At 44.1% G+C, this 288,358-nt stretch overlaps 2 protein-coding genes and 2 pseudogenes across 5 annotated transcripts; 2 read left to right on the top strand and 2 right to left on the bottom strand.

The window, feature by feature from the left end:
- Window positions 1–9,042: 9,042 nt before the first annotated feature.
- On the bottom strand, window positions 9,043–9,163 carry LOC136656501 (5S ribosomal RNA; annotated as a pseudogene).
- A 22,693-nt stretch (window positions 9,164–31,856) lies between these two features.
- On the top strand, window positions 31,857–38,401 carry TRMT9B (tRNA methyltransferase 9B (putative)). Its single transcript, XM_066632908.1, has 3 exons — window positions 31,857–32,010; window positions 35,860–36,033; window positions 37,380–38,401. The coding sequence occupies exons 1-3, from the start codon at window positions 31,857–31,859 to the stop codon at window positions 38,399–38,401; spliced, it is 1,350 nt and encodes a 449-aa protein (XP_066489005.1).
- Window positions 38,402–54,569: 16,168 nt separating this feature from the next.
- On the bottom strand, window positions 54,570–282,640 carry DLC1 (DLC1 Rho GTPase activating protein). 4 transcript variants are annotated; one of them, XM_066632836.1, is made up of 17 exons: window positions 281,615–282,640; window positions 244,577–244,726; window positions 241,483–241,662; window positions 208,762–208,795; window positions 85,394–85,465; window positions 80,288–80,369; window positions 76,755–76,818; window positions 70,947–72,373; window positions 68,297–68,473; window positions 65,778–65,937; window positions 63,776–63,974; window positions 61,548–61,773; window positions 60,224–60,338; window positions 59,556–59,774; window positions 57,927–58,144; window positions 57,538–57,711; window positions 54,570–55,555 (listed from the first exon to the last, which is right to left on the bottom strand). In XM_066632836.1, the coding sequence occupies exons 1-17, from the start codon at window positions 282,638–282,640 to the stop codon at window positions 55,435–55,437; spliced, it is 4,644 nt and encodes a 1,547-aa protein (XP_066488933.1). In that variant the 3' UTR covers window positions 54,570–55,434. The 4 variants fall into 4 exon arrangements, with proteins under 4 accessions (XP_066488933.1, XP_066488934.1, XP_066488936.1 ...); XM_066632837.1 differs by lacking the exons at window positions 208,762–208,795; window positions 241,483–241,662; window positions 244,577–244,726; window positions 281,615–282,640 and adding exons at window positions 161,704–161,769; window positions 183,677–183,986 and having other exon boundaries at window positions 54,572–55,555; XM_066632839.1 differs by lacking the exons at window positions 208,762–208,795; window positions 241,483–241,662; window positions 244,577–244,726; window positions 281,615–282,640 and adding exons at window positions 161,704–161,769; window positions 168,696–168,795 and having other exon boundaries at window positions 54,572–55,555.
- On the top strand, window positions 245,253–245,369 carry LOC136656198 (5S ribosomal RNA; annotated as a pseudogene).
- Window positions 282,641–288,358: the final 5,718 nt, after the last annotated feature.

Here is a 288,358-nt window from a genome sequence, read left to right as displayed (position 1 = left end):
TCTCCTGATCTGTATGAAACAGCAAGGAGAGGTTGGGATAAAGTGACATCACCATGTCATTGCAGAATTCCTGATAGCTTAGTGAGGTCTATGTATTGGCAACCTTCAGTCTCGAAAGACTATGGTATCGCGCTCTGAAAGGTGGTTCTGGCACAGCATCTAGTGTGGCTGAAAAGGCCAATCCGGGAGTGACAATCCCTTCCACACCGGGAGCAAGTGCAGTCTGTCCCTGGTCTGTCTCGCTGGCTAGGGGCCTTCCTTCTTTGCCTCTTTGCCTCAGACTGTTGGCAAAGTGTCTCTTCAAACTGGGAAAGGCCATGCTGCACAGCCTGCCTCCAAGCGGGCCGCTCAGAGGCCAGGGTTTCCCACTTGTTGAGGTCCATCCCTAAGGCCTTCAGATCCCTCTTGCAGATGTCCTTGTATCACAGCTGTGGTCTACCTGTAGGGCGCTTTCCTTGCACGAGTTCTCCATAGAGGAGATCCTTTGGGATCCGGCCATCATCCATTCTCACGACATGACCAAGCCAACGCAGGCGTCTCTGTTTCAGCAGTGAATACATGCTAGGGATTCCAGCACATTCCAGGACTGTGTTGTTTGGAACTTTGTCCTGCCAGGTGATGCCGAGGATGCGTCGGAAGCAGCGCATGTGGAAAGCGCTCAGTTTCCTCTCCTGTTGTGAGCGAAGAGTCCATGACTCGCTGCAGTACAGAAGTGTACTCAGGACGCAAGCTCTGTAGACCTGGATCTTGGTATGTTCCGTCAGCTTCTTGTTGGACCAGACTCTCGTTGTGAGTCTGGAAAACATGGTAGCTGCTTTACCAATGCGCTTGTTTAGCTCGGTATCGAGAGAAAGAGTGTCGGAGATCGTTGAGCGAGTGAGGATCGTTGAGCGTTGATCGTTGAGTGAGGTCTATATATATGTATAATTGGAGTGTCAAGTCAAATATTGAAACAAATGCATGTAGGTCAGACTGGAACCTTCTGCTAGAATGCACCCCTCCTGTCTACATGTGTTTGACATACAGTATGTTTAATTTCTGAAAAGGCCTGGTGATATTAATGCTGTGAGGCCAAACCGATTTGACAGTTGGTAGTTTTCCTGTTCTAAATGGGACCACAATCTGCCTAAAAGATAAAAGGCGCAATCCTAACCCCTTATGTCAGTGCTTTCCAGCACTGGCATAGCAGTGCCAATGGGACAAGTGCTGCATCCTGCAGTTGGGTGTCACTTACGGAGACCTCCTCAAACTAAGGGAATGTTTGTTCTCTCACCTCAGAGCTGCATTGCCCTTATGTCAGTGCTGGAAAGCACTGATTTAAGGGGTTAGGATTGCGCCCAAAGATTAATAATTTGAAAGTGATGCTGAACCTGGCTTTGCTCCTTCATTCACATCACTGTCAGAAGTTTTTTTCCACCTTAAGCTTGGTTTCCAAGCTAAGGCTGGTCTTGGAGAACGGTGCCCTCCCTGCATGGGTTCCAGTCAGGTGAGAAGTGTCCGCACAGTTAGCCCTTCTGACATAGTTGCTTGTTTGTACCAAGGGGAAATGTTCTGTATGCATGTGTGAAAGCAACACTGTGATTCCAAAGCAGAGTTGGTAAGTTTCAGGTGAGTCCTGAACAGAGCCAATTCCATTGGCTAGCCTGCTCAGGGAAGGCATCAGAGGTCAGCCAGGTCAGGCCTTGTTGGGGCACCATACCTATCAGAGGGCCTACCTGGCCAGGATACCTCCTTAGGAGAGTATTCAGCTCCATAGGGGCCTCACTGCAACACTATCTTCCAAGCTGTAGCAACTTGGTGCTGGCACTGGGTCTGCTTAATAGAAGTTTTACAAACTACAGGTTGAGACTAATTATTCACAATGGGTTCCTTTCCAAGCACTCACATGGATTAAAAAAAAAAAAACTATAGCAAATCAATTTGAAAAACAAAGTTTCTTTGCTCCACTGATTGAAAAACAGCCTTGCTGACCTTTTGACTCTAAGATAAAAGTCATTAAGAAGACAATCCATCAGCACTTCACTCAGCCCCTCCCTTCACCAATGCAAAGTATCTTTCTTTCACTTGCTCAGGGGGAAGGGAGGGATTGCCTAGAGAGAGAAGGATTGATGGATTGTTAGCCTATTGCCCCCCCCCCCCATTAAGGAGGCTATTTTTAAAGGACTGTTCAGTTTTTAAAACTGATTTTAAAGGGATGCATTTTTCCCCTTCTCCAGGGATCAGCACATTCTTTCTCATTTGCAGGGGCCATTCAACCCTCAACTCGTTTGTTGAGTCAAATCCGTGTATAAAAAATCCGTGTATAAATAGGCTGGACTTGTACTGTAGGGGTTGTCAAATTACTTATCTTGGTGACCCACTGCATTGTAGGCGATAGATCTGGGGCCTGCAACCAAAAATGGAGTGTGACCCACTTCAGTAGCTGGGGCATGCTGCAGTTCTGAAACTGTGTGTCACAACTCACCGGTGTATTGTGACCCAATTTTTTGTGACCAGGAAGCAGTGTGCTGCGGTGACTTCTGAGTTGTGTGCCATTTTTAAGTTGCAGTTTCTTGGTTGCGGGATCCAGGACCCACCCAAAATTGAGTCGTAACCCACAGTGAGAAATGCAGTGGAACTACTTCTTAAATTAGGTGATATATGTTTATATGGGGCTGCTTTGAATACTTTATTGCCCACACTGGTTCCATGCGTTAAATGACATGCATGCTTACAGAACACACATTATCCTGAGTCCTGACCCCTTTCCTCACACATAGAGGAATTTGAGGCTTTTCTTGTTGAATTATTTGAACCCTCACTGGGCAATTAATGAAAAAAAATAAATCTGAAAAATACAGATAAAATATTGCCCAAACTGCCCCATGATGTTTTCCTTCTAAATATTATGGGAATTGTGAAAGCTGAAAAGGTTATGTCTTTCTGAAAAGCTCTTAAGTGCTGTGATCTAACATTTGATGCAAAAAAGGCTTTTGACTTGCTCCCTCTTCAGAAATTTCATTCAAGCTATGAGGGTTCTTATTCAAGAGTTCTTGCATAATTCCCTCCTGGGAATCAAAGCACTCTAGCAAATCAAAACTATAAACTAAGGCATTTTGTAACTACAGTTTTTCTTGTGTCTCACCGAGAATGTCTTTCTAACATTTGCAGCAAAGTGAATTTTGAAAGGGGCAAAGCCATCCAGACCTGCGGGGTATCACACCATTTGCTATGGATAACTGCATGAAAGGTACAGTCCTATGGTTTATCCTGGGATTTCACATCCATTACTCCTTTTTGGCACTCCATTGCTGGCCTTTGTTTGCAACAGATTGTGCTTCGTGACAGAGTTACATACTGTAGCCTCCCACAATTGTTCTGATCTCATGCTATCTCTCTTCTCAGCCAATGTCCCATTCTGTATATATTATGAAGTTATTTTATTCTATTTATGTTTTGATTCTGTGTTTTCATAGTTGCCTTGATTCACTATAGGCTTAACTATAGGATATGTTCCATTTGTGGCTGCCACTGAAAAAAACAGCTGTGTGTGTAGTTCATTCCCTCTGTATTCCCTCTAGTACAGGGGTGCTCACACTTTTTTGGCTCGAGAGCTACTTTGAAACCCAGCAAGGCCCGGAGATCTACCAGTTTTTTTTTTTTACAATGTTTGCGCCATCATAACATATAACATTTATGTGTACAATGTATGTTGGTGTACTTTGAGCCCCACTGAGTATAACAGGACTTACTCCTGAGTAGACATGCCTAGGATTAGGCTGTGAGGCTGCAATCCTAGCCACACTTACCTGGGAGTAAGCCCCATTGAGTACAATGGGCCTTACTCCCGGCGTTTCCTCCCAGAGACAACTGAAGGGGGGGGTCAGCACTCCGCGATCTACTCATTTTGCCTCGCGATCTACCGGTAGATCGCGATCCACCTATTGAGCACCCCTGGTCTAGTATAATTCACCCGACTGATGAAATCATGATGCTCCTTATTTTTTTACTCTTCCAACACCTAACTGGCCACCACTGGTGGGGGTATGTGGACTATTGTGATAGTCACACATGAGTAACAGCCCAATCTTATGGACTTCAGCAGCCAGCAAAACACACATTCCACTGTTGGGGCTGCTGGAAAGCAACCATAAACTGCTTTCTGGCAGCATGCTGAGGAGGGGGGGGAGGCTATTAGGATTGGGCTGCTGCCTAAGACTTCTAGGAGTCAGCTACTTCATGATCCATTTCAAGTCCTCCCCATTTTTGGTTCATGGAATAAGATTTACTGGGAGTGTGTGTGGTTGGTTGGGTATGTAAGTGCTATTGGGAAAATTCAGTTTTCTGGGGGAAACACTCAGGCTACAATTGGGGTGGGCGGTATGAATTTTTGAGAAATGCTATAAAGATTAGTACTGAGTCAGCTAGATGCAATTTTATGAACATCTAAGGTTGTGTATCAGTGTATTAGAGTGTACAAGAATACATGAGAAAATAGACTCTTTCCTGCCAGCAACAATTACAGGGAAAGAAGGACAGAGAGGCTCTTGGGTCTGTTCTCCTCCCCCCCCCCCCCCAATTGCTGGAGAGAAGAAAGTTGCTACATACCAGCCAACCACATTCAATGTGTGTCTTTCATCATTAGGAGGGCAATACATGAATCAGCCCAATGACCTTTGAAAGTTTTTGAAATGCTGCTTTTTCATGACCGTTCTTCTAATGCATGGTATTTCTTTCTTTTTCTTTAATGCCACTGGGTCCTATAAAAGTATTAGGAGCAAATATAGATGGCGTCTAATGCATTTAAAAAGTGATGCATTGTGTAACATTAAAAATATTCTTATTCTAAAACTTAATTAGAACAGCTATTCTAGTTCTCGGAATCCAATTTAGACATAAATGTGCACAGCAACTCAGCTGTGACTAATGAGCCTGGTCAGTTTCAGAAGATTTAATTAGCATTTCCATATTCCTTTGCAACTAAGGGACCCACTACTAAGCTTCTATAAGGTCAGAGAGCATAAGTCAAGCATTTTCAAACATTTCCCCTTTATAATTAGATGCATAATCTCTTGCTGAAGTATAAATGGTATAATTAAAAGCACACATTTTATTAAGAGCAGTTGAACTTTATTAAGTTTCTTACGCATTCAAAATAATTCTGCAATGACTGGAAAACCAAGAAGAAAGAGGGAAACTATTTATTGCAAAACATAAGAAGCTACATTCATAGCTACAGCAGTAAGCTCGTGATATGAACTGATGGGAGCCAGGAAATTAAAATGCAGGACTAACGTTTATTAATGCCTATGAAGGTGGAAGGGGTGGCGACACGAAACAGCCTTTTCATTTGAGACACCAACTTTATGGAATTACATTTCAGTTTACGAACCACTCCCTTCTTAGAGCCTTTCTGGTGGTGCTTAAAGATATTTTCTTTCAGATTAGCCTTCTGAGGTCATGCTTTTATTACTGGACATCTGTTGGCTTTATGCAAATATTTCCATGCTGATTAGATTTTTATAGGCCTTGCCCGTTCTTTTTAAGAGTGACTGCTGCTGGCAATTGCAATCCTGGCCCGTATGCCATCTGGGGCCAGGACTGCAGAATGTTGCCCACTCTGGAGACTACCGTTTCTCACTTGCCAGTTGCGTGTGGAACCTCACGTGGTGTCTTCTAGCCCTCCGAGAGCCTTCAGGCAGAGGGCCCAGGATCACCAGTGCTCCATAGTTGGATAGGAAGAGAAAGTCTACATGCTTACTATCTAGCTGTGAAGAGGAATCTCTTCACTGTCCTGCAACTGCCACCATCCTTCTCCATTTCCTGGCAGCCACTGGAATGAGGAGACACAGAGAGGGCCACCTTTCTGCCCTGCCAAAACCTCTTGAGATATGGGCAGTTCTCTTTTTCCTAGTGGTTGGTGGACTTTTTTTTTTTTTTTGCTACTGACCTGTGCTACCAGTGTCACCACCACTCATTGTGTGCCTTGTGCCATTCTGTAGTCCACACTGACCCTTGTTTCATTCCTGCACTTAGTTGTCTGGTCACAGGCTGTAAAACAGTTCCCTACCTCTAGCCCACCAAAACAAAGCTACTCATTGAGCATCCGCTCAGCCTGAACAACTGGGTCAGGTAACGGTTTGCTCAATCCCAGAGACATTGGGGACCAAATCCTATCCAACCTTCCAGTCCTGGTGTAGCCATGCCAATGGGGCATGCACTGCGTAGTTCTGGACGCCTCCACAATGTAAGGGAACTTTTGTTCCCTTGCCAAGGGGCTGCATTGCAGCTGCACTGGGGCTGGAAAGATGGATAGGATTGGGCCCTGGATTGGGAATAGGCCTTGGCCACTTAAAACAAAACCTAAAGACTTATCCTGGAATTTTTTTCATTGAATGCCAGTTGTGTGTGTGGGGGAGGGGTTGGCATAATGCCCCTCTTCCTTTTTTAATCCAGGAAGTGGGACGATCAGGGGCTGGCACATCACCATATAAAGGGAAGCAGCATTTGGCATTTCGCCTTTGGCACCAGGAGGTCTTGGGCCAAGTCCTGTCTCTTGTCTGTTGCTTCTGCTGAATCCTATTGTTTCTGTTCTGTTTGAGACATAAACAGAATGTGGTTTGAGAACAGTGACCCATGATATTGTAGCTTTCAGGATGTTGCTATAAGCATGGCAATATGATAGTTACAATCACACCATGTTTTCATACAGCTAACTTATTTATTTTTGAAATTAAAATATTTATATCCAATCCTTTCTTCCCTGTTCAACCCTCAGGGGGTTTATAACATTTATAACATTACTACGCTTGATCTTAGCCGAAAGGCCGAGAAAACCCAAAAAAATCAAAGAGTTCTAAACATCAGCTTCAAAACAACAACATTAAAATCAAATGCAGTCAGGCCCAGAATAGTTTCAGATGATTCTGATTAAAAGATGTGTCTAAACTTATTACATGCCACCCGATCATGTCGTCATACCCTGGACCACTGAAGAGATGATGAGCTCAGACCATGGCTTCCTCATGAGGAAGCTGCTTGAACCATTCACTAAAGAGGCTATGCTGTGTCTCCAAAACTAGACGTGATAGGGCAAAACGGATGCCATTTTTGGAATCAGCACCCCAAATATACCCAGGAATTGGTGTAACGTTTAAGGAAGCAAAATGTGTGTTGGCCTGTGTTATTTGCCTTCTTCTTGTCAGGGGCCTTGTAATACTATCCAAGTCTCAGTGATTATCCTTGAGCCTGATTTTCCTCTTACATTTCCATTAAATCCCTCTACCAATCCCTTAGGAATAGATCTTCCAAATTGTACATGCTTTGATTCTCTTATTTCCAGCATGATTCCTCTTGCTATAACCACTTGTCATCATAAGTCTCACTTTCCTTTTTTAATTTCTTCTCCTAGTCCTGTCTCCTCATCACAGAGACTTTCTCGTTAAGAAGGCCCTTTTCTCTAGAGGGCTTTCATGATGAATGCTGCCTTTTATGGTTAGTTCTTTGCAATATTCAGCTCAGCCAGATAACTTATCTGTTTCAAAATAGGCGACATTTCAAGCAAATTGGACAAATGTGAAGGAATACAACTGGGTTTGATAAGAGTATCAAGGATGGGAAGTAAGAGAAGGTTAATGGCCAAGTAGAATCTTATAGACATTATAAGAATGAATTTTGATCCTTTGTTGTACCTACTTGTAGTACTTTGATACCAACATAAGCTTAGGAAAGGCTCAGTGGTAGAATGCATATTTTGCATGCAGAAGTCTCAGGTTCAATTCCTGACATCTCCAGGTACCTTTAGTACTTCTTGGTTTTTTCCCAACAATATTTGTTATTTTTCTTGGATAGCGTTATGGGGGTACATTTTCTTATGTAGAGGAATACTGGAGACATATGCTGTCTTACGATTTTTATTTACAGTCATACCGATTATTATAAGTTTTAGCAGGTGGGAAATAACTGGCAGTCAGTGCTAGCCCTAAAGCAGCATCAGCCCCACAGCCCAATATCATAAAAAGCTAGCCAGAAGCCTTTCCCAGACAGCTCCCAAGCTCAAGCCATTTCTCTTTGTTCACTATAGGTTTTTAAAGGAAGACCATTTTCATTGGCTCTTAAGGAACCACCTAATTCTAATCATCATGACCTAGCTGGCTATACAGGAACCTAGAAAATGTGGCTTATCACTGGTCATGGGCAGGTGGGGCTCAAGCCCATGCTGGGACAACCTGCCCACTATGAAGCTGCTGTATGAGTCACAGCAATTTGGAGTCTCATTAGAAAATCTAGAGCTCTGCAGTGACTCTGCATTTTCTTATATGCAGTTCTCATACAGAGTTAAGAAAATCTAGAGTTACCATGTTAAAATGATGTTTTCTAACTAGACTTATAGAGTTGCAACTTGCAAGGTAGCCAAAAGCTTTGCTCTTGAGAGCCCTTTGCTATTGCAAATGCTATCAATAATGCAGAGGGCCCCAGGGCTCAAGCAAACATGCTTGGCTACTGAGAAAAGAAAGAAGTATTCACTTGACTCTAGAAGTGCAAGCATTTTTCTCTTCCATTCCCTTCCCCCAGGGATCTGTTCAACATGTTTCCAATCAGAATGCCTTTGTGTTATTGCAGTGATGGCAACTTTGGAGCAAGCAAAGTGGGGATGGGCAGGAACTGCCTCCACCCACCCACTGCCAAGTTCACCTAGAAGGAATGAAATGGGAAAAGCCAGTGGGGAACAGGGACATGTGGGGAAGAGTATCATATGAACAGAGTCCAGAACCAGGTCCTATCCCTAGGCTAAGCACACCCTAGCACTGGCCTACTCATTTGGCTCAACAGAATAGTATGGCCCCATAATGCTAATTTTGTTGTTTTGGGAATTTCCACACTGTGGGTCACACTTCCAAAATAGTGAACGAACAATAAAAGTTCCTTGAGTCAAAAGACTGAATTCAAAATCTTTGAATTCTGCTTAACGTCATCCAAGACATACTATTGATATGTAGCTGTGATGGAGTGAGATTGATTTGACATGGTTGGCAACCTTCAGTCTCGAAAGACTATGGTATAAGCCTACAGCACCCGGTATTCCCAGGCGGTCTCCCATCCAAGTACTAACCAGGCCTGACCCTGCTTAGTTTCCAAGACCAGACAAGATTGGGCATGTGCAGGGTAACAGTTTGACATAGACTTGCACTTCAAGGAGAGTACTTGGGAAGAAAAGCAACCTGTGTCAAAGAAGAATGTAACTAAAGCACATCACACAAGAGTACACCTCCCCCCCATATCTTGGGAGTGTAGTTTACCAAGTACCACTCATGTATTCATCTTACTATGTGTAAGTTGGTGAATTTTTCAAACTCTTGTACCTGCTCTTTTGTTAAAGCCAGATTTACATCTTCAAGCAAACTGGAACTATGGAGAGTTTTCACACTGTGGCCTTCATCTTTTATCCCCCAGGCTTGCTGTGAGGATTAGCAAGATTTGTAAAGCTCTTTGATGATTATAAAGCATTATGTTGCAGGTGTATTAAGTATTAGTATGAAATACTTAATCAGTAATAGCTGATGGTCGTATCTTTTATTACAGTTCTCTCACCAATACTCATTGATTTCAGCAAATTGCTTCTTCCTGTGGCAAGTGGATGGGTTGTTTCTCTATGCAGTAACTATTTGTTTTAAAGCTAAATAGCATGCATACCTCTTAGATTTGCAGAAATGTTTGACAGAGCACAGTCATTTCTTAAAAAACAGTAGAGGCCTGTAGTCAACATTTTGGTTGGTAAATTCTGGGGCAGACAATGAACTGTAAAGAAATCTCTTTCTTCACTTAAAAATATTGTAAAGTCATTGCTGCTCCTGCTGCTATCTCTTTGCCGGGACCCTTCTGTTCCGCCCATTTCAAGGCCTCAGAGCCATGGTGGGGAGGGGGTTATTGTCACTCAGGTCCTTCTCCACACGCTGGCAGGGCAAGCTGCTTCTTGGGAGAAGGCCTCTCCTCCCTTGAAGAGATTCTGCTCCCCAGCCTCATAACTGGTCTCCTCTTTATACCTTTCCCATAGCCACATTAGGCCTCAGAGCTTGCCCTAATCTATGCCCAGCCTCCTATATAGGGATGTGCAGTGGGTGGGGAGGCAGAGCAAGCATGCACTTTTGCACATGGGTTGTGAATGCTTGTGCACCTCACGTGGCAGTGGTGCTTTTTGAAGGACTCCAGTGGACTTTGCCTGCCGGCCCACCCACCACTGCACGTCCCTGCTCCTATACCATCCCCTGGGGCTGCCCCAGAGTGCTGGCTGAGGTTTGCTGCCTTGAGCGGCCCTCTCGGTGACTCCAGTTGCCATGGCTGGGCTTGTGCCAGCCATTCCCCCACCACCTGGAAGTCGTGCAGGTGCTCTGACACCGCCTTGCTGTGCAGAGCTTGTCAGCCGGGCTGCTTCACCTGTGACCACTGGCAGATGGCTCCCATGAGGCCAGCACAAGGGATGCTGGGGCACACCTGTGGCCCCCTCGGAAGGCTTGGTGTGTGCCAGCATGTCCGAGAGGGGTGGCCAGGTCTGTTCAGGCCCATGCAGAAGAGAGGACCACCTTCTGTGCTGCACCCAGATGTCAGTCCCCCCCCCTTGTAAGCAGATTGTGTGGGGGCCAGGCTTGATCCCCCTCCCCATCTGAAGCCCCCAGTGCCTTCCACCCCTTCTTGCCCAGTCCCAGGTGTCCTGGGCTGCCGTCCTAGGCACGCTTACGGGAGAGTACGCCGCACTGACTATAGTGGGGCTTACTTCTGAGTAGACACGCCTAGGCTGGGGCTCTGAGGTGCCCCCTCCCCGCCCTCCCGCCTCAGCCGCGCTCTGCACCTTCGCCTCGGGGGCTGGCAGGCGCCTCCCTTGCATTTCTCCGGTGGCCTCTCCAGCCCGCCCCGCTCCCAGCCTGCTCGCAGCAGGAGGCGACCTCGGAGGGAGACGGAGTGAGGCTGGAGCGGGGGGAGCCCTCCGCCCCCGGGCAGCCCCTCCTTCCCCCAGGGCAGGATGCTGCTGCCTGCCGCCGGCAGCCTGTGGCGTGCGGGGGCCCGAGGCGGCGGATGAGGCGGGTCCCTCCCTGCCTCCCACCGGCGGGTGCAGGTAAGGGGGCGAGTGGGTGGGTCGGGGAAACGGGACCGCAGCGGCTCAGCCCTGGAGCTGGGGGGCTGCGATCGCGCCGGCGGGTCTTTCCCACGGTGCCTCCGGTTCATCTCCAGGGGGCCCTCGCCCCTTTGCCATGGGGCCGCGAGCCCATGCCTCCTCAGAAGTAAGCCCCCTTATAGTCAGTGGGGCTTACTCCCAGGAAAGTGTGGGTAGGGCTGCAGCTCTCTGCGATGGTGAAGGCGACCGCAGTTCTGAGCCTGCTCACTGGGAAGGAAATCTCCATCAGACTTACTGAGGCTGCAATCCTGCCCACACTCTCCTGGGAGGAAGCCCCGTTGACTATAATGGGACTTACCTCTGAGTAGGCACGCCTAGGTCTGGGCTCTTAGGCTGCAGTCCTAGCCCCACTTACCACACTTTCCCATTGACTACAATTGGATTTACTTCTGAGTAGACAGGGCTAGGATTGGGCTCTCGGTCCCCAGGCAAGATGTTTAGGCTCGGGTAGTGAAGAGCCCCGATCAAGATGCTTCTTAATAGCGCTTAAAGGCATTGCAGCCCCTGTTTGTTATGGATGTGCCACGAACGCCCCTAGGCTGATTTTGCAGGGGAGGTCAGGAGAAGTGGCAGGTCCCATCGCCTCTTGTTTCCTCCTCATCCCACCGCCTGCTCCAGCCTCGCTCTTTTATTTTGGGATCGCACTTTCTCCGTGCTGGCAACAGCAGCCCTGCCTCCCTTCCTCCCTTTGCATAACTGCTTTGCACCGTGCAAGAAAATCTTAAAATAGCTCCGATCTTGGAAGAGAAGTGGGTGGGACTCATCACTGGTTTGTTTGCTCTCTAGCATCCTCAGCAGTGGACAGCTGGAACTCGGCTGGATACTGCCTGGGTGGTCTGTTGGGCTGCCTTTAGGTTGCAGTCCTATACACGCTTTCCTGGGAGTAAGCCCCAGGCAACGCCGTGGGTCTTACCTCTGACATGCCTAGGCACTGATTGCACTGTTAGAGCCCAGTCCTGTGCACGTCTGCTCAGAAGTAAATTCCATTATAGTCAATGGGGCTTACTCCTGGGTAAGTGTGGATAGGATTGCAGCCTAAATGTTGTCACCCTACACCGCTTGGGTTTATTCTTCCCCCTCTTTCCTGCTCCTTAGGTTTCATTTCCTATTCTGTAAGGGTTGTTTCATAGATGTCAAGTTCCCTACATGGATATTGCTTTGAAATGGACAAGGTGTGCACATCAGCATGATTGACAAGTATATGTTGTCTACACAGGAGTATCATATGTTGTCTATATATGAGTAGACAAGCATATGTTGTGTTGACATGTAAACATGCATCAGAAGTGATGGGGTTTGGACATGCTTTTTTCCCTGAACGTATAGGGAGATCATGTGCTGAGGAAATGTAAATGTAGTACAGCTGGAAAATAATTTTTCCATCAGTATTCCCCCAGCCTAGTCACTCTGTGGTGGGTTCTCACCTCCAGACAGACAGAAACTTGATACAGTATTAATCTCCTGTGGTTGTGAATGTGCTGGCTGCTCTGCCGGGTGGCCAGGTGCTTCCTTGCTAATCTCCACCTTGTGTTTGCATATCTGTGCACTAAATACATTTTCTTTCCATAAAACATGGTAGCCATATGCTGTATCTTAAAATGTGCCTTGTTTATCCAATGCCTGCATTTCATGTGATTTCTTTTAAAAAAAATCTCTGGTTTATAGTACTTTTGTTTAAACTATCTTCTTTGGGAGAAAACATTTTAAAACCTTATTGGATGTGGCAGAGAATTATCAGGGGAGGTAAAGGAAATGTGTTCAACGCAGAACAATAAACCTATGACTGTAGAAACTTGAAACCATGCATAGTTTTATAATAACAATGCATAGTTATAATAAACTGTGTGAAACTGGATGGCACTGCCACCATGGCAGTGTTCAGTTCATGTTCCTCTTAATGCTAGAATTCAGAATTTAGATCACTTTTAATACCCAAGGAAAACTTGGTATTAAACCTTAGTGGACTTGCAGCTTGAAGTTGTTTAGAAATATTCATTAGTAGTTCTTTAACTCAGATTAGTGGGTTTTTTACACATTATTTTTGTAAAATGTTATGAGAGTTCCAGCTAATAAATAATTATGTATAATCTTGGGTTCAGTACATTTGTTATATCTTAGTATATTGTTAAAACGCTCTGCACAAAGCACTTGCTTTAATTTGCAAGTGCATGGAATTATCTGACACAGATCTCCTTGCCTCTCTCCTTTAAACTCCATTTTTTAAAAATGACCTTTCTTACAAACAAGATACATACAGGGTTATGTTAGTAATTATACTTCACATGTGCTTTTTGAGTGTGCAAAGTACTCCACTGTTATTATCTTTACATAGTCTTAATAACAAACAAAAGTCTTAAGTATGGTATTATTATACCCATGTTGGATTTGGGCAATTGAGGCTGAGTAGCTTGTCTAGGTCTGCAATTCTATGCACACTTTTCTGGGAGTAAGCTCTACTGAACTCAGTGGGACTTACTTCTGAGTAGACAAGCATAGGATTAGACTGTTGGTCACCTAAAGAATTTGTGGCAAAGCAGATGCAAAATTCAAACTAGTGTTGTCCTGATTCATAGGTCTGTCTGTTTGCCACCAGCTCTTGCATGGTTCTGCTATAGAGTTATTTAGCATTGTTCCTACTAATGTAAACCAAAAAAGTCTGACAACAAGGAGCAAGGCCTTATCAGCCATGACACTTCTGTTGTGGAATTCCATAATGAAGCTTGCAAGGCAGAGGATTTGGCAACTTTCACAAGACTAGCAGAGGCCTTCCTGTCTGAGAGGGTCTTTGGGGAATGATTCTGGCTCTCTGATTAGACTGATTTTTAGTTTTGTGATTTGTTTTTAACATTGATTTTAACAGTAATTTCCTAATAAACAGGTAATTTTGGCTAAGATCAAGTGAGTTAGAGCCCAATCCTGGTGCTCTAACTCTAAGTGAGTTAGAGCCCAATACCGGTGGTGCTCTTCAGCATTATGGTGGTGCTCTACAGCATTCAGCAGTATGAGCGTACCGCTGGCGCTGGGTGTTATAAATGTGCCGTAAAGCACATTTAAAGCACTGAGCCCAGCACCAGACAGATGCCACTTGTAGCAAGGGAAGAGCTCCAGGAAGTGGTAAGTTTTATCAGGGCGAGGGGGAGCGTTCCTGGGTGAGGCAGGAGGGCGTGGAAGCAGTGGAGCTCTCACCCACCGTATTCTATGCTTCATGTCAGGCTGAAAAGCCAAACATGGAGCTCCTCTAGTCTGCCCCAGCAATATAGCCATTGGCCTGCGCAATGCCTGCGCCCTTACCCAGGGTAAAAGGACTTTTGTCTCCTTCCCCCAAGAAGACTCCGGTGGCTGCTGTGCCACCCATTGGATGCAGCAGTAGGCATTTTGGTGCAGCTGCTCCTCTGGGTGCCAGGCAGCTTAGGTTTGGGCTGTTAGTCTATTTGTCCTGAAAGTCTATTTGCCATAAGGAAGGTAATATAGTCTAATAAAAATGTGTCAATCTGAAGACTCAGTTGCATGTGTGTAATGGGAAGTATGTAGCTGTGAAGTTGAATACATGGGTGTCAGTGATTTGTGTTCAGATTTAATTCAAAACAGGATGCATGAAGCTCTGTAGCTACAGAAGGTGAGCAGGGCCTTCTCAGGAATATTATACACCCCTTTCTAATCATCTCTGATCCTTTCATTTTTGGAGATATAAGGAAAACTGTAAAGGTCAGATATATGCAGAGTACAAAATCTTCTCCTACCTTTCATTGTTGTGGCCAGTGAATACAGAGGCACTGGGATAATTGCCAAGCTCTTTGGGTACTTGGCACTTACTATTATATTCTGTATTGCTCTTTTAACATTAATGAGAGCACCCCCCCCAAGGTGTATGCCATCACAAAATGCCTGGCTATAAGATACATGTGCTCTTCCTTTTCTATCCAATTATCTTCTCTTTGTGCCTGCTCTTAAGGTTATGTGTTAGAAAAGCTTGAGCCAGCTGAAAGCTAAAGGATCCTTCTGTTCTGATTTCAGCAGATAAGCCTTTAAATGTCTCACCAAATTTAGGTCATGCACTCTTTTTCAAGAGTACATTATAAGAAACATGCATTTTTGCCAGTTCCCTTTTTAAAAGTTATATTTAAAATAACAGGTGGAATGCAGAAGAATGGTAGTGTGGTGGTTTAATTCATTCCCCCCTGCTGTGGTTTCCTTTGGGATTGCACCCCTCCCCGCATGCTCTTTCTGAATGGAGAAAATCTTCCCTTAAGTGCAGTGGAAGCTTTTTTTCTTCTGGAAATAGTACACAAGGGAAGGGTGCAATCCTTCCCTTCCCAATGATTGAAATAGGGTTGCCAACTCTGTTTGAAGCCACTTCTGGAGATATTTTCCCCCAGCATGATGTAACATTGGAAATCCTTGGAAGCCCTGTGAAAATCTTGCTTTTATTAGTCACCTGGAGATTGCTGCCGATTCCTGAAGTCCCAAGACCAATCCTGGAGGGTTAACAATTCTCAAACTAAGCCATGGGGGGGGGGGGAGAATTTGGATGCAATACTGCCTGCAGGACTCTGGATGGAAGTGTAATGTCCAGTCACCTGAGACCTCTTTACTTCCCCCTCTATGGTTCTTGTACAAGGTGTGGTCTAACACTATTTCCGTCCTGCCATTTCTCCACGCAATTTCTCTTGCTTCCACACTATTGGAGAAGGATATGCTCTGGCGGAGCTCCCTGCCTGCCAGGGTGTCTTCACCAGACTTTCATATGAAGGGAACAGCTCTAAGGTTCTCTGTTCCAAAGTACAAGTAGGCAGGAGGTCTGGTCTAGAGGGTAGAGCCTCCCTTAGCCTGAAGATAACATCAGAAGGTCACCAGTTCGAGGACACCGACAGCTCCTTGAATGGCTGAGAATGGTGAGACCTTGAAGCGGCTGACAAGCCCAGCTGAGTGATTCCACCTGCTCTTGGTGTGAGCAAGAAGCATCTTTGCTGCCCTCCATGTGAGAGATGGAACTGCTTGTCAGCTTTCGTGGGAGAAGTGGAGGCCAGAAGTGAGACGAAACCAGGAAGATCCATTCTAAAATGTTGTTGGTTATTGAAAGAGAGAACCTCTATGTTTGTAAAAATCCCCTTGAGGGATTTAGAAATGCCTGCCTATGTAAACTGCCTTGAATAAAGTCAGAGGAGTAATCTGATGACCAGAAAGATGGTATATAAATACCTAGTTATTATTATTATTATTATTAGTAGTAGTAGTAGTAGTAGTAGTAGAGCCTCTGATTCATTTCAGAAGATACATGTATATAACAATGAATTGTGAGTAAAATATTTCTTATGAAAATTAACTAAGCCTCTGTATGTTTTTTTGATTGCAGCTAGCCTGGGTGCTATATTTTCATCATAGAGATGATTTTGCTGATTATTCTGCTTTCTCCTCCTTCCTTCCAACAGAAAGTATTAAAGCCCCTAACCCACTGAAGTTTCCCTGCATCCCATGCAATATTTAAAATATAACTTTAAAAAAAAGAACTGACCAAAACATGTGTTTCTTGCAATATGTAGGTTGGCCTTCAGTGTTGCTGCTAGGGATGATAAGTTATAGATAATAAAATTCAATCCAAGCTGTCGTTCTCTTGACTTTGCCTTCTAGGGATACTAACCATCATTTGAAATTTTATGACTCTGAGGGCCCAGTCCTATTCAGATTTTCAGCACTGATGCAGCCACAGTGCAACCCTGAGGTAAGGGAACCTTACCCTGGGGAAGCCTCCATGACTGCCCCACCACCACAGGATGTAGTGCATGCCCCATTAGCATGGCTACATCAGTGCTGGAAAGTCAGATAGGATTGGGTCCTGAATGTGTGAAACCAGGGGTTGAGAGTTTTTGCAGGATCAAGCATGAAAATCCAACCTGGAATATTAGCAGTGATAGAAAAAAAATCCCAAAGGAGTCACTAAAAATTATAGGCTATTTTTTAAGTTCTGTAGCTATTGAGCTTTATGTTTCTGTGATAAATCTCTTGCAGGAAGAGATTTGAATTCTGTATCTGATCATTCTCTGTGGGTACTAGCGGCCTCACTGATGTGCACCCCATTGTGTGTTGCTCTGGATGCATGAGTTCTTCTCTGCCCTCACATTCAGGGTCTAAGTTCTTTGGGATGTCCACACATATGTTCTTGCTGAAACTCTGATCAATATATGTAAAAGAGAGTGGGTTCAGTAAGCATAATCCTAATCTTCCTAATCTGTATGTACTTTTAAATCCAGTTTGACCTGTTTGCTAGGGCTTTTGACTGTCTTCATTGGAACTATTTCCAAATTTTGTACCTTTTTCTTTTTTGTAATACAGGAGGACCCCCCCCCCCCGCCCCTGTATCCATGGATCCCATATCTGTGTATCCCTCGGTTGCTTCCTGGGGCCTCCTAATTCCTTATAAGGCATTAAAAATGTCACTTCGGGTTTTACAGAAAAACTGCAAATGTCATTTTTTTCCTTCTAAGGTAGATGGATATCCGTGGCCTCTGCTGGGCTCAGAGGACCCTCCAGAGGTGAGCAGAACTCCTCTTGCCTCCAGAGGGTGGGGGGCATTTGTTGGTATCTGCAATTTCAGTCAACTGCGGGGGGTTCTGGAATGGAACCTCTGCAGATACTGGGGCATGCCTGTACTGTAAAATATATCTTCCACTGGTTCCCTATAACCTAATTACAGCCAGTGTTATATAGAATTAATATTGGTTGTCATTGCATTTTAGGGACCTGGTAACGACTGGAAAAAATGAACTGTCAGTTAAATGTAACTTAGTTGCTAATATCCCCTGCTAATTTTTTTTTTGTGTGTTTTGGGGCCCATTATGTAAATAGAGAGAGCAACCAACTAGTATATACGAGTATATTAACAAGATGGAAGGATTATTTGAGGAGAAAATCTGTAGTTACCTATAAAATTATCATAAGTTTAGGGCTACGTGAGTCAAAATCAATCCAAAGCACTGGTGTGTTTTACTCAGTGACCTCTCCTGCTGGGAAGTTGGCTACCATGAATTCTACTAGCTAAAGTTGGGGTGTCAAATTAGGAGGGGATGAAGGGCCAAACTTCCTTCTCAGCTGATGGCAGGGGCCACACCCAAATTTTTACACCAGAGTCTGGACTAGTTTTGATGGAGGACAAGCCCCAACACCATGACCAGTGGTTAATTTCTAAAATATTCCTTATTGACCATGCCTAATGCCCCACCTGTCTGTTCTTGCCAGCCAAAGTTCCTTCATTGGTACAGTTCCAGTCACTAGCCACCTACCTTGATCCAGGCCTGGAGACCAATCTGTCATTACTCTCAGACACGTAAACCCAAGTTCCATTGCTTGACCTGTAAAATCATGGCATGTGCGCAAACAGCTCACCCCTAATCTGCATCCTGCTAGTTTGAACATTCTTCTCCTTTGATTTTCCCTTTTCACTGACCAGAAGCCACCATCAGAAAGATTCCAGTCCTTTGTGGAACAAGGTTAATATTGTACATTGACAAAATTTCTCTAGATGGCAACTTTCACTTCAGTAGGTGAAGTGTCACATGGTGTGTGGGGTAGGACATTTGTTTTTCCTGGCAGAGCTCATAATATGCCTTTAAAAGCTGAATGACTTTTGTATTCAGCTACAAATGCTGTTGAACTACAGGGTTCAACTACAGTCCCCCTTAGTGACACAATCCTAGGGATTGCCTTGCTGCCTTCCCCTTGCCCCCACTGCCTCCCTTCCCTCTCCTCCCCTCCCTTCCCTCCCCTGCAAGGACTTACTGTAGTCCTCAAACTTCCTGAGAATTTGAAAACCCCAGCTGTTAAGGGCATTATTTCCTAGCCCTAAAGGTGGTTTAATAATTTGGCTTGAAATACTTTCTGGGGTTTGGGATCCCCAAAAGAATTAATAAGACCACAGCTTATTTGACAGCCCCTTACCAAAGCTTCCAAATGGGCATAAGAAGCAGTCTTGCATCTGGCATTTCTTGTCAAGAGTGCCTATCTTACCTGCCCTCCCCACACAGTTCATAAGACCTGCTAGGTGTCAGGGCTTGCCTAGATTCGGCTTCAGTGTGGTTTTCAGCACCCCTCACATCCAGACCTTGTAGGCATAATCATTTATATACAATGGTAGAAGAAAATGTTGCATAATTGATGCAGAACCAGGTTCAATGCTTTGTAGTTAATATTTAATACTACTTCAGTGGATTGGAAAATGCAGTCTAATCCAGAACAACAAAATGGCTTGGAAGTTGGGGTGGATACTTCAGTACATGAATCATCTACAAGAGATAATATATTCATTACATTAAAACAAGTCAGTGGCAGTGAATACACTTTTAATTAGCCTGGCAACATCAAGGTATAATCACACTGCTTTTAATCTTGCCATGAACAGGATGAGTTTTTTTTTTTTTTAATGACAAACACAGATTGTAATTGCTAGGTACAAATTGTACCAAAGGCTGGTACAGATTGTAATTGCTATAAAATCTATCAATAATGCAATTCATCCATAAAAAAAAAAAAGCCAGCATAACTCATGCCATAGTTTTAAAAGTCTTAGCATAGATTGATTCCAGGCCTTTGTGGAATGACATTGCATGTCATTCCACATGTCCACAAAATTTCTCTTGAAGGCAATGCAAATTTCATTTCAGTAAAAAGGCCTTGGCACGTGGTATGTGGGGTAGGGTTACAACCTTCTGTATTTGTTTTTCCTGGCAGAGCTCAAAACATGCCCGTAAAAACTGAATGACTGGCAGGAATGAAACTGTTGAAGGCTTTCCTGGAAGAGAGATGGAATAAGAGCAAAGTTGTATCTTTTATCTTTCCGCCATTCACTAAACTTTTAGGAGACTTGGCTGTTCTATCAGAAAAACCCTAGTGAGGGGCAAGGGTGGATAAAAACAGGGACCTTGAAGTCAAGTGTCTGAGTAGACCTATAATGCCATAGAATTTCTGGGAAAAAAAAAACATTTGAGGTTGACTACAAGTACATAGTTACATTACAGTACATAGTTAGGGAATCCTGCTTTTGAAAAAAACACCATTCAATTGAATGAGAGAGGAGAGATACAGCCCAGTCCTGAGCTGCCTGGTACGTGGAGCTGCAGCGGCACCGAAAATGGCTGCCGCTGCATCCAGCGCGCTCTAGGCAGCCACCGCCTCCTCCTTGGGAAAGGGGACTTTTGTCCCCTTTCCCCGGGTAAACTGAGTAGCCCTGCAATGGGGCTACTTGATTCTATGATAACCTGAAGGTTGGCGTAGAATGAAGAGCCTCTGTGTTGGGCGGCCAGCCTGACACGGAGGCTCTGGATCTGGTGGAGCAAAGCTCCACAAGTGCTGCCTCCCTTCCTCCCCACCTGCATCCCTCCACCCCAGAATGCCTCCTCCCCGCCTTCCCCCACGCCCCCACGTACCTCTCCATTGCCTGGTAATCTGTGCGACTGCCAAGCGGTGGAGCTCCGGTGCTTCACCGGTGCTAACCCAGCACGAGGCTAGCACTGGCAGAGAACTGGTGCTAGGGCCCGGAAACGTGCCTTATGGCACATTTGTGACAGTGCATGCCGGTGGTGAGCCAGCGCGCACTACCTAGGATTGGACCCTGAGTGAGTGCGAGCATCCCACACTTCCTGTAAGCATCTGGTACTGGCTGCTGTCAGTCAACTAAACCATGCACCTGTCTTGGAATCACAGTAATTTTTTTCCTTCAATTCTCTGGAAAGTGGTATACTAATGGATACTGATTAGACTCTGTAATTTGTTACATAATGTAAAATCAAAGTGCTGTGATCTGGGACTTGAGCAGAAAAATACATTGACTTTGGATATCTAAGGGCGCAATCCTAACGCACTTTCCAGCACTGACATAAGGATAATGCAGCTTCGAGGTTATGGGACAAACATTGACATACCTTGAGAAGGCCTCCGTGACTGCCCCCCAACTGCAGGATGCAGTGCATGCCCCACTGGCACAGCTATGCCAGTATTGTAAAGTTGGTTAGGATTGTTCCCTATGTCATTTCTAAATGAGATAGAAGTGCAGATCAAGCAGCACTTGAGTACTGTTGATACATAGTTTTATGATGGATACAAGCTACTCTTCTAGCAATAAAAAGAGAGATGGTGAGGAAAGCAGAAAGAGGAGTACATCAAGGAGTAGGAGAAGGAAATCATGCCCCTTCTTCATTTGGGATTGGCTTTTTCAAATTGATCATAGTGAGCAGGTTTCTGCTACGGTGTGCTGAACCCTGGGACTTACCCATGTTTGGGACCCTCGTGTGGACATGCATCTACTACTATACCCTGCTTGCTTACCCCCTAGTTTACCTGCTCCCACTTAGTAGGTACTGGCAGGCTTTGGCAGTTGTGCTGACTGGCTAGCTAGAAGGAGAGAAGGAGCAATCTTCCCCTCATCTTATCCTGCTTTCCTTTGGTTGTATTAGTCCTTTGGCAAGAGATAAGAAGAGTCTATGCAGGCCTTTCATCTTCCCTTCCTGGCACATAGATCAATAGATATGCTCCAGAGGGCTTAGGGAACAACCCCCTTTGGAAACTGTTGTGCGAATCATTGCAGCATCTCAAGTCTCCTTTGAAAATCTAGCATTTCATTGTGACACTAGATTTTTATAAGTCTATATGCAAGTTGCATATACATTTCTGAAAATCTAGTCAAAATGTGAGTTTAGATTTTTCAAGGGAGCCTCTAGGCACTTCCATGAATGGCACAGAAGTGTCCAAATGGAATGAATTCTCCCAGGTTTGCACCTATGGCACAATAGGTGTGATAATGAAGAACTTTGGTGCACATGCTTTCTTCTTCTGTTTTGTAGTAGCAGTGGAGAAAGAAGGAATGATTGTTCAGGATGTTATTGGGAGAAAAGGCGCTCATAACAGGAAAAGGGACAGGTTCATTTGAGGAGTCTGCAGTTTTGTGTGAGCATTAAGGGGAATAATAAAAGCTTCTTCAAATATGTTAGAAGCAGGAAACCTGCCAGAGAAGCGGTTGGCCCTCTGGATGGTGAGGGAGGGACAGGGGAGATAAAAGGAGACTTAGAGATGGCAGAGAAATTAAATGAGTCCTTTGCATCTGTCTTCACGGCAGAAGACCTCGGGCAGATACTGCTGCCCCTCCTGACCGAGGAGTTAAGTCAGATAGAGGTTAAAAGAGAAGATGTTTCAGACCTCATTGATAAATTAAAGATCAATAACATACATAAGACCTTTATTGGCATAGATAATGGAAATACGAAACAGCAACCAAACATTAAACATTCAGAACACACAAACAGTAAAATAAAGCACTCGTAATCATCCAATACCCCCTCCCCCCATTCACCATAATATAGTGGAAGACCCAGAATTCCATCCTGCCAGAATCCCAGAAACAAAGTTGGCAACCTTGTCAAGAGAGACAGTTTCCTCTATGGAAAGAAGAGTTTGTAATTTAAATGAATCCTCCCAGCCCTGCATTTAGTTCAGCAGTGGAGCCAGTTAGATCTTACGAAGGGTATCATGGAGTGGGCAGTAAAAAAATATATGATGTAATGTCTCCACACAATTCCTGTCACAGGTACATCTTCTTTCTGAGTAGGGAATGCCACTAAACCTGCCTGCTAGCAGAGCTGATGGAAAGGCCTCAGCTCTGCTAAAATTAATTTATTTTAATTGATAAATTAAAGATCAATAAGTCACCGGGCCTTGATGGCATCCACCCAAGAGTTATTAAGGGATTGAAGAATGAAGTTGCAGATCTCTTGACTAAGATATGCAACTTGTCCCACAGAACGGCCACGGTGCCAGAAGATTGGAGGATAGCAAATGTCATCTTTAAAAAGGGAAAGAGGGGGGACCCAGGAAACTATAGGCCAGTCAGCCTAACATCTATACCGGGTAAGATGGTGGAATGCCTCATCAAAGATAGGATCTCAAAACACATAGATGAACAGGCCTTGCTGAGGGAGAATCAGCATGGCTTCTGTAAGGGTAAGTCTTGCCTCACGAACCTTATAGAATTCTTTGAAAAGGTCAACAGGCATGTGAATGCGGGAGAACCCGTGGACATTATATATCTGGACTTTCAGAAGGCGTTCGACACGGTCCCTCACCAAAGACTACTGAAAAAACTCCACAGTCAGGGAATTAGAGGACAGGTCCTCTCATGGATTGAGAACTGGTTGGAGGCCAGGAAGCAGAGAGTGGGTGTCAATGGGCAATTTTCACAATGGAGAGAGGTGAAAAGCGGTGTGCCCCAAGGATCTGTCCTGGGACTGGTGCTTTTCAACCTCTTCATAAATGACCTGGAGACAGGGGTGAGCAGTGAGGTTGCAAAGTTTGCAGATGACACCAAACTTTTCCGAATGGTGAAGAACAGAAGTGATTGTGAGGAGCTCCAGAAGGATCTCTCCAGACTGGCAGAATGGGCAACAAAATGGCAGATGCGCTTCAATGTCAGTAAGTGTAAGGTCATGCACATTGGGGCAAAAAAATCAAAATTTTAGATATAGGCTGATGGGTTCTGAGCTGTCTGTGACAGATCAGTAGAGAGATCTTGGGGTGGCGGTGGACAGGTCGATGAAAGTGTCAACCCAATGTGCAGCATCAGTGAAGAAGGCCAATTCTATGCTTGGGATCATTAGGAAAGGTATTGAGAACAAAACAGCTAATATTATAATGCCGTTGTACAAATCTATGGTAAGGCTACACCTGGAGTATTGTGTCCAGTTCTGGTCGTTGCATCTCAAAAAAGACATAGTGGAAATGGAAAAGGTGCAAAAGAGAGTGAATAAGATGATTACGGGGCTGGGGCACCTTCCTTACGAGGAAAGGCTATGGCATTTGGGCCTCTTCAGCCTAGAAAAGAGACGCCTGCAGGGGGACATGACTGAGACATACAAAATTATGCAGGGGATGGACAGAGTGGATAGGGAGATGCTCTTTACACTCTCACATAACACCAGAACCAGGGGACATCCACTAAAATTGAGTGTTGGGAGAGTTAGAGCAGACAAGAGAAAATATTTCTTTACTCATCGTGTGGTTAGTCTGTGGAACTCCGTGCCACAGGATGTGGTGATGGCATCTGGCCTGGATGCCTTTAAAAGGGGATTGGACAAGTTTCTGGAGGAAAAATCCATTACGGGGTACAAGCCATGATGTGTATGCGCAACCTCCTGATTTTAGAAATGGGCTATGTCAGAATGCCAGATGCAAGGGAGGGCACCAAGATGAGATCTCTTGTTATCTGGTGTGCTCCCTGGGGCATTTGGTGGGCCACTGTAAGATACAGGAAGCTGGACTAGATGGGCCTATGGCTTGATCCAGTGGGGCTGTTCTTATGTTCTTATGAGGTGAGAAGCATCAGTCCTTCTAGACCTGACAAAGCAGGATTAACTGTGGATCACAGAGAAGAATGTGTGGGTCAGGAGATCTTTAGCATTGGCCTCCATCTAGGGACCTGCTAGTCTCTTGTTTACCAAACATATTGACCCAAAAAAGCTTGGGTTCCATTTTGACCCCAAACTCCATCTTGGGATATAAAAGCACTGAGCATCTGACTTCTAAAGGCCATTGCAATGCTGCATTCTCCTCAGTTAACCTTAATTACTCAAAGGTGTCCTGTGCTCTGAGCTTGATTCTTTCCTGGAGGAAACTCTTAAAGCCCTCTTACAGCATAATCATATGCCTGTATACTTAGAAGTAAGTTCCATTGGGCTCAATAGGAGTTACACCCAGGAATGTATGTAAAGGTTTGCAGCCCTAGGGCGCAATCCTAATCCCTTATGTCAGTGCTTTCCAGCACTGGCATAGCAGTGTCAATGGGAAAAGTGCTGCATCCTGCAGTTGGGTGTCACTCATGGAGACCTCCTCAAAGTAAGGAATGTTTGTTCCCTTACCTCAGAGCTGCATTGCCCTTATGTCAGTGCTGGAAAGCACTATCATAAGGGGTTAGAATTGCGCCCCTAGTTCCTCAAATACCTTCCAAATGGTATTCAAAACTGGAGATACCTGTTCGAAATCTGCTATCTAGTACAGGTAACTAAATCTATTTCCAACACTTCCCTAAAAATGATTTTCTATCATTTGGGCCAATTTGGATGACCCCCTTCATTGGCTGTTGTAATCCATGTGGGGGAGTAGCATGGGTGCACGCATATCTTCTTACGCCAACCTGGGATGCTGGTGCCTAATTGCACATGGGGATAGTTGGTCCCAACCTGCCCTTGATGTGTGATTTTAGTGCTTCTTTAAAGTGGCATTAAAGTAAAACTAACATGAAGATCTTTATAGATCTGCTGGCACAAGCTCACTTGTCTTGGGGTGTCATCTCCTTCTTTCCCCACAGGGCACACAGAATTGTGTGTGTGTGTGTGTGTGTGTGTGTGTGTGTGTCCCCTGGGCAGTTGGGGGTACAGGTTGCTGCAACAGAGTTTCTCTGGATATTAAAATGTGCCAAACAAAATCTACTCATGTGTCTAAAATGTTAGTGCCACTCCTTGTCTACACATTACTTTCTCTCATGAACAGGAATAAATATGTAATTGCACATTTTTTTTTTTAAAAGAAAAAAATTCTTTTTGAAGTCTTATCTTTTAAAACATAATTACCCAGGAAGTATTTAACAGTTAATGGGGCAGGGAGGAGGTTCACTGAGTTTTTTCCACAGAAACCCAGATTTTCATGAAGTTACACCTCTATTATATTTCAGTCTTTGAAATTAGGATTAAAAGAAATACCCAAAAGCTGTGCCAGAAGAGTTTAAACGTAATTAACTTTTGAACAAATGAACAAGAATATGTTTTTCGTTGTTGCTATAATTGCATCTTAAGGACGGATGATTCATTTCCTTGTAGAAAAGGCCTGTAAATATTTCAGTTTTCTTTCTACACAAAAGTGTTTCCATTGCACAGTGTGGCTGCAAATGCCCTTTTTGCTGATCAACAGAATGATTTTGAATAAACAAGGGAACACAAATGTTCTGTCGTAAGGTATTGCTGGGCATGAGTTTTCAGCTGAGAAATGTTTTAGGAATTTTCACTGCCTTCCAGTGCACTCAAGCAACATATTTTTGCCTGAAGGAAACAAACTGATTATTATTTTATTGTGCCTAACAGCACAATCCTATGCATGCTTGCTCAGAAGTGTCTCACTGTGTTCACTGAGGCTTACTCCCAGGTAAGTGTGCATGGGTCTGCATCAGAAACCTGCTAGATGCCTCATACGAATTGCAAAATAAGACCAGCCCTGCCCCACTTATCAGTTTACAATCTAATCAAAAACATAAAGAAGGCAGTTCAGTCAAGCCAGACAAGCCAGTCTGAAAAGATGTTTTAAAATGAGCCTGGGGAATGTGGTATTAGAGAAGAATTGGATGTTGGTTTGAAGGACAGTTGTGCGATAGAGAGCTGCAAGGGAAATGACATGCAGATAGGGAGAACAGAGGGCAATCTTTTTTTGGTCTAGGAGTTTGGTACTTGGGGTGTGAAAGTTTTGAGGGGGGATATAGGTGTTCTCTGCTTCTGCTTTAACATGGTGTTGCAGGCAGAAAGTTCCAGGGTCAGTCCCTGGCATTTCCAGATACAGGGATTAGGTAGTCGGATTGGAACACCCTCAGCCGGGCAGAATAGATAATGTTTACTTTTCTCTCCTTCATCACAATTCTGTCATAAAATTATGGGTTACTAAACGGACATCCAGTCCTACCTGACTTCTCTGGTGCTGATGCAGCAGCATCAACAGAGCATGCGTTGCATCCTACTGGGGAGTTTCGGGTCCCAAAATCTCCTCAAGATAAGGGAACATTTATTCCCTTGCTCTGGGGAAAGCCTCTGCTGCCCTGGTGGGTCTACTCGGATCTGCATCAGCTATTTTGCTAGTGCAAGTCCTAATGGATTCAGGTTGGGGGATCAAGGCTGGGAAGGGGGATAGGTTGTCGGTGGTGCTGTCATCGCCAATACTGTCCCCTCTTCTGCTACCGCCAATTACTGCTCCCCTCCCTGCTTCAGCACCCCCCCTCCCCACCCTGGTCTCTGCCCCGTTCCTCCACCTTCCCATTCTGAAGGAGTGAAATCTATAGCATTGGTCCAAGGAGATCAGTTGTGGAGCAGGAGGCTTACAGAGATGTAAGGGTATTTAAAACCTCCTGATCTACTCCTTCCACCAATGTGCCTGTTTTTTTTGTGTATGGCTGCACCAGCAGGGTGGGGGGAAGGATAAGACTGGGTCATAGTAACTTTCATAACTGAATGGGGACTTGAAAGCCAGTTCTTCCTGATCCAACTGTTATATCTCATAGCCTGGCTGGGGTTTCCAAATCATTTTGGATCATGTCCAAAATTGGAGCAAGCTTGTGTTGACTTTTTGCTCTGCTTGAAGCTTCCCTAATTTTCAGGCAAGGTACTGTAATGGATTGTTGGCAGAAGCTGGCAATTCTGTAAAGAGGTTTGTGCTTAGTATGAACATCCTCCATCTTTTCTTTTTTGTTTGAGAAATGCTGGGATGGAAGAAAAGGTTTCTGAAGGAGTGGAGAAGGCACTTTGGTTGTTATTTACAAACCACTTAAGAAGGCTTATTCTTATTGACTCCAAGAATTCCAAACTAGCTTAAACATAAGAAAGCTTAAGTGGTTTATGATTTGCAGACATAGAGGATGGGGGGGGGGTGTCTGTCTGTGAAATAAAACAAATGGAACTGACTGTTTTTTGAGTAGGATTCTGAGACAACCATAATACAAAAAGCCGTAAACAGCGAAGTAAAATAAAACATACATAAGTGGGAAACATAAGACCTGTGTTGAATTTAAGGTTGGAGACAAAAGGATTTTTTATGAGAGGGGAATGAAGGTGATGTGATAGAAGTCATTGATTGTGATCCTTGACTGATCTTTGTAGGCTTGGGAAAGTCTCTCTCTACCTGACAGAACTGTTGCAAAGATTAAATTAGATAAGAATCTATTGCAATGATTTTTAGCCTTTTTCATCTCATAGCACACTGACAAAGTGCTAATATTGTTAAGGCCATCTGTTTTTTGACAATTGACAAGGCACACTATGTTGCTGGTGTATATCCCCTAGTGACCGCACTAATAAACTCCTGTGGCACACCTATGGACTGTTTGCTGCACACCAGTGTGTTGCACACTTGTTGAAAATTGCTGATCTGTTGTAACTTGCCCTGATCTCTTTGGCTCAAGAGGGAAATACATTGTAAACAAATAAAATAGGATAGAAGCCTCTGCAAGCAAATTCCTTGGGTTCCATCACACTTTGCTGTTACATTCTCTTAACTTGACCTAAAAAATGGAAGCTGGGAGATCAGGCTTTGAGACAGGACTAGGTTCAGTTCTTTGTAACTTCAGTTTCTTTGTTGCACAGAACAACACTTTAGTGGTGAAGGCAAAACCTGTACTGTACCCTGAAGCTGGCTGGCAAGATTTCTGCAGGGCAGTGGTTCTCACACATTTAAGCACCGGGACCCATTTTTAGAATGAGAATCTGTTGGGACCCACCAGAAATGAAGTCATGACCAGAAGTGACATCATCAAGCAGGAAAATTTTTTAACAATTCTAGGCTGCAATCCTACCCACTCTTACCCAGGAATAAGCCATTGACTATCATTGTTCAAAGCATATGCATAGTAAGCTGTTAAAGTACAGATCTGTAACATTTCCCCAAATGCAGTCACATACCATGGTAGCATCAAATCTAATATATTAAAAATAAAATATTGAAATGAACGTGGACCCACCAGACATTGACTCACAACCTACCTAGTGGGTCCCAACCCACAGTTGGAGAAACATTGCTGCAGGGGGTTGCAGCATCTCTGTGTGTTGTTCAGAGCACACTGAATTCAGGAAGTGATCCTTGCAAGATACAGATCTTCCCTCCCCAACTTGCTCCCTGGGGTAATACCTAGCTGGTTACCAAATGATATTGAGGAGCTTTAAAGCAGGTGGTTCTGAACCTGCCTCCATGGATCCCTAGGGAGTTCATGGTTGGGCTTCAAGGGGGTCCATGGACCAGGTGCAAAAATGCTGTATGAATATGTTTATGTACATTTTTCTGGGGAGAAGGCTTTCGTCAGCTTCCCAAGAAAGGTCAAGAACCTCTGCTTTAAAGTGTTCTTAAGCCTCTATGAGCACAAGCCTAACTAGGTCTACTCAGAAGTAAGTCCTATTTTGTTCAATGGGACTTACTCTCAGGAAAGTGGTTGGGATTGCAGCCTGTGCCTGCTGGGTTATTTACACCATTAAAAGCTGTAATTCTATGCACTCTTACATGGCAATGAGAAAACTTGCATAGGATTGCATATCACAGTTACTGATGAGTTGAAAACATAAGTGTTCCTGACTCTTGAGAGTTCATATCAGTATTATTTGTGCAAGTTTAACCTGTACCACTGTTGAGCCATAAAAGCAGCGACAGGTTTCTCTTTTAAAATAGCTGCCAGGTATTCAGACCATGAAAGTCTTTGAAAATTAAGGAATGTGATTGCTGGGTCCAGCGTCAGTGCGCGTCAGTGCTTCTGTATAATTCCTAAATGCCTTCACTCTCTTCCCCATTCCTTTATGTGTTGTTTGCTTCCTGGGAGACGATCTGTAAACAAGCATTAGCTCTGGCTGACTGAATAAAGGTAGCAACTGCTTCCCCCTTGTTTCAGTTGTTCTGGTGTGGGGTAGAGATTTCAGTGGAGACTTTTAAGCTTATGCAGCCTTAGCACTGAGTTTGTTCAATGCAGTCTCTAAGAAAAAGTAAAAAAAGAAACTGAGGTAGCAGTGGGAAGCTGCAACCATATAGATTTCATTTCATTAACCTTTATGAGGCATAAGCATAAATATAAATAAACAAACAAATGGCCTGCCTTTAACAAGGGGGTTCCCACAAGCTCATATATTAGCAGCTCTGAGAAGAGCAGGAAATGTAACTTTGTGTCTCTGGATAATAGCATAGAGATAATCAGCAAATTCGGTAATAGCTAGTTTGTCAGAAGTAGAAAGAAGGGAACGCAAAATTACATAATTGCTGGTCCCCAAGTAGCAGGTCAGTAATGGATTCAGAAAAACAGTATGTAAATCATCATACCAAGGACAATAAAAAACACTGTATGCCAGAGTTTCAGTAGCCTCTAGGTTACAGTCTCAGCATCTATCAACCACCAAGCTCCAGTTAAATCTAGCATACAGCACTTTTGACGGAAATACATTGCATCGCACTGACGCATAAGCACCATAAGGAGCTGGGGGTCTTAAATCAGATATAGGTACCTAGGGGTATGTCCAGAAGTAATTGGTAACTACAGGTGAGAAGGAGAGCAAACCTTGGCTGCTGCTGTATAAATTTCTTGCCTTTTAGTGTCCTGTAATCTAAGCAAAAGACTCTTTAAAGAAGTATTCAGGGTTCCTGCTTCCAACTGGTCAGCAGAAAGCCCAATAGAGTGGATTTTGGAGATGGAAAGAGAGTAGCCCATAGGTTGTATGGAGCCCATAGGTTGCAAGAAGTGGAGCCTGCTCAGCTTTAAAACAAACACTGAGCCAGAATTTAAGAAATCTGGCCCATACTAGATACCAACCATGTAGATCACCCAGACCTTATGGGCGGCCAGTATCCCTAAATGGAGAAGTGGCATGGATAGGGTAACAAATTTCGCATTCTGTTGATATATATTGTGTGTGCTAATAATGTATGTTATAGCAGCAATATGAAGCCATAACTATACTGAAATGTGGGCTACCATATCACCGTAGTAAGATATTGTTCTGGAATTAGGAAATTGGTTTTAGGAGTAATAATTCAGTAATTACATCAGCTACCCTTACATGATAGAATACCAGCTGGTCAGTTCTGGTTTTATAACTCTGTGGGTCCAACTTTCCAGCTCTGATGCAGCTGTGCCAACAGGGCATGCACTGCAGCCTATGATGGGGGGGGGGGCAGTCATGGAGGCCTCACGTATCTCAGGGCTGCATTGCAGCTGCATTGCTACTGGAATGTGGATAGGATTGGGCTCTTTGTGGTGCTGGAACGTGGATAGGATTGGGCCCTAAGAATTCAGCAGGTCAATGGCTAGTTCTTAACTGTCCTTAAAGTATAACAGGGACCCAGGCTTTTGTTAAAAGGATGTTTCTCTGAACAAAAAGCCCCTAATGAATAGTCAATAAAGGCCAAGTCAACAGATGGGGGAGGGGCTGAGGCGTGTCAGGTGACTCTTGGCTCCCATTGGGGCAGAGAGTGAAGCAAAGGCAGCAAGTCTTGGCAGAGTCTGGCAGAGACAGAAAGGGGCAGAGGCTGTAGTGGAAGCTAAGGGTGAGAACCAGCCAACAGCCAAGGCACTCTTTGGGGTGCTGTCACCTGTTGCAGGTAGGACTTGCTCTCAGTAACATATTAACTCCATCTAAATGCTCAGACCCGTACATTTGTAAATAATGCAAGCCTTGTGAAGATACGATCCATTTCCTGTGAGCTCCAAAGAAGAGCAGAACCTGGATGGTGCTGCAGCCTGGGAATGTGTTCATTCATTTATTTAAAAATGGAAAGCTACGGGACTCTCCCTTTGTAGGTTTTTCAATAGAAGTGGATATAAAAATCTGCCCTCCTGCTTCCAGTGGGGCATTGGATTGCATGATCTTTGAGGCTCTCTACATTGTGTTTCTGGACTTTAACTCGGCACTGTGCTGCTCATGTTGCTTTATGTATTTTTGTGCCTTGCAGGATGGAACAGGAGGCTTCCCAGCTAGAAAAGCAGCACGTGCACAGCGTCTATAAAAGCACCGCCACCTATTTTAGTGAGCTTCAGAGCAAAGCATGGCCTCGTGTGCGACAGTTTCTACTGGATCAAAAGCCAGGCAGCCTCATTGCTGACATAGGTACCGTTCTCTGCGGAGTATGGTGAAAAAAATCGAGAAGACTTTCGCATCATCTTTAACCTGTGAGACCATCATAATATAGGGCAGTGGTTCCCAAACGTTTTAGCACCAGGACACATTTTTTTAAAAAAGATCTAGAAAGAGATAATATTTTATTTATTTATAAGTAATAATAACAACCAGAAAAATGACCCTCAAACTTTATCTCTCTGTATTTACACGCGCTTACAAACTGCAAGAGCTTGGCTCCTTTTGCCAGGCAATTAGCAGCTGTCTTGCAGACTACCCTGCAAAGAGCTGAACTCCTGCAATTTGCAGCTACAGTATCTGATTTTTCAACTGCGTCAGGACTTGAAGCAATTAGTTTTCTGATCACCCTTTACAATTTTGGCTATCCACCAAAAATTTGGTCACGGCCCACCAGTGGGTCCCAATCCATAGTTTGGGAACAACTAATGTGTATTATAAAATTCTTTTCTATGTACATATAAAAGCCAGATGATGTGTTGAGTCTTGTTTTATGCACAAGATACATTTATTCCATTGCAAGCCCTGCTGAAATGAAGGAAAGACGTGCTGTTATTTCTTTGTTCATGATATAAGCTCCAACCCAGAGCTCTGCATGTACTCTGAGGAGAACATAATACCAGAGTCCAGAATGTCTGACAGCTCAACCCTAACCAACTTTCAAGTGCCAATGCAGCTGCAATGCGACCCTGAAAAAACATTCCCTAATCTTGAGGAGTTCTCTGTGATTCCCTCCACCACCGCAGAATGTGGTGTGCATCCCTTTGGCATGACTGCACTGATACTGGAAAGTTGATCAGGATTGGGCTCTGCATTTCCTATTTCAGTGTTCTTCAATGTTGGGGTTGGGCTCCTAATGGGGTCGCTAAACCTTAGTTGTGGAATTGCAACAATTTACAGGAATGAAAAAGATTGAAGACCGCTGGACTAGAGAACCACCAGGTAAAAGGGGGAGGCATCTGGTATGGTTGGCAACCTTCAGTCTCAAAAGACTATGGTAAAAGCCTACAGCACCCAGTATTCCCAGGCGGTCTCCCATCCAAGTACTAACCAGGCCTGACCCTGCTTAGCTTCCGAGATCAGACAAGATCAGGCATGTGCAGGATTCATCTTGTATACCCCTTCAGGTATCAGGCGATTGTGTCCCAGTCCTGTTCAGGTTCTTAGCAATTGTGCTAAAATAGCTTTCACTAGTTCCAGGCTCCATGGCAACTTCTTGGTAACCAAATACCAAATGCTACCATGGTAACCAAGTATGTGGTTACAGTGAACAGCGCTGGGATGGTGTTGCGGAGGTGGGGACTAAGAGACGATAGGATGAGGGTGGGCGCATAGTGTCCTGGGAGGGAGACCGGGATTGATGGTGGGGTCCCAGTTTCATACTTCATTTATATATTTATATATTGGGATCATGGTATGATAAAAGGTTGAAGACCACTGGCCTATTTCATAGAAGGGACAGTCCCACATATAAATCCAGTGAACAAGCAGAGCTGTTCCCTGTCCATTGGCATTTAGTTGTGAAGCTTCTATGGGTAGTGGAGCTTGGCATGGTCGAGAGCTATGCCATGTGGACCAGATCAGTGACTGGGGAATTTCTTTTTCATATCTGCTCATTTTACTATTTCAGTGCACAGAGCCGTTTCTCTTACTTAACTTGGGAGAATATTGCTGGATCTTACCAAAGGTCTGTCTAGACCAGAACTCTGCTACCAGCTGTTTCTGGCCAGGAAATCTACAAACAGAGCCTGAAGGCAATGGCTGTCCTATGTGGTTTGTCCCCAGCATCTAGTGTTCAAAGCTCCTGAGCATAGAGGTTTATGCTACCATTACCATGACTAATAGACTGTGGTAGATTTATACTCCCATGGATTTGCTTAATTCTTCTTTAAAGCTCTTGAACTAGTTGATATTGCTACATCCTTGTGGTCATGAATTGCTTAACTTAAAGGTACCACAATAAGGTACTGAGTGGGGTGTGAGAGTTAGGCCCAAATCCTAACCAACTTTCCAACACTGACATAGCTGTGCCAAATGTGATATGTGCTGCATCTTGCAGTTGGGTGGTACTCATGGATGCCTCCTCAAAGTAAGGGAATGTTGTTCCCTTACCTCGGAACTGCATTGCCCTTTTGTCAGTGCTGAAAAGTGGATTAGGATTGCACCCTCAGTGTAGTGTACTGGTGAGAAGACTGAGCTCTGACTTCCTGGTTCAAATTTTACTTCTGCTGTAGACTTCCTAGGCCACACTTGCTCTGCCTCTGTCCTGTTTTCAATATGAGATAATAGTACTATATTATAGAGGTCCTGCAAAGGTCACTGAGATAATGTATTTTAAATACTTTGAATACAGAGAAAATGCTCAATGAATGCATTCTTAAAGATGTATGCATTAGACATTTTGCTCTTTTAGATTACCACTGTGGCTCTGGGACATGTGAATTAAGGCACACACATCATAATAAGTGTGTTAAGTGACCTTTGATCATTGGTTGTGGTGCGCCCACCTCCCAACCCAATGTAGAGGGAACACTGGCTGTTTGAAAACATTTATTTCTTAACCCATTTTTGCCCAGCTCACAAGTATACACATTTGGTCCCTGTTGCATATATGCAATGTTGGGCAGAAATGCCTTTACATGCTCCACTGTTCTGTCATAGTTACTGGAGATCACGTTCTCCTTTAGGAGGCTAGCAAGAAGAGTAAAATAGTTCTGTTCATCTAGCTGCTCACCTTCATCTTGCCAACTGTATGTTTTGCAAGGGATTATTTTCCCATCACTGTCTTACAATTATGTGGAGCATTTTTCAAAATGGTATTTGACAAAATACATCTGAAGGAGTTTGCTTTTAACTGGCACTTTTCTTGGCGTTGCTGTGGGTAGGTAGAAAGGAGATCCATTATGTAGTTCATTTTTCTTCACAGTTGTGCCATTGTAATTTATGTGAAAGAATGCGCCATTCTGCCAGGAGAAAAGGGTGGGCGAAAGGAGTCTTCCATGCATACCAAGTCACTGCAGATGAGAATGTACCTTTGGATTCAGATCTGTACTGCAATGCTTATTGAGGCCCCGTGAAACTGGCTGAGTGGAGATGGGGATGGAGGTGCACATCTTCATCTTTGACCACTTATTGTTACAAATTACTAAAGATGGATCAAATTCATTCTTATTTCGCCCAGTGCCTTTGACAGATGTCTAAAATGGTTGGTGTGCTAATATTGTAGAATGGCAGAATGAGGAAAACACACTGAGGCTGCAATCCTATCAACACTTATCTGAGAGTAAGCTCCATTGACTATAATGGAACTTACTTCTGAGTAGACATGAATAGGCTTGGGCCCTGAGCTGGTGTAGACAAGGAAACTGAGCCCAGCTCTTTGTGTAGACTGACACAGGATGTTCTTAAAAAATGCATGCAGAGTAGTTTGAAGAAGTCAGTTTTCACATTGACTTGATGTCCTCATTTTAAGGTGGGACTTTATTGATGTTTGATGTAAGGAACAGCAAGTTCCTTTTGTAATGGTTTGTGCCACTCTAAGGGCCAAATCTAAGGGCCCTCTAAGGGCTCACACACACACATCCCACCTGACTAGTTTTGAAAGGAAGAGGTGCTTCTGTTTGGAGAAGAATGCCTCTTGCTCATGCATTTGTGCTCATGTCTAGTCTGTCCCTAGGACTTTGGGCATTTGTAGTCTTACTGTCTTCAGTTACCAGCAGCCTCTCGACAATTGAGCAATATGGAGCTGTTTTCTATATTGGGAACCCACCCATGGGCTGCTGCCTGTTTAACAAAGATACTTGTTGTTTTTTTTTCCTTAAGGTTGTGGGACTGGCAAGTATCTCAGTGTCAACAGCCAGGTGTATAATCTTGGATGCGATTATTGCGACCCTTTGGTAGAGATTGCAAGAAGTAAAGGTTGTGAAGTGATGATCTGTGATAACCTTAATCTTCCTTTTCGGGGTCAGTGCTTCAATGCAATCATCTCTGTTGGAGGTAAGAATGTTTAATAGTCAGGGTGTCTGGAGAGAAAAAAAAGATGTCACTCTTTCATTGTATTCTCCGCACTCCAACAATTAGTGTTGCTCAGATTAGAAACAACAAGTGCTTTCACCGACATTTGTCCAAAGCAATTTTCTTTTCTCCTGCAGCTGTCTGTTGCACATTGTTCTAAATAATTGGCTTTCAGCTGGAAAGAAGTGAAGAGAGAGGCTCTTCCCCAGGCTTTTGAGGTGTGGATTAATGGTGAATTGCGAGAGAGTATTCTCTATGGAAGCCCCCACCATGGAATTCCCTGTGAGATGCAACAAGATCAATCTCTCTGGTGGTTGAAGAGCCATATTTTTCGGCAGGCCTTTACGTCTGACCAATATGTTTCTTTCTCTCTTTAGCTTCTTCCATTTTGTACATTTTCTGCTGACATTTAATGGTGACTTATGTTTTTGTTTTAATTGCATAGTGAGTGACTTGATGTACTCACAGGGATCAGCAGTTTGAGTAGATATTGCAGGCCCTCCCCTTGACAGAACAAACTGCCCACACCTTCTCTAGGTGGCAGTACTAGAGCCTGTCTTTCCATTCTTGCTTGAGCTCAGCTTTTGGCCACCATATCTCAAGATGTATCGTTGAACTGGAAACAGCAGCAAATGGCAACTGAAATGATCAAGGGACTGAAGCCCTTACTTGAAAGGCTATGGTGTTTGGGATTTCTTAGTTTTGGAGAAAAGATGACTAAAGGCCAACAAGACTAACAAAACCAGATTAACAGCCCAATCTTATTCCCCACCATTGTCTGCAATGCAGCCATGCTGACGGGGGGCAGCTACATACAATGTTGGGGGGGGGGAGACCAGAAGGCCAGCCACAAGTATTGACCTCTGGATAGGTCTTCTAGCAACCTATGGGTCTCCTCAGACCCATGTGAACTACGTAGCTGGCATAAGTCCTCAGAGAGAAAGGGGGAAGGCAGCTTGGGATAGGATCTTGGCATAAGTCGCTGCCATCAGGTTTCAGCCCTTCCCCCCAAACCACCTTCTACCTTGCCCCTCCCAAACCCAACCCCCCAGACTTCCCATAACACCTTCCTCACTGACTTACCAGGATTAGTGCAGCTCAGGCTCCACAGCGACAGGCGCCTGGACTTACTTTAGAGTAGATATACATAGGATTGCACTGTAAAGTATGCACATATTAAGAATTGCAAATTCTTAATTTATGCAAATCTGAACCTTTTATTGCAGAACTGAGATTTTCTAAATGAAGAACCTTAATTTTTTTGTGTATTTAAATGCAGAGCCTGCACATTCCCAAACATGAACATCTTTTTTTCTCTTCTTTCCCAGTGATTCACCATTTCTCCACGAAAGAAAGACGAATCAAAGCAATAAAAGAAATGGCCAGGGTGCTGGTACCTGGAGGCCGTATGATGATTTATGTCTGGGCAATGGAACAAAAGAATCGACGCTTTGCGAAACAAGATGTATTTGTTCCATGGAACAGAGCCCTGTGCTCCCGAATGCTTTCTGAGTCTAATAAGATTGGGCACAAGAACGACCTGGCACACACTGTAAGATCTGAGACTGTGGATCCACACCAACTCATGGGCTCTGTGTGCAGCTACCCTATTCCCCTTGATCAGAAGCCTAATGGCTGCTTGGCCGAAGCTTGCTGCATTAAAATTTCTGAAGATGAAGAAAACAGATTTTACAGAGCCTTGGGGAGATCTTTCCGCTCTTGGTTCTCCTCCAGATCTCTTGATGAGTCTGCCCTGAGAAAGCAAAGCGAGCAGATGGCACCTTTGAAGAACACAGTTGGATGGACAAACAGCCGTACTGTATCTGTTCAGCCTTTGAGGCACTGCAGTCTAGATCTAGGTTGCCAGGGACCATTGCTGAAAGAGCAGAGACTGGGTGACTATGACGACCTGTTTATGAAGCATGTGGATTATAAAAAAATGGAGTGGCTGACAGCTTCCAGTTCGCTGAGAGATTCTGATGGAGAGCCGCCTGTGTTGGTTCCTGACAGCAATGGAGAGACCTCATTTCTGAGTGGTCCTGTACAAAGCATAAACAATGGCTACATCCATCAAGATAGCGGCCATTCTCTTTCAGGCAAGCACTTCAAAAGAACTTTGTCTGCTGGCACCACAGATATTATGGTCAATACTGCTGTGGTGGTAAGAGACCAGGCAGCTCATGGACAGGATACAAAAGCCTTCATGCGCTACTACCATGTCTTTCGGGAAGGGGAGCTGGGCTCTTTGCTTGAAGAAAATGTGCCTGAGGTTCAGATACTAAGCTCAAGCTATGATCATGGAAATTGGTGCATTATTGCCAAGAAAACAGATGGACAGCCACAATCATGACCTTGACAAATGAGCTTTCCAGACACATTGCTTCCTATGGTATTTAGGTGCCCTTTCCTCATCTGTCATCCATTCTGTGTACATCAGTATAATTTGTGCATAAGGGTGTCATTGTGAAAAAGGGGTTAAGCCCATCATCATTTTGTATTGCTTTTAGAAAATCTGCGATTTTAAGATATTTTATAAATAAAACTTTTTGTAAGATAAGGAACTACACCTTTTTTTTTTTTTTTTAAACAAAGCAAAATATTCTGTTATCCGAATGAATATGAGCCTTGATTCTAGAGGTATCAATATATGTGCATGTCTTTTACTACTGTTTGGTTCAGGGGCACACTGATGCAGTGTAAAATGGTTTGTGTTTTAAAAAAATGCTTTGCTGTCTGAAAAGATGTGACTGCACTGTACTTGGGGTTCTTTTGCATAGTAGTGTTCTGGGAGGAAGTGGTGAGGAAAAGAACCTAATGATAAAATCAAGGCAACCAGAGCGATCAAGCACCTGGGAAAGGATCCAGGAAAAAAATAGCCAGCCAACAAAACTCTTTATAAGGAGACTGTGTGTTCACTGTGTTTCATTGTTGACTCCTTTTTTTTTTTTTTAATGATGCAAATTTAAACTAAGGCAATTGACTTTGCTCATTGTTAATACTCCATTGGTGGTGATGATCAAAATAGTTGAAGGCTGCAATTCTATAAACATCTACCTGGGACTAAGTCCCACTGAATTCAAAAGGACTTACTGTTGAGTAGGCATGTATAGGGTTGTGCTGTGTACAATCCTTGCTACACTTACCTGGGAGTAAGTCCCATTTACTATAATGCAACTTACCTCTGAGTAGACATAACTAAGATTTTATCATCAGACTACTGCCCTACACACACTTACTTAGGAGTAAACCTTATTTAATTTTGTGGGATTTACTTCTGATTAAACATGCATACAATAGTGTAGCTGGAGATGGGTACTTGGGGCTGGGTGATGCGATGATGCGGCCCATGCTTGTGCAGTCACCCCTTCCTTTGTGCATGTGCGGGCCTGGCCCTGGAAACAGCTATACTGAGACGTGGGTGGGAGGGACAATCTCACAGCTTTTGCCACGCAACGATAGTAAGCACTGTCATCCCCTTGCCCTCAGCAGAGATGATGGAAAACTGCCACTCTGCATGGGGGTGGCAGGGAACCCCTCCCCCAACCTCAGCTTCGTGATGCCACTGCATGCAAAGCTCAGGCTGCAACTCAAGAAACCAGCACACTTCCCTTTTAAAGGGTCAAGGCAGTTGAAATACCAAATATAGTAGTTTATCCTCATCTTGAAGTATTAAATTAGTGTTAGACCTGGTCAGTTGTAACCAGTGAGTGGGTTTTAGAGATAGGGTTGCCAGATTTTTAACACCCTCATGTAACAAAGGACCTGTCCAACAAGGTGTATGTATCACAACAACCTGATCTACAGAATGCATGGGTGAATCTGCTTTTGTCCATGCTGGGAAGAGCTTTACCTGTTGGTTTCTGCAGGCCAGGCTGCTCTTGAAAGAACAGGTGGTCCAGCCATTTTTTCCAGTTGGCAAACAGAATCAAAATGTGGCACTCCCCCTACCTTGGTTTAATTGTAAAGTTTCCATCCTTTCCAGAAGAGTACACCTGAAAATTCATCATATATCAAAGGATACCATCTTTTCAGTGGGAGTTTTGTTTTTCTTGAGCCTAGTGATGGAGCAGAGACACATAATTTCTCGAAAGAAAGGCCAGTAGCACTGCACAAAGGATCCTGGGATCCACGGTCACTTCAACGGCTCACACTCTTGTGCTGCAAACTACTTGTGGTACTCAAAGTGCTGGCTTTTCCCTATTGAAGAGCACTATGCAGATGTCGGAGATGATTAGTACTTTAGCATTCTGCAGTTACCAGGGTACTTAATTACTTTAACTATTCTTTCTGCAGCAGGTTCATCCATGTTGGTCTCTTAAGGAAAATGGGCATTGAGCTTTAGAGCTGCCACCCCAGTGGCATATATTAGCCCAAATAAATCTATTTGATTGTTATGCTAGAGTTTGTTGCCTCAACTCATTCCTGCTTTCTGCCACATTTCTCTTAATTGGCTCTGTCAGTGTTTATCTGGTGGGGCTCTTGTGCCTCTAACCATTGTGTAGCAAGCAGAAATTCAGCAGGTCACTTTATGTGGAAAATGGGAAAAGCTTTTCCTGTTGAAATTTTTTCTGCCAGTTACGTGTAAAAGGCACAGTATAGATGTGCATTCCTTAGCAACATTTTGACCTGCGACGGACCGCAGATACAATGGTCCATCAATGGTTTATTATATAACAGTTGGAAAGTAGTTGAAACTCCTGACCTTTGTGCTGGTTGTGTTGGTGTTTTTTTTAGGATGCTTTTCAGATCACGCTGGGCCTCTATGGGCCTCAGAATAGTCTGCAGAAGATACTTCCAGTTTTCAGAAATCTACTTTTGGTTTGCTTCTGAAAACTGGAAGATGCTTCTGCGGGCCATTGTGAGACCTATGGAGGTGTGGTGCGACCTGGAAGAGGCTTCTGGGGCTTGGTAATGACACCTCCACCAACACAAAGGTACGTTTTTCACATAATGATGAAATCATATCCCCGAAACAACAGGGATATATTCTCTGAACCCCATCGTTAAGCTATGCCTACCTATAGTCCTGTTGGTTGGGGGAAAGACTTTCTTTTAAGCCAAGAGCTTCCTTCAAATCCTTCCTCAGAATGAACTGTTCCTGTAAAGGTTTCCCTGGACAAGCCTCGCCTCACTGTCTCTTTTCTGCACTCTTTCCTCACTTAACTCTCTTGCATTGTCCGTCCATCCCCATGGCTCCTTTATCAAGATTTATCTCGTACCTTTACTTTCTTCCTGTTCACTAATTTAGGGATCATAGCACTCCACTGTTCTGTACAGAACCTTGCCCATAGTGTGCACTCAATAAGTGTTTGTTAGAAATGCTTATTAGCCATACCTAGTTTTATTTTTATGTAAATACATGTAGTGTGTGTGTGTGTGGGGGGGAGGGTAATGATCATATAGAATATGCTGTACAGTGTCTGTGTGTGTATGTGGAAGCCTGCTACAATTTTATGTAAGTGTTTTTACTGTATTATCGCACAGGTTTAACTAGAATTCTCAGATTAGGTGCACTGTAATGCTAGTGCCTGGGTTGTATACATCTCCCATACTTTAAACAGAGCTTTAAACATCTCCCATATTTTAAACAAACCTTTAAACAAATTTCTGCTTTGCCAGTGGAAAGGGATGAATCTACAAGCCTGAAAACTAGCCATCAACCTTTCTTTCTGTGTTCCAGCTCTCAGCAAAACCTTTTCCACTGTTGCTCAACTAGATTGAACTTAAAAAAAAAAAATGTAAACTCTTAAAATTTTTTAACTCTTTTAATTCACACGGGTTAATGTTTTATTGGCTGAGTTATTCTGCCCATGCCACTGACATTCCCTGTGCACTGAATACAAATGTGAAGAAATCCTAAATGTTTGTACTTTTATATCTAAGAATGGAGTCCTTTGGGGTACAAAATTCTCTAGAACCTCTATTGTTGTGCAAGTGCTCTGATCTTCTAATAACCAAGATGTCATTGCCTGGCTTGTCAATCAGAATAAGATTGCTTTCTGTGAATTGAATTGCACTTCCTGATTTGGTAGAAGATTGAATGATGAGAGTCCTCTGTCTTTTATCCAAGTGGATATTTACTACCACAAAATGCCCTCTAGTGGACATTTTGTGTCTCAGTCGAATCAACCCTCACTGTTCGGTTTAATGTTACAGTGCTTTTTAGTTTTCTGCAGGAAGAGATCCCCTATGACAGTGGTTCTAAAACTGATCCACCAGTTTGTGTAACGCTTCCCCCCTCCCTTGAATGGGTGGGGGAAAGCGAGGGAGGCAGCCAGGAGATCCCCAGGATCGTGTCGCTAAGGGGGGGCAAGGGGGTGCTTTGCACTTACTTTAAGAAGGCAGGGGTGCAGCAGGCTGCAGGAGGTGCGGGGAGCCCTGCGCAGTCCTGCACAGCACTCCCCTAGGCTTGGAAAGTTCACTAAAAGCGGGTGCAAAGCACTTCCGTTTTGCAGGAGGTGCTTTGTGCCCGCTTTTAGTGAACGTTCCAAGCCACGGGGAGAGCACTACAGGGCTGCGCAGGGCTCCCTTGCACCCCTTGCAGCCTGCTGCGGCCCCGCCTACATAACCTTGAGTGCAAAGCATGCCCCCTCGCCCTAGCCCCTTCCCCACAAGAACTTACTGAGGGAGTAAAGCTCCCCCAAAGTTTGAGAACCACTGCCCTATGTTATGGGAGGTATTATTGTACACCAGGGATGGCCACATGCCAATTTTAATATAACGAATGTTTGCATATGCCACTCTACCTGCCTCAGGCAGTGTCCCTGATGGGTGCAAAGCCCCATGCTGTTGAGAGGGACCTGGCACTGCTTGCCTTTGGTAGCATGCTTTGTCCCGCTCCGCCACATCCAACAACATGCCAAATGACCTATTCCTATCAATTTATTCCTATCAAACCTATTCCCATCAAACCCAGGTCAGCCTGATAAAGCCTGATAGTCAACCTGATAAAGCATCCCCAGAGCTATTGTAAGGCACTGGCTGGTGTCATCTAGAATTCAGAGAATAGAGCACAGTGGGCCCTTTGCATCTGAGGAGGCCGGGAGGCCATGCGTGACCTCTGGAGGGTTGAACATGGCCCCCAGGTAAGTAATTGCAATGCTGTGTGCCCCCCCACTTATTTCATTATCTGTGGAATTATTCGCAAAGGGGGGGTGTCCTGGAATGGATCCCCCATGGATACCAAGGTCCCAGTGTGCATTGATTTGAAGTGGGCAGATTTAGATGAGACGTTAATTAGCCCCCACAATTCTGGGTGTGCATGGTCATGGAGCAGGCACATGCTGGCCCTTATCCTGGTATCAGGGTAATTGGGGGGGAGATAGTTTGGACGAACCACCTTCCCCATGCAATTAATAAAACTCACTGGAAAGCAAGGTAGGCCAAGATGTGCACATGCTGTGAGTACACATGCACTTAATGGTGTGGGGCCAGTAAGACCATTAATGTATTTGTCCATACTGGCCCATTGCGCCTGTCTATATTTGACATAGCCTATCCATAGTGTATCCATAGCCTATCCATAGCCTATTCCAAGTGTTCCATTTGGGTAACCAGTATGTGAATTATTCTAACCTATTCTTCTTTTTCCTTGACATTAAGAGCCAGTTTAAATTTTAAAAAAAGAAAAAAGTCTTAGGCTTCTTTCCAAAGATGTTTGGACTTTGGTTGGTCTCCAGGAGAAAAACTGACCAAAGTTGAGGGGCAGCTACCAGAATGCCTCTTTGTGTGCTCTTGCAGACATTTGGTGCATTTTAAAGGTTGACGTTCAGGCCATTTCTGACTGACGTTACAGTGATAGTGGGGCTTAGGGATGGAGGTGGTGTCTTAGATGTGCTGGACCTAGGGATTTTTAGGTTTCATAGGTTATCACCAGCATCTTCAGTTGAGCTCAGAAGGCAATATTAACTCAAACCATCTTAAGCCTGGTTTGTCTTAACTGATCACGTGCATGTTGCTGAGCCTTGAAGTATTACTTGCAATAAAAACATCACTGGCAACAGTGAAACTACATTCACTTGTTTTTCAGAATTGCACATGTCACATCTTTCATACATGATATTGCTTTGCATGGACAAGTAGATACGACTATTTTTAATACATGGGGTGAAAGGGATTGGCTTTCTGCAACTTTCAATTAAATTGGTTTTCACTGGTCTGAAGAGTGTGAAAGCACTGAAAGCACAAATGGGTCATCAAACCTGCAACTATGCGTTCTTTGTGCTACATATTGACATTTGCTGTTTGTCATGTACCTGCCTGCCAAATCCTTTCGCTATGAGATGGACAATGCTAATGAACAAATTGATGTGGTTTTGTTTACAGGGTTAACAGGTGTTAACCTTTTTACAGGCTAGTAGTTTATTTGCATTATTTTGGCATGAAATTCAACGGGTGTTAGCCCAGACTCTGCACTGTTGTAGGGTAGTGCAGTGCATTAATGGGATCCAGGGGTTGTATTTATTAGCAAATAAGTTTGATAACATGTTTGCTTGCTTGTAGTGTAGCATAAGTATAAATTTTCATTGATAGCATAATACTTCAGTGGTGCATGTCTGTTCATTTTTTGTTTCCTGTGCCCTATCCAATTCTAGCAGCGATTCACTGTTACAGGTTCAACGTTTGTACCAAAAACACTATACTGTAACTACTGAATTTGTCCACATGGACATTAGAATGGTAATTGCATTTCAAATGTTCAGTGTTTGAAAGTATATTAATAAAGATTATTTCTGTTCTCCCTTGTATGAACCCACACCTGTGTATGTTCTCATGCTATTGTCTGATTGGTTAAAATGGGTAGAGCAGCATGTATGTTGGTTTTTTTATGCCCACACTTGTGTGATGAATGGGCACTCTCATAGGGCCATGTTTCCCATTTTTCCTGACTGTAATGGTTAGTTCCATTCTAGAAGATAGGAGACCTGATTTATGAATTGAATATCTCTCAGGTTCCACCAAGGGACTTAATGTACTGAAGACAGGGAAGAGTCTAACGATATAGGAGCTTCATATAATGAAATGAGAGTCCCAACAGGCCAAATATTCTTTATGCAGGAGCAATAGTGTGCACTGCTAAAACAGTAAAAGTACTTTGTTTTTCCACTTGAAAATCTGTTTCAGGGCAACCAATTTAGTTTTATTGTTTGTCTGGTGATTAGGGGAAAAAACATAGGGAAAGACAGGAGCATTTTTGCGGAACTGTAAATGCTTTTGACTCGAGGAAAAGTTTGCTGTTAGTTGGCCCTCTTCTGGAGTGAAAAGGTACATTTTGACCAATCTGTTTGGTGGCCAAACTTGCTTAACATAAGAGTCACATACAATAAACTTCAGGTGTCTGAGAGCCACAGTGTTTGAGAAGCATTTAAGTTCTCAAATATATCTATTTACCATGAACATTAAACATATTTTAATCAAGTGGATTCTCAGTTTATACCTGGTAAATAGTTATAAAACTTGAACATTTCTTGTTTACCTTGTATATTCATTGTGATGCAAAAAGGACCTCAGCCAACATATTTCCAAGACCAAGAGGCAGACATTATATGTCAAAGAGCCACATGTGGCTTTGGCCACCCCAGGGATATAACCCTTGTCACTGTAGTGCATATGATCAAGAGATCATGTGCACTATAAAGTGCAAATATAAGTGCAGAAAGGAAAGTATTGGCTATAGTCACCTCTTGATCATTTGCACTACGGTGATGCAAAGTGAAATTACAACCTAATAATAGCAAGGGGCTGAGTCACACCTGGAAGGAAAATAACTCAGTTTCTTCTGCTTTCATTACACCACACTTGCTGACTTGTGAGAGCAATCATGTTATGTGTGATTCACAAAATTTGACTGCTGTGTATCATTAGGGATGGCCTGCAAATGATCAGGTGACAGGGAAAGGAGAGTCAGCTGGTACTTTCCCTTCCCTGGCACCAACATTATGGAACTCCCTTCCCCTTGACTTGAGAATGGCTCCCTCTCTTGAGACTTTTCGGCGAGGCCTGAAGACATTTTTGTTTAAAGAAGCCTTCTGAGTGCATGGCCTTTTAAATCATCTTTTCTGTATCTTTTTAGTATTTTTACAGGCCTGATTCCTCTGATTTGCTACGTTTTGCTCTTTTTATCTGACTTTTTATCTGACTATGGTTTTTATGGGTATATGTTAATGTGTTTTTAATATGTTTTTATTTGTGGTTAAATTATGTTTTTAATCTGCTTTTAATATGTTGTGAGTTGCCCTGGGTCCCTTTGGGGAGAAGGGCGGCATATAAATAAACTTTATTATTATTATTATTATTATTATTATTATTATTATTATTATTATTCTGCACTTCTATTTTCAGCAGAGGTGCTTTTACAGAAAAGATTTGCAGTCATTAGACTGCTATATTAGTTATAGATAACCTGGTCTTTCTTAGCCTGAGTTGCACAGACAAAGATCTTTAAAATGACTATATAGTAGAAAGAGAAAAGCTACATGGGCCGCAATCTAACTAAATTCTCCCTGCCAAAGCACATGTACCAAGTATGTGTGTACTGCAACCTATGGTGGGAGGGGCAGTTGCAGAGATCTCCTGAGGGTAAGAGAACTTTTATTCCCTTATCCTGGGTAAAGACTCCACTTTCCCCAAGCGGTGTGTGTGTGTCTTCAGTTTTGCACCAGCTATTTTGCTGATGCAGAACCAAGGCGAGTAAGGGATTGGGAAGGGGAATAGAGTACGGCTGCATGTGAATACTGCTGATTCCACCCTTGGCCCTCCATGCCCCCTCTCCCCACCCAGAAGCACTCCTGTTCCTCCTCCTCCCATCCCATCTGGACCGCCTGCCCCCCCCCTGCCAACTCACAATACTGGCAGATGGTGGCCTCACTGCTTGCCCACGCACATCAGAAAGTGCATAAATAAGCATTGCACAATGCATGCTGGATCCAGCCACTTCTGACGATCCTTGCACTGCCACTGGCAGAACACACATTCTACTGGTGGACACTTTTAAGCTAGTGTTGGGCAGCGCAATCAATGTTACAGCGCAATCAATGGTATGTCTCCTGAGAACTAAGTTTCTTTGAATGCAATGGAACTTACTCCCAGGATAGTGTATTGCAGCCTCTTTGACCTCCTGATAGCCAAAGAAGAGTAACAGTTTTTAAAGGATCAACTATAATGTTGCAAAGTGGTGACCAAGCTTCTAAGTTCCAAACACCACTTTGTCAGACTGGATGTTCAGCAAAACAGGGTGTAGGCCTGGGAGGAGGTGACAGAGAGAAAACACCCTGGGTCTGCAGCCAGTGATATATATTGTGCAGGAGATTTTGTATAGACTTCATTTGATTAGACTCTGCTAGGCACTGACTTTGATTTGCACTGACAGCAGCAAGAAGAACTTAAAATGGCTATGCCCGCTTTTTTTTTTTTTAAATTAGGTTTTTTGGAGATGCAATGCACTCAGCTGCATCTGCCTTTGTTTGCCACTAGAGGGTGCTCAGGCAATTTAGGATATTACACTGCTGTACAACAGAACACATTTTCCCAGGCACAAAAGTATACAAGAAACGAGCCAGCCCAATTGTGAACAGAAAGTGAATTATGGACAGAAGTTTGATACTAAGCAGGCAACTTTATGTCATCTTTATGGGAGATGGTAAGATAGAGATTATCCCAAACAAAAATATGTACATTCCTGTAAGCTTTCTGCCTTGAACACATGATGCTCCCTTGCACTGAGTCAGAACACTGCCCCATCTAATCTTGTATAGGAGAGCCACTACTAGTTGATGTTGCCAAGGTGCCAGAAAGAGGTCTTGTCCATTCCTATCTGCAGGTGCCAGGGATTGAAATGTGATCTTTCTGCATGAAAAGCAGAGGGTCCACCAGTGGGCAATACTCCTTTCCCCAACCAATAAGCCCACCAAACTCTATTTTCCTTTCCTGCTTTGACTAAAATAACCCAGGCAACTAGTTGTCTCTGGCAGGGAACTGTCAAAGCTTGCAGCTATTGGTGACTGCAAGGCTAGAATATAACATTGCTCATCTGAAAGATTTTGTTAGCAACAACGAACTTAAGATAATGTTGATTGCTTAGTGCAATAATGTACAATATTGTAGCAGCAACTGTTACCCTGCACATGCCCGATCTCATCTGATTTCGGAAGCTAAGCAGGGTCAGGTCTGGTTAGTACTTGGATGGGAGACTGCTTGGGAATACCGGGTGCTGTAGGCTTATACCATAGTCTTTCGAGACTGAAGGTTGCCAACCATCTGCATGTGTGCACTATGGGCTTTTAGACAAAAATAGGATCTTATTTCACAACCCACTTCAGCTGGTGAATGGTATGGTGGATTTGCATTAGATGACCAAACATTATTACATTATTTGACAAATGCATCCACAAACCCTTTTCTTCAGAACCACTTTGTCCTGGGGTCAGACTCCCCCACTCCTAGATTAAATATCTTAAAGGATAAATGGTCTTTCCCATAGCACTTAAAATAAATTAATGCTGTATATGAAGGCATGGCGTGAATGTTTTCCTTCTCCCTAGGGAGGTTTTTTTCAGGCTCCACTGTGACTTAAAACAAAGGGCAAAGACAAGGAGGAGTTTGCTGGGGAAAAACAAACAGCTTCCCTATTCTTCTACCTTTCTCAAGCTGGTGGGACATCATTTCCTTATACCTCAAGTTATGTCTTTGCCCGGAGAGAATGAGTCTGCCACAAGTCTAAACAAAGGGTAGGACAACTGGACGGCAGCTGCCTTGTTAGAAAAGATGCAAAGGGCACAAATCATGATGTCGGCTGGTGGGGGCTCCTTTTCCCATTCATTTCATGCCCTTCTGGAGATAGTTCTGAAATAATGTTAAAATGTCATCAGAGCAGTAGCATAGCTGAGGGTGGAGCAGGTTCTGCAATGTGCCATGTGAGCAGCCCCGCCCACTCACCGTTGGAGCCATTCAGTTTTGCGATGTGGAAGGTGACTGAACCAGTGTCACCCAGTGGTCAGTGCTAATGGCATTCACTACCTTGATTGCAGTTCCGGCCACCATTACCACCATTTTGGAACTTCTATAGACTTACCAATTCCATCAAGCATTTTCCCCTTGTTTGAAACTGTATACGCCCATCTTTCCAACTGTGGACTACGTATCTGTTTAGACCGGATGGCCAGTTCCCATCTAATCAGCACACATTTGAAAGTATAAGTAAGTTATATATGTCAAAATGGTTATCATTCAGATAACTGCAGAAACCAGGACTAATCCCCTCTCCCCAAATATCAGTAAAAACACAAAATCAGTTAGAACTAATTTCGGCTCGAAAAGATGCGAAGCTCTGGGGCGTCTTTGGAGATTCTAGTTCTGACCTGTCAGTACTAGCATGTACTGTATCAAAATGTTCAGAGCTTCATGTTCTGACTCGTTGGAATGTGTCTCTCCCAAGCTGCTTGGGACTCCTGCATTTTTACTAGTCGGAATGCAATAGTGACAGATTTGGGGTTTTGACAGTAACATATACAGTGTTTGTGCATAGATAGACAGACAGACAGAATACAAATACAGGTGTGCGTCACTTAACAACGGGAATACATTCTCTGTTGTTATGTGATTACGCTGTTAAGCAAACATTCAGCCCAATCCAGTGCCTTTGTTATGTAAATAAACACTCCCTGCCAGAAACTAGCTGTCTGTACAGGCTACTGGAGATAAGATTGCCTGTTCCTTGCATTAAGGGTCTCTTTCTTGTGTAAACAGACACTCAGCTGCAGGTTATAGGAGACACGATTGCCTCATTAAGAGCATCTTTATTGTGCTTTGACCACCATCACATATGCGGTCCGTTGTTAAGCAAAAGGCTGTTAAGCAGTGGACGCCTGTATACTGGTCATACTCGTAACATAAGAGAAGCTTCAATAGTGCAACAGAACTTTCCTCTCCTTCCTTGCAAAGTTTGAAATTAGTTTTTTTAAAATAAGTTGCCTCTTTCAGACACCTGTGGCCACTGCCCTTTATCTTATTTCCCAGCCTCTCCGATGGATGGAGATGCCCCACTGAAATGCTGGGATGGCAGGGGAGCTTTGACATTTCTGTGCCGGCACAGCTGGAGCAGCTGCTGCCATGAGAGGCAGCTGCCTTGTGGCAGAGCATAATTAATTATTAAGCAGAAATAATTATTAATGTGGTGTTCTGAATGCTGCCAACGGACAAGAAAATGGACACTCTTTCTAAAGTGCAAGAAAGCCGACTTTCTTTCAGCCTTTTACAGTGGACTTTACTTGAGTGCCTGCCTGATTCAAAGTGACACATGATGCCCTGTGTTCTATTTTTGCCCTGCAGAAGGAAGGAAGTCAATCAGTCAACTTTCTCCAAGCTATTGGCAGTCTTCAGCTTGTGTCCTTTTGTCTTGAAGGAATGTGCACATTTCCTGGACAGGCAACAGTGTTTCCGTTTTTACACTAGAACCCTTTAAAAGAGCTCTAGCATTCAGAGGGTGGATTAATTTGGGATGCAGGACCCCACCCTGAGATCTGCTGAATCAGGAAGGCCTCACATGATGCTGTGTTGAACCCATCTGATAAGTTGAGCAGATCCACAAATCATCAGCAGCTTTCCTCCTAAGACAAATAGCAGCTGTGCCAGGGGATTTTATTTGATCAGGGCTGGGGGAAAGGGTTTAACAACTGCTACTCATACCCATCCTTACTCTCAAGACCGGCAGTGAATGAAAAACAAGTGAGCAATAAAGTAACAAGCAATAGCTGCAGCTCCTCAGACTGCATGGTCTCAGAACATTTGAGAAAAATGGCCAAAATAAGGTGAGCAAAACTCAGTTCTCTCACACACAAACATTTAATAGTGCATTTATTGATTATATTCTGTACAGACAAATAATAGCAAGTTATAAACTTTTCCTTCTTTTACTTAGACCTTAATTGTGTAGACCATATTTACATGGGGGAGGGGTGTAGACAACTTGAGGTACAAACACACTACCCCCCTCCCACAAGAGTATCTGAGGTATAAATACAAGTATATTTTAAATAATTATTTTCATGCTTAATCTATGCTGGACAATAAACTGTGAGCAAGTGTACATGTTTACAACAGAATGGTATGTACAACATACTTTTTTTTTTTACACATTTAAACATTTTAGAAGTATACAAAGAATACAGGAAGTTTCCCTATTTGCAAGAAACAGCAATGCTGTGATCCTAAGCACATTTAACCAGCAGTAAGTTTTGCAACAATAAAAAGGGATTGCTAGAACTGCATTTCTCCTCCCCAGCAAGACATCTCTGAAAGAGTTGGTTCCAGTCCACACTTGATTCTGGGTGGTGCCTGTTAGCTGTCTTCAGCATGCATTTAATACAGAGAAGTGAACACTTCATTCTAAGAGGTACAAACATCCCTGAAATGGTCTTTGCCATTGCTGAACAGACATTGTGGGGAACAAAGTTCTTGCAAACTTGCCACTAAAAACAGACCACCAATAGAAGCAGGTCAACATGCAAGGGAGCAACCCCAGTCTTGCCGTATGTCCCTCAGGGCATCTCACTCACTCTGTTCCTGTGTTAACCTGTACATATGTTGGTGAACCGAAAACATGCAGGGCCAACAGAAACCTGAATGCTGCCTGAGGTGACCCAATTCCATCACCCCTCCCATTTTCCAGCAGGTGCACTAATGTGCATGCACCCATCTTCACTATTCAGGCTACACCTCCTTCTTAATTTCTTTCCTATCAGTATATCTCCAAAATTGGTTGGGGGGGGCATATCATGGGAAAGATCTTCCCCAAGCTAGACTGTTTCAAACAAGTATTGAGGTGAAAGGAGATAAAGAGTGAGTGATCTTCCTGAAAGCACTAATTCTGGGAGACTCATCTGGAACAGGAGGGGACTGGAGTGGCTTCCTTCTCCTCTAGGTCTCCTCTAGTTTTCTGTGGCATTGCTTGAGAACAGAAGCTGCCCCTTCCATTTCTCACTTTCTTTTCAAGAAGAGCAAGGGAAAAGAGAATGGGGCAGCAGCTGGGTGGAGCAGCTGGACTGCGGTAAGTGGGCATGACAGTGCAGCAGCCCCTGCTGGTTTTGCAATGAGGGAAAGCCCAGCATGTGAAGAGGGACAAATGAGAGATGGGACAAATCTAAATAAAATAAGATGAAATTAAATGGGGCAATAGGCTATTCATAAAAACACTAGATGATCTTTGAGAGCACCACCACAAGACATCAGAAAAGCTTTTAAAATAGTAACACTGACAATGGTAACAATTGGCTTCTGTCCTGCGGGAAGCACACCAGATACAAAGCAACATCAATGGCACACAGGCTTCTCTTCAGTGTGAGAACAAGAGGGAGTGAATTGTCCAGCTTTTCACCCCATCTTGGTACATCACACACGCCAGCACTCATCCCCGGTTGCAGGGGATTTCAGGAAGGAAGTCCTGATGTAGGGCAATTCCAAGTATGGATAACTCTTTAGACTGTTTATAAACACACAACCTTCCATTTCACATTCACACCTCACTCATGCCGGTTCAGTGCATCTCTGTACTCAAACTGCATCTCCACATCAAAGCACTTTGCATATCTGAAACAGCTCAAAGGCTGGGGCATCACACTGGGGTTTCACTGGCTGGGAGGCAAGATTCAAAGGCCTGCTATTGACAGAGTCAAACTGTCACACACTTCAGGAGTGTATTTGCATATTTGACAGGTTAGGGACCAGAGCACTGACAAAAGCCGGAAATCCTTGAGAAGTGAAATCCGGTCTTTTTCTAAGCTTGCAAATGCAATTGCAAATGCAAAACCTGAGAGATGCAACCACTGGAGAAGACCCAACAGCTTTCCCTGCCACATCCATGCATGCACACACACGCTTTCTGTGTTGAGGGAAAAGGTCAAAAGAGTGGATCGAGAAAAATGGTCCATTGAAAAGCAGGAGGTACCTGTAATGCATTTTTAAGAGCATTTGTCATGGTTACTTTTTATACCTTGTAATAACCAGGTGTGCAGAAAGTCCTGAGGAATAATCTCATGTGGTCAGAAATATGGTGTATGTCAATGCCCTTCACCCTCTCTTGGCATCTCTGCTCCTGCAAGCAGTTTCTACCAACCAAACCATTTCCCCTGCAAAGGGTTACTCTTGCACACATGATCTTGCTTGGGAAATGTGAGTGTCTTTTCAAACTGGAATTTTGCTGAACATATCTGAAACAGCTCAGAGCCTTCAGAAGGACAAAAGCACAAGACCTTTCACACACACCTTCCTAGATCATTCTATCCATTTACTGTTTCTATCTTGTTTTATTCAAGAGGACCACAGAGTACACAGGTCTGCATTTCTCTTTAAAAGTCATTAAGCCACATAGTGGAGCTCCCCATCATCTGTACCTCCTGTTTATGCAGTCCTTCACATTGCCCTGCATAAACTGGATGACTCTTGTGCTTGTCCAAACTTCAGAATCTTTGAAGATTCAGGACACTTTCTCCAACCCATGTAGATAAATGAGGTTATATGGTTATGCTGGAGTGGAATATATGAATACTTTTGAACTCTTACAGTATCCACTACACAGAATCACTTTATAATGCTCCAGTTACAGTATTGTCCAGTGCTGCATTTTTAAGTGACGGAGAGGAGTATCTTCTCTACTTTCACATCACAAGCTTTATGTTTATTTCCTATGATGGCCCAATCCTATTCAAAGGAAGTGGTTTGAGGCTGGCTGCTGCAAAAGTACTGTAAAACGCTTTGCATGCTGGTATTAAGGTCAGAGCCTTCCAACATGCTGGCATTAAGGCCGGAGCCTTCCCAGGTGCCCTGGCAGATGTCAGAAGCCTGCTGGAACAGGTAAGTCTGTGAGAGGGCTGGAGAGAGGCAGGCAGGGGGTTGAATGGCGCAGGCTGGGCAGAATGGGGTGGTGAAGGGGTGTGGGAGAGGGAAAATTGGGCCCTGAAGGGGTGGGTTCAGTGGCACTTGTCAAATCCCAACCCCCTTCCCAGGTCTGACCTGCCTGCATGGATCAATGCCGACTTACCCCAGCAATATCACTGGTGCAGTTTTGAGTTGACCTATTGCAGCTGCTGCGGTTTACCCTGGGGCAAGGGAACAAATGTGCCAAGGAATTGTCTAAGGAGACCTCCAGCAGTAAAAAAAAAAATCCCCTGAGGGATGCAGCAGAAGCTGTACTAGTGCTGCTGCATTGCCACATGGGGATTTAGGTAGGATTTGGCTTCCCGATTCATTCACAAGGTAACAGATAAAAGAGTCCTGCCTGTCTCTCAACATGTGCTTATATAAAACTATAGCTTTACATGTGGGGCCAAAAACGTGGAAGGGCAAACTCAAGCTGAATAAAAATATCCCAGTTTTAATGACATGTACAGGAGCCCCCCGTATCCACAGTTATCCATGGATCAAGTCCTTAGGATCTCCTGCACACCCCTCCAGAGGCTGAGCCCAGCAGAGGCCATGGACATCTGTCCTTGGCCTCTGCTGGGCTCAAACTGAGCTCTAGAGCTCAAAGCACATGACTTCCAGTTTCTCCATGAAACTGGAAGTGACTTTTTAATACCTTGCAAAGCATTAGGAGGCCCAAGGAAGCCGTACTGAATTGTTCAAGAAACTGAATCTTTTCAATAAATTTCTCATCCAGCATTAACTTGAGGTTTGCCACTTCTAGCCTTGATTGCCACACCTGGCGCCATGCCATTTCCCACTGTGTGTGTTGTCATAGGCAGGTAATACAGGATATAAAAGATGAAAGATCAGCTAGGTAGACAAAAATTCCAAGCAAAACCGTCCTCCGCACATTAACAGTCCTTCCAATGGCCTCCTGAGTGTACCAGACACTGTGCTGCTTCTACTCTGCTCGACAATTTATTCACCCCTCTGACTCTATGCAAACCTTCCTTCACTTACTTTAGTGAGAACCCACCGAAGAGTCCTATTGAATCCAGTGGATGCAACAGTCCCTCAACAAACAGCACATGCATACATACATAAAGCTCTCGTTATACAGGAACGAATCATTTTTCACTATATTCCAGAACATATCTAAGTTTTGCTTCTCAGAAGCAATTCACACTGTCTAAACAACATCGTATATTATTACTTAAAAACAAAAAAAAATTAAATTTGCACCATCTAATATATTCCAGTCAAGGCCTACACTATAGGCCAAACACCGACATGAAGCAGCTTTAAAATGAATGATATTGCCACAGACATTTGAGCGAGAATCTCAGACCCATTGCAGATACTCCTTTCTTCATGAGAAGACTTTGCAGGCCACACTGTGGCCCATTCTGGATCAGAGAATCGCCAGTTCCTGGGAATGTCTATGTACATGAATGACAGGCTAAACGCAGAGGTGGTCCACTTTAGTAGTCACCTGGACTTGGCTTCTTTACTCTCAAGGTTCTGATCACTGAAAGAATCTCTGATCTTAACAACTTCAGCTGCACACAAATTTCCAAAAGCCTTTGTGTACCAGTCAGGCTTGTGTCCCCTGTTTTAAAGAAAAAGAAGAAGAAGAAAGAAAGCATGTTTGAAACTGGTAAGTGTTATCTTTCTTTGGAGAAAAAGAACACAAATGTAATCAAAATCCCTGAAACAAATATAGGTGTGCACTGCTTAATGACCTTCCACTTAACGACGGGCTGCATATAGGAGGATGGTCGAAGCATAACAAAGAGGATCTTAATGTAAAGAAGAGTCAATTTATCTCCAGTAGACTGTGCAGCCAACTAGTGTCTGGCAGGAAGTGTCTGTTTACACAACAAAGGCACTAGATTGGTCTGAATGTCCGCTTGACGATGTAATCACATAACAGGGATCAGAGAACATATCCCCATCATTAAATGGTGCACATTAAATGGTGTAGTTAGCTGGCACTCGGGAGGTAAGGCCCTTAATCAGTTTTGTTTTGTTCAAGATGCAAGTGACTTTAAGACTGCAAAAGCTATGCTTGAATACAACTATGAACCAGTGGTGTAGCTAATGCACCTGGCACCCAGGGTCAGAGAAGATTTTAGAGCCCCCGCACCACAAGCATCACCCCCCCCCCATAGGTGGAACCGTTCATCAGGGAGTTCTGGTTTTTGTGAAAACTAGAAACCCCTGTTCAAAGGCTCCAGGAGTGCTCCAAGGCAGCATGGAGACCAGGGCAATTGCCCCCCGGCCCTCCCTCAGCAACGCCACTTCTGTGAACAAAGTACGTATTGACAAAAGCATCCAGAGCATATATAAACACAGAAAGCACAGCAGTGCAAAAAAGAGCACCCAAAATTCAGTGAGCCAGAGGGATTTTGGTGGCAATCTTGTTGCTAGTCCAGGGAAAACTAGTCCTCAAGAGAAGATATTTTCTCAGGACTACAAGCCTCCATTCTCTGGTTCAGTGGTTCCTAAACTGTGTCCTGTGCCTCCTGAAGGTGTGGCAGAAAAACTCACATGGGTGCCACAGGAAGTCCTGGCAAGCTCTTCCACCAGCTCTCTTGGTCACTACCATCTTGGACTGTGTGAGAGCTCATGTGATCCTAGATGGCGGTACGTGGGAAAGCCAAAAAGTGGCTGCTATGAAAGAAAGGCACCATGACCATGGTAAGTTTGGGAACCGTTGTCTTATATGACCCATGACAGGCAAGATCTGTGAAGTCCTACACTAAAAAAATCAATCATTTTTCACTCTACAGTAGGGCCGCTTGAACCCTGGCCCGGGGGCTGGATCTGGAGTTCAGGCGGATCTGTCCACCCGGTGAGTGGACCTTTTGGTTTCGCCTGGGCAACGTGTGAAGTCCTCCTCGTTTGGAGGACAGAGATGTTCTGGGCAGTCATATTTGCTTGGACATCCTGTTGTGCGGCCTTCTGGAATGCCAGACAGCAGGCGTAACTGCCCAGAGGGTCCCTGTCCTTCGAATGAGGAGAGCTTCGCACAGCGCCCAGGTGGAATGCTTGGATGCAGTCCAGACAGGGACCTCATACCCAGTGCACAACAGTCACGAGTTTAAGCATCAGTGCTCTATAGCAGGGGTCTCCAAACTTTTTGGCCAGAGGACTGCATCAAATATCTGGCATGGTATTGAGGGTCAGAAAAAAAATTTAAATATAAAATTTAAATAAATTAGAGATGGAATTTGGATGAGTGAATAAATGAATGAATGGGCTCATTCATTCAACCTCTCTGGCCCTCAGAGCACCCTCCAGACGCAATCAGTTCTGGTCATGTTCAGTTGAGTGGGCCAGAGGCTTTCAGGGGACAATAGGTTGGCCACGGGCCGGAAAGAGGCTCGCTGCAGGCCACATCTGGCCCCCAGGCTGGCGTTTGGAGACCCCTGCTCTACAGTATCCAAGTGAAGAAAAGGAGACAGCAAAGCAGGTACTAGGCTACACTACCCTGCAACTCATTATTTCACAAGTGTGTGACTACCCAGGAGGTCAGAAAACACAACACAGAGGCAAAGGCAAAAGAAGAGGACAAAGTGAAAAGTTCACCTTAAATCAATTCTGCACATGTAGGTGAGTTTGGATTTCCCCGAGCTGCACGGCTCAATGAGATACCAGGACAGGAGCACATTCACCCTCACACCAAGGACTGGGGCACGCTCATGGTCCACTGAGGAGCTTAACAGTGCACAGGCTCCTTTAGATAAATTTGTCCTCCAAGTCCTGTTAAAAACAAAATATAAAAATTCAGCTTTATGACAGGAGTTTGTTTGGATGAAGAATGTCAAAACATTTTAGGGGGCCTAGTTAGAAAAAAGACAGAAGAAGATTAAATGCTGTGTCGATGTATATTTGCTTTCAGTTGCTAAATTAAAACAAAGGCATTTTATGGGGTCCCACCTTCACAAATCTAGTGCTGATGAAATATATAAGTTTACCTTAGGACCACATAGTCTCTGGCTGGATGTGGGGCCATGCTGTTTTGGACATACTGGTATACATCCGTCTGGCTGTCCAAAGTCTCAATCACTTTGGCATCCAAAAGATCCTCGTCCCAAAGATGTCGCTCTTTCAGTATACGGCTTAAGACCTCTTCAGGGGCTACAGGGATTTCAACCGTAGATTTCCACAGCCGGAGTGGTGGACCCTCGCATGCCTGCAAAATATCATTGCCATGGCAATCTGAGTGATGTGTTTACCTGTGTAACTCTCAACCTGCAACAACCCTGTAAACTAATTCAACTTTTTTCAATTCAACAATTCAAATGCAAATTCAAAGTTGACCTAAGATGAAACACAAAGCAATTGACTTGGCCCCTATTTCTGGTCATTTCAGTATCAAGGTGAAAATCTTAGATAGGCAAAACTGATTGGGATGGCTCCTTTTCCAGTGGCTGTTTCTGGGTCTCTTCTGCATCTCTTTTTAGACTGTGAGCCCTTTGGAGACAGAGAACTATTGAGTGATACATTTTCCTCTGTAAATGACTGTCAGCGCTATCCTATCTTGCTCTGGAACAGGCAGACCAGCAGGCCTGGGTTGTATCCAGTGCAAGATTGGGGTCTGAAGTGGCTCAGCCAGAGGCAAGGGGAAACACTTCCCCTTACCCCTGGGTAAGCCACCACAGCCCCAATGGGTCTCCTCGGACTTGCGCCATCTCCAGAGGTGGCATAAGTCCAAGGAGAGTGGAAAGGCTTGAAGCCGCTCCATGCTGCTCAGGAAATGAGGTTGGGATCCAGCATAGCAGCTGGGTCTAGCCCCGCCTCCCACTCCCCACCCGCCCCTGGGACTGCCTCTGCCCGCCCTCGCCCCGCCCCGGAACTCCTCCTTCCCGCCTCCTGTGGGAGACTCCTGCGTCGGCCAAGCTTGGCCGACACAACCTTCCCTTCCTAAGTTGGCGCAGAGGCTGGATGCAGCATCCGCGGACCAGCATGCATCCCTGCGTTGGCACAGCTGACTCTCAAGGAGGTGCAAACGTGCTTTAAGGCACGTTTGCAACCCTACTAGGCTTAGGGCGCAGTCAGGATTGCGCCCTGTGTGAACTACTTGAAAAGCAGTTTATAATATGATGATGAGGATGAAGAAGTGGAAGAACGAAAAGAAGAAAATAAGAAACTGAAAAGTTGTGGCAGAAGAAGATCAAAGTGATCCCAATAGTAATTGGTGCCCAAATTCCAAAAGACTTTGCAAAGCACCTGAACAGCATAGGAGCCACAGAAATTACCTTCAATCACCTGCAAAAAGCAGCGTTACTGGGAACAGCTTACATTTTGCAATGGTATTTATAATCTCAAAATAGGATCAAAGCCAGGCATCCCAGGCCCTTGGGAAGGACACAAACAAACCAGTTAATAACACCTACCTTACTATGCAAAAATAGAATAAGAAGAAGAGGGAATACTATCTATGCTTAGTTATTTTTCAACTTTTAATGGCCTCCCTTTTCAATATGTATTTCATGTGTGATTTTCATTCACTTTTCATATACCTATGTGTGAAAAATATACTTTTAAAAACATCTATGTGCCTATAACAGAAACGAACAGCTACCCTCGTGTTCTGCAAATACCTTCTTGTAAGCAAGCTCTGCTTGTTCAGAGGTTGAACAGCTGACCCAGCCTTTAAATTTGTCCTTAATCTCCTTGAGCAAGTCATCCATACAGTCCTGGATATAAGAACGATAGCCTGCAGGCTCGGAGCTGTTGGTGCGCCCCAGTTCCTCCAAACTTACAGGTCGAAGATCTTGTTCTGTATAAGAATTTCGACACCTGCTCATTTCTTCAGGGATCTGGGATCAAGAGGGGGAAAAAAACCGTGAGCTGCAGACCTGACCCCCAATAATGCAAAAAATTTATAGTTTCCTTCAACTCCAGTGAAATATCATCACCTTCTATGTTGGAGCTGATACAAATTTGGCACACTGAGCAGTGTCACCTAATTCCCCAGTTGCCAACTCAGAGGCACTTGACTTGTAGGGTGGTTTAAGGTGAAGGTGGTGTGGGTTTGGACCTCAGCCTTTCAACACCTTCCTTCCAGCAACATTAGTTGCCAACCAGGGCACTATGCTGCTAATAAGGAACCAATACTGTATGGACCTAGGCATGATATTAATAAAAGACCACAAAAATAATTGTATTGTAGAACATTCCTTTTTAGCTCCCACACCTTGGGCGTTTACAACTGGTCAAGGCAATGTTGCCTTAAGTTCATAGCCAGGAGAGGTCCATCATGTCTCACCTGGAACAGCTTTTTGCACTCCGCAATCATGTGGCCCAGGCCTTGGGTGGCAGCCAAATTCTCATTCAAATCTTTCTGATCAGGCTTTCCCAGACTTTGTTTCCTCTGCATCACCCTGATAACATACAAGATTAATTAAAGCAAAAAGAAAACTGGCAGTAATATGTAGTCACAGCACGGTGCTCAAATCCACAAAACACTTTGAACTATGACTATATTGAAAGTAAGTCTTGCTTTCTATGCCAGAATGTGACCTTTGCTTTCAGCCATTGTATTCATTCACAAATGGAACACGTGGATTAATTTAGAATTTGGTACAAATTATGCTTCACATAAGGATGTGCATCACTCATTGTCTGCAGCCAAGGGATGGTTAGCACTGGTGGTGAAGGAGGAGCAAGCCCGTGCAAACCTGTGCTAACTGGGTAAGAGGCACTTTTTCAAGTGGGTGCTCCTTTTTTTAGCAGGGGGAGAGTAACTGGCCCACCTCATCCCAGCAGTGTCTTTTCTCGTGGCTGTCTGCTGGTGGTCTTTTGCATCTTTTTAGATTGTGAGCCCTTTTGGGACAGGGAGCCATTAGTTATTTGATTTTTCTCTGTAAACCGCTTCATGAACTTTAGTTGAAAAGCGGTATATAAATACTGTTAAAAATAATAATAATCATTTTCTACTAGCACATTCATCTTTGAGTTGGCCTGCTGCTAATGAGACCCTGGAGAGGCAGAAAAGTCCCCAAAGAGGGCTGGGAAATCAGAAAGACCTCAGGAAAGAGCGGTACATAAAGTGGGAGACAGGGCATAGGCTAAAGGTAATGGGATGGCAAGAAAAGAGAATGACAGAGAAATTGAGCGAAAAATACAAAGTTGGAAGGAAGAGTCAGAGAAGAAAGGAAACTGCAAGAGACACTGCAAGGGTGTCAACAGCCAGGAGTTTCATGGGTGAGCACTTAAAATCAAACAACTTGTTGGCTGTAGGTGGAAGGAACATCCCTGGCTGACAATCTTCACTGATACACATTGGATTTGTGACTGACTCCACACTTGCGGTCACATTATCCTAATAGAAAGAGAAAGCTCAAAAGAGTTGTTGCTTTGGTCCTATGCTGCTCCCCTGGGCATAATTTTGGAGAAGAGGGTGGTTCAGAGATACCCTACTCTGTTCCTCTTCTAAAACCAGGATTACTACTCCAGCCTCCTGATAGTATCAGTCGGAACGCACAGGACTATGTGCAAACATGCGGACTTGTACATGGTTGGAGGGTCCCAGAAGGGGAGCAACTACCAGGAAGAAAAGACATCAGAAACTGAACACAAGGCTGAACTACCTGGAGACTTGACTTGGAGAAGAATTTTCCCTCTTGAGGGTGTTCAAGTGGAAAAGAGAAGGCGCTAAGCACACGGCCAGGTTTGTGGGCGTCATCTGATTTTCTTTCACAGCAGCCGTGACGTCACTCAAGAAATAAAGAAGAATCTGTAGGACTTCTCTGTTCTCATCTGGTAGAAGCATAATGGCCGCCTTGATTGCCTGGAGACGCTGGTCCTTTGGCACATCTGTACAAGATTAGCAATCCTCTCATCAACTCCTTGATTTTTCCACACATAGGCATCCCAAATGCAAACTGTATGAATTCATCCCAAAGCAAACTCTCACTTCAAATATTTTTGACTTGAATCTGAAGCGATTTCCTTCAGTGTGCACACCATTCATGGCAAACGAAGAGATTTTTTTTTGGTCAACAGTTTAACTGCCCTCAGGTATTTCCTGCCTAGCGAGAGACTCAACAGTAAAACAAAGCTGTGCATATTCCTGAGTTAAATATAGAATGGGGTTTGGAAAGCCACACACTTCTGCAAGACCTGCTAAAAGGACTCTTAAACTGAAGCTGAGCTTCCATCTGATTTATGAACATGGGTGGCGACTTGATGCGCAAACACAATGCTCAGCCAACCCGGACTCCCTACAAGAAGTCACACCCGTGCACCCGTGAAACACGTTCCTGAGCTGGTGAGGCCATTAAAATAAATAGCCCTTAAACTATTCACAACTTTGGCACCACAAAATACTGTGCGGAGAAGATTGCTTCAGCAGACAAGGATGCAGCGAAGGAGACAGGAAAAAGCAGGCCCTGATGTACAGCCTCATCCTATCACTCAGCTCCATGGTTACAGAACAAATTCTTTCACCGACTTGCTTCTTATAAGGCCTGGAAAGGTGAAATAGCAAAAAATCTGGATCCTTTTTTGCTGCATCAAAGAGCACTCAACAGACTCCCCAAGTAGTTCCCATACTATGCAATAGGACAGCATTTCGCAATCTTTGTTTCCTGCTGTACCACTCTGCATGGTCCGCCTATTGGAAGCACCACTAGAAGTAACTGCCAGTGACATCATCATCAGTTATTTCTGGATCAGGAGGCCAGATGTGACACAACAAACACTGGTAAGAGGCTCAGGGCAGATGGGCTTTTTCAAGTACACAAAAAGCACATGCTGGAGCTCTGCCTGCCGAGCCAAGTCTCCTGCTGCTTGCTGCGTTGCACTGCTAGTCTCACTTCCAGGCAATGGGGGTTTGGGAGTCCCGTGCATACAACCAGACACCACCTCAAGTACCATCAGTGGTATGAATATAACTGGTTGAGAAACATTGCAAGGGAGTGCACCAGGATACAGGTCTCTTGCTGTCTTGTGTGCTCCCTGGGGCATTTGGTGGGCCGCTGTGAGATACAGGAAGGCTGGACTAGATGGGCCTATGGCCTGATCCAAGGGGGCTGTCCTTATGTTCTTATTGTAATAGGACCCTCTTGGGGGCGTACCTGGCACAAAGGTCTAGGGCAGGGATGTGAAACATAAAGCCTGGAGGCCAGATGAGGCCTGAGGAAGCTTTTTATTCAACCCTTGGGCTCTCAGCTGCTAAGCTGTGCTGGGCAGTCACTGCTGAATGGGTGGTCCGCTTGATAATTGGACTCTCCCACATCTTGAAATATAATCAAGATTCGCATATTTTATCTTCTGTCATTTGCAGCTCATCAGTTCCTAAGTGAGAAAAAGTGCTTATTTCTAGTTATGACTTGTTTGATGACATCACTTTCTGCCTAATGACATCACTTCCAGCCCTCAGCAGGCATCCTGAATGCTATCTGGTCTGGTGTATGAAATTGGCTTGACACCTCTGATCTAGGAAGGAGAGGACCACGAGGCAGAAGCATTCCTCCCTTACCAACCAGGACACATGGTTGGGCTGAACATTACTTCTAACAAGGTATCCCTCATTGAATCACAATCAATTTGTGAGGATAGCTGCTTCTTTCATTATTCAAAACTGATTTGGGAAGACCTGCCGCTATGTTGCTCCCAGTGTACTGCTCTGGTGCAGACACAGAGGTCTTCTATTCCTCTTTCCAATGGCAGTGTTGGATTTGTTCCCCAACAACTAAGCACAACTTGCAACACACAATGGTTTCTCATCTCAACCATGACCAATTATACATTGTAATGAGAGGTCTGTATTTGGGACTAGATAAAAATGAAACTAAATGAGCAATTCAGGACTTACATTGGTAAATTTGTAAGAATGTTTCTGAAAGTTTGTTGGTTAAGAGTGGCTCTGGCAGATCGCGGAAATATTGCTTCAGCATGTCTGCCACATCATAGGCAGACTGCCCTTCATAGTTTACTTTCCCTATTGAGCACTCGTTCATCTGCCGTAATGCTTGGATCCTAGACTTGACTCCAGATTTTCTGAAAAGTCCAACCTAGAGGCAAAAGAGGGGTTTGCATATGAAACAGAAGCTGAGACGGCACAATGACAGCCACAGGGGGAAAGGGAGATTCTGAAACCCAAATTTGTAAATAGCCACATTCAAATTCAGTACAGGCATGTGCCACTTAAAAACCTTGAGCTTAATGATGGATCGCATATATGATGGTGGTCAAAGCACAACAAAGAGGCTCTTAATGAGGCAGTCAGGTCTCCCATAGCCTCCTACAGAGTGTCTGTTTACACAACAAAGAGGCTCTTAATACAAAGAAAAGGTAATCTATTTCCAGTAGCCTGTGCAGCCAGCTAGTGTCTGGCAGGGTGTGTCGGTCTACACAACAAATGCCGGATGCGGGCTTAATGTTCATTTAATGACCTAATTGCTTAACAATGGGATAGGAGAACATGTCCCCATTGTTAAGTGGCACACACCTGTACTTGGTTTTGTGAAGAAATTGCACATGGCACAGCTCTTTCCATCAGACTAAGCAGGGAGGGAGACCACGTGGTAAAATGTTTTTAAAAAAACCCTGTCGATGAACAGTGAGCATGCTAGAGAACAGGAATTTTACATATGTATATAAATCATATGCATCTCTTTGATACTGTCGTTTTCCATATACAGGTGGTCTATATTTACACACAGAGAAACATTCAAATGTGTGATCCCTCACCTGTGCTCTGGAATAGTACAGCCTAGGATGGGTTGAACCATACAGTTCTTTCTGTCTTTTTTCCACAAAGGCACAGATCTTTCTCTGCCTGTTCCAAGAGGTCCCAAGTTACATATATATTGTGGAGGGAAGGGGCAAATGGGGAACTGACTGATGCTGGAACTGCTGTAAGTTTTAGAACCAAAACTCTACTCCAAATATTTTCATTTGGCAATCCACAGTGCAGTAAGATGAAAAGACGGGCAGGCCAATCCAAACGAAATCCTGGTGCAGTGATGCAGCAGCACAGGCACAGCTTATGCTACATCCTGCAGGGGATTTTTGGCTGCTGGGGTTAAGGGGTCATTTGTCCCCTTGCCCAGGTTAAGCCCCAGCAGCCCCAATGGGTCAACTTGGACTTGTGCCAGTGATATGTAAGTGGATCAGGTCCATGAAAGCCCTCAGGATTCAGTGTGCACAAGTGTTGCTGATCCTGCCCCCTCCCGGGCCTGATCTGCCTACCCGTCCCATCTCCTCCCTGCTCTGGACTTCCCACTGGAGTGCCTGGGCCTTGCACTGCCACAAAGCACTTTAGGGCAGTGGTTCTCAAACAGTGGGCTGGGACCCACTGGTGGGTTGTGACTTGATTTTTGGTGGGATGCAGAAGGGTGATGGAAATATCAGATAACTAATTGCCTCAAGCTATTCAGAAACAGATAGCTGCTAATTATCCTGCAAATAGCTTGGCTCCTGCAGTTTGCAAGATAGCTGCTAACTACCTTGCAAGGAGCTGAGCAAGCACGTGTAAATATAGGGAGATAAATGTTTGGGGGTCTTTTTCAGGTTATTACTACCTGTAAATAAATAAATATTATTTCTTTCTAGATCTCCTTTTTTTAAAGAAGTCTGGTAAACCTAGGTAGGTCCTGACAGAATGCCATTAAAAAGTAGGTCCTGGTGCTAAAAATTTTGGGAGCACTGCTTTAGGGCACTTCTGTGGCAACCTGCATCAGCAGAACTGTGAGCTGTCAGCACAGGCCCTCAGTGGAATGGGGTCATAAGAGTGAGCTTCAGTGAACAAAGGCAAAAATACATTTTGGGGACTGTAGAAAGTTGTAAGGCCCATGGAGAGCAAGGAACCTAACCTGATCTAAACAGTGGTTCCGAAGGTATCGCATGGCTTGCTGAATGCTCTGTGGAAGAGCTTGCCCTGTACGTTGCACATTAACGGTCAAGGGAACTCCAAAAACATTTCGGTCCTTATAATCTGGAACCTTTATCCTTTTCATAAACTTTGGCACAGCCCTATGGAGGAGAAGAAAGAAGATGATAAAGATTAACAAGGGCTCACAAGCTGCTTCTCTCTCTGGTCTTTGTATTTTTCTGTCTCTCAAGCACCTCCTCTCCTCAGACATGTCTATTTCCAACTGCGGGCTGTGGAATAAGAGGCAAGCCAGAAAACATCTCACTGGACTGAGAATAGCAGTATGGAAAACCTGATTGTGGCACTGAAATCACAGCATTCCATTATGTTAACAAACATAGGAAAAATCTCTGAAAAGGAAGTGTAATATCAGGCACCAGAGCCATAAACGGCTTTACAAGGGTTTAACTATGGCTGTTACCCGATTAAAGAATTTGTTGTCAGTCATCTGCTTTTTAACTGATCAATCCAATTTAAATAGTACATGTGCATACTACTAAAACCTCAATTTAAGCATCTTACCCCCCAGAGACTGAAGGCAAGACAAAATGAAGCTATTGCTTGTGGTTAGAAGGAAATACTGGCCATGTTATCTCTTGTACAGAATCAAAATAGTCTCAAAAAACAAACAAATGCACCCTTAAGCTATAGCATACTTCGCTTGATTAATCCTCCACTTAAAAGTGGAGTCGCAACTTAAAAGTCACAACTATGTGTTTTTTTTTAGTTGACTGTCTCATAGGTTTAACTATGTAATCAAATTAGCAAATACAATCTTGTCAATACTCCAGATTTAATATATTTTGATGAGATGTGACTAATATAATCTTTCCCTTGACTAAACAAAAATGATTTTCCAAATGTTTGGAAAATGTACTTTTTAATGGATTGCCAGACAAAAAGAGAGAATGTTACAAAACACTCACAACAATGTATTAGCAACCAAACATGCTGATGGAGGCTCTCATCATTTCCCATCCTGTTTTCTTTGATTTACATCAACAAAGAGATGAATCTTTCGGGGTGGCTGCCATACCCAAATATGTAATGAAGATGGACCCATGAAAATTTTTAATCTGCATTGACAGATTGAATGCATGTACTGTATCAATTAATTGATGGATCTTTTTAGTTTATTAGTTAATCATTTAAAGTGCTTATTATACACACTTCTACAGTGGACCCCATACAACAGAATCTGTTAGGCCAAAAGGTAGAGGGCAAAGTGAGGGTGGTCATGTCAAAACTTGTAAGAGTCAAACACAAATCTGGCAATCAATGACCCTGTATAATCTGGTTTCTTTAGGACTCTGGGGAAAGATGGACATGTCAACAATGAGCTTTTTGTATGTTAACCACTGGCTTTAGAAAGCCCTCAAACCAGTCCCACCACCCACCGGCCTGTGTCACAGCAAGACACTGATGTAATACTTTGGAGCTTGCCAGCAACAAGTTGCAATTTGACAAATGACCTTTTTAAAGAATTCCTGCCACTCACACCTTCCTTCACTACCACTTCACCCACCCACTTTTGGCAAAAAGCCTTTCCATTTCATTTTGACCGGTAGGAAAAATCTACCTACAAACATTCCAGAGCGCTGCTTTTCCACTTAATAAAACTGCGCAGAATCTTGTGCTGAGATAAATTAAGACGTAAAGTTAATGTGGAATTGCAAGAGCCGAGAAAATTCAAAATTAACAGTATAGTTTTATAAACATTTTAGATTTATGACTAATCTACCCTACAAGAAGACACATACATATACCCTATTTGTATTTCCACGTAGTTTAACATAAGCATGCTTCTGATATAAGTACATGAATAATACTTGTTTTGTCAGAACACATAGCAGTGGAATGCAAAACGAAAACACACATATTACGATGTCCTCTGAGAATCTGAAGCATGCAAGAATAAACTGGTCAATACTTATTTCTGTCTTTCAGAACAAACAACTTCTGTATTTAGCCCAACTCTTGTAATGACAGCCTTTGAACAGGAGGAGTTTTGATGCTGGAGTTTAAATTCTCCGAGTCCCACGGAAAGGAAAGAGTAGGTTAGACCACATGATGAAGTAGTAGTAGAATGAAAAAAAAAAGTTACAAAATTTATACTGCATTTCTGGCTATCTTATGATTGTATACAGTAAGCAAGAAAAGGTTCTCGGCGGCATTTCTCTGACAGATGTATGGACATAAGTGCTCCTATGTTCCAACACAATCTATACTAAACTTAAGAGGATGATCTCAGTCTATTGTCAGAACTTGGCACACCAAGAGACATTCTCTAAGGCTGCCCTTCTGTTGTCAGTGCCAAACCCCTACAGTTAAGTCAAAGTTCAGATTGTCCAGAGGCAAACTAACTTCTTAACAGTTGGCTGGAGGAGATCAGCATCATGTTGTAAAATTTGCAGGTTTTGAGTAATCAAAGGTTTGTCATGGATAGTCACAGCTCCTTACCAGTTGAAGCCATGTTTATTGGAAGGGGTGTATTTCTCCAAAAGTGCAGTTAACTTCAAGAGGGAGTATTTCTGCAGCAAATTCATCTGTGCCACGGACTGACAATCAATCTGCAGTGATGCCGAACTTAAGCTGGGCCGATGAGAGCTCTGAAAACTGTGCCACCTCATTCGGTACCTTCAGGAGGGGGATGCAAGTAGAAGAAAATGTATGAAGTTCAAACAACGCCAATGGAAAGTTAAAGCAACTTACTGTTTTGGAAAAACACAGCACTGCAGGATTGCATGAAGGAATTATTAGCCATACTGTTTCAAGATACAAGATCTTGCTGGTGTCAGGAGTAAAGATTTCAAGAGCATCTATAAGAGGCAAACTCAACTGAATCATAGAATACCACACTTGCCCCAGTTCACTGCATTCTCACTGTATTTAAATGAGCCTCCAACACATGTGCACTGCCCTATTGGCATTATGAATGTAAGTAAGCCAAGAACCTGTCTGATCATCTTGCCTTGTACAAGGACGAGGAAAACAACCAAAGAGCCTGGATTCAAAGTTCCCAGATTCCACCAGCACACATCAGGAGGAAAAGGAAAGCTGTCTGGGTCATTCCAATTTGTCAGTGCACGTAGAAAAAGAAAGGGGCAGCATTATGAAGATCTGCAGTGCACGCGTTTCACAAGTTAAACATTTCATGAAGCAAAATGCCAACAGAAAATTGGAAATTGTCACTTCATCTTATGTCATCAGCCTAACTCATTCCAGCAACAGGGAGGGCTTGGGGCTGCATTTTGTTCTGCTGTAATGATGAACAGACATAAGAAACGAGGTGACTACTCATACCTTTCCTAGCAGCTGCCCATGTGTCCCATAACAACTTTGAGAACAATGGGCCTTAATTTCTTCTCCACCACTTGATCTCTAAGTAAGAATCTCTTTAGATCCAAAAACCTCATAGTTCACCCGCAGGTATAACAGGAAAATCAAGATGTGATCGCTGCAATTCAAGAGCACATTGAAGCATCCTCTGGCACCTAAGCCAGGACTGTAAAATCCAAACGAGCTGGAATGCCAGAATTCTCCACCTGACAGATTCCCAGATTCCCATCCATGACTTTTCACCAGTCGTGTCGGGCACAGTAAGTACTGTAGGCACTGCAATGCACTGTGTAAATAGCTCCTCCCACTTGCAGTTTGAGCCATTCTAGGCAGTGATAGCAACATGCAGAAGTGCCTTCATGTTGCCACTGCTGCCTGGAATGGTTCCCATGGCGAGTGGGAGGGGCCACTTTCATGGTGTATTGCAGCGCCTGCAGTACTTTCCGCACCGCCCCACAGTAGCGACACCACTGCTTTCCACCAGATCTATCAATCTCATTTCAGTACGAACACCCATTCTGTGAACTCCTCCTCTTAACGTCAACCACCAGCTGCATATTTTTGACTCCGTGGACTATGACCCAGACAGGGAAAGAAACACTGTAAACACAGGACAGGTGAAAAAGGAGGCTCTGAAATGCCAACCAAGTCCACTTCCTGATCTCTGTCTCATTTCCCCAGTAGGAGAAACAGTGACTTGCCCCAAGCGCCAGGCAATTTTACATGACAAGTTCATGTTCGGTAAACTACTATTTGTGCTTTGTTGGCCATAAAGCTGACTGAATTACATGGAATAGGATAGGGCTATTGAGGCCGTATTGGAAACTCCAAAGGGCATCAATTTTCACACTTCAGACATAAGCTAATGGATGTTCACCATACTGATAACATGCAAAAGGGCCACACACACACACACACACACAAAATTCACAGCTTGAACACACAATGCATTACAGGGATAAATTCAGCTAAGGAAGACTAAACTTTACCAGCTGCCTAGGCCAACTGAGAAACACAATGTTTCCACATACAACCAGCAGTGTAGCTAGACGGAGGGCTACAAATCAGTAAGTACAAACAGGTGCCACAATGCACCGTGTAAGCGGCCCCTCCCATTCACCATCAGAGTCATTCCAGGCAGCGACGGCAAGGCACAGAACATACTGCTTGGTTAGGCGAGTGCCTGGACATTGCTATCACTGCCCAGAATGGCTCTGATGGTGAGTGGGAGGGGCTGCTTACATGGCGTGTTACAGCACCTGCAGGACTTTTAGTTTTGCCCCCTCTAACTATGCTACAGCAAGCAATGGAACTCTCCTAGATTCCATCCAATCGTGTCTAACTATATTTAGTATTTATCCAACACTATCACAAGGTATTTTCAGTAGTAAAGCTGCATTTTGTGGCCCAAATAACAACTGTGAAGCAGTTTTTCCGAAAGCAATAAAAAGGTTTTCACTCTACCAGGTCTTTGAGATCTGTGCTGATCCTGATGATTTTACTGTTTGGCTGAGCCTTTTCTATAAAATTTTTATGCGTCAGTTTGACCTAGCTGATGTTTTCCTGTATACCATTTTATGGAAATTCTTGTTTGTGATTTTTAAACTGTAAACCGCCTTCAGAGATCTCAGTCAAATGGTGGGATAAAAATCTAAACACAAAAACTAGCAGCTCTTCACAAGCATTCTTGATTATACATTCAACACTGGTCAGTTTGTCTTAAAGCGCCAAGCTTTCCTCTGACACTACACTCAGGCCTGTGCTTACTGACCTGTTACAGCGCGTCAAAGATGCACCCACCCCAGAGTCCCTTCTTTCCTGGATTCCTGTGGGCTCCTCTGTATCATTCAGTGAGTTTCCAGTACTGTCAAGATCACTGGGTATTGTTCTATCATTGTCCACATCAAGGAGGATCTGCTTGGGGGAGGAAGGGCAGGGAGAAACTGAATCGAGAGCAGAGTCGGAGTCTCCTTCATCCGAAAACTTCTCTGACCACTGGTTCACAATCTTCTGCATGCCTTTGACATGGTACAGGATGTCATCCAGTTCAGGAAAGAGGTCTTCGTTCTCCAGGTCAGCCAGGTCACCTGTGCTGGAATACAGGATAGAACTTGGCACGTTGTCGTAAATGCTGAGCCGGCTGCACATTGAACTTGAGGAATTGCGCCTTTTCCCCATGCTCAGATCTTTGGAGCTGTCCGAACTGTTCTCCCTCCTGAGGGCAAGATGGCCATGGCCATGAAAGCTCCCTGTTCTCCAGTTTACGGAAGTGCTGTTTTTGGAGGGAGAGAAGTTGCCGTTGGAGAGGGCTTTAGGAAATGTTCCAGGTTTGTGGTCGTCTGGAATGAAAAAGACTGTGTCCTCTGAAAAGCTCTCTCTGTTTTTAAAGTTCTGCTCCATGACATCATTGAATGTTGATTGGTTGAAAGGGTCAAAACCCTCTAGGTACATGCCCACCCTTTTATTGTAAGCGCTAAGGCTGCGCGTCCTTGTGATAGGACTTGGGGTGCTGACGGCGCTGCTCGTTTCCGATTGGCTGCTGCTACTGCTGGTCTGGGTGGAATTGGAGACGCTTCTTTTGCGTACCATAGGAACGTTGATGTGATTGCCATTCAGAGTCGAGATCTCCACACAGTTCAGTTGTTTCAGCTTCTCTTCATCCACACCTTCTTGCAAGATAGGCCCGCTGATAATAAGCCCAAGTTTGGAAGGTGCTTTGCTTTTGCCATGATGGGAGCTTTTTATTTTGAGGCTCTCCATTCTCTTCAACAGGCTTCTTGTTTTGGACTTGGCATTCTTCTCGCTGGCTTTCACATTGAAATTGAAGTTTGACAGCTCTTTGGGGGAGGGCAAGCTGCTGAAGGAGTCCTCATTGGCTACAAGATTGCCTGATGAGCAAACACTAATGACAGAGTTGGTTCTGGTGGTGGTGACTTCGCTCTGGGAGGCAGCTGGGTGGCTGCCGTTGCTGCTGATGCTGTGAACAGACACCATCTCCTGGTGCTCACTGACGTCTGTAAGCACACTTTCATGGCTGGCTGCACTGCTAAGAAGTGCCACTTCTGCAGAGGTGGAATGAAAATCCTGCTTTGGAGAGAACACATTGAACTCCTCAAGCCTGGACCATCTCTTGCTGTCCCTCTGGAAAGTCCATTTGCCACTTATTGCACAAGGCTCATCTTCATCTGAGTCTTCACTCTGCAATGAAGGAGAACACCCATAATAAGTACAAAAACAGTGACAAGATAGCTCTCCAATAAATTTTAAAAAACGCATTACAGTGGGTCCTCAGAATCCAGGATCCTCTGAGGGTACCAAAATTCTGTGGATAATAAATCCGTGGCTTAATAAATCCGTGGTTATCCTGGATACAACCAGATGTGCCTTCTGGTCATGTCTGGGAGGTGCTCTGAGGTGCAATGAGGCTGTGCACAACCCTTCCTCCCCCGCACCTCAGAATGCCTCCAGACATGACCAGAAGTCATCAATGCAAGCCAGAAGCACACACAGCCTCCCTGCTTTCAAAACAGCTCCTGGACGCAACACGACCCACCAGTTCATGTAAAGCTTCCCGCATCCCTTTAAAGGAAGTAAGTTCCATTGTCTACAGTGGGGCTTACTCTCAGGAAAGGGGGCATAGGATTGCAGCCCCAGTTGCATATAGAAACCACAAGAGGTGGTTTGTGCACACAGTTTCTTAACATTCTAATAGGGAGCCCTGTGAGGGCTGCACAGGGCTCTCCGCACCTCCTGCTACTTTCAGAAGCCCATAGTAAGTAAAAGCACCCCCATTCGGCCCCCTTAGCGTTGCTGCCCTCGTCCCTCCCCCACAAAGACTTATTTAGGGAGTAATGCTCCCTAAAAGTTTGAGAACTACGGATTTAGACCAGTGAAAAACTGTGCTATGCATAAAATATTCAACTGGAATCCAAAAAACCAATATTGGCATTTATCTTCCTCTATGCAACCAGGGCTGCAATCCTATGTTCCCCTTCCTGAGAGTAAGTCCCACTGTAGACAATGGGACTTTCTTCTAAGTAGATAAGCATAGGATTGTGCTCTAAGAGGCACTGTGAATTGTGGCAACATAATACCTTAAAGGTCTTCCAAGTGTGACTAATGAGAGTGTGAGAGCGCCTATTAGACTGCTGCAGGTTGAAGGACTGACTCTTCTTGCCTTCTCTACCCCACTAGTTAGCAGCTGCCAGTATGAGAGTGTCTCAAGAACAGACTTTCTAAGGCTTTGCTGCTGGGCTTGCAATGTTTGGACAGCCCAGATTCTGAGAAACAGAAATCCACTGATGGTGCCTGCAGATGAACTGTCAACATTACACTTGCACATACCCTTTTGTTGCTTATTTATAGGCAGAGCTCAAAAGGGATATTCCCATAAAGATCTGGCAGAACCTCTTAAACTTGATGTTGGAAAGCTAAGGTTTCCAATGTGGCAGCGCTGCCATCTATTTATGTGGAAAGTGTCCTGTTGTGCTATTTATCGTATTTCTGGACTGATTGTCAGCATATATTTCCAAAGCTTTTTTATAAACTAGAAACCAAACCAAATTAGAGTCTGAGGCAGTGATTTTCAACCTTTTTCATCTCATGGCACACTGACAAGGCACTGAAATTGCCAAGGCACACCATCAGTTTTTTGACAATTGACAAGGCATTCCACACTGAAGGTGAGGGGCTCACATCCTCCAGTGGCCCTACTAATAAATTACCCTCCCGAAAACTCCCATGGCACACCTGTGGATCATTCGTGGCACAATGATTGAAAATTGCTGGTCTAAGGAAAGAGCAATCAGGGGCATAGCTAAATAGAGGAAAAACCCCTTGGCACCTTTAATTGCTTTGGAATCCTTTCACTCACTCAGTCTCTCCCCCCCCCATTAAGAGCCCAATCCTATCCAACACAGGAGCAGCAGCACTAAACGGCTACAGCTGCATCCTGTGCTGAATTTGAGCAGACTGTAGGTCTCCTCGGAGTAAGGACAGCGGAGGTTTGGGTTACCTGTTATATTAAATTGTCTTAAGTTTTAGACTGAATTTTTCTCATTTGAGTAAGGATTTCATACTTTCAAATCACTACAATTTGTGATGTCCAACATTTATTCCACTACACTACTGTTCAAAAGCTTCATATTAATTTGTTTAAAAACAAAAAAAAGTCTCTGTGCCTGGTTGAGATCCTGGAGGCAAGTAGATTGCCTATGTCATGCAATCGCCCCGTTTCCCCACCCCCCCAATTAGCAGCTACAAGTCTGGAACTGATGGACAGATTGTCTAAAACAGGCATAACTATCTGCTAAAGAAAAAAAAAACAAACTTGTGCAATGGAAAAAAACCAGCACAAAAATACGGTGAGGTGAAGCACTATCTTCAAAGCCTTTTATATGATATGACAGAATTCCCTTCTTTGTAAATTGGGACAGGTGGGATATTGGAAAATTAAAAGCAACACAAAATGTTTATCCTTAAATCAAAGAGACACAGAATGTGAGCTATGCCATACTGCCTCTTTTCACAACAGTTCTGATACGGTAACTGAAGGGTAGTTTCTAGTGTGTTCAGTAGCATAGCTAGAGGGGGTGCAAAGCACTACATTTTGCAGGTACCTGAATGTACCATGCAAGGGGCCCCTTCCCCATCCCTTTGGAGCCATTTCCCAGCAGTGAAAGCAAAAAGGAGGCAAATGTTTCTCTGGAAGGTCACTGATTGCTGAACACCCCCACAGAGAGAGGAACAAAAATGTGACCTTGCCCTCTAAGCAGCCTTGAAGCATTTAGAGCACCAACTTTCCAGCCACTGGCATAGCTGTGACAGTGGGGCATGCGCTACATCCTGCAGTTGAGAGGCAGTCACAGAGGCCTCCACAAGTAAGGCAATGTTTGTTTCCTTACCTCGGGGCTGCATCGTCCTTTCCTTGGTGCTGGAAAGTTGGTTAGGATTGTGCCCTTAGTTTGATACAGATGGGGCAAGGCTGAAGGCAATTTCATGCAGATCTTGGAAGTGAGCTCCACTTTGATCAAGGGAACTTACTTCCAAATAAACATGCATAGGATAATAAGTAATTAGTGCAAACAGTCCTCTTGTGCAAGACCTACTGATATAAAGAAGCGATGCAAGATGACTCACTTAAATGGCTCTTGTTCAGGAGCTCAGGTGCATTGCATTTTGTCTTCCAAAGCTTGATAGCTACTAGTACTTCTGACTTGCTCTACAACTTGCGGCATAGCAAAGTCATTATGAGTCCCATCACCACTCCTCTACAATCAGATCATTCCATTTTGCTACTTTTTGCAGATAAAGAGCTGAATAGAGAATAACCTCTCTAGTCTAAGACTAAGATGGTCTGAAGATTTTCTTTAGTTGTAGTTCAAACCACATACAGTGAGCCCTCCTTAACTGTGGATTCGGCACCTGTGGATTTGATTCAGCATGGGTGCCAGACCTGTGCTAGAGGGTCTCACCAGACCTCCCAGATGTGACCAGAAGCACCTGGTGTCCAGGAGGTGTTCTGAAGTGCCGCACACACCTCAGAAGGCCTCCTGGAGATGCTTCTCAGAAGGCCTCCTTTTTGGAGATGCTCCTGGAGAGGCACTTCCATTTTTTGTCAAACAAGAAGAGGTTTCTGAGGCTGCATGCTGCCTCTCAATGACTTAGAACACATCCAGGTGGACTGGAGGTCCTCTGATGCTCTCCCTATCAGATTATCCACCAATTTCAGTATCTATGGTGGTCTAGGAATGGACTCTCACAGATACCAAGGGAGTACCAAGGTACTTATATTAGACACACTGATGCATATCAGTCTGCTTGGTATATGGGTTGACTGCTACCCCCATTTAGGCGAAAGATTACTTCCATTTGTCTGATTTAATCAACTGTTATAATAAGTTAACACAACCTAAGTGAGATGCTCTCTATTTGTAGATTCTTGTCAGGATCACCAAATACAAAATGCTGACATTCTTCCTACAAGGCAGGTCCTGTAGATTTTTGTATTATAAAATTCAGAACCAGAGGAAAACCAAGATTTGTGCAGATTTAGCACTTTATTTTCACAAGCATTTTGTCACACTTCTTTTAACATATACTGACTGTGGAAGAGATTCTGTTTCATGTCATCTAGACAAATTAGCACCATCATCTTTGTGAAGGTTTCTTGAACCATGTCAAATCCTGCAGTCCAACAATTGAACAGATTACCAAGGGAAGCAGTGGTTCTCACTTGCTGAAGGTCTTCAAGTGGAAGCCTGATGGGCAAATTTTGGAGATGCTCTAGAGAGGACTTTCCTGCTTCAAGTAGGGGCTGGATTAGATGCCTTCAACTCTATGACTTTTCGCTTTCATTAAAACACACAATGATGGTAAAAGCAAAACATTTCATGAATAAAGATGTATGATTTGGTGCAGGACATGGGTTAAGTATACTCATAGGCACATTTACTTGGCAATAGATTCTATTATCTCAAAGGGACAAACTGCTGAGTAAACACACATAAGATCACCCGTGCAAGCAAAATAATTCCCTCTAATTCCTTACAGTTCATTATGGATTGTTAAATACACTTACCCGTTTCCTATGAGGACTGATTTCTAGCTTCATCACTGCACATTTGTTTAAAGTATTCAATCGCCTATGGAGGGAGAGAAAAAAAAACACAAAAGTTACAGTAAATGTGCTGTTCTAAGATGCTGACTATTTCAACTAAAGGATTGTTGCAAAAGTTTTCACTAAGCTTATTTACATGCAAATGATCTGAAGGAGAGCCTCAAAATAGTATTTATTATATTTAATTAACACCACATTACATCAGCGGGATACCAGATTTCGTGGAGCGCGTGGGATGCAGATGCAAGATCATAAGAACTTTCCTAAATAAGTTGCCTATGAGTCAGGACCATAAAGGAGACCTTGTTCAACCAGAGCCCATTAAATTGGGATAACTGTTGTGTGGTCATACCAGATTCATGTTTCCCTAGTGGAAAACTACTCATGCTTTCCAAGGACTGAGTTTATGTGGAATGTTGCACTCTACACATGAAATAAGGGGTGGCATACTTTGGAATGAGTTTCCTGTCTCTACTGAAGTGCTTGTATAGTAAGCAGTAATCAGGCTTGAAAGTGACTGTAAGTGAAACTGCCAGTCATTTTTCCTTAACACAGTACTTTTATTTGTTGCATCCAAATTGACCTAAAGGCAAATGGCTGCTGATATATAGCCCTTATACATGGGCAACGTATATAAAACAACAACAAAACCCAACAACTTTTCTTTAAAACAACAACAAACCCAACAGCAAAACTCTGCTGTTTATCTAAGCCACTTGTATGTCTCAATTCAGGCTGATGTCTAGCCCTAGAGTTCCTATTTAATTATTTATCAGGCTACCTAACAAGTTGCTGTAGTTACAAGGGTGCCCCCAAAATACCAATAAATTTCCACTGAGGTGTACACTGACTTTCAAAATTCAGAAGACTGTACTGGGTGTGTGTGTTGATTTTTAAATTAACCATTCATTGAAAGCACAGGAGATCAAATGCTAAATCAATATAGTTTGTATTGGCTGAGATCCAGATAACAGATATCTCCATTTACTACCAATGTTACTTTATACATAAAATCCTAGAGGAAAACCATCAGTCTTTTCTTGACGACAGCTGATACAGAGAAAATGTGTGGCCCGAACTTGGGAGTATGGTACAGCCTACAGCAGCTTGCTATCATTTTTTCCCCCAAGTCTAGCAAGCTGAAACCAAAGTGGGAAACTAATTTTCCACACATCAGGTGTCTATATTGTCCTTTTGCAGTATGTAATATAATTACTTTCATTACAGCCCCAGGACAAGACTGCTAATCTCTTTCTGAAAGAAAAAAAAAATCAAAGCCCTTTTTTCTCAAGGTGGTACAGTTTCTCTAATACTGTTACACTGCACACAAAAAGTTAAATAAATTGGACTGCTGGGTAAAAAGGAGAAAAAGTGCTTGGTGTTTTTGTATTTTAATTAAAGTAAGCTCTATAGGAAAAATAATTTCAAACAGGTGAATGAATACTCATTCTATGCATTTGTGTGTGAATAATACTGTCTTCAAGGGCAACTCTCATGAGCCCAATGGAGCCCAATGAAAACCTTTTCATTGATCCCAGTAGATGCAAGACTTCAGGTCAAAATACAAATGACCCAACTTTTGTATTACAGAGTACCTGAGCAATGTTTGACATGGATCTCTTAGCAAAATTGCTCCAAATTAAAACAATATGTAATATTTGAAATTTGCTTCACTTTCTTTCATTACAGAAATATACAACAATAAATATTGTGAGCCCTCATAAAGATCTGCAGATCCCTGCTGGGTCATATATGTTACATACATTTGATCTGTTGTAGACATGGATCCAATACTCTCCCATATGGTTCCTCCATAACTAGGTTAGCAAATGGACTACCCCTAGGATGCAAGACTTGGGTCTGGACACCTGAAGGATTGCCTTGTCCAACATGAGTTTGTCCATACACCATGGTCATCTTTGGAGGCCCATCTCTGGAGGCCTATTAGATTCCACCATCTAATTCACATCTTGTACTGAAGTTATGAACACATTTACAGGTAGGTCGATAGGTAGATCTATCTATCGGTAGTTAAAGGCTGTGTGTGTGCTTGCTCTCCCAATTTGGATTTGTTTTGTTTTATATAAACATTTGTGAATCTTACAGCATGAGTTTCTACAGCAGGTTTTCTCTAGTTTCAACCTGCAGCATTTAACTCGCCCAACCACTTTGATCTGTCAAAGAAAACATATTTTCAGCCAGTCTGATAACAGTGCCTTTGATTTCACAAAGATTATCTCTTGCCTCTTCTTCAAAATAAGTCCCTTGGCCTGTTGAAGCAGATAAGTGGGAAGAGAGGCTGTGAAACCTATTTTCACAGAGGGACCTCCAATAATAAAATTCACACTTTGAAAAATAAAAGTTAAATAATTGAAATAAAAATGTAGAACTAAGCCACACAAAAAAATCTACTGAAAAGGACAACCAAAATATAAATGTGGTGGCAAAGGTCCCCCCCACCACCAAATTTTAAAGGTTAAATGATACAGGGCCCAATCCCATCCAGGGATGATACAGACATGCCAATGGGGTGGGTGCTGCATCCTGAGGTTCTGAGGGAACCTGCAACCTGAGGGAACTATGTTCCCTTACCTTGGAGATGCATTGGCACTAGAAAGTTGGATAGGACTGAGCCCATGATGAGTGAACACTCAAGGTCTTTGAAATATATTTTCAAACTTCTTATAGGTTGCACAATGGCACAGGTTTTGGAAATGCAGGTGCAACAATCATCAATGGTGCTTCTATTACAAACTGAAATTCATGCACTAATTGGAGGGAAACAATCATTTTCGTAATAGTAAATCATTACAGTTTTCAAAGAAGAGGAGATTTCCCTGCAACAGACATTCAAGCTGAGAAAGATATTTGGATCTCACTTAACAGCTGAGAACAATAACCTGGAGAGGCAAGGAAGATATATAAGAAACTCTAACAAGAACTACAAAAATGATTAAAGTTGGTTTTTAAAAATGTGCCTCCTTATCCAGCATCAGAATTCCAGACCTACCTCTCCAATCAAGAGCATTAGAAACCTACCTCTTTGAATGAATGAATGAATGAATCCTGAAAAGAATCCACAAGAATCTGACAAGAATCCACTGGCCACATGGTTGTGGCTTGCGAACACATGAACTCCTCAAGACATGTGTTAGGCTTGACTCTATTCTCCCTACCCCCAAATAAAAAATACCCCATAAGTATTTGTTTATGGAAACTTTATAGAAAAGGTCTCAAATATAACTTCAGTTTGGTTTCATGAGGGACATTATCTTTGACAGTTAAATGTCAGTAATTGCAAAGTTGCAATTTTCTTGCACCACAGAAAGCTCTTCTTAACAGTCATTAGTACACTGTATGAAGGGTGAAGTCAGACAAATTCTTTGGTTTATAAAGAATATTTGGAATGAATGACTGGGCAATAAATATAGTAGCTGTGCATTTTTGTCCTACTCAGAGTAGGCCTTTTCCTAGAGTAACATTTTCCCACAAACCTGCACAAGGCTTCAATGGCATCTCTATCCAAGAAGTCATGCTCTCTCTTGACTGAAGTGATGTCAATGGGAAATATAAGATCTGTAGAAGTAAAGACCAATTGGAAATCAGGATTATTTATTCCCAGAGGTAATATATTTCAAAGCAACTGGACAACAGTTCATCTCAACAAGCTCCTTTCCTTGCACAACTCTCAATAGGTGGGACTTCACATCAACACGCTTTGTACGCAAGCTGACCTTCTCTGTTGGAGAGAGTCTTATGCAGCTTTGGTTACCTTCTAAGACTTGAGTGCCCTATATTTTAGGACAGGGGTGCCCAAAACCCGGCCCTGGGGCCACATGTGGCCCTCGAGGCCTCTCAATGCGGCCCTCAGGGAACCCTCAGTCTCCAATGAACCTCTGGCCCTTCAGAGATTTGTTGGAGCCCGCACTGGCCCAATGCAACTGCTCTCAGCGTGAGGGTGACTGTTTGACCTCTCACATGAGCTGTGTGATGAGGGCTCCCTCCACTGCTTGTGGTTTCACGTCTGTGATGCGGTAGTGGTGGCAAAGGAAAGGCCAGCCTTGCTTTGTGCAAGGCCTTTTATAGGCCTTGAGCTATTGCAAGACCTTCATTCATTCATATAAGTTCATCTTTAATATATTCATTTATGTAAACTTATGTAAATTTATTCAAATTTTAAATGTAAATTAATTATTTTCTTCCTCGGCCCCTGATACAGTGTCAGAGAGATGAAGTGGCTCTCCTGCCAAAAACTTTGGACACCCCTGTTTTAGGACAGCGATTCTCAACCTTTTCTCATCTCATGGCTCATTGAGAAGGTGCTAAAACTGTCAAGGCATACCATCAGTTTTTGTCCATTTATTTGGGGAATGAAAACAACATGTAGACAAGGCAGAGCATACTGCAGGCCAAGAGCTCACACCCCCTAATAGCCCTACTAATGTATTACTCTCCCTCTTCCAAACTCCCACGGCCTACCTGCAGACAATTCATTGCACACCAAAGTGCCATAGCACAATGGTTGAAAATAGCTGTTTTAGGGGGGAAAGTGGGATATAAGCCCTTTCAATAAATAAAATAAATAATGTTGTATTTAGAGCCACTTCCTATAGCTTTAGGACGTCTGGCTATGCCTGAAATGCAGGATCAAGTCCTATCTGTCAACCAGGGATCTGTGGGTGGTGTAAATACTATATGCCTGCTTGCAGTGGCAAAACAGCTGTAAGTTTCCAGAGTTTAGCCACTGGTGTTGCATCCTCTTTGCTCTCCCCAAGTGTTTATTTAAGACAGGCCTGCATGACTAGTGAAGTAAATGCACCTCCCCCTCTACTTATGGTGGCCTGCTAGCTTGACATCCCCCCTTGTTTTTGCAGCTGCCTGCACATAGCACAGACAAAGGGGTTTATCAAGCCTTTAGTAGACTGTAGTGCATGGCTTTTTCATCTCACGAAGACTGTGGTACATGGCTGGGGACTTGCATCATCTTGGGGGGGCCACAACCGCACAAGCTTGCTCTCGTCCATTTATAGAGAATGAAAACAACACATAGATTCTAGCAACTTGATTCTCCTTCTCTTTGATATGATGCACTGATAGGACTTACGAACTAGTCTATTGCGGTGGTTTCCAAACTTTTTAGAGCGTCTAGAGACTGCTGCCTGGTTTATAAATGCCAAGAGGTGTGACTATAATGGTGATTGGGCAACAGTGCTCTCCCCCTCCAAGAAAAAACTTGTTTAACCTTTGATTCACATAGCGTAATCCGTCCTGTCAGTTTCACAACTGACCAAAAATTGGGTCACAACCCACTGGTGGGCTCCAGACCCACCGTTTGGGAACTGCCGCAAAACAAACAAAAAGTCTGTCATCTTAGGGGTAAACAAGACATAATGTGAGAGATCCATGATTGTATCTTCTGATTTTTTTCCCCATTGGTTGAAAGCACTTGCTTGGAGTAGTGATGTGTTATTTGGATGAGAGTCTTGGTGCTGGGGAAGGAGGGTTAACCCTTCTCCTTACACCTTGAAACCACTCTCCCCAAGTTGCTATCAGACTGTTAAGAGGGAGAAAGGACAAGTATCCATCTCACACCTTTCTTTGCTGTCCCCCACAATGGCTAAATGTAGATTGGGGTGGATGGGTTATGTAAATCAGAGAAATTGTGATGGGGAAGTTGATCAAGCTCTTCCTCCTAGTGCAGCCAAATCAGGCTCTCTGGTTGTTATTTTTGATCAAAGAAAAAGACACCAGGAGACCAATGGCATGGACATCTCCCATTTCTCATCTAGTTTGGTCTGAGAAGACTATAACATCTGTGACAAGAGATCACAAGTACTCTGCAGTCAGTACAATGGATACCCAAATGTGAGAGTCCTGGTAAGGTAATATCAGTTTTGCATGGGCTGATAAAAAGGCAATCCAATGCATCTTGAAAGAAGAGGCAGAGTATACTAGCAGTAAGTGAATACAATCACTAGGGCTCAAGCAGTCCATAAATGCACATAGGCTCAAATGTCTACTATAGATACTTGAGTATAAGTCACTCTCAAAGATAAGACAAGGGCAGGTTTTGACCCCAAATCATGGAATTTTCTATGACCCTTGGATAAGTCGGGGAGGGGGTAAACGGGGGTGGGTCTGACTATAATTTTGTCTGCTTTTATCTGAGGCCAGATCCTGAAAAATAACCTACCAGTAATTGTTACATAATAACTGTACAGTTGATAATTTATTAAATATTTAATAAAAGATCATAAGAAACATTTTTATTAATTAACTTTTTAAATTCTGGTCTTCACAACCTTTTTGTACACACTATCAGAGTAAGTGCACTGTAAACTACATACCAGTACAACCATTAATCAAATCCTTCTTTAAGGTTCCTGGTGTGTTAAGCCAGAGGCTCCTCAAACAACATACAATATATAACACATAACTGGGAGTGTGCAATCCAACTCACAGCAGAGCAAAAAGGAATGACCATGAGCAAGTGCAGCTACACATAGTTGCAGCCCTATTTATTCAGGAGTAGACCCATTGCTTTCCATGGGTGTTATTCTTAAGTAATGGTGCACTGAATTACAGCCTTGGACTTTGCTTCAGATGGAAATGAGGATAACATCCTGGTGTTTAAGAAAACCAGACCTTTGCCAAACAATTCCAAAAAGGTGCAAAATAGTGTGAAAGGGTTGGGTGTGATCCTGCCAAACAGAACACGGCTTGCATGATTTAAATGGAAGCCTTGAGATCAGGCTTACATTTTTCTCAGGTGGAAGGAGTGAAAGGGTTAACTTTGGCTGCAGCTTGCAGAAACTAATGCTCTGGTTGCCACTGAGACAAATAGCCCTCTAATGATCTCTGCATTGTCCTCTTGCTCTCCTCTGAGCTTCTCCTGCCTTATTGGCAGAAATTTCTGGACTTATAGGCAAGTATCTATGGAAATTTGCTGAGGGAATCTTGAGTCAAAGGATAGCAACTGCAGACTGAGAATGAGGCGCTTCGTGTACACAAACACAACACAGAGAAAAGGCATCCAGCATGGCCCTGACATCAAACAGGAAATATCAACTCTCCCTACTGAAGTCCTAAGTTAGGCTTGCACAGTTGGGGGTCCACCAGTCAGGTATGGTGACTCATCATGGGCTCAGTAAATTTTGTGTTTGCTGCCTGACTGCGACTGCAAGAACAAATGGGTTGCCAATCAACTGTAAGTCCAGAATTCACGACTGGTGGACTCTGTTGCCTTGGTGGGTCACCAGTTGTGCAGGCTACCATGACAGAAATATGAATGCATAGCAGAAAATATATGTGTATAAAACCATGCAACAACCAGAAGGTTTTGTACGTGTGCGTGCAGGCTTGCACCCATGGAAAGCTTTCTAGAAATTCTACACCTTGGTAGAACACTGAAATCACCAAGTTTGAAGAACTAAACTTGTCCAAATATAGAAGACTGAACAAAGAAATTGGCCAACTGTGAGAGCTGTCCTGCACACAGATGTTTTTTCCCCCAGTATGTTAAAAAGGCCTTTTCTTGGCACCATGTCAGTCCCAAATGTGAAGAACATAATAGAAGGAAACTCAGTTCCTAAACAGACAAACAAAAGAATTGCCAAGTGTTGTCTCTGCAAGTGCCATTATCGTCTTTCACTGCCAATGCAGCTGCAAATTAAAGGCTACTTCAATGATTTGTCAAGAATGCCTTCTTAGCACTGTTGCAAATTTCCAACACGACAAATAACGAATTATCTCTCCTCCATTATAACTTGCAGCTGTGGAGAAGTTGTGATAGTGCTGGGTGTTCTGTTCAGTGGTGAGAAAGCTTCAGAGCTCCTCCACAGATTTTAATATCTCTATAACAACTAATTGCTTTTGTTTTAAACCAGAGCAATTGTTCTCATCGTCATTAATCCAAGCATTCCATCCTTGTGAGTTCTTACACATTCGACACAGACTTGAGCATTGCTAGATTGGTTAAGCAAAAAGCGATCTGCATTCTCATCTTGAACTTCCTGACTGTCTCACTGCAAGCCCATCTCCAGTTTCTAGGATGTATATTGCTGGGTCAAACTTCCCCGTGTCTCAGAACACCTCAGGATGAGACTGGAAGGCGCTGGCGTGAACTGGAAGCCTTCTGAAGTTCAGCATCCGCAGATGCTCAAACCCTCGGAACAAGCAGCACTCACCGGGACAAGCGGTAGATGTGCCCAGCGCCAACGGTGCTTGCCGCAAAGTGCGCAACTCAGAAGTAGGTGGCAATGATGTGATGATGTCACTGCCAACTGCTTCTGGGGGCATTTCAGGTCACAGGGGCGGGCAGGGACGACCGACTAGCAATGATGCTCTGCTCATTGGGCTGATCTCATGAGTGTGAGTTGATCAGTGAGCGCCAGCAGCGGGCAATCCGCTTGTGGCCCTAGGCGCAGGGCTCCCTCATGCATGGGACCTGACTGGGTGAAATGGGCGCCACCACCCTAAGGCCTGCCCTGATCACTAGGATATGCTAAATAGGACATATCATAATTGAAATGATGGTGCTGAGTGCCTTTTCAATAAAAGCAACATCACAGAAAGGCAACCTGAACTACACTCTTACTTACCTTCATAAAGTTGAGCATACTGTGGAAAACCTGCTGCCCTCAGCCAATCACATGCTTCCTTGGCTTCGATCTCTGGAAGACAAAGAGAAATACCACATTGTTAGCTATTTGCTATGCAAATATTTCTCTACCTTTTATTTACCTGTTTAAAAACAGTACATAGAAAATATGCACAGATTCCACAATGCCCTTGGTGAAATACAGCTTTTCACCCAAGCTTTGCTACTTTCAGTTTTTATCTCATCCTCAGTTTTCACAGCCTTAGGAAGCAACTCCAATTCCTCTCCCCCAGGCATGGCTAAAGCAACACTCATCCTGATCATACTGATTAATGCAATGCTCAATGGCTGCAATGCACAGCGACAGATAGGCACAGGCAGGGCTCACATTGCAAATGTTGGCAGACAGAGCTCCAGAAGCATGCAAGGCTTTTTTGAATGCTTGGGGGGGGGGGGGGGCACAACAGAAGAGCCTGGCCTGGGACCAAATTGCTGGCTCATAACTTTTTTGTAAGGAATAAAAACCCTAACAAAATGGTTGGGGTGCCTTTATTAAATAATGTAAGCGAGACGAATACCGTGCAAAGGCTTCAGATGAAAATGAGAGGAAACCATGTTGCTTTGGCACAACTCTTTTGCACACTGAAATACCTAGTGAGGCTTATAGTAATACCCAGCCCTTTCACATCATGTAAATAATACTGATAGGCCTAAAGCTGAAGAACAACAGCCACATTATGTGACATGTACTCAAGCTTGCAGTTACTACACTGGTTAAAAGTGGAGGAGCACTGGAGGCTTCCAAAGCATTTATGAGTTACTCAGTTTACATACAGCTTGTTTGCTCCAGCTATACTTTAGGGGTGTGTGTGTGTCTTTGCGCACATGTCTTTGGCAGGCTACAGTCATTCTCAAGTATGTACTGGAGGCAGGGAGAAAGGGAATACATGCAGATCCTTGAGTTACTTGCTCTGTTTTCTTATTAAGCGCTCCAACACGTCTAATTACTTTGGATCCTGGTTCCAGAATACAGAGCAAGGTTGACAGGTGAGAGAGCCTGGATTAATGTGAAGAAAATTAAAAAGCTTCATTTGACTTCTATGGAACCACATCTCTCACCAGGTCCCAAGCCAGAACCTATTGGGAAGTTAAATTTGATTCCAACAAAACAGTGCTATACAAGCAATAATTAAAAAAGACACGCTGTTCCTTTTAACTACAAAGAATGCCACCTAACCAAGTCTAATGCATGCCTAGCAAGCTATGGTGTGGCAGGCCCAATTGCAGGACTCAAATCTACACAGCTTCTCCTCCTTGTGACTTGTGAAATGTCTACTGGAGGCTCGCAGCTCAATCCTGAGCTTCCTGGAGCCCGCTGGAGCAGCGATGCCAAAGTGGCTACCGCCTGATGCAGCCTGTTGGTGTGGTGGGCCAGAGTTCTGCTGGCAAGCCAACCAGGGGCCACTAGAGGGCCAAGGAGACTGGTTGGCACTTGAGATACCTGGGTCCCATCCAGGCGGGAGGACCGGTGGCCCACTGGGGAGCCCTGGTTGGACTGGCAGGTCCTGGTGGCCTCCCAAGGTCTCCAACCCCCTGTCTTCCCCACAGAGCACTTTAAACTGGTGGAGGACAGAATTAGGCCACCTTCCAGTCATACTAGCCTTTTTGGGCCTCCTGCAGCTCCTAGCTTCTTCTAGTCTGCAAACAAGTTGGGGAGTCAATCCCAGTTCTGTATTTTGGCTTGTTTACAAGCTTGGTTAAAACAAGCTGCAGATTGCTGAACATCAGGGCAAACCCTAGTTTGTTTGAAACCACAACAAGAAGTTAAGAACTCTTCACTCGCATGCAAAGCTGGGGGGGGGAGGGATGTGAGCATGAAACTTGTGAATCCATGATTAATGGCCCAATTCTATTCTCTAGCAGTTTACACTAAGCAGTAGTGCTGCCAAAGCAAGCGCTGCATTCAGTGGTGAAGGGGGCAACTGAATGACCTGGGAGAGATAAATAAAAATATTTTTTACTTTCCTCTTTATAGGCCACCGATCTGTCAAGTGGTCCCCTTGGACTTATGCCCACTCTTTTGCTGATGTAAGCCCAAGGAGAGTCAAGGGGCAGGCCTGGATGAGAAAGGGGCATAGGATCGTGGCATACACTGCCGCTGCTGAGATCCTCCTCCTCCCTCCCCCCACTGCCATTGTACCTGCCCGATACCCACCCCAATCCACCCGTGAACTGCCCTTTGCTCACCCCCACCACCACACCTGCTCCGGTGGGCATCCAGGTTCTGCTGGCAGGTGCATGAAACCTCTGGCTCTTTGTGTCAGTGATTCCAGAGTTCATGGTGGCAGTGCACCTTTTGCCCCACTGTAACTGGACTTATGGCAGTGGATCACAAGAACCGCTGCCATAGGCCCTGCATTGGACTGGGCCATAAACCATGATGTCTGAATTGGGTCAATAACTGAAAGCAATGAGACAATGACTCAGAGCCCGATCCTGTGTTCTGTGCCGCGCCTCCGCGGCATGGACCACAGTCGCAAACGTGCCATAAGGCACGTTTGCGGGGCTTACTGCTGGGCTCCCGCTGGAGCTAGCCCAGCTCTGGCCGGTGCGGAGCCAGTGTGTGGCGGGTGCCCGGGTTCTGCAGCTTGGTAGTCTAAGTGACCGCCGGGCTGCGGAAAGGGAGATGGGGCGTGGTGAGGGGCATGGGGGAGGTGTTCTGGAGAGGGGGGAGGCGGATCTGCGGAGCCAAGCTCCGCAGGATCCAAGGCGCCCGGGCAGGGCTGCTCGACCTACACAAGTGCCCTTACTTTAGCGGTGACCAAATAGTCGCTGCTAAAGTGAGTAGCCCCATTGTGGGGCTGCTTCCCTTACTTGGGGGAAGGGGATGAACGTCCCCTTCTTCCAAGGAGCCTCCCGCAGTAGCACGGAAGGCGCTGGATCCGGCGGGAGCCCTCGGTGGAGCTGCCGGGTCCCACAGCTCCGGGCAGCTCAGGATTGGGCTGTAACTCATTAATATGTTGGTTTCATTCCTTCTTCGCAGTTAAAATTCCAGTGCATTTTAATCTGCCCAACCAGGGTGTTCTTTGATCACCATGCAACTTTGCACACTTCAATAGTTAAGCCAAGCCAACACAGATGCCTCTGCTAATTTATTTTCCACTGAATCTTGCCAAACAGCAGAAGACACATTTTCCCTTCCTTCAAAGAGCTTCTCCTGCCTCAATTAGCAGTTCATGGGGTTTTCCAGGAATCAAATTTGCTTTCTAACAAGAAAAACCCTGGAAGGCAAAAAGAATTAATGCACTCAAAAATCTCCTGATGATATAATGATGACAGAGGAAACAATCTGTTCAAGGATAGGAGGAGTTTTTTGCAAACTGCTAAATGTCAGACGCCTTCCCAACTGCTACATTTAACCACTGTCATGGACAACAACTCCACCAGGCCTTCACATAAAATATTTTATTTTTTTGCATTTACACTTTGCCACTCAATCCTACTGGGCTCTCAAGGCAACTAACAAATACAAACAACAATAAAAAAAATTACAATCAGTCACATAATTTCAGTATGGGCACAATCCTAACCCCTTATGTCAGTGCTTTCCAGCACTGGCATAGCGGTGCCAATGGGACATGTGCTGCATCCTGCACTTGCATGGCACTCACAAAGGCCTCCTCAAAGTAAGGGAATGTTTGTTCCCTTACCTCAGAGCTGCACTGCCCTTATGTCAGTGCTGGAAAGCACTGACATGAGGGGTTAGGATTGTGCCCTAAAAGTCTCACAATTACATTGTACTTAAAAACTGCAGCGCACAACAGAATAGCAGTGTCAAGATGCATAGTATGAGTCAACAAAGTAAGGATGCAAAGAACATGATGATTTGAGACGGTGATATTTTTAACAGGCTTACTATTTAAGAGAGTTTTTACTTTTTACGAGAACACATTTATGCCCGAACTGTGGGCCATGCACCAAAGCTACCTGGAAGCCACAAGGCATTTTAGGATGCTACCTAGACGTCGCAAGGCATTCTGGGGTGTGACATGGCTGCCGAAGTGGGTCACGGAAGTAAAATGATTGAGAAGCACTGCCCTAATCCTATCCCCCATCATCCTATGAGATGCCACCACACTGCCAGAGCAGCGCTGTATGCTATGGCTGGGGGGGATGACACTAGATGGCCCAGGAGAGGCAATTAAAAGTATTTTTTACTTATTTCTTTGTAGGTCACCTGCCTGTCAACTGGTCTTCTCGGACCTATGCCCGCCCGTTTGCTGGCTTAAGTCTGAGGAGAGCCGGTTCAGCCAGGAAGGTGGCATACAGTCCTGGTGTGTACTGCTGCTGTTGAGATGCTCCCCCTCCTGTCCACTGCCCACCCCTGCTGCCACCTTATCTGCTCCAGTATGGTGGAGAGCCACTGGAACCACTGGATGTGTGCAGGATCTCTGGCTGTTTGTGCCAGCATTCCCACAAAGCGCAAGAGCAGTGCACTTTTTAAATTTTATTTATTTATTTAATTTAAGATATGGGTACAGGGAAAAGTCAGAATACATATGTTAGAGGTAATTCAAAGGGAAAAACACTAGGGAATCGCAGAACTGCAGCTAATACTATTTTGTTTCTATAATTATCACTTAGATTGCTCCTAATCATTTATCCAACCATTCATATAACGGGTTCCATAATTTCTGTATTCTCTCCATCTCGCCATCCCTCAGTCTTTCCGTCAAAACATCTACCGTATTTTTCGCTCTATAAGACGCACTTTTTCCCCTCCAAAAAGTGGGGGGAAAAGTGTGTGCGTCTTATGGAGCGAATACTGGAAAAAAAAAAAAAACTCCGCCCCCGGCCCCGCCCCGCCCCCTGCCCGCTCTGCTCGGCTCCGCTTCCCAGGAAAGCGTGGATGGGGTGGCAGTCTTGCTGAGCAAGCCCGAGTGTCTACTCAGAAGTAAGTCTCAGAGTCACTGGGGCTCACTCCCAGGAAGCGGGGGTGGGGTGGCAGTCTTGCTGAGCAAGCCCCTAGAGCAGGGGTGCTCATTACGTCGACCCTCGAGCTACCAGTCCATCTCCAGGCGAAATGAGTCAATCGCGGGCTTCTCTCCTGTCCACGCATCCCTAGGAGTGAGCCCCTGGCAGGCTTGTGAGCCCAGGGAGCGAGCCTAGGGAGTGAGTCCAGGGAGCCCAGGGACTGAGACGGGCTCCTCCCTGGGAGAGGAGGCGCTGGCAGGCTTTTCTCCCGTCCACTCATCCCTGGGAGTGAGCCCCATTGGCTCTACTGGGGCTGACTTACCTTTCCCCTGCTTTTGCACTGGTATGTATGGAGATCTGCACCCCCCTCCCCCACTTCCATCTGTTGGTTCTGTGTGCAAGGGGTTTTGCAATGGCCTTGCTGTGATGTCTATACAGAGATCTTACCTGCCCCACACTTTTCCCCTGCTTTTGCACTGCTATGTAAGGAGATCTGCACCCCCCCCCCACTTCCATCTGTTGGTTCTGTGTGCAAGGGGTTTTGCAATGGTCTTGCTGTGATGCCTATACAGAGATCTTACCTGCCCCACACTTTTCCCCTGCTTTTGCACTGCTATGTATGGAGATCTGCGCCCCCCCCCCACTTCCATCTGTTGGTTCTGTGTGCAAGGGGTTTTGCAATGGTCTTGCTGTGATGCCTATACAGAGATCTTACCTGCCCCACACTTTTCCCCTGCTTTTGCACTGCTATGTATGGAGATCTGCGCCCCTCCCCATTTCCATCTGTTGGTTCTGTGTGCAAGGGGTTTTGCAATGGTCTTGCTGTGATGTCTATACAGAGATCTTACCTGCCCCACACTTTTCCCCTGCTTTTGCACTGCTATGTATGGAGATCTGCGCCCCCCCCACTTCCATCTGTTGGTTCTGTGTGCAAGGGGTTTTGCAATGGTCTTGCTGTGATGTCTATACAGAGATCTTACCTGCCCCACACTTTCCCCCTGCTTTTGCACTGCTATGTAAGGAGATCTGCACCCCCCCACTTCCATCTGTTGGTTCTGTGTGCAAGGGGTTTTGCAATGGTCTTGCTGTGATGCCTATACAGAGATCTTACCTGCCCCACACTTTTCCCCTGCTTTTGCACTGCTATGTATGGAGATCTGCACCCCCCCACACTTCCATCTGTTGGTTCTGTGTGCAAGGGGTTTTGCAATGGTCTTGCTGTGATGCCTATACAGAGATCTTACCTGCCCCACACTTTTCCCCTGCTTTTGCACTGCTATGTATGGAGATCTGCACCCCCCCACACTTCCATCTGTTGGTTCTGTGTGCAAGGGGTTTTGCAATGGTCTTGCTGTGATGTCTATACAGAGATCTTACCTGCCCCACACTTTCCCCCTGCTTTTGCACTGCTATGTATGGAGATCTGCACCCCCCCCACTTCCATCTGTTGGTTCTGTGTGCAAGGGGTTTTGCAATGGTCTTGCTGTGATGCCTATACAGAGATCTTACCTGCCCCACACTTTTCCCCTGCTTTTGCACTGCTATGTATGGAGATCTGCACCCCCCCACACTTCCATCTGTTGGTTCTGTGTGCAAGGGGTTTTGCAATGGTCTTGCTGTGATGTCTATACAGAGATCTTACCTGCCCCACACTTTCCCCCTGCTTTTGCACTGCTATGTAAGGAGATCTGCACCCCCCCCCACTTCCATCTGTTGGTTCTGTGTGCAAGGGGTTTTGCAATGGTCTTGCTGTGATGTCTATACAGAGATCTTACCTGCCCCACACTTTTCCCCTGCTTTTGCACTGCTATGTATGGAGATCTGCACCCCCCCACACTTCCATCTGTTGGTTCTGTGTGCAAGGGGTTTTGCAATGGTCTTGCTGTGATGCCTATACAGAGATCTTACCTGCCCCACACTTTTCCCCTGCTTTTGCACTGCTATGTATGGAGATCTGCACCCCCCCCACTTCCATCTGTTGGTTCTGTGTGCAAGGGGTTTTGCAATGGTCTTGCTGTGATGCCTATACAGAGATCTTACCTGCCCCACACTTTTCCCCTACTTTTGCACTGCTATGTATGGAGATCTGCGCCCCCCCCCCACTTCCATCTGTTGGTTCTGTGTGCAAGGGGTTTTGCAATGGTCTTGCTGTGATGTCTATACAGAGATCTTACCTGCCCCACACTTTTCCCCTGCTTTTGCACTGCTATGTATGGAGATCTGCACCCCCCTCCCCCACTTCCATCTGTTGGTTCTGTGTGCAAGGGGTTTTGCAATGGTCTTGCTGTGATGCCTATACAGAGATCTTACCTGCCCCACACTTTTCCCCTGCTTTTGCACTGCTATGTATGGAGATCTGCGCCCCCCCCACTTCCATCTGTTGGTTCTGTGTGCAAGGGGTTTTGCAATGGTCTTGCTGTGATGTCTATACAGAGATCTTACCTGCCCCACACTTTTCCCCTGCTTTTGCACTGCTATGTATGGAGATCTGCGCCCCTCCCCATTTCCATCTGTTGGTTCTGTGTGCAAGGGGTTTTGCAATGGTCTTGCTGTGATGTCTATACAGAGATCTTACCTGCCCCACACTTTTCCCCTGCTTTTGCACTGCTATGTATGGAGATCTGCGCCCCTCCCCATTTCCATCTGTTGGTTCTGTGTGCAAGGGGTTTTGCAATGGTCTTGCTGTGATGTCTATACAGAGATCTTACCTGCCCCACACTTTTCCCCTGCTTTTGCACTGCTATGTATGGAGATCTGCGCCCCCCTCCCCACTTCCATCTGTTGGTTCTGTGTGCAAGGGGTTTTGCAATGGTCTTGCTGTGATGCCTATACAGAGATCTTACCTGCCCCACACTTTTCCCCTGCTTTTGCACTGCTATGTATGGAGATCTGCGCCCCCCTCCCCACTTCCATCTGTTGGTTCTGTGTGCAAGGGGTTTTGCAATGGTCTTGCTGTGATGTCTATACAGAGATCTTGCCTCCCCCACACCTTTCCCCTGTTTTTGCACTGGTCTGTATAGAGATCTGCCCCCCCCCCCCCTTATATTGGAATCCAGGAAGATCTGATGAGGAGGTAGATGTGGTGTCAGCAGTGGCCCCTTTAAGGGTAAGGCCTGGGCATCCAGCAGAGTGTGCTGCACAGCTGCAGCCACTGGAAGGCAATAGGGCCCTCAGGGATATAAGGAGTACCAGAGGCAGAAAGGGTTTGTGGGTTTTGAAGGAGTGCAGGTTGGAGGTAGGGGAGGAGACTGACTGGGTTTATTGAATTTGGAATCTGACTGTGGATCGTGACTGGACTTGGATACCCTGATGGATTTGACTGACCTACCTGGAACCTGACCTTGGACTGTAATTTGGCTTAATGACTGATCAGCCTTAAGCGGGCACAAGGCCCAGTGGATTGGAATTTGGCAGAACATCATTGTAGCAGAAAGATAATGTGATCCCCTATTTGTGTGCACCTGCTTTTGTGAGCTTCATAAATTCTGACTCTAGCGATGATGAGTTCTTGGTGTTTCCAGAAAACTAGAGTGCTCAAACGTTTAAGTCTCTCCATTTGTTAATGACAGTGATAATGGTTCTTAATGCCAGTGTTGACTGCTGTTCACTTTACATGGTTCAAATGTTATTCTGTTATAGTTTATTAAATATTTTATTACACTATTTGGTTCAGAATATTTTTTTCCTTGTTTTTCTCCTCTAAAAACTAGGTGCGTCTTATGGTCAGGTGCGTCTTATGGAGCAAAAAATATGGTATTTCAGCAGTGCACTTTTTTATGATGCCCTAATAGGACTTATGGCAGCAGATAGTGAGATCCCCCGCCGTAAGCTTTCAGTAAGATTGGACTGCATGTTTACCACCACAGTTCATCCCCACTGCTACAATTGCTCCTACATGACTAAATGTGACGTTACCACAGTGGCACAATCTGCTGATGCAACTCTACCATAGAAAAACTGTTAAGCAGGCTGGTTGTGTCTTGAAAATGGAATGAAATGAAAACAATGTCCCATGTTATGAAATGTAGATATTAGAGGAATAGTTATGCTTAAACATAAGGTGTCATTCATAAGGTGCTAAGTGGCCCAAATCCCTCCCCCCAATTTTATGCTTTCTAATCTGAATGTGAGTGTTCACTGACTGACTGGACACTGCTCTGGAACTTTTTGGTTGTTGTTTTCAAGTGAGCTTTCGCTCCAGTAACAATGATGACATCCTGCAGCAAGTTAGATTAGCTTTCTGACACTTCTACTTATGCTAGGTGATGACTTCATTTAAGTGATCTTAAGTCACTTAAGTCTTGCCATGAACTGTGCATTCCTCAGAAAAGCATGAGAGGGAGAAAAGAAAAATGGCCAGGAAGATTATATTTAAAAAAAACAACAGACAGATAAGTGATGCTGAGAATATGTATCATTAGGGAGTATGGGTGGGGCATTTCTGAGTTACCTAGTCAGAGAGGAGGAAAAATGTGTACATTGGAATTTACAAGCCAAAATTATGGCTCCAGGCTTCTGGCAAAATATATATTGGCTTCATATCAGTGTAATTGTCTTACAGAATCCTGGGTATTACAACACACTGGAGTATCACTAGCCTGGAATAAGGAATCACAGAGGCTGTCATTCTTCCTTTGTCTCATTCAGGACAACTACAATTCAAAGAAAAGCATCCCCAAATCCCCTTGAACCAATGGAACTTAAGCAATGAACACTGTGGGTTTTTGCAATTTTTTAGATTTCAATGGGACTTCAGAATGCTTCAGTTTCCCTGGATTACATCCAACCTTCATCTCTATATAAATGTATACATCTGAATGGGGATAATGTTTTTAATTGGCTCGTTTGCCAAATTCCACTAACGATACTCCACCTAGCATTGCCAAAACATAGAAGTGCTCCCCTCAGATCTGTGAGTGCAAACAGATTAGCAATGAAGTTTACATCCTGCATAATGATAAAAATATTTACTTATGACTCTCTGGAATTAACTGCTGCTTGGTAATGTACATACTGTTTATATTTAAAAAAAGGAGAATGAGCACAAAGAGCAAATGTGAAGTTGTCTTTTTGTCTGATCCTTAGTCCAACACTAACAGATTTATTAGCAGTGAAAAATTCTGGAAGGGCCCATTAAGAAACAAACAAAACAGGACAGCTCAACTGAATACACAATACGTGAAGAACTTCCGCTGTTCTCATTTCCAGCATGCAGGACACACATGGAGCAATATGCTTCTCCATGTTTCCCTTCCCCAAAAAGGACTGCAGATAAAAGATAAGCTGAAAACGGCAGCTTAGCTAACGAACACACATGTTGACCATTAACCAACTGGTAACTTGCCACAGTGTGCATCGTACCACTTGGTAAGCTGGATGTCTCATGTCCTGCCATGTTGCAAGGAGACCTGTAGCACTCCCTTTTCAGAGTTCTCATGTAGTGGAATTATCTTCCTCATTTGTTGTACAGATGACTGCCTAAAGGTGTTGTCAGCCAGGTCAGGCACTGGCCAAGAGCCCACTCCTATCAGAGTCCACTGGTGCGGATTGACCAGACTTCAGTAGCATAGTAGCTCCCAATGAACTATCAGACAGTGGGCAAGACGTGCCATAGTGAGCCCAGGAAAGGGCTTTGCCCCAGGGCCCCCACCAACCTGGTGACAGCACTGTGATGACCAAATTATCCTGGGGAACATTCACCCTTTGGTAGCTTGGTCACCTGAGTCAGGCTGTCAAGAGGTAAGGTGCAGATGTGTGGTAGTACATATTTTAACAGCCATTATCATGGTTCATCCTACTTTTGTACATTGTATTTTGAAACTTCTTTTAAAATCAGAATTGTTAGGCACCTTAGGGCTCCATTAATGAACTGTTAATATTAATATTATATTGATGACAGATTTTAATAAATGAACAAGTAGTAAAATCATTCTCTCTAGCCATCTGGGAAACTGATTTTATGAAGCCGTTAAAAGCCCACATTGGTAAGTTCCCACTTTGTGAATTATCATTTATAGTAGCCTGATGGTTTATCCCAAAATGGCCCCATGGCTATGCAATGTCCCTACTTTACAATGATGAATTTTCAGTAAGTACTGGAATTGCTAGTGTGTACCAAATCTCACACTAGAGTTGCACTTGTTCTAATGTACTTGTTCTAATGCCTCCCCTCTTTGCTCCTGAGTTAACCTGATTAAAATTGTCTAGTCCTCTGTAAACAGGAAAATATTAATTACTGTAGCAGGATAGCAGCTTCCCTCTTCAAACGCTCACACTTCAGGATTCACAAACATATAGAGATAAGCCAGAAGCCAAACAGCATCTCATCCCACTAGCTGAGTTTCAACAAGCAACACCAGAAAAGGTGTGAGAGAAGGCAACAGTGGGCAAGGTTCACTGACAAACTCACGACCCTTCAGTGAGAATGTATTTGGCCAAGCTCCAAAGACTCCAAAGCTGAATCTATTACAAGAGCAAAATAGGAGCGCTGTCGTCATTGGTCTGACACAGTCATCATCTGTCCATCTACAACAGTTTTGCTTCCACTAAAATCAATGAAATTAATTAATCCTAGGCATGTTTACTCAGAAGTAAACCCAACAGTTAGATATTTGGATTGTGCTCTCAGTCGCTCAGAATGCTGCTTCCCCTAATGTATGAGAATTCCAGCTTCTCTTTTCTTCCTTTTTTGTCTAAGCGAGTTTCATTCTAGTTTGCAAACATTTGTGCATAAAAATGCGTAGCTGATGACTGCTAAAAGATTTTTTAGTGGTTGGTCATGGGATTTCAGCGCCACCCATGGGACCTTATACGTTCCCATGACTACCAAAAACACAATTACACAAATGACAGAAACTGAAGAATAAACGGTGTAAGAGAAAACATGCAACTGTACTCAGTTGACATACTTCATTACAGCCTGAAGAGTTTGGCAACCCCTGCTGTAAAATTGCATTACGTAAGCAGAGCCCTGCTAGATCAAGCCAAAAGCCCATCCAATCCAAGATCTTGTTTTCCACAATACCTCTGAACTGCCTAGGCCCAGAGTTTTCCTTGGGGTGGGGGGTGGGGGTTACACACACAGTCCTAAAAGGCAGTGTTTCTCAAACTGTGGGTCAGGACCCACCAGGTGGGTCGCAAGCCAATTTCAGGTGGGTCCCCATTCATTTCAGTATTTTGTTTCTAATACATTAGACTTGATGTTACCATGGCATTTGGGGAAATGCCACACACCTGTACTTTTAATAGGCTACTTTGTATGTTTTTAACAATGATAGTAAATGGGACTTACTCCTGGGTAAGTGTGGGTAGGACTGCAGCCCAGGATTGTTAAAAATTTCCCTGCCTGATAATGTCACTTCCGGTCATGACATCACTTCTGGTAGGTCCTGACAGATTCTCATTTTATAAAGTGGGTCCTGGTGCTAAAACGTTGAGAACCACTGCTATTAGGAATCCAAGGATCCAGTGTGATGTGGCTGCATCACCCCTGAAGACAGGAATACAAGACCATACTGAGTGGTGACAACAGAATTCTCACACACAAGACTATGAACCAAACACCTTCCCAATATCCAGTGCTATCATAAGGTACATTCATTCTTATCCTTCATCCCTTTATTTATAGTGCCAACTCCACCAGTGACACCTACCACCTTATTCTAAGCACATTATTAATGGTAAGATGGTATTCATGGGAGGATGAAGACATAAATAAAGAGTTGTGTTTATAGCCTTGGCCGAAATAGCATCACCCATCCCGCTAATTCACAGTCTCTCCACAGTCTCTCCATTGGAAAAAAACAGCAGCCTTCACATTCCTTGATATTTATCAGCCATAGAATCAAAAACAAACAAGACATCTTGACATCTTTGGCTAGGCAGAATTATTTGGAAGTCACTTTGACCCTTGAAGCATTGGAATAAGGAAGAGCATGCCTGGAATGGCAAAACACACTGAGACTGACCTCGTCAATGTCCATGGTCAATTCACAAATACTGCAGTGCACAAATTTATGTCAAGCAAATCACACAAACTAGAACTAAGATTAAAACCTAGTTGTAAAAATGATTACAGTATGTAAAGTGAAGGGACTGGCACAATGGATCAGGCACCCCAAACAACTGTTTCGGGATACAATCATTTCAAAGGCTGAAGTCACACACAAACTTGGGAGGGATGATCAAGAAACCCCTTGCAATTTCAGAGAGGATGCTATGGTGACAACAACTCAGATTGCATAGGGCTGGTTACATGAGCGGGGACAATGTCTTGAGCTGGCCCTACTGTAAAGTTCAGGGACAATATCACTGCCTCACACTTCCTTCACAACAAACCTGTAAGCAAAACCTGTGAGCAAGAATCCCATTGTACACAGGGAGGAAATGGAGGTCAATTGGCGGCTTTGCTCCAAGGCTATGCAGCAAATCTTGCTTGGGCAAAGATGGGATTCAAACCAATTTGTCCAAATTCAGTACTCCATTTAGTACTGTCAAAAAAATTAAACCTGAGTGAGTTACAGTACGAAAGCCTGATTTGCACTTTACCTGAAATTCAAAAGACAATTATATCTGAGCTTTTCCATTACTGCACAAAGCAAAGATTCAGGGTCTCACTACTGGAGGCGACATCCGCAGGCCTCATTTCAGATGCTACAGGAGAAGCAGGAAACTTCCGGTTCCAAATCATTACCCTTTTCCTACAATGCCTTCCTGAGACACCAACAGCAGAGCCTGCATGTAGGACAGTTTGCACTGGTTCTGATTATGCTTCTGTGATAATAAGCATAAAACGGAAGGGGAAACATCTGAAGTTATTTTTATGTCTTTAGGTCTTTTGGCGATATGGTGCAAAGACTAGGGTGGGTCAAGCATTGTCTGCAGCCTGCCAGTTCAGTTGCATAGCCTCATTTCCTTCTTCCTGTTGCTAGAGAAGCATGAGAAACTCCTGTTTACAATACAAGACCATCCTGTTTGACACCAGCCTCCGTTCTGCCACCCCCACCCCTGTCTGTTAAGGCCACAAGCCTCAGCTAACTTCCACTGAAGTCTATGGCAACAAGTCACACTGGCGTCTAGGCCACCAGTCGTCAAGGTACACTCAATGATGCTGCTCTACAGTTGCATTGCTGTGATTAAGGCCAAGAAAACCTTGTGCTGCACTGCTTGACTAGAGCACCCTCACCCCAAACCAGAGTGTCACATGTGCTCTGAACATAATGTTCTTGAATATGTGTGATATCACATACTCCCACACACCACCATAGATGTCAACTGGCATGTGAAAATGTTGTATAAGGTGCCCTTCTGTGAATCAGAATATTGGTCCATCTAGCCTGGTATTGTATATCTGATATTCTTTTAAATGGAGACACCAGGGACAGAAACTTGGGACGTTCTGCAGAAAATGCATGTGCTCCACTGGTGAGCTATTTGTCAATGCTGTTGACAGGGTTGTCAATGCTGGGACTGGCCTTAAGGGTTGTCAATGCTGGGACTGGCCTTAAGGGTTGTCAATGCTGCAGGACTGGCCTTCAATCTCCAGGAATCCACATCACGTTTTCTAGTTGACTACTGAAAGTCATCAGATTTTAACAGGTTTCATGACATCAGGTCAAGTGTGTAAAAAAAATAAATTTCCAGGAATAGCATTAGTCAGAAAAGGCAACCCCAGCCCCGCTTATACAGTTGCCTTCTATATTCAAGTTAATGGGGCAGTTGTTATGGGAGGTTTCTGTCTGTATACATATCATAGCCTTTACTGCAAATGGCTGTAGTATTTCAACTGGGTCACGTACATATAACCTGGGAATATTTTTAGCTTTTCTGAGGTAACTACCAGTATTATTTTGCCAACTTACTAAGAGAAGCAACTACAATTCTGAAATTATGAACAGCCAGGGCTGTTAGGTATACAGAATTAGGTATACAGGGCGTTGAGGTATACAGAATTAGGTATACCTCAACGCATTGACTTCAATGGTTTCAGGAAAGTTTAACTTTGCACAGGATTACGCTGTAAGAATATAATGGCAGCAAAGCAAATCACTCAAGTCAGGGCTACCTGGAAAAAATGACCTTAATTTGTCATCAACAAGACAGCAGAGAAAGGACTATATGAACCTCTTGGGGGGAGGGAATCCGTATTATAGGGGCTGCACTGAGAAACCTTCTTTAATCAATCTGGCCAGGGCCTCTGAGAGGAATTTTATCAGAGGGTACAAAGTTTCTTTGGGGCCCCTTTCCAAAGAGGGAAGGGTGAAACAGAGCGGGGGAGAGTGGGACGGGTGAGCAGAATAGGGGCAGGGAGGGGTGAAACAGGGTGGAGGGAGGATAGAGACAGCTGGAAAAATCTTTGGAGCCTAAGTCTACTAACCCATGTGGCATCAGTAGGGTTCCCAGCATCCCAGGTCGTGGTAGTGTCCCCAGCATCCCATGCAGGCATCAAGTATGGATAGGAAAACGTAAGATCTCAGGAAATTTCTGGGACCCCTCCTTTGGCTCCTGGGCCCCCCTTTTGACCCTGGGCCTGGGTACAAATTACCCCCTTTACCCCCCTCACCTAGGCCCTGAATCTGGCCTCCACAGGAGATGGAATTCAAGGGGTTTTCTGCTTACTGTTCTAAAACAATCAGGAGCAAACAACTCAGGGACCAATCCTATCCAATGTTCCAGTGATTGTGCAGCCGTGCCAATGGGACATGCACTGCATCTTGTGGTGGGGAAGTAGTCACAGAGGCCAGATATGGGAACACTTGTTCCCTTTCCTCAGGGCTGCATTGTGGTTGCACTGGTGCTGAAAAGTTGGATAGGACTGGGTCCTCATATGACTCTCTTCTTGGCTGAAAAAGGATTGACAGCATCTGGCATTATTCACAAAGGACTTGAACTACTGTGTACCCTAAATTATTACAAGATATTTGTACACCAACATCCCAGTGGTGATCTCTCCTGCAAAAGACACACAGCTAAGAGGTCTAGGAAATCTTAGAAAGACTATAATTTTAATTTTGTTTCCTTTGCCTGATTCTTATACAGTTTAAGGGGATCAGTCATCTTACTGGCAAAGGAAAACAAATAGAAGCCCATATCTATTAAACTTCTCATGCCTGAAGTTCTGATGGATCAATCCACAGGCCTATCACAAACATTTCAGAAATTAGGCTCAAACAGGACACCCAAATCACAGCCAAGCTACAACAATCTTCAGTTTCATTCTCTGGCTTGCATTTAGAGGATACTATAATCTTTATGCTACTATTCACCTTTATGTTACTATTCAGCGGCAAATAAGAATTGTCTCCAAGCTACCTGCCTGGTAGCTTACGTTATCTGCCCGTTTTACAGAATTTGTGTTTGTTTGTTTGATTTATTATTATTAATTATTATTAATTATTAATAAGGGCACAAAGGACCAGTGTAGGTACAAGATATGCAAAGGTACTAGTAGACTTTTGTGGTCTTATTTGCAAGGCTGACCATCAGCTACTGAACTCTCTCCCATTATTTGAAAAACATAGTCAGGTGATTCACGTATATTGTCACCATCTGTTCCAACATGGCAGCCCAATCTCAACAAATTTAAAATATTTCTTTAGGAGAAGCACCTACACACATTATTGGCTTAGACATGAAACATGGTCTAGGAACAAGCCTACTGGCCAGATGGCTGCTGAATTAATCAATTGAGTGACTGATATGCTGTCAATAAAAAAGATGAGGAAGAAGACCATGCAGCACTCCACAGCACTAATATGTTTGACTATTATCCTTTTTCTAGTTATTAACAAATGGCATCACAAATGTAACCAGAGCTTCAGTATCTGCACCACTGGGAATTTCTTGATCCAGTTGAGACTTCCCATAGCTCTTGGTTGCTCATTAAAAAAAAATCAATCTGTAACTGATGACCATGATAAAGTTACAGTCCCTCAACCACAAACTCTGCACTTAAAAGAAAGAAAATCCACTATTACTGCTAGATAAGGTATAAGTCAAAACCTGGGGGCATACTGCTAACAGGCAAAACATTCTGCTGTACTGCCTGAAATTTCATCTTCAGGGAACAGGCAGCAGAATGTTAAGCCAGGCGAGGTCATTTATCTCAGGAACTCTTTGTCTCCCTGGGGCCATCATAGTCAAGTTCTGTTGCTGTCCCCAAAATGGTCAACTATTTAGGACTAGACTCTCATCCTGAACCCATATATTTCAGAACAATCTAGATTTCCTCTAGACTAAATGAATTATGATTAGCAATGCTACGCTGGAATTCAGATGGGAATATACACAGGTAACAAAAATACACATAGATGTTTTCCCTTTTAGAACTTGTGCAATCCCTTAAACCTTCATTTTTAAATGTTTCCATGTTTTGGGCAATTAAATTTCAAAAGGCCATCTCTGCATGTGAATATATGCAAAATCAAAGATGAAAGAAAAGGTGTAAAGGTGTTCAAAAAGCATATATTATGGTACAGCTTGGATAGCCAATATTGATCCAGAATCTCAGGAAGGATGGCCCAGTGGTCAGAGCATACAGTGTCTGCATATTTTCATCCATGAAGTTGAGGATTTAAATATGCTTCACCCTAGCTGAGGAAAAGCAGAGGATCCTGGACCTTAGAAAATACTTGCAGGAGGAACCATAGCTCACCTGTAGAGCACAGTCCCTGGCTTCTCAAGATGAAAAGAATCTCAGATAGTAGGACTGCCTGTGAATATGGGGAACTACTGACAGTTCAAGGGTGGTACCAAATCAGAGGGACCCAGCGGTCTGGCTCAGCATCTGAAAGTTTGGTATCCTAAGAACATAAGAACAGCCCCACTGGATCAGGCCATAGACCCATCTAGTCCAGCTTCCTGTATCTCTCAGCGGCCCACCAAATGCCCCAGGGAGCACACCAGATAACAAGAGACCTGCATCCTGGTGCCCTCCCTTGCATCTGGCATAGCTCATTTCTAAAATCAGGAAATTGCACATACACATCATGAGGACAAATAGCACATTCAGGTGGTGACAGACATTGATTTGAGTATGTTCATAGCCTGGGTGTAAAACCAACTATATCCTAAAACGACTTAGAAGATGGTGCTAAGTAACTTTAAGTTTCTCCCTTGTTCTTTTGTGGTATTGATGTAGCATGAATTTTGATTTGTGTTTTTTTCTCCAAACATGGTGTCCCTTTTTATAATAATGTTACCAAGATAAGGTTGACAGCCACTGATATTTCTTTTTAAATAAAAGCAATACCTACATCTTAAAGGCATTAACCTAAATTTGACACACTTAATTGACTTCTATTTAGGAACAGCCTTCATTAGCTCAATGGAAACATTTTGTTCACAATGATGCTACAAGTATATCATTGGCGGGTCTTTGTGAAAGAGTGGGGGGGGAGAAGAGACAGGAGGAGGGTGGTTCCAAAAAGTGGCCCGACAACAAAAAGAATTTGTTTTCTGTTTGTGCTAGAAATACAAGGGATTGTTTACGACTGGCAGGGGGTGCTGCTCCTTGAAAGGGATCAAAGGCTCCCAGGATGACATCATGAGCTTGGGCACCATGGCTCAAGGGGGAGGTATCTGGCTCCTAGGAGCCACCAGACTAATTATTGAAAAACTTCAAAAGGGATTGTAAGCTTCCTTCTCTTTGGCACTTAAGGAGGGGGGGAAGCCTCGCACATCCTGATTTAACCCTTTCATCTATGGCTGTCTTTCAACATACCTATGTACACAGTTCCAAGTCACTCATGGCCTGATGGAGCTCATCTCAGAAAGCTTTCGGTGGTGTGAAATGGAAAGGGCACTAATCTAAAACACATTTCAAGGGAAACCACCACATGGCTTCAACCAGTCAAGGCTTTCTGCTTTCCCTGATGTTGCAATGACCTTCATATGGCCAACTGAATGTTCTTCTCCTCCATACCTGGTCAGCAGCGCTGCTGGAGAGAACTATTTTCTCACCAGAGCAATGCCTGCAATTGTTTGATATTGTGGGGGATCCTTCTTTAAAAATTCCCAGGTATGAAAAGATGACCTGAAAACAGAGTGGAACACACACCAGGGGCCTTTTCAGCTTATTAGGAAGGGAAAATGAAACACAAACGTCAGCCAGGCTGGAGATTGAGCAGGCGGCATGAAATTAACCAGAGAGCATGAAATAAACCAGACTGCACACAGAGAAGCAGATCCACCACATTTCTGACAGAGGCGAGCCCCTCCAGACTGGCAGTGAGGGAGACAGGCTACGTGCAGAGATAAGGGTCTCTCCTTTACCCTTTGGATCCTGCTGGATTCTTCTCTCTCCCCCCCCCCCCCAGCGTCACCTTGATCTAATCGTCCGATCTCCAGAGGGCAGCAGCCGTCTCCTGCTCGGAGATCTGGAATCTCCCCCAAGCCAGAGAGGGCTCGATGCTGGCAGCCCAAGTCTTCCCAGGCACACCTTTGCGAGGGTCTCTATGCAGCCGCCCCCAAAGGCAGCCTCGCCGCGTCCCCAGCATCTTCCACGCGCTTCTCCCCTGCAGCAAGAACACGACCCACGGCGGAGGGCATCTTCTGCAGCCTGCTGCCCTGGGAGTCTCGTCAGCTCTCCCCTCTCTTAAGTGGGATCGACTCCCGAGGAAAAGCGCACGGCTGGAACCCACGAGACGGAGGAAAAAGCACTGCCTGGTCATGACAAACCTCTCCACCCCCCCCTTCATTTGGCCCCAGCGCGTTCCCCGGAAAGCGCGACATCCTCACGAAGCGAAGACCTCCTCTGAGCGCGTGCAGAGCGCTTTGGCCCCTCGCCACTGAAACCCCCTCCCCACATCTGACACTGGGAGGATGGGAGGCATCCGCCTGGCAAGCCCCTTCCTGCCCCAGAGAGAATGCCCCTTCCAAGCAGTGGCGTAGCCAGAAGGGGGGGGCAAAGCACTAAGTTTTGCAGGGAGCCTCCCCCTCCCCTTCGGAGCCATGCCTCAGTTCCCCAGTGGTGGCTTGTCTTCGATGCTTCCCCTAAATGGGAAGGAGCAAAACGAAGGCGTTGGTCTGGCTCCGATGAGGCTCCCCGCAAGACTTAGTGCTTTGCCCCCCCCCCGGCTGCGCCACTGCTTCCAAGTTCTACGGCCGTCGGAAGAAGAGCCAGCCAGGGCACCGCTCTCCGCGCCCCCCCCCGGCCCTGGCCGGGCTGCTTACGCGTGAGGATCATGGTCTCCAGCTGCCGCCGCTCTTTGCACATCCAGGGGGTCCGCGCCGCCGCCAGCTGCATGCAAAGACGGGGGTCCGGCCCAGGATCGCTCCTCGGGGCAGCGCCTCAACTCATCTCCCCTGCTGCTGCTGCCGCCGCCGGGCGCAACTCCTCCTCCGCAGCTGCGAGCCCTCCAGGCGCCAGGCAGGCAAAGGCTGTCGTCTCCAGGCCGGCAGAGTCACCCCACCTCCCGTCGCTCCCCTGGGTTCCTTCCCGTCGAGGAAGCGCCCGCAGCAGCCTCCAGTCCTACCCCTGCCGGGCTGCTCTGAGATCCGGGCTGGGAAGCCTCTCCTGCCTCCTGCGCAGGGAAGGGGCTTTGCGGGCGAGGGGGGGGGCAGCCTTAGCAGCTGCACGCCCCGTCTAAGCCAGCAGCACACTGGGGGGGAGGAGGAGGAGGAGGGCTCGCCCACTGCCCCCTCCCTCCCTCCCTCCCTCCTTGATGGTCTCCTCTGCCTCAGTTCCCTACTGGTGGCTTGTCTTCCATGCTTTTCCTAAATGGGAGGTCGCTGAGGCTGCAGCCCTGTTGGGGTGGGAGGAGGGAGACCCCACTGAACGCAGTGGGACTCAAGAGTCCAATCCTATGCATGTCTACTCAGAAGCAAGTCCCATTCATGTCAATAGGACTTACACCCAGGTGAGTGTGGATAGGGTTGCAGCCTTAAAGCACAATCCTATGCATGCCTACTCAGAAGTAAATACTACTATAATCAATGGGACTTGCTCTCAGGTTAATGTGGATTGGACTGCAGCCTTACTTGGGAAGTTGGATTCATGAGAATGAAGGCTACAGTCCCAAACACAGTGACAGGGGCACACTTAAGCAGGCATACTCAGAAGTAAGGCTCACTGAGTTCACTAGGACTTACTCCCAAGTAGCCGTGAATATCCCCCCCACAGCCTTACCAGGGAGTCGCCTCCTTTGAAATCAGCAGGGGCTTACTTCAGGGTTGTTCTAAGTATATCTCTGCACTTGCAAGGGTTAATTCTCTTTCAGTCTGCTCCAATATCTATTTACTAAGAGGCAAGGGCTGAGAATTTCAACAGCATTTGCACCAAGTAAGCCTGCACAGGGCTGCAGTTTTTACTTTGACTTACAATGCAGCACTAGCCTATACGGTATACCTGTCCCCTACTATGCATGAGTTCAATGAAACCTAAAATGCTTACTGGTTCAGCCTTAATATCACCTAATAACACTGCAACACTAATTTCATATCATTCTTTTCCATATGCCGAATGCTTCATAGAACCTCCAAGCTGAAATCAGCACAGCCTCCTGGCTTTTGGAGCAATCCCCTCTGGGTGTGAAGTGAAGGATTGTGCCATTTCTTCTTGATGAAATGGGTTCAGTGAAAGTCATTGGTGACAAATTAGCACATGGGTATGCGGTGAAGCAATACCACAGGACCACTCCACCAAGCTCCCACTGCATATAGTCAGCATCACATCTCACTACTACAAACAGCCTTGTGTGGCCTTTTGAAGTAAGGTTCCCCCTGCCCGTAAAATGACTAAGGGCCCAATCTTATCCAGCTTTTCAGCACTGAAGCAGCCATGCCAATGGGGCATGTGCTGCATTCTGCAATGGGGGGGGGGGCGCAGTCATGGAGGCCTCCTCAAGGTATGGAAATGTTTTTTTCCCCTTACCTCAGGGATGCACTGCAGTGGCACCATTCAGTGAACGTACCCAGAGCCTGGCAACTTCTGTACTCTTGGGAATTCTTCTGTACTGAATTCAAAACTTCAAAATGATGCAGGGGCCAGTAATGTATTTTGCCTCACCATCAGATACCCTCACAAGTGGCCCATTTCCATAACTGAATTGGCATCAGTTAGTGACAAGGGTTTCCCAGTTATTGAGCGCATGTGTTCCAGCAAAGCAAATATTATACACAACTATAGTCAGATAGACATACAAAATCCAAGAGACTTTCTTGTGATTTGAATCCATTTTTCTTTTCCTTCTGAGTAAGACTGCAGAACGTGCCAGTTTGCTCTGGACCCTGGGGTAAAATGCTTCCTTGGGCATTCACATGGTGCCTCCTACCCACCCCCAATGCTGCATCACATACTACTGCTGGTACAGGTATCAGAGGTTTGAGATTGGTTTGACCTTTGATGGGTGTGGGCTCTTGGTTACTATTAACAAGAATACAGCTTTTCAATAGGAGTACACAATAGGTGTAGATCACAGTTTACTGTATCTTAGTAAAATAAATCAAATGGTTCCCTGTCCCCAAAGGGCTCACAATCTAAAAAAAGGGGAGAGAGAGAGAGAGAGAGAGAGAGAGAGAGAGAGAGAGAGCAGCAACAGCCACTGGAAAAGGCACCATACAGTTGTTTCCCCCCTGCTAAATATAAGAGGGCACCACTTTGAAAGGTGCTTCTTTGCCCACTTAGTAGGTGGTCTTGATTAGTTCTTGACCTGTTTGACCCCAATGCCCAACATTTTACCATAGCTTAATTAAAATCTGATGGGACCTGGGGGGACAGACAATGACACACAACAAAATTACATTCAGAGCCAATTCCATTCTGTGGATCACTGGTTTCTCATCTAGGTCCATGAGGACTAGTTCACTACTAGTACTCATGGATATCACTGACATATATAGTGCCTCCGATGCATTCTCGGCAACAGTCCTGGAACGTGCTGGAATCCCTAGCATGTATGCACTGCTGAAACAGAGACGCCTGCGTTGGCTCGGTCATGTCGTGAGAATGGATGATGGCCGGATCCCAAAGGATCTCCTCTATGGAGAACTCGTGCAAGGAAAGCACCCTACAGGTAGACCACAGCTGTGATACAAGGACATCTGCAAGAGGGATCCGAAGGTCTTAGGGATGGACCTCAACAAGTGGGAAACCCTGGCCTCTGAGCGGCCCGCTTGGAGGCAGGCTGTGCAGCATGGCCTTTCCCAGTTTGAAGAGACACTTGGCCAACAGACTGAGGCAAAGAGGCAAAGAAGGAAGGCCCATAGCCAGGGAGACAGACCAGGGACAGACTGCACTTGCTCCCAGTGTGGAAGGGATTGTCACTCCCAAATCAGCCTTTTCAGCCACACTAGACGCTGTTCCAGAACCACCATTCAGAGCGCGATACCATAGTCTTTCAAGACTGAAGGTTGCCAACAACATATGTGTTAACTATAGTTCTTCCATGTATCATTGAAATGTAAGCTTAAAATCAACTAGTGTTACCACACAGGGCTAGATTTTTCTTTGAGGGAGCCAGAAAGAATTAAAACAACAACAACCCTACATTAAAATATCTTTAAACTTTGTAACAGAGTTAAGGAAGGTCATTTTAAAAACCCACACTTGAATTTTTTCAGTGTGTCTCATTTCATTTTGCCGTGGCATGTGTGCCAAAGCCTGCCCCACTTTTTGGGTTCGTCTCTAAGCCAACTGCTGTGTTGCAGAAATGTGCTGCCTGTTGGCTGCTGGTTCCTTGCTTTCCACACTCATTTCTGAATCATAGTAGAGCTTCTGCGCTGAAGACCTGGGGAGTCTGATTCATAAGTCAGACTTTGTTTTTTTGACTGCATACCTTTAGCAACACTCAGCTTTTAGGGATTTGCCAGTACTAATCTGACAAGCAAAGAGAAGACACACCTGCCTGTCAGTCTGTACATGTAAAGCAAGCCTTCTTCATTCTGACACTGTAACTGACTCAGAGGCATTGCAATCTCATGATTTGTTTTAATCCAGGTGATTGATTATATGTGTCAGTCTCCGATATTTGTATAGTCCCCAAATTGCAAAATTGGCAACATTAGACACAGCATTTAATGTGCTCAAGCACCCTGAAGTCAATTTCCCTGAGAGCTGCTATCAGCAGTGATGGGCAAGTGCCACGTGCTTTGACGGGAACTGGTTTATGAGCTTTCTCAGCAGGTGTTGAGAAAAAAATGTCTCACTCCCAGCCTGTAATGCTGGCATAAATGAGCTGCTGCTGTGTGTGCACACACATGTGTACTTAATGCATTGCCCCCTGGGAGTTGTAGTTTGGCTACACACATTGGCACTGTAGCAAATGCAGATGCTGCCTTTTGATGCCTGCTGGCAGCTGCTTTATGTATCGATGAGACACAGGAACGTGGCCATTTTTTTGTTCAGTACAAGGAGGGGCAGATCAGAGCAGAAAGCTATCTCTCTTTCTCCATGTATGCATGTGTATGTAGATCCAGAGAAGAACTTCAGGGGGAAATGGCATTCAATATGTAATACAGTCAAGTGTTACCTTATGCATATAATTCATCCAGGAGGGCTGTAGCTCAGTGGTGGAACTTATACTGTACTATGCATGCAGAAACTTCCAGTTTCAGTTGCTTGCATCCCCAGGTAGTGGTGGGGTTCAAACACTGGTTTGAACCTCTACAGCAGTCATTTTCAACCACTGTGACGTGGCACACTGGTGTGCCATGGATGGTCTGTGGGTGTGTCACGGGAATTTGGGGGAAGATCATTTGTTGGTAGGGCCACTGGGGGATGTGAGCCCTTGCTGTCAGTGTGGTGTGCCTTGTCAATGGTCCAAAAACCGATGGTGTGCCTTGACAATTTTAGTGCCTTGTCAGTGTGCTGAGAGATGAAAAAGGTTGAAAATCACTGCTCTAAAGAGCCGCTGCCAGACTGTGTTTAGATGGAGCAATGATCTGATTCCATATAAAGCAGCTTCCTATGCTCCTATTTATATATATATATTTAATATCTTTCCCTTCCTCCAAAGAGTTCAGGAGGGCATATCTGATTCTTTTCATTTAATTCTCACAACTACCCTGTGAGGTAGGTCAGACTAAGCCCAGGTCACTTAGGCCGCAATCCTATCCAACTTTTCAGCACTGACATAAGGATAATGCAATTCCGAGATAAGGGAACAAACATTTCCTTACCTTGAGGAGGCCTCTGTGACTACCCCACAACTGCAGAATGCAGCACATACCCCATTGGCACAGCTATGCCAGTGTTGGAAAATTGGTTAGGATTGCACCCTTTGTGACTTGTCTGTATGGGAATTTGATCCTGAGTCTCACTAATCCTAGTCTAACAATCCGACTACTACACCACACTGCAGCAGGACTAACTCACATAATTATAAACTTTCCTACTATCACTAGTTAGTATCTGACATTGTCTTCAGCCTTTTCAGACCTAGAATCTATCTTTTATGTCAACCTTCAACATGGGACCCACTTTTTTTTTTGGGGGGGGGTCTGTACATTCCCCTCCTTCTCTCATCCCCATCTTTTTCCTCTTTAAAAAACATGTACTGTATATGGTGTGATGCCATTGCTGTAATCGACATTGGTCCTGATTCTTGAGCCACTTGCTGGAAACCAATTCTCATAAGGACCACATATCCCCCTATGCTTATTTCCTCCTTGGTCATGGCCTGCCTCTCTCTGCATTCAGTGCTCCTCTGCAGAAGCATGGAGTGAACATGGAGAGAGTTTCTCTCCATGCTGTTGAACCACAGGATTGTAGTTTATGCTGTTGTCACTTAAAATGCACACTGAAGCATTCATACTTATAGTGGTGAAGGCGGTACGAGTGCAGTCACTGTGTTTTGTTTTGAATGTACAATCCTTTCCCCAGGATTGGGCTCAGATGAAAATGATTCTGTATGCTTGAGGCAGAATCCAGCTGTGCTCTACATGGATTGGCGGGGAGCTTATGGTGTCACAAACCCTCCTGCCCCTTACCTGGGATCAATTTATCAACTCTTTAAATATTGACTGTGTGCCCAGGCACCAAACAAATGCTGAATTGGATAAACTTGGAAGTGAAGCTATAAAAAGATAAAGAAAGGGCAGACAGTCTGCCTGGAGTATGCAGGGAAGGGATATGCAAGAAAGATAACTCAATCAGTGTCCACTTTGTAAAAATATACCTTTGTCAAAAGCTCTGCAAAGGTGACAGTGAGGAAGCTGGTCTTTCTGTGCAGGAGAAAAAAACTGCAGGGAATCTTGTTTTTAAGGTACATTACTGTGTACCCCAAATTTCAGTTGTTTCTGTACTATAGTCTGTAAGGATGCAAAAACATGCAAAATATACATACATAGCATGGTGTCTGAATAAGGGATCTCCTTGAAAAGTCAACATCTCCCTGTAGTACAGGCGGCTGTGTAATGTTGGCAGGTTGGAAATTATGTTGTTGTTTCTGGAAACCCCTACATAGCTTCAGATCATTAATTTACTTTAATAGTCAACAAAAGAATGGAACTGTAGTTTAGCTAAAGCTTGGCTTTTCATGGATTACTGGTTCTGTCAATTACCTTCTATATCTTCCTGTTTTTACTGGCTTAGGTGAATGTGCCTGTCTTTTTTAGATACCTTTTGCATAGCTGAGGGTTACAAGTTGGCCTGGCCCATAAAAAGGAGAGTCTCTAAGGGGCTCTGGTGGCCTGACATAAGTTTTTCCATATAATTCTTAATGGGAGATTTTGCATTAAGGACGGATTACTATTTTGGTAAACAAGCAACATAATTGCTTGTTGTTGCAGGTGGTTGCATTATAAGTCAATGGTGGTTTTGTAAGCAAATAGGAAATTTAACATTTCAGATTTTTTTTTAGCCAGGGAGTCTCCATAGTTCGACAGGGTCTGGGAGCCTGTGGGGAACCCTTCCCCTGCTATAGCTCCACCCACAGGCAAATGCTGTTCCCAGGGAGAGCACCTTCTGGTAATTATGAATGCTAATCACCAGCATTTGCAATAATGGGGATGAAACATTCCCAGGCAAAGCATTTGCCTGTGCTGACAAATGTGGACTCAGTGGAGGGGGGGGGCAGTGGTGAATTTTGAAGTGCAGGAGCTTGTCATGACACCTCCCCCTCATAACTATACCCCTCTAGCAGCCCAGATCTGTTGGGCTTTAGCACTGGTGAGACAAGAGTTCCACCAGTGCTAACTGCTGCAAGGTGCTTTCCAGCATCATGCTCACTAGTGCACTGCTGGGATGGTGGCAGGAAAGTTGGCACCTTCCCACCTGCATGATCTGCTCTCCTGCCACCTGCTGGTGGAGGTAGGTCAGTGGGAGACGTGGGAGAGGATGGGGGAAGACAGAATGGGGGCAGGGATGGGGTGAAACTGGGCAGAGAGAGGGGCATAATGGGGGCAGGGAGGCAACTTTCCACCCGTGCCAACAGGGTGTGCACTGCATTCTGCAGCAGGGGGATAGCCGTGGGTGCCTCCCCTCAAGGTAAGGAAACGTTTGTTCCCTTCCCTTGGGGCTGCATTGCAGATGCATTGATGCTGGAAAGTCTATTAGGATCGGACTGTTATTTCTACTTTGACACATATTATGCTTAACTTAAAGATTTAGCTCATTTCATCCCCAACTCTTGGAGGTGGTTGCAATAGCAAATGCTTAGAAATTGAGAAACATAATTTAAAATATGCCAAATATAAAAAGCATAATGGAGTGCTAGTCTCTGCATGTTTACTTAAAAGTAAGTCCCTCTGTTCAGTAGGAGTTATACCCAGGTAAATGTGTATAGAGTTGTAGACTTAATGTAATATGAATGACTTATCTGGACTCTGGTACTCCTTGATAAATACGGTGGTCTAGACCAGGGATGTACAAATTTTTTGGTAGGAGGGCCACATCATCTCTCTGACACTGTGACAGGGGCCAGGGAAAAAAAGGAATTAATTTACATTTCAAATTTGAATAAATTTACATAAATTAATATATTAGAGATGGAACTTATATGAATGAAAGAAGGTCTTGCAATAGCTCAAAGCCTATAAAAGGCCTTGCACAAAGCAAGGCCAGCCTTTCCTGAGTGCTCCTACTGATGATATTGCTGGTTCTGCTGTAGGAGAAATCCCAGAATTCTGCTTTCTCTTGGCTACATCCTAGTGCATAGATCAGAGCTATGGAGTGTGTTGCTGGCGCACTCATGATGCCTTTCTAAGAATATCCTTCACAGTTAGTTAAGACGGTGTTAGTTGTAGGGATACAGTGAGGACAGTTGATGATTTGCGCTTGGTGCTTGGAATGCCTTATGACCAAGCTCTTTCTGAGCCTGAGCTCTGAGCCTACTTCAGAGAGTGGAAGATGAATTCACATGGCAAATTCTGAAGAGGAGTCACCCTGAGTAGAATTTTGAAGAAGGACAAATGTTTAACTCTTGTGGGGAAAAAAACCTCTTTTTTTTTTTTTAAAGCAAATTACTATTTGCTTAGTCTTTTTGAGGAAGCAAGAATCTCCTGAAATCACTTTTACATGACTCTTTTTATCAGTTGAATACTGAGATTTTTTTTAAAAAAAAGATCAAAGTGTGAGTCCTCCCTTTCAAAAGAAGTTGCACGAACTAGGCCTAAGTTCTGCATATTGTGACAATGGATAAGATTAGGACACATTTCCATCACGACTACCTTCTTTCTGATCTCTTCAGCTGGATTTTTGGGCATTTGTCCAGAGCAATGACTCATTCTTCCTCTATCTTCTCTTCAGGTTTTTAAGGCAGCTTCGTCCTCCGCTTTGCAAATTTCCCAGAGTGTTACTGATTACTACACAACCCCATTTATAGGCATGTTTGCTCAAGTTGGCCTTGGGCAAATCATGATTTCTAAGCTTAATGGAACTCATGGGGGCTGTGATAAGGAGACATACAGATATTCAAAATTATGAAGACCTTTGTGTACTGAAAAATACATGCAAATTGTGAAGTAAGACTGTGTGTGTTCGCCTCCTGCACTCAAACAAAAAGACAGCACAGTTCATTATGGAAAACAGTTGTACCTACTATGGCAGGCTTCTATACAGCCACTGTCAGCACAATCCTATACCAGTGCTTTTCAACCATTTTGCCCCCTTGCCCCCCTCAGGTATGCCACAGTTCCTTGTATGCCTTTAACTGCCACACAACCAAAGAGAACCTGTGTTCAAAGTGACCAAGACAGCAATTTTGTATTGCCCAAAAATTGTGTTTTAGGGATTAGAATGATAGAAGAGATAAAGGATATTTACGCTGGAACAACAACCAACAACAACCATTGTTCTATGTCTGAACACAGTTTTCAGTAAAACCACTCTCTTTTTTATATTCTGAGATTTTAATATTCGCTAGAAGTTTAAATAAGGGGCACAGGCCAACCCATGAAAGAAACAGCATGATCACATACTGCCTGGAGGCCATGCCTACTGACAGAATTAAGATCATTTTTCTGAAGGAAGCTGCATTGTATGGAATGGAGTCAAAGAGTTCAAGACAGATGGCAAAGGATCTGTGAAAGTTTGCCCAACAGGCACAATTATTCACTTTAATAGGTGTAGTCTCCTCTTTTTAAACTTTGTTTATAGGATGGGGACTGATAAGAAGGACTTCATTGTCCTCTCCCTTCCCTGAAAAGTCCAAGTGCTCCTTTTGGGAGCTGCACCCCTTCCATTGCTGCCTCTTTTGAACAGCATGCTACAGAGGAGCAGCAATTTGGAATGGGTCATCTGACTAGCTGATACAAACCCAGAATTGTAAGACATATGCGTGCCATTCTAAACGTTGGTATAAATATCCTCATAGCAAACAGCATGATAGATTGCAGAACACCCCAACTGTGTGCATGAGATACCAGGCCTCTGGCTACAGCTTTAGCTTCAGTGTGGTCTTTGGTGTTTTTGTACACTGTGTCTGAACTCTGAAGAATCTCAGCGTGTTAAACTTTTGTCACTTGACATGAAAGTGAGGTTCAGATGGTCAAACATTTGCCTTCACTGGTTATTAATATATATAATTTGCTAATAAAAGTATAGTTCCCCCCCAAAAGCTAGAGTAATAGAGATAAAATTCCCTGCTGCATATATTTTTATGACAGAAAAGTTATATTCACTGCACAAAGTGGCTTTACACATTTTATGGACATAACGGGTAGTGCAGCGGAGTGATAACATTATGCTATACTGGGATGGCATGATGGCCAGCCAGGTTGTGCCTATGCTCATCAGAAGGCCTACCCAGCCTAGTTGACCCCAGAACCCTCTAATCTGGTAGCCCTATGCACCATCAGGGGCAGGCAAGGGCACCATGGGGGGCACAGCAGGAGTTTACAGTTTAGTGCCATACACTTGGACAGTGGCGTAGCTAAGGGGGTGCAGTGGGTAGCATCAAGCTTTAGGGGGGCAACAAGCTGAGCTTGACACTAGTGACCAAACTTGTGAAAATCTTGATATGAATGAATAGTACCATCATGTTATATATCATTGGAAAGGTAATTTAATGCAGAATGCAATGAAACAAACGGCACTGGAATATCTGTTGTCCTTATGGCCAATTAACCAGAAAATGAAAACGCAACTGACTTGTGGAACAAAAAGTGGATTTGCTTAACTCCAAACTGACCTATGGGACTGTTTGTTCTGAGTGCCAAGGAGATGTTGTTATGATTCAGCATGGAACCAATAACTTTTTATTTATTTACTTAATTAAATTTGTTTTTGTCATGTGGGGGGGCTACAAAATCTTCTTGGTTGCAGATAGTTGCCTTAGCTATGCCACTGGGGGGAGGCAGCAGAGCAACTGGGTGGTGAGCTGCTGGGGGGAGGAGGTAGGTTCCTCCCAACTTTTACTTTTTAAAAAGCCTGGGTATGATGTCACTTCCGGTTGTGACATCACTTCCGGGGCAACATTTTGAGCTTGGCACTGGGCTACACAGATCATTAGCTATGCCACTGCACTTGGACGTACACATATCCCACATTCCCAAGGTTCTTGGGGCTAGGAGCAAGGAGAAATATGATCTCTTCTTTATCAAGCACAATTGAACATATACATTGTGTTTCTGGTAATGTTCACTCAAAGAACATGTAATGTTCAATGTTCAATGTAATGTTCAATGTAAGTTGAATAAAGTCTTGAATAAAGACCAAGAAAGGCGGTATATAAATACCTATATTATTATTATTATTAAGCTGTTTCATCCCTTTTCAAAGTGCTTCATTTCACTGCAGATTGGAGCACAACTTCCTTTTTAGGAAACAACCTTTCAATGATGGGATAAATTTCCTCCTAAGCTCCAGGTGATTTCCTTGCAGGAGATCCAATCTGATCTGAAAAATGTCACCTCTCATTTGAAGACATGAGATATTCCTCCCTCCTCCAAAGTGGTGACTGATTCAATTCAATTGAATTGATTCAGTTTTCATAGCAGTAGGTTACCTAGTCGCAGCTTGGAGATTTCTCCTATATCTTTACATTCCTGGCTGAATTGGCAGTTGTGGGTTCTCCAAACACTTCCACCCACCCACTCCTTGAGTCCCTTTCCCTGCTTCTATATAGAAACAAGAACTTCATGTGAAGAAAGGGGAATCCAGGTGAAAGAAGCCGAGGTTGCAACTTGCCAATCTTACACATAATGTAAGGCCTTACATTGGGAAGACCATAATGAGAATTGTTCACATATGTGTACATATGTACACTTGTAGAAAAGTCTAGATGCATTTTCACAAAGTATATCTTCAAATATTTTTAACCAATGTCAAAGACAACATTTTGTGATCTATCTACTGTGATAGGATTTGTTTGGAAATATCACACAATACTGCCGTTGAGAGGGACTGATCAGTCCTTTGGAAGAACCCACTCTGGTGAAGTATACTGCAGATTTGGGACTGTACGTATAGCTACAGCAACCAGGGTATTGCTGGTAATAATGGAAGTTTCCATTTAGGCTTAGTCATTTTTCTTTTCTTTTTCATGATGGACAACCCCAATGCTTTGTAGTCAAATGAGTTTTTCATTCATTAAGCTTATTTCCTCTGGAGGAAATAGGCATGAGAGTCACCTGGCCTAGCTAGCCAATTATAGGCCAGGCTGCTGCTCATTTGTTGCCCCTGAGGGAATCTGCAGGACAGAGGAAATCATTTTAAACCAATTACTCAATAAAGCTTGATCACTATGGTAATTGGAACATGCTCCTTTTCATGGCTACTTTCATCACAGCATTAATCAAAGCAGAATACTGTTGTTATGAGTTCTTTACTGCAGTTGAGAGCATTGCTGGAGAATATATAAAATAATGCTGCTGGATCAAAGAGGATGAATTACGATTGCATGAGGCTGAATTTGCAAAAATTAAAATAACATAAATTCATAAGGCAAGGCTCTTCTTATGTTCCAACGAATAAATGTTTCTGCCACTGTAACAAAGGCTTGACGTTGAAGAATAGAAATGAATTCGGAAGAATAGGATTGGGAAACACTACATCCTTTGCCTATGACAACAGGCAGGGCCTAACAGTGCAGTGGGAGGGGGTGCAGCAGAGGCTACTACTGCATCCTATCCCCCCCTCCCAGCCCTACATGGATCGACTCAGATCTGTGACAGTGATTGAGCTGGTCCAGATCTGAGTAAACTCATAGTGGCTGCTGGGGTTTGACACGAGGTAAAGGAATAAATGTTCTCTTACCTTGAGGAGACCTGTGGCTGCCTCTCTGGCACCATGGGATACAGCAGCAGTCTGGGATCCCAGCAGCAGTCTGGGATACAGCAGTAGCTAGTTAGGGCTGCCCATCCCTGGTAAGTGTGTATAGGATGCAGCCTTAATAAGATTGATGAAGATTTTCCCGCATTGATAAAAGAGGAGAGGAGAATAGACTTCAACCAAAAGCCAATAACACTGGAAAAAGGTCATTAGATGTAACTGCTACTGCTGTAGGAGAAGCCCGCAGAGGCTGCACACATCCACCCACGGCCTCTGCGGGCTTCAGAATGGCTGTTTCAGGCTGAAAAACACAATTTCTGGTTTCCCTCGGGAAACCAGAAGTAACATTTTAATGTGGCATTAAAATTTCACTTCAGGCTTCCCAAAGAAAACCAGAAGTCGCATTTTCCAGCCTGAAACAGCCATTCTGAAGCCCACAGAGGCTGCAGGTGGACATGCGCGGCCTCTGCAGGCTTCACAAAGCTCTCCAGAGGCAACCCGAGCTCTGCTCCAGTCACCGTCGGAGGGTTTTAAGGAGCCAAAGCTCTGGATTTCTGTATCAGCAGTTTTCGGTATCCGCAGGGGGTCCAAGAGCAGATCTCTTGTGGATACGGAGGTGCACCTGTATAAGGTTCATTTGTTGTAATATTTCTGTCCTCAGTACAGTGAGCAAGTTTGTGCCTCTGTCGCATAAATAAGGTCCTATTAAAACTCAGAATGTATACACACTGACATACATACATTCGCCAAAAGGAGCACATAAAACATATTCTAAGTGTCCGTATCAACCCCATCTTGCAATTTTTTTTCCAACCTTGCAGGTTAATCTTTTCCAATCATTATCATTTAACAAGCAAACTTTGGAGTTCAGATTTATCGCTGCGTAGGATATTATTAATGTCAAGTTTTAGCATGGAGAACTGTTATTTATATTGAAGCTGTGGGGCCTTAATGCAGAAAGGCCTGCAATTAAAATGGAGAGCAGTATTGTTTCTGATGACTACTGAAAGGCCAGGTTTACGACTTGGCTGATAACCAGAGGTCGGTCATCAAGGGCAGTTGTTAATTATGTTATGCTTTTCTGGCTTGAAAGTGGAGGACATCAGTGCAAGAGCAGAGCGCTGTTTGCTTCTGATTGTACTGTTTGAGAAGCAGAGAAAGTTGGCTTAGACTGAATCAGGGGATGGTTAGTCTAAGTTCGGTTTCGTCACCAGTGACTGGCAACAGCTCTCCAGGATTTCCATACAGGAATTATTCTCTGCCCGCATGATTATGCCATGGATCTGGGACTTTCTTTGTGCAAATCTCTGCTGCTGAGCTACAGCCACTCCCCATTTTCATTCATGTGGGAGATAACCTACCTGCCTGCTATGATCACCATAGGGCAGTGGTTCCCAAACTGTGACTCATGGCTCCCTGGGGAGCCGCGGAATCCTCACAAATAACCTGTTCCCTATACAATGTATAGGATTGCATCCCTAATGGTCAATGGGCCAGTAGGTCAAGGGAGCTGGCAGTTGAAAAAGTTTGAGAACACTTGCCATAGGGGGTTCTATGGGAGACACAGGGAGCTGCTACCCTGGAAGGCAAACCTGTGGGGTGTTCTGCGGTGGCGTAGCTGGAGGGGAGTAGAGCACCCAGCCTGGCAGGGAGCCCCAGCGGGGCGGACAAGCGGCCCCTCCCTTCGGAGCCATTCCCAGCGGAGGGAGCAAAACGGAGCCGTACGGCTCCGTTTTGCTCCCTCTGCTGGGAATGGCTCCGAAGGGAGGGGCCGCTTGTCCGCCCCGCTGGGTGCTCCCCCTCCTCTCTAGCTATGCCACTGGAGTTCTGCACCCCAGCTGAACATTTAGAAGTTGTTATGACATGACGTATCTGTATCCCTGTTCCCTCCTGCTGCCAGGAACTGTAATTCTCAGGCAGAGGGGCTCACAACATAGTAACATTTTCTGACATAGAAACTTCCTTCTTGGGTGTGTTTTGGGCTGCGTTCACATGCCTGATCTCATCTGATCTCGGAAGCTAAGCAGGGTCAGGCCTGGTTAGTACTTGGATGGGAGACCGCCTGGGAATACCAGGTGCTGTAGGCTTATACCATAGTCTTTCGAGACTGAAGGTTGCCAACCATTGGATAGGGACCGCTCTGATGGCGTTGGACTCCTCTTGGCTTGCCCTCTGCGTTGGGTCAAGGCATGGTTGGCTACTCACATGTAAACACATGAAGTGGCTCACTTTCCATAGGGCTCCATGCATTTTCCTTCTCAGTTATCATCCTGTCATTTTCAGCTTCATGACCCACCAATAATCAGGTTGCAACCCACAGTTTGAGAAACCTTGCACTCCGTGAAATGTAATACAGTAGTCACACTTTCCAAAGAGGAAAACTCTCAATATCTATTATTCTACTGGGGAAAACAGTGGTAGGCTCCTTGGTTGCATCCTATTCTGTAACTTGCTTAGTGTAACACTTAACCTTTCTTAGGTAGGAAATTTGGGTGTAGGTGTGCAGGTACTAGAATCCATTATACAGTGCAATGAAATGTCAACATGATAGAAATGCTGAAAAGGGAAAGGGAAAACTTTCCTGTTTTGATGAAGGTGATGAAGTGCTACAGGACAGAAATCAAGGCTAATTTGAATAATCCAGCCCAGTGATTTTCAACATTTTCACCTCGCGGCACACTGGCAAGGCACTAAAATGGTCAAGGCCCACCATCAGCTTTTTGACAATTGACAAGGCACACTGTGCTGTCAATGGGGGCTCACATTCCCCAATGGTCCTATTGATAAATGACCCTCTCCCTAATTCCCGTGGCACACCTGGGGGCCATTTGCGGCACATCAGTGTGCCACAGCACAGTGGTTTAAAATGGCTGATCTATCCTGTTGCTTGTTTGCAGCTTCAAGAAGTGAGAGTGCAGTTGGTGCAGACTCTTGCTTTGGGTCAATAAGCGAGCAATTACCCATAGTAGGATTACTGTCAAGAGCCTTCCTCTGTCACCCTTCCAAAACCGAATGCCTCCTTTTGAAACAAGAGATTTTTCTTTGCAAATAGACAGATTTATATTTCTTAGAAAAGCCACTGGGAGTAGGAAAAGAGTCTTATTTACTTTGCTGAGGGATCATTTTCTTTTCTTTCCCTTTTTTCTAAGGGTCTATTAAAACCTTCCAAGATTATACAGCACTGACTGAGATCTGATTTCCAGGCAGGAAGTGTAAACAATGACTTGAAAGGTGTGTATGCAGACCCTTCCAACTGATTTACTAGTAGCTCTTCAGAATCCGTCATGCATGCCATATTGACCTCACCAACTTAATTATCTTAAGCTGTAAGAGAAGGAACACATGCCTCTCAACCTGTTGGGGTGCAAATCAAAGGCTATGCTAAGTTTGCAGCAAGAATAGTATATTATTAACTGGGGGGGGGTAGGATTTGGTGATATTGGAATGAAACCAGGGTGAAATCTGGATTATGTCCTATCTTCCACTTTTCCTAGAAGTAGGACTGGCCCATTCATGACGCTGATGGGCAGCCCAGTCTTGAGCTGCCCAACGCGCGGGACTGCTGTGGCACCAAAAATGGCTGCCGTGGTATCCTGCATGCAACCAGGCAGCCCGTGGCGGCTCCTCGGAAGGGGAATTTCATCCCCTTCCCCTGGGTAAGGGAAGTAGCTGTGCAATGGGGCTGCTCAATTCTGCGTCAGCTATGGACCTGGCAAGGACTCTGAGACTCCCATGTTGGGCTGCCTTCTCCCCACCTCTCCCCGCCCCGGAACGCCTTCTCCCTGCCTCCCCCCACTCACCCCTCCACAGCCAGGCAGTCTGGGCGAATGCCTGACAGTGGAATATGGGCTGAGTGCCGCAGTTGGCCCAGCCCGGGCTCGCACTGGGATAGCTCAGGTGCTGGGCCCACGGAAAGGACTAGAAATGTGCCTTTTGGTGCACCAGCGGTGAGCTGGTGCGCATGGGTCTGGATCAGACCCTCAGGTAGCTGCCTCAGATTGGCAAGCGGGCCGATCCACCTCTGCCCATTTGCCTCCACTGCTTCTCCCCCCGCTCCTCCTCCCTGGATTTGAAAAGGAAGAGAATGGAGTGGAAAAGGATGTATGGAGGAGAGGAGTGTCTTGGGTTAGCTAGAGCAGTGATTTTCAACTTTTTTCGTCTCACTGCACACTGATAAAGTGCTAAAATTGTCAAGGCACACCCTCAGGTTTTTGACAAGGCACACTGCACTGCTGGTGGGGGGCTCACATCCCCTGATGGCTCTACTAATAAATGGCAATTGATGGCACAACCAGCAGCACTGTGGTTGAAAATCACTGGGCTAGAGTGTTGGGGTGTCAGTCAGGTCAGGTGTAGGTAGCAGTGGCACTGCCAATGTCCTTTGCCCTGCCTATTCTCACCACACCTCCTTGGGCCCACTCAGACTTTTGCAAGCCAATGATCTGGCGCAGATCTGAGTAGATCTATTGGAGATCATTGGGTGGCAGATAAGTAAGAATTGTGTTTACTTAGGGCCCAATCCTGAGCTGGGCCAGCGCCAGCAATGGCCCAGTGCCGGTGCTGGGCATCACAAACATGCTGTAAGGCCCACTCGTGAACCCTGTGCCAAGTCAGTGCCAGCCCATTGCTATTTGGTGCTGAGTTCAGTGCTGGCTGGACGCCATAAGAGCTCTGGGCAGCGGTAAGGGCTTGGGGGTGAGGGGAGGTGTTCTGGGGCGGGGGGAACCAGTAAAATAGCTTGTGCAGATGTGAAAAGTCCCACTGCAGCGCTCGGGGATTTCCTTGGGGGGAAGAGGACCTCCGATGGCTGCTGCAGTGCCGTAGGATGCACTGGTAGCCGTTTTGGCACTGCTGCACTTGACAGTGATGCCACATTTTGGATTGGGATGTTACTTCTCTGTTGGGTTGTGATCCCCAGCCAGCTCACAGAATGCAGCAGCGGCTGCACCTGTGCTGTTGTGCCCCTCACACCAGCTGAGGATAGGATTGGGCCATAAGAAATGCACAAAGACTAAGAAAATAACTGTCTTCTAGTATATTTTCTTAGGAAAGGAAGGCTGATGCTTTACCCTCTGGCCAGTCATTGTTGCTACTTCATGTCTGCTCCGTAATATCAGGAATCAAAGTACACATTTGGAGAACAGTAATGCTTTTCATAATGGCTTTTATCCTTGCACGGCAAGTCACCATGTCAGCTGAGCAAATGAATTTCTAATAACCTCTGGCACTGAATCAGTGACTTGTCTCAAAGGAGGCCTGTACAGTACTCTGTTTATTTGGTCTGTGTGGTATGAAATGGGCTTCACCTATTTGAAAGTCTAAAGACCCTCATTCAACCTTTAAGTGGAATGCTCACGTTGAATCTGATGGGGTACCCAAAATGCTAACACGGGTTCTGGTATGCATTCTTATCCCTACCTGCCAAAAAGAGCCATTACAATCCTATGTTGGCATCAGACTTGAGAATAGAAAACTTTGTAAACTTTAATAAGGGGAGGAGAAGCTTGTTGATCACAGAGGGCCATGCTAGAGAGAAACAGACCAGGGAAAGAAAAAGACCAGGGAATGGTATGTCAATTGCATAATGCAGATGCAATTAACATGATATACAAGAACATTCCTGGTGACATTTTTTGACATAGTAACTTTCACTGTGAAAATAGCTGAGTTGCTCCTTGAAACTTTGATACAGAGAGTTATGAAGTCACAAAAACAGAAAAAAGCAACACACAATTCTTACTTGCTTCCTTCACACACACACACACACACACACACACACACACACGCACACACACACACACAATCTTTTGGCAATTTTGCCAAGCATATTTTCCAATGTGATGAGAGCTGGAAACATAGTTATGGCCCAATCCTATTGGAGGGAAGTGACAGCGAAATGTGTGTTCTGCCTGTGCTGGCTGTAGCTAAGTGCCAGAAAGTGTTTTGGGACAGTGCAGGGAGCTGGTGCCCCAGTGAGAAGGCTGGAGCCTTCCTGCGCCCACCAGTGGAGCAACTGAGGCCCACTGGAGCAGGTAAGTCTGGCGCAGGGGTTGGAATGGGGCAGGGCAGGGACAGGGTTGAACAGGGCTGGAAAGGGGCAGAATAGGGTGGCAATGGGGAAGGGGTGGACAGATCAGGCCCAGAAAGGGGCGGTGAATCCCGAGGCCCTTCCTGAGCCAGATCCACCTGCATGAATCAACGCAATATCACTGGTGCAGGTCTGAGTTGACCTGTTGTTGGGGCTTACACTGGGAGGCGAGGGGAACAAATATCTAACATCTCGCATTTCGTATTGTAGTCAGAGAGTTGAGACCAAGGGGGAGTACGTTGCCTAAGGCTACCTAGGGAGTTCATGACAGACAAGAGATCCAGAGGAGAGGTTCTGATTTGTGGTTCAGCCACTATGCTACACCAAAGCAGATCAAAGATGCAAATAAGGGATTAGAGGGGAGAAGTTAAGACAATGAATGCTGCCCTGAGTGCCTTGGAGGAAAGTGGGATCTGAATGCAATAAATAAATGAATAAATAAGTTTTTCCCAGTGGACTCATTCATATGATAATGCTACAAAAAAGGAAAAAAGACTAGCAAGGAGAAAGGTTTTAGTCTATCCTGTTCCTTGCTATGCTGGGGGACCATTCAAATGATGCACTGTACCCTAAGCATGAGGTAGCCTCCTCAGAACTTTACCACTTCATTCTGCCACATGTGTGGACCATGACAATGTTCCTGCAGTACTCTGCATCAGGGCAATTATGTAGACAGTAAACTCAGCTGAAATCAATGGTACTGACTTCCAAGTAATATTGTAAGGATCCCAGTGCTGGAAATATCTTTCCTGTTTTTCCAGCAATATGATGTGCAAATGCAAAATTAACTAGATGTTTCCGGGACAGCTAAAAGTAGTTCTAAAGTTCAACAATGCTTCTTTTTTTAGGGCAAGTGCGAGTCAATTTTCTGACCCCTGGGAAAAATGTGTGTGCAAAGTCACAGAGCTTTTCCTGGAGTAAGTCTGCTTAATCGGACCACAGAGGTTAACATGGAAAATTCAACAGGTTGTTTATAAACACAGCTTTCACCTCATAAGAGGAATGTGATGCTATTTCCATTGTTCCTGTTATGCAACAATTGCTGACATGTTCCACAAATTGATCATTATGCTGCATTCAATAGATGCACTGTCAAGACCCAGCAGCCAATCAGGAAACGGGGTGGAATGGAAGAGACAAAGGAACCTCAAAGGAAAAGACAAGACACTATGTCTTTTGTCTTTTGTTCCAGGATAGAAATAAACTGTCTCCAGTTCTGATAAGCTCTTCCTTTGATCTTCTTTTTCCAATAATTAGGGATAGACACATTTATGTAATGTTTTCAATTCAAAGTTCAGCCAACAATACTCTTATATATGGGACTTTCCTCTCATATAGAAATATACACACAAATGAGATATTCGGCAGCTGTTGCTGCTGATATACAGAAATGGATTTCTTTAACACCAAGCAAACCTATCTGATGTGGCAGACTGGCAATTTGGTTTTCCAATATGCAAGAGACCAGCAATATATACAGGGCATCTCAAGAGAACACACACGAACTCAAGTTGATAGTGTCAAATTTATCATGCTGCAGTTTGCTTGACCCAGTTAATTAATCATCGGGCAAAGTGCTTAAAATGTTCCCCACTGGTATCTATACACTGCTGACATCATTGACTAACAGCACAATCCTATGCATGTCTACTCAGAAGTAAGTCTCATTATGGAGTTTACTCTGAGGAAAGTGGGTATAGGAGTGCAGCCTTAGGGATCTGCAGACATCCAGCAAAGTATGCGCTAGGATGGTTCCACATATCACTTCAATTGCTTGTCTTAGAAGTTTGAGGTTTTCTACAGTTAAGTAAGTATGAATTTGAACTCATTAAAACACGTATTCACTTTTTTTTACACACCTTGTGTGTGTGTGTGTGTGTGTGTGTGTGTGTGTGTGTGTGTGACATCAGCTCTCCCCATCTGACTAGGCTTGTTGAATTCCAGTCCTCTGCTCTTCCTGTATGTTCTCCGCTCCTGCTCCTTATCAGTCAGTTCCCTGTGCCTCTGCTGCTCTTAAGCCTCCCACTTCCCTCCTTTTCCCCCTCATCTCAAGCCCCACAGTCTCATAGCATCTTGTGAGGCTTGGTGCACCAACCCTGAGAGGCTACATCCACATCCCGTAGCAAGCCCTTGGCAGATTTCACTGCTCTGATCTCTCTGGACACCTTTGATGTGCCAGCGAAGCCAGAAGCCACAAGAGCTATGCCATGGACTGGCAGTCAATTTCTTGTGGACCAGCACCAGTCCATGGACCCATACTCTGAAAAGGACTGCTGTAAAACTTAACATATGAATAAATGCACCTGCCAACTATATCCAATATTTAACAGTAAGGATGCTTAGAAGGGCTCCCTCAAGCTTTTAAATAAGGATGTTGTCAGCATGAAAATGGGAGATGTTTGATTTTGGATATGTTCAGGAAACACTACACATTCCAATAATTAGGGTTAGACACATTTATGTAATGTTTTCAATTCAAAGTTCAGCCAGCACTACTCAGATTCCTTCTGAATAGTGCTGTAGAGCCCTGGATCAGAACCCTGCATTGGACCCTCATGGCATTCTTGTCTGCCCCTTTATGGCTCATTGGTTGTGGCCACTGATATGGGGAGTCAGGCTGGCAGGTAATAGGTCCTCAGCGAGTACCTGCCTGGTTAACTCCTGTATATAGTTTCCTCTGCTGTTGCTTTCTTAGTATTGCTGGAAAATGGGAGAAAATTGGGGATATTAAGATTGGGGAGGGGGAAAGAATCCTTCTAGATTCCTACAGAATATTAACAACACAGCAGTTTATTTTTCTTTAATCCAGTTGTGATGATTTAGTGAACAGGATACAGTAAAAAAAAATGTATTTGTTGCCAACTCCTATCTTTGATTGAAGCAAAGAACAAACACCCCAGCCATTAAAGTAGCTTTTATGAAAAGTTTAGTTTTACAACAAATGAACAAGTTTGGTTTGGCACTTTTGTGTTGTGGAGATGGCTGACCTTGAAAAACCTGGATTCAGATACATTCATGGATTGGTGTTTATTTGAAGTTTGCCTTCTCTTCTCTGTCTTGGGATCTGAGGGACAGCCTAGTGAGATGAAGGTTCTTGACACAATTTCCTGCTAGTTTTGACTAATCCAGAAGCACTATTAAAAGTACCCTTTTCTTGTAGAATTGCTGTATTTTTCCTATTGGCTTGACACCAGGAAGCGAGAAGCAAATGGAAATTAAAGAAAAACAAATCAAAGTGAATTGGACTTTTTTGAACCCTAACATAAAGACTCAGTTGGTTCAATCTGAGTTCAGTTCAGTTTCTTCACGGGGAGAGCTACTGAACTGTGAAATAGTCTTACAAGCAAAACAGCAGAAGTCCTGTTGATCTCTCCTCAGCACTGTGGAGGAAGAACAGAATGGAAGACTAATTTTTTTCTTCCATTTCCAGTGTTTGGTTTTAAAGAGGTGTTGACTTTCCCAGGACAAAAAAAGAAAAGAAAAAACTCACCAACCAAAAACAGTAAGGGAGCCCAACAGAAAGGATACCATGAAAGATGAGGCATAAATAAACCAAATTGTACTGTTTGGTTTTAATAAATCCTGGGCTGCATGCATCTGATGGAATAGGCTACGGCCAGCACCAGCTCATGCCACAATAAGCCAGCTAAGAACATATGAAGCGGCTTTATTACTGAGTCAGGCCATTGGTCCATCTCAGGACCAGCCTCAGGAGCTGTGGGGCCCAATTGGAAATACAGGGAGTTCACTAAATCAGCAAATCCCATATCCATGGATTCAGTTATCCATGGTTCATGTCTGGGGCCCCTCTTCATGCACTCCCTCTGGAAGCAAGGAGAGTTTTGCTCCCCTCGCCTCTGGAGGGTCCTTGAGCTCAGCAGAGGCTGTGGACAACTGTCCACAGCCTCTGCTGGGCTCAGACTGAACTCTGGAGCACAAAACATGTGAGAAACGGAGAAACTAGAAGTGACTTTTTAATGCCTTATAAGGCAATGGGAGGACTGGGGAAGTCCCAGAGGCTCCAGGCCGTGGAGATGGGCATTCGCTATTTGTGGGAGTGCTGGAACAGAACCCTTGTGGATAAGGGGACACACCTGTAAGTTTTGTGGTTTGTAGAATCTTAGAGATATAAATAAAATTCATTATAGACTTTATATCTCTGTGATAGAATAGAAAGAAATCAAAATACACACTTAAAATGTGCTTGTGAGTTAATGGACCAAATGGATCTATTTTATTTTAATATATAATATAAAATTGCATACAAGACTAGGGTATGGAGCAATTGGTCCAATTAGCTTAAAGCTGGCCCTGGCCCATCTAGGCTAGTATTGGCACTAACTGTTCTCAGCCCTACAGCTACAGAAAATAATCTTTTCCACTCCTCCCTGGAGATGTCAAGAATTGTATGTGGAGCCTTCTGGATGCAAAGGATGTGCCTGACTACTAAGCTATGGCTCTTCTTGTTGAGTGAATCAATTATGAGATTCAACTGAATCATAAGCACAATTCTTTTCTTTTTAAGAATCATAATGATTCCTCCCCCTCCCCAGAAGAAGCTAAGCACATATGTTCTTATTTTAGGCACCGCAATGCTTTGTCTTTCCTGGGATCTTTATCAGCTGCGACATAGCCCGGCATTAGTACAGATGTATTTTCAAGGATCTAATTCATTTGTCCTGTGATGTAGCCATGTGGCCACCTGACCTGCCAGAGCACCTTGTCCATAGGCTTTAGGCATGACCAGGGTTCGAGAAGGTTACAAAAAGAGGCAATTCCTTTTATTGTTTTGGGTTAGTACCAATCTGGGTTGCTGTTGGGTTTTTTAAGTGAGGAGATGCCACTATGATAACTGGCAATACAATCCTATGCATGCTTACTCAGAAATGAGCGTCACTAAATTCAGTGGGGCTCACTCCCTATATTACACCTATATTTAGGACTGCCGTCTGAGAGTCAAATCCTAACCAACTTTCCAGCACTGGTGTAGCCATGCCAGCGGGGTGTGTGTTGCATCCTGTGGTGGGAGGGTAGTTATGGAGGCTGCCACAAGGTAAGGGAACTGCAGCTGCACCGGTGCTGGAAAGTTGGATAGGACTGGGCCCTCAGGCTCTTTGCTGCACAACTGCTATGTCAAGAGATTAGGCTTTAATGCAAGGAGAGCCCCTGGCCAAGTATTACAGATTATTCAGCAAAATATTTTTGGAAGATCAATCCTGCATAACCAGGCAATTTTGTTTATCATATTTATATCCTATGTTTACATGAAATTTCTTTCCATCTGACAGTACAAGTTCATTCCTGTGTGTGATGAACTGAGAATGTGTAAATCTTACTTAATGTGTGGAAGTGTCCTTCTGGTTTCAATGTAGGTACAGGGTTGACTTTGCTGGCAATTGTTGTTGAGTTTCTTGGAAATCACACTTTGAATGCTTTATTGTGATTGGCATAAACTACAGATATATTTCTAAGTATTTCTTTGTTTCAGAGAAAAAGTTAATAGAAGTAAGAGAAATATACCCAGTCTTTGCCAAAATAAATATTTCCAAGTTTGGTAATTATTTTTCTAATGAGCAGACATCAAAACATATTAAATAGGCCTTTTGTAACATCATCATTTTTTTGCCCTTGCTGAGTACACAAGAGAGCAAAAACATTTAATTTTAAGAGTACGAGGAAAGTTTTTCATATTTTTTTTTGTTAACAAGTTGCTGCAAATGAATTAAATATAGAGTTTTACCTATGCAGATATATCTTGCTTATATATTAAGCTTTCCACATGGAGCTTCAAAATGGCACAAAATGTTGTATGATATTCCCCTGGGGGCTGGGGATAAGAATAGGCCCTCAGTTTGGCTGTACTTGTCGTAAGAGGTGACTAAACAGCCACCGGGTAGATGGGACACGTCAGCCTGGGAAGGCAGCTCATCTGAGAGAAGGAAAACTCTGATCCCAAACCTCCACTGCCTTGTGGCTACATCCAGTTATGGAAAAGGCTTCAGGAGTCAAACTCGAGGCAAAATCCGGAGCCGGAGTCCCTGAGGCAGTTCATGACTGAACACAGTCACGTTCTGGCAACTCCTGCGACGCCACTGAAACCAACTATATTGGCCTCTGCCTTTCCATTGGACCATTTCAGCGATGTGGAGAGGGGGGATTTGCTGCATGGGTAACAGCCTATCCTCCATACCTACTCTACCCAGGCTTCACGCACTGGAGAGGACACTCTGTTCCAGAACCACCATTCAGAGCGTGACACCATAGTCTTCCAAGACTGAAGGATGCCAACAAGAGTTGTATGATAGTATACCAGTGTCGTTGGACAAGGTCATTTACACTGATATATATATATATTTTGAACAGAGTACCATTTTCATATGTTATATGTTATATGTTATATGTTATTCAACTGGTCAAGTGCTGAAAACCGCCACAAACACTAAGCTGCAATGTGTGATCCTCTTTCCCATGAACACATTAGCAAAAACCAGCAATAAAGAGGTGCAGCAAGCCAGCCAGCCAGCCAGCCAGCTAGAGGAAGGGGTGGATAAATGAGCAACCATCATGCAACAGAGGTGTCCCCTAGTATTCACAGGGGATACATTCCTCACCTCCCTACAGATACTGGAAACAGTGGATAGGGGGAACCCTATCTCCCTGTTATCTCTACGCCCAGTTATCTCTATTTAGTTTCACTACCTTCACGGCAGGGAAAAGGTGTCCTGCATTAACAAATGCTATAAGCAGAAAGCTGCCAGCTGCCTCCACACACCCCACCCCCATGGCCGTCAGCGGTCCATTACATTTGTTTATGTTGATTACCTTTGTGAAAAGAAAGAACATGTCTTCAGGGGCATAGCTGGAAGGAGTGCGGAGCCTTCCAGGGCCTCCCCCCATGCTTGCCCCTGCACCCCATCTGAACATATCTTGAGGGTGCTCTGAGGCCTTCAGGAGGCCTTAGAATGTTGCTTCTGGTTTCTGTGGGAAAACTGGAAGTGATGTTTTTAGGCCTTTAGAAGGTCTTAAGAAGCCTGGGGAAGCCATGCTGGAACAGGCAGGCTGACTGGCTCCAGTTGTGGAGTGGGGGTGAGTGAGGGGGCACTACTCCACTGGAAATGGCAGGGACAACATTGCCACCCCCTGAAAGAGTGCCGTCCAGGGTCCTGTGACCCCCCCTCAGCTACGCTCCAGCGTGTCTTGCTTTAAACACTATATGCACAAAGCTTATAGCAAGATTTGTTTTCCCTTCACACAGAGGTAATCAACTTAAACAAAGATAATGGGGCGTGGGGGTTGCAGGGGGCTGCAGGGAACTGTGGATAAGTAAATACTGGATCCATAGTTCAATATTGTCTAATCTGACTGGCAGTGAATCTCCAGGGTGTCAAGAGGGAATTTCTCTGAAGATGCCAGGCACTGAATCTGGAACTTTCTGCATGAAAAGTATTTGTGCTGAGCTATGGCCTCCTCCCACCACTCAGTGGTAGAGAACATGCTTTGCACAAAGAAAGCCCCGGGTTCAATCCTGACATGTCCAGGTAGTGCTGGGGAAGGGCCCTACTTGACATCCTGGACACCCATTTGCCAGTAAGTATAGACAATGCTGACCTAGGTCTAACTCTGTAGAAGGCATCTTCCTATGGGGTTTGGATGCAAGACCTCTCACACCCTAAGCAAGAAATGAATCATTTCCCCCTAGACCAACAAGAAGCCAGGCAATTTGTCAGACCAGATTTGCAAAGACATCACTATTGGGTTGATGATTGTTTTCAGTTACATAAGCGAGAGTTTTCTAAACAATAAAACAATCCCCACATGACACTTGGGAATATAAGTGATTTTTTTTTGTTTTCTTTTTTACAACTAGGAAACAAATGAGGTAAACAAGAGGCCAAGAAGAGGATTCTCGGCTGGCTTTATGTGTGCGGGAGTAGGAGACATTCCTTCCTTGTTCCCCGTTTACAGGGGCTTTATGGTAAGGCTTTCCAATCATTACGTAAGACATATTTTGATGATTTTTTAAATCAAGTCCCATCTTCTCATAGCTTATTTTATTGTGAAAACAACAAACACCACCCCAAAATTATGTAACTGCTTACAAGCAACCTTTGCCAATGCAGGCATGCTGAAGTTCAGTTTAAGGTCAGTAAAAGAGCAACTAATTACCAACAAATGGCTTATCCTGCTCTGTTCCCCTGTCTCTTCAGCCCTGGAGAGAGTTACCAGTGATATTCTCCTTTCCTGGCCAAAAAGACAGGGGCCACCTATGAGGCAGTGAAAATCAGAATTTCTTGCAGCCTGTCAACCTCTTGGCATATTCCATTGCAGCTTTAATGCAAGACTAACCCGTGCTAGAACTATTTCTCTGTTGCCACCTGCACATTTCCCTCTCTTCATCATCATCATGCTACAGCTGCTTAAAGAGTGATAATTCTATTTTTTTTTCTCTTGACTAGTCCAGCTTCCATACTAGCCCATACATCCTTGTATACCATTTTTCTCCAGGATCCTTCAACTTCAGCCAAAAGAACTAACAGGGAGTTCAGGCTGTGATTACCACCCTCAGGATCCAAGGCCTCAGAGCCCTCTTCTGGCACAGAGAGAAATAGGGATGTACAACAAAATGCTGCTCCTGACTGGGACCTTTACAAACAATCCCACGTGTGGCTGGTTCATGGTCAACTTTTGAAAAGAAAAGAAAAAAAACAACAAAACAGCTTGGTTCCTGGGTGGGGTCTGGGACAGATATTTTGAGGCTGGAACCTCAGTGGGTCCAGTGGCAGAATATGGGGTGGAGCTCAGAACCTATCAGCAAGTCTGAAAGCAAAGCCCAGAGATTTTCAGCAAGCCCAGAGGCAGAGTCCAGGGTTTTAGTAAAGCCATTCAGAAAAGAAGCCTGTTTGTTTAAGGTGCACATGTACATCTCTACCTCAAGGTGAGAGCAGAGCTATTTCACACCTACATTGTAGTTTTAACTCTCCCAAAGAAATGCCCATATAGAAACACATGTGCATGAGTATGAATGTGCTTGTGAGTCTTCTATATTGACTCACAGGGAGAGATTCAGTGAATATTCCACCTCTAGATCCAATCAAGAAAGACACACAATGAACCTTGAATACCTTAAGGACAAGCCCTTTGTATCTCAGAGAGCATCTTCTTCCCAGCCTTTGACAGCAGTGGATACAGTAATTTCTTTGTCTTTCTACTTCTGCTAAAATGAGCTCAAGCAGGTCAAGGAGTAGGGCCTTCCCAGTGGTTGTCACTTCATTCTTGAATTCTCTGCCTAGGGAGGCCTGCCTGATAAACTCTTTGCATTCCTTCCAATGGCAGGTGAAAACATGTTAATTTCAAAAGACCTTTTTCAGGAATTTACTCTTTTTACACTTTGTCTCCTGCTTGTGGGCTGCATAGAGGCAACTGGTAGGTCACTGTGGGATACAGGATAGATGAGCCTTTGGTCTGACCCAGCAGGGCTCATGTGTAGCTTGATTGACCTTTAAATTCTACTTTAATTAGTACCATTAATATTTAAAACTTTCAAAGAAAAGTACCCAATAATTAAAACAACAACAAATCTCTGAAACAAACCATTGTCAATAGGTTTCAGATGAAATCTTCATCTCAAGACCCTGTGCCTAATCATTTTCATTTTCTGTAAAACATTTATATCCTGCCTTTCCTTTTTGCAGCAAATACATTCCAACTCTGGAATGTATCCAAATGTTCCCTGAAGGAACTAGGGCTGCACATTGCCTGTGATCACCAATGAACTTGCATCAAGGCATTTTGCAACAGAGTTTCACAAGCACTCACATATTCAAGCGGGGTTTGTTTTTGTGTCTTTTTTTGGTTGCGCTATAACTGAAATTTCTGTGGTGACAACGAAGCATAAAAATATAGACTGAATGCAAAATATTATATTTCCATGTTCTCAAGGGCATGTATTCTGGGAAGTTTTTATTTTTGCGAGTATCATTCTACAACCTTCCTTTCTAGGCAAAACAGGTGTCTTGCCTGATGCCCTATATATTGTTTGAAATTCTATATGGAAAATTATTCTAGTTGATGGAGCTATGTCATTTTCTACAATCTCCAGCTTTCAGAAATAACTTTTCAAACCCAGGGATACTGTACAGAATTTCTCAGTCATTTGAACACTGTGGCTCTCTGCAAGCAATGCTCACTGCTGACAGGTGTCTTGTAATTTTAGTTTTCAGCTTAACTATGTAAAATTGTAGCCAGAGACTTTTACCCCCCACAACTCCAGTGGATGAGGAACATAATAGACAGAGGTATTTTTGAATGTAGTCCTCAAAGGAGGAAAATTGAGGGTTAAGTTGCTTCTCCAAGTTTTAATGCTTGGGTAGTTTTCTGAAGTACACAATAAAATATATTGATAGGGAGACAGAATCCAAACAGGCAAATTTTAGGAACCAACTTTCTGGTGCACTTACATTCAGACCATTTCAGTGGTTAGGCATTTTGTAATATCTCAAAATGCTTACAGGAGGAAGCAGGGGCAGTGTCAGGGTTTGGCCAGGTCTGGCACATCCATTGGGGGTTCAGCAGGTAAGGCTGGTCCTTGAACCCTCAGTAATCAGGTCAGGAAATTGCATCAGGAAGTGAATGGGGGTACAATGGGGGGGGGGTCTGGTGCAGGGTTTTGACCTAGCGCCCTTAGCAATCTAATTCCAAGAGCAGGAGGAGAAACAAGTGGCAAAATACCAGAGACTGAAGTTTCTACGATGAAGACCATCTGTATTATGCTGCAGGTGTCTTCATTATGCATTTACTATGCATGTTCTGTAAACAATAGGGGGCACTGATCAGAACATACTGTACATGGTTTATTGAAAACAGCCTTTAAAAAATCTTCACATGTACAGTATATTCTGATCAGTGTGGGCCTTCACAGACTTTACCTGGACAGGAAATTCAAGCACCATAGCAGAGTATCCCCACTGGAAAATTTGTTGCAGAGGACAGTTGGAACTTAACATGCTAATTGCCTGATTTATTACTATTTCATCTTGTTCAGGTCGTTGTGGAATGGAATGGCCACAAGCTGAAGCAGTAGGAAATATGGCTGGTTTTGGAATGCCCTTCTAATATTTTGGATGGGAGCTGGAACCTGCTTTAGAAAGATACTTATGAAAAGCAATATGGTAGATGTAAGGGGAAGCACTTGACATTCCATTCACCATTCTTCTAACTTCAGAGTCTCATATCCTGCATGCTTCCATGCCATCTGACAGCTGGTGTAGTGAAAGTTTAGTGGTTAAGAGCCAGGAAGTGTCCAGCTAAAATCCTACCTCAGTCACAAGTGTACTAAAGCATCTTAGGTAAGCCACAACTCTTGGCTTCCAATCTTGGCTTCCAATCTTTTCATATAAGGAGACTAACAGCTCAATCCTATCCTGCGCTGGCATGGGGACACTGACTGACCTGCCCTGTATCCAACTTTGGGTTGGGCCCGAATACAGCTCAGCCTGGGAAACGGGAATTCCATCACCTTACCCTGGGAAATGCCGCAGCAGCCTTAATGGGTCTTCTTAATGGGTCTTAATGGGTCTTAATGGGTCTTCTTAATGGGTCTTGCGCCACCTCAGGAGGTGGTGCAAATTCAAGCAGTCTGCAGCTGCTCTGGGCTGTCTGAGACCAGGGATAGGATCTGGCACAATTGCCAGATCCTGGTCCCACCCCCGCTCAACCATGGCACACACACAGGCCGCCTGCCCTCCCCAACCCCAAAATGTCTCCATCCCACCCTCCACCACACTCCCCAAGCCCCTGTGCCGGCTTGACTCAGCCAGTGTTGTTTTACCTTTGCGCCTGCCCAACAGGGCTTGGGCCGTGATCCGGAGGCCATTATACATCCCTGCATCTGCCTCCCTTATCACCTGGTGGTGCTTTACAGTCCACATCTGCTGGTGTGGATTGTGCCTTAATAGCCCAATCCTAACTAACTTTCCAGTGTCTATGCAGCCATGTCAATGGGCTTCATCCTGGTAGGGCAGGGCAGTCACAGAGGTCTCCACAAAGCAAGGGAATATTTGTTCCCTTACCTTGGGGTTGCATCAAGGCAGCCCAAAATTGGTTAGGATTGGACTGTAATTGGTTAGGATTGGGCTGGCCTATGTTATAGTTGTTGTAAGCGTTACTGACACAGTGTTCCTAAAATGCTTCAGCACATGAGCCTTGGGGTCCCTAGTACACCAGGAATGGGAAAAAAGGTGTTTGCCAATTAGCACCCCCCCCAGTACTGATGTACTCTGCACCCACACTTTTGGCATACAGAGTTTGATGAGAGCAGCATTGAACCCTGGGACACAGTCTCAGGCCCAAATCCTAACCCACTTTCCAGCACTGGCATAGCTGAGCCAATGGGACGTGTGCTGCAGCCTGCAGTTGGAGGGCACTCATGGAGGCCTCCTCAAGGTAAGGGAATGTTTGTTCTACATTGATTGTTCTACAATAGGGGTGCCCAAACCCCGACCCGGGGACCACTTGCAGCCCTCAAGGGCTCCCAATCAGGCCCGCAGGGAGCCCCCAGTCTCCAATGAGCCTCTGGCCCTCCAGAGACTTACTGGAGCCCATACTGGTCTGATGCAACTGCTCTCAGCGTGAGGACAACTGTTTGACCTCTCACCTGAGCTGTGGGGCAAGGGTTCCCTCTACTACTTGCTGTTTCACATCTGTGATGCAGCAGTGGCAAAGAAGGAAAGGCTGGCCTTGCTTTGTGCAAGGCCTTTTATAGGCCTTGAACTACTGCAAGACCTTCATTCATTCATACAAGTTCCATATCTAATAAATTCATTTATGTAAATTTATCCCAATTTTACATGTAAATTAATTCTTTTTTCCCCGGCCCCTGACACAGTGTCAGAGAGATTATGTGGCCCTCCTTCCAAAATGTTTGAACACCCCTGTTCTACAGCTACATTGCCCTTATGTTGGTGCTGGAAAGTGGGCTAGGACTGCGCCCTCAGGCAACTTGGCAAACCGATTTACCAGTGTGTTTGGGATCATATGGCATGATATGAAACTTCTGTTTGCAGTATTAGAACTGTGGCAGCCCATTCACACACGCAGTTATCACTGTATATTACAGTTACTGATTAATGAGCATGTCTTGGTGAACTAACACACCAACATCATGAAACAAGGTACTGGAGTATTGCAGCTTTAGTTTTCTGCATTTCTTCTGAGGCCCCTGAGGGAGAGGATACTAGGGGACAAAACAGGATCACGCCTTAATACGACCTTCTTACATTTATTAAGCCAACTGTTGGCTTCAATGTGGACACTGCTGCTAAAATCAGCATTGCCCACTGCATTTGGCTCGGCTTTCTTATTGCAGAAAGATGTTATTAGGCATTTATTGTAGCAATTCAACAATTTTTCCCATTTCTGGATATCAACGCCTTGCTCGTTTCACTGTTGAATGGAATAAGGTTTCTGGGTATTGCCACCCATGCAAGCAAACTCACCATCTCCCTTTGCCTCAATTTAAATTCCCATTGCAACATTATTGTTCCAAAAAAAGGCAATGCCTCCTTCTTTTTTTTTCCTTCTTCCCTAAAGAAGTTTTACTAATGAAGCCAGTTTTGACAAAAGAGAATGACTTTGGGAAAAATTAAATGAAAACATTGCAAGTGGATATTTGGGCCTAAGCCCTATTAAATCAACCCTTTAGCTGCAGTGGTGAAAGCAGAAGTGTGGTGCCATTCCTGACCAGGTGCCATCCTGTGCCAGGTAAGAGGAAGCATCTCACTCAGCAGCTTTTCTTAATGTTTGTCTGCCCAGCAACCATCAGTTCAGTGTTCGTTTGTGGCAACAAACACTGTATCCGGGGAAAGCTCCTCCCTGCGCCTGAGATGTCCCATTGTTCTCAGTCATGGGGAGAATCTTTTCCTGGGTATAACCTTTGTTGCGATAGACAAATGCTGTACTCATTGTGGGTTGGAGCAGGACTTTGGAGCATGTTGGTGCGGGTGAAAGCTTGCCATGCCCTTTTGCTGCCCTCCTACATGTTCATCTCCCTGAGAGGCAAAAAGATGTGCTTCTCGTGCTATTGAAACCTTCAAAATAAGATCCCATCTACTTGCTGCTATGGATAGAACTTGAAAATAGCTTTTATGAGGGTGTCATGTCTATCCTGAAAACAGCAGTCTTTGGTTCCTCCTCTACCAGCCCTAGCAATATATACTGGGGAAAAGTACTGAATCTCACTGATACAGTGAGTGTGTCACCAACACAAAAAGTGACCAATTTAGAGGATAGGGACATAGAAAGTTGTCTTACCATAGAGTCAGACCATTGGCCTATTTAGCTCAGTACAGTTGGCCCTTGGTATCCATGGGAGCTCCGTTCCTGTACCGCCCCAATTTGGGTACTGAAATTCACAGAGGGAGCATCAGAGGACTTCCGAAAGCAACCAGAAGTGCCTTTGGGTCACATTCAGAGGTGTTCTAAAGCACATTAAACTGGAATAGCCTCCCAGAAGCCTCTGGAAGGCCTTCTGAGGCACACAGCCTCCCTGCACCTCAGAACACCTTCTGGACCTGACTGGAAGGCACTTCCAGTCATGTCTGGGAGGTCAGGTGAGACCCTCCAGTATGGATCCGGCAACTGCACTGAGTCAAATCCGCAGGTGCTGAACCGGTGAATAAGGAGTGCCCAGTGTATTGTCCACACTGTCTGGCATTGGCTTATCAGGATTTCAGGTGTAGCTTTTCCCCCGTTCCACCTTTAGAGATGCCAGGGTATGAAACTAGGCACTTCTGATGCAAAGCAGGTTGTCTGTCACTTATCTATGGCCCTTCTCCCTTAGATGATGAGGAGAGCAGAAGAAGAAGCAGGACTATGGCTCTTAGTGGCAGCCATGAATTCCTTATAACATCCAGTTCCTTCCCAATTGTTCTTGGCACAAGTTGGCAATAACCTATGTACAATAGCTGGTGTTCTGTTTCTTTTTAAAAACGTCTAAGCAGTTGATAGCAATCTTATTTAGCAGCTGCATGACTGAAATTGTTGCTAAAGAAAATATTTATTTTTGTTAGTGCTAAAAATTATGACAGTGTTCAAAATCTGCTGGAAAAGGCATCTCTGTTCCAAATGAATCAGAACATCCATGGTGAACATCCAGCTACATTCTCAAGAATAGGGGGGAAAAAAAGTTCTTTCTTAGGGATCACTGATTCAGCTATCAGATAAGTCTTCCAATCTACAAACATAGCTGTGGAAGGATAAAACATCAGCTTTAGAAATTTCCCTGGGAGCTCAGTGTATAACCATAATTCATCCCTTCACCTTTGAGCATGATGTTACAAATCTCTCTGGAATAAAATATTACAGCAGCACTCTGCATTTCCATAAAGAATGTTCTGTTAGATTGCAGCAGATATTCCCAGAGCTGTAATAGAACAGCCATGTACTAGCAGGCTGGAATGACTCCAGTATTTCTACAAATGCTGCTCAGAGTATGAGTCAACACACCTGATCTTGAAATTCTGGATGCGTTCAGAGGACAAAGATGTCATTCTTGGCAAAGGCATAGGGAGTAAATCTAAATTCTATCTTAACGTTCATTTTAACACATTTGTTACCAGACCAAAGACTTGCCAGGGCCAGACTAAGATTGTGGGTGATAGCATCCAAATCTTGACTTCTAGAATCTAGGTCCTTCAATTGGGGGGGGGGGGCTGAGGTTAGTTTCTGTGGCTGAGACCACAGCTGCAGGGGACTGACAGTACTCTTCGGCTGACCAAAAAGGACAGAAGGTCCGACTTGTAGTATTTATAACAAACTTGGCCAATCCAGAGGCTTTACGCTACCTGCCAATCACAAATGTTGATACTGTGCAGTCCTAATTCCTTCACTGGGTTCTGAGGCCAACTCCTACACTGTCTTTGTACCACTGGAATGCCCTCATAGAGGCTTGTCACTTGTGGCGACAACAGCCCAGCTTTGGACCTAATGCTGCAATAATACTAGGTCTGGCAGTGTAATGCCTTTATAGGATTGAATCAAAAATGTACATCATTTTAAAAACTGATTCTTCAATGTTACTTTTCTTTTGTAAATGCCCTTACTAGCAACGCTGTTGAGCACTCAACCCATGTAAAGTATTTTACGTTCCACCCCCTCAGTCATCTCACCAAATTGCTCTGTGACCTCTATTGTTACCATTTACCTTACAGCCTCAGAGCCCAGCCATACTGTGTATTGAGAATTATGGCTGCTTCACATATTATGATGAATTTCTTATGTAGTGGTAGCAGTGGAGAGCTTACAGTTGGGAATAAGACCATATCTACTGCCTTTGAATGATGTCTCCATTTTCTCACATAAACAGTTTGTGACTTCCTGAAAATTCCAAATCCTGCCCACTGCTTTTCTCCAGGGACCGGGCAAGTAACCACTGTATCCTCCCACAGAAGCACACATGTTCGTTCTTGGAATCAATTTGACTCTGTGGGAAACCAGCATCACAAAAGGCAACACAGCTGACCAGGCCTGGCCCCTAAGTACGTGGGCCACCCAGATGTTGTCAAATTCTTTATATTTTCCCAGATTATGCATGAGTTCCTGACTTGCAACCTCCATGTCCCATCTCATAATTTCTATCAGACTTGCATTAAGCAGTAGTAAGTAAATCCTCCCTCCAACTCTCTTCCCTAATTATTAGTTACAAATAACAGTAAGCTACCACAGGCAAGAATAAGATTAGAGGAATTAGTGCAACTGAAATGATAAATATTGCATTGCAGTAGTGGTTTCTCTGCAGGTTTAATATCCTGTTTTTGACAGCAAATTGCACTGCTTGCTATGGAGGATAGGTATACTGCATAAGACAATCTGAATCATTATCAGTGGTGTCACTAGGGTTTGCATCACCCTTTGCGGGAGGCCAGCATGTCACCCCCATGATGGACCTTTTCCCATGCAGTGGGCGGGGCAATGCCCTCAGAGGTGGGTGTGGTGATGCACCATTGCCCCACCCTTGATGGTTTTTTTGGCTATAACTTTTGATAGAACAGAGCAGCCATTTTCAACCACTGTGCCATGGCACACTGGTGTGCCGTGAATGGTCCCCAGGTGCGCCGTGGGAATTTGGGAGAGGGTCATTTATCAATAGGACCATTGGGGGATGTGAGCCCCCATTGACAGCACAGTGTGCCTTGTCAATTGTCAAAGAGCTAATGGTGTGCCTTGACCATTTTAGTGCCTTGCCAGTGTGCCGTGAGATGAAAAAGGTTGAAAATCACTGGAATAGAGATATTTCAACACAGTTTGTTTCTTTGCATTCTGCATGAAGTTATGCATTGAGTGATATATAACATGATGGTATTATTCAAAAGTACCAAGATTTAAAAAATTTTGGGCCAGTGATGATGTCACCCCCCGTGCATGTCATTCGCTGCAGTCTGCACATCCTGCACCCCTCTAGCAGATCACTGTCCTCCATTTGCACTCTCTGAAAGTGTATACCTTTGACAACCGAACAATAACATCAACAATTTTTAGCCTCCTTAGTCTTGCTTGTCTCCAGAGAAAACATGTGAAGGAGGAAAGTGAAGGTCTGTGGGAGCCTGAGAAGAGAGTAAAAGAGGAAACGGCCATGGACACATTTGATAAGGGTAGAGTCAAGTGGGGAAGGAAACAAATGAGAGATAAAGATGCAAATATGGCCCCTTTTCAATTCAGTATGTTTGGAGTCTTGTTTTCTCATTTTAAATTAAAAAGTCATGTTTGTAATGAATACACAGATTGAAGAAAGTACAGGTGGAGCCTGTTCATCTGCAGATTTTTCCCCGGGACCCTCATTGAACTAGACTCCTCTCCACCAGACCCCTCCGAATGTCCCAGAGAGGTGAAAAAAGGCCACTTCCGGTTTCCCTTGGGAAACCAGAAGTGGTGTTTTTTCACCTCTCTGGGTCATTCTGAAACCTGCAGAGGCAGTGAGCAAGCGAGTGGATGCATGTTGCCTCTGTGAGCTTCAGAAAGCCCTTTGGAGCAAATGAAGTGCAGCTCCAGTTCCCTTCAAAGGGAGAAAGGGGCAGAAAACCACGGATTTGATTATCCGTGAATTTTGGTATCAGTGAGGGGTCCGAGAATGAATCCCTCATGGATTCCGTGGCCTCACCTGTAGACTGTTGTTAAAAATGGGGTCTGCAATGACAGAACTAATCAATGTTTGGTTTTAGTACCAGGCTGAGGTGCTCATTCACTACCTGAATAAATGCTAACACATGTAGAAAGGGCCCTACTATGGACAGATCCTCCCCCCCCCCCCATTGCTTTCTGCTAGGAGTGACAGTAGCAGGAAGACAGGCTGGCTAAATAGGAAGAGTTTCGTTAAAGAAAGATGATGATAATGAATTTAAATAGCAGCATCCATGTATATGGCTCTTTAGAAAAAGGTGAAAAGTCAGTTCCCTTTCTGAAAGGTTCACAATTTAAAAATCTAAAGAACTTAAATAGTTGTTTGATTTTAAAATCGAAAGAACCTTTATCTTTATCATTGACGAATTCTCTGAACAGAGACAAGATACAGCCCAGTGTTGGGACTCAAGGGAAGAATTTAGTTCAGGGAGGCTGCAATCTCTTCCTTTAACCATCCTGAGGGATAGGTGTCTAAAAGGATAAACATCATGGATGATAAAAAACACTAACATTTATGATAGTTTTAACACACCTAAAAACCCAGATTGAAGTTGTTAAGTTGTTCCAGAAAGGTAGCAGAAAGGTCAATGGGCCTCAGAGTGGGGCAAAGAGTGGAACAAACTCAAGGATACCTAAACATTGATATCCATACAATGTGTCTACAATGTCAGAAGAAGTCCAGTGACTCTTCATTTGACCACATTGTTAAATCTTTCTCACAGACATTCTTCACAGCTGCATTTTTTCCTCCTTAGTTGAACATTGTACTTATTTAATTAAAACATTTAAGCAGCTAAGATCTTGCAGGGGATGGGAGGAAGGCATAGGGTGGGTGGAATGGGGCAGTGGCAGGGTGGGAAGGAAGGAGGTTCAGGACCAGGAAAGGGGATATTTAAGCAGCAGGGCTGCATGCTGAAACCTAACCCCTTTCCTGGGCTTGATCTGCCTTCATGGGTCCACATGGACTTGCCTCAGAAATATCACTTAGTTCAGATGATGACGACGACATCATCAACAAGGATGATGTCATCACTGAGCGCTCTGGTGCCCCTGTACAGCTCCGTTAGGGCTCTTCACAGTACCAGAAAAAATTACAGGGAACATTGCTGATACCATCTTTCTGATAGTGTGTCTCAAGCGTTAGCTCTCCTCTCCAGGGTTCCAAACAAAGATATTTACCATCACTGTTTCTTGGGGTACCTTTGACGGAGTTTCTGGGGACTGATCCTTTGATCTTATGAAAAGCAGCACATAACTTCTCCACCTCAAGCTGGGACAGTAAATCTTCCTTGCATGCTTGGGCAAGCACTGGTCTAGGCAGAGCAGAAGGTCAGCTGTATGTATATATGCTAACATATGGGCACCTGTGAACACTTTGCAAAAATGAAAAATGTACCTTTTGGTCACATATCTTTGGGGAAAGGCAGCTAGCTCCACATTCTGTTTGATTAAGCAGGGAGGTTTCAGAAGAACAGAGCCCTTGAAATATTTGAAGGTTGTTCTCTTGTTATCAGATAAATACAACAGAACATGCCGACCTGCTGCAGTTCATGACTAAACTGTTTGCAAGGTTAAAAAGAAAGGGAAAGGGGAATCCATGTTAATCTCCTGCAGCCCTAATTTTAATAAAATGTAAATATTTTTGAAAACCATTTCAAAGGCTTCCACTTTCAGCTCTGTGGCAGGTCGAGATTAGCCAAAAACCCCAAGTGTCTCTTAAGGTTAAGCATGCTATTTGTTTCTGTCTTTCAAACTCCATCTGAGTGTGTTTAGGCGATAAGGTTAGATAGGGCAAAGCTCAAACTCCTTCCCTTTGACTTTTTACCTAGAAATAAATAGCTGTGGATGCAGAAACTTTAGAGCAATCTTCTTGCCTGGAGTATTAATTAATTTATGGTCTTCTCCAATTTCCAGAACCAATGAAGTACTTTATCTTGCTAAGGACACAGATATTTGAAACGTTCATTCCATTACTGCCAAGATTGCTTATAACTAAAGCAAACAGTTGGCCATTGATAGTGGATAAGTCCATTCAATTTCATGACTCACTACATCTTCATTCTACTTTAAAAAAAGATTTTTGTTTCTTTTATACCTCATACAAGGGAAAATTTATAGTTTCAGGCCGAACCCCATCAGCCACAATCCAACACAGCTTTAGGCATACTTAAGACTAGTGATTAACTCTGTGCAGATGTAATGCTGGCTTTCTACAAACCATGGTTTATACTGCAAATTGGAAATCAGTCTCAGGAACTTGTGCTCTTCTATCTCTCCTCATCTGGAGCAAATTCTCTCTTCGCTGATAGACATTAACCATAGTTTTGTGTATATTGATAATAGTTAATACTAACTTTTTGGCGGGTTCCTCATAAAGCACATCACCATCTTCATCATCATCATCATTGATTATGGTGATGGTGATGATGATGAGGAGGAGGATGATGATATACCGCTTTTCAGCTGGTGTGGTTCACAAAGTGGTTTACATAATAAAAATAAATAGTAAAATCAATCAAACATAGTAAAATAAATCAATAAATGGTTCCCTGTCCTCAAAGGGCTCACACTCCCCCCCCCCCCCAAATGCAGAAAAGACACCATCAACAGCCGCTGGAAAAGATGCCATGCTGGAGTGAAGAGAAACAGTTGCTCTCCCTCTGCTAAATATAAAAGAACACCACTTTGAAAGGTGTCTCTTTGCCTAGTTAGCACAGATTTTAAAACTTTAAGGCTGCAATCCTAACCTCACTTTCCTGGGAGTAAGTCCCATTGAACACAATAGCACTTACTTCTGAGTAGACCTGCTTAGGATTGTGCCCTAAGTTATTTAACATCTACATGAAACCTCTGGGAGAGGTCATCTGGGCATTTGGAGTGGGTGCCATCAGTATGCGGATGACACTCAGCTCTATCTCTCCTTTCCACCCGACTCCAGGGTGGCTGTCTCTGTCGTGGAGCATTGCCTGGAGGCAGTTGGGATCTGGATGAGGGTGAACAAGCTGAAATTAATCCGGATAAGACAGAGGTCCTCCTGGTGCAGAAATCCACAATGCGGGTGGTGGAATATCGCCCTGCCCTGAATGGGGTTGCACTCCCCCTGAAAGAGCAGGTTTGCAGCTTGGGGGTTCTCCTGGACTCGCAGCTCCTCCTGGATGTCCAGGTGTCGGCTGTGGCCAGGAGCGCTTTTGCCCAGCTTTGGCTGGTGTGCCAGCTGCGGCCTTACCCGTCTCTGGTGGATCTGGCTATGGTGGTCCATGTCATGGTGACATCAAGATTAGATTACTGTAATGCGCTATACGTGGTGCTACCCCTGAAGACAGTCCAGAAGCTACAGCTAGTGCAGGATGTGGCAGCTCGTGTAGTTGCTGGAGGTCGGCAGTTTGACTCTGTCATACTGCTGCTCCAGCAGCTGAACTGGCTGCCCATTCGTTTCCAGGCTGAATTCAAGGTGCTGGTTTTGACCTTTAAAGCCCTTAAAGCCCTAAATGGCTTGGGACCAGCGTATTTGAGAGACCGCCTTCTTTTGTATAGTCCGCTCCATTCTCTGAGGTCATCAGGAGGGGCCCTGTCTGTTGTGCCGTCATTGAGAGTGGTGAAGGGGATAGCGGCCAGAAACAGGGCCTTTTCGGTGGTGGCACCTGCACAGTGGAATTCCCTCCCCTTTGAGTAGAGAACAACTTCCTCATTATTGATGTTCCAGTGGGGCCTGAAGACTTTTTTGCTTAGGGAAGCCTTCAAGGTCCTATAAGGGCTGCTTTTATAAATCATGTCTTTTACTGTGTGTTTTTATCTGCTGACTGCATTTTATCTATTTTTAATTATTCTTTTTTAATGTTTATTTGTATTTTATCTTGTTTTGTATTTCAATCTTGATTGTTAGCTGCCTTGGGTCCCCTTTGGGGAGAAAGGCGGAAAATAAAATAAATAAATAAATACAACCACATTTGAAAAAGTTTTGAAAATCATGGTGTGAAGAAACAGGATTCAGAGATAACTCTGCTTGTAATCCTATACACAAGTGCACAGGTTTGCACTGTTTCTTATAAACAGAACCTTAGGTTAACACTTAAAGATGAGCTTGTGAAGTCTCTGAGAAAATGGATACATTGCATGAGCCTTACTGCTTGCAAAATATGTTGAGGAAGAGGACAGGCAGAGTTTTTGCAGAATAATAGAACCATAACTTTGAATTGCAAGAAGTAGTGTCCCACTTTACTCTGTGCTTGTCAGATGTCATCTAGCGTAGTGGGTCCAATTTTGGGTGCCACACTTTAAGAAGGATGCAGCCAAACTGGAGCAGGTTCAGAAAAGGGCAGTGAGGATGAACAGAGGTCTGGAAAAAAAGACCTATAAGGAAATGATGTGGGAACTCAGTACGTTTAGCCTGGAGAAGAGAAGGCTGGGAGGAAGGGACATGATCTTGTTGGCATCCTTCAGTCTCGGAAGACTATGGTGTCACGCTCTGAATGGTGGTTCTGGAACACAGTGTCCTCTCCAGTGCGCGAAGCCTGGGTAAAGTAGGTATGGAGGATAGGCTGTTACCCATGCAGCAAATCCCCCCTCTCCACGTCGCTGAAATGGTCCAATGGAAAGGCAGAGGCCAATACGGTTGGTTCCAGTGGTGTCGCAGGAGTTGCCAGAACGTGACTGTGTTCAGCCATGAACTGCCTCAGGGACTCCGGCTCCAGATTTTGCCTCGAGGTTGACTCCTGAAGCCTTTTCCACAACTGGATGTAGCCACAAGGCAGTGGAGGTTTGGGATCAGAGTTTTCCTTCTCTCGGATGAGCTGCCTTCCCAGGCTCATGAGTCCCATCTACCCGGTGGCTGTTTAGTCGCCTTTTACAACAAGTACAGCCAAACTGAGGGCCTATTCTTATCCCCAGCCCCCAGGGGAAAAGGGACATGATAGTACTTCTCAAATCATGTAGGGCTGCCACATGGAAGAGGGTAAAGATTTGTTTTCTGCTACGTTGGAGAGTAGGACAAGATCTAAGAGCTTAAGCTGCAAGAGGAGAGATTTCAGTTGAATATCAGGAAATATTTCTCAACAGTAAAAGCAGTTCAACAATGGACTGATTACGGAGAGTGATGCGTTTCCACTTGCTGGAGGTCTTCAAGCATTGGCTTCCCAAGCACCGTCTGGAGATATTCTAGGGAGGATGTTCCTGCTTGAGGTAAGGTGTTGGACTATATGGCTTTGAAGTCTCCTTTCAACTCTATGATTCCATGTGAGTGTGATGAATGGGGATAGGAATAGATAACTAGTTATCTAAATTGTTTAGGGAATTGAAGAAGTCACAAGAGTTTAGTCATTCTTGTAAGCCAGTATTAGAGTAAACTTGTAAGTAACAGAGCACCTAAGCAAATAAAGCAACCTGGTTATTAACTTTATAAATAGTTTGTTTTTGTTAGTTCAATTTAGTATTGGGATGTGGGATCACTCCCACTCCTTACCAGGTTACCAAGGGAAAGGTTTTCAGCATATGGTGGCAGTGGGAGGTTAGTAAACAAGTCCATAATGGGGAAAGAAGGAAAGGGGGAGTTTGTAAAGAGTCTCTCCCCTGATACTACAGAAAAGGAATTTCCTTAAAATGATGGAAGAGAGTGGGGTTTTAGAATATCCTTACATATATTATTTAATGAACTGTGTGAGGAGGCTAACAGGAAGTGGAGATAGTAGATTCTGCTTGACTGGGCCATTTAAACCATTTCCCCACTCACACATGAAATATGGTTAAAAGAGAACTCGGCTAGGATTAAACTTGGTTAGCATTAATACACATGTAATGTAAAACCATTTGTAGTGTTGACAAAGGAAGAGAGGAAAGGCTTTTCTCTAGAGAAGGAAAGAGTAAGAAGTAAGGGTTCCTGAAGCTGGTTCCTGATTTGCAAACCATAATGTCATTATGTATGCAATAGTCCTGTATTGGGTTGTGGCATTTCTTTGGGTGCAAGTCAACAGAATTACATGCAAATAATTTGCATGGTTGGAAGAGGGATCTAAAACAGGGCTCTCCAGCCCGTGGGCCAGATCCAGTGTTTGAAGACAGCCCTCCCCCCCGTGAACAGCGTTTACAGTTCTGCCGTGCTGCCGCTGCTTCTGGCACCCTGGCAATCTTACTCCTGGTAATCTGCTCCTGGCAATCTTTTCACAAGGACACTGGGCAGTTGCATCTGCCTGGACATTCTGTTGCAAAGCCTGCTGGGGCTCTTGGCAATAGACACGACTGCGTAGCTAGCATCTTTGGGATGAGATTGGGTGCCAGGAGCAGCAGCAGCAGCATGGTGGAACTGTGAGTGCTGCAGGCACAGGGAGGGTTGTTCAGCTGCACAGCAGTCTCCAGTTTGGAGACCGCTGATCTAAAACATTAGGAAAGATCTGCACGTGTGATTGCATGGTTTACTTTTGAAAAGAAAAGATAGGTGTTGCGGACAAGATACTCTGGTGTCTGTCAGTGCAGGTAAACTGTAAGATAAATGCCTTGAAATGCCTTCAGTTATGCATGTATCTTTGGACTGGAGATCTTTACTCCTCCGATTTAAAAATTGTCAGCGTGATTTTAAAATTAAAGGTGAAAGAACATGTGCCCAATTAATCCCCAATTGAATGGATTATGATGATGATGATGAATGAGCTGGTGTACTGTAGGGACTGGGAGACTGAGCTGTGAATCAGGGCTTTTCTGGTTTGAACCTTGCCTACTCGCTATGTGACCTTCCCCTACTACAGTTTGGGTATAATGATATGTACTCACTGTACAAGATTGTTGTTAAGGACAATGTCACGATGCCAAATGCATTGTACACTCAAAAAGTGCTCTATAAGTGGTGAGTTTATAAAACAGAACTCTCAAAGCAGCTAGACTGTCCATAGTTAAGTGCTGGATGTTATCATCATGATTCACTGAAGATTAAGCCAAATAGCACTTTTGAAATGAAGTAATTTTTTTACACACTACAAACTTTTATAGTTTACTGCCTACTTTTCCAGATGCCAGCAGTGGAAATATGTTACTGATGGCTGAAATCCACAGCCTAGCTAAGCTAAACAGGAATATAGCAGATGACTTAACTAGGGTGTGGCTTGGATTGTATGTATACTTTGTTTCTTAGCTGTATAGCTATGTATCAGTATATTACAGCTGTGGTTCTTTTGCATGAGACAGGATGGTTTGATGGTTAGACAAGAGGGGGTGATCAGAAATCACATTCCTTTCCATCATTTTGTGACCACTAAAATTTGCTTATCATCAACCAGACAACTGAGTTGCTGTCTGCTTATAAAAGGCTACATTTTTTAAAAACACTGTGTATATGTCAGCATTCCACAATGAAGTTTTAATGAAGATCAAATGTTAGACATTTGCAAACCACAGTAAGGAAACTACAGTAGAAACTCCAAAGTTGACCACTTCTCTATATTGACCGCCTCCTTTTGACCTAATTTTCACAGTATGGACAGACACTGCATATACACTATGGGAGAACAACCTCTGTATATTGACCATCTCCATAAGTTGTATCTTGACCATTTTGACCATTGCACAGAGTATTAATTTACCCTCCGTAAGTTGCCCACTGAATGCGATACTGTGGGCCTGTGTTTTGTCTGGTTTGTCCCATCTTGGAAAAGCAAGAAGCCACGTGGCAATCCCTCCCCTACGCCTGCTAGCACGTGTGTGAAAGGGTTTTTATAGGTGGGCACACTGCATATAGCCGACAGAACTGCGCCAGCTGCTGATTGTACCTGGACATGTACCAAGTTGTGTGGGACATGAGGTTCCTTGTGCATAGTGAAGCCACTGTCCTTTCACTTTGGTTCCCATCACCAGTGCATTACTTTACACTTACATTGAAACACAACTGCTATTTTGCTGCCTATTCTCCCGGTTTGGAGAGATCTTTCTGGAGCACTTCACAATCCCTTCTGGTTTTCACCACTCAGAAAAGTTTAGTGTCATTCACAAACTTGTCCACCTCCCTGCTTATCCCTGTTTCCAGGTCATTTATGAAGATGTTGAAAAGCACCAGTCCCAGGACAGATCCTTGAGGCACTCCACTTTCTACCACTCTCTACTTTTTTTGTCAATTGCCCATTGACAGCCACTCTCTGTTTCCTGGTCCTCAACCAGTTCCCAATCCATGAGAGGACCTGTCCTCTTATTCCCCGACTGTGCAGTTTTCTCAACAGCTTTTAGTGAGGGACCGTATCAAACACCTTCTGGCATTTAGTGAATCTCAGGAGACCCAGTGGAGGCCTGGCAGTCTAAGTAAAAAAGTGTTTTGTTTTTTAGCTGTTGGGGCTCTGTAACATGCTACATGCTATGGGCTGGCAAGGGTTAGCATTGGTCTGCCTGTCTGGTATGAAACCAAGTATTTTTTTTTAACTTACATTTTTTTTAAGCTTATGAATTTTCAGGGTTTTTTAAAACACTGATTGTGGGTTGTTTATTCTCTGTCTCTTGATATAGATGTTATAAATAGTAAGCATCACAAGAGGATCAATTCTCATTGATATTTGCTATAAAACTTTTTAAAAATCCAATCTAAATAATAACTTGGCCTTGCATTTGTTGTTCTGGGAGCTAAACATGATGATATTTAAATGCCTTTTTTTCTGTATGTTGACTACCTCCCTATGTTGACCAATTTCCTCCAGTCCCTTAGGTGGTCAACTTAAAGAGGTTCTACTGTATACCATTTAAAATAAAAAAAAACAACATTGTATGCATGGATAATGCACCATAAAATCCATTCATATGAACAGCTGTACTGCATATGAGAAACTTCCCTCCTTCTGGTTACACAAACTATATATGTAAACATACCAGAAACTCCTCCTGACTTATGGCAATTCAGCCCATAGCTAAACAATACAAATTGCATTTGTGAGGCAATTGTTATGGACAGAGTGTGGGTTGCTATGGATTATCATGAGAACTTGAATGTTTTTGAATAAGACCTAGGCATCCACTGGAAGTAGGTCTCTTCATGTTGATGTTGGTGTCTTGCCCTTGAGCTGCAGCAGAAAACTATTCACAAACTTCTGACTTATTTCGCTTGTTGTTAATAGATCACTATGATCTGAAGACATCCCAGGAATAACCTGTTGAAACAGAAATCCCAATGTAGACAATGTGCTTTAGAAATGAGTTATTGTAGGCAGTTGAGAGAGGTGAGGTAGATGTCAAAATGAGGGAAGAAGGGTAATCACATAGGGCAGTGCTCCCAACCTTACCCTTGTTCAGTGTTTCTCAACCGTTGGTACTTGTACCACTGATGGTACTTGAGGTGGTGTCTGGTGGTACTCAAAGGACCCCCAGACCCCCATCACTTGGCAGCAATACAGTGAGACAAGCAGCAGTAGGAGGCTCTGCTTGGCAGACTGAGCTCCAGCATGTGTTTTTCACACACTGTGGGCGCAATCCTAACCCCTTATGTCAGTGCTTTCCAGCTCTGGCATAGCGGTGCCAATGGGGCATGTGCTGCATCCTGCAGTTGGGTGTCACTCACGGAGGCCTATTCAAAGTAAGGGAATATTTGTTCCCTTACCTCAGAGCTGCATTGCCCTTATGTCAGTGCTGGAAAGCACTGACATAAGGGGTTAGGATTGCGCCCTGTGGCGCACAGCTTGGGAACCAATGACATAGGGTTATGTCTCCAAAGAAAAATAGTTATTACTGAGTTCCACTGAGATCAGGTAGCCTCAAATAACCTGTCTCATAGGTGTTAGTAGCATTGAGTTATGCCTAACTTTCTCAAACTACCAGACATGAACCCAGACAAGAGTGACAACAAGACATGGAACTGACCACAGTTTGAGTCTTTCATTAAACATCTGATGGTTGCTGTACTGCAGAACTGATTTCCTGATGTGATCTAGCACCTTCAGAACCACAGGATTATGAAACACAGGAAGAGCAGTTTGTTCCGCTATTTGCACTAGGGGAAGAATATTCATCTATACCACAACTAGAATATTAGTCTGTGGTCTCCTAATTATGGCACACCACAAAGAAAATAGCAGGCTACTCCAGGAAGTGGCACCATTTTGGGTTCCTTGGGAGAGAGAAGGTATCTGTGATGAAATCATGAGTCGTCAGATGTTTTGTATCTAGTGCTAAAAGAAGAATCGTCCTTCTGTCTGGAATTACATATCAATTACCAGATATGTATCCTTTGTTTCACCCCAGGTCACACGCTAATTTAAGCCTTTTTGCTTCTTAACCAAACTCAATTGCTTAAAATGTGCATCTTTGACAACAGTACAGCTCCAGCAGCTCCAGATTTCAGGGGTCCATTGGCAAACTGCCCACCTTGGGCACCTCCTACCAGGACCCTGTAAGGATTATTATTTCATTATTTATATGTATAGGGTCATCCGTGTGCATGGTGTTTTACGACAGAAGGCAATACAAGTTCCTGCCCAGAAGAGACAAGGAAGACGGAGGGAGGGGAGTGGTGCCAGGAAAGATGAGGAAAAATATGTGATTATTTCATGTACAAATACTTAGCTGAATTGTAATTGAAATATATCCAACAGCAGGTTTTTGAACACTGCTGTAAATGTTCTCCAGCTAATGAAAATTAGCTTTGTTCTTCTCACCCACACACGTAGAGTGCTTTCAAATGAGAGATGGCATTATCCAGCAGAAGGGCCAGGCCAGGTCAATCAAGCATCTCTGAATTGATCCCAAATGTGTCTAATATATTGGAAGTTGCTTGTTTAACATACTCATATGCAGTTCAGATGGAAAGATTATGCTGCCTTATACTGGGTTAGACCATTGGCTAGGTCAGCAGTTCCTAAAGTGTGGGTCTGGGACCTATCAGTAGATTGTGACCCAATTTTTGGTGATTTGTGAATCGTCAGGACAGATTAGGCTATGTGCATCAAGGGTTAAATGAGCTACTACTTGCGGGGAGGTGAGCACTGCTGCCCAGTCACTATTATAGCCACACCCCTTGGCATTTGTGAATCACAACCTAATCCTGAGCTGCCACAACACCAAAATGGCTACCCCAACATTCGTCCCCTTCCCCCAAGTAAGGGAAGTAACCGCACAATGGGTCTACTTGATTCTGTGGTGGCTCTTGAGCCATCGCAGAATCAAGGAGTCTTGTGTTGGGCCTCAAGGCCTGACATGGGGCTCAGGATCTGAGCCCCACTGGTCCTGTCCCACTCCCTCTCCTGCCATTCCTCCCCTGCCATGGTGGGAGAGAAGAGTGGAGAAGTGGAAAGTGGAAGTGCCTCTCAGGAGGAATGAAGGAGGTGGAGGTTAGTGCACCACTGGTTACAGTGTTGGTTGCCAGCTCTGTTTGTACTGACTGGCACTGGGCACAATAGCATTGCTAAAGGGGACGGGGGGTAGAATGCCCCAGTTGCCACACCCTGGGGTGGGGGAAACAGAAGCATCACCCAAGCCCCCACTAAGAGGAGCTCCATGCCATGTTTGGTGGTGGATGGGCCCTCCTGCCCTCCCTCGCCTCTGAACAGCTGGAAATAGACCCCCTATAAGCAACTGGCAGTGGTGCAATGACTCACCAATGTCATCACCTCACTCCCAAACAACTTGTGGATGCTGCATGTTATGCCTGCACACTAGGCGATGGTGGGTCCAGGCCTGCCACTTCTGCTCGGCATGGTAAGGGGGAGAGAACACTCCATCAGCACCACTGACTGGGCACCTAGGGGTTTTAGGCAGGGTTTTCATAACTGTGCCTGGAAATGGCAGGGATTAAAACTGGGACTTTCTATATGCAAAGCAGGTGCTCTGCCACTAAATTATGGCTGGTTCCATTGTAGAATTTCTAAATCTTTCAAAAGTAACATACCACTGAAAACTACCCTGCTGTCGTTTTTGCTGGGTTGTAATTTTCCTCAATACTGCAGAGTGAAGAATGTAGACACTCACATTATTTTGACTTATTGACTAACACACACAGGAAAACCAAAACAGCTTTTGGTGCATTAATTAGGCACACAAGCAAAATTGCCCTGAAATCCAGGTCTGATTCAATTTGAGAGGCTGAACTGAAGACACATTAATTCATCTGTTATCTATGGAATTGTCAAAGGCTAGGCTAAGGTGCCCACGGCTGAGAACTAGGGAAGTGATGTTTGCCTCCTCATCCTTCTCACTAACTGATAGGGCTGGGAGGTGTGAATGAGCGCAGCTGCTGAGAGCAACCCTGGGGACTGTACCTGAGGCGTGTCTGATAATGTCAGCAAGGCCAAACAAGGGGTGGAGTGATGAAATGCATGATGGCATCCAAAGGTGTCAGGTGATTGTTCTTATGCCAAACAAAGCAGCATTCTCCCAGAAGAGGAAGTCTTATGCAAGAGGGTGAATGTCATGAAAATTCCTGCTTCTTTTGCATTATAAGTACAAATTAATGACACTGGAAGAGGTACAGGTACCTTAGGATTGGCAAATCTCTAAACCTGATCTAGCAGAGTCAAGTGAAGTGTTATGTTGTCTAGCATTATTTTATAACTCTAGCTATTCATACAGAACCTACACTTCCCCCACATGAGCCCTCCCCTACATGAGCAAATATGGGGAAAAAGATTAACCCCACTTCCCTAAATCCACATTTTGAGATGTTTCGGGGCAGGGGAGGGCAGGTGGTGGGCATTCCTGGGGGTGAGTGAACAGGGAGTGGGAGGCGGGGCCAGGACCCAGCGGTTTTGCTGGATCCTGACCCGCGTTCCCAGGCAGCGCGGAGCAGCCTCCAGAGGTGGCTCAGATCCAAGTAGACTAATTGGGGCCGCTGCAGCGCAACACAGAGTAAGGGGAAGCGAATCTCCTTGCCTCAAGCTGTGCTGCTTTTGGCCCCAAACTTGCACTAGATACAGTGCAGGCACACCAGCCAGCCTGTTTCCAGCGCACGTTAGGAATGGGCTGTTAATTAGTTACAGCCTTTAGTCATTAGCTGTAACAATGCACCATTGGTACAATATGAAAACATTGCTGCTGTTTTCTTTACAATACCCACCAACAGGTCTCATTGACAACAAGCTTTTGAAAAGGAAGACAAATGGTAAGTCCATCCTTAGACTACTAACACACTGATTTGCCCTTCATAAAGCACACCCAGAAAAACTTTGTATCGCCTTCATATTCCATGTAGTGCTGTACACCACTCACATTAACTGCTTTCTTTGTTTGGTCACCCAGAAGAAAATGCACAAGTCCACAGGCTGATGCCAAATTCAGATCTTCAGTCAGAGAAATATGCTGTCTGAATATGAGTGGGCTGTTGCATATTTTAGCTGAAGACCCTGTAGCCAGCACCATGTTCTGTAACGCTGAAGGTCTCTGGGGCAATTTAGACAAAACAAAGGACGCATTCTACTCTCACTTTCATAGCCTAAAAAAGTGTAACCAACTCTACTGAAGGTCAGAGGGGCAACACACAGAAGTTCGGGCAGAATTTTGTCCAAGGAATCTGAGTAGATAAATTACTCAGCCATAGGTCATAGCAAGGATGAAGTGTAGTTGTTTTATTATTGAGTTCCTAAGCATATTGGAAAATATTGAAAAGCACTGAAGATTGCTATACATTATACAACTGCATAATCAGAAGATGGACAAGATGATGGAGTTTTGTTTTTTTGGCACAGTGACTAATCCTGTAACTGACCTGACCCAAACTTAGTGATAAATATTGAAGTTCCTCCAGGATCTTATGAGTTGCCTTGACACATGTTGGAACCTTCCCAAGAATGATCTGCTATATCAAAATCCCCTGTTCTTTAAAGAGGACTATGTGATTCAGGCCCCAATTTCCCCCCCCCCACCATCCTTCCTGATGAAGCCATGCTGTCTGAGCTTGTGCTGAGTCCAGTGGTGGTGGTAGGGTAATCCAAAGGCCTGTGAGGGGTAGGTAAAAATATTTTTACTTACCTTTTTGTAGGTAAGTTGCCTGGACGCCAATGGGTCTTTCCTGACCTGTGCCAGTTATTTTGCTGGCACAAGTCCAAGGAGAGGCATGGGGTGTGTCGGGCTGGAGAAACAGGAATAGGATTCCAGCATGCAGTGCTGCCACCAAGATCCACTTCTTCCCACCCCATCCTGACCCTGCCCGGCCTGCTTCCTGCCCCAAACCTCCTCCAAACTGCCCATGAAGTGCTCCTGTCACCACCTTGCTGGCATCATTGTGATATGGTACCTTGGAGTCAGTGGCACATGAGAGGGCAGTGTCCCACTGACATAAAAGTTCCCACTGACAGCACAAAGACTGTGCCACTGCTGGGCCATTTGAGACAGCAGCAGTAACGTAGCTACAGCAGCAGACTCTGGTTGGTGCCAAGACAGTTAGGCTCAGGGCTCAGTTTGTGGGTAGAGAGGGCAGGAGGAGTAACTGGGTGAGGAGTGGAGGAACCAAGGGGTGTGTCAAGGGCAGGAGGGGGTGGATCTGGCGACAGCAACATTCACCAGATCCTAGCTGCCATTTTGTAATTTGACATGCTCCTTGGCTCTCCTTGGACTTGTGCCAGCAGCATGCCTGGCACAGGTTGGAGAGGACTCATAGACTATTAGCCAGCCTACCAGGACGAAAGTAAAAATACCTCCTGTAGGCTGCCCAATAGCCATCCCAGCAGGCAGTGCATGCTCAGTTGGCATGGCTGCATGCTATAACAGGGCGGGGGATAGGATTGGGCAGTTAATCAGGTTTGCAACTAATTTAAATATGTACTGTAGACATGCTTAAACAGCAGCAGCAGCACTTCTATACACAGGGCTCCTCCTGCTGCACCAGGAAGCCCCGACGAGTTGGCCAATAGACTCAAGGTGTGACACGGCTAAGCAGTATGCTTATATTTTAGAAATAAGTGCTGACTACTCCCCTGTCACAGCCTCTTATTAACTATGATGGAAGTAAATTTGTTTTAATTTAGTTACTAAGTTTAGTATGGGCTGAAGTTATAAACCCCAGCCGAGATAATAAGAATTAATTTTTAAGCCATTATAAATGTTAGCTTTGCGCAGCCACCCACGTCAGCGGAGAAGAAACCTTTTGAAATAATTTTACTGGAGAGGCAGGCTTCTTGTAAAATATTCCCTCTCTGAAACCAAAATCATCAGGAGTTTTTACTTATATATTTTCTCTTGGCTGGCACTTAGGGTCTCTAACAATAATCTCCACTTTCAGAGAGCTGTCTCAATTTGGCAAGGACTATTTGCATATGAAAGGAGGTTTGCATGAAATCCAGCAACTGCTAGGTGGTCCTGCAGAACAACAACAATCCCTTTGCTAGACAGCCTTCATATGCAAAAGAAGGCTGATGTATTCCCTCCCTCTTGTTTAAGATCACCTATATGGGTCTATATGCAAAGCGACTGTGATGTTATCAAGTCCCAGGCATGGATTTCCAAATGATGTGGAATGGTTGGTGTGATCAGGTGACAACCCTTGAGGGGTTCCAAGTCCCTCTGAGAGTACAGGGTCTCTCACTGAAGGAGAAGGAAGGCCTAATTCTCCTCAGCATTCTCACTGAAGTGTTAAGCCCGGGCCTGGACTGTACTGCTTCAGGCTACAAGCAAAGTCTTACTTGACTAAAAGCTCTTTGGTGGGAAAAAGATTCCCTTCATATAGAAAACTAGCAGATCAGGGTCACAGCCTAGCTTTCTCCTTTAAATGCTGCTTTTTATTTGGATGACATTTTTATTTTGAATGGAGGAGGCATTCAGTACAAGAGTTCTTTCTTGCAGAGTGAAGTAGTAAAACCCAGATAAAGGCTCACGACCTTAGAGAGAACTAAGCACACGAAGAAATATCTTTCATCTTTTATCACTGAGAAACCCAAGAAAATGACAGTGTTCATCACTATCTTTGTTTGCATACACACAGAATTGAAAACTAAAACTAAGTATATACAGAAGTAAAAGCAACAGACAAGGAGCAAGGGCTGCAGTGTGATGATGCAGTTTAACTGTGGAACCTAGGAGGCTGACTCCACTTCTCACCAATTAAGCCTCAGCCAACCCAGCTCTCTGCAGCCGCACTGCCACTCATTACTTTCTTCTTCTGGGTCCAGTTCCTTCAATGGAATGGCAGGCCACAGCAGTGGTGATGGGAAGGAGGACAACAGCCACCACCTGTACCAAGTGGGGATTGGAAAAGCAACTCCATGTACTCTGGTGTTCAAAGGACTGAAACAAACAGGAGTCAGGCTGGATGACACACAACAGGGGCTTCATTGCATCAACCAAGTCTGCTACCAGGAGGGGAAAGCTTACCTAGGTAGAGGAAAGACCAGCAACCAATCACAGTGAAGATGGGGTGGAGACCATAAAGCTCTTTGGACTTTGAGAAACCTTCAGTCATTCATAGAAGTGGAGTGGCACAAAGTACAGGGCTCCACCCCAGTCCCAAGAAGTTTGATGGCTGTTGATCTTCATTTCAGCTTTGAGAACACTAAACTGTGTTTTTTTCTGGGGAGGGGGCAGGGAAGAGGAAGGGAACACTGCACTTCCCTTCTCCCTTGAATACATGCTTGGCGCTACCAGCTTCCTGCTTGGTGGGCATGAATGCATAGATCTTTGTGCTCAGAAGCACATATGCAGTCCATTTGTAATGCATAGTAATCTATGGATTGGAGCGTCCAAAATATTTAATTCTTTAACTCAGTAGATAGCATTGAGTTGCTTATCATATTACTTTGGGAGCTCAGTATGGAATGGTTTTCAATTATGGAGTAAAACAGAAACAAAGCCAAAGGAAGGGGGGAGGGAGAGAGATTTCCTAAGAAATGTTAAGAATGTCTAAAGAAATCAGCTCTAATAAGTAGCTTTGCTCACAGAACAGTTGGAAGGCTATTTCTTTCTGTATCCAGTTTATCCCAAATTCCCATGATCTTATTATGTAATCTTTGGAAGGGCTTCAGGCTCTGAGGACGTATAAAATATTTCACACATGAAAACAACTTTGTGCTGGAAACATTAGCAAATACATGGGGAATGGGGAGGTCAGCCAATGTGCAGAGGACAGAAAGAAAGCAGATACGCACCTTATGCAGAGTGTATAAATCTGTAAAATAGAAATCCTTAATCCACTTTATAAAGCTCTTACCGATGTATGAGAGCTATGAAAGCTCACAGAGCGGGTACAGAAAGACTAATAGTGAGAGGTGAACTACCTGTTACACAACAGTTGCATCTAAGTAAAGAACCCATGACTCCTTCCCTGTAGCAAAGTGAGTTTTTGGGGGAGGGGGAACAGTGACTATATCAGAGCACAGGCGGGGTTTGCTACCTCTCTGAAAGTCGCACCAGGTGTTTTTACTCCTGCAGAGTTACTAACTCACGTTTGCCAAGTAAACACATGTACGGAACATTGATGGGGGTAAACATAAATTTATATTCTGTTTTAACATTGCCTGCTACTCCTCAATTGGCTGTTTTAGGTGTCATTTTATTCTTCTGTCGTTCCATTATGTATATTATGGAGTGGGGGGAAAGGCAAATAAATAAATTCAGTTGGCGGGAGAGCTTTGGAGCCAGGCTTTCCCAGAAAAGGAAACACCCTTTTCCTGGTGTGCGTTTGCATTTCTTTGAATTTGAGAAGAGACCTCTCAGGACTTGAGGCTTGCACAGTTATAGAACAGTTTTCCTGGCTGAAGAATTTGCCAGTAGAAGCGATAAATGGTACAGATTCATGATGCTTATTCAGGACTGGTAGTGTCTGAATTCCGCAAATGCCAGTGACCTGAATTTAGAAGTGTATTTGTGGGCACCACTATGGGAGGCAAGCTGAGGCATGCTTGACATTTGTTTGGCTGTATAAAATTAATGATGCAGCGACGACATCATGGGATGGCCCTAGGTTACGTGCTGCTATACTTAGAAAGCCTTCATTTGTTTGTGCCTTGTGCCTCTTCCTTCCTGACCAAAGAGATTTCCTTCCTGGCATGGCTTTGCTTCATTAGGGACTGGCCTGACAAAGTCCAGGCTGGTTATCAGCAGTCCTCACAAGTGGAATGAATATCTCTTGATTTCCTTCTCTAATTGACAGAATTCCCTTTTATAACTAGGGCAAGGCCATGGTGCTCAAAACAAGCTTGTCGATAGCACACAAAATTCCTTCTGAAATTACCTTAGTTGTTGCGTACAAGAAAGGTTTCTTTTCACGTTGTGACTGGGTTAAATTTTAGAAACGAGAACCTATTTGAATGCGAGGGCCCCATAAATAAATCATAAATGCACCTGAACGCAAGCCAAATGCTTCCCTCCCTCATATTACAGCCCCCGCCCATTTAGGGAGCCAGTCTTCCACAATAAAAGATGCTTCCCAGGTGGTGGTCTTAGATCAGTGGTCTCCAAATTGGAGACTGCTGTGTTCGGGAAATGCCAGCGGTACCATTCCTCCATGGTACCGCTTCTTTTCCAACTCGATCCCTGCACAGGGGCACTCTGAGCAGTTGTGCCTATCGCCTAACACCCCAACAGGCTGGGCATCTGCCTGGGCAGATGTGACTGCCTGGAATGTCCCTGTGCAGTGATCGAGTTGGAAAAGAAGAAGCACCAAGGCGGAATGGAAAGTGCCACTCATGGGGGCATGGCTTTTTCCAAATCCCGGATCTGGCCCGCAGCTCATGGTGCATGTCTGTTTTAAAAAGCAACCTTTTAAACTGTCACCCATTTATGACTGAAGCATTTTTCTAAATAGCTAAGGAGTGGTGGTGGTTCTCACACATTCATCACTGAAGAAGAGTCCTGCTGGACCAGGCCAAAGACCCATCCAGGTTAACATTTTGTTTTCCACAATGTCTGCCATGTAACAGTTACTGCATTAGGTGGTGGCTTGCATGTGTGAATGAGCCACCACAGATCCAACACTGGAGGCAGCAGAACCTTCACATTAACCGTGTGTCGCCTCAAACACAATACTTTTCAATTTCACTGGTTCACACATTCTGCTCCAAGTTTGCAACTGCTGGACATGCATGTGTGAATTGACTCTGTGTTTTGAAGCAATCTCTTTTTGTGATAGAGAGAACTTGTTTTCAGAACCAAAGTGGGAGACTGATGATGGCATAGTCATATGCTGAATGCTGAAATGAGTATCAGCACCACAGGCTGCTACTATATATGTGTATAGCAAAATATCCAACATGTGTTCCACAAGCACACACAGTTGCAAAAGTGCCATAAAGCACTTTGAGACAGCACAGAGAGCTGGTGCATTGGTGGGAAGGCTGGACCCTTCTCACGTGTGCCATGCCGACTAGACCAGATAAGTCCAGTGCAGGGAGAAGATAGAACAGGGAGGGGGTGAAATGGGGAGGAGATGGGATAGGGGATAGGTGGATCGGGCCCAAGAGGGGGTGGGATAGGCAGTGCTGGTGTCAGGTGTCAGGTCTGATTACACACAACAAGTGCTTCATTACATCAACAAAGTCTGCTAGCTGACTTTACTCACCAGTTCTGAGGGGATTCAGGAGACCGAGGGGATTCAGGGCTTGGATCTGCTCCATATGCAACAACTCTGCTTTGTCAAGGAATGAAGTATATAGTAACAGATAACACGGTCTACAGACTCAAGATTACATTTTCACCTCACCTACTACCATACTCCCCCCCCCACCCGCTGCCGCAAGACTCACCTTCAGTTCAGAGCCACACTCCCTCCACAAGTATGGGAGGAATTTCCTTGGTATGTGAAGTTCCTCATGAAAACAGTACATAAAGCATGTGAAAGCTATATCTGTTCAAGATACTATCAACATCTGAATAAGATGGACCTGAATGTCAACAAATCATATGAAAAACAGAGGGAATATTTAATGTTCATAATTTTGTGCGTCTCTAGCTTAGATGCAGGCCATTCTCTGCAGCTCAAAATTCATTTTGCCTTCTGGTGTAATTGAATGATGCTGTATCCTTTCTGGGAAGTCTATTTAAAGCCTCTTTCCTGCCTTTATAACCCTCTAGTTCAGTGGATCCCAAACTTTTTAGCACCGAGACCCACTTTTTAAAATGACACTCTATTGGGACCTACCTAGGTTCACCAGACTTTAAAAAAAAAAAGAGCTAGAAAGAAATATTTTATTTATTTATAAGTAAGAATAACCAGAAAAAGACCCTCAAACATTTATCTCCCTATATTTACACATGCTTACAAACTGCAGGAACTGAGCTTTTTGCGGGTCAATTAGCAGTTACAGAATCTGATTTTTGAATGGCCTCAGGGCATGAGGCAACTAGTTATCTGATCCTTACATCATCCTTTGGAGATCCACCAAAAATCAGGTCATGACCCACCAGAGGGTCCCAACCCACAGTTGGGAACCACTGCTCTAGTTCATTAATTCAAGATACTAATTATCTTTTCTGCACATAGCACAATTCTGGCACTTCACTCATTTCCTGAGGTCCACCCTACTTAGGTGCTTTACTGTGACTACTTAAGGCATTTTGAAGTTGCTGCCCCCGAGAGGTAAGTAGGGTGTTGTTGTCAGCCTTGTTATTGTGATTATTGTTATAATATTTTTATTACTGCTATATACAATGGGCCCTTCTTATCCATGTGTTCCACACTCACTGATTTGATTCAACATGGGTGCAGACCCTGAATTTGGAGGGCCTCAAGGACCCCCTGGTCTGGAAGACATTCCAATTGTGTCCAGGAGGTCCTTGAGCCCCTCCCCACGGATTCCATTATCTGTGGAAATTGGTATCCTTCTTTTTCCTGGTCTCTGGATTCAGAAAAGAAGAGGGAAACAGAATGAAAGAGCAAATGTAGAGGACAGAAGAGTAGTGGGCTAGAATGTCTCCATATGCAAGTAGGAGGAAATGGGTGATAAAGGAGACATAATAGCAAAAAGAAGAAAAAGCAAAGTGGGAAAATGCACAGAGTGATGTGGACTCATATATTAGTATATGGATATTATAGGATTGAAAGCAAATATAGCAAGAAGATAAGGTATCCTGCTTTTGGTCAAGCAGCAAGTCTTAGGGGATGCCTAATAGATCATGTGATCTGCAACCCATTTCAAAAAAGTAACAAAATAATGAAGAGTTCTTATCTATTTGACACAGATGCAGAGTTTACTAAATATTCTGTCCCAGTTGGAGGCCAAAATTCACATGGCCTCTTGAACTGCCTTCTTTGCCCCAATTGGCTCAGTGATTTATGCTTTATTTGCTCCTTGAAGTCAGTGTTTTCAGCTAATTTTACATCATGTTCTATACTAGTACTGTGTTGTTCACTCTCCTTTGCATACAGCCTCCAGCTGACAGAATCCATATTTGCAACAGCTGTTGCTTAAACACAATTCCCTGACACCAAAGTAGAACACTGTGAGTGACACAAATTCGAGACTCGAAACGGAATGGATTCAATGTCAGGTGCTGTTTGACTGTCTGTCAAAATCTGCCAAAGTGAAGGTTTGTCACTGTATGTGTCTAGTGAAAAGTTTTACTGAAGGCAATCAAAGAATATCACGTAGATGTTAACTTAGTGAAATCAAATTGGTTCTGTAGCTTTTATTTATAAGCCTTATCCTTCTCAGACGGAATGGACAATTGATTGACCAAATGGATGGATTTTTTTTCCTCTGGATGAGGGAGGGGAGGAGCCTAATAAAGGGGGAGGGGGTTCCTGTTATAGGAAAATGCTTGGGGATAGCCCAGGGAGGGGGGCTAAGGGGGCAGGCAAAGAAGGGCGAGGCATTTCCTTGCAATAGAAGAGAAATGCTTTCCAAACTCATGGCTCATTTGAAGTGAAGGACTTGCATCACTGATGGCAGATGGGATGGGAACATCAGGGCAGTGAGTGTTAAATGAGAACTCCAACCCACCCACCACCCACCCACCAGAACCGTCATTGTTTCAGCATAGCAGTGCTTGACTCGTGCCATGACTTGCTTTTTAGAAAGACTTGGACTTGAGTCAAAGTGACTCTAAAAATGACTCTGGACAAGTCATCATGGCTGCCCATTATGACTTGTGACACAGACCAGTCAAGGGGAGTGGAGGCTCAGGACCTGGTGCTGTGAGTTTGGCACATCCCTGTCCAAAATGGATGAATGTCGAAACGTAGCCTTATTTCGATTGGACATTTATTTTGGCCAGCAAAAGATGTCAATAACTAACTATATAACACACATAAATGTGTTCAAAACCTAAATAAACTGAAATAATAGGGGGGAAAAAACATAAGAACATCAATAAACATTTTGGAAGTTTGGATGGAATGGGGCAAAAGAGTTCACCAGTGCTCCACCACTTGGTAGTCGTGTGGACCTCTGGGCGGTGAAGAGGTAGGTGGGGGCATAGGGGGAGGCGGGGAGGAGGTGTTCCAAGGCAGGGGAGGGTGGGGAGAGGCAGGAGATGTGCCAGGGGAGGGAGTGGGCTAGGAGGGAGGATCCTGAGCCTCTGTGGGGCCAATTGTGGGGCTACTCCCCTTCCCCTTCTCCCAAGGTGCTGCCGGTGCTTGCTGGTTAGCACTCAGGATGCAGTGGCAGCAATTTTGGGTGCCGTGGCAGCCCTGCACTCTGGGCAGCATAGGATTGGGCTACCCATCATTTATTACAAGTAAGTAAGCCCATCACATCACAAGTTCAGTTTCTATCCTGTTATCATGTTACCCAACAATTAATAATTCTTGAAAGGACCTGATACGTAAAGAAAGAAATTGGTGTGCGTTCTCCCCTTTTCAAATATATAATTATTTTTATTTCTAAGAATATAAATATACTGCCTTTAAACAAAAAGTCATTCACATAGCAGTTTACATGCAAAATAAATGGTTCCCTATCCCTAAAAGCTCATAATCTAAAAATTCCCTCCATGTCTCAAAGAATTATTTGTTGACAATTTCTATCTGATTAAGGATTATGCAACTGTTCTCACATTTCGTACCTTAAGAAAATTAGCTTTCCTTCTAGTCCTGGCAAAAGTTCATTGCAGCTATATCTGTTTTTCTGTTTTTTGTTTTTGCCAAAATAATCCCTTCAAGTCTGTTCATTTAATGAACCAATTTATCCTTCTAACTTGCTTGTTCCTTTCTTCCATAAAGTTTTTATAATTGTAAAAAATATTTCTAGGCACAGAAGTCAATGCATGCTACAGAAATAACACAGTATTTTAGAACTTATGCTATCCCAGTTTAAATAAGACTCCAGATACAGCTCAAAGCCAGTCAAGAATTTTGCCAAAGATTTTAATTTTGGGTGCTGATTGCATCCTAGAGCTAGAAATTATGGTAGAATTAAATAAACTGAAAGATACATGGTATATGATTGTTTGATCCAGGATCTGTTGTACTAAGAGGAAATCCTTTTGCTGACTTAAGTGGGTGCTAGGTCAGTTATCACATGCCATCAGACACAAGTCTCTTATGTAACAAGAAAAATCATGATATGCCTTGTTAAATCTGTACTGACATATTCAGCCAACTGCTAAGAGGCTAGCAGGATCCTGACTGTTTATGAGTCTACATGACATTCTAGGTCTACGGCTGCAAAGAGTTTTGGTAACAGGAATTAAAATTTCAGAGCAAGAGCAGACACAATTGGATGTAACAGCACATTCAGGGCCACAGGAAAACCATGAAAGCAGCACACAATCTATCTGAAGACCCATGAAAGTTCATCACAGTTATACTTTTTTCTTTTTCTAAAGAAAGCATTTAAACCTGGAACATTTTTGATTCTTTCTATCCTCACTTCTCCAACAGATAGATGGAGATACAGTAGGGCTGCTGGGTCAGAGGCACCCCCAAATTGAGATTTAGGATGGGGGGGCTGGTGATGTCACATAATTGTAGTGTACAACTGAATTATTTAAAAAATGTGGGGCCAGCATGAAGCCTTGAGGCACAGGGATGGTGAAAAAAGGGGGGGGGAAGCAAGTGGATAGTCCTAAATTATTTTAAAGAGGAATTTTCACAGTGGAAAAATGAATAATCTTCATCTTCTAGAGTATTTATATACTGTCTTTCTCACTAGACCAGTGGATTCCAAACTGTGGGTCTGGGCCCATTGTGGGTCGTGACCTGATTTTGGGTGGGTTCCACAACACCTGAGCAGAGCCTCCAATGAAAACACTGGTGATGGAAAGATCAGATAACTAACTGCCTTAAACCCTAAGGCTTTTCAAAAATCAGATAGCTGCTAATTGCCCTGCAAAGAACTCCTGCAGATTGCAAGCATGTGTAAATAGAGGGAGGTAAATGTCGGAGCATCTTTTTTCTGGTTATTATGTGCAAATAAATAAAATATTATTTCTTTATAGATTTTTTTAAAGTCTTGTAAAATTCCCGATAAAGTGTCATTTTAAAAAGTGTGTCCTGGTGCTAAAAAGTTTGGGCCCCACTGCACTAGACTGATAAGGAAAATACTTCTTCAGTCATGGTTTTGATGAGATAAAAAAGGTTGAAAAACACTGATCTAAATGGTGGATCTAAATCAAAACTTTAGATATAGGCTGATGGGTTCTGAGCTGTCTGTGACAGATCAGGAGAGAGATCTTGGGGTGGTGGTGGACAGGTCGATGAAAGTGTCGACCCAATGTGCGGTGGCAGTGAAGAAGGCCAATTCTATGCTTGGGATCATTAGGAAGGGTATTGAGAACAAAACGGCTAGTATTATAATGCCGTTGTACAAATCGATGGTAAGGCCACACCTGGAGTATTGTGTCCAGTTCTGGTCGCCGCATCTCAAAAAAGATATAGTGGAAATGGAAAAGGTGCAAAAGAGAGCGACTAAGATGATTACGGGGCTGGGGCACCTTCCTTATGAGGAAAGGCTACGGCGTTTGGGCCTCTTCAGCCTAGAAAAGAGACGCCTGAGGGGGGACATGATTGAGACATACAAAATTATGCAGGGGATGGACAGAGTGGATAGGGAGATGCTCTTTACACTCTCACATAATACCAGAACCAGGGGACATCCACTAAAATTGAGTGTTGGGCGGGTTAGGACAGACAAAAGAAAATATTTCTTTACTCAGCGCGTGGTCGGTCTGTGGAACTCCTTGTGGAACACAGGATGTGGTGCTGGCGTCTAGCCTAGACGCCTTTAAAAGGGGATTGGACGAGTTTCTGGAGGAAAAATCCATTATGGGGTACAAGCCATGATGTGTATGCGCAACCTCCTGATTTTAGGAATGGGTTAAGTCAGAATGCCAGATGTAGGGGAGAGCACCAGGATGAGGTCTCTTGTTATCTGGTGTGCTCCCTGGGGCATTTGGTGGGCCGCTGTGAGATACAGGAAGCTGGACTAGATGGGCCTATGGCCTGATCCAGTGGGGCTGTTCTTATGTTCTTATGAGAGATGAGATATGAATTTCTGTGTTGGAAGCAGTAGACCAAATAGGTATTGTTTGTATGAATTATTGCTTTTAAAAATTGTATCATATTTATATGATGACTTTCAGTGCACTGTACATAATGCTTCACAAAGTAGCAGAAGCAAACAGCAGGCCCGGTCCCAAGCACTTGTGATCTAAATGTTATCAGAAGGGAGACAACAAAGGGAAGGAAAGGAGAGGGAAGGACAACAAGAGATGAATGTAAGCAAAAGCAGTTACATCACACTTTAGCTTTGTTGCATTTGGAGACGAGAACTAAACAGTTAAACCAAAGGTTTCTATTTAAGAGATTAATTTTGACCTGGGTATTTAAAGAAAAGGAATAAGATGGAACTGCAGAGATGCTCTGGGACAAAATTGCAATCCTATGCCTAAGGAAGAGGCCTCTTAAATTGTAGCTGATATAATAAATTGTTCCTGAAAAAAAATACTGTGTATCTGAAATCTTTGTAAAAATAAATATCCCCTGTATTATTAGAAATATTAGATGATGCACAGTGAAACAATGATTAGAATGCACTCTAATAATGCTATCCTGTTTCCTAAACTTCCTGTTGTCTGGGGTGGTTTACTGTACAATAGTAACTCGTGGTCAAAATTAGTCAGTTACGGTGCTCCTTTAATTGAAAATAGCAATCCAGTAAGATTCTCCTTATCTTTGAACTGACCTTCCCACAGGCTGCATATCCTGTAGCAGAACTTGAAATGCACATGATAACAAGAAAGTTCAGCTTCTTTTGGGCTGGTGCCAAACACTAATTTCATTTCCCACTCACTTCCAATAACACTCATGTGCAAAAGAAGTTGGACCCGGCAAACAAAACATAGAGACAGTGCTGCTTAGAAGTTAATCAAAACATCAATAAGTCATAACATCTGGAAGTCATCATCTGACCTGGTGACGTCAGGAAGCTGTCAGATGTTTGCCCGTTTTGTAATCCGTTTAGTATTTGTTGAACTCGTTCTTTCAATACGGTGATGTGTGAGAGATTTTAGCACTTTCCCTTTTTAGAAATGGTTGACAGACTTTTAAAGTTGTGAGTGATACATACAATACACACTATATTGGTACTGGCAAATAAGTGTTCTCAAACATACCGTTTCCCAAGACAACGCTAACTGCAGGGATGGAGAGGGTGTTTGTAGGAGAGCATCAACAGGTGGGGTTAACCTTTCTGCGCCTTCTGATTCTTACAAATGCTGTACTTCCTCTGTTTAAACTCATGTTTTAGAGCCTGGTTAGGATAAAACATGATTAAAAATAGCACAGGGGGAGGGGCATGTCCATGGACAAATCAGCAGGCAGGGAATGACTAACACCTCTTCTTGTCCACAGATTCTTCTCTACAAGTGCTCCAATATTCACATTGGGGAAGGCATAGCTAGCAAATTCTGGGTTCATTTTGTAATAAGTTGTTTAAGGCTATGCTTGCAGGAGAAAATATGTAAGCCCACATCCTTGCACTGAGAAATTGGGAAGCCTCATCTCAGTAGGTTCGTAAGGCTGCAATCCTATATACCTTTTCCTGAGAGTAAACGAAGTGAAAACAGTGGGCCTTACTTTGGAGTGGAGATGCCTAGCATTGTGCTGTAAGAAACACTTGACAATACAGTGTGGTGATCTCCAAATCTCAGAAGGGCACTCCTTATGGACATCTCTTGTTTTGTAAGCTTTAGAATCATAAGGATTGGCTCTCCTCCTATGCACGCTTTATGGTTTTTCATATTAGAGTACATATTAGAAATAAGTACTACTTATTTCTAGTGACAACAGAACAGTGCCCTTATCTTCTAAAAGGTGATTTATTACTTGGCAATAATGCTTGTTCAAACTGATAGCAGAGCTTCAGTATCAGCAAGGTCCAAGAGGTATTTTGGTCTTTTAGAATCATGATTTGCCAATAAAAATATCTCTTGTGTAAGACAGCATTATATACATAATGTCTAACAGGTACTTTCTCTGTTATTGGAAATTTTCTTTCTTTACCTTCCCACTTGCCAGCTGAAAATGAGTAACTGGACTGTGGAGCAATTTGATTTCTACACAGGGCTGTGCTTATAATCTTTTCACTGTTCCACAATCCCGTGCCTTCCTTTACTAAACTACATGAGTGTGTAAAAGTGCACCTTAGAGGCATACATCCAGCCAGAATCATATCCTGGAGTGGCAATCCCAGGTAGAATTGGAGAGTATAGCAAGGGGAAGGTTCATTCCCCATGTACAGTTTCCTTCTCCACAAAAGTGGCCCTGCTGAAGCCATAATTGACTCCTGAAGCATAGTCACTGCTCCAGGGACAAATCTCAATCCATAGTGTAGCTATGGGGGAGGGTGCAGTGGCAATGGTGGTGCGGTAAATATTGCAGGTATTGCAATGAGCCATGTAAGTGACTCCTCCCATTTGCCATTGGAGTCATTCTAGGCAGCAACTTTGGCTGCCCAGAATGGCTCCCACAGTGAGTGGGAGGGGCCGCTTTCACAACACACTGTGGTGCCTGCAATATTTACTGCACCGCCCCCTTTAGTCACACTACTGATCTTGACTCCATGAGTTAATTTTCAAGGAGCAAAAAATCAGAACACATGGAGATGATAATGAAACATCTCTTCCCTGCATGCTGTAGTTCTAACTGGGAACATTTCAATGGAAAAAGGAGGTGCTTTGGATGGGAGCACTCCTCTCTAGAGCATATGTTTAAGTTGTTGTGTAGTTTGGCCCTACAGCCTAAAGCAGACATTCAGATCTGTAAATAGAATCTCCTGCACTTTTTAAAGTTAATGGGAGGGAGGAATTTTGATTACAGGTGTTCCCCCTTATCTGCAGGTGTCCATTCTGGAACCCTCTGCAGTAGCTGAAACCGCAGATATGAGCAAATGCCTGTCCCCACAGTCTGGATGCTCTGGAGGCAGATCACTCCCAGATCAATTCGCCTCCAGAGAAGCTTCTGAGCCCAGCTGAAGCCATGGATGTCCTTTTCAAATATCCTTATAAGGTATTGAAAATGTGACTTCCGGTTTCTCTGTGAACCAGAGTCACATGTTTTGAGCTGCTGAGCTTAGTCTGAGCCTGGCAGAGGCTGTGGATGGATGTCTACAGCCCCTGCTGATCTCAGAGGGCCCTCTGGAGGTGAGTGTGGGGGGCGCAGATCCAATCCACAGATAATTGAATCTGTGGATATGGGATCAGTAGATACGGGCTCCCCCTGTATTTATGTATTTATTTATTTTTTGAAATAATTTGCATCCCACTTTTATCCTCCTGTAAGGGAGGCAAATTAGGATCACAGAAATATTTCTTTATCCAGTGTGTAATTAGTCTGTGGAACTCCTTGCCATAGGATGTGGTGATAGCGTCTAGCCTAGATGCCTTTAAAAGGGGATTGGATAGATTTCTGGAGGAAAAGTCCATCACGGGTTACAAGCCAAGATGTGTATGTGCAGCCTCTTGATTTTAGAAGTAGGCTACCTCCGAATGCCAGATTCTAGGGAGTGGCACCAGGATGCAGGTCTCTTGTTGTCTTTTGTGCTCCTTGAGGCATCTGGTGGGCCACTGTGAGATACAAGAAGCTGGACTAGATGTTCTTTTGGCCTGATCCAGCGGGGCTCTTCTTATGTTCTTATGAAGAGGGTTTTAAAATGTTCCTTTGTATCATTTTCTTTATTAAAATCTTGCCCAGCTGCTATTTGCACCATGGATTGAAACAAAAGATTTCTGAGTGTTGCATAGGTTTTACTCCAAAGGGCAAATAACTTTGGAGGGAGGTTATTTAAACTGGGAAAATTGGGGAGAAAAGAGCCAGCCCCCTCAGCACTGATCAAAACCAACCCCTCCATCCATCTGCTATTATTGCTCTAAACAACTGTAGGGGGTCCTAATAATTGACTTTCCATCTTATTTCTAATTTGATCCTCAGAGCATCATTGGAAGCACACCACCTTCCAAGGTTAATCTTAATCTCCATTTTCCCTGAAAAAAAACCAAAACACACATTTGCATCCTACCAGGCTCTCAGAATTTTGGTCATCCTCACAATGGTAAATTAGCTTGCACCTTCTGGTGAGGATGGTGAATTAGCTTTTGCAAAACACCTCTGCTGAGAACAACTGAGTCTTGCATTTTCCTCTTTTGCTCCAGAGCAGGAGAGAGAAATTAGAGCAGGGGGTTGTTGTGGTGGAACACAGCCAAGGTGCCCTGGATACCTTGGCAGAGTGCAGAAAATAGTAGAGTAGTAGATGGAAGTGCAGGGGGAATAGGGGCTATTTATTGGAGCAGTCAATCAACAATGTTGGATCACTACACCACACGCATACATGTACAAATCAGGAGATGTAGAAGTTGTATATTCCAGTTTACTGAGAGAATATGGCAGAATAATGTTGAAAAAGAGGATGTCCATAAGGACTTCCAGTTGTACTGCAAATTGAACAGCTGGCTGATTTTTAATGGCCAGCTTCTTGTACTGTGATTCAAGCATTGCTGTTTATATTCCTCCCCGAGTACAAAAAAGCATGTAGAGTCATTTATTAATGGCCCACACTTGGGTACACTGCCCAGCTTTTGCTGGCAGCAGACATACAAATGACAGCCAGGTAAGGATCAAGCTGCCACTTAGCAGTATTATGCCTATGGAATTTGTACTAGTGGATGCCATCCGTAGATTATGTAGTTTGTATCAATTCTCTGTTTTGTACCAGGTTCCCCAAGTAAGAAAGTAACATATGAAGTGGCCTAAAAGTTGTTGCAAGTTGTTGCATAAATATATAGACCAGGTCTGCACAGCTTGTGATGGACCAAGTCAAATGTAACCATGTATTATGGCCTGCCAAATGCTAGACAGACAGACAGACAGGCAGACAGAGAGATACAGACAAAGTGAGTTTTGTCAGTTCCCAGTGTGTAGAAAAACCAGTACATTTTTTTAGGTACTGGTGGTCCGCCATACATTGCTGGTAGGGACATGTTTGGCTTAGTGAGTCATAAAATGTGTAGGTCTGAAATTAGAAGAGGGAAAACTGAGTATTGCCAATAGTAGCACTATCACAGACCTTGACATTATGCTGTTACATGTGGCCAGAATAAATATTTGGAACCTGAGTGTGATTCATGTTCCTTACATAGATCACCAATATAATAAGTACAGTTGATGATTGACACTACTGAATTTTGAGCTCTTGTGGGTTTTTTGCAGATATCATTTGGTAACAGACATTGAATGTGGTATTTTGAGAACCACAGATTTTGTTTGTTGGAAAGAAAAGTACATTTCTAGTCCTTATGAAGTTCAAGGGGTAGTTGCCCCTCCCATCCTGAATACTAGAAGCAAACTTTCCCAATCCTATATGCGCTTACTTGGAATTAATTCATGCTGAATCCAACAGGGCTTGCTCCTGGCTAAAGGTACATAGCTGCGCCTTATGCCAGTGCTAGGAGCTAAAGCTAGGTTCTTTCCAGTGGTTACAAAATGTGACATGGAGGTGTGCATGGCCTGGCCATTGCTGCAAGCAGCGAGCAGCTGACTCCATGTGCCAGTGGACAACAGACACACATCTGGCACAGCTAAGTTCGCACAGGGCTGGGAGGGAGGTGGGGGTGGGTGGAATGAACTGAGAGATGGACTGAATGGGGTGGTGACAGGGAAGGGGAGGAGGGCAGATTGGGACCAGGAAGGGGGTGGTTTCAGTGGCATAGGTGCACTCTGAAACCTAATTCCCCACCCTGGGTCCATGTGAACTTGCACCAGTGATAAAGCTGGTGCAGGTCGGAGTAAACTTGGTGGGCCGACATAGGTTTACCCTGGGGCAAAGGAACAAACATTCCCTTAGCCTGAGGAGGGTACTCTGGAGGCCAAAACTCCCCCGTGGGATGCAGGGGGCACCATGTTGGTGCTGTTGCATCACTGTGCAGGGCATTGCGTTAGATTGGGCTGTAAATCAGTGCAATATTTAGAACAGGTATTGATGTTTGGTGTTTCTTCTGGTTATGGTGTTTCTTCTGGTTATGCTTCAGGGGCTTTCAGAAATACCAAGCCTTGGCATTGATAACTATCTTTGATATTTGGAGACTGTTTGGCTGGGGGGTGGAGTCTGCAGGCCTGCCTGATTGCTCTCCTCCTCCTCTCTCCCCAGGTATTTCCAGCTTGCTGGGCTTGCCAGAGGCGCAAGCCTTTGGTGTGAGCCGAAGGGCAAGAGCCAAAGGGCTCTTGGCCCGTGGCTCTTAGCCTGGGGCTCGTGCCCGGAAGATCAGGTGCCCTCTCCGTCAGCGGACCAACTAGCAGTAGTCGGATACCCTCCCCGTCGGTGGAGGCAGGGGAGAGAGGAGCAACAATTGTTTTTACAGCAGAGGATCCGCCTGCAGGCCAGTTTCGGAAGGCGGGCCTCGCCACATGTGTGTGCTCTTAGGAGGGAGCTCAGGGGAAGGGAAGGGTGCCACTATCAAGAGAGTGACGGGCCAGGGGAGATATGGTGGTGGGGGTCGGACAGGCCGTTACAGGAGAAGGAGAGTTAATCACAGGCAGATCATCTCCCCTTCTGGTCCCTCCCCCAATTCTCGGATGCCTGGTGGTCTTGGCGGTGAGTCCCTGGATCTGAAGCTGCTACTTTTGAATGCCAGGTCGGTGAATAATAAGACCTGTATCATCCAGGATTTGATTCTGGATGAGAAAGCCGACCTGGTATGCATTACGGAGACCTGGCTGGACGTGGAGGGAGGCGTTAGTCTCTCTGAACTTTGTCCGCCAGGCTTCCAGGTGTTGCAGCAGCCAAGATTGCAGGGACGGGGAGGGGGAGTTGCAATGGTCTATCGTGAGTCCATCTCCCTCACCAGGTGCCCTGTCCAGCAGTCTGCTGGGTTCGAGTGCCTGCATGTTGTGTTGAGAGGACCGGACAGGATTGGGATTCTGTTGGTGTACCGCCTGCCCTGCTGCCCAACAGTCTCCCTGCCTGAGCTGACTGGAGTGATCTCGGGGGTGGCATTGAAGGCCCCCCGCCTGTTAGTGCTGGGGGACTTCAATGTTCATGCCGAGGCCCCTGCGGTAGGTGCAGCTCAGGATTTCATGGCTGCCATGACAACCATGGGCCTGTCCCAGAAGATCTTGGCCCCGACACATACTGCAGGACACGTGCTGGACCTGGTGTTTACAGCTGGGCACGGGGGCAGTGATCTGGATGTAGAGGAGATCAAGATCACTCCGTTGTCATGGACAGATCACTTCCTGGTAAGGTTTAGGCTGGTTGCGACTTCCTACCTCTGCAGAGGCGGGGGACCGTTTTCTATGGTCCGCCCCCGGAGGCTAATGGATCCTGAAGGTTTCCTGAGGGCTCTGGGGGATTTCCCCACTGCCAAGACTGGCGTCTCATCTGAGGCCCTGGTTGACCTCTGGAACGGGGAAATGTCCAGGGCAGTGGATGAGATTGCTCCGGAGCGACCTCTGCCACGTCGCAGACTCGGAGCGGCTCCTTGGTTCACTGAGGAGCTGCGACTGATGAAGCGGCAGGGCAGGCGTCTAGAGCGACAGTGGCAGAAAACTCGTGATGAATCTGATCGGACACGGAGTAGAGCTCATTACAGAGCCTACTCCGTGGCGGTGGTAGCAGCGAAGAAATCATTCTTCTCTGCTACCATTGCGTCTGCTGATAGCCGTCCGGCAGAGCTGTTCCGTGTGGTGCGGGGCCTCCTCCATCAGGCCCCGCCAGTTGACCAGGAGGAATACATGGTCAGCCGCTGTGACGTGTTTGCGCAACATTTTGCAGATAAAATCGATCGCATTCGTTATGACTTGGATGCCACATTGACAATGTCTGATGATGTCCCCCTGGCAACTGCTTGTCCAGTGTTGTGGGATTCTTTTCAGCTTGTGCAGCCTGAGGATGTGGACAGACTCCTTTGGAGTGTGAGGCCGTCTGCCTGCTTGTTTGACCCTTGCCCAGCTTGGCTGATAAGAGCTGCCCGGGGGGGACTGGCTGAGTGGACGGGGAGGGTGGTCAACTCTTCTTTGGGGGAGGGGACACTGCCGCTTGCTTTGAAGCGGGCGGTGGTTCGCCCCCTCCTGAAGAAGCCCTCCCTGGATTCCAATGTGTTGAACAACTATCGGCCAGTCTCCAACATCCCGTTTCTGGGCAAGGTAATTGAGCGGGTGGTGGCGGCCCAACTCCAGAGGGTCTTGGATGAAGCGGATTATCTGGATCCTTTTCAATCTGGTTTCAGGCCGGGCTTTGGGACGGAAACTGCCTTGGTCGCCTTGGTGGATGACCTACGCCGGGGACTGGACAGGGGGAGTGCGTCCCTGTTGGTCCTGCTGGACCTCTCGGCGGCTTTCGATACCATCGACCATGGTATCCTTCTGGGCCGATTGGCCGAGTTGGGAGTTGGAGGCACTGTTTTGTGGTGGTTCCGCTCCTACTTGGAAGGTCGGTCCCAGATGGTGGTGCTGGGGGATGCCTGTTCGACACCCTGGCCATTGAGGTGCGGGGTGCCGCAGGGCTCAATTCTGTCCCCCATGCTATTTAATATCTACATGAAACCGCTGGGAGAGGTCATCCGGGGGTTTGGAGTGGGGTGTCATCAATATGCTGATGACACCCAGCTTTATCTCTCCTTTCCTCCAGACTCCAGGGTGGCGGTTGAGGGCCTGGAGTGCTGTCTGGAAGCAGTGAGGATCTGGATGGGGGCTAACAAGCTGAAATTAAATCCGGATAAGACAGAGGCTCTCCTGGTTCGGAAATCCTCGATGCAGGTGCTGGATTATCAGCTTGCTCTGAATGGGGTTGCACTCCCTCTGAAGGCGCAGGTCCGCAGCTTGGGGGTCCACCTGGACTCGCAGCTGCTCCTGGATTCCCAGGTGGCGGCTGTGGCTAGGGGGGCCTTTGCTCAGCTTCGGCTGGTGCGCCAGCTGCGCCCGTACTTGGATCGTGCAGACCTGGCCACGGTGATCCATGCTACGGTGACATCGAGGTTAGATTATTGTAACGCGCTTTATGTGGGGCTGCCCCTGAAGACGGTTCGGAAACTGCAATTAGTGCAGAATGCGGCGGCCCGTGTGGTCACTGGAGCTAGGCGGTTTGACTCTGTCAGCCCACTTCTCCGGGGGCTACATTGGCTGCCCATTCGTTTCCGGGCCCAATTCAGGGTGCTGGTTTTGACCTTTAAAGCCCTATACTGCTCTGGGCCAGGTTATCTTAGAGATCGCCTACTCCCGTACAATCCGGCTCGTCCTCTCAGGTCATCAGAGAAGGCCTTTTTACAAGTGCCGCCGCCTAAGGAGGTACGTGGGGCGGCGGCAAGAAATAGGGCCTTCTCAGTAGTGGCACCAACGTTGTGGAACTCCCTTCCCCTTGACTTGAGAATGGCTCCCTCTCTTGAGTCCTTTCGGCGAGGCCTGAAGACCTTGTTGTTTAACCAAGCCTTCTGACGTTCTGGCCTTTTTAACATCTTTTATATATCTTTTAGTTGCTTTTTTACAGGCCCGATTCCTCTAAGAACTGCTGTTTTATGCTCTTTTATTCTGACTCTTCTGACTACTGTTTTTATGGGTTCTGCTAATGTGTTTTTTAATATGTTTTTATCTGTGAAATTATGTTTTAATTTGTTTTATATGTTGTTAGCCGCCCTGGGTCCCTTTTTGGGAGAAGGGCGGGATAAAAATAAAGTTTATTATTATTATTATTATTATTATTATTATTATTATTATTATTATTATACTACTTATTGTTAAGAACAGCTTTAAAATAAACTCAAAGTGGAAAATGACAGGAAAAAAAAACCTATTGTTTATTCTCCTTTGACTTTGGTGCATTTATGCAGGACTCTCATTTATAATCATGATAAAAGCAAGTTCCCTCCTGATTTCATTGTGGTGTGGTTGCTAGATATGCTGCATCTCAGCTTTCAAATTAGAAGGGCCAAGGGTGTTGGAAAAAGAAAACATTCCAAGAGTTGGAGATAAATAACACGAGACCCACACCACAACCTCTTCAGAGAAAAATGTGAAGGAGAGCTGGAAAGCTCTCAAGAGTCACAATTTAAAGGGACCTGGCTGTGGGAAGGAACCTGACAAGTTTTTATTTCAAGCTTGTTTGGAAGATTCTCATTAAAACCTGACACCTGCAGTCACTGTCTCTGCACCCTTCTCTAGGCATGCCTCTATACATCCCACCTCCAGGAGCATATAATAAGCCTTCTGTCTACAACCTTGTCTAAGGGTCACCCAAGAGTGCCCCCCAGCCTTCTTGTACCCTTCCCTCAGCCACCTCCAAAATATGTGGTTCTTCCAGTTTCTAGACTCTTCTATCCTCAGACAAAATGAGCCTCCATTTCCTGTATGGCTACTTCCTGTACAGCCACTTCACATGTCCATATATTCTTCAAAATATCCCAAGGTTATTGTATAGAGAACATGTTTTAATCCTGCAACCAAGTTGCTCTCTGGCAGCACATCAGGTAGCAACAATGGCCAACAACGTACAACAGCCATTACGGTAACTCTGTGGGATCAGGTGCATGGGGGTGTTTGTGAATGTGTTAGCAGTGACACCTGTGATTTGTGCATATATTTTGCCAGTAAGGGCTGCGTCACTTAAGTAGACCCAGGATGTTCCATGAGATACGATATAAGTTAGCCACCCACAGCTCCTTCCCCCACTGTATGCTTCTTCTGGCTACATTTTCCATTGCATTAATGATACCAAGTCCAAAGTGACATCAGCAGCAAAGTCATGGATCTAGGATGCTGTATCATCCCCTGCATTTGACTGTTGTTACTGTGTTATTGCTTTATCTACCTATTCACTGCATTTTCATTGGGATAATATGTAGATGCTGCTGTTATGCCAGTAGTCCTACATTATTATTTGCTTCTGCGGCATGTATCAGCCTAAATAAAATGAAGATATTGACCATATTTTTGTACTGTGTTCCGTCCTAATATTCTCCACTCCTGTATACACAGGTACAAAAAATGGACTTCAATTTTGGAATCTGCCAATGAGATGTTGTGGTCAGAGTGCTGGCCAGAAAACTAAGGCCCAAATCCTAATCAATTTTCCAGCACTGGAAATTTCCAGCACTGGCATAGCTGTGCCAATGGGACATATACTGCATCTTGCAGTTGGGGAGCACTCACAGAGACCTCCTCAAAGTAAGGGAATGTTTGTTCCCTTACTGTGGAGCTGCAATGCCCTTATGTTGGTGCTGGAAAGTGGGTTAGGATTGAACCCTAAGTGAATGACCTTTGACTAGTCATCATCTCTACTGAGCATGAAATTGGGTAACCCCATGCATGCCAATGGGACCTTCATAGAGGAAAGGCAGAAAAATGGGGCAGACAAGATGTAGATTAACAATACTGCATACTAAGTCCATGGCATTTGGCTCTCTCCAAGAGACTCTTGACTATACTTTAATCAACATTCATATGCTATCGGGTGTCCTCTGGATGATAAAATATGGCCATTGGGCTGACAAGCAACCCAGGCATATTATTGTACCTGTCAAACCTTAGATCATTGGCTGATGTCGGAGAATGAAATGCTCACAACTTTTTCCAACACTCCAACATCTAATCTCTGAGTACATTAAAAAAAAGGAAAAAGAAAAGCCAGTGATAGGTTGTAAATGCCTGCCTTCCAGAATATAAATATGTCCATCCTTATCAGTATATTTTAAGAGGTTTGGGGGGAAGGGGGGACTTCAGTTTAATTTCTGGTTTCCAGGAATGTAAAAGTCTCAAGAAATATAATTAGCCTATTATTAGGCTTATATTAGACGGCATATTAGACTATTATTCTATATAATTAGTCTTTGCCTCTGACATTTCTCAGCCTTAGTAAAACAGAAAGAAAAGATAGACCTATTGATGTTTTATTTGGTTTTGATAAAACCTCCCATTTTTTATAAGTATGTCACACCAAGGTTCAAAGGCACAGATTACACATACCATTACATATCACTCTATGTGTGAAGTACGGAGGGGAAAGCAAGGAGCCAGACTTGGGAGAAGTGGCTGATAGTGTTTTTTGAGGTTGGGCAGATATTCTTGGAGGCTGTTGACATCACTGGCAAGTTGCGCTCAGCTGTGAACAGGCCAGCTTTTCTGAAGCATTTCTCAGAAACATCTCTAAATAAGATGGAACAGAAATAGGGAAACTGAACACCTCACAGATGCAATTACAGGTGTTCCCCTGTATCTGTGGATCTGGTATCCATGACACTTCTCCATGGTTCTCCGCAGCCCCCATTACCCCAGAAATATTTTTTCTATATTAGCAGTGAAAGCATTCAGCCTCTTGCTTAATAGAGGAATAGTTTCCTGCTTGACTGAGGAACTTGATATGCAGGGAGGCAGCCTAGACGCTAGAGGGACTGAAATGTTAACAGGAAGCAGGAACTGCCCTACTTCCTCTTAGTGTTCAGTTAGTTTCCTCCTTCTAGCATCCAGGCCACCTGCCTTCATGCCACATTCTTCAGTTAAGCATGTAAGAGTTCCTCTGTTAAGCAAGAAGCTGTGTGCCTTCACTACTAATACAGAAAAATGAAGGTAATGGACATGGGGGGGGTGGAGTATTGTACTTTATATAGGGTTTCCCCATATCCATGATTTCAAAATCCATGGCTGGGGGAGGGGGGAGAATGGAATCCTTGAGGATATGGGGGGAGCCTGTATTCTGAACCATATATGCTTATATCTGCTGTTTCATATTTGCTTTCTCTTTCAAAGTTGTAGAAATTTCACTTTGCTTCACAGGGACAAATGCTTATGGTGTCCTGTTGAATTTAGTTAGAACGTAATACATCCCACCCAAACAGCCCATCCTCCACTATAATATGGATCTTCAACTGGTCTTGCTATAGCAAGTCCATCCCCCCCAGGTGGCAAGGGGTATCGAGAACAAGTAGTCCAGCAGTCAGCTAGGAAGAATAGTGGAAGAATAGTGCAAGGCAAAGCAGTTCTGGATTTCCTTCCCTAGTGTCTTAGGCACCAATTGGCCAAAATGAAACTTTGACTCCAAATGCCAAAGGTTCTGTAATGAAAACAGCAGCAAAAATTATAGGAAGTAGAAGACAGGAAGAGTTTGGAGAATATTTCCAGCTAGAGCTCAGTTCTGGGTCACTGAGTGAAATAAAGGCATTTGGATCTTGAACCACTCAGTCTGGAATTCCCTTTTAAGAAGGGTTGAAAAGGCAGCAGTCCTAACCACACTTTCCTGAGATTAAGCCCTTTTGAACTAAATAGGACTTTACTTCTGAGTAGACTTGGTTAGGCTTGTGCCCTAAGATAACCACCTCTATGCAACACTTCCAACTGTGACACAATTATGGTACTGGGGGAACATTAAGCCTGGGTTGTATGATGCTGATGCAAGTTAGAATCAAGATGCAAAACTGCCTACTGAAGGAAGGGTGCTGAGTAAGAAACTGACTGAAAAAGGAACCCAAAGGAAAAAGGGTAGAGAAGGAGGCATTAGGAAAAGGCAGAAATCAGAGGCAAGGAATTAAGGCATGAAATGGCTAAACAGACTGGGGATTATGACCAAACACCATGATAGGAGACTGACCAAAAATTGGAGTAAGACTGCAGTACAGTCAGGATATGTATGTTTGGGAGCAAGGGAGAAAAGAGTGGTAAGAAGGCCAGTGAAGTGTTGAAGCGAAGAAAGACTGATGGACAAAGGGGAGCTTGAAAAAAAGCAGGAAACAATGGTTGACAGAAACACAAGAGATGAAGAAAGTAGGAGCCAATTATGACACAGTGGTGCAGTCCAATCCTAACATCTGATTTATGGCAACAGGACACTGTCCCGCTGCCATAAACTGGCTGCTGACAATGGGCAGAGCTCACTGCCAGCAATGATTTTTGGATTTGCCATTGCAAACCGACACCAAAATGAGCAGCCCACTTCCATGGCCAGTGACCTGGTCTGGTGACGGTACGTCAGTGGGGTAGGGGCAGTTCATGGGTGGGGAAGGGGAGTAATGGTGCATGTTGGAGAGGAACCAGAGAGGTGGTGTCTGGGAAGGGAGGGGGCTGTCCCTGCTCCAAAAGGGAGGAGGTGTGCAGATGAGGACAGCTAGAGAAGCTTCCTCTGTCTATGTCAGCCTCACTGATGGACTGGTCCCATCTCACAAGAACTTTGCTACTAATATTTATAAACAGTGTTGTCAATTCCTGTGACACTTTGCAGAAGTGTTTTTTTAACCCTCCCTTTCTAAAGGCCCCAAACTTTGAAACTGTCATGTGCTCAGATGATGTTTCAAAAGAAAAAAAAAAAAACCAAACACCTGCTCCTCGGCTTGTGGAAAAATGTGAGAAAAGTGACAATGTGACTACAATCTTCTCTAATTTTAGAAAGATATGAAGCCACATCCCTATCAAGAACATTACTGAGAAGAATTAAGATTTGAAAACTCATCCCCTCTCATCATTGTTGCAAAACTATCAGCACTACAAATTACATCAGTTTTAGACCAGTGTGACAGTCATGACTTTCCCCAAGGAATCCTGGGAGTCCTAGTTTGGTTAAGAATCCTAGTTTGGTGAGGATGTAAAAAACTCTCCATTAGAGATCCATGTAGTGCAAGCCTGTCCATGTCTACTCAGAACATGGAACTCTTTCCAATAGGACTGCAACCAAATCCCCTTCACTGAACAACAGATCCCAAGGTGATAGTGGAGAGGGAATAATTTTTAAAACCAGTTTTAAGTCTTTAGTGTAAACATGTCAATATACAGGCCATGACTACTTGGGCAGGAATTCAGCAAGGTTATTTTTGCACATGCAAATGACACCATGTACTATCGATTTAGCACTTCTTGCAGGCAATCTTTGCAATCATCCAGGTTTGTAGATCTTTATTTTGAAAGTTGATATTCAAACACATTTTAAGTAACTTTTGAAAAGTAACATCATGATGCTGCATTCTTACACGAATTTAAAAATAATGCGGTGATCCAGTACCAACATAACACTATGGAGTTGGGGGTTAAAAAAAGTTTCAGTCACATTTATCACAGACTACCAGCAAAAGAATATGGGGAAAGCGTAATCCATTTTCAACACTATGAATTGAGCACCAGTGTAAGATGGTTAGCTCTACCTGCTGAAAGCAGCTGAAGTTTGTCCTGCAACAATCACAGCTCACACTATTGCATCAGATGCAACTTCATTTTCCTTCTTGTGACATGTTTTGACAATCCACACGAGCCAAATTCCTTCTCTCTGTTATAAAGCTAACCCCAGTAAATTCACAAAACAACTGTGATCTCTCTTACCACCACACCCTTTTTCTAGACATACCAGGTGTCTTGGTGGATCAGGCTACTTTAACTTTGTATCATTAACTGTGTGGGAACTGAGCTAGCAATGTAAGGGCTTTGTGAGGCTGGGGCCTTGCGGCCCATATCAAAACATCTACCTCAGGTATTTAAAGATGATGCGACATTTTATTTTTAAAGTAACATGAAAAACTGTATGGCATGCATGAAGACAAGAAACACAGGAAACAAAATAAAGTCGTAATCTCCTTCCTAAAAACGCACAAGTCGATTCTGAGTCCCACAAACCAAAATAAGATTATCTGCGTTGTCAGGGCAGATGACGCAGCTTGTGCTTCATTTGGGATTGTCATAAACAGCACTTGCTTGGACCTCAAAGTCAGGTCTGCCCTGCCAGAGAAAATGCCAGCAATCTTTCAGCGCACTGCCAAAAGGACCAATGCACGCCCCCTTCTGCGAGGAAATGATCCATAAGGCAATTCACTGAAGCAAATCATCCCAATAAGACACAGGAGCTTGACATCCTAGCAAGAGCAAACACTTTGACTCGCTTTGCTGAGAAAAAAATCACAGAGCATAAACCTTCAAATACCTTGTTTATGTTTGCTCTTTTTTTAAATAAAGGAAATTCATTGCAGTGATGTGTCAAATGCATATTGTAGTGAAGAAATGCAATCAATAAGAGGATGAAGAAATATTGTGTGTATGTGGGGGTGGGGGGGTGCGGTTCTCTCCTCCAGTCAGTAGCATCTCCTATAATCATTAGGACTACATTCCCCTGAGTAACTAAAAATCATTTTGAAGACTTCCTCACCTGCCAGGCGCCTGTCTCTTGTGGTTTTCCAGATGGCATCCAGGGCTCTGGTCGTGGAATTTCTGATATGATCACTGAATGATCTTTTCAAAGGGGCTCTCACTGGGTGCTGATCCATAATGTCGAGAAGAAAACGTCACATCCACAATAGGAACAAATACATCACTGTAGTCGGGCCTCAAGAGCAAGAGGCATCCCTTACTCAGTTATTTCCTGGATCTTCTCTCTGTGAGGTGGGTCATTACTTGGGAAAAAAGGTTTGTCATCTGCCGGTTCTCCCCTTTCAATTCAAGATTCAGGCATTGCAGTTCTTGCTGCAGACGCAGGGCAGCGGAGAGACTGCAGGCAACCTATTGGCAGGCTGCCAACTCCAGGGCTGCTGCCTGCCACATCTGAAAAGGCTTACCAATGAGCTAACGATGATACTCTCTTTGAGATCTGAAGCTCCAGCAAGGGGAATAGCGATAGGCTTCCAGCTTCGAAAGAAAGCACACTGGCCTCAGAGACTCTCACAAGCTCATTTTTAAAGAAAGCATGCGTCTGCTAAGCTGACATTGCAGGTGATTTTTCATTTTCAAGGGAAGACGGGCACGAAAAGAAAAAAAGAGACTGAAAGCTGCCTTTTTCTGATGTGGCAACTTCATTTTGTTTCCCAGAGCCTCTCCCCTCTCTTCCTTCTTTGCATATCATTCACATTGCCTCTGGACATCCTTTAAGCTTGGGTTTTCAGACTTTCTAAGAAATCACAGATCTATTTGCACTGCTTATTGTGCCTGCTTTCATACATCAGAGAGGGGCCGGAAGTCATGGTCTTCCGAGGGCTGGTTCACATGACCTTCTGTGCCTTTGGGAACACTGGATTTCAGCCAGACATTGCTGACTTCCAGCTTCACCTGACTGTGATGGAGGCACTTGTGTGCATGCTTGCCTGTGGGTACTGAATATGGCCCACTGGTATGGCTAATAAGGGTATGCCAAAAGATCACCTGGGCTTAGTTAAGCATGCAGCTGCAGCAACATTCACACGACCATCTCAAACATGTCAAGTCCCAGGTTCTAACTTTGGCATCTTCGGCGGGGTTTTTTTCTTTTTTAAAGCAAGTCTGGGAAAGGTCTCTCTGCCTGAGACCTTGTGCTGCAGTCATTCAGAGTAGCTAATACTGGGCTAGATGGACCAAAATCAGACTAGGTATAAGGCAGCTTCATATGTTCGTCTCTCCATGGAGGGACATGGTTGAAAGTTATAGATGCTGTGGGTTGAAATGATTCTGTGAATTGGCTCAACCCAGCCTGTGGACCTAGGTATGGATGTAGTTTGCATTATTCCTCAATATCAGTGGAATCCAGTGAGACAAAGAGTGGAGTTCACATTTGGTATCTGCAGCCAAATGAAACTGACTTTGTTTACATGTTTGTTTACACAAGTTCATTTACATAGTTTGAATAATTAAGGCCCAAATCCTAACCAACTTTCTAGCACTGACACAGCTGTGCCTATGGGGTGTGTGCTGCATCCTGCAGTTGGGTAGCACTCCTGGAGGCCTCCTCAAGATAAGGGAATGTTTGTTTCCTTACCTTGGAGCTGCATCGCCCTTATGTTGGGGCTGGAAAGTGGGTTAGGATTGTGCCCTAAAATGAATACACGTACAGTAATTCACATGAAATGTGGAAGTGTGTATAAACACCTGCATGTGAAGACCACATATCATGTGAGCCCTGCTGAACGTCAAACTACTATTATCATCTGTTCCAAGTGTCTTTATTAATCAGGGATTGTCTCTGTTTTCTAGTCACTGCCCCTGGTAAATGGCTGTTCCAATTGTTGCCTATTTGCTAAGCTTTTACTAGGTATGAGTTGTTAGAGTTGTCATGCAATCCAATTCCAAACAACACAGTCCTGGAATGTGCTGGAATCCCTAGCATGTATTCACTGCTGAAACAGAGACGCCTGCGTTGGCTCGGTCATGTCGTGAGAATGGATGATGACCGGATCCCAAAGGATCTCCTCTATGGAGAACTCGTGCAAGGAAAGTGCCCTACAGGTCGACCACAGCTGCGATACAAGGACATCTGCAAGAGGGATCTGAAGGCCTTAGGGGTGGACCTCAACAAGTGGGAAACCCTGGCCTCTGAGCGGCCCACTTGGAGGCAGGCTGTGCAACATGGCCTTTCCCAGTTTGAAGAGACACTTGGCCAACAGTCTGAGGCTAAGAGGCAAAGAAGGAAGGCCCATAGCCAGGGAGACAGACCAGGGACAGCCTGCACTTGCTCCCAGTGTGGAAGGGATTGTCACTCCCGGATTGGCCTTTTCAGCCACACTAGATGCTGTTCCAGAACCACCTTTCAGAGCGCGATACCATAGTCTTTCGAGACTGAAGGTTGCCAATACATGCAATCCTATGCATGTCTATTCAGAATAAGCCCTCTGAGTAGGGGCTTCCTCCTACTTAATGGGACTTACTCCCAGGAAAGTGTGTATGGGATTGCAGCCTTTAGTTCCTTTCCCAGGGTTTCCAGAAGTTAATCTCTGAGAGGGTTGTTGATGCATCTTGTCTTCAATGCACATGGATGTAAATGCATTCTTCTGAACATTTAGATGGCATGCACCACTCTGCCTGCCATGTTATATGTTGGCATTGCTCACTTTGAGCTGTAGAACAATGTATGCATTTCTGCTCTCCTTGAACCTATTCTGTTCGTGAAACAGCACAGGACTGACAAGAAAATAAATACATTACACAGCAAACAGAAAAAAGAATTCAACAATGTGCAGCCAGGGATAGGGTGGGGGAGGATCAAGAAATAATCCTTGGTATGAGAACTGAGATGCTATGAGAACACCGTTATTTTCATCTGTGAAATGTCAGAGAATATATATTATTTCTTTGATTAAAAAAGCAATGAAGGTGAAGTGTGTTATCTAGCAATATTTAAAACTTATCTTGTGGTTGTCAGTCCGTGAACCATAGAGGCATTCAGAAACTGCACTTGCAATAAATTGAAGAAGGCAAGGCTAACTTCCCCCTTGTCAATCTGGCTGTGAGCCACGCTAAACCAGTATCCTGTGCCTCTTCACCAGTGACAGGGAGAAGTTCAACACCTTCAGCTTCTCTATTCACAGAGCAGTAATGACAGGACAATTTGTGCCCCCTGTAAAACATTTTTCTGCTGGAGCTCCTGTAATCCTAAGAAATTATAATTTTGTAGTATACTGTACTGTCTTGGTTTTGGGAGATATTCTCTGCTTTCAGTTTGGCTACAGATCCTACATCCAAGTCAAAATGATATGGATCTCAGCAGAAAAAAAATGCAAACATTTGCTCTATTGATCAGGTCCCAACTTCAGGTTCTAATGACAATAGCAGTGGTAGTTCAGCAGTACAGGAAGCCTGCATAATCCGTGGATGCTGAATGACACCCCAGCCTCCAAACCAGAGGTTTTTCTGAGGCCTGCAGAGGCTTCTGCGGGTTTCAGAATGGCCGTTTAGTCAAAAACAAACAAACAAAACGCTACTTCCGGTTTTACGATAAAACTGGAAGTGACTATTTTGCCCTTATAAGGCATACTGAGGCCTGGGGAAGCCCTACCTGGGTCTCACAATGCCTTATAAGGCATAAAAAATCACTTCTGGTGTTTTTGTAAAACCGGAAGTCGTTTTTTCCCCCTAAATGGCTATTCTGAATTGCCAGAGGCCCCAGGTGGTCACGGGCAGACTCTGCAGACATTAGAAAAGCCTCCAGACATGACTCCAGTTGGGTTCTGAGGCTTGGGGGGAGGGCCTAAAATCCACAGATTTTAACATCTGTAGATTTCCTGATCCACAGGGGTTCCTGGAATGGAACCCCGACGGACAACTGTATGTACTCTGTTAATTCTACTTATAAAGATGGCAGCAAAACCAACACAATGAGACCAATACAATACCAATACAATACAATAAGAACTATGTCTATTGCAGGAGGCAAAAATGCCCACTGTTTCTCTGCTTCAGAAGAAACAAGAAATTATTGCATAATCCTCAAGTCTAGGATTCATTATGTTTGAATTGCTTGGCCACAATTGAATCTCATCGATCCACAGAAGTGCGTGTAGGACCAGCACCTGTGGCAAAGCCCTGCATTGGACCTTATATGTTACTCCCCATCACTTGATGGCACATTGGATGCTACTGCTACCACAAATATTGAGGGTCAAGGGACTAACCTGGTCAGGTGGATCTTCTGACGGGCATGGACTCTTGACCACTGCCTGCCCTGGCAACTTGTGATGCCTTCCCTATGTGCATGCCAGAGTACAGAATGAGCAATATATGGGTGGTGTTTAGAAACAAACAAAAAATCTATCTGAACTTAGAAGTGGCTCACATGCTCATGCTGACTGTAGATCATGTAGCTGCATGTGATAAACAGAATCAAATGCCACAGATAGGAAATTTCCAGCACTTCATGTCACTTTCAATTTCAATGATTTTCATGGTTCACACAGTCAGCTGTGAGCCATCAAAATATCCAGTATGAAAAAAAAAACTCCAGTGGTTTGGGACATTGTAGTTTATACAACTTATAAGCATGCAAAAAAGGATACAGAGCAGGAAGAAACCACACAGTTACTAGACATGAAATCCTACGTCCATCTGAAATGCAGGGTCAGCTGTCCACCAAAATCCATGCAAGTGTCCCACAAACAGAGAATAGGTAGGCTGTAGAAAGACAGCTCCAGAGCAAATAGCTCCAAACAACTCAAGCATAGTGTCCATCATAGTATCCATCATTTCAGTTATGAAATACACTATGTTCTGGAGATTTGTAACATAAGTAAATTGAAACAGACGGCTCTTGCCAGCCCAGGGCTTTTGTGCCTGGTCAAAAGCATGACAGACAAATGGTGGCTGTGTGAAAGCAGCAAAGCAGCCGTCCACAACTTGGACATCCTCAGATGCCTATAACTGGGGACAGACACAGTGTAATGTGATTTGAGTTCTGCAGTGCAACGGCAGGAGGACAGAGTTGATCCTTTGTTTTGCTGCAAATCCCTGGAGCAGTAATAAAATGCTTCTTTTCACTGTCCAGTTGACCAGTAACATTGACTGGAATGAAAACATCTAAAACAGATCCCTGTGGTACTTTCAGATACCATCAGCTTGTATGAGTGATATCAGAGACACAGAAGAGGTTGCCAGCTAAGAGCAAGACAGAGTGAGCAAGACAAATGGGGGAGGTTTAGCAAAGAGGTTGGATCCAAGGTCTCACTAAGAGGTCAAAGTGGGCTGCTTCTCCCCCTCCTGACTCCAGTTATTCAATTAACAGATTCCGAAGATTAAAAAAAGAGAAAGAATTCAAGGGAGAATACACAGCTTGTTTTCTCTGGAGCAGCCCCTCCCCTGAACTTTATAAGCCCTTGTAGTAAAGAAAAGTATTTATGACACTCCATTCTTCCTGTTCCCCTTGTAGCACTATGCTCCCAGTGAGGAATGTGCACACATCCCCAAGCATGGGAATTCAGGCACATGATGAACACGTAAGAGTTTACTTCTCCTATCCATCCATTCATGTGCAAACACCAGAGATTATCTGTCTCTTTAATACTGAATAGGAAGCATTATGGTTAATGTAAAAACAAAAACAAAACACTGAGATTATCTCATTAGCGGCATTTTGTCGCTGTAAACCCGCTATAAGCTGTGGCTTGTTTTTGCTTTCAAAGTCTCTCCTGCCTCCAGACAGCCAGGCCTACCTTGCCAAAGTGCTCAAACCCAATCCAGTCCATGCACTCCACCTGGACAGACTTCATAATTGCCTTTTGTTGTCTGCTAAACCCTCGAATGGTACATTTACATAAGCATCGAAGAACAGTTCAATTCATGCCATTTTGAAAATGCACCCTTCCCCCTTTTTTAAAAAAAAGCAGCAAACAGTCACCTTATATGCTTGCTATCGACTGTGTAGTGTGCTGTTGCCAGTTCCATACATTGCCAAAGCAAAAGATTAACTTCAATTATTTCTAAGAAAGCCCATTGAAAGAAGCCTGGGTCTAAGTGCTCTGCTGGATTGATGCCTAATTTTGCTGTACAAGCAGAATTATGGCATCGTGAGATTGTTGAATCTCCTTGGGTGGAAACTGAAAAGGAAGGCAAACTGCAGCAGGACCACCATCATCAAAACGCAAGCAAAATGTGCTAAATAGACCTCCAACTTTAAGACTTATCAAGCTTTCGTGCTTTTTTTTCTTTGTGCCCTGCTTACCGGTGGTCTCACCTGCTGCTCATGTAATTAGTCTTAAGCTATCCTCAGACAATTAGAACACTGCGCCCTGCCCAAATTGCTGGCAGTTGCTTTTGAAGTCATGTGTATTAATGAGAGGAAATGGGGCATTTATTGAAAACTGGTGCCATGGCTTAAAACAGGGTCCTTGAAACAGGAAGGAAGTTATTAAAACTCCATTCATTTAAGCCATGTGTGGCATGGCTTGCTGCAGTGGAATCAGAGAGCATTAGCATACAAAGCAGCATTAAAATAGAGCCGGACTGCTGAGTTTCTGAAAAGGTGTAATGTTTCAATAGGTCTTCCAAGGCCTTCCTATTAAGACCAGTTTTAGCCTGAGAATTCAAGTCCAAGGGTATTTGCAGTGGGATCATACTTTTTCCTTTTCATCAGCTCACCTTCACTGTGTCAAACACCTCATCTGACTTCAAGGGAAAATGGTAAAAATAAATGTTACCCCTTGCAGCAAAAGCAGCTGGGTCTATCTTTGTTGAACAACCATGATAGGTAGAGCTCTAATATTCAGAGGCTGTAGAATTCTGTTTGGCAGATGTTTGGCATAAGTAACAGCTATCCCCACTGCTGCAGAAGGAATGTAGGTAAGGATTTTGATCTGTTCTAGACCACGTTCCAGGCAATTCTCATGTTTTTAAAGTGTCTAGAACCAAGGCTGACCCAAGACTGCCTGGTACCTGAGGCAGTGTGCCAAATGCCACCCCACTCTTACCTAGCACTGTGCCAGCTTCTGCTCTTCCTCTCTTCCTGCTCCCTGGATTGGAAAAGTATGAAAGGGGACAGAACAGAAGAGGAAGTGGGAAGGAGGGAAGAGTTATGGGCTAGCTAGAGTATCTCTGATGTTCTAACCTGCTGTTTTCCTTTCCTTTACACATCTTGTATGCTGTACCCTCTTCCTTTTCCAGTTCTGGCAGTGAGTGGTGGAGAAGTTGTTGAGATAAGTTGCTAGGTGAAGGAGGGTGGTCCCCACCAATCTGCCCCTTAAAGCAACTGTTTCAATTGGCTTCATTGATATTTTGGCCCTGATTGAACTGGATCATGCCCTAAAACTAGTGTCCTATTACAGTATTCTTCGTCTCACCCACTGTAGTGTATAATGGTAAACAGTTACCATTGAAACAGTTAACCTGGGGAGGAGGAGCCAACAGTGGGCGAACAGACATGTCCCCAGGAGCTCCTGGGAGACAGTTTGTTTTCCCCCAAATACTGCAGGTCTGAAGAGGACCTGAAGATCTTTGTTAGGAGAGATAAGATCTTCATCGGTGCAGGTATCTGGGAAACTGAAAGCCCGACCCGGGGGGGGGGTCTTCCTTCTCAGAGAAATCTAACCGTTTGTGACAGTATTGGGGAGGTGCAGTGATCTGCAATCAAGCTGCTGGCTCCATGCTGAGATGCCATATGGAGGGGGGAAAAAAGCATGAAGTGTAAAGTTTAAGCTGGAAATTTAAGATAAGCAAGGGTTAATATTGTCCCTGGCTCTGATTGACTGATTTGGCTAAAAGCCCTGGATATACTGGAGGCATTAATGAGAGACTTTTTAAGGAGGTTGAAAGTGCTCTTTTTCTCTGTCGTGGAATAAATTGGTGGTGGATTATAAGTTATACAACTATAACTTAGGTCTGAACTAAAATCCAGAATTATTCTTGGACATAATTGGATATAAATATAATTCTCATTAGATTTGAAAGAGCTTTGTTTTCTCTGCACCATAGACGGTGAGATTGTTTTCTTTCGTTTTGTTTCTCTCTCCGTTAACTGCACTGGACTGTTATCTGCAAGATGTATGTAAGGAATGCGGATGGCAGAGTAGTAATGACATGGTGGAAGTAAGGAGAATAATACGTTGTGGACATCTAGTGGACTAGAGAGAAATTGCAAAATGGATTCTGTTCCAGAAATGTGGATGCAGAAAATCTTGATCAATACAGAGAGATTGCTTGTTATGTAGCGACAACAGCTGAATTGGTCCTTGTAGATTCAAGCCAGTCTGGAGACTCTTCCCAACAGATAGTTGTCTGTAAGGAACAATTGGAAGATGTGAAGAAGATAAACAAGGGAGTGAAAATGCGGTCAAGGAGGAAAATCAACAGGATGATCAACAGGACAAAGAAGAGGCGCTGATGGAGATCAAGAAAGATAAGATGGACAGAGTAACAGGAGTGCACAAATCACAAAATTTGTTGGAACAAGAAGGAGAAAATATATTCCAGTTAACTGGAAGAATGAACACACCCTATATAAGAAAGTGTGGATCTATCAGATTCTGTTATAGAGATAAATTATTAAAGATATTACAGGAGAAAAAATGGAAAGTAAGAAAGAAAAAGAACCCTGAGGGGTAATCTGAGAGTTAAAGAAAATTGGAGGATTTATTCAGCTAATAACAATGGCCCAAATTTATTTGAAGAAGGAAAAAAAAAGAATACATATGAAATTGATAAATATGAATTAGAATGTATTAAAAAATATAGCTGGAAATGTAAACGTGTAGAAGAATTGTTTTATATGTGGTTATTATGTCAAAGAAAAAAAGTGTAATTAGATTGGAGAATTAGATTGGAGTTGATATAGCTGAGGTGATAATTTTGGTAATTAGATTATTTTGTTTTAATATTAATGAGCAATTGAAGTTAGTTTACGCTTGGTAGAAAGTGAATATTTAAAAAAATTGTATAGGGCATTAGGGAAAATTTATTCTATATTATATAAATAAATGGATAAATCAATAAGAGGTAGAAATAGATGAGTAAGTAGATTAGGAGATATAGTATGATTAATTATTAATGGTATATGGTATTTAGCACTCCTAAATGTATATGTTTGTATGTCTGTGTTAATAATAAACAAACAAACAAACAAACAAATAAATAAATAAATAAATAAAAATGAAACAGTTAACTAGGGAGCTGCAAGAGGGCTACTTAAGCAAAACTATTTAGTTTCAAATAATTCCATTGTGCAGACTAGCAAAATATGTACATATCATCATGTTAGTATAAACAGATGTGTAGAATGAGTGCACATGTTCTGCATTTGAAATTGTATTCCACAAGCCCTAAGGATTTCATCTGCATTGTTTTCGTGTCTCTTTTTCCCCCTCTAGATTTTCAAACAAAATTTGTACAAACTGCTTTTGGATTACAAGTTCCAAAAGATAATTTTTGTAAAGATAAACACAGTGGTTCCCCACTTTTATACACTAGCAAAGATTTACGTTGATTCATTTAAGTCAGATGCAATTATACTGAAAGGAACACAACAATTATCGCAGCAGCTAGAAAATATACTTATGCTACCCACAATAAAGTAATTGTGAACAATGAATGTAACCAGCATCCCTTGAACAGATTTATGCAGTGCTTTTACAGATCTAAAGGCATACAAGTGTTACAAATTTGCTACACAGAAAGTACTCCTATGTAAGAAAAGGAATAAAAACCACTTGTATGACCGTCATTCATGACGATCTATACAAAGATTTCATGAATTTCCCTTCAGAGATTTGCTCTCTTTGCCACGAATTTGTATTATTTGAAAGAGCCCTGAAACTCATCCAACAACAAGAGGAAAATTCAGGACCTTTTTCATAGTCATACTCCATGTTTAATTATTAAGGGCGCAATCCTATCTTGCGCTGGAACAGGCAAGCCAAGAGGCTTGTGCTTTATCCAGTGCAAGACAGGCGCCCAAAGTGGCTCAGCCAGAGGTAAGGGGAAACTTTTCCCCTTACCTCTGGGTAAGCCACTCTGGTCCCTATGGGTCTCCTTGGACTTGTGCCACCTCCTGAGAGTGGAGCGGCTTGAAGTCGCTCCAAACTCCCCGGGAATGGGGGATGGGATCCAGCATAATAAGTGGTGAGCTACAGCATTGCCAAAGATCTAACTCACCACTGTCTACACTTCCTCTTCTGTTCTTTTCCTTTTATGAATCTGGGAACCAGGAAGATGAGCAGAGGTGGGCAGAGATGGGCCAGTAGACATGGATGGGCCAGAGTTGGGCTTAAGGAAGGTGAAAGGTACTTACAACGGCTGGCAATTTGTTTGTCATGCAGTGATGAGAAACACAATGCTTATTTAATACTCTCTTCTATATAGTTATGCAAGTTCCCCAAGTTCTTTTCTCTTGGGAGACTGGTCACCCTAATGCAATAAGCTACTGCACCATACAGTTACTGAGGAATGTGACCTAAGGTAGAAGAGAGGGAAGCTTTTCCTCAAGCTGCAGGAATCACCAAGGACTTTGATCTTGGTAGAGATATATGATAATTGGGCTCTCCCAGCACCACAGACAGCTCCTCCATAATGATATCTTTTCTCAGCCGGCACCATGAATGATATTCGGCCCGCTGCTGAAACAAGTTTGACAACCCTGACCTCGATAGATGGAGTCACAATTCTGAATGTCACTGAAATAGAAAAAGCAACCGCTGGGTAGTGCTAAGGGCCCTAGTTTGGAAGCATGCTGGGAATTCCAAGTGTTCTGTTCCTGTGATGTTTACTATTGTGACAGGATAAAATAGCTGTAGTGAAGATAGTGAGCATTCCAACCGAAAGATCAAAATGCCGCTCGACATATTATCCAGAAATGAAACCACACCCCAATTCATGTGTGCTTTCAGGCTCTGCAATACCAGCAAGATGTCAACAGGTTAGAGGGAATTCAGGGAAGATAAGAGCAACCTGAATGATTTAAGAGCTGGAGACTTTGATTTACAAGGGAACATTCAAAGCAAAATATGCTCAGCTTTGCCAAACAATGGCTAATGGAGTCGAGGCAAAGGAGGTATGATTAGGGGTCCTCAAGTATTTCAAGAACTCCCCTCCCTCCCCCAAAGCACAGGATTAAATTATTTAAAGCAATACAAAGGGCAGGAGTAATGAGGTGAACTGAGAACAGAGATAAATTCAAGCTGACTATCAGGAGCAGGAGGGAAAAGATCTGATAAAGAAAAATTATTTGACTGAAGAACTTATTCACTGGTCACCGCAGACAGGAACCTCTTTAGAAAGAGTGGGACAGGAGAAAAAACAGGCTGAGAAAAAAGAATATTAGAAACAGAAGGACCAGACCATGAGCATCAATGTGGTATCATGGTCAGAATTGTTATGGACAAATCCTATGGGTCACTAGCGCTGGTGCAGGGGCTGCTGTGCTGTTGCAAATATTTCATAAAGAACATTTGCAATGGTTCAGGAGTAGGAGTAGGCAGTGGAAAGGTCTGCGCCATTCCACTGGCATTGAAGCCACACTGACGTCTACTGGTACTGATGAGTTCAGCAACAAGCAGCACAGGGCTGTGGGGAGGGTGGAACAGAGGTGGGGAGGGGGTTAATGGAACAGGGCAAGTGGTGGATCAGGCTCAGGAATCAGTGGAGGAGGCCTATACCATATCCTAACCCCTTCCCAGGTCTGGAAGTCTTACATGGGCTTCTTGGACTTGCGCCAGCGATTTTGCTGGCACAGATCTGAGCAGCCCCATTAGACAGGCTGGAGCTTGACATGGGGTAAGGGGACATAGATGTCCATTTGCACTGTTTTACAGCTGGATGCAAGCACTCTTCTTTGCAGTACTCAAAAGAACCCAGACAAGTATGAACTTGCTGTACCAGGTACTACATATTAAAAGACCATTGGAAGCCTATAGAATATTCTAGAAACACCAATGCAAGCCGGATTGAAGTCTGGATAAGAAGTCTCTGGGAGCACCATGCAAACTGCTCTGAGCTTTCCCAGGAAGAAGTATAAACATTAGTAAATAACCTCTGTTTGGAAGAATTTACACAAGCCCAACTTGAACTGAGACACCACATGCTGTGAGAAGCAAACAAATGGGTCAGGAGTGGGGGGGGGGTGTAAAACTGGATTGCAGAGAAATTCAGATATGGTTCAAACAGATTGAAGCAACTCATCCTCTGTCTAACCTTTATCAGATTGGCCGGCCTTTGTAGACATAAATCATCAGACTGGAATAGATGACAGAGGTCATCAACCACAGAGATACAGATGGATCTGGTCTTTAAGTGCAAAAGATTCCACAACCTTCTCTGGGCAATGTGTTTCTTTGGCCATCTGCTATGGTCAGGAATGTTTTCCCATTATATTTAAGCTCAATTTACACTCCAGCATTTTAAGCCTCTGAGAAAGAACTGCTTTTTCCCCTTCACTTTTTCTATGGCAGCCTTTATAACAGCTGAAAATTGTTAACATATTCATTGACATCATGTAGTGTAGTGGCTCAGGAACTCAGTTGTGAGCCAGGAAGTCCTCAGTTCAGACCTCATCTTTATGGTGGTGATCTTTGACAAGTCTTTAAGTGCCAGATTTCAGGGGGTTTGTGGCAAGGTGGTCTCTAGTGGGCCTCTTACTATCACAGGGAAAACAGACTTTTCATTCTCCAGAGGCCAAGAACAGCAACAACAATATTCTAGCTAGTGGCATCTTCTATTTGACATGCTCCCCTCCCCCCAATACTCCATGTGACATCACGAGCAAAACAAACACAGCAGCAGCAGCCACTGGCTATACTGTTTTTGCTGCTGTTGCTGCTGCTGCTGGCCCCCACAGAGAATGAAACTTGTGTCCACTTCCGCAGTAAAGTGAGGGTCCCACTCAGTTGGTAGCTGCTGTTCTCTGACTAAGTCTAGTCCTCCCCAGGAGGTATGAGGGGGGGGGGGAAGCCACCCCAGGTGCAAGCCATAAAGGGTGCTAACATGGGCATCCCCTCTCCCTTCTTGCTAGCTGCTAGGATCTATTCTATTCATACACAGTAAATATGCAGTGTTGCCCACGTCGCTTGCCTGTTGGTTCTTCTTTCACTGAAACTTTTCTGGCTGGCTTTTTAAATCAATAATTTCTCTTAACTGTTTGTTTGGTACCTCTTCACTCCCTTCTTCAATCTCGTGTGTGTGTGTGTGTGTGTGTGTGTGTGTGTGTGTGTGTGTGTGTGTGTGTGTGAAATGCACTAGCTATGCCACTAAGGGCAGGTACCAGCTATGGCTCCTCCAGGCACTAGGTCCTGGAGTGCTCACCATGTGCTGACACTGGCCCTGCTCTCAGCCTCAGTGCCACATGTGTAATCTGCTGATAATACTGACCTGTTTTATTACAGAACTATTGCAAAGATAGGTTGTAGGTAAGCACTTTGATCATGCTACCTAAATGCTAAGTGGTATGATTTTTATGTTTGCTTGGCTATGTGCCCAAAACACCATTTGGTTTATGAACCAATGTTCTGCTTGCTGCTCCAAACACTTGAGTGGCAGGCACCGTGCACTCCTCTAGCCCAGCAAATCTCCGGATCACTATGGGGGCATCCCAGCCACTCCCTCTGGGCTATGCCACTGCACCAGTTCAAATGCCCAGAGGACATGTGTGGGTTCCAGTGGACTCCAGACTGTTTGCTGTGATGGTAAGTTTGCAGGGGGAGGATCGGATGTGGGACAGGGAGGGAAGTTGGCCAAGTTGGGGAGCAAGAGTGAGCAGGCTAGAGGCAGGGGAGGATCTCAGTGGCAGCAGGTGGCCACCAAGAATCTATGCCCCTAGCCTGAGCCTGATACCCCCTTGGAGCTGCTGGATTTATGCTAGCAAAAGAACTGGCATAGAACCAAGTAGGCCCAGAGAGGACCAGGGAGCAGTGGAGGAGGTAAGTAAACATTTCTTTACTTACGTCTCTTTCTTACCTCTCTGCCACTGTCTTGTCTCCAGCCTGCCCGTGGAATGCAGTGCAGGCTGCAGTGGCACTGCTGCATCATGCAGGCTGGATCCCAACTTATTGAACAGAGCATGTGAACCTGTACAGAGGCTGGCACACAACGGGATCCACCAAGTGCCCAATGTACATTCAGAGTGACTTCACATGTTCGGTTCTGGGGGACTTTTTGGCCATGCGCGCTGCTCCCTCTACCATGTGAGGGTGGATATTGTGAAGGGTGATGATGCTTCTGTTTCTGAGAATGGGCTTCTCACTATGCTGTCAGCAAAAAGCAGTGCACGAGAGGCACATACTAGCACCATTTATTCTGCATCTTTGCAGGATGGAAAGCACAATGAACAGAAATAACGAGAATGTATAAGTCATATTTGTAAGCTGCTTACCTCTGTAGATCAACCCCACTCGTCCCTGATGAGGACTGTGAGCAGGATGACCAACCCAGGATTAACTGCTGCAATCCTGGGCAGGGGTTCAAGCTTTAGAAATGGTGCATTGCTGATTATGCAGTAATCACCTTGGTGCATGCTGTAGTTCAAACAAGAAGGAAACCTTCACAGCTCATCAGAAACAAATTCTGTGTTGGGGTTTGCACTAATGCTTCTCCGGTGGTTGAGGACTGAAATGGAGCCGCACACATGACCTCCAGGCACGTTTTTTCTGTATGCTGCCTCAAGGGCTGAGTAAGTGATTAGTTCAGCTGGTGTTTTTGCCCAGTATTGTGTTTCCTTCTCCTCCACTGAATGCATAATAGAAGGAAAAACAGCTAGAGGATGTACAAGATACTCCAGGTGATATTACCACCTGGGCCTCTCTCACACAACACAGCACAACAAAAACATCCATTTTTGCTAAAAAGAGAGCATGGAACAATGGAAGTGGTTCTTGCTTAGACAATAGGCAAAATAATGCACAAAATATTTACCCTGGTTTGGTTTCAAAGAAGCCCCACCACAGTAAAAACTGAGACATCACCTTGTTGACAAAGGTCCATATAGTCAAAGCTATGGTTTTCCCAGTAGTAATGTATGACTGTGAGAGCTGGACCATAAGGAGGGCTGAGCAACGAAGAACAGATGCTTTCGAATTATAGTGTTGTAGAAGACTTTTGAGAGTCCGCCGGACTGCAAGGAGATCAAATCAGCCAATCCTGCAAGAAATCAACCCTGACTGTTAATTGGAAGGACAGATACTTAAGCTGAAGCTTAAATACTTTGGTCATCTCATGAGAAGGGAGGACTCTTTAGAAAAGACTCTGATGCTGGGAAAAATTGAAGGCAAAAGGAAAAGGGGATAGCAGCGGACGAGATGGTTAGATAGTGTCACCAAGGCAATGAACATGAATTTGGTCAAACTCCGGAAGTTAGTGGTAGGCAGGGAGGCCTGGCATGCTGTGGTCCATGGGGTCACAAAGAATCGCACAATGACTGAACAACAACAATTCTGATTCTAGAGTAGGACGGTTGTGGTTTTTGCAGCTAAAGACAGTCACATTTCTACAGACAATATTGTTCTCCTAATAGGATGTTTTAATTCCCTGGACATTCCATTGAAGTCTGAAAGTACTGGCACCATATACTACACCTATGTTGTTTACATTTTATCTAAGCCTATTCCTTTCTGGACAACTCTATCAATTATACGCTATGCTGAAATGTTCCCAATCTATTTTGAACGCAGGCATGAATGAGAAGATTGTCAAGTTTTTTGGTCTAGTAGTGCAATTTTTGTCAACATTTGTCCTCCACCGTACCACTTCACATTGTCCACTTATTTGAACTGCCACAGGAAGTAACTGGCAAGGATGTCATTGCCAGTTACTTTTGGATTGGGAGGCCAGGTTTGACGTGACAAACACCAGTAAGAGACTCAGGGAGGATGGGAGGGCTTTTGCAAGTGCAGGACTGCATGCTTCCTACTGCTATTTGTTGTGTTGTGTTCTTGGTCTTGCTTCTGGGCAGCAGGTGTCCAGGGTTCCCACGAGTACCACCAGACACCACCTCAAGGACCACTGGTAGTACCCAAACAACTGGTTGAGAAACACTGGTCTAGTGTTCATATAACCATTTTTCCAGAAAGCATAAAAGCCAGCACATAATACAAACACAAGCCAAAATATAAACTAGATCAGTTATTTTAAAAATGTCAACTATATGGACAGCTAAGATTCTTTGTCACATCTTTGCAGCCAGGCATATGAAAGGTGCAACCTTTTCCAGAATATGCTTATCTCAGTTGCCTAACAAAAAGATATATTTTTGTTGGTTTGACTAACGGACCAAACAAAAACACTTTGCAAATATTTAGATCTGCAGTAGGTAATACTCTTGTCTAAACCATCACAGAGTGTTCACTACAAATGCAATCTATGGAACCCACTTGATTATTCACATTAATACTATCCATCCAGTTCAATTTATAGGAATCTTTGCTGGCACCCATTAAGGTCAAATGCCAGCAGTGGTTGAATTCAGCAATGGACAACCAAAGGAGTACCTTTAAGGTAACAGCATATTAGGTAATATATATTTTTGGGTACTTATGTATGAGTGTGTATATTATGGCATATCAAAATGTGGTCTTCTATTTCTGGAAAGGGAAGGGAGGAAGTTACATTTCTTTAATTAGATTTAAACATCGGTAAGGAGGATAAGTAACAGAATCCCAGGAAATGAAATTATTGTGCTATTTTTAGTTGCACTGGAGTATATTTGGGCAACAAAATGTTTTGCTGTTAAGAAAACAGGACAGAGGTAAGAGAGTCATGGGAACTGGTGGAGAAAGCAACAAAAAGCATTCAAACCCAACACAGATGTAGTAAAGATTTTCCAGATGTGGAATTTTTTTCCTTGGGATCAGGAGAGCTAGCTTGGCTTACTTAAACAGTAACATTTAACTCTGACGAAAAGAAAAACCTCACAGACTTTTAATCTATCAAAGTGTAATTGATTCTGCTAAGGTTTTATATCTCAGCTTTGCTTTATGAAAACAAGTCTGCCCCTCATTCCTGTGATTTCTCTGGAATTCATTGCCTCCTTAGAAATAACACTTCAGTACAGTGGAAAAGCTATCCCATTTAACAACCTTTCCAAAGAGAATACTTGGTTCAATATTCCACACATTTGTGTGCCGGGGGGCCGGCTAAAAAATAAAATAATGCCAAAATCTCGCTTTATTCTGGTATAACTGATTCTGCAGTTTTGTTTAAAGTATTTTGATAAAGTGAGTGTTCTCTTTTGCCTCAGTGTTGTGTTTGGCATTTTTCATTAGTTCTTGTTATCATATAAGTACACTTTCTTCAAATATGCTTTCATTCACTCATCCAGCCCCAATGATATACTTCACATGGCAGAAGAGCAAGTTCACATTCCCAAGGAAACGTGATTTGTGCTCATATGCCTGCACTTGCATAGGCCCTTACTATATTATACTCTCCTACATTCTTGGACAGAGAGTTGCATAAATTTGGCCTATTGTGTCCCATGTTATCTTATGTGTAAAGTGCAGGGCAAGATGTGCACCTGTCCCCCACCACACAAAAAAGATTGATAAGTGAGTATATTACCTTACTCCAAAGAGATTAGCGCAACATAGTGGTTAAGGTGCCCTAGTTCAAATCTACAGCCCAATCCTAACCTGGAACATTGGAACAGTGCCTGCACTGGAACAGGCAGGCCAAGTGGCTGGAGCGCAACTTGGAGTAAGGATATATTTTTACCCTTTCCCCATGTGGTGCACCAGCCACCCCTATGGGGCTACTCAGATCTGTGCCAATGAAGTCACTAGCACAACCCAAGCAGCCTGGTATAACATCGGGCTAGCTGGAATGGGGGCTAGGATCTGGCCTAAGGTGCTGAGGGTGGTCCTGCCCACCTCCCAGTCCAGGCCAACCACCAGCTCACCCTCCACTCACCATCCACCCTCCCTCCCACGCCCCCAAATGTTCCAGTCCCACACTCCTGCCACTCTCTTCCATCGCCAGCAGTTCTGGTGCCAGTAGGCTGGCAAGCACTCTTGCGACAGCCTAGCCAGCCCATGAGTCACTGAGAATGTGCTTTATGGCATGTTTGTGACACTCGTAGACTGGTGCAGGGAACTTGCGATGGCTGAAGAGCTGGTCTGGATTGTGCTCTTAACCTCATCCTGGAGCTCACTGGCAGCACAAGCCCAGTGATGTCTACTCAGAAGAAAGCATTATTGACTTCAGTGCAACTTACTCCCAGGTAAATGTTAGAGGACTGAAGCCTGGATGGCCTTGGGCAAGCCAATATTTCTTGTCTGACCTCTCCATTCTGTAATATGGAAATAAAAAATTGCCTCACCTTACAGGATGACCAAGAGCCATTACTGGCTCACTTACAGATGATCAAGATACTGTATGTGGAGCACTTGAGAAAAACAGTATATTAATCTGAAACCATGTTTTAAATATAATTTGGTAAGATTTCATGGAGGTTAGTCACTTTCCTTATGTTGAGGTTACTGTCACACTGTTACCAAGTTTATTACACATCATTTTGTTCAAGCAACACAGTGGATTACAGATATTCTTTTACCAAACGAAATCCCATTCACCTTATGAGACAAGAAGAAATGTTGATTCTGGAAAAGGTAAGCACATCCTGCCATGAGAAAGGTATTCATTTATTATACAAATTTATATGCTGCCCTTCAGGGCAGATTACTTGGTAAAAACCAAGCAATAAAACAATGCAAGAAGGAGCAGCAGATAAAAGTAGCACCTCAAAAGACTTCAAAAGTCTAAGGAAAAGAGATTCCCTTGGATAGCAGTTCACAAACAGGATATCACCACAGAGATGGCCCTCTCCTCCATTGCCACACGCATCACTACAGGGGCACACCAAGAACCACCTCAGGAAATGACGAGTGTATGGGCAGTTGGGAAGGTGATTCTTCAAAGCAAGTCTTTTTGAAATGGAGTGCGGATTGCGAGGCTGGAGCCTGATTCCTGCTTCCCTCCCCCTCGTGTCGCAAATCTGGAGTTCATTAGAATCCAGGATTATTTCCTTTCACTTTGACTGACATGCCATTTCTGGAGGAATTATTCACCTTTCCAAAGCTGTAGTCTTAGCTGCCAAGTGCATACTTTTCTGGCATCTTTGACACACTCCAATTGCTTCGATTCCCAGCAAGTAGTTCCCGTTGACGTTTACTACTTAGAGCAAAAACCGCTGAGTAAGTGAAGGAGACAATTCTGCCAAACAGATGTTTCAGGGAAAATCTACCAGCAAGGAGTCACTCATAAAACTAGGCATTGTTGAAATGGGCTCATGCCCAAGGAGTTAAGATAAAGAAATATCACCCTGATCTATCTGATATTATATACACTATATAAATGTATTTCTATGAATACATTAAATATATATAAATTGTACAGTACTCATATAATGTCATATTTGTGTTATATAAATTATATCATGCTATATAAGTATACATTAAATAACGACATGATCCATAAATATATTCCAGGAATCTGTCCTTTGGAGGGGAGAACAAGATGGAACAATTCTCATCCTGTGAATCCCTCTCTCTAGCTTCATGAATATTTCTCACTAGATGAGAAGTACATGAGACACATTTTTCTGTGCATACCATACATTGGCTCTGCCCAGACTTCTGTTAGTGACTCCTCTCAATCTTTCAGTGCAGGACTTATGCCTTCTATATACCTTTTTTAGAATGTGTACAACCACGTTGCCTTTTGGCTGCACCTGGAAGGGATATGATGAAAGAGCACTGTTTTGCACTGGCTCCAGACTTTTTGGGAAGGACAATTTCAGAAGGTGCTTCTGGGAAACTGCTGCTTCACTCTTATGACTGCTTTCAAGATTCACCATGTTGTTTACCATATGCGTATGTGAAACTGCTGGGTGAGGTCATCCAGAGCTCTGGGCTTGGTTGTCATCAATAACACCCAAGTGCAAACAGACAATGCAGAGTGGACAGAGGCTGAGTTATAAGTGAGCATAATACAGCTGGGGTCTCTTCTGCATCTCTTTTAGACTGTGAGTGCTTTGGGGACAGGGAACCATTATCGATTCATTTTGCTATGCAAAACCATTTTGTGAACTACTATTGTTGAAAAGCAGTAAATAAATATTCACCACCACCACCACCACCATCATATGTGAGACTGCAGAATGTGTCTATTGCTTCCATAAAACGGCAGTTAAGGTAGGCACATTAGTTTATTAGTACATGAGTGAATTTGTGAGCACACTCCCTTTAACTGAAGATTTTTGGTTTATATCATATTTTGCATTTTTAAGATGTTTTAAATCACTCTTGACTACCTTTTGGAAGAAAAGTGGAGTGAAAATATTTATATATAATTACAAAGCTAGGGCAGGTACAGGGAGACACCCTATAGCTGGCACAATTATCATATCATGAATCTACACAGCATCTTTACCTTAACCTTTGGAAGGGATCTGTGGATATTCATATGCATTTTCCCAAGTAATTCCTCCATCCCACTCTAGACCAAATATGCATACTTCCAAATAACATGGTCAGGAAGAAACAAACTCAGCAAAAAGCGTTCTTGAGTTCTGAACTTCGGGCAGTAAGGAATTTTATGTTCCTTGCCTGTGTGATTATGAGTCTAGTGCAGGCTAACTAAAAGGAAGGATGCTCCTTCTGAGCAAGCATAGAGAAGGACAACATTCTGGACACAGATGGTGCCCTAGAGGAACATCTGGATTTGATGGAGAAGTGTAGCTAAGAATACTTCCAAGCCAATGATGACCACCAGGCACAATTCACTGTAATGAGCATGAATGAGTGCAGAAAACCAGCCTGCTTCTGTTTTGTGTACAGCTTTCAAACAGAAATATCGAAGACAAGACAGTGCGGTACATCAAAGATACCTCTCCTGGTAACAATTATCTTCCGCCTGATAGTGCACCATTTTGTAGAACTGCTGTGAGAACTCATGGTGATTGAAGAGGAGGAAGATTTTTTTTGGATTGGTGGTACAGTGGGCCCTCTTTATTTGCGAGCTTGGCACCCACAGATTTCTGTATCCATGAGTGCCATTCATGGCTGGAGGGCCTCACAGGACCTCCTGGATGTGACCAGAAGGCACTTCTAGTCACACCTGTATTTGTGAGGCTCTCCCTGTCGATTCCATTATCCACAGAAATTGGTATCTATGGGTGGTCCTAGAATGGATCCTCTGTGGATATCAAGTGCCCACTGTACTCAACTGATGGTAGCTAACAAGAAACCCTGACTCCAGTCCCTCTGCTTGATTTGTCAAGGTAGATATGAAGGGTACCTTTCAAAATAGTAGTGCAGGTGATATATATTTACATTTCCCCTTAAACTTCCCAGAGTCGCAGGCACATCTGTGTAGCTCAACTCATCAAGTGTTTGAAGATTGTGTCCAACAGATTTGAAGCCAACAGAAACGTCTTTAACACACGCTTCATCTCACAGATGTTTAAGCACCAGTATTACAATTGTGAAATCATCTGACATATCTATTAGTCAGCACCATCATCATCAGAATATTTTGCTTACTGAAGTTTTATGAATGTGTTTTGTGCATACAGAAATCTGTAGCTGATGCAAGATGAAAAAGGAATTGTCCTTTCTCTAAAAGGCAAATGTAATGCCTGCAGGTGTAATCTTAACCCAAAGAACATCTTTTCAAGGAGGAGAGTAAAAAAGCCTAACTTTTCATCACACTTCAAAGGCAGCACTTTGTCAGAGGGGTTTAGGTCAGAAGATTTGTCATTCAGCAAACAGGCATTTCAAAGCGTGCATGCATATGTACAAAAAGAACACACAACAGCAAAACAAAGCTCTCAATGGGTTTCCTCTAGGAACTTCCAGTTGATTTTTTTAAACATACTTTTATCTCACTCTCCTTCTACAGAATTCTTTATCCTATTTTATCCTCCAAACAATATAAGTTTTTAGACAGCATGACTGCCAGACCCCTGCTGCCTGGCAGCAAGACTGGCAATTTTGCAATGTGACAAGCAGGAGGAGGATGCTGGTTTCGGTAAAATTGCTGTTTTTAGACATTCTGAGGCTTGGGGAATCCTGCGGAGACATCCGTGAGCTCCCCACACCCCCCAGGAGGTTGGGGCTGCAAGTAACAAATTTTCAAATCACCCTTTTGTCCCTGGCAGCTGCATGATCCTGGCAATCACGTGGCTGCCTTTAAGGGGACAGCAACAGGGCTTTCCCTGGCTGGTGGGTCGTGAACCACCAGTTTGGGAACCACGGTTCTAGTGTACTGGCTGAGGTCGAAGGAAGGAGAATTGGTAAAGATGAAGGAAAAGATTTCCTTCAGGCTGCCTACTTTGTGAAGAGATGAATATATATCTTCTTGAAGAATACAGCCCTCAGGAATCAAACTGGTTTTAAGAAAGGAAGAAGAAACATAGCTTGAAAACTTTGTAAAAGCTGTTTAGAGCTTTTAGTATTTTCTGACTAGGGTTCCAATGAGACCAGAGTTTCAAAAGTCCTTTTTACTCTCTAGACTTGTTTATTGACAGAGAAACATGTTGTTAGTTACTTTTAAAAGGCTTCACGCTGGGAGCTCACACATTGAGTCCTGACCCATCTTGTCATCACTCAGTCACTTGAGAGTCTTCAGTTCCTCTCACCATGTGGTGGCACAGTTAGGCTCCTCTGCTGCCTGACGCTAAGATTAGAAGCTAAAAGAAGCTTCTTGCAGTTAAGGTCCCCTTTTATCATCTCTGTATTTTTCTATTTACAGATCAAAGGGGCTACAGAAAATTGCCACTTCAGGACATAAGCGTCTACTGAGAGCCAGTGCAGACTAGGAGATGGACTTGGGGGGGGGGGGGAGCTTAGGTTTAAAAATCTGCACTCAGCTGTGAAACTATGAGTGGCTTTGGGCTAATCATTGTCCCTTAGTTTAAACTGCAACACAGGCAGTGTGAGCCCAATAGCTCCTGATGCCTGAGACCAAATCCTGCCCCTCCCTTACCTGGTGATGCCACACTTTGCTCCTCCCAATCTCTAAACTGGGAACGGAAGAAGGGGACAGAGTGGCGGAGAAGAGTGACGGGCTAGAGTAGCCATTCTCACCCCCCCCCCCAATTTTTGGCTACTGCCCCTTAGGAGCTCTTTTCAGGTTCCAGGCTGCTCCCCCCCCAGTCAAACAAGGACACAACACAAACATAAAATCCTCTTCTCAGTTTTCAGTCTGTGGCCCCCCTTCAAGTGACAGGGCTCCCTAGGGGGGCATATGGCTCCTTATGAAAATGGATGATCATTCATTCATTCATTTTTTACTTCACCTGCCTCCACCTGGGGGCAGTCAAGGCAACTAACAAACAATAATTAAAATACATAAAAATACATAAACTATAAAATACAAATAAAACTTTGAAATATAAAATTGATATTAAAAGCCAGGCTGTGGCAAGCAGCAGCAATAAAAAAGTATCAATTAAAACATTAAATAAATTACTAAAATGCAGCCATCTTACCCCCTTACAAGTCCCCAAAGGCTACCTGGAATAAAAACATCTTAAGGCCTTCAGGAAGGCTAAAGAACAATGAGGACATTGTTCTTTGCTCAAGGGTGAGAGAACTTCATAGTATAGGTGCCACCACTTAGAAGGCCCTGTGGCTGCCTTTCCCTAACCTTTTTTTTTTAAATGGTGGCACAGCCAAAAAGGACCCACTTAGATAATTGAAGAGAACGGATTGGATTGTACAGAAGAAGGTGGTGTCTCAAATACACTGGTCCCAAACCATAAAAGGCTTTAAAGGTCAAAACCAGCACCTTGAATTGGACCCAGAAACTAACCGGTAGCCAGTGCAGCCACTGAAGCAAAGGTGTGACAGAGTCAAACTGCTGAACTCCAGCAGCCGCATGAGCTGCTGCATTCTGCACTAACTGCAACTTCTGGACCATCTTCAAGGGCAGCCCCGTGTAGAGCACATTACAATAATCTAATCTTGATGTCACCATGGCATGGACCACCGTGGCAGATCTGATTGAGACAAGTATGGCTGTAGCTGGTGCACCAGCTGAGCTGGGCAAAGGAGCAACTGTGAGTCTAGGATAACCCCCAAGATACAGACCTACTCTTTCAGAGGGAATGCAACTCCATTCAGAGCAGGATGAAAACCCAGCATCCACATCATGAATTTCTGAACCAGAATATCTGGTCATATCTGACCAGTTTATAAACTCTTGGGTAGAGTTCAAACTAGTAAGCACCCAAAAATCCTCGTCCAAACATCAAGTGGGCTGTGACACCACTCATAATAATAAACCAAAACAAGACAGAAAAGCCATGCTGCTTGCAGAAGTCTGGTTAATACAACAAATCAAAGTATCCTGAAAGGGTATGCCAAATTGCCTTGACACTTGTTTTCAGATAAGAGAATCAAAATACCAAATCAGCAGCCAAACAATATAGAGAAAACCAATGGTTATTACAAAAGCAGTCTCCGTATTTGATGCCAAATTTTGTTTTCTGACTCACAGTCAAAACCTATTGATGTCTCCTCAGAAGGAAATCTCAGTTTGCTCAATGGGACTTACGCCCAAGTAAGCATAAATTAGGTTTCAGCCTCAAAGAAATAGCCATATTGCTTCAGAAAGTACACAGCACATGAGCTAGGACTGCTCATAGTTTGTAATGTGCCTTATCTTTTACTCTGCAGGACTTATTTGTGGATGGAATATAGCACATGCAAGTACAGGAAAAAGGAAAGTATGGAACTAACCAGTGACATGTTTGCAGATTGATCAGACAAGTAGCCAATACATGCATATATCCTCACCCACAAATACTCCAAGCTACAATGAACTTAAAGTAAATACTCATTGTATATTGCTGTTAGCATCAAAGTTATCTAGCCTTGTCACCTTATACTTAGGAGTGACTTATCTGTGGATAAAAAAAAGGGGACACACTATCCTGATCAAAGTGCAATCTGAAAAAATACAGTATTCATAAAATGTATTATTTCCACTTTTTGCTGAAATTTCAAATCCTGTCTCTTTCCACTAAGACAATTAAGTCCCACAAAATTGAAATCAAGAAGAGAAAAATAGCGTGCATGATGATCAATAACTCACCAGCCTTCTCCTTTTCTGTAATAATTGGCATAGCCTGAAAAAGAAGAAAAATGATTAAAAAAAAAAAAGAATTCAAAAGTAGAGATGAAACAGTAAACACCCTTTTCAGATGTTCCCAGGCAATAAAATGAATACACTTGCAGGAGAAGCAGCATTTTTACATCAAACTCTTCCCAACTGAAGAGGATGTTTGTAGAGACCCTTTTTCATGCAAGACTACCTGGGAATAAGTCCCACTGAACTGACAGTGCAATCCTAACCTTACCTTATGCATCCAAGTTGTGCTGATGGACAGTCCAGCTGGAGCTGAATCCAAAGCTGCGGCTGATGGAGCAGAAGAGCTTCTCCGTGGGGTGCAGGGGTGAGGTGGGGAGAGTGGAATGAGGTGGGGAGGGGTTGTTTCTGGGCGGGGGAATTTCTGAGAGGGGGAGTGTGAAACCGGGGGTGAAAGCAGGGAAGCAGACTTATTATGTATCCTATCCCCAACACAAACTTCTCGGAAAAATTCAAGTAGCCCTATTGGGTGGGCTGGGCTATACACAGGATAAGGGAACAAATGTCCCTTTATCCCAAGTAGACCTTCTGCCTGCTTCTAAAAAGCAGAGGAAACAGTGTGGGCCATGCAGCCCCACTGTGCAAGTGCTGGTTATGATGCGGGTTGTGCTGTCCATGGGACTTCCTTCTGAGTTGACAAGCCTAGGGTTAGGCTGTGACTGCAGCAGATCTGAACAACACTGAATAAACAACATGTAATCATCTAGAAGCCAAAATGATCTCTGTATTCACTAGCATTAGTTAAGGCGAATATAAAACCAACTTTAGGAATGAGTATGGTAAGTTAGGAAAAGGGCAATCTTCATAGATATTAGCCACACACCATTAAGAAAAATTAATTCATGGTCCTATTTCGTGAGTTGCTGCACCAATAAGCTGGTGATTGGGTTATCCCCAAAACAAAGAAATAATTTCAGCGAATTCTCCCTACATGATCTCGACCAGACAGTCAAGATTGTTCCAACCCTGCAAACATCTCTTTGTGTACTCACAGTTTCTATAGAAAACAATTACAAGTGTGGCCTTGGTATCTGGGGAATCCATTCTTGGACCCCTCATGGATACCAAAAACGGCAGATAAGCAAATCTGCAGTTTTGGCCCTTTAAACCCTCTGAAGGCAACTGGAGCTGTACTCCAGTCGCCTCTGGACAGCTTTCTAAAGCCCGCAGAGGCTGCAAGTATCTGCCCATGGCCTTTGCAGGCTTCAGAATGGCCGTTTACGGCAGTAGCCTTTTTGGCCCTGTTGGCCATTCTGAAGCCCACAGATGCTGTGGGCAGATGCTTCAGAAAGCCCTCCGGAGGCAACCAGAACACAGCTCTGGTCACCTTCAGAAGGTTCAGTTTGGGCCAAGTCTGGCTCAAGTTGGGTCCAAGGAACCTATATTGAGTCAGATCTGCGGATAGATTGGTCCTCTGAATATGAGTGGCAGAAGTCATGCAAAAGATGCTGCTTGGGCTATGGGTTGTATTAGGAAAATGGCTCCAAAGCTCTTTCTGTTATGATATACGGACATTTTCTGAAGGCATGCTAAAATGAAATAAAAATGTTGGTCCAGTGAAGACGTCTGCTTTTTTTAATTTTTTTTTTTTTTGCAAACTTCTTTGGAACAGATGTGCCTTTAAATGAAAAGAACTATTGCTTTTGATGGGACACCTTTGTAATACAACTGCCTGCCCAAGAAAATACATGCAGCTGTGTTAGATAACAGTGATTTATAATGGAATGGATGCTTATTCTTTCTTAATAAGTTGTGCAGTATTTGAAGAAGAGCAGATACCTACTGTATTGCTTTTCTGTGCATCACTACTGGATTCTGTTCACATGTCCTCAGCTGCACCAGTACATGGAGTTTATGAATCCACACTGGTGAATTCACACTGTGTGTCCTAAGTTTAGTTAATCATGACTAATGTTCTTAGGCATGACTATCAAACCTTTATTTTTATTTTACACAAATTATTTTGTTTAGTTTTTATTCACAAATTACACGTTAAAATTCTAGTGTATTTTACACAATTCATTATATATCATTTCTCAGTTTAAGCATGGCATTGTTTCCTTGTAATTGTCACATTTCTCTTTTGTTCTGAATCATATCATGCTGATTACAAAAAAGATTCAAGTAAAACTTATTCATTCATTTAAATTTCGTTCATTCATTAAAAAACTCATTTCTTTTTTGGCCAATGAAAATGTGTATAATATACAGCGTGTTGGCAACCTTCAGTCTTGAAAGACTATGGTATCGCACTCTGAAAGGTGGTTCTGGAACAGCGTCTAGTGTGGCTGAAAAGGCCGATTCGGGAGTGACAATCCCTTCCACACCGGGAGCAAGTGCAGTCTGTCCCTGGTCTGTCTCCCTGGCTATGGGCCTTCCTTCTTTGCCTCTTTGCCTCAGACTGTTGGCCAAGTGTCTCTTCAAACTGGGAAAGGCCATGCTGCACAGCCTGCCTCCAAGCGGGCCGCTCAGAGGCCAGGGTTTCCCACTTGTTGAGGTCCACTCCTAAGGCCTTCAGATCCCTCTTGCAGATGTCCTTGTATCGCAGCTGTGGTCTACCTGTAGGGCGCTTTCCTTGCACGAGTTCTCCATAGAGGAGATCCTTTGGGATCTAATGTGGCCCTTATACTGAAAAGTTTGGAGACACCTGGTTTAAGGGATACTTGATGACAGCCCTGCACTGCTGACATTAACCATGTGTTATAATTAGAGATGTGATTTTTCAGTGATAATGAAATTTTTAAAAAATTACACTGCTTTCTGCACTTCTCATTTTTGAAAACAAACAAAAATATTCCTGAAATCTTCAAAAAAATAAACTAGGAATTCTGCAAAAAAAAAAAATAAAAATAAAAATAATGGGCTGGACTGGGGAGGAAGGGCATGGGTAATGACTGAGTGCATCTGCTGATACTATACCATGTATATCACCTACCCAGTACACTTTAAAAAGTGATTATATTTTACAAAAATGTGCCCTTGGAATAAAAACACGTAACAGCATTTTCTGCACTTTTCCTCCTTGGGGAAAAACAAAATCTGGGAAAAAATAAAAATATTTAAGCACACCCCCAGTTATAACGCATGATACTGCAGAGCTGCCACCAAATCAACTCTGGACTGACCTTACAGCACAATCCTATCCAACTCTCCAGCACTGATGGGTGCATATTGCATTCTGTGGTGGTGGTAAACTCCATCTTCCTAAGGCCTGATGCTGCAGGGTATAAACATGACATTCTAGTCAACTGATCAGTCAAATACTTAAAGGGCGCATAGTTCAACTTCCTGCTTGTTTGGTAAGCATGGCAAGAACTTAGAATGAAGTCATCTCTGAATGGCAGGAACCAAGCCTGGCGTTGCCTAGCTGTGGCTGGCAGAGACTGACCAAAGTCCAAAAGGGATCTGGTCAGTCCTTTCCCTATGAGACAGTTTCTGACAATTAAAAGGGAGAAGCAGGCAATTTACAGAGAAGTTGGAGAGTATGTTAGGGAGTTGGGTTATTGTGGGTTACTTTTGTTAGCAGGGATTAAAGCAATCCCACATAAAGCAAACTAATGGACGTTTGTTAAGAACTTTACTGGGACAAAGAAAGAATTGCAGTCATTGTTACTTACGGTAGAAAACAAAAGACAGGAAAAGAAATCAAACCAGAGGGCTAGTAACAGTAGGAGAGAGCAATCCACCTGGCTTAAAACTAAGCAACTAACTACCCCTACTGGCGGAAACCAGTATTTACACCCACACCAGTGGCCAACTTGATGACACTCACATAACCGAATAAGAGTTCTAGTATGCATTCTGATACATGGAAATGAGTGCCGACTCATACTAACACATTATTAGTTTCCTGCTGGGTTATAACAACATCTCATTGGCTCTCAGGACAATCAGTCTCATTGGTTGGTTTTGAGCTATGAAAACTCACTTCTTAAGGCAGTTGTGTTTTTTATTATTATTTGGCCATAACTTTTGACAGAATATAGATATTTCAACACGGTTTGCTTCACTGCATTCAGCATTAAATCTTGCATTGAATGATATATAACATGATGGTTATTATTTAAAAAAATACCAAGATTTAGCTATTTTGGAGAGTAGCGGTCTCACCCCCCCGAGTATGTCACCTGCACCCACATTCCCTCGCTCCGCCTAGCGAAGTCACTGCATGGAGCATGCTACAGTTGGGCCAGTCTGAGCCACCAGTGCAAAGCGGCAGCAGCATCAGAGCCATCCTGCTGCGGCCACCTTACCATCCCAGTGCTGGTAAGTCGGTGAGAGGGTGTTTCCTGAATTGGCAGGGGAAAGGCAAGGGGTGTTTCTGGGCTGATTGGGGGAGGGCAGGAGGCAGGGAGCAGGCTGGAGATGGGTGGATTTTGCTAGCAAATGTGCATGTAGGCAAACATGCCTTTGGTGCCTCCTTACCTTCCTTGGACCTACGCCAGGTATAAAGCTGATATAGGTTCGAGGCGATCTATAGAACAAAAGATCCCTTACCTTGAAGAGGCTTCCTGATTTCCCACCACCACCACTGCCACTGGGTGCAGCCCACACCTCCATAGTGTGGCTGCATCAACACCAATGGCAGAGGCCATGTTTGGGGCATTTGGGTGTGTATGTTGCTAACATACTTTGTTAGCTATAATCCCAGTAGAATAACACGCATGTTACTTATGAAAAATGCTTGCATCTAAAAAAAAAAAAGCAAAAAAAAAAAAGCAAAGCTTTGAATTCACTATGGACCTTTCTCAATGGCTTCCATATGTTTTAAATTAACTGCATTCCCAGGAAGTGATTTAACATATTTGGCAAAAGAGCAATTAAACGGGATTTTCCTGCTCAGCCAGATGGGTCCAGTGTAGCTTCACGTTATTCCAAACTTCTCAACCCTGGTGAAACAAAAGAACTATACTAATAACTTCCACATGATCAGATTGAACACTTTTAAAAGGAAACTCTTCCAGATCTTTTCTCACACTGTTGGTTATGAGCAGAAAAACCCAAAGAAAATGCCTATATATGTAATCAATAGGAAAAGCTGTTAATTGTTATTTGTCCATATTTGTTGTAGTTGACTATAAGAGCACACTAATTATTAGAGCTGTCAATCATTCATTAATCCAGTGGTTCTCAAACTTGGCCCAAGTGGGTTATGACCCAGTTTTTGGTGGTTTGTGAAAATGACAGGGCAGATTAGGCTATGTGCATCAAGGGTTAAACAACCTTCTACTTGGGGGGGGGAGCACTGCTGCCCCATCACCATTATAACCACAGAGACTTGAGCAGCTGGTAAAGTGAAACATTTTTATAGATGCTAAAAAGTTTGAGAACCACTGCATTAATCATCTGCCTTTCTAATTAATCAACTGATCAATTCTCTTGTGACTTTGTTGCAGATTGGACACAAAAGAAAATTATAAGCTCAAATACTGTTTTTATGAATAACTCCTGTACCCCTGATTCTATGTGTTTGAACTCTTTCAGAGGTTTCACAGAAGGGCAGCTCAAAGCTGTTTTATGCAAATTGGCCTTCAAAACATGTGAAAAGATAAACAGAAATATTTTTAAATTATCAATTTTTAACCCTTTAAAATAATTCAGTTATCTATCTGGATGAACGCTAGCTGAGCTTGTCTCCTTAGGAAATTCCTGTAAATTTCATCCAATTCTGAATTTTGCCCATTGGGCAGCCCAATCCCACCTAACTCCCCCTGCAGTGATGTTCACTGCATTCTGTGGAGGAATTTCAGTGTTGGGAGGCTTCCTTGGGGTAGAGAAAACAGTCATTACCTTGCCCTGGAGTAAGTCCATGCCCAGCTGCTGGATCTCAGTGGTGTAGCTAAGGGGATGCAGGGGGTAGCAGTCACACTGGGCAACAAGCTTTAGGGGGACAATAAGCTGAGCTTGACACTAGTGGTCAAAACTGTGAAAATCTTGGTATGTACGAATAATACCATCATGTTATATATCATTGGAAAGGTAATTTAATGCAGAATGCAATGAAACAAACTGCATTAGGATATCTGTTTTCTATCAAAAGTTATGGCCAATTAACCAGCAAACAAAAACACAACTGCCTTAAGGAACAAAAAGTGGATTTTCTTAACTCAAAACCGACCTATAAGACTGATTGTTCTGAGAGCCAATGAGATGTTATTACAAAACAACATGGAACCAATAAGGTGTTAATATGAGTCAGCACTCATTTTCATGCATCATAATACAGCTACTCCTGCTAACTTAAAAAGAGGTACTTTTCCAAGTGGTGCTCCTCTTATATTTAGCAGGGAGAGAATAACAGTCCCGCTTCACCGCTTCATTGGTTAGAGCACAGTGTCTCTAACCAATAAGGGGTACACTTTTTAATTAATTTATTTACTTACTAAAATTTGATTTTGTCATGGGGGGGCTACAAAATCTTCTTTGACTCTAGGTAGCAGATATATGCCTTAGCTATGCCACTGGCTGGCGTGCGGTGACAGGTCAAATGGGTGGTGAACTGCTGGGGGGAAGAACCAAGTTTCCCCCCAATTTGCATGTTTTATAAAGCCTGGGTGTGATGTCTCTTCCGGTTGTGACATCACTTCCAGGGCATCATTCTGAGCTCTGCACCAGGCTACACATTCATTAACTACACCACTGTTGGGTCTACTTGGACATGTGACAGCACGCACAGTGTGCCATTGAAAACACCATCAGGCAAGTGCTGCCATAGCCCGTGGATGGTAACAGAGAATATAAGTTGGCATGGGGGCAATTGGTGGGTAGGGAGGGGAGGGAACAGGGAGTAACTGGGTGGTTTTGGAAAGGGTAGGAGATAGGGAGCAGGTGGAGTGGCAGATACAGCAGCAAATATGGATGTCAGATTTGGCCTCCTTAGGGCACAATCCTAACCCCTTATGTCAGTGCTTTCCAGCACTGGCACAGCAGTGCCAATGGGACATGTGCTGCATCCTGCAATTGGGTGTCACTCACGGAGGTCTCCTCAAAGTAAGGGAATGCTTGTTCCCTTACCTCAGAGCTGCATTGCCCTTATGTCAGTGTTGGAAAGCACTGACTTAAGGGGTTAGGATTGCGCCCTTACTCTCCTTGGACGTATACCAGCTCTATAGTTGGTATAGGTCTGAGGACCCCAATAAGTTCCCTTACCTCAAGGACAGCACCTCATTGCCCCCCACCACGGCGTGCATAGCATTGCCCCCCCCATCATAGCATACCTCCATGGTACAACTGCATTGGTGCTGGTGGCAGAGGAAGGATTTGGCTGTAGGTCTGCGGGCGCAATCCTAACCTGCGCTGGAGCAGGCAAACCAAGAGGCTTGTGCTGCATCCAATGCGGGATTGCAGCGAGCAGCGGCTCAGCCAGGGGCAAGGGGAAGGTCTTCCCCTTATCCCTGGGTAAGGGCTGCGCACCCCTATGGGTCTCCTTGGACCCGCTCCACCTCCGGACGTGGCGCAAGTCCGAGGAGAGCGGAGCGGCTTGAAGTCGCTCTGCTCACCCTGGGACAGGGGTTGGGATCCGGCAGAACTGCTGGGTCCCAGCCCTGCCACCAGCTCCCTGTGCGCCCGCCCCCAGGCTGCCCTCCCCCCATCCAGTAACACCCCCTCCCGCCCCCTCCCCACGCCACCCAAGCCTACCTTTGCCGCTTGTGCCGGTACACTTGCACCAGCACAAGTGGCGGCGTGGGCGCCGCAGCAGAGGCTTCTGCCTCCGTCCGCGCGTTGGCACTGTGCAGGGCTCCCCACACCTCCAGCAGCCCTACCTAGTTAAAAGTAAGTGAAAGCACCCCCCCTCGTCCCCCTTAGTGACGCGATCCTGGGGATCCTGAGAATCACGTCGCTGCCTCCCCCTTCCCCTGCCTCTTAAAGGGACGGGGAAGCACTGCACGAATTGGTGTGTTGCAACTTACGACTTTGAGAAACAACGAAATAAGGGGTTCATTAAAAGTGTCCTTCTAATAAAGAGGAACTCCTCCTGTGCATGTATTATCTGTGAACAGAGTGGGATAACGGATGTCTTGCATCCTCCCACACTGTGCTAATATTAAATAGGAAGCAGATGTAGTTGAGTGACACTGTGGATTATGAATATATTTTAATAACATGAAACAAGTACAGGTCTCAAGACAGATCTTTCTTTCAAGAGGCAGGAGAAAAAAAAGCCCAAATCACTGGGGTCATATCTCAATGGTATGCAATACTTGGGAGGCTTTATAAAAAAATGTAAAGGTTTTAACTTACCCCCCCACCCAATCATGTTTGTAGATATGTATCTATTCACAGTTGCTGAACTAAAGAGGGAACATGAGATCTTAATGACTAGCCTTTAAGGGAAGAGTGCACTTTAATTAACTTTGCCAGGTTTTCCAGTTTTATTGATCCTTCTGTGATTGGAAGTTTCTGCAAGATAACTGTTAGCAAAACAAATGTCTTTTAGCTTGAGAGGAGAAAAATATCTGCTATTGTGCAGCTGAACCCCAACAGAATCTCTGCTGATGGATAAAAAGCATTAGCCTCCAAAAGAGGGTTCCACTGCTAAGAAACAAGCCATCTTTGCTCTGGCCTACTCTGTTTTGGGGTAGGGTGGAGGGGGAGGACAGAGAAAGAAGCACCATGTGATGAACTGTCAGTTAAGATAAATTTTGTTTCTACAAACACTTTCTAGCAAAGAATAGCTGGCTGCAGTAACAACTAGCTGGCTGCTCTTACACATATGGAGCATTCACTCCAGCAACTGAAGCTTGCCAGTGAAACACAATAGTTGCCAGGCATATTGATGTATCTAATGCAGCACAAGTGATTATAAAAAAGAATGGCTAGTTGGTACTCTGTGCAACATCTGGGGAGAAAAGCACATTACACTAGTGCCCCTACTCTCTTGAAAGCACTGGTTCCCTATTCTCTTGAAGGTACTATTCTAGATGCTGGTTACAACATACACAGAGTTAAATGGCTTGGGCTCAGCATATTTTAGAGACTATGAGCCCAAACCTATTTAACTTTCCAGCTCCGGTGTAGCCACAAGGCAACCCCATGGTATGGGGCTGCATGTTCCCATACCTTGAGAAGGCCCCAGTGACTGCCCCTCTACCACAAGATGCAGCACACACCCCACTGGCACAACTGCACCAGCACTGGAAAACTGGATAGGATTGGGCCCTATGCCAGCATTTCCCAAACTTTACATAGGCGGTAGGACCTCCCTAAGTAGTTGTAGGGGGTGACAGCGGTGATGACACTTCTACGATCGTGCTGCCGCTGCAAAGAAAAAGTTTTTTTTTACATACCTGATGGTCACTGTGGCCCTCCACAGGGTGTGGGGGCTCTGCAGGGCTCCACATACCTCAGAATGCCTCTCTAAAGCAATTGCGACCCACTTCTGGTTTTTGTTACAAAACAGAATGAGCAGGGCTAGGAAAAGGCCAGGCTCTTCTCCAAAGCAACTCAGCCAAGCTCTGCTGCAATGAACCCAGCCAAATCTTGTTTGCAAACCGGCTGCTGCCCCCTTCTTTCTCTTTTGGAAGCTCAACCAGGGTCTCCAAAGGAGAAGGAATGGGGAGTGGCAGCCAGATTGCAAAGCTGCTGCCACCGCTACTATCACCTTTGCCTCCTCCTCTGGGAGAACCCAGAAGTGATGTCATGACATCTCCGCCCTGTGTGCTGTTGCCTCTAGCAATGTCTCTGCTTTTAGCTCAATCAATTTGAGTAAAACAGATGGCTCCAGCTTTTAAGGACCCTGAGGCAAAAGTCTGTTGAGGGCCTCCCTGTAACATGCTCCACTATGCTTCGGAAAGCCCACATGTGCACTGGGAAGTGGATGTGCAACACTCCTTCTTAAAATGTTGCTAGTGTAGTGTTGATGGCATGAAGGACTTGTTTTCACAGCTGCCACTTGTCTCTTACCTCCTTCTGGTAAGCTCTAAGACCCTGGTTGGCTTAATGGGCCAAAGTGAGGAGGAACAACAACAGGATTCTGACACTGATGTCAAGGGAAGAAAAGGGTGTTCTGCTACTGCTCCCTATTGCCTCCCAGTAAGCCCAATAGGGTGCCTGTCAGACTGCCCTCTTTCTTTCCCTGTTGCTGCTTCACTATTCCCTCCAATACAGAATCCTAGATTGGGTGGGCAAAGTTTCAAATTTAGGGATCCTGAACCTTTCACAACTGTGTAGGAGAAATAATTTCAGCAGGTACAGCTTGTCATCTATGAGATGACAAACTACGCCTGCTGAAATTCCCTCATCTATACAATTGTTAAAGGTCCAAGACCTTTAGTTGAAAGGTCTTGAAAGACAGCCCACCCCTGTCCTAGATCAAAACATTCAGGAATTATGAGTTGGCATTGGGGAGGAAAGTTGACAGTTCACTGCTGCCCAAATCACCTTGTAAGCATTCCCATTGGCCCTGGCTTGCCTCACTGGCCAAGCATGGTTGTGGGTCCTTTGTGATTATGGGCCTCTGGCTCTTGCCCCACCATGTCCCACCTGCGAAACCCCTCAGGATCAGATCCAAATATAGTCCCAGCATAAGCAAGGTGGCAAAGAGAAGTTTGAATCAGACTTCTGAGATGAAAAAATGCTGCTGCAAATATGGAGAACCTCTGAGTCCCTAAAAAGAGGAATCTCTGCAGTAATGCAGTATCCTGGAAAATATTCAAATGAAGTTATGGTGTATGGATGTGTTTACTTTTAGAGATGGAGGCCCAGGATTCTCTGGAAGGGAGATTGCTTGTTAGTCTTGCGTGATCTTTCCTTAATAAAAGTGAATGATTGGAACTTGATCATTTTTTATCAGACCTGAAGCCCCAGAGGTGACACTCTGGACAATTATATTCTATAATAATAATAATAATAATAATAATAATAATAATAATAATAATAATAATAATAATAATAATAATAATAATAATAATAATAAAAACTTTATTTTTTCTCCCCGAAGGGACTCAAGGCAGCTTACAACAGGTTAAAACAGATTAAAAACATAATTTAAAACAAATAAAAACATATTAACACTTATAAAAACAGCAGTCAGATAAAAAATAGTCCCGTAAAAAGAGCATAGAGCAGCAGCAAATCATAAAAGAATCAGGCCTGTAAAAAATATAAAAGATGGACATATAATAAGTTATAAGATATAATAAGAGGACAGCTTCTGATTGGCACTAGAGATCCAAAGTTGCAAAAGAAACTTTGGGCAGATACGCATTTCAGTTCAGACAAAGTCAGCAGAACAAGCAGGCACCTCAGATTAGCCAGACGCTATTAAAGAGAGTGATGGAGAAACCGAGTTCCACTATCAACCAGTAGAAAAAGCCATTTTGGCCTCAGTATATGGCTGTGAAAAGTTCCACATTTGCATCTAGGACTAGCTGGTCGCTGCAGAATAGCCACAGGACTATAGAGTGCTAAAAAGAGGTTGGCAGATGTCCCACCCAGAATCCATACTCTTTTCCAGTTTCAGCTGAATGACTTAACTATTGAATATAAGCCAGGAAAAGATCTGGTAGTAGCAGACACATAATACAGGGCATTTGACAGTAGAAGTCAGAGAAAATAATGAAGAATTTGATATTACCCATGTCAATGTGTCTAAGTTAAGCACTTTTCCAGCAACAGGAAAAATGTGGCAGAAATCTACAGAAGCCACAACGAATGATATCACAACACGGTGAGTAACCAAAATGATCACCACATGCAGATAGCCACAACATACCTGACCCATATTATCAATTTAAGTAAGAGCTATCTGTGAGCTATTGCTCAGTGTGCTCAAAGAATTGCAGAAGAAGACATAAAGGTAATCTTTATATGGAAAAATGGAAAAGGAGAGCAATTTTGGATTTAGATGATTGCATATTGAGAAATTGGTTAAAAAGTGACCATTTTTGGCCTCCAGAAAGCCTTACAAGGTCTCCTGAGGTTCAGGGAGGCTGCGTGTGACTTCCCTGATCTTCAGAATGCCTGGGGGAAGGCAGCAGACATGGAGTTGGCACCTCCAGGTGGGGGAGGTCACACCCCTGGCGGTGTGCCCCAGGCGGGAGAGTGGCCAGGAATGCCACTTGTTAGAAACAACAGAAGGCTACTTCTGTTTATTCCAGAAGAAGAAAAGGGAAAACCACAGCTCACCTGTGAAGAACAAACTACAAAAGCAGTCCATATGTTTTTAAGAACTAGTTTCCTCACCAGGATATTTCCCAAGCAACTGTGCTATGTAGTCCAGCATTAGGTTACATCTCACCAATCTTATTGACTTCAATGGGACCACAAAGCACACAGGTGGGTTTAGGATTTTGCTCTAGCCCTTCCCATTATTGTACCATCTAGTAGAACCAGTATTAAAACAAACTTTGCTTTTTTTTATTTTCCCACTGAGACTATAAGCAAAGAACACAAAACAGCATGATTGCTAGTTAGCAGAGTTCAAGTCACCAGACGTGTAGTAGAAACAATAAGAAAATAACTTAACAGCTTTCACAGCTTCTGTGGGAACTTGGGATAAGAGCACAATAAAAAAAAACCCATGGCAATTACAAAATAATTTCTCAAGTGCTTTATAAACAAAGTCCTATGTTCCATGTGGATCTCTGCGCAATGACTTATGAAGAGCAAAAGAGCCACCTGTCATTCTGGAAGGTGATCCTATGGAATGTCATGGGTCTAATATTATTTGACCACAAGACAGCATAGAATGCAATTGTGTGGAATTCCTCTTCCCAACTACAAAAAGTTTTTTTCCCCCCCTGGCAAAGGAATGCAACGCAATGGGAGATTTAGGGCGAAAAAAGGAGCATAATTCATTTGCATGCCTTGGTGATGAAGAAAGCCCATTCATATTGGAAATTAGGAGGATAGTATATAACTGAAACCTGTTACATCTGTCGGACTCCTGTTGTGGCTTCATCAATGAGAACAATTTGGCCTGGTGTTATTTGGTCAGTCATTACACAGATACCAACCTTTTTAGCTGATGGATGTATGATGAGCAAAGAACTGTGGCCAACTGCAGTGACAAAACTAGCATACCTATACAATACACCTGTTTTGTTGTATATACATTTTGTATGTTTACGTGTAGCCTTAAAATATCTTCAGTAGGCAGCTTAAAAGGATATAAGGTATGAAATTGCAACGGCGTATGAAAGTCATTTGGCACCCAGGGCCCATAAATTTTTGGCACCCTCCCCATGACAAAATTGTTTTCAGCAATAGTCATGGTATGAAATGAATAATAATAATAATGGTCAGAGAAGAAATGCAAGCAGAACATAGGTTTCATGTATAATAGGTTTCACATGTGTAGTGAACATTAGAGATCATAACCCAAAACAAAACAGGGAAGGAATTCCCATCAAGATAATATGGAGTGGATTTGTGGTCTATCACACATACAAAAGCAGTTTTGTTGTAATATAGAAGAAAGGCAAAACATACATACATTTATGAAGTCTACATTTGGTTTTCTGGAATGCTTGCAACAACCTATTTATTCCCAGTGGTAATCTCAGAATAATCCACTTTTTGTTACCAGCCATTTTCAACCACTGTGCCATGAATGATCCCCTGGTGTGCCACAGGAATTTGGGAGAGGGTCATTTATTAGTAGGGTCATTGGGGAATGTGAGCCCTTCATTGACAGCACAGTGTGCCTTGTCTATTGTCAAAAAACTGATGGTGTGCCTTGCCCATTTTAGTGCCTTGCCAATGTTCTGTGAGATGAAAAAGGTTGAAAATCACTGATGTTCACCTTTTGTTACAGGATTCCCAGTGTAATGCACTTTTTCTTACACAAGGCAGTTGTATTTTCATTTTCTGGTTTTTGAGCTATGATGTTTGATAGAATAGAGATATTTCAACATGGTTTATTTCATTGCATTCTGCATGAAATTACACTTTGAATACCAAGATTTTAAAAATTAGGAGGTGGCCTCTGTCACTCCCCAGCAGCTTGGCACCCAGGGCTTGCAGCCCTCCGCCCCCCCATTCATACCCCACTGTGAAGTGGCCTTGAGGTCAAAGATACCATACCAACTATTGATAGTACCATCTTATTGACCCAATTATAGCTACATTTATCATGAAGCTATCCAAAATGCATAGCAGGTATATGAAGATGATGAGCAGCTTTGAACAATATCTGGTAACAAAGCAATCAAAAATTTCTAGTAGTAAAATAAGGGCCCAATCCTATCCAACTTTTCAGCACTGATGCAGTTGCGCTAATGGGGTGTGTGCTGCATCCTACAGTGGGAGGGACAGACACAGAGGCTTCCTCAGGATAAGGGAGCATTTGTTCCCTTACCTTGAGACTGCATTATGGCTGCAACAGCACTGGGAAGCTGGATAGGATTGAGCCCTTAATGCAGGGGTGTCCAAAATTTTTGGCAAGAGAGCCACATCATCTCTCTGACACTGTGTTGGGGGCTGGGGGGGGGGAAAGAATTAATTTACATTTAAAATTTGAATAAATTTACATAAGTTTTCATAAATGAATATGTTAAAGATGAACTTATATGAATGAATGAAGGTCTTGCAATAGCTTAAGGCCTATAAAAGGCCTGGCACAAAGCAAGGCTGGCCTTTCCCTTGCTGCTGCTACTGCATCACAGACATGAAACAGTAAGCAGTGGAGGAAGCCCTCATCCCACAGCTAATGCGAGAAGTCAAACAGTTGCCCTCACGCTGACAGCAGTTGCGTTGGGCCAGTGTGAGCTCCAACAAATCTCTGGAGGGCCAGAGGCTTATTGGAGACTGGGGTCTCCCTGAGGGCCGCATTGAGAGGCCTCGAGGGCTGCAAGTGGTCCCAGGGTCAGGGTTTGGGCAACCCTGCCTTATTGTGTTACTGCACGCCATTGTATTATTTCCTGTGAAAGTCATGTTTGCATGAAATTATCATCATTGTATTCACCAATACTATGGATTCTAGGCAAACCCTGTGCAACCTGATTAGAGCAGTATTGTATGATGCTCAACAGAAGACCCACTGATGATCTAGAGAGATTAAAGGTCAACCAAATTAAATCTGAACCAATTGTTCTATGAACTGTGGCACATTCCTACTGGTTCCCTGCTGCTTTGTTGCCTTTAGTACTAATCCTGTGGTTTGAGCAAGGATTGTGAAATTCTGAGTAAAGTTAAGTTACAGCAGTGCAATGGTTGTTTTCAGTAACCTCTGAATCTTGCACCATGTCAAATATCCTGCAAAATTTCACACCCCAAAACACACTCAAAGGTTAGGAAAGAAAAGCAGCCTTCATAACCATTTTCTGAGGTAATCTGAAGACTGATTCAGATTTTAGGAAAGAAAACTAACTCTCATTATTATTCTCTAGTCTAGTGGTTCTCACACTTTAGCACCGGGACCCACTATTTAGAATGAGAATCTGCCAGAACCCACCAGAAGTGGTCATGACTGGAAGTGACATAATCAAGATGCAAATTTTTAACAATCCTAGGCTGCAATTCTACCCACACTTACCCAGGAGTAAGTCTCATTTACTATCGTATACACAATAGTCTGTTAAAAGTACAGATCTGTAACATTTCCCCAAATGCAATCACATACCATGGTAGCATCAAATTTAATATATTATAAATAAAACATTGAAATGAATGAGGACCCACCTGAAATTGGCTCGCAACCCACCTAGTGCATCCCGACCCACAATTTGAGAAACACTGGTTACTCTCTACTTTCACTCTTATTGTTCCCATTTACACCCTGGCACATGGCTAAATTAGGTGGCTAAACTGAACAAAACACAACATGTGTTGTCATGCACTGACACACAGTTGTGACATTCATGTGTTTTGTTTCTTTTCTTACACTGGACAAATATACACTGCTCTAGTCAGTAATTCAGTATCTGAAGGCCAATTCAGACATTCATTCTTTGACATGGCTCAGATTCTACCACTGCAAGTTTACAGCACAATCTTATGCATGTCTATTCAGAAGCAAGTTCCACTGTGTCCAGTGATGTTTCTCCCAGGAAAGTGTAGGTAGGATTGCAGATTTAACCTGTTGTGTAGGTCTGAGTGTTCATCTTACCTTAAGGTCACACCTCAAATGAAACAGTTATGCACCAAAGAGAAGGCATCTAGTCTTGCCTTTTCTCTGATGTGTGAGCTTATTATGTGAGTGATACTTTTGATGTGGATGCATTCACACAATATCCCACAACATGAAATCTGACATGGAACAGTCATGTAAGAGGAAAGTATCCTGTCATAGGATAAATGTTTAGGTCAGCCTTGAGAAAAATTTGTTAACCATTTACTTTCAGGTAAGGAAACCATTTACTTTGTCCAGTTTGACAAAAATGACCTTGTTTCTCCAACATTTGACTTTTTCCTCAGGTAAATATGAGTGTTAAAGGTTAATCTGAAGCAACTTTAGGACTGCTGCTGGACTTCACTCATTTCCTGCTGGACTCCACCCTGGTATTACCTTTTGGAAGGTTTGGCAGTCTTATGACATCTCCAGACCCCACCCACCCCGCCTCAGAAATCTCAGGTTTTGGAGGCATCCAACCTGGCAACCCTTTTAAATTTACATTCTGGATCCCAACATAAATTGTCATGATATTTTTTTTTACAGTTTTCTCAAAGGGAGTGTCCATATAAACCAATCTCATTGCAGCTAACATCATGTGACCAGAAAATTCTTAATGTGTAGGACAGTATTAGACTTAACATTATTGAAGACAGCAAGAGGCAGAGAGGTAAAGAATTTGTCCTATAGAATCCTCAAAATGGCTACCTTGAAGGCAGTGCTGCCCACCCAGCTGCTAGCCTTCGGCATGGTGAGGCTGCATTCCCGCCAAACTCTTTGCTAGCTTGCATGCTGATGTGGCATGGATCCCATTTGCTCCAGAGATTCTGGGCTTCAGCAGTTTGTTCAGTCTCAAAGGTTTATCTCAACTTACCATGGATGGTTTGGCACTGTATATGAAAGAGAAGGGCAAAAGCAGCTCTCTTTTCAGGGCCCAGGAGAAACATGTCCCAGGGATTTAATGCTGCTTGTTGGCTCTCAGGGCACAAGGCAGTAGGGTGAGGCAAAAACTACTCTCCACTATAACCTTTTATTATTTTATTTCCCCCCCCCCATTTTATACCACTTTTCCTCCAAGGAGCTCAGAGTGGTATATATGGTTCTTCTCCTCTTTTTGTCCTCACAACGGCCTTGTGAGGTAGGTGAGGCTGACAGAAAGTGACTGACCCAAGATCATGCTGGAAGCTTTTATCATCCTGTGGTTTCTCTCTTTCTTACTTCTCTGTCTATCCAGATTGTTCTCCAACCTGTTACACTCTTCTGTCCCTGGGAAAGAGCTATTAGGCCAATACGTTAAACTCGCACACCCAACAGAGATAAACTGAACCACTCTTGAATCTCTGAGGCACTTCTGGATCAATGTACAACATATGTATTTGTATAGTTTATTCAACTCAATTCACAGTTTTGGTGGGGCAGAGAAGCTGCCCTGGGCTACAGAACAGTACACATGTGTGAGACTTGAGAGTGGGATGTTAATACAAAGTGGTAATAGTTGAGACTTGTAAGTTTGTAGGAGTCCCCCCTAAGAGACTGTTATGCTTGCTTCTGTCTGCCAGTATGTAAAAATGTGTTGTTTCAAAGGAGGCCCATAGGGAAGAAGAGCTATACAAATATTTGAAAAGTGTCCAGGGACACTTTCCAGCAAAACTGTGCAGCAGAACCTAGACAAGAATATTTGCAGAGAATATTCACATTCATAAGGAAGGACAGGAACATTTTAAGGGTGCAACTCTGTGTGGACTTTCCTGGAAGTAAGTGCCCTTGATCACAATGTCAGACAGAACTCCTCCATAACAGTAGGAAAAGGAAATTCACCTGCACACTTATTAACCCAAAGCTACAGAGGCACAAAATATTTCCTCAATTCCCTGCAACACACTCCAGAATTGAGTACAGAGTTCTAGGAGGTGAACTGCACACACAGCCTCATACACCTCAAATCAAGAGCCCAATTCAACTGCTGGGCAGTGCCAGTCAACACTGGGACTCTGCACTGGTCAGATGACTGCTGGGACCAGACAACAGTAAGTTTCCCACTGAGTGTGGAGAGGCATTCTGGGTCAGGGAGAGGGTGCGGGAAAGTGAGGAGGAGGCGAAATTGGGTGTGGGGAGGGTGGATTGGGGGTGATTTAGGCCCAGGATGGGGGTGGGGATGGCAGCAGAGGCCACTTCTGCATCCTATGCACCATCCCAGGCCTCAGAGCCCTACATGGGTTTCCTTGGTTCTGTGCCAGTTTGGTTCTGTGCCTGCTAAATAGCTGGTGCAGAGGCCCCAACATGGGGTAATGGTGCCAATGTTCCCTTAACCCAAGGAGATCTCCGGCTACCTCCCTGGCTCTGCAGAATACAGCATTTTGGTGACGATGTACCCTGGGGCAACAGCCTGCATTGGATTGGGTTGTTACTCTCTAACATACAGAACAAACCATAACAGTTCCCTTTAAGGGAGTGATGCAAAGCATCAGTGCACTGTGCCTTTGTTCATGCATAATTAAGCTATTAAATTGGGGGAATCTCTGCTACCAGAATATTCCAGATTCTGTCAAGCATGGAGACAGAACAGGGGAGTCTGGCAACTGGAAATTATTCTGGGCAGGATGGGAGGGGGGGGGGAAGTTCACTGGGCACCTAGCAAAATATTCCAGCCCACCACTTTTTTTCTGAAGCAATTCCACTCCACCCTTTAAACAACTCTAAATATTTTATTTTCTAACCACATATCCCCCTCAGTAGGTTCTGAAATTCCTACACATGTTGAAATATCACTCTGCTTTTGCAATTGCAAAACTTCATCATAACTTGAACCTCACTTGTAGTTGGCAGCAAACGACTAACTCACATTACAAAGAGGAAAAAAATGTGCATAGATGTGTGTGGCAAGGATGTGCAGTGAGCCAACACGTTCCACTTGCATAGCTGAGGAACAGGCTGAAAAGGCATTTAAAACTATTTGGGAGTTAACTCTTTTCAGTTCTTTTTTGACTAGTAGTGCAACAAATTAATATGTTGATGCTATACTCTAGTGCAGGGGTGCTCACACTTTTTTGGCTCGAGAGCTACTTTGAAACCCAGCAAGGCCCGGAGATCTACCAGAGTTTTTTTTACAATGTTCGCGCCATCATAACATATAACATTTATGTGTACAATGTATGTTGGTGTACCTTGAGCCCCACTGAGTATAACAGGACTTACTCCTGCGTAGACATACCTAGGATTAGGCTGTGAGACTGCAATCCTAGCCACACTTACCTGGGAGTAAGCCCCATTGAGTACAATGGGCCTTACTCCCGGCGTTTCCTCCCAGAGGCACCTGAAGGGGGGGGGGGTTCGGCACTCCGCGATCTACTCATTTTGCTTCGCGATCTACCGGTAGATTGCGATCCACCTATTGAGCACCCCTGCTCTAGTGTTACTGTGCTATTGGGTTGTGGACTGGCTGAACTGACCACCCAATTTGTTTTACTTGCATTAGCGAAACAATTTTCACCCCAAAAGTTTTATCAGTTATATAAAATGCTCCGGATAGCTCTGGTGGGCTGCAAGAGCAGCCTTTGTATCAGTGGCTAAATACAAAAGGATTCAGTTCCTGCTAGCGATATGCAAAAATTTGTTTTACTTGCATCAGGTAAACCCAGACAAAAGGTTTCCTCACTTTTGATAATTAATTAATAATTGATTAATGGCCCAATACTATTGGATGTTAATGCTGGTGGAACATATGTTCTGCCCTATGGCAATTGTGAATGGCATACTGATAGTGCACGGAGGCACGCACTTCTGGAGTGCTGTCAGGAAGGCCACAGATGTATCAGGACCAATCAAAGCAGATAAGTTGGCAGGGAAGGTGGGAAAGGTGGTGTGGATCTGAAAAGTCCCATAGGGCAGGCTGGGACTTGACATGGGTTAAAGGGGAACATACCCCTTGCCCCAAGGAGACCTCCAGCCACTTCCTAACCTGCTCTGGATACAGCGCAGGCCATACAGCCTTGCTGTGCCGACATAGGTTAGGATTAGGCTACCCAATGCACACAGACGCACCCTGAAATCCCAAAACAAAAGCTATCAAAAAGCCATAGGCCAATAAGCGCTTTTAACAGAGTTTCAATTTTCCTTTTAGGAGAGATTTAAGTGTATGACAGAGCCAAGATTTTTTTTGATGTTGTCTTTCTCAGCAGGCCTGGAAATGTTTAGTCATGATACCATTTTTCTATTCCTTCATATAAAACACTGTATAGACAATAACAGTGAAAGACTTGTAGTTAATAAAGAGTAATAATGGAAGATTTGGAGTCAATGGAAAAATTCATTCTGCTAATGATGCAATCTACCAGAGCTCAACAGTGTGCAATGCTTTGTGACTCACACAGATGGAGAAAACCCAGTAATGGTAATAATACTGTGCAAAACATAAAGGAAATCTTTTCCTTTATCCTTGAGGGCTGTGTTTGGTATGGTTCAGCAGGATTAAAGAGTGCATTTACACTTTGTGGTTTTTCACTGCAAATGGCTTTCTGTTGCCATCTATGCAAGTTCATTAACATCTATTAATTGGTATAATCAAACATGTTGGAATAATGCTTCAGTATTAATATAACAAATCTGATATTTGAGGCTTGCCAAAATACTCTTGATTCATAAGTCCAACGTCGCTTGAATTCTTCTGGATCTTTTTACACTTATCATTTTCTTATATTTACCTGCACATTTTCTTACATTAATGGCCCAATCCTATGGGCCCACTGTGTTCCAGCAGTGCAGCACACTTTCCTATGGTTGCAAAAGGTGATGCACCATAGAGGGCTGCCTTGTCCTCTATGCCTGGCCTGGCTTTTTATGCCTGGCTGCCGCCACAAGGACTATGTGGGAGCCCTGGCACCTACAAGTTGGCCCAGGCATGGCCCGTGGGCAGAATGTGGCTGGGGCTGGGTGGAACAGGTAGGTGACCTGGATGGGGATGGGGAGTGTTGAGGGTGGGGAGTGGGTTGATATTGGTGGCGGTAGCTCCACTGATATCCTATCCCTCTTTCCAACCTTGATCTACCTACCCAGGTCCACTTGGACTTGCACAAGCAAAATTGCTAGTGCAGGTCTGAGTAGATCCGTCAGGGTAGTGGAAGCTTACCCTCAGGCAAAGGTCCCCTCACCTGGAGGAGACCTCGGGGACAGCTGTATCGATGTGGAGGGGGGTTTGGAGAGGACTGGACTATAATTCTCAAAAAGTCAACTCTGAAATTAGATCCATTGTGGTAAGATCCCCCCCATTCTAAAGTCTGATTGATTATACAATATTCCTCACTCCCTTAAGAAGAGAAACCTCAACGTAAATTACATTTAGAATATCTCCGACTGAAGATCTGTAAGATCATGTTCTTAAACCATTTCAGTCTTTGCGTAAACTTCCCCCTACATTTACTTATGCTGTCTGTTGTGGTAGCAGCCTGTCTAGAGGCAAATTCCTCTGGGAATTGTCTGCAATGCCACCAGATTCCACTCAAAGCAGTGGCATATTTGTGGCTCTGCCTGTATTTGAGTCAAACACAACCAGTCGCTGGACTTACTGTAAACTACTGAGTTCTGCTGTAGAACTGCAACTCTTGTCTGAAGTCATCGGTTACTTCACATATGCACAGATGAATTTTTCAGAAACATGACATGCTGATGCCATGCATTACACCAATGCAGGAAGCTCAGTGCAGGTAGGAGATAGCCATTGCTTTGTGGTAGACACATAGTTTGCAAGCACAAAGGTTCTAGGCTCAACTCCAATGTATCCTATTAAAAATGATATCAGGAAACAGAACTGGAAAAGACCTTCTTTTAAGAGATTGGAAAGCCACTGCCAAAGCAGACAGGACTAAAATAGGTGCACATACGGGATAAGACAGCTTCATATATCCATGTCATAAATGCAGCTTGCAATGTCAGAGAAGCCTTCCCTGACTGTAGGTTTTTCTATGCATGTGCATAATTGTTCTGGGTTCCATTTTGGAAGTAGAACCAGGTGGTTGCATAGTTCCCCAGGAATTGTACTTTTCTCATTATCAGAAGGAACTGAAACAAACTAAAACTTGGCCATATTTTATATTATCCCTAGAATACACCTTGAAGTGCCTTTAGTAGAAATGGACATATTTAATGTGGTATGTATTGCATAGTCACATTCTGTGGTATGTATTGCATAGTCACATTCTGAAGCAATTCGGTCATACAATGACAAACACAGATTCTACCCTTTAAATCACTGAACTGGAAAATAAAACCTGATTTCCTTGCTCCCCACCCACTCATTGCCAAATAATTTGCTGTCCCACCCACATCTTTCAATTGCATCTGGGAGACATTTCCGTCTGCTTTGGGCATTGCTCAAGAATGTAAGAATATGAGGTCAACTGTGATAGAACCAGCTGGATGGTTGCCTGCTTAGGCAGGAATCCATCTCTTAGTCGTTATGAAGCTGTGGTTGAGGTGGTACCCCACCTAAACTCTCACATATTGGTCAAGCTAGGTTGGATGTTGTGGCTGACCAACACTCATAAAAGGACCAGGTGTAATTTCAAAAAATGGTGAAGCCCAAGCTATGGTTACAAATTGGCATCACCTAGAGACAGCTGGGAGGTAGGACCAAAACTGAAACAAATTTGACTTATCTGGGACAATTTCTGTGGTTTAATCTTTAACATTCTAAATTTGTGGGCTTGACCTATAATGGGTGACTGGGCCAACAGTCCAACAACTGTGAAATGACTTTCTGGTTACAGACACATTTGCCTATTAGAACCGGTAACACTCTGTCTTAGAGACTAGACAAACAAAATCAAAATGTTTCTTAAAACTTTTAGTGCAATTGAGGAGCCTTCTTTATCAGCCCTTATAACACCAATTTTGTCATTTAGATACACACAATGCAGCAATTTTGATAGTAGTTGTTCAATTTTGTTTGTTGCAGATGAATAATTGTTTCTAAATTGTAACCTTCTGTTTGAAATAGATCTTTCTTTTTTACTGTTATAGTTATTGACATTTGAAGCTTAGCAAACTTATTAAAATCAACATTAATCTAACTAGACTGATTTGTGACTAAGAACAGGCTGGGATACTTGAGTTTGGAAACTGGGAACATCCAATGAATCTAGAAAGAGGAAAGTTGCTGTCAAAGACTCAAAGTGCTCTTACAACATTTCATTTATTTCATCAAGAGCTCGGAGTTTGTTGAGCAACTGATACTTTTCCCACAGAAGCTTGGAAACAAGACATTTACTTTGGAATGGCTGCAGTTTAACAGGCTGATGTCACAATGCCATGTTGCAAAACTTATATATGCCAGAAAAAATAAATAAGGCAAAACACAAGTACCTTTTTGGTGTTTGGCCAGCTAAGAATATTTCACTAACAGTATCCTGAGATACTAGGCATTCCATCTGGACTTTAGAAAAATGGTTTCATGTTCATTGGGTGCATAAAGGTTGTATTATGGATGCTGTATAAGAGGAGTGTCCAGTGTCTGTATTCTCATGAGACTTATTTTTATTCCGACACTGATCTGGGAGCTGGAAATGTATTTCCAATCTTCTCATTGATAGTTTGGCTCTACAATAAAGTTGTCATCTAGCAGTAATAGCTTTGTATTTAGATAACGTGTTAGCTCATGTTGTATAACTGACATACTAGTGAGGCATGACACAGTAATGGTGTATAATTTATGTGCACATGATATCTGTGTAGCATACCCTATGTAGTGATTGGCCAGGACATTCCACCTATAAACCTAAGAGAGCGAGATAAAGAGTGCACAAACACTTTTGGAAGCAATTTTTCATTTTCATTTCTAGTTTTGGGCAGGGTTCCTGAACACCAGATCACAATGCCTTAGGGGCTGGATCTAGCTCACAGGTTGTTGGTTGCCCACGTTTGCTGTACACTAAGCCTGAGAAGTGTGAACAGTCAAGAAATGAAGAGTGCCATGCTATAGTGACTTCAGAGAAGAGGGTAAGGGCCCAATCCTATCCAACTTTCCAGCACCAATATAGTCATGACAAGGGGGTGTGCACTATATCCTGCAGTGGAGGTACAGTCATGGACATCTCTTCAAGGTAAGGGAACAAATGGCACTGGAAAGTTGAGTAAGATGGGGTCCTGAAGGATATATGACTAGGTTGTAAGTACATGGAAATAACATGTTCTGTTTTCTGAGAGGAAGTGGTCCTCTGTACTTGATCAAATACACTTGAAACACAAATTTTCTGTACTTGATCAAATACACTTGAAACGGATACTTGCACTCTTGTATCCACAAGGGAGGGTCTTCAAGGGTGCTTTTAGACTACATCACCTGAGAATAATTTCTATGGCTACGCCTGCCCCACTCAGTGATGCTGTGAATTGCAAGTCGTCCAACGTGAATTATTTTCTCACAACATATGGTGCAAGCCATCAAAATGGTCACAGACAGCCAGTTCTCTGCCTCACTATTCCTGAATTATAGAATGTTATAAGAAATGCAGGCCACTAGTTGTTCACTTTTGGAAAACAAAACTGCTGATGACATTTTGCAATGCCAAACTGCTTTCTCTAGCTTGATTTTATTATCCAAACAACTGTCAGAAACTTGAAGGGCAGAAAAATGAGCCACGTGCTTCTTGCAAGGGGCCAGCCTTAATGCAAAACAGAAGGATGTAATCTAAACTTTATTCACAAATAAATTGCTTAACTTCCTATGAAAATTTGGCCATAGCTTATTTTATTGTTTGACCAGATGAAATACGTCTGTGGCCCAGTGCATAACTGCTTGCAGGAAAATTTATTTATCTTGCTTACTATTGTGACCTTTTCAATGTCAACTATCCGTGTCAGGAAAAAAAGGTGCTAATCATATTTTCGGGAGGATGACTTGCATAAATGGAACCTTTTTATTTCCTTTTTGGAACTATTATGTCAGTTATTTATTTTGTTGCAACAGGAAACAAACGTTGTCCAACCAAAACATTATAAACACATAAATAAAAAGTCTACATAAATCCTTATACGTAAAACCATTTAATTTAAGAGTTTCCCATGGGTAGTTTGAATCCATGACAAGCCTGAAGCTATTTGATTTACTTTTATAAGTAATATCATGCAACCTTAATTGAAAAAGCAGAATATATTTCTTTAAACATTCATCTGCCCATCCTTAGAGTTTTCATCTTAAGTGGATTTTCAGTGAACATTCCCAGCTTGTTCTACTCCAGCTGTTCCCAAACTTCATAGAGGAGCTAGAGGCTGCTGCCCGATTTATAAATGCCTAGGGGTGTGGGTATAATTATAGTTGGCCAGCAGTGCCTGCCCCCCAAGTAGCTGCCTTGATGCACATAGTCTAATTTGCCCTGTCCGTTTTGTGAAAAATTGGGTCATAACCGTTGGAGAACCGTTGTCTACTCCATAAGACTATACATGTCTACTCAGAAGTAGATCTCATTGAGTTCATTAAGACCAACTCCCAGATAAATGAATATACGATTGCAGCCCTAATCTTGCTGTGACATTCAGTCCAATCCTATTGGGTTTTATCACTGGTGGAACAAGCATTCTATAAGTGTCAACTGTCTTAAGACACTTGTGAACACTCCAACACCATGAGGAGTTGCACACTGCTGGAGTGCTGGTGGGAAGGCTGCCGCCTTCCAACATCCCAGAGGATCCTCCTGGATCTGCCAAGGCAGATAGGACTGTGGGGGAGGTGGGGTGGGGTAGAGGGGAGGAAGAAAGTGAGCAGGGGAGGGCAGATTGCAATTGGGAAGGTGGTGGGTTCAGCGGTGGTGTTGGCTGAACCCTAACCCAATTCATGGACTTGATCCCATAGACTGGGTCCATGCAGACCTATGCCAGCAATTTCACTAGCGCAGGTTCAAATAAACCCTTCTGTGCAATGGAGGCTTCACCCCGGGTAAAGGAACAAGTGTTCCTTTGCCCAGCAGAAACCTCTGTGACTGCACCCACCCCCACAGGGTGCAATGATATCCATTTTGGCATTGTTGCATCAGCGAAGAGGGGGAAGGGATAGGATTAGGTAGTAATGCATATTAATGAATAGATTGGGACTGTGGCTCAATGGAAGAGCACCTGCTTTGCATGACAGTGGTCTTGGGTTTAATGTCCAGGCAGTGCAGAAGAGAAACCCATCACCAAAAATACTGAGCTAAATGATCTGAGTCAGTCTCTGACAGCCTCTGATGATTAATGGATAAAACAAAACAGGCTTTAAAACAGGAATAGGTATTTAGTTCATTACTCCCCCTTTTCACCCCTTCTTCTCTTGAATATCACAGATTTGGGCACAGGCAGGGGGTTGGACTCACCCTTGTAGGTTCCTTCCAACCGTGATTCTATGATTTTCTAGATATAAGCAGCAGATGGCAGCATTCAGTGACTGAACTCAGCACAGAGCTAGGCATAAATACTATAGTCAGAATACTAAGTTCTGCTGCTAAAGAAATATTTAAGTTTCTTGAAAGATGATATACATCTTTCCTGAAACTATTGCAATACTATAGCAATGCATATAAGGGAATGCAATGCATCTAAGGGAATTACTTTGCATACTCAAAGTTCTATACAAATGCTAAGTTTCATTAATGGTCTATAGCAGAGGTCTCCAAACCCCGGCCTGGGGGCCAGATGCAGCCCGCAGCAAGCCTCTTTCCAGCCGGCAGCCAATCTCTTGTTCCCTGAAAGCCTCTGGTCCACTCAAGTGAATATGACCAGAACTGTGCTCTGATTGTGTCTGTAGGGTGTTCTGAGAGCCAGAGAGGTTGAATGTATGAGCCCATTCATTCATTTATTCACTCATCTAAGTTCCATCTCTAATTTATTTATTTAAATTTTATATATAAATTCTTTTTTCGGCCCTCAACTACACGCCAGATATTTGATGTGGCCCTCTGGCCAAAAAGTTTGGAGACCCCTGGTCTATAGCAGTGTTTCTCAAACTGTGAGTTGGGAACCACTAGGTGGGTTGCAAGTCAATTTCAGGTGGGTACCCATTCATTTCTATTTTTAATATATTAGATTTGATGCCACCATGGTATGTGACTGCATTTGTACTTTTAACAGGCTACTATGTATATGCTTTTAACAATGATAGTCAATAGACTTATTCCTGGGTAAGCATGGGATTACAGCCTAGGATTGTTAAAAAAATTCCTGCTTGTTTATGTCACTTCCGGACATGACATCACTTCTGGTCAGTCCTGACAGATTCTCATTCTAAAAAGTGGGTTCTGGTGCGGAACTTTTGAGAACCACTGGCCTAAAGAGTTACTGATCTAGGCATGGGCTAATGTTATCATGTAAATGTAATATACAAATATAAGAAGGCTATGAGATTATTTTAAGAATGTTGAGCCAAGAAATAAGCATATGTTACTATGATGCAGTTCTGGGGAGGGGGGGAATAAGCAGTGGTTGCATCCATTCAATAGAAAATGTTTCTCTCTCTCTTTTTTGCCATTAAATGAATATAACAAATGGACAACCTTTCATTTCTACTGCCAGCACTATCCTGGCTGGATGCTTCCCCTATATATATATAGGGGAAGCATCCAGCCAGGATGTAGATAAACATATAAATTATATATAAACTCCAGCCAATTCACAATGCAAACATCAAAGAGAAGGACTCTGCAGTAGTTTGGGTCTAGTGCCTATTGCTATCTCCTATAAATGAAGTTGCAAGGTATAAAATCACGATTTTATTATCTCAGAGACTATTTATATTATACTGAATGCAGCAGATAGCCCTGGTGACTGTCCAGATGTCAGTGACTTCAGTTGCTCCAGCAGACAGTGACATCTGGCACACTTAACTCCATTGCCTTCTTTCTTAATGCTTCTTATGCTTACTGGGACAAAAGACTGCTGACTGTTGTGTTTCCAGAGTGATTTACATTCCTTTGTCGCTTGCAATTGCCAAATGCATTGTTAAAAGTTTAGAAATCAGTGTCTGTGTTGGAGTCTGGTGAAGAAAACCCTGAACTGATGGAATCAATAACATACAGATGACCCCAAAAGTACAATCCAAGCTAAATAGCCCTACTGTGGTGAGCCTCTTTCACAGTTAGAAAGACAACCTCTTTCTTTCTTCTTTCTTGGTAGAAGACAACCTCTATTTATCAATCATCCAGATACAGGAAAAATGGAACACAAATGGAGCCATATGACTGGAGATGTTCGAAAACAGTGAGTTTTTTTAGAATTTAGATTTTTCAGAAGTAAGTCCATTGTGTTCAGTAAGACTTAGGCCAGTGGTTTCCAAACTGGTGGGTCTCAACTCACCAGGGGAACCAGAAGAAGGCCATTTCCCCTTGGTTCCATAGCAATCATGCCACCGGTGGGAGCAAGGAGTTTTTACCTGGGGCATTGTGCTGGCCTCCAGCACAGCGCAGGGCACTCACAGCCCCCTCTGCGGGCCTTTCCTCTGCTGCAGGTTGACCTATTCACTTATAATGGCCTTCAATGTTGCAATTTCTGATTATTTTTCCACCATCTATTAAATTTAGTACTAGGTACCCAGTATTAACTCTGGCCTAAACACTTTGAGTGAAGTTAATATAATAATGACATCAACTGTTTTGGGATGTTTTTCCTGAAATGTTTAAATTCATAGGCAGTGGTTCCCAAACTCCTACAAGGAGCTTGGGAACCACCAAAGTAGGTGAGGGGCAAGGGCTAAGGCAGCGACATGATTCCCCTGCTAGGAATAGCAGATGGGTTTCCTACCTTTTACCAGAAGTGTGGGCCTCCAGGGGGTGCAGGGAACCCTGTGGATGCTTCCACAGGCCTCCCCAAGCCTCAGAAACTGTAAAAAAAAAAGTTATCAGAAGCCGCTTCTGGATTCTGATGACGAAAATGGAAGTGGCTTCCAATCTCTTTTTTTTAATAGCTTCTGAAGCTTGGGGAGCCCTATGGAGGAATCCATAGGGCCCCCTATGCCCCGCCCCCCGTAATCTGATGTTGCTGGTAAGAAAACCCCCCTTTTGTTCCCAACAGTGGCACAATCCTGGAGATTGCATCCCTACCTTCGCCCTGCCCCTTAAAGGGGCATAGGTTAGTGCTTCATAGGCTGGTGGGCTGTGACCCACCAGTTTGGGAACCACTGTTATAGGGATTTACAGAATAGTTTCTGCAATACCACTGTATAACTAAGAGACCTTTTTCTGTTACTTTCAATATTATAATAATAACTAAATGCATCCTCAAAGTATTCCCTTCTAAAAATACCAATGAATCTTAAAAAAAATTACCATATCAGTGCAAAAGAAGAAAATAAAATACCTTAAGTGGGCTTCTTAAAAATAACCCAGACTTCCAAAATGGAAAATATAATAAAAAATAAAGCTGAGAATAATATTTTATTCAATAATATTATTTATATATTTATAGAATTTATTCCCTGCCTAGGTCACTCAAGGCAACTTACAAATAAAATATAAAATATTAAAAACTTAGGTATATATAATAAAACAATTAAAACAATAAAACACAATAAAATTTTAATCCTAATTAATATACATTCATAAAAAAGTGCCAGCCTTCCCCCCCCCGCCATCAGCATTAAAAGGCTTCCCTGAATAAAAAGGTCTTAAGACCCTGCCGAAAGGACTCTAGAGAGGGAGCAGTTCTCAATACATTAAAAAGCAATGGGCAACATTGACTCCAATAAAGAGACCAGTACAAAGGTTTCTCTTCCAGCAGTTCTCTGATGGACAAAAAGAGATCTCTTGCAGCACAACACTATACATTTTTACTCAAAAGTAAGTCCCATTTTGTTCAATGGAGCTTACTCTCAAGTAGGGGCTTAGCACTGCAGCTTACTTTAGCCATCCATTAATGGGCAAGCAAACAAAACGTGTTGGAACTTTCCTGCACGATTGTTAAGACACATTTTTATGGTCCTTATTACCTGGCTCAATTTATGTTTGCATGGTACTGAGTATGCAGTTGAGCTATATTTGTGGTTTCAATAGTGTTGGAAAGTACTTCCAACCAATTTAGAAAGAAACCAGATCATTTGGAACCAATGTTCTTTGGCTGGGGGAAGTCAGATACCAACATGCAGAGAGGTTTCGATCCAAGTGCTGAAATATTTTAGACATGCGTGGAAATACGTGGTTCCAAAAAGCTTGAGCAGCCTTAGATTTTCCATCCAGGGATCTGTCAAAATTTCCTCCTCCATTCTGTATTCCTGGTTCTGCTTGAGAATTTAATGTATCAGATCATGATTTAAAGGTATATCCTCTCCTGCCCACAGCATGCAGAAGCTGGGTGACCACCTCACGCTAGCCCAGCACTGGCTGGCGCCAGGCTAGCACAGGTGGGAGCCCTGCAGCGAGGCTCGAAAACGAGACTTACGGCATGTTTGCGACAGTGTTCAGTGGCACGGAGTCGTGCCACCAAGTACAGGATTGGGCTCTTACTTGCTCCAGCAGCTGCAGGTGCTCCATTAGTCCATATCCAGGGTCACCGCCAATTCACACAGGCAACCCTGGCCCATGCGCCATTGCTGCGACCACCAGCAGCCCAAGCCTTGTGCTGACAGAATGCAAGTTCCATCAGTGCGAGGCTCAGACAGGACTGGGCCCCAAGTCTAGTCAGTACCCAAGTCAGGGCCAAATCCTATCCAATTTGCCAGTGCTGGTGCAGCTGTGCCAGTGGGGTGTGCATTGCATCCTGTGGTGGAGAGGTAGTCACAGAAGCCTCTTCAAGGTATGTGCACATTTGTTCCCTTACCCTGGGGCTGCATTGAGGCTGCTCCGGTGCTGAAAAGTTGGATAGGATTGGGCCCTCAGTACCGAAGAATTCTACCTATGTTCAAGTGTAATATATGTAATGTATTGTAAAATGTAATTTGGTTCTGCTATGGGCAAATCATAAATTCGGAGCCAAATTCCACTTTGTTTTGGAATAGATGGTAGCAGCCATATTGAATTCCAAATATACTTCTGACTGAGAACTACAGTAAATACATCTCCTGTGACCACTCCAGAGACTTGTCTGATCTACTGTCAGTGCCTGGATAGGCAACAAACACCTAAACACACAAACACTGCCATGCATAAGCCAACAAATACCCACACTCACACACGCTATTTTTAAAAAAATTGAAATTGCACTTCAGAACTGAACATTTAAATTCACACAGATAATTCAATGCATTTAATTTCACCATGCAAAGAAAATACTCATTGTTCACCTTGCATCACACATTTGTGCTGTCACACAAAATGTAAAAGCTTATTTTTCTTGTTCGCTATTTCAGAGCTACATTACACAATGCATATACTCCAAAACCATCCAGCTGAAGCCAACCGACTCATATAGTTTTGACCCTGTCAGAACATACTTCCAACTGATTTAAACAGAAACCAGATCATTTGGCACTAATATTTCTTAACTGAAAAAGGGGGGGGGAGGGGGTTAGAAATATCTTTGCTCACATCCAGTTGACCCTATCCTATATTTTTGGATGGTTGTGAAGCTGCATATGGATTTATTTTTATTTTATTTTTCACATTTTTATACTGCCCTTCCTCCAAAGAGCTCAGGGCGGTTTACACAGCTGCTGCTCCCCTCCTTCTTGTCCTCACAGCAACCTGTGAGGTAGGTGAGGCTGAGAGAATGTGACTGGCCCAAGGTCACCCAGGAAGCTTTGTGGCTGAGGGCGGATTTGAATCTGGATCATCCCGGTCTAAGTCCACCTCCCAAACCACTACACCATCCTGGCTCTCATGTACGTACATATCTGCAAGTTCTTTGTGGGAGAGGAGGTAGAAGCTGCCCCTCCTTGTCTACCCTCTCCTCCATTACTATTCTTACTCATAAATCTGTAGCCCAGTCTGCCAAGTGAGGGCCCTATCCTATTCAATTTTTCAGCTCCGGTGTAGCCACACTGCAGTCCCCGTGGTAAGGAAACAAATGTTCCCATACCTTGAGAAGGCCCCAGTGACTGCCCTTCCACCATAGGATGCAACACCCACCCCACTGGCACAACTGTACCAGCACTGAAAAATTGGATAGGATTGGGCCCTGTGATGGCAGCCAGTAGATCTGTGTATGGGAAGGGATGAGAAGGTTCACTTCCAGAGAATTTTCCCAGCCAGTAGATCTCACATTCAGGCATTTTCTGGTCAGACATGGCATGCAATTATCCAACGAATACAAAACCTCCTTTAATGAGGAACTTGTTTTTTCACAACCAGAGCCACCCCACTGCCAACAGAGCACTAAATAGTGCATCTACCTGAAATTTGGTGCATAATAGCATCAGGTTTCCCTGGGAGCATTTCAATAAAATAGTCCATGAAAATAGCAGAAGTGAGCACATCCTGTAGGCTACTACACTGGCTCCCTGAGTTGATGGATGGCTGCGGTTGCACAGGACATTTCTGTAGTGGTTTAACGCAGGCACAAAAGAGCCAGCTGTTTCAAGGTTGGTACAATCTGGCTTCTTCAGAATGGAACTGGTATCTTTGATGGAGTCTTAGTGTACCTGCAGCCTATATTCAAAGGGCCTTTTCTTCCTCTTTGATCACTCCCAGTATTCAAAGCAAAGTCATTTGTAGGAATGATTTCAAACTTACCCCAGTCTTTGGTTTAGCTCCAGAGCCAGCCATTGGAATGGGGAATGTTCGGTCAGCACCATAGGGATGAAGAGGAAGAGGAGGAGGTGGTGGGGGTGGCGGTGGCGGTGAAAGCTCGTTGGTTTGTGGGTGGCTCAGTGTAGCAGTGTCCACTCCACTTTCTGGATGCAACTCCAAATCCTGGTATTGGGGAATACAAATCTCTTTAGTTAAGTATCCATAGCCTTTAATTAATACGCTTACAGTATAATCGTATACACCTACTCAGAAGTAAGCTTCATTGAGTTGAATGGAACTTATTCGCAGGTTGCTGTGTCTAAGACTGGAGCCTTAGTTACTGGAAATATACTAGGACATTACATAGATTATTGTTAAATATGTACAACCTATTCCTTTTTCCTCCTTTCACTGACACATCCTTGTCAATAAAAAAGTGACACCTCTGTTCAAAAACTAAAAAGCCCCTTCATGATCAAAGCTGCCATGGCCTTAAATAAGAAAAACAAATTTAGTTTTGTTTAGGAGTCAGACAGGAGTTTCAGGAGTCTGGCATGTTTCTCTTTGTATTTCCTGTGCATCTGAGATTATGTTCCCACCTTTTGTTTTCAGAAGCATTTGAAACCTCCCCAAACATCTGGAAGTCATTATACAGCTGGAATGACATCATCATCTGGAACCTTTTGCAACTCACAGGTGAAGCCTCTTGTTTTTGAGCATAAAAATGTGAATGGAACACTCGGTAATATGTCTCAAAGTTTCAAGTCCTTTGTTACATTCCCATGGGAGGATCATAATCCGGTATATACTTGGGCTCAGTTAGGTTCCATTGAAAAGAACAGAGCATATAGACATGTAACTGTGTACAGGATTGTGGCCTAGGGATATATAAATGTAGCATATTTCACTTTTGAGTATTCAAAGCATTTCACATGAATTGTCGTAATCTTACAACAGCAGGTACTGTTACCCCCATATTGCAGCTGGGAAGCTGAGGCTGAAAGGGAACAGCTTGCCTAAGGGCACCTAGTGTGCTCACAGGGACTCATGAGAAGTGGCATGGTCCTCATGAAGTCTGGATTAGGCAAGACTGTCTCTGTGAGACTGAGTTCAGGTTCCCAGGCCTCTTCACTGTTTGAGGCTGGATCTTGCATCTCAGTAGCAGGTACTGACTTCTCCCCACCTCAAGCATGAGTTCAGGTTGGGATCAGGACAGTTAACGGAGATGTGAGATTCAAACCAGGGATGCCCTGATTTGCAGTTTGCTGTGTTCACCACTGTTCTACAACCTGTCATGTATGTGGTTCATGCAGAACAGTTTACAGCCAGGCCTGTTGGGCTTCATCTATTGTCAATCCAGCATAAATTCAGAGAGCAACATGGAACACGCTCAACATTCTCTTGTTTCCACATATTAAGAGGAAGCTTAACAGTAGTGGAAATTTGCCTTTCCAGGGAAGTTTGCTCACCACTGTTGAAAGTGGTATTTAGGAACTGCAGATAAACCCAAGGCCAGGTCATCACTACACATGCAGCAAAATCTTGGGTAGTATAGTGAACACTACTACTACAGACTGCAGGCAGAGGTGTTGTTTTCCCCCCTCCTAATGTTCCTCATGTATAAAACTGAAAAAAATAGTACACCAAAGAAGAAGATGCTAGTTCATCCCACTTCCGGCTGTGCTGGTTTTTCTACTTCCAGGGAGTTCCTACTTAGAAAAGTATCCAAAAAACGTTAGTTCCCAACTGAAATGGTCCAGTCCATTCCACCATCTGTGGATTATATCACTTCATGCCATGGTATGTGCAGGATAGACCAAGCCCCACCCATTAAAATGTGGAGGATGTGTAATAACTGGGCTAAGAGGCACTTTTGAAGTTGTACTTCTCTTATATTTAGCAGAGGGAAAGCAACTGACTCTATTCAAGCCAGAACAGCATATTTTCTGGTGTCTCTTTTGTACCTTTTTGAGATTGTGAACCCTCTGGGATGTGAAGGCATTTATAAATTTTTTTTTCATATGTGAACCATTTAGTGAACTTTTTTTGTTGTTGTTGAAAAGTGATTTATAAATATTTTATTATAATAATACTGCTGCAGTTCTGGCCGTCTTGACATTTAAATAGCAACTGTGTAATATCTCACAGATTCAGCTTCCACATCTCACTGCTTTGTATTAGGAGAAAAAAATAAGTTTACTACAAGGATAAACAGGAAGAATAATACATCATTTGATGCACTGAGACACAATCCAGTGCTAAATTCTCCTTTGCAAGCCCATTGAAATGAATGGGAGTTGCTTAAGAGCATGGATTGTGTCTTTAAAAGTGGTATACTATACAACCAATAAAACTCTCATTCTCTGATATATAGCAGCCCTTTAAGAATAATCCTGTACTGCGGAAATAGCAATTTTCTCATCCTTTCCCATATCATAAAACACAGTCCCATTGGAGAAAATGGTTATCTGAAACTAAAATAATGCTTTCTAGCCTGAATATTATTTTAACAGAGAAAAGCTTTGTAACTAGCCCATCAATGGCTCCCTGCCCAAGGCACTGCATCTTACTAAAATGTGGATCAAACAAAACCACAAGAGGCAGATGCAACATTTCAGGTCCTACTCTTGAAAATGCAGCACCAGTTACATCAGGGCCAATGATGGTGTGACTCTTACTCCAGGCTAATTGGCTTAAAAAAGCAGTGATGCTTTGAAAAGAGCCAAACCTCTTTTGCAACCATCTTTGTTTCATCTTAGCAGTTCCATAATTGTTTCCATATGGAAGGATGCCCAGAAGGAATAATAGCACAATAGGATAGCACAATCCTAGGCATGCCTACTCAGAAGTAAGTCTCATCAAGTTGACTGGGGCTTACTCCCAAGTAGCTGTGTACTGAACAGTAGCCTAAATGAGGAGCTGGAAACTTGGAAAGAGAACACAAAACAGACCCCTTTTATTTATTTTTAAATCAGAAGTTACTGGCTGAAACCTAAAGATCAATGTCAGCCAAGAGATCAACAGAGAGACAGTGAGAAAGAATGAGTACAGGTAAAAACATACAACTAGAATAAGGCAAGGAAATCAAGCAGCTCACAGGTATGTGTCGTCTTGAGTGTGTCGGTGTACTGGATGGTGAGGCCCCTGAGCTGAGTGCGTTCTCAATATCTTGATCCAGCTGATCCAGTTTCAGAATGAGCAGCACCATGGAGTCCAATCGTGACTGATCTCGACCTTCTCTCACTTCCTGAGGATCAGAACACGCAATTACAGAATCTGAAAGGGCACTTCTGGGAATGAATAAAAAACTCTCTGTTCCCTAATTTAACAAAACGACATTGAATAATAGGCAGCAAACTCACATTTGGGGAGGGGGGGAAAGGGAAAAAAACACCACACTGTTTTCTCTCATCAATGGGGCGTTCAGTGCAAAGCCTTGACTTGCTGACCGAGAAGCATTTTGCATGCAACTTAAATATATTTCTGTGCAAGGACTGTGTAAATGAGAAAGCTTTGTTATGTGCTCTTTGACAGAAATAAATTGCAGCAAGTTTCACCCATCTTGGGCCTTGTTTTTAGGATTCCTTGCAACAGTAGTAAGTTTTGCAGGGCGCCTCAATGCGCTGTGTAAGCTGTCCCTTCACCTCACTGTCAGAGCCATTCCCGGCAGGGAGAGCAAACTCCTGACAAGGTTAGTAGACTCCTGGTCTAAGCCCTGGGTTCTCCTAACATGAGAACACTGCATTAAGGGTATCTGCAAAGCCATTAACCCTGGAAGCAACTGTTACCCTGCACATGCCCGATCTTGTCTGATCTCGGAAGCTAAGCAGGGTCAGGCCTGGTTAGTACTTGGATGGGAGACCGCCTGGGAATACTGGGTGCTGTAGGCTTATACAGTCTTTCGAGACTGAAGGTTGCCGACCATTAACCCTGGAAGACTGACAAAAAAGGAAAGAGTTCATTTGTTAAAACAAGACTGAGGGCCCGATCCTATCCAACTTTTCAGGGCTGATGCAACCTCACTGCAGCCCCAAGGTAAGGGAACAAATGGCACCTTGAGGAGGTCTCCATGACTACCCTCCCCACTGCATGCCCCACTGGCACAGCTACCTACATCAGAGCTGGAAAACTGGATAGGACTGGGCCCTAAATATTTCCATATTTGAACTGATTTGTATAATAAATTGAGAGCTGGTATAGCTTATAGGTGAAGACATTGATGTGACTCAGGACTTCCTGGTTTCAAATATCACTTTTGCCATGATTAGCCATGATTTCTTGCTAGGTGATTTTTCGCAAGTCATTCTCTGTCAGCCTCAGATGCAATATGGGACTACTATTAACCCATATCTTATAGGTAGGGCTGTTTGAAAATGGTTTTATTTTCATGATTGAAAAAAAATGAAAAAGGCAGAAAGTGGTGTGATGCGTTTTTATTCCAAGTTCTCATATTTTTATTAATTTCAAACACTTTAAAAGTGTGCTAGGTAGGCGATATAGTGTCAGCAGATACAGCTGTAGTATTATTTCTATCTGGAAAAGTAATCTATTTTAATTTCTAGAAAATATTTTAAACACAAACTGTGATGTTTTGTGTTTTTATGTGCTTTTAACAGTTGGGAGCGATTTAAGTGTTTCTGCTGCCGCTTCCTTCAGCTCTTCATTTAGTCGCAAGGACCACTGACAGTGGACTCTATAGGTGGTAAATCCAGAGGATTAAACAGCAGTTCCACAGGCTCAGGGACCCGATCCGCATTAGTAGTAGATGACCGTGAGAAAGGGGGGCACCCATAAGGAAGGGCGGAGGACAGAAAACCTCTACTTACTATTGTAAGGACTACATTTTAAGGACTATATATTGTAAGGATTATCTGTTGGCAACCTTCAGTCTCGAAAGACTATGGTATCACGCTCTGAATGATAGTTCTGGAACAGCGTCTAGTGTGACTGAAAAGGCCAATTCGGGAGTGACAATCCCTTCCACATTGGGAGCAAGTGCAGTCTGTCCCTGGTCTGTCTCCCTGGCTATGGGCCTTCCTTCTTTGCCTCTTTGCCTCAGACTGTTGGCCAAGTGTCTCTTCAAACTGGGAAAGGCCATGCTGCACAGCCTGCCTCCAAGTGGGCCACTCAGAGGCCAGGGTTTCCCACTTGTTGAGGTCCACTCCTAAGGCCTTCAGATCCTTCTTGCAGATGTCCTTGTATTGCAGCAAGATAATATATGTATAGTGTTTTGAACATTCAAAAATGCTATATCAATACTAAGCACTATTATTAAAGCTTGATTTCTTCTTAGTTATCAGTATAAATCACTTTCATGTACAAACCAAAGGCTTTTCTAGCATACATTTCACAGTTCAAAAACTATCGTTAATTCACAGTTTTGCAATTTTAGGGAGGGCACCAGGATGCAGGTCTCTTGTTATCAGGTGTGCTCCCTGGGGCATTTGGTGGGCCGCTGTGAGATACAGGAAGCTGGACTAGATGGGCCTATGGCCTGATCCAGTGGGGCTGTTCTTATGTTCTTAGTTTTCTTAGAATTTTGCAGTGTTCTTTGAAGGAGTTGTGCCCTGACTGTATAATCTTACTGTTAAAACCAATTTTATTTTCACCGTTAATAAATACAGGCCATATTGTTTGTTAGCTTATATGCATTCCTGCATAGAGAACAGGAAACCCCACATGCTTTCACATATTTTTCTATACATTCCATGTCTGGAGGATGGAGGAAAAAGGAAGTATACTCCCTTGGAAGAAGCAAAGCATTCTACTCAAAACATTTTGGTCTTATACCAAGCACTCAGGAATTCCATATAGGAGCCATGCATTCCTATATTTGTCGAATGTCAGGCACTCCTGGCCAAATGCTGGCAAGGTCCAGCCTTCCATGACGAGAGGCAGCAAGTTCAGTGCCTGGAGTAGAAGGACCAGCTGGTTATCAGTCAGTCAGCACAGAGGGAAACAATAGTGGCTCCCATCATCAACTAGTTGCATGGGTACATTGGAACAAAGTGACTGGAACTCCCAGCATAATTTGGTTCTTCTAAAAGCTACTGCAGGGCTGCCAACTTGGTTAATCTTATTGTGATTGAAAGCTCTGAAAAGCAGCCACAGGGGACCCAATTAGGATTGGGCTTGGGGTGGCATCAGGGTTTGGCCTGGTCAGACACTGGTTAAGGGTCCCTGCCCATCAGATTGCTTACCTGGCCAGGCCAACTCTGAAATCCTCAATATTGGTGGCAGTGGTAACACACATGTACCATAAGGAGGAAGGAAGGGGGTTATTGTGGGAAGTTAAGTTCAAGGCTCTACCTTAGGACTCCCAGTAACCTGGCTCTGGCACTGACTGGGCTGTGACACAGGAATAGGCAGGTCCAGCCCTTTCCCCCTACACCACACCTCAGTCCAAATTTCTCCTTCCCAAGCTGCTATTAGCCACTGAGCGGAAAATTTACAGGAATAAAAATTGCCCTTTCATTACTAAGGGTGCAATCCTAAGGCACGTTTGGGCTGACACAAGTCCTTCGCGCTGGCCCAGGAGGGTCGCAAATATTTCTGCCTTCTCGGGAGCTGGCTGGGCAGGCGCGGGGACAACACAAGGATCTGGGGAGGACAGGGAAGAGGCAGGGAGGAGGTGGGAGGTGGGTGGTCCCAGGGGTAGGCGGTTGGGGAGTGGGAGGTGGGGCTGGGACCCCGCAGTTATGCTGCTTCCCAACCCCCATTCCTGAGTAGAGTGAAGAGGCTGCAAGCTGCTCTGTTCTCCTTGGACTTATGTCACTTCTGGAGGTGGTGCAAGTCCGAGGAGACCCATTGGGTATGCAGTGGCTTACCCGGGGTTCCTGCTTCCTGTTAATCTCTCTGTACCATGCAGGCTCATTGCCTGCATGTTTGGGTCTTCATTTAAAGAAGAAAGTTAAGCAAGAAGTACCTGCACTGCGAGTGCTCCTACAAAGGTACTTGTAATGGGTGCATGGGGGTGCGCTGTTCAGCCATTTATCTCCTGGAATGTTCCAGAATGGCAATCACAAGATAGATCTCTCCCTGAATTCAGCGTTTATCCCTGCATGATTGCAGGGAGCAGGGTTAACACACTTGCATCACCAAAGAGGCAGGCCTAAGCAGACACACTCTGAAGAAGCTCTGAAGACACACATCTTCATCTCCCCATGGAGACAAAGCAGGGCTATACCCTTCAGCAGCTTACTCTTCTTCAGGCTTCTAGATATGCCTGCAAAGAATGAGAGCATGTTGTATGCTGGAGGTCTAAAGAGGAGCATCCCTGCTGGAAATGGTTGCACACCAGGCACAGTGGCAGTGCACTCTGCTAGGGGCTAGTACAGAGTGAAGAAAGAGCAGAGTAAAAATGCTTCACACTGAATGTGCTTTACATGTACTATTGTGATATCCTCACCACAACCCTGTACAGTGAGCCACTGCTTTTATATCCATCTTACAGTGGGGTGGAGAAGGAGCAGCTTGTCTCAGGGAAAAGGAAAGACAGGGCTTGAACCAGGCAAGTCCTGATTTGCAGCTCATTCTCTTATTTTATTTTTCTATTTGAAAAATATATACCCCACCTTTCCCATGCCAAAGCAAATGCCCAAGGTGGCTTACAAAGCTCCATAATAAAATGGACAATGTATCACAGCATTAAGTTCGGAATCAAAATAACCTTTATTGGCATACATCCAAATCACAACAACCCAGCAAGAAGTATTGCTGGCAGCATAATGATGTTTTACAATTTCATACAACTACATCAGGTCACAAGATTAAACAAAATCTATAATTATCCTTAACTACAGAACTTAAAAGAAAGGTGGTAAATTAGATTTAAAAAAAGATATAACAGTCATGTGTTAGCTAACAAATTTCCACACCATCAAGGAGCTTAAAACACTACCTGTATCACAGCTTGTTTGTTTAACACCACTATCACAAATTTTGAAACCTCCTTCAATTTCTCAGGTGAACAATCTTTTAAGAGAAGCTTTATTTTTGCCATATCTGAGAGGCTATCCCTATTAACCAGGACACAACATTAAGGGGGCAAGCCTAACCAACTTTTCAACACTGGCCTAGCTGCAATACAGCCTCAAGTTAAGGTAACAAACATGCCCTTACCTCGAGGAGGCCCCCTTGACTGCCTCCCCACTGCAGGATGTACAATGTGCATGCCACATTGGTACAGCTATATCAGTGCTGGAAGGTTGGTTAGGATTGCACCCTAAGTTGAATAACTGAAATCATTAAACCAGAACAAAATAGAAAACCCCCAAACCCCCACCTTAAAGCCATTAGGACAATGTAACAATTTGCTCAAGAAGAGTAGTCAAGCCACTGCACTGTTACTGAGGCGCAGATGGCAAACACCCACCCAAACAGATGCCAAACAAAATAGGTATGTTTTGAGCCCTTGCCGAAAAGGCAAGAGGAAGGGAAAAGCCCTCCAGAAGGGAATTCCATAACTGTGGTGCCACTACAGAGAAGGCTCACCCCCACGCTACCATCCCTATGCAATACCAGCTCTCCTTCTCAGAGTAGAATCCCCTCCATTTATTTGATATGCATACCCTGCCTTAAAACAAAAATGTCAAAGCTACCCAGACCTGCACACACCGAGGGCTCAACACATATAGGAAACAAAGGATAATGCCTTGAATTTGCAAATACAGAGGGTCAAAGCTGTGGCCCAAGGCACCTTCAGGCACTCCCCCATTTTTAGGTCCGCCATCACCAAATGGAAGAATGTTATGAAGTGTTTTAGTTTTTATTTGAATACTAAACCATTCATTAAAAAATATTTTGCAATTATTACTTTTCCACATGGTATACCGCAGAGTTAAGCAGCTAGTAAAGGTATCCATAAAAGCCTAAGAATTATACCCATAAAACTAAAGTATGCAGAAAATCTTGAGCAGGGCACTGAAAAGGACAGCAGTCGTCTGTGTTCTGTTTTCCCGGGTTGCCATAATCATGCAAAGGTATTTCTTACCTAGCAATCTCTCTGCTACCAATTGGAAACTTTCCTCACCCATTATTTTCCTATATTTAACAAATGCTGGTTATTTTAGATACCCCTTTATCAAACGTGTCCCAGTGGTACTCCCAAGCGGTCGCTTTAGTAGAAGCTTCTCCCAAAAAGCTCCAACACTTCTGAGAGAGCTCCAGAAAGCACTTTCCTGCTCCATCAGGGTTGGAGAAAGGAAGGAGAGCAATCAGGGGATGCTCCTTCAGCACATCCTTCTCTCCGTCCCTCCCCCTACACCAATTGGCCCCTTTGGCATCACAGGGCCTCTGAGGAAGTCTGATGGCAAAGCAGGAGGGCAGAAGGAAGCAACAGTGCTAGTTACTCAACCTAGCAACTCATGCCAACACTGTCATGGGGGGGGGGGCTTCAGGAGTTTGCTGGTCAGGGACCAGCCCTTGGTGACTGACTGATCTGGCACTGGCCTAGAGTAGTATGGTAGCACAGCAATCTTCAACTAGTGTGACATGGCACATTGGTGTGTTGCAAATGGCCTGCAGATGTGCCACAGGAGTTTGGAGGAGGGTCATTTATTAGGGCCACTGGGGGCTGTGAATGCCCCACCGTCACTCCATTAGACCAGCAATTTTCAACCTTTTTCATCTCACAACTCACTGACAAGGTGCTTAAATTGTCAAGGCATACCATCAGTTTTCTGATCATTGACAAGGCATACCATGCTGTTGGTGGAGGGCTCACATCCCCGAATGGCCCTACTAATAACTGACCCTCTCCCAAATTCCTGCAGCACACCTGTAGACACATTTGCAGCACATCAGTGTGCCATGGCACAGTGGGTGAAAATGGCTGCATTAGATTATGGCAACAAATTGGCCCTCTGCAGTTATTAGTTCCCCAAGCTGGGAGGATTCAAGAATGCTGGGTCTCAGGTGTCACTATCTGCAAATTATTTCCTCTAACCACCAAGTGTTCTGTGGCCTTTTAAAGGCCAACAACATTATTTCAGTATAAGCTTTTCTGAACTACAGTCCATTCATCAGATACATGAAGTGAAATTCCCCAGTAGGCAGGTATACCTATAAAAAATTGGAAAACAGCAGACTAAACTGTGAGAGGAACATAAGAACAGCCCCACTGGATCAGGCCATAGGCCCATCTAGTCCAGCTTCCTGTATCTCACAGCGGCCCACCAAATGCCCCAAGGAGCACACCAGATAACAAGAGACCTCATCCTGGTGCCCTCCCTTGCATCTGGCCTTCTGACATAGCCCATTTCTAAAATCAGGAGGTTGCACATGCACATCATGGCTTGTAATCTGTAATGGATTTTTCCCCCAGAAACTTGTCCAATCCCCTTTTAAAGGCATCCAGGCCAGATGCCGTCACCACATCCTGCGGCAAGGAGTTCCACAGACCGACCACACGCTGAGTAAAGAAATATTTTCTTTTGTCTGTCCTAACCCTCCCAACACTCAATTTTAGTGGATGTCCTCTGGTTCTGGTATTATGTGAGAGTGTAAAGAGCATCTCTCTATCCACTTTATCCTTCCCATGCATAATTTTGTATGTCTCAATCATGTCCCCCCCCAGGTGCCTCTTTTCTAGGCTGAAGAGGCCCAAACGCCATAGCCTTTCCTCATAAGGAAGGTGCCCCAGCCCAGTAATCTTCTTAGTCACTGTCTTTTGCACCTTTTCCATTTCCATGTCCTTTTTGAGATGTGGCGACCAGAACTGGACACAATACTCCAGGTGTGGCCTTACCATCAATTTATACAACAGCATTATAATATTAATCGTTTTTTTCTCAATACCTTTTCTAATGATCCCAAGCATAGAATTGGCTTTCTTCACTGCCGTCGCACATTGGGTCGGCACTTTCATCGACCTGTCCACCACCACCCCAAGATCTCTCTCCTGATCTGTCACAGACAGCTCAGAACCCATCAGCCTATATGTAAGTTTTGGTTTTTTGCCCCAATGAGCATGACTTTACACTTACTTACATTGAAACGCATCTGCCGTTTTGCTGCCCATTCTGCAGTCTGGAGAGATCCTTCTGGAGCTCCTCACAATCACTTCTGGTCTTCACCACTCGGAAAAGTTTGTTGTCGTCTGCAAAGTTAGCCACCTCACTGCTCAACCCTGTCTCTGGGTCATTTATGAAGAGGTTGAAAAGCACTGGTCCCAGGACAGATCCTTGGGGCACACAGCTTTTCACCTCTCTCCATTGTGAAAATTGCCCATTGACACCCACTCTCTGTTTCCTGGTCTTCAACCAGGTATCAATCCAGGAGAGGACCTGCCCTCTAATTCCCTGACTGTGGAGTTTTTTCAGTAGCCTTTGGAGAGGGACCGTGTCGAACGCCTTCTGAAATGAAACAAGGCTGTCTCATAACGAGCTTAACGGTATGCAAGATCAGCACAGTGACAGTTCACAATCGGTGTGAACAGCCTTAAAAATTTCCTTCTCTATACATCTACTACAGCAGAAGCCCTGCTCGGAGGCAGGCTGGGATCAAAGGTAACTCCTGGATCTGAAAAGGCCAGGAGTGTACCTACAGGGGCAGTGGTGTGGTAAGCATTGCAGGTGCCACAATGTGCTGTGTATCCAGTCCCTCCCATTTGCCATCAGAGCCATTCAGGGCAGTGACTGCCTAGAATGGCTCCAATGACAAGTGGAAGGGATTGGTTAACATAATGTTGTGGCACCTGCAACACTTACCTTGCTGCTGCCTACCATGCAGCCAACAAGACTTACTGCCCACACCATGAGACAGTCCCCTGAAACAGGTATGAAACTTTGATTAGAAACAGTGGGTTTCAGCAGTAACTTGGCTGTTGATCCTTCTTAGATCTCTTTCTTTCCTCTTGTCTTCCATTCTGATCTGCACACTACCTTTGTTGTTTCACAGTACTATATAGACGATATACCAAGGTTAACCAAGGATAACCCTAAGCAAGAGCAAATGTCTTAGGGATAACCCTAAGCAAGAGCTTGTCTTCACCCCAGATCAGCACAATGCGACGCTCTGGTCAGTTGTCTCTATGGTGCAATGCCGCAGTGGGCATTGTGCCCAAATTTTCAGGCAGACACAACTGCCCAGAGTGTTGCATCATCCCTATCTGGGGTGAAGATGAGCCACGATGCGCTGAAACGGAAAGCTCTGCACAGAGTGGATGGTGTCTCCTGAACCCCAGATCAGGCCTGCAGGACAGGGTTTAGAGGGAGCTGATGTAGAGTAACAAGCCTATGTACATCTACTCATAAGTAAATCCTATTGTGTTCAGTGGAGATTATTCCCAGGAAAGTGTATATAGGATTTCAGCCATACTTTGGCCTCAGACAAGGCAAGCCTGGATTCACATCGTACGATAGCTCACTGTGCCACCTTGGGCCAAATCACTTGCCCACAGCCTAATCTACCTCAAAGGTTCTTGTAAAAAAACAAAAACAAGAAACAGTGTGAATTATTTATCCTTATCTGTGTTGTTAGTCCTTTCTCACCTGCATTATAGCATGAACAAATACGTTCAAATATGTACTTTCCTGTCCTCTTTTATTTATTTATTTATATTTATTTTGCCCGCCCACCCCTCCATTGCTGCCCTCCCACCTTGTTTACCCTTTGGGAAGGGGCCCAAAAGAAACTTTGTACCCTCTGATAAAATTCCTCTCAGAAGGCCCTGGGTAAGCTTACTAGGTGTGAGAAGGAAACAGCACAACCACCTACTTGCAGGTAAAAAAACAGGAGCATGTTATGGAGGGCTGTTAAGCATGGAAGTGGGAAAGGAAGAGGTGGAGCTAACCAGTAAGTGGCTCTAGGGGATATAAACACCTGGACATGGAAAATAAAGAGAACAGTCTCCAATTAGATGGTAGTCAAGTCACTGAGCTCTGGGAGGCTCAGAGGACCAACCAAGTGATAGGAGGACTGTGGGGTGGTGTGTAGTCCTCTCTTCTAGGCAGTTTCTGAGGCCTCAAAGGACCGGGTTGGCCCTGGAGGGGGACCGAATGGGAGAGGCTTTGGGCAGGCTAACAGGTGAGGAAACCAGAAGGGTTGGCATTGACTTGGGACCCCACAGACTCAAGGCACCCAGAAATATTGCAGTAATGCATTTTAAAGTTCAAGAATGGTGAACTCAAGCTGCAATCCTATCCGTAGTTACCTGGGAGTAAGCCCCATTGACTATAATAGGGCTTGCTTCTGAGTAGACATTCGTAGGATTGGGCTCTCAGTTTCTTCAATTTATGTTCAAACATGTGCACTAACTGAAGCGTCATTTGCATGCCCTTCTCATGACATGGGGATATTTCTCCAGGCTGCAATGCTGTGGGACTAGATACATCCTTACAGTGGTTCTGGTATTTATCCAGAACCATGCAGTGGCATATGGGACTGGGCTGTGGCTCCCATGTCTCTGAGTGCATATGATGGGTGTTTCACATGTAGACTGACCCTCAGGTTGTGCTCCTATGCATGCTAGCTTGGCAGTAAATACCAGGGAGACTTCTGAGAAAATGGTTGTAACATAGCCTTTAACATCAGAGGCAAGAGTCGCTGCTGGACTGGCAATGCAAGCTTGTTCACCCACAGAAGAAAGAGTCCTTTTACCAAAAGAGCTGGCAAAATTCCTCAGAGTGCCTTTGATCTGGGGCCAGTTGGCTAGAGCCTGAAATCATACATTAGTGCTATACATTTCACAAGATGTCAAATTCTTCGTCAGTGTCTTACTTTGTTTAAAAGAAAAACACTCTGCTCAAAGAAGAATAGAAAGGTATTCCAGTCTCTTTTCATCCTCGGTCAAGTCGTTCATCTCGGCTGACAAGAAAGGTTGAGGATACTGCAATACATCCTCCTGCAGAAGGATCTGCTGACTTTTGCAAGCAGTTCTATAAATCAGATGGAACCTGGTTTATGTCCTCTTCTTCCTGCAGCATTGAGCAACGATAAACTTGGGAACTGGCGTGGGAATTTTATCTCCCTCTAACATTTATATCTCATATTAGGCACTGATACTAATGCAGCATTGTACCAAAATAAATGACCGTGATGCCAAAAGAGAGTATTTCCATATGGTGGGGGGAAAAACACAGCAGCTCCTCTTCTCACTGCCTGTCTCCCTCACAAAGGTTATGTGGTACAGCCCAGATGTTTAACAGACAAATTATTCTTTCTTAATTTTTTTTAACTTGACTGACTGTCATATGAAAGAAAATTGAAGTGTTTATTTGTTACCAAGAAGCTTGCAGCAGTTTTTTTTTTAAGGCCTAGAGTAGCTTACTCAATGGACCAACTGTCACATTACATTTCAATACCTTCTGGCCTGAATTTGAATCTTGTACTGAGGCAATGACCACTTGAGTAGCCCACCATAAAAGGCCTTAACTGGTTTGAAAATATCAAGGAATGACTGAGGGCCCAATACAACCCAATTTTTCAGTGCTGGTGCAGTTGTACCAGTGGGGTGTGGGCTGCATCCTGTGATGGACTGTAGTCACTGGGGCCTTCTTAAGGTATGGGAACATGTGTTCCCTAATGATGGGGCTGTATTGTGGCTACACTGGAACTGGAAAGTTGGATAGGATTGGGTCCTTATTTTTGTCTGAAGGCCAAACTACATGTGATGTTAGTTATGACATTACCCATAAGTGCACTTGCTTTTTATGGTGTAAATAGCATTGGGGGGGGGGATAAAATGGAAGGTCAGTGACTGTGGGGAGAAGTAAGGGGACGTTAGGGCAGTAGTGCTGGTGGTGAGCCAGCATGCCAGTGGGAAGGCCCTTCCGTGTGCACTGATGGAGTGATAGAGGCCTGCCGAAGAAGGTAAGCCCTGTACAGGGAGTCGAAGCAGATGGGGGAGAGCAGGGAAGGAGTTGGATGGATAGGAGGGAATGAAATAGGAAAAGATGGGGTTGGGGATGGGTAGATCAGGCCTGAAAGGGGGTCAGGGTTGGCAGCAGCATGTTCAAATGGCCTTAGCACAGCCAATGTCATGCAAACCACAGCCCTGTTCAGACACTTGCTTCACATGGAGGAAACTGCATGCTGGGTGAGAATGAGAGCATGCTGATAATTAAGTGATGCAAGTCACAGGGACGCTCTCCCCCAGGTAGAGTGCTTGTTGCTGGAATGGACAGGGAAATGCTGTCCATGTTGGAGGTGGCAGCAGGGCTTTGGGAGTGTATCTGTGCAGGAATCTCGCTCCCACCATCACCACCATGCGATACATGAATATTCATCATCGTCATACCTGAGAGATTTTTTTTAAAAGCCATGTTCCAAGGAAAAACAAAACAAGGTAGCTATTGAGTACAGTATTTGGAATCACACTGAATCTGTCAATGTTATGCCAAGCCCCCAAGATAAGCACAAGGACTGTAGCCAACAGCCATTCATAATGTAAAACAGAACTGAAATAAAAAGCCAATTCAGTCTAGATTGATCCTTAGCCAATGTCATGTCACTGTGGGCAGCTGCTCAAGGAAATAAAATATTTTGCCTACAGATATTATTTTATTATCCTGTATTAGAAGAGATGATACTGGTGATAGTGTCCAAATTATCCATCAGACCATCTTGTTGAACCAGAAATGATGCAGAACTGCTGAGACCCAAGAGAGTGTCTGCAACTGATATTCCTGTATCAATACGGGGTTTAGTTAAATTCTTAAATTCTATAAGGGTTTTTGCATTATAGTACAAGTTTTCAACAAAAAGGATACCTGGAAGTCTTTGGAAACTAATCCACTGACATTGATCCACTTTTTGATCTGCTATAATATCTGTCTTCTCATCTCACAGTGTGGCTCTGCTGTAAATGACGAACCATGGAATCAACTGGGTGCTAAGGTGACGAAAGGAAAATCCCTTTCTATGGTCATTAGTGTGTGTGAAAAACTCAAGGTATCCATCTGAGCGGTCCAACTTTGGGCAGCCAGGAGGCTGCATGACCCTTCTGTGACCCCCCCCCCACTGTGCTGACCTGGAAAGAGTTGGCGGTGACGTGATGACATCACCACCAATTACTTCCATGCTCTGAACCACCAAAGTTATTTGGCAGGCTCAGGACATGGGAGAGGTGGGTGCAGTGGGGCTTTTGTATCTCCCTGCTGCACTGCTCCAGCTTCTCCTTCTACAAAGGAGAATCTGAAATAGCATGGCAGGGAGATTGAAAAGCCATGGGAGGAGGCAAGAGAAAAGGATCAAAGTGGGAGGAGATAGTGGGGAGGCTGTGGTCAGGCTTCTGGGGACTGCCAAAAAGGGCTTTGTGGGCCGCATTCTAGACCACCATGCTCTGCATCAGCAATTTTCAATTTTTTTCATCTCATGGCACTCTGACAAGGCACTAAAATGTTCATGGCACAGCATCATTTTGTGAACAATTGGCTAGGCACACCATGCTGCTGGTAGGAGGCTCACATCCCCCATGCTCTACTGATAAATAACCCTCCCACAAAGTTCCCACAAAGTTTTCAACAAAAAGGATACCTGGAAGTCTTTGGAAACTAATCCACTGACATTGATCCAGTTTTTGATCAGCTATAATAATCTGCTATAATCTGTGTCACAAAGTGACACACCTGCAGACCATTCATGGGCACACTGGTTGAAAATCACTGTTCTAGATTATCCAGAAGGCACTTGATTATGTAATCTACACTTTGGCATATTCCTTTCCTGTGTCAGTCAGAATTTCATTGCAGAATAAGTTCCTTTTTGAACTGAATGCAGTGAAAACTTGAACTGTAGTGCCTTTGTAATAACCAGTTTGTTTATTAATGAGTGAACTATGCAAGTATCACAGGAGTGGAGAAGCATAAGCAGGCACTGCTGGTCCCAAGAGAGCATTGGTCCAGGTCTCCCAGATCTTAAACTAGCTCCCAGTTTTTCAGCTTTATGGAAGACACAGACCTTTTCAGGTTCTTAATGAATGTGTGTGTGTTGGGGGGAGGGATGACCGATTCTGCTCCTAACTGCTACAAGGTCAAGGGTTCCATGTTGAGTGATCTGTTTCAAGGGAAAATGGAGGGTCCCAGATTGCAAGGTAACCGATTGCACTTGTGTAGGCTCCATGCACATAGAATGTTGAATATAGAAGCCAGTGAACACTGTCACAGCCACCATGATCTATGTGTTGATTTTTACTTAGATGAACATCAGAGCAGGACTTTTGGTACACTCAACTTGGATAAAATAGTTTTTAGTCCTGATACCCTGCAGTTCAGTGTGACTCAAAGTACAGTGTATTCCAGCTAAGAAAACAGGCTGAGATGACGTACTGCATTGATGGCCTCTTAATTTAGTGTCTGATGTCCCTCAGGACCAAACCTAGAAAAAGAGAGCAGATTTGCAGAAAAGGGTATCATCATGACTCACAGCAATACAGTGTTTGTAAGGCAGGATTCCTCCTTCCAGTTCTACAATTCAAGGATTGAATAAGGCCATGGACTAAGGTCCCACCCTACATACATACATACGCGTACTATCTATCTATCTATCTATCTATCTATCTATCTATCTATCTATCTATCTATCTATCTATCTATCTATCTATCTATCTATCTATCATTTCAAAACTCAAAGGTTAATTTCACTTTTAGTATCTTAATTGCTCTCCTTATGGATCGGATAAAATAGCCTTGTTGTGTTAGCCTGGTTGCCTTGCAGTTAATGTAACACCTGGGTCAGAATAAGGCAATGGGCAGCCTGATCCTGTGCAGTCTAGCACTGGTACTCCAGCCTCACCACCGGTGCTGAGTGTTGTAAAAGTGCCATAGGGCACCCTGGCACCGGTGGTGAGGCTGCTGAGCCAGTGGAGAGGTCAGTGCCAGTAGACACTGGGCCTCGGTGCCAGTGGACATGTTGCTGAAGTGCTAGCCAGTAAATCTCCCCGCCACTTGGTGGGTAGACTTTTCAGGGTGGTAGAAGAGTGGAGGGAAGGCGAGGAGGGGGCAGAATTGAGTGGGGGAGGGAGAGCCGGTGAGTGGATCAGGCCCAGGAGGGGGATGGGGCCGGTGGTTGAGACTTCTGCCAGATCCTATCCCCCTTCCTGAGCTACAGAGCCCAACATGGGTCTCCTTGGTTCTGTGCCAGCTCAAGGACTGGTGCAGATCTAAGTAGACCCAACAGGGTCAGCCACACTCGACATGCAGTAAGGGAACCTCAGTTCCCTTATCCTGAGGAGACCTGTGACACCTGCCATAGCTCCACAGGATATAGCACAGGCCATTTCAGCATTGCTGTTCCTTGTGGCTCCAGTGCAAGAGTTGCAAGCATGCAGCCCTGTTTGTTATTAACTAGAAATGCAGAAGAAGAATAGCAACAGGTCAGTAAAGTTTGCGTCTTGCAGATGCACCTAGGAAAGCTGAAGCTATCTATGTCTTCCTTCAGTCAAACTGGATGAGGCTGATTGTTGTTTTTCCCAGAATTGGACATGAAAGGTGGTATTAGTGGCTCTGGCTGAGTTAATTTGGATTCCTTAAACTGGAACTCCCAACAACAGACTGAGAAGGAAAAATCTAGTGTCATAATGGGTGTGATTGTACTTCATTAGGCTTCAGACTGAATTGCTCGATGCCTGAAAAAGCAAATTTCAAACAATGTTGTTTTGTCTTTGTGGTGATTAATGAATGGTGATTCATTTTGAAATTGGTGGAATGGTGACACCCTTTGAAATTGTTGCTAATTTCATGCATTGAGATAGCAAGATAATCTGTTTGTGCCTACTGGCTTTTAACCCATGTTTTGGAATACACAATATTTCCAGCTTCTGGACACTTGTAGATTGAGTCACAGCCTGACTTACTTGCAGGCATTGTGAATTGAGGCCCGAACTCTGCATAATGTGTCATTTCCCCCCTCCCCCACTCCTGGTCACATCTCCACCTCCTCCTCTTCCTTCTTCTACCCCAACCAGCCTCTCAGTCAGCAGTCCCCAATGGGAGATCAGCTTGGAGTGTACCTTTAGTCTTTCATTTCTGCCAGGTTTTCACTTCCAAATCATACCCTGCTAATTCTAGCACTATGGGGGAAAAGAAATGGTCACCTGTATCTTTTCTCTTATGGAAGTAAAAGCAGCTGGAGATGAAAGGGTTAAGATGACCAGTACATGTGATTGATATAATGCACAACATGAATCCAAGTGCCAGGTTGACTGTGGAGAGGTGCAGGCCTGAGGTCAGGGGCAGGGCACCAGGTTATCTCAAGGCAAGTAACTCTAGAAACCAGCTGGAGTACAAAGTCTTGTAAGAGTAAAAGAGCTGATGTAGAGAGATGGCTGGTTCCCTGCCTTTTCCAGTTGATAGGCTACTTAAACACAAGTAGGCTATACCTTTTCCAGATTTCCCTAGTGGCTTGATACTGACAAAACCAAAAAATGTGCACTTTCCAAAAGAGGGGGTGTCAGGATCCTGATAAATGGTCACTTCTGTTACCTATGAAAGAAAGAAGGATCTGATAAATCACCACTTCTGTTACCTATGAATAGCCCAGGGAGTGTCAAAAGCTCTTTATCCAGCCCATGTGATAATTGGGCTCTCCCAGCACAGCCCTTTCAACATTGTCACTTCTGCTAGGGCTCTTGGAGGGAGAGAGGAACACTATGGCAAGGAATGCTATGAAGGAAGATGCAGACTAAGAGAGATGAGCAAGGGAGATGCTACCAAAGTGATGAGCCAGCCAAATTATCACACAGGCCACCGTTTTCAGCATGCTTCTGCTGATATTGTTGACACAGAATGGCAGTAGCCCTCTAGGGAGGGCCAGGTCCCAACGTTGGTGCTCAGTGTTGCAAACATGCCGTATAGCATGGCTGAACCAGAGCCTGGATCTCTGGGCGAGTGCCAGGCAGGGGAATGGTAAGTCTGGGTGGGAGGGGGCCCTTCTGGGGTGGGGGAGGGTGGGAGAAAGTGGGGCAGGAGGTGGAAGCGGGATGGGAGGAGGCAGAGTTGGTGGCAGGCTCTGTGCCATATCCTGACACCCCCTTCTGGCCCAGGAGACCTGACACATGGGTGCAGATCCAAGGAGACCTATTGGGGCCACATGGGGGGGGGGTAGGGGAATGTATGCTCCCTTATGCTGAGAAGACCTGGTGCTGCTTCCTAGCCCTGCTGGATGCAGTGGTCGCCTTTTTGGTGCTGCTGCAGCCCTGGGTACTGGGAAGCATTGGACTGAGCTGCCCGATATGAAATTGTCTCTGCCCTCTTAGAGATGCAAGGGATTGAACCTGGGTCTTTCTAGATGCAAAGCAGATGCTTTTTCCACTAGGCTAAAACTCTTCCCTACATAAGAACATAAGAAGGTTGTGGGCAGCGGGAAGCAATTATAAATCAAGTACAGTCGTTGAAATTACATAACTCCTTCAACGAGGTTACAAAATTAAAACCACTTCTTTTTACTAATACAGTTCATCAATAGTTAAAACTACATTTGATGTTGTAAGTTTGCAGCTGTAGTTTAAGTAGCTGGGACCCATCAGAAATCAGACGCTGGTCTCAGCTCTGTCACTGTGCATACCTAGGGTTCTAGGGTACCTAGAAACATGGTGTTTCATCAAAAGGGCCCTTAAATGGTACACTTGCAGCAGAAGAAATGGTATTGTCTGCACAGCTGGACAGTAATCCTTGATTGACCTTCCAAAATTTGTCATATGAGGACTTGGCATCAACTCTTCCAATTATTGTGCCATCTGGTTTGCACAAAAGCATAAATATTGAGTTGCTTCTGCTTTATGTTCCGCTCTCGCTCTTAAATTTTATGGCCCCAATTCTTCTGTCCTGCGGTTTGCAGTTGCTAATCATTTCAAATATATTTCCATGTGTTTCTACAGCAGCACAATAAAGGTCCATGCTGTGTTCTTTTTTTAGTACAAAAAACCTCAATTGTATATATCCAGTCTTGTCAGCTGATTAAATATTTAGACAGTTATCCTGAGTCCACTTTGGCTGCTTCAATCCCACAGACTGAAGAAATTTAGGCAGTTTAACAGTGAGCTGAATTGCAGCCATTCAGTGTGACCCAAAACACAATGACTCAGCAGTAAATCCTATTGAGGTCTATGGAACCAACCTACCCATAGGATTGGAGGATTCCACTGGGAGTTGAATAATCATCCTGCTTTTGATCATTTTAATCAAATAATTAATCAAATGTAAATAAATATGCATATTATGAAATCTTAGTCTCCGTCACCCAAACCACAAGTGCCTCCATGACAACGCTGAAATGAGAGCATAAACATGCCGTTATAGGAAATTGGAAGTGAACTATGCTCTTTTCAGACATTACTGGTTGTGCCTCCTTAATGGGGGTTTGGTTCCAAAAACCGTTCCAAATTTTGCAAAATTTTTGTGGTTTTTTTGCAGTTGCGTTTTTTTTTTTGCAGATTTTTGCAATTGCAAAAATTTGCGGTTGACCAAGTCAGAACCGGAAATGATGTTTTTCTCCAGAAGTGATGCAAACGTCCCTTTAAAACCATGCAAACAATGGGAAAAAATGAAATAAAGCTTCCCATACCTCGTGCAGCAAGCTGGAGGGTGGCAAGGCAGTCTATGGTACTCCTGGGGAGCTATTTCCTGATGGCACTGAACCCCACCCCCTTGATGCATGCTCATGGAGCACATACAAAACTGAGGCGGGGATTCTGTGATTTCTGAGGGGCTGCCATCTGCAGGAGAGGAGGAACCCAATCCAGGCACCTGTGTGAAGAGTGCAGGGGCAGCCTAGAAGGCGTGGAGTAAATGATGATATCTTTTGAGCAGGGTTGGGGGCTTTGGGACGAAGCATGTGTCAAGCATAAGGTGCCTGGTTACACACGCTGACAAGCTCACCTGCGGACGCATGGAGGAAGCTGAAACTTTTTCCTTGTCTAAATGTTCTTAAATGTTCTTATTTTAGCAACTCCAGCAGCCAAAGACAGTGGATGTTCTCAGCCAATCACTTCTCAGCAGCGCCGCTGGGGATGGAACTTTTGAGCTCAGGATGGCCTGTGGCATTGGTGGAGGACCCCAATGAGGTGTGCAGAGTGGCAGTGGCGGTGGTGGCAGGGGGGGAAGGGGACCACAGTCTAACCTTGTGGTTAGTGGTTAAGTGGGACATCCACTAAAATTGAGTATTGGGAGAGTTAGGACAGACAAAAGAAAATATTTCTTTACTCAGCATGTGGTTGGTCTGTGGAACCCCTTGCTACAGGATGTGGTGCTGGCGTCTAGCCTAGACGCCTTTAAAAGGGGATTTGACAAGTTTCTGGAGGAAAAATCCATTATGGGGTACAAGCATTATGGGTTACAAGCCATGATGTGTATGCGCAACCTCCTGATTTTAGAAATGGGTTATGTCAGAATGCCAGATGCAAGGGAGGGCATCAGGATGAGGTCTCTTGTTATCTGGTGTGCTCCCTGGGGCATTTGGTGGGCCGCTGTGAGATACAGGAAGCTGGACTAGATGGGCCTATGGCCTGATCCAGTGGGGCTGTTCTTATGTTCTTATGTTGCGTGTGTGTCCCTCCCCAGCAGGAACCAAAGTGGCTGTTCTGTGAGGTGTAGGGCAGCTCCTTTGGTGGGAATACAGGATTGTGGTGGCACAAGACAGAAATAGCTTTCTGGGAGCACGATAGACTGCCCTGCTGCCCTCCAGGTAGCTGCAAGAGGTATGGGAAGGTATGGGAAGCTTTATTTTGTTTTTTTCCCCTTGTTTGCATGTTTTTAAAGGGACTTTTTCCATGACTCAATGCAGATAGCTGTGGCCGCCCTCGTTGAGTCAAATCTACAGATGTAAAATCTGCTAATAAAGAGGCATGACTTGTATTTCGTACAGTGTGGATGCAGCGCACACAGACAATGTTCGTGACAGTGTCCGGAAAGGCATGCTTTCCAAAAGTGTCAACATGTTCCTAACAACTGCCCCTGGTCCCTTTAATCAAAGCATTTGCCAAGAAGAGACAAACTGAACTTTTTTCTCCAGCAGCCACGATCAGAATTGTGCAGGCCGATCACTGTGGGGGCAAAATACTAAAGCCCACTTATTCCTCCTGCCACAGTTTCACCACACTTTGTGGACCCCTGCACACTATTTATAAGGGACAAAATAATCATTGAGCCCTGTTACACATTTACTGTAATGCATAGTTTGGCCCTAAGACCCATGGGGAAGGTTTCATCTCACCCAGATCAGATGGCCGTCTTCAGAAAATAGTGCTAGTGTAGACACTATACCCAGGTACAGTGTCCATGACAGTGCACAAGAAAGCTTCACCCTGACATGCTCCTAAACCTTGCCTCTGTCCACCACATCTGACATCTCTGTCACTGTCACATCTGGTTTAACCCTTGAGCCATATAGATTCTATAGCTCTTCTGAGATGGGAGGTAGTAAAGAATCACCATTGTTCCAAGTGCATACGTTAATTTTCTCTTCCATGCTATAGTCTAAGGCTGAATAGCTTTTGCAAGGTTTTGAAGCACTGCGGAAACATGCAAATTCAGTTAGATCATTCTGAGACAGAGGGACAAGCTCCTACACCTGGAAACCTGATCCACTAATGGAAGCCCCCATCTCTGTTTTTGGTCTTAGAAAACTGCAGTTTCTCAAGATCTCATTCCGGATGTTTCTACATTTTTAACAGCAGGGCCTTGCTCAAGTAGGGTGGCACTGGCGATCCTGGCCCCTGTGCTGCCCAGGGCCAGGACCACAGGGTGTCAGCCCCTGCCATCTGGGGGCCTTTGGAGATTTGGGACACCATTAAAAGGCAGAAAATTAATGTTTTCACAACCATAGGAAATGCCATTTGATCTTCTTCCTCAGTTACCAGTGCCTTGGTCTGCCTCTGTTTGCTACAACAATATCCAATACAGGTAGAAATGGGACTCTGTTTGGAATTAAAAATTGGACGTGGCTTTGGAATTTAAAGGCTAAGAATGTAGGAAAAGTTGATTGATGGGCAGTATGCTCATAGCCTACAAAGTATTTAAAGGCTAAAAATTGTCAATATTGCTCTTCTCGGTTCCCACTTGTTCAGGACTTTTCCCCCATTTATTGGCTGGTATAACCACAGTGCTAAGACTTAGCTGTCCAGAGATCCTTTCTCCTTTCTCCCAATTCTCTCACACTGATCCACGGGGCCAAGCGGCTGAGAACAAGAACTAATTGCAAGAGCCGCTTCAGATGTTCCAGCAAAGTGTCGACAGATGAAGCAAGAGGGACTTGCACTTCCTGTCTCCGTGCATCCAAGACTCATTCCAAGGCAGAAGATGTATGTTCTCTCAGCATGGGGCCAGAGTGTGCAGCTCTCCATGAGGAATATGCACATTTTCCACACATACCATGTGAGACAAGGGCCAGAAGACTGGAGAAAGGAAATGCCAAAAAAGAGAGGCAAATCCTGTAATCAGCAGCTTTGCAAGATGTTGCACAGAAAGAGCAACAAACCCTTGGATGATTTTTCTGTGATTGCTTCAGAAGGAGGCCAAAGTGCTCACCTATCCACTTCTTGAAGTATTGCTCACACTCTGAATTGGCTTCATGTGCCTTTGTGGCCTGCTGCAGATCTGGTTGGCTATGCCACACTGTGATTTGTTCTATTCTCTCCATGATTCTCAATTGGCTGGTATCACCAGCAGCATTCCTGGGGTTTGTGCTGCCCTGGGGCTGCCCCCTGACGTGCTGCCCCCTGACCTGGAAGTAATTGAGGTAACATGATGACATCAATTCTAGGTCTCTCGGAGTGACTGCAGTTGCTTGGATCAGCTGGGCTGCTTGGTTTTTTGCACTTCAAAGGAAAGCAGAAAAAGTAAGCAGTCTGGCCACTCTGAGCAACTACAGTCACTCAGAGTGGTTGCATGTTGCTCGGAGCAGCCGCCCTTTCTGCTTTGAAAGAAGTGGGTGGCAGCTGTGAGTGACCACTCCAACGCTCTAAGCAGCTGCGGGGAGGGGGGGAAGGGGTTGCAGTGGATTGTGGCAGTGCCCCCCATAGGTGTCAGCTGGAATCACTTGCCCCCACTGAACCCTCTAGGTAAACTAGTGGGTATCACCCATGGCAGCAATCCAGGGAGAATTGCCAGGTTTCTCAACTGACTATTTGCCCTCCATGAAGTCATCACATAACCAGATCTAATTGGCTATGAGATGTTTGACATTACTCTGCTTACTATAGTCCTCTTTATTTATTTGCAGTGTAACAGGACACTGCCCATGCATCATTGTAACTGTGGACAGTGTCCAGTTACAGGGGATCAGGAGCATGTTGCACTGTCCCTGGGGTTAATATGCTCTGCCCCCAACCCATGCTCTTCTCAGTTACAACTTCAGTCTGCACACACTATACCCAAGGGAAGGCAAAATCTTTCTGTGATTTAGAACACTGGTTGCAGAGCGCCCAGCATTTCAGCTCAGGGAAGAAACTATCTCTTAGTTCAGTGTTTGTCTCTATAGTGAAACGCTGTACCCAGGAAGAGGGGTGGGTGGAGTTCTAGGCCGGCACTCTGTCTACACTGTTATAGTAAACCCTGAACAGTAATCCCCAGTTGGCTGAGATTGCACATTCAACAGATCAAAGGAAAAGATATAGTGATGTTGAAGCAGCAGCTGATTAAACAATGGCAGCATTACAAAATTGACAGACAAATTCAGAACGTAGTAGTTGGAGGGAAATATTTTCCTAATCATAACTACCAAATGGGCTGAACGAGATTTTGGACAAGTCTGGAATTTAGGAAAATTATAAAAAGTCGTCCACCCAACTCTGTACACACCCCAATTTTCAATATACATTATTTGAAATTAAGCATAATTTTGAAAAGTGCATTTCTGTAACTTGAATGAACCATTTTTTGGAGCCAAATAACGCCCTTGATCTTTATATCAAATATACCTCTATCCCCTAATCTTTCTACCAAATGGCACTTATAGAAGTCATTATTTATATGAAATCAACTTACCAGAAGGCAAAAAAAAGGAGACGTCTTCATTTAAGTGTTGTGAATGATCTAAAGAAAGTTGGATCTGAAATCCATAGGACTCTGCCTCTAGACACACATGCACAGAAGAGCTGTCTCTGTCTCTCTCTCCGTGTGTTCTGGTGGTATGGGCAATTCTGGTTCAATTCAGATGTTGCATTAAACCATGGCTGAGGCCAGGAGGGTAGCACAGGGCTCACTCACAAGTGCTATCACTCCTCTGTTACCAAGGCTTGGAGTGTTGCCAGGAGTTAAAACCAACACAAATAATCCAGACTACAGAATCAGGCATCACCTTTTCCTTCCATCCATTGGGATGAGTGCTAGTCTAAGCCGAAGGTGGAAACGTGCCAAGGATGAGTCAAGTAATGGGTGATTTCATAAAACACTTCCCCATTCATTAAAATGTTTATCACATTGTTAACACACAGCGAATTATGCTTCTAGAATGAGTTTAGAGTGGGATCAATTAAAAACAGACAGTTTCAAACCCTAACAAAAACACAGATGGGCTGCAAAGAAACAAAACACGCAGATGTAAAAAAAAACACACCAAAACTAAAATGTGCTGTTAATGCATCAACAAGGGAATATAGGAACAGCTGTGAGGCACATGATACCTAAGCTTCCTAGTTTAGGTAGTAAATAAAAATAGAGACAAAAAGTGATGAAACGCAGGCTGTAAGTTGCTAAGACTACACAGTAGGACTTTAAAACACCTGCTTGTCACCACAAAGCGGCAATAAAGACAGAGGGAATGATCATATCGCATGCAGTGTGTCAAACTTCAGCCTGGATATGGCTGAAAGAGAAACAGACATTGTTCAAACATGGGAAACCTGCTATCTCAATTACAACACCCCACCTTCAGAAGGAGCCACTGGAACCAGAGGGAAATTGGGCAGCTGCATAGGTCTCCATAACAACAACAACAGTATTTTTTCCCTGAATTTAAAGGACAATGGGTTCTTCAGGAAGAAGAAGAGCAAAGCTTTTAGCAAGAAAAACTTGTTAAGCTAGAAATGTCAGTGGTCAGCATTATTCTACATTAGATCCTGCTTAACCCTGGCCCGTGGGCTGGATCCATTGTTCCAAAATTAACCTTCTGGGCACACTGTGGACGGGGTGAAGCCTTACTGTTCTGCGCCACAACTTCTATTTGCTGCCCCCAGTTTTTCACAGACTTGCACCAGGCAGCACCTTCTGCCCATAAATCTGGATGCAGAGCCTTCTGGGGCAATAGGCAGCCCAAGCAACTGTGAGAAAATAGGGGGCAACAAATGGGGGCTGCGGCACAGAAAGGCAAGGCTTTGCTGCCACTGCACAGCACCCAGAAGGTTAATTTTGGAGTGCAGTGGTATGCAGTTTAGAGACCGCTCTTCTACGTAGAAGACTGAGCAGGCTCTCTGACATCAGCTGCCATTTAAACTGGGAAGGCTGATGTCTTGGAAGAAAGTCCACGAGCACAGCTCTGTCCGCAACCTCATGTTGTGGTATGTGTTCCGTTCAATTTCCACCACTGCTTTCCTACATGTAAAAGCACCCTTAGAAGATACGGCATAAAAACAAACAGCCACTGATTTGGGGGCACCTGAATAAGATTGCATTTGCTGTCTGGATCATCAAGAGTGAACATCCCCTAACATGAGCTAGCACATTTCTCTCTGGACATGTCTGCACTACATATGCTTAATAGTCTAATGCCATTTTAATTTTCATGGTTACCCAAAACAATCTTCCAAACTGTAGTTTAATGAGGTCCTGAGAATTCTCCATTAACAGAGATTCCCAAATGCATACGTTCCCAGAATTTCCCTTGGAAGAATGAATGATAATCCAACCATTTAGATCTTTGATGTAGTTATGTTCAGTGACAGCAATTTTCAAACAGGGCACATTAATGTGCTGTGAATTGTCCACAAGTGTGCTGTGGGAATTTGGGGAAGGGTCATATAGCAGTAGGGCCATTGAGGGATGTGAGCCCCCCACCATAATGTGGTGTGCCTCGTCAATTTTCAAAAATCCAATGGTATACCTTGAAAATTTTAGCACCTTGTGAGTAGGCCATAAGTGAGTAGGCCAGCTGGATCAGGCCATAGGCCCATCTAGTCCAGCTTCCTGTATCTCACAGTGGCCCACAAAATGCCCACCATGAAATAAAAAATTGAAAATGGCTGATCTAAGTAATGAAACAGATTACAACCAAATTTTCCCCAAAAGTAGTTCTGTTCACACAACAAATGTATGTAGAATGAACTATGGACCAGGGAGGAAAGCAGTATTGCACCTGTTGGCCTCACCCCTCACCTGCATACCTTGATGCAGTGGCCTGAATGTGCCTACATACCTTCCCCCATCTCCACTGTGCATTCAACACACATCTGTTTTGTGAACAGGGTAGAGCCTTGGGGGGGGGGGGAAGTAGTGGAGCACTACATTATTGAGGATCATACTTCCTGCCAGTCCAAAAGTGGCATCAGTGCACAAAAAATATACATTGCAGTGTTTATGGTTTTTGTTGGATTTTCTTTGTACAACCGTTAACAAAAGGACCATTCCTTTAAAAGCCATCCGCTTCTACAAATCCTCTCCAGAGACTTTTAAATCCTGTACAGCTTTATGTTTACCAGACTCTCCTCCCTCTCTGGAACAGGAAGTTGAGTGGGGGTGTTGACCTCATCAGATCAGGAGGTGGTCTATTCAAAAAGATTCCAAGGCTCTGCTCTCTTCCTGATTTATCAGATAGTTGGGTCAATAAATAAATTCTCTTCTGTGTTTTCTTCACAGCTGCAAAACAACCAGCTGAGTCCTCTGAGAGCTAATTACTGGATCTTTTGAGTTGCCCCTTCAAGGACCGTGGATTAGTTTTCTGTTTAGCAGATTCCACCGCAATGTAATGAGACAGTTTAGTTGCAGGAGCCCTGCAGACTGAGGAGTGGTTTGTTCAAGTGAAATTTAAACTCTTTCCCTCCCCCGCCACTTTATAAAATTCTCTGCTACTAGAAGTTTTCCCATGGACACACAACCTTTTGCTGTTTATAAAAAAGATAAGGCGAGTGTGAATGCGCACAACAAAGCTAGCAGGAGGCAAATAATTTGGTGCAAATAATAAGATTTGCTTGTACAATTTGGGGTGTGGGAAGTTAGAAGCAGTTTGTACTTTGCTCCTCTAGCTACTGGCTCCCTTATACATTTAGGTTGTTTTATTAATAGTTGTTAATATGAGTATTTATGTACCACTTTTTAACAACAACCAAAAAACGTTCATAAAGTGGTTCACATTCTAAAAAGGACACAAAAGAGTCACCAGCAAACAGCCACTGGCTAAGATGCTATGCCCAGTTGAATAGGGTGGCTAGAAACACACAATGTCATGTGACATCTTCCTGAAGTGATTTGTTGGATAAGGACCTAATACTGAACCCTCCCAGTGCTGGCCCTAAGCTCCAGTGCTGACTCTGGGTGCTGTAAATGGACTGTAAAGCATGTTTAGGGCACCTGGAGAGTAGGGAGTGCTTGTAGGCACTGGGCCCATTGCTGGCAGGAGGAGGACGCACTACTGCCAGGGGTAAGTGAGACTGCTGGGCAGCAGTGGGGACCATGGGGGGTAGGGGAGAGTGGAATGAGGACAGAATGAGGGTGGGGTGGGGGAGGAACTGGGGCAGGAGGGCGTGGGACTGGCAGAATCCTGAATTCTTGGTCAGGCTGGAAGGCCCGACATGGAAGCTCTTGGGTCTGCACCAGCAAAATAGCTAGAGAGGAGACCCATTGCCGGGGCCAAGGCTTTCTTCAGCAGAAGGGGACAATAGTCCCCACCACTCTCCTCTCCCCCACATATCCTCTTCTGTCACATTTACCCTGTTTCATTTCCAATCTAAGCGGTGGGAGGAGCATCCAGGGTCCATATATTTATGGCACCCCCCATGAATTATTTTGAGTAATAGCCATGCCATGAATAATAATAATGCCCCAAAAAGAAATGCAGACAGTGAACATTTGATCTGAGTGTGTGTGTCATGCACACACACACACACACACACACACACACACAATTTGTAAGTTTATATATGTATCTTCAAATATATAATCACACCAATCAGCAACTAAAAAATATTTTTAAAAAACCAGAAATTAACAGCCAAGGTCACCTTCACCACATCTTGGGGCTCTGTGATACCACCCTGTGGCCTGGCACCTTGGGCTGCCCCCCACTCCCCGACCACCCTCTTCGTAGGCCACTGAAGCAGGCCTACCTTCGTAGGCCTACCTGATCACTAGGTAAGGGGGAAGGATTTGACGTGCTGGTCTTGGACAAGGAGGTCTTAGGCTGGCTCTGGTGTTGTTCCCATAATGCTCTAGGAATGTGGGAAAAATCTTCCATTCACATGTTTTTGCTTTTGAGCATGTTTCATCCCCCCCCCCCCCAAAAAAAAAAAAAAACAGGCCAGATATACAGCTGTAAAACTTAGTAAAGCCTCCAAATATTAGGTAAAGTAATTTCTCAGAAGGCTACTTCTGGAGCGGCTGCAAAGAAATGCTGTGATGATAAATAGCAAAGATACACATTTCCTTTCTGATATTACCCCTGAGAGCTCTGAATCAAGTGCCCAGAGGGCCTTACTTCGGCAACATGGCAATGACATCAGTGGAGGCTACTCCTTGAGTTTTTGAGGCAGACCAAAAGTGGCTGGTCCCACTCAGAGATCACAAGAGAACACAAAGGTCTTTAAACTATTATAGTTTTGAAGTGGCAGACTCTGGAAAGCGTACGCTTGAAAACCTCTTCCTATTTCAGTTGTGCTGTTAAAATGGAAACACTGTATAATCTCGACACATGGCAAAGAAATTTCTGTTACATGTGGCTGCTCCTGGAATAATGCAATTTTCTCAAATGACAAATGCCAATTTTTTTTTCCCCCACCAGCAAAACTTATTTTTAACTTTCCCAGGAAACAGTTGAGAGAGCTGAAACCAGTTGTCCTTTCACCTTTGGAGTCTTGATTTTATTCCAGACAAACAAACTGGAGCATTGTTCTCAGCATAGATGATTTTCCCTTATACCTTAACAGTGAAAACAGAGAACGGAGACTGTCGAGTTTGTTCACGCATAACCTAGAATCCCAAAATTATTCTTCATACATGGTAAAAAAAAATCAATTCAAACAGGCATTACGGATGTGAACATGTACCAAATTATGGATGTGAACGTGTATGTGCATTTTGATATTTTGTCTGATCTTGGAAGCTAAGCAGGGTCAGGCCTGGTTAGTACTTGGATGGGAGACCGCCTGGAAATACCAGGTGCTGTAGGCTTATACCATAGTCTCTCGAGACTGAAGGTTGCCAACCAACCAATGTGATTGTGTGACATTTTAAAATTTGGGTGCAGTGCTTGGACTGGACAGTTGGATGCTCTGGTAGCTGAGTGCCTTAGCCAGCGCCCAACTTGGCCACCCCTGATATCCTGAGAAACTAAAATTGTACTAAGAACTTTCCAGTGCTTATTTCTAGAAGGAAAGTTTCAAGGCCATTTCCTACATGCATTCCATGATGCCACCTCTTCTGGGACCTTTTGGAAAGAAGGGTAACTCAGTGGCAGAGGTCATGTCTTCCACACAGAGGCAGAAACATACCCAGGGACTGCAGCACCTGGTGTGGTGATGACATGACATCACACAGTGCTGTGATATCACTGCTGCTTCCATCTGTGCCACCTCCCAGCCCAAGAAAGCAGCCTGCTCACCCGGATGTGGTAAGGCTACCACGCTGCAGGAGTGCTGAAAGAACAACCTCTTGTGGCTCTCCAGCTTGTCACCACCCGCCCCAGAGTCTCTGCCGCACAGCTGAGATGCAAAAGTGCCTGACTTGGGTGTATTCACGTCACATCTTGGCCACTTTAAGTATTGAAAACTTTCTTTACTTCATAGTTTTCCTTGGCCCAGGGTATCTTTCCTCTCCTTCAGACCTCAGTTAATATGATAGGTTAAACAGCTGCAGAGTGGAGGTAGCGAAACGGAAATTATGTCACTGCCAATATTCCAGAATAAAAGAATGCGCACCATTACTAAATGGCTTAAATACCATTTGCATAATTTCTTGAAGTGCTAATTATGATTATTACCATCACAAAGAGTTCATTGGCTATCAAGTAGACTGGAATCAGTTGTGCAGAGCGACCCTATGCATACAGAAGTAGATTTCACTGAATTCAGTGAATTCCTTAGTAGCCAAACAGCCCATTTCTAACATACAAAACTGGAAGTGGTTCACAATCACATTTTGAAGCTGGTCTGAGATGTGGGGAGGTTTTCAGAGAGGGCCGTGGTTCCCTGCACCCTCTGGAGGGACAAAGCAACCCCCAGGAAGTATCCCCCAAACCCTTGTTTTTACACCCTAGTGGAATGATTGCAGGAGCTCTGTCACTGCCCCCCACCCTCTCCCTCAAAGACTTATGGTGGCCCAAACTCTACCAGAGAGTTTGGGAACTGTGGCACTACAGGGACACTCCTCCATTTTCCTTGCAGCCGTCTCCCAGATGGGCCTCAAGACAGGCATCTCAAAAAAAATTAATTTCTTCTCCCCCCCCTCTACTAACTAATGCTCTTTTGTCATCTGAGCCCCCTGCTAAATCTATAGCCACAAAATCCAGGGCTTTGAGACATTTCAGCTTGAACCTCTAGAAAATGAACAGCGATGCTTTTTTATGTTCACCCTGTATGCTTCTCATACTCCTGGGTCACTTTGTGAATTGTTCCATGAAAGCAGAAAAAGGGACTGTTGGCAGTAAGGCTGGAAAGAAGGGCAGGGATTCACAGATGTGGGTGAAGGCAGGAGTGGAGAAATTCCAATTTAACTTTGAAACATTAACAGGAAAAGGAAAAAAAAAAGTGGATTTAATACAGGAAAGGCCTGTTTAAGGATCGAGCAAAACTTAAATGCCTGAAGCAGGAAGTGGGAGGAGGTGCAGCAACATAGTTTACACCTGAACAAAGTGTGCCATGAAAGGGCTGCAAACTGAGCTTCCATGCACATGAAGGCAAAAGTTATGCACATGGATCCTCTGGGTGTCCAGCTCCAAGTTACAACATCATACGGATACCCTGGGGCACCTGAAGAAGTGTTAGTATAGGCCAGCCATTTTTAACCACTGTGCCATGGCACACTGGTGTGCCGTGAGTAGTCCACAGGTGTGCCACAAGAATTTGGGGGAAAGTCATTTCTTAATAGGGCCAATGGGAGGTGTGAGCCCCACTGGCCGCATGGTGTGCCTTGTCAATTGTCAACAACCTGGTGGTGTGCCTTGACCATTTTAGTGCCTTCTCAGTGTGCCGTGAGATGAAAAAGGTTGAAAATCACTGGTATAGGCTGTCATTGGCTCTGAAGGAATGGATAAAACCTACCAAGGAAATCAGGAATGAATCAAGACACAAAAGGAGAGCTGAAGATGGGGGACTGGGGCCCTGATCCTGTGGTTTGTGCACTGGTTTCCTGCCAGCATGCTCTGTCACAAATGTACTGCAGGCCCAGCACTGGGTAGCAGAGAGGTGAGTGGGGGTGTGGATGGAGGTGCGGGGAGGTGTTCTGGGGCAAGTGGAGGGCAGGAGGAAGATGTAGCGAGGGAGGGAGTGAGTCAGGAGGGGCTCAGAGCTCAGGTCCGCTCTGAGCTCAGGTCCGACAGAGCTCAGGTCCGCTGGATCTGGAACCCTGTGTTGGGCCACATGACCTGGCATGGGACTCCTTGATTCTGCGCGATCTAAAGAGCCACCACAGAATCGAATAGCCCCATTGCAGGGCTACTTCCCTTACTCAATGGAAGGGGACAAATGTCCCCTTCTACAGAGGAGTCACTGACGGCTGCATGGTGTGCACATGATACCATGGCAGTCATTTTTTGCATCTCAGCAGCTCTGCACACCCAGCAGCTCAGGATTGGGTTATGACTCATAAAGACGTATAGCCAAAGATAAGTTATGCGGACTCCTCGACTTCCGTTTACACTAGTTCTTGCCTCCAAATCTGCCATCCCAGGCTAGCTTTTGCATTCATGGCCAGGAAACCAAACCAGATGGCAAAGAAAGTGAATGTAGTATCGAGGGACAAAAGAAAGCCTAGCAATAATTCCGCAAGCTATGTGATATTGAACATTCATGGAGCTTGTATATTTGCTTAACTTTTCTCCTCTCTTGCTCTACTTAGGCAACAATGTATTGGGAGAAGAGATCATTTGAATCATGACTGAAGCACCATCCGGATCTGAGTGCTCTAGAAATAAACAAAGCCATGATTAGAGAACAGCCCTGGAACAGCTCAGTGTTGAGTGATGCACTTTCCCTAGTACTGATTTTCCCTTTCTGTAGTTCCAAGTGTTGACAACTCAAAAAAGAAAAAAAAAATATTTTCAATGGATTGTATCCAAAGAAAGTCATGACCAAGTCTGATTGTAATTAAGACATAAATTAAGGGTCCAAACCTTTGACCCTTTTATGACAGCATAGCTCCTGATGCCCCAGGTATCTCCTGTGCCCCTGGGTGCTGAATGTGGCTTCCCTGAGCCTCAGAAGACCTCCTGGGGACCTTAGAAAGGCACTCCTGGTTTTCATAGGCTTGGAGAGGCCTAGAGAGGCCACAGGGGGTGAGGATTTAAAAAAATTTTCTGCCCCCAGTTGCCGGATGCCTTAGCTACACTACTGAAGGACAACGCCTTTTCTATTAGCCGTTTGCTACTGCTTCTGCATCTTTTTAGATTGTGAAACTTTTTGGGACATGGGACTCATTTAGTAATTTGATTCTCTCTGTAAACATCTTTGTGAACACGTTTGTTGCAAAAAGGTATACAAATATTCATCATCATCACCATTTGTGGCTTTCCCTGATAAAGCATGCATCAACAATAATGGGGGGGGGGGATTGGAACCTTGCTCACATGTATTTTCCAGGGGAAAAATGAAATTTGTATGTACTGTATGTCGGAAATGGAGGCATGTGTGCATGTTTACAAATATTACTGAAATGATACTTTGTACTCATCATCTGTGTCCAGTACAATATATCTGACCAGGATACATAAACCCCATCCCAAAACTTAGAATCACTTCCTGAAATTATGAGGTGGCATGACTCTATCATAGCCCATTATTTGGTCCTTCAATTTAACACCAATGATTCCATTTTTGGGAAACTAAAACTATCACAAGAGTAAAGAAATCCTCTGTAACGACTAATGCTGAAAGTACAAATTTAAGAAAGCTCCAGAGAACAAGTGGTGCCTAATTTGGATCAATGCACAGAATATAAAAGGTGGGAAAGCTGAGTTTCCTCAGGAGCGAGGTGGATTAAATATCTTGACATGTTGCACTGAGGATTACATGTTCTGATTCTTGTAGCGGCTCCTGCTAAATGTGCCATTTTGAAACAGGGCAAAAAGAAATGGTTAACAATCAGCATGCACTCATGCGACTGGTATCAGTACAATTTTTTGGTTTTGGTTTGAATTCAGACCCCAACTTGGAATCGGTTCCAGCCTGCTAGACAGGTGCACATGAAGTATTCACAGTTTCATTTGCTGCCTGACTGTAAGGAAGACAGTTGAATACCTCATGCCTGTGCATGCAACCTGTGAAGTTGCAACATGCCAAAGACCAGTAGAAGGCGAGTGATTCTCATGATCTGATCTTTATGCATTTTGTATGCACTTGTGCCTTAGCCTCAGGAATTCACATTCTAAAATGCATTTCGCAGCAGCAAATGCGGGGTCAAAAAGTAGTTTGTTGTTTTGGGGCTCAAACCCTACTTCTGCCTTGTAGCCTATGACCTTGATCAAGTCACTTGTTGCCACCTAGTTCAACATTCTCTTTCCAATACTGGCCAGCCAAAACGCTCTAGGAAGCTTACACTTGGGGCACAAGGACAAACCACTGCACAACTGTTTGTCCTTGGCAGTAATAGGGTGCTGGATGATTGTGCCCTGGCCAAATGTTGCATTCTGTCTGGACTGCCCAAACTGAAAGTAACAGGTGACAACATCATCACAAGTTACTTCCAGTGGTGCTTTCAATAGGTGGACCATGCAAAGTGGTATGGCGGGGAACAAACATTGAGAAACGCTGTATGGAGGAAGGTTCTGGCCTTCCTGCTGGTGATGTGGTAGCGGGAATCTTCATGAGCTGTCAGAGTGATCTTTGTGACTGCTGGGAAACAGTTAATGCTGGTGGAATGCTTGTTTCATCAGTGTTAAAACCAAATAGAATTAGGTTGTAAGAAAAGCAGAATTCTGCAACTGCATTGCACACTTTGAACAAACATACACAGTGTACGAGTGTTTTGCTTAAATTATTCTGTTCTTGTAGTGACATGGCATGGGAAAGAGACGTACATGATACTGAAGTCCAATTCTTTGCTTACTAGAAATCTTATTCAGCCTCCTTCCCCATGCTTCTCAAACTGACATGATACCCTATGGGGGAATCTTCAGGGATTTCAGAAAAGAAGGATTTGTAATGGTTTTGCTCATGAGGAATGTACGGTACATCAATTACTTTCAAGAACTGAAATGCTGGCATGTTGTTATAAAGCCATATATAAAACTGCATTTATTACCATTTTAGGCAGCTTTGTTTCTCGACTTGAGGCGTAACAGTTGCACTTCTCGGGTTTGCAGTCTAGACAAAATTGGCAGCCTTGAAAATTTATAGCTGCAATGCTGTCGCAAAAATGTGTCACAATTCAAATTTGCATAAAGGTTGTACTGTAGTGGCCTGGAATCATTCCCTTCATGACCAAGTTTTGTTCGGCACTTGTTTTAAATTCTTTTTAGATTGTTTGAAATCCATCATGCGTCTATCCAAACATAGCTGAAGTCTGTGGGATAGCATTCCAGGGCTTCCAGAGGGACAGCGATAATATTTATAACCATGTTTGCATAAATTCTAAGTACAAATTACATAGTAATCTAAATAAATTAAACAGAAGGCCACCACAATATACATTTGAATGTAAACAGGTTAGGGAACTAAATGGTGAGATTTCCACTTCTTTTATCCAATTTTGTCCTAGATGCTTCTAGTGTTAGGTACATTAGCTGTGATGCTGATTTCCAGCCACCAACTTAGTCCTTCTATTTAGTTTTTTCCTGTACAGTCACTTTCATAGAACTGCCTTTTTATCATGGTCATCATGATTTATAGATAGCCATAAAGCTTTATTTGTCTGCATATATTTGAGTGTGCACCCTTGGTTAGAAACAAGGTTAGCTCACAGAGTCAACCAGCTGAGCATCATTCTTCTGTGAGGAAGAGAGGAGACATATATCAGCAGGAGGCAATATGGTGTATTGGTTATAGGGTTGGGCTAGTCCCCAGGAGATTCCGATTCAAATCCCCACTCAGTCATGAAGTTCACTGGGTGGCCCTGGCCAAGTCATTCTCTTTCAGCCTAACATCCCTCACAGGGCTGTTGTAAGGATAAATGGAAGGAAAGGAGAAAGGCAGCAATGGGTTGGGAGAGGTGGATCAGGTCCAGGAAGGGGGCAGGTTTGGTTTCAGTGGTGGCCACTGAATCCTAGCCCCCTTCTTGGACCGAATCCTATGGTGCAGGTTCAATGAGCCTTTGCCAGTGAATTCACTAGTGCAGGTCAGAGGAGACACCCCCTCCCCCCGGGCTGCAAAGGCTTACCCCTCGGTAAGGGAACAGAAACATCTGTGACTGCCCCCCACTTTGGCATCGCTGCATTGGTGATGGGGGGAGAATATGATTAGGATGCTAAAATATCTCTGTATTCATCCAAGGTTTCTCTTGCCTTCCTGACTGTTAAGGAAACTGGTAAGATTCTCCCAGAATTCCAGGAGCCAGAAGAAGGCTCCTATTGACTTTTCATTTGATTTGATATATTTTCTATTGTCATTTTGTGTTATATTAGCCTCTTTGAGCTCTGGGGGAAAATGATTTAGAGCCAAATGCTGAGCTATGCACGTCAGCTTACTGCCGGCACACACTGCCACAAACATTCCATAAGGCATGTTTGCAGGGCTTAGTGCTGGCCCAGCACCAGAACTAGCCCAGCACAAGCCTGTGCTGGGCCCGTGCCGGTGGGAGGCCAGCGGGAGGCCAGCGGTCTGCTGCTCGGCAGTCACCCGAACTGCCTGGTGGTGGAGAGGTGGGGGGACATGGGGGGAGGCAAGAAGGATGCATTCTGGGGCAGGGGAAAGGAGCATAGGGTGGAGAAGAAGCATGGCAGGTGGAGGAAGTAGGGAGGGGGGCGGGACCAGTGGAGCTTGGCTCTTGGGTCGACATGGAACTCTTTCACTCTGCGCCTGCTTGATAGCGGGCACAGAATCAAGTAGCCCATTGTGGAGGTAATTTCCTTACCCAGGGAAAGGGGACAAAAGTCCCCTTCTCCTGAGGAGGCAGCAGAGGCTGCCCAGGGCTCATTGGATGCCACGGCTGCCATTTTGGCTCAACAACCCCATACTATGGGTTGTTACAACTTAAGCAAAGAAAGACCCAGTATTTTCTTCCATGCAAGAGTGCATAGAATTGCTATTGTACGGAACCCAATGGAACTTATCAAACTGCTCAAAAGCCGTTTGTTTGAAGCTCAAAAGATGCTGGTTCTGACTGTTTATAGATCTTGCTAATAAAGATTCAGTAAATTCCACCTATTAAACATTTTGCCAAGTGTTAATGTCTCTGTGAGAGAAGGTCAGCCTAGCAATTCCAGATGCCTGGCAATACCGATTATTGTGTTAAGCATGCCACAATTTGAAGGGGCACCCCGTTTCCCCATCACCCCATTTGGAGGGGCACCCGTTTCCCCATCACCCCATTTGAAGGGGCACCCCATTTCCCCATCACCCCATTTGGAGGGGCACCCGTTTCCCCATCACCCCATTTTGAGGGGCACCCCATTTCCCCGTTTCCTGCCTGGACTGAATCACTGGATGCTGCTGATCTTGTTCATCATTTATAAAACGCAGACACTGGGTTCTGCTTTTGCTCCTCTCTCTGCCTAGGAATCCTAGCAACAGGCAAAAAGGGAGAGTCAGCATTCTGCTTCACTACTGCTGTCAAATACTGAGGAGCTGAAGGTTTTAGCCACAGGCACCACCATCTACCTTTGACAGAGTTAACACCACATCCAGTGGGGAAAAAAAGTACATTTACAATTTAATCCACAGTCCAGCTGCAAGCAAAATTAATCCTTCCTTGTGAATAAGGATTTGGGGACTGAAGAGGAATCTTGCCACAAAGGATTTCAAGTGACTCACCTCTCCTCTGCAAGAACTTTTTTTTTAGCTGTCATGAGAGTGCTTTCTCATGTTACCATCATTGCCCTTTGTAGCTATTGGCACCTCGGCACTGGAACACACAAACCCTTTTCTCATTAGCCACTTCCTTGAGCAGCAGGATTCTCAGGTGTATTGAAAAGGAGGCCAAGCCTAGGGGTGCTGCTGGTGACTTGACAGTGACACAAAGTTGCAATTCAGACCAATTAGTCCAAGTGAATGTGAGAAGAGCAGAGGTGACTAACATACACACGTCTGGCCCTGAAGGCATCCAGCCACAGTCAGCAATTCCAGAAAGCATATTTAGTCTCAGAATCTCAAAGCCGTTTACCATCCCCAAGGACACGCATGCAGACTTGGAGTGCACAAGCTCCCCAGACAAATTTCATTCAACTTCCTGAAGTCTATCTTCCCTCCATACAGATTTTTCACCTTCTAAATGCACACCAATTCCATAGCCAAAACTGTGCTAACTTAGAGCCATGTAATGCCCTCCTGAAATTTTTTTTTTAAGTCTTATTGGAATTGCTTTGGTCTCTATAAATATATACAGATGTTTTATCTGAGCAGACCCTTCCAAGTTCACCTCAAGTTTTACTGCAGGTGAAATCTAGTGACAACTCTGGTTTTAATTCTGTTTGCGTTGAGTAAAGATCTTGCCAACAGTTCTTTGCTATAGTGCTTTGTTGTACCTGTACAAGAACCTTTAAGCACCCTGAGGTCCCACTGAATGAGCGTTCACCGTACATTGGGTTCCACCCATTGCTTCCTACTGCTGTTAATAGCCACCATCTATGTAGGTCAAGAAAGCAAAAACATCCTGTAAATCACAGGGGAACACTTTAGACATTGGAAACTTTTATACGTAATAAAGGTTTTGTTGAGTGACTGACACTGGAAACTTTTGAAACATCTTACCTTTCTTTTGCGCAGTATGACTTGACCATCCGTAGACTCCTGCGTGGCCATATTATTATTTATGTAAGTCACACCTTCCACTAAAGACGTTCTCATGATGCATTTGTCTTGAGAATCTTGAGAAACTGCAATACCATTTTGATCCATATTAGTTTCCTCTGCTAGGAAATGAGATCCAGGTGACGGCACAAGACTGGAGTCGGAAACTGAGGGTGTTTGATCATTATTGTGAATACACTGACATGGGGAAAACTCATCAGGAAATATACTGAAGATACTTTTTTCAGTCCCATCTTTAGAAGCATCCAATTCCTCACACTGTTGTCCAGCCACATTATGGACCTCTTTCTCCCCAGGTGTATTTTTTTCCAAAGTTGGAGACTGACCAACATTTTCTTTTGGGGCATCTTCATTGAAATTGTGATGAAGTCCCAGATTTTCTCCTCTGCTGTCACATCTGTCTTCCTCTCCATTTGCTGGTTTGGGAACTGCCTCATAATTAGGTTCATTGATTTTCTCAATCAGTCCAGAGATGCGATGACATTCCTCCTTAGCTTCCTCCCTTGGTTCAACACTCCTGAGGAGTCTTGCTCCTTCCAAACTGCCCTTTTCACCTGACACTTCATCATGAGTGAAGTGGTGGTTGACTCTCTCCAGCGAGAGATTCATGTCCTCCTCAGCATTTTCACCCTCGATGGAAACACTGACCAAAGTTTCCGTGCTGTCTTCCAGGGAGAAAAAATCTTCTTCCTCTTGATGGTTGTCATTTTCATCCACCTCTTTGGAAACATTCCCAAGGAGCTTGGGAAAACCTACCAGCTCCCCACCACAAAAGCAATCAGGCAAGGAAGCACTTTTTTCTTCCTGGCCTCCACTCCGGATGCCATCATTTTCCATACCTGCCTGCACGTTATCAGCTATTAGGCCATGTCTGCATAATATGTTATAATCCAGAGAACCAAAGGGCAGGCCCATCCATTGGGTCACATGCTCTTCCCAGCTTCTTTTTCTGATTGCTAGAGACATGTCATAGTACTTTAGCCACAGGTTCCAAAATGCAATGGCAACACAGCTAGAGGAAACATCCTGGCTTCCATGAAAAGATACGCAGAATGAAATGGTTTTATCTCTTGAATATCTGTTAAAAAAGAAGAAGAGGGACACATTATTTCCATGTCAGAAAAACATGCATATTTGAAAAAAAAAAATATGCCAAAACAACAGTAAGAACATGAGCTAGGAAGAAAAATTTCAGAAAGCTGTCTTGCAGAAAAGCTTTAACTGTTTTCAAACAAACAAGACAGAAGCTATAATTGAGCATAGCCTCCTTGCTGATTACTTCGTCAAATGGAATAAACAGAAAGTTATAAACAACTTGATGGGAAGGCAATTGGTTCTGTAAGCCAAATTTTGACAATGGGTCTCTCTTCACTGCTTCTGTCATAAGACAGCTATTTCCATGGGCTTAAAAGGCATTAAAATCTTGTGAGTTTTTATACACAAGTCTACATTTCTTATTCATGAACATAAAGCACAGAGGTTGGCTTTAAATGTTTTGAACTTTGTCTATATCCTAAACTGCTGATCTATGTTGTTAAATTGGTCAATTGATATCTAAGGCTGCAAGAGTTCAGAAAAGTCACCTAATAGTTTGTCAAGAAGTGTATGTCCCTTCTGAATTATGCTTTCCTTTCCCATCTTTCCTGCTTTTAGTAGGCAATTTGATGTTTCTAGAGCTAACAATGCAAATTATACCTACAGCACCTACAGAAAGCCATTCCCACCATATATTGGCAGCGGACCACTTGACAGAATGATTTGGAAAACCAATCTATCCCTGAATAAGAAAGTTCACTTTGGCGTAGTTGATTTTCTGTCTGGGCTCCAGGCAAATGGTTGTTAAATGGCGAATCATCACATGATAAGCTTGGATGTGCAAATAATCCCATTAAAAAGTCATCATGATCTAGGGCTGGTTTACATATATATTCTCCAGGTTGGAATTACACCCCATAATTAGATGTTTCCCTGGTATTGATACAATCTCTATTTCTAACCAGAAGCTGAGAGTGACTGTTGTAAAGCATCATGTGTGAGTGATAGGAAAGTTATATGTGTAGTTCACTGTTGCTATACATGTGATGCATACATGCACAAGCTATCACCTGACAGTACAGTCATCAAGTAAAAAACACATGTGAGCAACTGGTCACCAGTGCCATGATCTGTATTTACTAATTCAGACAAAAGGGGCAATGTGGATGGCTTAGTAATGGCAGCTCCAACCTCCTATGCTAGTTGGTTTAGTTTCTGCTTTATAGAGCTACCACCAGTGGTAGAAGCTGCTGCCCTGAAATGGTTATATTGTCCTGCTGATCATTCATGGTGCTTATGCTGGATGTGGAGGACAAAGTGCATCAAGTAGATCAGGCTCCCAAATCAGGATTAAAGTTTCCTTTGGAGATGAAGAGGCCTATTCCCAGTCATTGCACTAAGCATTTATCCAAAAATATATGAATGATGTATGTAATCACCCGATTAGCAAGCACTCAGCAGTCAGCTAAGGATGAACAAAGTGCAGGTGAGAGTGCTGATAAATCAGAAGGAAACAAGCACCTGAGCAAGGATGTTGCAATATGGTTCTTTAAAGCCAGTTCATATGAATACTGATGACAGACCAACGCATTAGTTTGGTAGTGATTCAAAAATGTAAAGTTAAAAAGTCAGCAGTGTATAACCCCAGGCCTGATTAATAACCCTTCCTTTGTTCCAGCTCTTTATGTGCCGTTCTTTGGATTTCTGACAGTGCAATCCTATGCATGACTACTTGGAAGTAAGTCACAGTCTGTTCCATGGGGCTTACTCCCAGGAAAGTGTGTATAGGATTGCAGCCTCAGTGTCCCTTAGTTTGGCTGCAAGCTCACCTATAAAAATTTTGGATTGCTGCTATCTGCAGACTGATCTCTACAACACAGAGATGTCTTTCTGAATAGTACATAGACAAGCATTTGATTGATTTGATTTGACTTTATCATACGGGAGCGTTAAAAATTTTCCTGCTTGATGATGTCACTTCCAGCCATGATATCACTTCCAGGTTAATGACATCAGTTCCGGTTGGTCCAAACGGATTGTCATTCTAAAAAGTGGGTCCCGGTGCTAAAAAGTTTGAGAACCACTGAGTAGACTAACCAAATAGCATTGTTGTTGCTGGGGACCTGAATGGTGTGGATCAGGGGTGCTCAATAGGTGGATCGCGATCTACCGGTAGATCGCGAGGCAAAATGAGTAGATCGTGGAGTGCCGATCCCCCCCTTCAGGTGCCTCTGGGAGGAAACGCTGGGAGTAAGGCCCATTGTACTCAATGGGGCTTACTCCCAGGTAAATGTGGCTAGGATTGCAGCCTCACAGCCTAATCCTAGGCATGTCTACTCAGGAGTAAGTCCTGTTATACTCAGTGGGGCTCAAGGTACACCAACATACATTGTACACATAAATGTTATATGTTATGATGGCACGAACATTGTAAAAAAAACTCTGGTAGATCTCCGGGCCTTGCTGGGTTTCAAAGTAGCTCTCGAGCCAAAAAAGTGTGAGCACCCCTGGTGTGGATGCATCTTGTTTGTATATTATACAAACTGGATACAGTGTACTTAGGTACAGGAGAAACCACAGCAGAACAGTTAGCCCCACTCCACACCAATGCACTTAAAAATCATCCCTCCCCTACAAGATCTCCCAGCAAACTCTCTGTCCAGGGAGAGTTTCTCCTTGTGTTTTGGAACAGTGGATGGCCAGCATTCAAGCTCCTGAGGCAAAAATTTCCCCAGATATAGTATTTGCCTCTCTGGAAAGGGCTGAACTGAAAACAGCCAGGAGTATGGCTATGGAGTGAATTGGTACAGGGGGTGGGACTAGCCATCACATTTGCGTCTTGTCTGTACCTGAATACACTTTACACCCATGGTCTTCAACCTTTTTCATTCCAAACAAACAAACAAACAAACAAAGCAGGACCCACTACTCATCCCGCACCCACCTGGGATCCAGTCTGCCTGCCCCCACCTGCCCCATTTCCGCCTACCTCTTGTGTCTTCACAACAACCCTGCGAGGTAGCAGTCTGCACAGGGCTTGCCTTAGGAGCTGCAGGGCAAGACAGCGAGAAGAGGCTGTGCAGGAGAATATAAAGAACTCCATTTTGATAAGGCAGTACTACTATTGGGTTGGATCCAAGCCCTCTCTTGCACATGTTCTGAAAGGTTGCTGCGACCCCTGAAATGAGGCTTTCGAACCCCACTGGGGTCCCAGCCCACAAGTTGAAGAACACTACTTTACACAGTCTGTATAATATCCAAACAGTTCTGTTAGTAGTGTACATACGAGCACTGTTTTACACAAGCAACCAACTATAGAGACTAGTGTCAGGGTGGTTTTGGTTCCTGTTTGCAACTGGCACCCACAAGGCTAACATGCAAAGAGGTGCTTATGGTGAGGAAATCACTACCTACCAAGTTGCTTGGTCCACGTGCTACCTTCTTATCTATCAATCTTTCCCATGAGCCTTCTAGGATAAGGTTATGTGGGCCAAAAATGTGAGTATGAGTCAGAACCGGCTGCACAGATTCTCCCAGGCTGACCTTATCATGGAATTTATGACAACAGAATCATGTAAGCATTAGGTACAAATAACAGAATGAAGACATTGCAAAATCTCCTTGAGAACACTGCTGTATTGCATTACTAAAAACAGTAATTCATAACGAGAAATAAATAACCCTTCAAGCAGCGTACAGTTTCTAACCAGAGATTCCAAGATTAGTCTTAAAATTTGGCCACACTTAGCTAGATATTCAGACAGTTGAGGGCCCAATCCCATGGGCCTTCAGCACCAGCAATAGGTGTCATAAATGTGCCTTAAGGCACACTCACGGCACCAGGGGAGAACACCGGCTTTGGGTCAACACCAGTTGACGCTGTATCTCAGCGCCATGTGGATAGCCAGCCAGCATACTTCCAGAACCAGCCGGTGGTAAGTATTTTCAGGATGGGGGAAGGTGAGGAGTAGGCAGAATGGGGCAGAGAGAGGGTAGAGGGAGGGGAGGATAGGCCCTAGGAGGGGGCAGTTATAGCAGCAGTCTCTGCCGCCATATCCTATCCTTCTTCCTAGCCTGGGCAGCCCAACACAGGTCTGCTCAGCTCTGTGCCTACTCCAAAGTGGGTACAGATTCAAGGACACCCATTGGTGTCACGGTAGCATTACCCAGGATAAGGGAGCAAACACTCCCTTCCCCCAAAGAGACTTCCGGCACTAACCTGGCGCTCACGGGATACAGCGGCCATCATTTTGGTGCTGCTCTAGCCCTGGGCATGGCAAGGATAGGATTGGGCTGCTCATCAGATTTGAAAACGTAGCAGCCAAGAACATGCAACTACTTGTAAATCAAGCTGGCATTCTGCAAATGTGTAAGTTTTTGAAAAAAAAAAAAAACACACCTCTCTACAATGTAAGGTGTCTATACTCATAAGTATGTTTTAATTATTTGAGAATTGATCTCTGCATATTAAGTAGGGTACCTTGGCCAAGTAGCTGTGTGATGACTGGGAAAGATTTCTTCATGATTTCATGCCATTTGGTGCAAATGCAGACAGAGAGAATGCTATTTCATGCTTGTAAGGGTGTTAGGGCACAATCCTATCCAACTTTTCCAGGACAGGTACAGCCGCAATGAAGCCCTGAGGTAAGGGAACACATGTTCCCATACCTTGAGGAGGCCTTTGTAACTGCCTCCTACTACAGAATGCAGTGCATGGCTCATGGGTACAGCTGCACCAGCACTGGAAAATTTATTTAAGCCATTTCTGCCCAACGTGGCTGTCACCCAGGAGCACTCCTTCCCCCTACTGCTTAATGGAGAGGAGGGTAGCAGGAAGGTGTAGGACAGCCAGTGTAGGTGTAGGATCCAGCCCTGCAAGACTCGAGATCTAGCAAGAGCTTGGGTTAGGGGTGGAGCACAGCCGCTCAGCCAGCAGGCTCATAAGGAGGCCTTATGAGGGAGGGAGAGGAGGCTCTCCCCCAGCTCCTTCCCAAGGACAAGGGGGAAGGGCAGAGGGGAGCGACCAGGAGTCTTTCTGAGTTGGGGGAGGGTGAACCTCTCAGGGGGAAGCCTTCCTCCTTGGCTACCCCGGGCCCTGGAACAGAAACCCTGGGGGACTGGAGCAGGGGCAAGCACTGATGACCAGGAACAGCTATACCCTGTAGCCTCCTGTTTCAGGTACTCTGCACAGAGGGGAGCTGAAAGCGGACAGCTGACGAACCCACCTGTCCTCACCCCTTCGGGAATCACCTGATCGCCTGGTCCTTGGCAACCAAGCCCCACTGAAACTAGGGGTCCAAGACTCACTGCGGAGCCATAGGGTGGGGGAGAGCACTCCCTGGTGAACCCAAACGGGGATTGCGCTGAGTGGCTGTGTATGCTAGGCCCTGTGCTGTAACATGACCTAATGAGTGTCAAACACTTCACAAGAATAAAGCAGTGGTGCTGACTTATCCCAAAGCCTCTTTGAGTCATTCTGGGGCCAGGTAAGTGCCAGATCTGCCGAAACCTTCCTCCACTTGACCCTCCCCTAAGCCTCATCCCTCACTGGCCCAAATGGACGTGACAGTTGCATATATGCAACAGCGATCAACTGTGCGCCCGAGGGCTGGGCAGAAATGGGTAAAAATGTGGGAATCATTTTTTAAA

Source organism: Tiliqua scincoides, chromosome 6 (assembly GCF_035046505.1).
Source record: "Tiliqua scincoides isolate rTilSci1 chromosome 6, rTilSci1.hap2, whole genome shotgun sequence".
Lineage (NCBI taxonomy): Eukaryota > Metazoa > Chordata > Lepidosauria > Squamata > Scincidae > Tiliqua > Tiliqua scincoides.
Note: the sequence above shows the minus strand (reverse complement) of the source record. Positions and strands in the feature narration are given on the sequence as shown.

Excerpts from the sequence above, each read along its gene's own strand:
- TRMT9B (XM_066632908.1), top strand. The coding sequence starts at position 31,857 with ATGGAACAGGAGGCTTCCCAGCTAGAAAAGCAGCACGTGCACAGCGTC. Across the intron at positions 32,011-35,859 it reads CAGCCTCATTGCTGACATAG|GTTGTGGGACTGGCAAGTAT; the intron begins GTACCGTTCTCT and ends TTTTTCCTTAAG. Across the intron at positions 36,034-37,379 it reads TGCAATCATCTCTGTTGGAG|TGATTCACCATTTCTCCACG; the intron begins GTAAGAATGTTT and ends CTTCTTTCCCAG.
- DLC1 (XM_066632836.1), bottom strand. The coding sequence starts at position 282,640 with ATGTCTCTAGCAATCAGAAAAAGAAGCTGGGAAGAGCATGTGACCCAA. Across the intron at positions 65,938-68,296 it reads AATAAACATGGCTTCAACTG|GGCTGTGCCAAAGTTTATGA; the intron begins GTAAGGAGCTGT and ends TCTCCTCCATAG. Across the intron at positions 59,775-60,223 it reads AGTGCAAAAAGCTGTTCCAG|ATCCCTGAAGAAATGAGCAG; the intron begins GTGAGACATGAT and ends TCTTGATCCCAG.